The sequence below is a fragment of the Caloenas nicobarica genome, chromosome Z, assembly GCF_036013445.1.
Source record: "Caloenas nicobarica isolate bCalNic1 chromosome Z, bCalNic1.hap1, whole genome shotgun sequence".
Taxonomy (NCBI): domain Eukaryota; kingdom Metazoa; phylum Chordata; class Aves; order Columbiformes; family Columbidae; genus Caloenas; species Caloenas nicobarica.
This window is the reverse complement of record NC_088284.1, coordinates 53,788,485-54,076,842: the sequence shown is the minus strand read 5'-3', so window position 1 is coordinate 54,076,842 and position 288,358 is coordinate 53,788,485. Positions and strand designations below refer to the sequence as shown.

At 40.3% G+C, this 288,358-nt stretch overlaps 4 protein-coding genes across 18 annotated transcripts; 2 read left to right on the top strand and 2 right to left on the bottom strand.

The window, feature by feature from the left end:
- Positions 1–130,794: 130,794 nt before the first annotated feature.
- Positions 130,795–208,188, bottom strand: AGTPBP1 (ATP/GTP binding carboxypeptidase 1). Of its 10 annotated transcripts, XM_065656000.1 has the most exons (31): positions 208,107–208,188; positions 206,574–206,656; positions 197,496–197,549; positions 194,742–194,850; positions 190,176–190,307; positions 189,099–189,169; positions 185,002–185,132; positions 184,387–184,454; positions 183,924–183,987; positions 183,414–183,560; positions 183,007–183,138; positions 180,101–180,194; positions 178,897–178,934; positions 177,126–177,334; positions 176,497–176,674; positions 174,395–174,492; positions 173,257–173,373; positions 170,712–171,421; positions 167,001–167,084; positions 166,639–166,725; positions 166,402–166,550; positions 164,773–164,860; positions 163,929–164,073; positions 161,383–161,536; positions 160,460–160,640; positions 159,049–159,178; positions 158,560–158,691; positions 156,730–156,906; positions 152,652–152,672; positions 151,010–151,170; positions 130,795–134,299 (listed from the first exon to the last, which is right to left on the bottom strand). In XM_065656000.1, the coding sequence occupies exons 6-31, from the start codon at positions 189,128–189,130 to the stop codon at positions 134,122–134,124; spliced, it is 3,705 nt and encodes a 1,234-aa protein (XP_065512072.1). In that variant the 5' UTR covers positions 189,131–189,169; positions 190,176–190,307; positions 194,742–194,850; positions 197,496–197,549; positions 206,574–206,656; positions 208,107–208,188; the 3' UTR covers positions 130,795–134,121. The 10 variants fall into 10 exon arrangements, with proteins under 10 accessions (XP_065512072.1, XP_065512080.1, XP_065512073.1 ...); XM_065656008.1 differs by lacking the exon at positions 152,652–152,672; XM_065656001.1 differs by lacking the exon at positions 197,496–197,549.
- LOC136002092 (skin secretory protein xP2-like) lies at positions 192,949–200,639 on the top strand. The gene is made up of 2 exons (XM_065656925.1): positions 192,949–192,989; positions 199,703–200,639. The coding sequence occupies exons 1-2, from the start codon at positions 192,949–192,951 to the stop codon at positions 200,637–200,639; spliced, it is 978 nt and encodes a 325-aa protein (XP_065512997.1).
- A 131-nt stretch (positions 208,189–208,319) lies between the features above and the next one.
- On the top strand, positions 208,320–242,077 carry NAA35 (N-alpha-acetyltransferase 35, NatC auxiliary subunit). Of its 2 annotated transcripts, XM_065657731.1 has the most exons (24): positions 208,320–208,401; positions 208,878–208,942; positions 209,862–210,003; positions 211,022–211,055; positions 212,504–212,618; positions 213,676–213,750; positions 214,988–215,155; positions 215,956–216,022; positions 216,723–216,766; positions 217,370–217,420; positions 218,264–218,347; positions 220,174–220,288; positions 220,806–220,984; positions 222,052–222,111; positions 223,152–223,258; positions 223,491–223,557; positions 225,084–225,182; positions 226,445–226,623; positions 228,112–228,248; positions 229,624–229,691; positions 229,938–230,078; positions 232,421–232,543; positions 233,641–233,721; positions 234,374–242,077. In XM_065657731.1, the coding sequence occupies exons 3-24, from the start codon at positions 209,880–209,882 to the stop codon at positions 234,431–234,433; spliced, it is 2,178 nt and encodes a 725-aa protein (XP_065513803.1). In that variant the 5' UTR covers positions 208,320–208,401; positions 208,878–208,942; positions 209,862–209,879; the 3' UTR covers positions 234,434–242,077. The 2 variants fall into 2 exon arrangements, with proteins under 2 accessions (XP_065513803.1, XP_065513804.1); XM_065657732.1 differs by lacking the exon at positions 208,878–208,942.
- Positions 236,254–279,893, bottom strand: GOLM1 (golgi membrane protein 1). 5 transcript variants are annotated; one of them, XM_065657734.1, is made up of 12 exons: positions 279,520–279,893; positions 278,921–279,003; positions 272,508–272,554; positions 269,898–270,070; positions 267,564–267,743; positions 252,306–252,360; positions 251,193–251,295; positions 245,083–245,221; positions 242,098–242,227; positions 241,088–241,366; positions 239,236–239,349; positions 236,254–238,899 (listed from the first exon to the last, which is right to left on the bottom strand). In XM_065657734.1, exons 4-12 carry the CDS (start codon positions 270,024–270,026, stop codon positions 238,835–238,837), a joined length of 1,194 nt encoding a protein of 397 aa, XP_065513806.1. In that variant the 5' UTR covers positions 270,027–270,070; positions 272,508–272,554; positions 278,921–279,003; positions 279,520–279,893; the 3' UTR covers positions 236,254–238,834. The 5 variants fall into 5 exon arrangements, with proteins under 5 accessions (XP_065513806.1, XP_065513809.1, XP_065513805.1 ...); XM_065657737.1 differs by lacking the exons at positions 278,921–279,003; positions 279,520–279,893 and adding exons at positions 271,922–272,006; positions 279,115–279,301; XM_065657733.1 differs by lacking the exon at positions 278,921–279,003.
- Positions 279,894–288,358: the final 8,465 nt, after the last annotated feature.

The window sequence follows — 288,358 nt, the reverse complement described above, 5'->3', positions numbered from 1 at the left end:
ACAGACTCCAACTCTCCTCTGTACTCCAGGCATTGCGTATCAGTGTATAAGGTACAGGAGATCTCCTTCCTTCTGACGTGAGAACTGGAGGCCTGACAAGATTCTCACAAGCATCTCAGATGGCATTCAGCACCTATTCTTAGATGCTTGAATGGGCTTCCGGGTACCAAAATCTCTTAAAAGGCTGAGGTTCGCGCCTTTCTCCCAAACACAGGGCTTTTGAGCAGAGGAGAGAGTAGTAGAGTTTGTTGTCAGACATTGCATCTACTGCCTCTTTTTTTTGCACACGACACCTGGTGAGTTGTTGAGAGAGTCCTTGCTAAGCACTTCTCATTTTATGTGAAAAAGTAACGAACAGGATACATTCAGATCACTCAGGTTTGTTAAATACAGTGATTCCCACTTATGTTAATAAATTAGATATGTTATACGTATTTGATAGTCTGCTGGTTTCAAAGAATCTTTCAAATGGCATATTAATACTCAATTATTTTATCTTAAAGAGGAGGATTCCAGGAAATGGACAGATTTACATCTCTCTCTGTGTGTTATAAAGATAGAGGGTTTTGTGTGACATCGGATGTACTTTCTATTTCAAGTGCTTCCTAATGCTATTTATTTGCCTGAGGCAAATATTGTAACTTATCATCAAAGAAAGGGCCATTTCCAGATAATTTTGGTGAGTTATGTCCTGGCGTTTTCACACCTAGTTGTTGTGCTAATTCACAGTCTCTTTCTGGTTCATGACCTTTTTCTATATGTCTAATACCAAAGTTATGAGCATCAGAGGCACACTTTCTCTTAACATAGCCATGCATGTGTCTGTGAGCAACTGTTTCAGAAAATGTTAAAATATGTTTCAGAAACATTGTCTTCTTTGGGGGAATGGGGAGAGACAGAGGTCCTTAGAATATGAAATACCCATTGATAAGCTTCTCTAAGACCTCCTTCTTATTAGTGAATGAGCAAAAGCCTTGGGTCCTCAACCACTGTGGTCCAGACAGCCTCCTCCAGTCCCTTCCAGCTATTTTGTTCCATGGGTTTGAGTCTAAAGCCTCCTTTAGAGAGAGACTGTCTCGTGGAAATTTCATACAGGTCAACACTTCCCGCCAATTGTTTAGCTTGGAATACTCTTGGTGACTGAACTGGCTTCTTTTCATGAAAAGAGAAGCAGGTCATTAACAGACTGTGATGCTACCCATTTTCAGCCACAATTTTTTGTGTTTCTGTCCAGTATGGAAATTAAGCCTGGCTATCTTGTATATAAATTTATAATGTCCTAACTTAGATGAACCTCTGAAAATCCTGGTAGTTCTCTTTGGAACTAAAGAGTGGACCGGCTTGCATAGATGCCCAACAAATCCTAAGTGCCAACCATATTGAAGCAATTACAGTATAGCACCTCCTACACATCTGTCAGTAGATATTCTCATTATTTATTTTAGGTATATATGTCTATAGACACTCATATGTGTGTGTATGGATGTACATATATATACGAACATACTCATGTGTATTTTATGTACATATTTATAGACACACATACATACACACACACATACATGTAATCCACTAAAAAGAGCACCTGTATGTCATCCTAATGAGTTTCTGACAATTCTTAAACCAGCGCAAATCCATTCCTTTTTTTTTTTCCCCACATTGATTAGCAATTTAAAATCAGACATTCTACCAGAAACTTCCCATTCCAGGAAGACAAACGGGCTTCAAGTTATAACCTGAATATAATAGTGAATACTAATGTTCTAAGGGTACCCTAATATTGCTGTTACACAGTTGATCACAGTGTCAAAGAGCATAGCAATCTAGCATCTGTTGCACTCTATCACTGTAATACCAAAGCAATGTTATATGATCAGCATGGAAGGAAGACCGCCTCTCTAAAAATGTGAACAAGTACTCAGTAAATAATGTTCCTGAATAAAACAAGGACATTGTGGCAAAACACCTTCCTTCTCATGTCTTCACTTTAGTCAAAAAGCACTTAATGCAGGAAGAAGTGCATTTTGTCTTAAAAAAATATTTGCCTCCACTACACTCAAGCCCATACCTGGGATATATTAAGTAAATAGACCAAAACGGAAGGAGAGAATTCAACTTAATTTCATTCTTTATATTATCTGCTCTAGCCAACTGTATGTCTAAGATTAGAGGCATAAAGAATTTTGAAGCAGGAAAGACTCTGACTGTGTTTTCTTCTGGAATGAAGTTATTGACTGGAGCTTGGAAATAAATTTTGAAAACAATTACCTGAGTATTACAGGGCTTTCCTGAAACTGCCAGCTTTAGCTTTACTACCTTAACATGGAGCATAGATTTCAGAGGTGGCTAGCACACAACTCTCTTATAGTGGTACTTTGTGATATCCAGCTGCCTGATGCAACATGTACTTGCAGCAGCCCAAAGCATCACACTGAGTTATGTGTCCACCTGTGGTACATAAGCAGTCCCACTGATTTCAGTGGCACCACTCATGTTCAAAGTCTGACCAATAATTAACTACATTTGCTGCACCAGGACCCACTGCACCTTCAGACTGGACTCTTAAGCTACGGAGAATGGGATTTTCATGTTTTGTGGTAACAGGAGGAGAAATGTGCCAGGATCAGAGAAAATACCTATTATAAAGAACAGTCTGGGTGACTATTTTTTTGCTCGGTCTTGAGCTAAGAAGCAGCTAATATCTGAAAATTTATTCATGTACTAAAACCCAGCAAAATGCTCATGAGCCATTTCACTTTTACTTCACTACTTATATATGATATACACAGATTATCCAGGGCTCTCCTGTATACAGGAATTATTGTGATTCTGTGTACATAATGAGGAGGAAGAAAAGGTGTAACGTAAGACACAGGAATGGGGATTGAAGGAAGAGGAAACTACAGAGAGTGATAGGAAAATGCGTTATTCACAGTTGCGTGGATTAGTGTAGAGACAACTGTGTGGCTTACGTTTTAATTGAGGCCACAATTTCCTCATGAACATCGGTCCTGACAAGAGTTACTATGATGGCAAATACTGACATATCACTACAGTAAAAGCAACAAGTTGATGAAGCAGATCAGCTAGCCCACCCAGCATAAAAACTCATTGCTTATAAACAAAGCGGCTGGCTTCATATAGGTAAATTAATATTTTTGCTATCCCAAGTTGTAGGCTAGACATCTACCACCTCCACAGAAAATCTAACTGTAACTGTGTTTGGCATCCTAACAACTTGGTGTGGTTTTAGCTGACTGCTACAAAGGCATGTCAAAGTCCTAATTTTGAAGGGGACACAACAATGCACTTCAAAAGATGACCAGTATCGTTTCAATAGCTCATAGTTTCTTCTCAGAAAGCATCTTTTAAGCCAATGATCACAGCTATAATAGTAGAAAGAAGTAGATATGTTCCAACAGTACTCTTGAGTGTGATTTCAAGCATACAAAAAGCACAAGTGTTTATGTGTTTGTGTGTGAACTTATATATATGTGTATGTAACTGCATTGATTATTTGCACATAATTAAATATCTTCAATGGTTTGAACAAAAGACTTTGAAGAAAAGGTGCTTTTTTCCCAAAGAATTACCTGCAACATACTGTGCAAAACTATGTCCTCTTTGTGTGAATTTCAAAAGTCCCAGCTTCACAAGTGCTAACTCTATACTTTCTTTGTGCCCTGAAAGGAAAATAATGGCTATTCTCACATCAGCAATAATGAGTAGAAGATGTCAAATTTCTGTTCCAAAAGACAAAGGTGTAGGAGATTCTTGACTCTCTGTGAAGCATGAAGACTAAGTGATCTGTGCCTCCTGGCTGCAATGCATGTATCTGGCATAGCATCAGTGAGTATATTTTTCATTTCCTATTTGATAATATTCATTAAATTGATTGTATACTTACACTTAAATCATGTCAGCTATGACTAAGCAACAACCCAGTATGGAGGTATTTCCCAATTGACAGGAAAACTCAAATCAACTTGTAAATTGATCCAAGAATGAAACTCCCAAGAAATAGCTTTAATAGCTTCTGTTGGCATCAAGGGACCTGAAAACTAAAATCAGAGCAATATTTATTAAATCAATCCTTAATGTCAGAAGGAAGCAAAGCACATATGCAAGGGTCACTGTAAGCATCATCCTTCTTCAGATTTGTCTGCATGTTCCAGTGGGGTTGTACAGATTTCCACATCTGCCAGACTCACACAAGGCACAAGAGCAGGTGTAGCTTCTGAAGCAGGTTGCATCTGGTAGAGGTCATGCGAATTTGCCAGATCTGCATAGCCATGCATCTTAGATTTTTGTACAGTTCTCTTTATTTTGGTGTTGGGGCAGTTTACAAGTTTTTATCTATCCACCATCAAAAAACCCTTGTAAATTGAGACCTACTATGTCTGTCATTTCATCCAACGACATGGCTACCAGAAAAAGACACAGGCCAATACTGCCAGGGTCTGAACTGTAATAACTTCTCCTTGGCCAAAAGGAAAGTCCACAAAGGAACAGAGACTTGAATCTGGGTCTTTCTTAGTCTCAGTTAAGACATGATCTACAGAGCTGTGCTTTATTTCTGGGTGCCTTCATCTTCCAAAGAACTGCCTGATTTTACTTATATGCCCCTCAGTTTCAGTGGGCTTGATGTACTGCAAAATACATATAAGCCTTCACCTCTGCCAGTTTAGGGGAGGAATAATTTCTAAAGAAATACGTGACTTAGAGAAGGCAAGTTTGACAGTCTTCTGCAAGCCTAAAACATGTGACTAACAGGAAATCATGCCTGGAATTAACAAAACTTCAGTATTTCATGGATGACTTTAGCAAATAAATTATTGAAATAGTCTTTAAGAGTACATGTTCACAGGGTCCTTCTTGCAATTTCCAAAAAGTTCATTACTGGCAAATTGGAGTTATCTCCTGAAAGGATCCAAGCAGATGCATTAGACTTTGTGGGATTCATGCTGCGTCTTCTGGCCATCTTGCACATGCAGGAAAGTGATCAGTTAGTGCTTCTGGAGGCATCCTGAAGAAACTGCCAGTGCTGTGAACAAGTTTGAAAAGTTCCTGCTGCCCATACCAGCGGTGTAGCTGCCAGTCAGCTGCTGTATCCAAAGATACCATCAGAAATTCAGCTGTTTGGGACTCTTTCTTGGGTGGTTTTGTTCCTCTTCAGAGAAACACAGGTGTGCTTTGTGAGAGAAGACAAAAGATCGAGGCTGAGAACTTCCAGCAGTTTTTACTGAGCTGTATTTAGAATGAGAAAGCTCTTCCCTCATAGTGCTGACAATAGCTATTTAGTATAATTGTTGAAGACTTGAAGCAATTTCCAGCCCAAGTACATTAATTGACGTTCAAATTACATTACCTTACATACTTTCACTCGTCCAATGAGAAAAAAAAATAGAAAAAGGTAATTTAAATATGTCTGCTGACATCAGAAAGCTGGGCCCAAAATGTGAGGGGCGCTCAAGGAAGGTCACAGCATGTAAACTCAAATGTCACTGTACTTACACTGCTATCTCTGGCTATGTGAAATATCAGGATTGGAATTAGGTCTGCCAAAAAATGAAGGTTTGGAATGTCCAAAATAATTCTTGAATTTTTGTCTAGTTTGTCAAGTAGCTCAAGCTGAAAGAAAAGAGATCTTTTCTGGAACACAGCGTTTTGACATTTTCAAAGTGAGATGTTTCAATTTTTCACTCTAGAACAACATTTTGTTTCAAAACTTATCTAGCAATGATACTTGAAAAGCATTCGAACACCCAGAATTTAGCTAAACGTTTTGTTTTGGGTCAAGGAAATGTCCTTCTTCAATTCACAATCCTTTTTCCTTGAAATAGCAGTTATTTCCATGATGTTACTCCTGCAGGCAACGAGTAACTAGATGTTCCCCTGACTATCACAGAGGTATGCAGTTGGGGAAATTTTCATTGCCTTAAGAAAAAGCTGGAGGGAAATCTGGACAGTTTTTGTGACTGTAACGTGGAAGTGTGTGTGTGGCGGGGAGAGAACTGCAGGAAGTTTTATGCCAAATCCCTGACATTACCATTTTACATTGGGATGATCCAATGCCTCTCCATAAAAACAGTGCTGAGGCTTTTTAAAGTGCTGGGAAGATCTTTTGCAAATCTGGCCAAAGAAGCAGGAGTGTCTACAGACATGTTTTTTCAGTCTCATTTCTTCCATGAGCACTTCTGTTCCCACAAGGAAAGAATAACCTATCTTTTCCTTTTTAGCTGCTATTAATTGCTGGTGTTATGTCATGATAGATTGAACTATTTAATGTGGCATCATACGTGAATGAGCTACAGTGAAAAAAAAAATTAGCAAATAAAGCTTGAACTTTTCAGATTGCATATTTAGGGTGAAATTAAACTTTCAGATCAACTGTCTGTTCTTGCCTTGATCTTTATTTAAAACAGACAGGTTTCTGAAGCCTGTGTTCTTATATTTCACATGATGGTTACCAAAATACAAAAACATATTATGAGAAAATAGGAGTGCAAAATGCCTTCTATTTGATAAGGTCAAGGACTTTAGAAGAGCAAATTATGTCACATATCCTGTACTTTACCATCAAGGGAAACCTGGAACACATTTTTTTAGACTGAAAAGTTAATACTCTGTTGTTCAAAGGCACACTTACTGTGTGACTGTATTATGTCATTTGTGGCAAATTCGCCCTTGTGATTACTTATGTTCTTTGTAGAGAGAACATGTTTTAAAGAGTGGTTAGTTTCTATTAACAAATGTCACCGCTTTGCTATTTGGCCACATTTGAAGAAAATGTACATTGTTAATCTGAACAGCTGTTAAGTGCTATATGGCTTTTCCTTTTCTCTTATGAAACACTCTTCTTTCAAAATTTGGGTTCAGCTTTCCTGCTTATATGAGTTTGAGACTGACAAAGTAAGCTAGAATGAGAGCAGATGCTGGGAAATTTTTATCGCCTGATGTTTCTGAATCTTTCAGGTTTTGTCCACCTTCTTTCCCTTGCACTTTCATGATTAGAGACTACAGTTCACTCCAAGAGAAGTTTTTTGGATGTGACTGCTCCTTTGATGAGACTAAGCTTACCTCCCAGACTAGTTTCACTTATAAACCTCAACTGTGTTTATCACAGTTGCCCTCAAAGGATTTAATCTGCCTGCTCCTATGCATATTATCGTCTTCTAGCACTAACTATACTGGCACTTGAAGCACACTGTGTGCAGGAAATAGAAATACTGGAACTGTATGGCAAGCAAATTAAATTTCTCTGGTGCTGAAAGGTCAGCCATTCAGACGATCTTTCAAAGCAAGTAACAGCAGAAACCCAATGGCTTCTTTGAGTCCACTTTCTTGCAAACCCTGGTCTTATTTCTTCATGAAGTATAGTGAGACCCTGAACCCAGGAGGTGTGGGGCAAATCTGGAGAACGTTCTGCATTCTGGAAAGGGCCTCTGCCTTCACCAAAGATCAGATATGGGCATGAAAAAATGGTGCAGTAAAAGTAGACATGAATAATAGAGCTTCTTCTCATATTTTATTATATTCTAGTTAACCCAACGCTAAATTCTTATGAGAATTTTCCCCCACACCTTCCTTTGTATTTACAGCCAGCATGAAGGATGGGAGCTTGCTGTGCCATGCACTTTGCAAAGCTGTGGGAAATAAATGCTGCCACAAGAGAGAGGGAAGGTTGCAATCCACTGTGCACAAACTGTTTCTGTGTATAGGTATGTAGATAAAATTTTCAGTATTGCGAAGTGCCATCAATCTTCTTCCCTCATAGGTGGATCTCTCCACTGATCAGGGCAAGAGGTGAGGAAAGCCGTGAAGGATGTAAGCTCAGGGACCCCCTTGGTGACGAGGTTGTGCAAGATGGGGGGCACCAGAGCAGACAGGACTTGGGGACCTTCAGGTGACAAAGTAGGGATGTCATCTCTGGGATGGGAAAGGATTTGGGCAGGGGCAAGATCCCACAGGTGAAAAAGGCAGAGTCAGGGAGGGCTTTGGAGAGGAGAAAGAGGAACATTGTTGTAAAAGATGCCCAGCTTGGTTTAATTTCCAAATGTACCGTCAGTAAAAGGTGTATACAGCACTTTTAATCCTCTTTAAGCTAAACTGACAACCTGATGTTCTGATTTGAAGATTCGTATTTGCACGGCTTGTTGCTGCCACAAGTGACTCCAAAAGCATCTAAAGACTCAAAAGGAAGGTTTAATTTTTTGTTTCCCATAAGGCAGAGCTCTGAGATGGGATAATTCATACTTTATATATGATACAAGGAGATCTGGGAGATATTGAAGCAGTTCACCAGAAAAGTGGAAGTCAGAGCCATATAAGAATGGAATTAGTGGATTTGTACATTTTTTCTGATGATGTGCTAAATCTAGTATATTAAAAAAAAATATGTTGTAAGTAACACACTTCAGATAGACAGTAAAGGTATATGCACTCTTGTTTCAGAGGTATGAAAATCTTACTCTGCAGTGAAGCAGAAGTGTCCAGCTGCTTCAGATAACTTAAGTGCTTGCTACATAGAAAAAGACAGACAAACAAAGTCCTGTGCCATATCTGTAAGGAAAAAGCCACATTTCCACATGAAATTTTCATATAAGAAGAGTTTCTTCATATCCCTTAGCCCTAGTCTCAGGTTTGACAAAAATGCCTGGCTGTCCCTGAAGTGGTTGACTGGTACAAGTCTGAGGTTAAGCATTCCTGTTGAGGGTTTGAAAGCATTTCATTGATAATCCACAGCATCCCTTTCCCTGTGTAGCCGGCAAATAACAGCTGTTAATGGAGCATTATAGCACATAATGCACTTATCCATGATATTTCATTGGTTTAGGTGCTATTCCTTTGTCAGAGATATCTTATTAATCTCATCATTACCTGCTCGACATTATTTTAATAGCTTCAGCAAGCACATATATAAATAAATCAGAGACATACAGCAAGGTATGAACTGCTTTTCTTGTCACTTCCTGACTTAATTCAAGACTAACTTTCCCCAAAGTTATCAAAATGTTTACACAATATATAAGAACCAGCCTCTCTTCCCATTTATTTTCACTGTCTGTGTATGCAGATGGTGATCTCTCTTTCAAACTAAAGTCTGAATTACACAGCTAGTCCAAGACCCTGAATCAGCGGAAACTGGAGACCTTCTATTTTCATAAAGGGTGGTGTTATCAAAACAGGAAGAATTTGGCTGAAAGAACACTGTGTCTTTTATATTCCTTAGCCTCCATTGAACTGATTAAATGTTCCAGGAACTTCATCTCTCCGGGTGGGTGCAAAAATACACTGTGAAGATTTCTTTAAAGAATACTACCAGGTGGCTTGGGATCAACAGTTTAGTTTTGTTCTAGAAAGAGCTGAGTGTGAGAAAAACTGCTATGAATGGAAAGTCTTCCTCCATCTCTCTCTTCTTTCAAGAGGTGATAAAGTGTTTGCTCTCAAGAAAAAAATATCATTGTGTTCATTTATATGAGCTACGGTATTGTAAGAAAACGAGACTTTCTCTGAATCAGGGGGAAAAAAAACCTCCGTATATGGTCTCTTCTCATTAATTACCACAAATACTAATAACTTGGATGGGAATGGTGCAACTCAATTTCATTCAGGTGGAATGGCAGAGCAGACTTCCCAGCACACAGCATGCAAGAACCTTCCCTGATTTATCTAAAATGAGCAAGAATCATTTAGTTTTTTTCAGCAACATTATGTGGACTCCACTCCTGTAGAAGAGATTATTATTCACTAATAAAAAAACATGTCAATGCCACTCTTGGAAACAGTCTGTGATATCTACTTGTCATAAATGACAAACTGTAAGTACATTTCTATTCTCACATATTTGAACTTTTTAAACAATAAACTATTACCTGTTAGTCTAACCTCAGTTCCTGGTAAAATAATGAAGAGTATTATTTAAAGAATTATGCAATTATCAGGCACATTCAGTGTGGGTTCACAAAGGGAAAGTCCTGATTAATAAGTTTGATATCCTTCTATCATAAGGTCACCTTCTTATCGGATGAAGGGAAAGCAGTGGATGTAGTTTTTCTGAATTTCAACAAGGCTTTTGATACTGTGCCTCACAGCATCCTTCTAGATAAGTTGTCCAGCTGTGGGATGAGCAGGTTAATGGTGTGCTGGGTGAAGAACTGACTGAATGACAGAGCTGCAGGGATAGCAGTGGCTGGCAACTGGTCACCAGTTGTGTTCTTCAGGGGTTAATTCTGGGGACAGTTCTATTCAACATATGTATCAATTATCTGGATGCAGGAGTTGAACACATCATTAAGAAGTTTGCTGGTTATACCAAACTGGGAGATGCTGTTGACTTTCTTGAGGGACAAGATGCCTTTCAGAGGATCTAGACAGACTGGAGCATTGGGCGATGATTAATGGGATGAAAGTTAACATGAACAAATGCCAGATTCTGCATCTGGGGTAGAGTAACACTGGACACAAGTACAGACTGGGAGAGGAGCGGCTGGAGAGCAGCCCTATGGAAAGACACCTGGGGGTGCTGGTTGGCAGCAGCTCAGCACCAGTCAGCAGGGTGTGCCCTGGCAGCCTGGAGGGCAAACTGCGTCCTGGGGGGCATCAAACACAGTGTAACCAGCTGGTCAAAAGAGATGATTACCCTGATGTATTCAGCATTGGTGCAGCCTCACATTGAGTGCTGTGTGCAGTTCTGGGCACCACAACTTAAAAAGGATGTTAAGGTCCTTGAATGCATCCAGAGAAGGGGAACAGCTGGTGAAAGGGCTGGAAGGCATGAACTGTGAGGGACGGCTGAGGACTCTGGGACCTCATTGCTCTCTACAGCTGCCTGAGAAGGGGATGTGGAGAGGGAGGTGCTGAGCTCTTCTCCCTGGGATCCAGTGATGGAATGCATGGGAATGGTTCAAAGCGGCACCAGGGGAGATTTAAACCGGACATTAGGAAGTTTTTCTTACTGAGAGGGTGGTCAAACACTGGAATAGCTTCCCTAGAGAGGTGATCGATGCTCCATGCCTGTCAGTGTTTATGAGACATTTGGACAATACCCTTAATAACATACTTAAACTTTTGATCAGCCCTGAATTATGTCAGGCAGTTGGACGAGATGATTGTCATAGGTCCCCTCCAACTGAAATATTCCACTCCATTCCATTCCATTCCATTCCATTCCATTCCATTCCATTCCATTCCATTCCATTCTTTCTACAAAGGAGGAGCTGAGATTCTAAGAAACATTTGTCTAACAGAGTAATTCTCATCTTCATCAAAGATCCTGTGCTTTGACAGTCCTGAATTTCAGCCCAAGATCCTTAGGCTGATTTGGAAAATTACTCTATTTCAACTGTACCATACGGTTGATTGAAACCAATTTTCCGCAGTCTACTTGTCTTTCATTTAGAGCTGGTCAACATATTAAAGTGGCATTTTTGTTTCTGGCATGAAAAAGAAAAAAATCCAGTTAAAATTGGAGTCGAAAACAACTGTTTCTAAGTATTCTAAACAAAATAGTGCTCATTTCGTCTACGTTATGATTTTTAAAAGCTATGCTGATTTCTATTATAAAAGCAACAATGACTTCATGAAATTTTTCATCGACAAAACCCATGAACCAAATACATAATAATCACCAACACCTGTTTGAAAGTGAGAACCAGGTTATAAAAACCTGAAGCATATTTAGAAAAAGCTTTAAGTAGTCCAGTAACTCTTGATTATTCTGGTGCAGATCAAAGTAAGTTGTCCTAATGATCTAAAATACATCAAGGGCTTCAACTGTATTTTTCTAAAATGAATAATCCCTCCACAATGATTGAGGTAACGACTCAGGAGTCTCAGGTAGCTTGAGTTGTCTCAAGTTCTTTCATGCCTCCACACTGGAAGAAGCCTTGTTATTCTGCTAATCTGCTCTCAGACACTTACTTAATTGCACTGTGGTCACCAGGCAGTCTGCATGCTAATATTAATAAAATTATTTGATAGACAGAGTCCAGCTGACTCTTGTTTTAATGTACATTGTGCAAGTCATTGCTTACCTCCCTACTTTCCTACAAAGCACTGCATGGAGAGAACCATTGAATTGCAGCCTCATCCAAAATCCACAGTCCAGATCACAAAGGCCTTTTTCACACACATAAGAGAAATGTGTGATATCTGGTCATATATAAGCCTATATTCATTGCTGAAAAGGAAGTCTTCATCTCAGCAATGGGCAGCCTTCCCAAGGAGCTGAGTTGTCCCCATAGGTCACCCTGTTCTCATTCTCACCCTTTCTTTTCTAAACCACAAACGTTTTCCTCCCTCTTCCTAAGGTACGTTGTCTCTTTCCACATGCCCTTCTGAGGCTGGTTCTCTGCTTGGAAATCAAGCAACCAGTGAAGAAAAGAACCAGGGAAATATTGGAAGAGCTGGAAGAGCACCAGCATTGCACAAAATTTCATTAAATAACAGGTTTATTTAAGTGTTAATGGAACAAATTCCTCTGTGCAAAGCAAACTATGAGTATAGCCGAATTAAAACATCCTGCCATTAGGATTCTGATGTGACAAAAATCTTTAAGTTCCATGCCAAAATAACTGCAACATTTATCTTCTGCTAGAGCTCTAGGGCTTTTTTTTTTTCTCATTTGTAACTACTGTTGCATGTCTGCAAGGTGTAGAAGGCTACAGACCTGGTGTTGGAGAGGCTGTTATGGGACATCCTTGTAGTGTAGGATCTCAAGCTGTAAAAAACAGATCTGTTTCTCCTCCAATCAACATCAGCAGGAAGAGTGGAAAAGACCTTTTTCTGTGACCATGAAATATGCATGAAGTGACAGCCAGCTAAGTATGACAGTGTTTTGCCTTGTATTGTCTCAGAGTGCATCCAGATAAGCTGTGGTAAATGGAGCCAAGGCAATTTAAGATGCTGCGTTCTGCACACTGGCAGTTACCCTCACTGCGGCTAAGCAGGCAAGGACGGTAGTAACCACAGGTTCCTCAGCACTGAAGTTCACAGTCTGATGTATTAATTTCAGGTGCCCTGTCTTTTGTTTTCTGTATGTGATGCCAGATGGACGCACTGTGAGAGAGGCCAATGCATATGCTTTCGGGAAGGTTAACAAAACCCAGTGAAAAGCAGGTAGGAAACGGCATAGACCATCCCATCCTAGTCCTATTAGTTAGTGGTTTGCATCTCTGAAAAGCCTACTTAAGATTTTCTGACACCTTTTTTTCTCCTTTTTCATTACTATTATATAGCTTATTATACAAAAACCACATTCTCGTTTCTTATTGAACTTTAACTTTGAACTACATTCTTGGCCAGCAGTGCAGTCAGTGGTAATGGCTTCCACAGTCTAATTATGTTTTGTATCGGATAATATTTCCTTTTATCAGGTCTGAATTTGCCACCTTTTGATTTCTTTGAATGCTTCATTGTCACACGTGTTATGAGACAGGAAGGATAGAGGTTTCTGTTCTGCTTTCTCTGTAACAATCATTATTTTCTGTGCTCTTATCATGTCTCCTTTTATTCACAGCCTTTCACAAATAAACAATCCCAGTCTTTTTAATCTGTCTTCCTAAATACTTTTCTCATGTGCTTAATAATTTTCAGTGCCCTACTCTGACCCCTGTCTAATTCTGCAATATCCTTTGTGGGAGGGCGTGCTGAGTGTAGTAGTTGAGTATCAGATGAGCCCCTGCCATATATATGTATTCCCTACTGTAACACAAAGAGCAGAAGTTAGTTTAAGCTGTTATATTATGGAAATTTCATAAAAGGTCTAACTTTTCATAACAGCCTAGGAAGGAATAATATTTGGATTATGTTCTATTTATGAAAGAAATCTCCAATATGACTTTATTTTGTACAGTGTTGCGGATGTCAGCTGTATCTGGAAATGCTTTATGGAATAAATATCAGAACAAAAGGATTCTATAGTAAATAGTGGTAGTAAGAAATAGCAGCTAAGGGTAGATCTAGAAGAGCATTTAGACCCCAAACTCCCATGTAGTCCAAGACAAAACTTTGATTGCTATAAGTTTCTAAATGAGTCTATATTTCATAATATTTCAGCTGGCATGTGTGTTTTGAAGCAAGTTTCCTGTTTGCCCCTGTTTATCAGAGTTCAGTTTTCATGGCAGGGCACTCTCATCAAGCAAACAGAGCAAGAAAATGCATCTCAGCCACTAGTGGGTGTCCATCCCACAGCTCCAGACTACAGCTAATATGAAATAAAGCCCCTGTATTGTGTGTAGTGTGGACTTCAGGTCCTCTGCATCTCATGGATTGCTCTGCAAATGCAGTCTTGTTGTGCTGTAACTCCTTGCCACTGCCAGCTGGCCAGTGCATTCAAGCAGCTGAGTCAAAGGTCCAACACATCCCATAATTCACAATTATGATCAGCTTTACTCACATGAATAAGTCTGCCAACACTGTCTCTACTAACAGGTGAGGAAATGTGTTGGCATTTGGATAGTCCATATCAGGAGAACTTTCAGTGCTTAGCCCCATGCCCTGATGGAGAATAGATACTTGAGATGTGGAAGTAAGGGTTTAAACAAGCTAAGCTTGCTTAGGAACAAACTCTGGATTTCTGCTGACAAGGCTTCTGTACAGAGCAGTGCTGGGAATGGTTTTGGGGAGCACAAGGAGAGACAGGGACCGTTTTTGGATACAGGGAGCACTGGACCACCAAACACTGCCTGTAGTGTGCGCAGTCACATCTTGGACACAGGTGCGTCCCAAAGCTGTTGTGCTTGTATTCACCTCCAAGAAAATGGGGCAGGCCCTCCCACACTGCCCCAGCCACAGATCTGTCTGTGTGGAGATCAGGCAGGAGTTAATCCCGAATGGTACCTGTGGTATCCTCAAGGTCCTGCCCAGAGCTTTCCTGCAATACCATACACTGATAAGAGGCAGTGCCAAAAAGGTGGGGGAAAAAAACAGCAAAGTGGGGTCATACCTTTTGTGCACCTTTGCAAGTTCTTCTCATCAGACTGAGAAGTTAAAAATCAGGCGGGATGAAGAACAGAGGAGGGAAAATGGCATAAAGAAAAAGTGTCAAGGGAAAATACCTGGGAATAGAAGTAATTGGGGCAAGGTAGGAAGGGAATCAGCCTGGCTGCCTACAAACCCCATTGATTAGCAACACAGAAAAACTCCTTAGTGCTATATCTTTTTCTCCAGACACAGAGGGCAATGGAAATACAGTCTTCTGTTTGCAACGCAATAGCATCAGAGAATAGAGATAGGGCACATAGGGGAACATCTGCTCTTCCTGAAAGATAAGCATGCACTAGGATGGAAACTAGGATGGGATAACAGGTGTCAGTTTACCAATTGTGCATCAGGGAGGAACTAGAATTAAAGTCAGCAAAATGAAGGGAAAGATGCTGAAGTTAAAAATAGGTAAGAAATCGAAGGTGCAGCTTGTTCTAATAATACAGAAGAAAAGCCCCTGCGTCCTGGTTTTGGTTGGGATAGAGTTATTTTTCCTTCCTAGTAGCTGGTATAGTGCTGTGTTTTGGATTTAGTATGAGGATAATGTTGATAACACACTGATGTTTCAGTTTTTGCTAAGTAGCATGTGTACTAAGTCAAAGACTTTTCAGCTTCCCATGCTCTGCCAGTGAGGAGGTGCACAAAAAGCTGGGAGGAGACACAGCCAGGACAGCTGACCCAAAGTGGCCAAAGGCATATTCCATAGCATATGAAATCATGCTCAGCGCATAAACTCAAGGGAGTTTCCCCAGAGGTGGTAATCACTGCTCAGGGCTGGGCTGGGCTTCAGTCTGTAAGTGGTGAGCAATTCCATTGTGCATCACTTGTTTCGTATATTCTTTTATTGTTAGTGGTATTAGTATTGTTATTATTGTTATTTTCCCTTTCTGTTTTATTAAACTGTCTTTATCTTAACCCATGAGTGTCACTTTTTTTTTTATTCTCTCCCCCATCCCACAGAGCAAGTGGATGTGTGGCGTTTGGCTGCCTGCCGGGTTACACCACAACATTCTTCTTCCCTACTTGTATCAAATATTATAACAAAATAATTCTGCCAGTTCCACTAATCCTTACTACAACTGTTCAATACTGGGAGCAATACTAAGTGTTTACAAAGTAAGCAGATCTAACTGGATAAGAAAAAAGAAAAAAAACTTGTATGTAAATATAAAAACATTTAGGATAAACATAAAATAGAAATAAATATCAACGTATAGAATAAATGCCTATTGGACAAGCAGGAATATTTATACCATATAAAACGATTGTTACAGTCTATCATAGACATGAGTGATACAGCTACAGACATATTATTATTTCTAGCTCCAACCACTGGGACTCTTGTCTCTGTACTCAGAAAAGGAGGATGTCCTGATTAAGGAGGTGTGCCAGCCAGCCTGGTAAGGAATAAAATGCCCATTTAAAGGGTTAGAGTTTTTTCTGCAATCTTCTATAACAGCATCGCTTGGAGTGTGTACCCCACACCATGATCTGTGGAGAATAACGGTTGAATATATGAGAGGAAAAATTGAAGAATGAAGTGAGATTGTAACAAAAGGCAAATTATTAATATATCAAAGTATAAAACTAGTTAGCATGGGGGTGGTGGAGGACTAAACCACAGGAAAATCCCTAACATTTGTGACAGGAAAGAACACGTCTATATTCAAGCTTTCTGTCTTAGCAAATGGAGGTCTATTCCAAAATAAAACAGGCTGTTTAATACAATTATTAAGATTATTTAATTTTCTGTATGCATACAGCAAGTTGTTGAGACACTCTTTCTCTCTTTCGAGTCTTCTTGATACGTCATAACTATTTACACAAGGCCCCATGCAAAACAGGCACCGGTTTATTATGTTTCAAAAACTATTTTGATTCTCTTAATAAAATGGCATAGTCTTGTGCAAAGCAATGTGGCAGAGGCTTTTTGGTTGACATTTATGCTATTTTTTTTGTTTTACCACATTCACTTTCTAAATTCAATAGCACTGGACAGACAGCTTCCAGTTTAGGTCTGATGGACTCATGCAAAGGTAAGCACAAACACACACACTCTATACGTGTATATGCAGCAATTTGCAGGACAGGAGCCAAAAATAGCTGAATACTTTTAAATGTTAATGCAAAGAGCATCTGGAGGTTGCTGTTCGCTGTGCACAGCCACTATGTACAATGGTCTTACAAAACTGAAAAGTAATGCCAACTTTTATCAAGTGCCATCTATTGGTACTTTCCTCATTTGTATATATATAAATGTCATGTGCTCATAGTGGTTTGCTTGCCAGATGGAGAGGAAAAGGACATTGACAAAGGATTTTCAAAATGTTTTTGCTAATTCTTGTCGTATATTATTACTGTTTTGAGAGGATTGTATACCAAATGACAACTATGGCTTCAAAATGAACTAAGTTGGGCTATGTTAAAGTGACATACACATCCTTATTTAACAAGCTATAATATTTTTGCAATTTAAAATTTTCCTTTTGATCTGGAAAACAGTCTCAAAATTGCTCCCTTGGTGATAATGTAACAGTGAGAAATCAATACTGATGACATTACAGCACAGTTATCAGCTTCTTGTTCATACTGTAACAAAGAGTAATGGGATCTTTTGCAGTGATTTATCCTCAAATATTCTTTCACGGTCAGAAATGCCAGTCCTTGGACAGAATATAATGAGAGGACTTCTCATACGCAAATACCACTTAAGGGCTTCACACAACCAAGTGAGGAGAAATTAAACTTACATAAGTGCATCATCTAGGCTGGCGAGAACTCTCAATCATGGACTTCCTTAAGAGTAATCACTTCCCTAAGTCCTGCTTGCAGACAAGACGTGGTTTGACTTCTTGGATTGTCTTCTCACTTAAAATTAGTCAAAGACAGTTTGTGGGAACCAGGAATTTTATTTCCTAAAAATCATGTGTCTGAAAAAAAGAAGATTCTAAACCTGAAATATTTGCTCACTCACATGCACTCAGATAGAACATATTATCTGCTGCCCGGGGTTGATGGGCTAACTTGAGAAGTCAGTCCAAGAGATGAGAAGTATCAGCTTTTACGTTGCCGATTTCTGAGACTCATTTGTATAGTTTAATGTTGATTTAACTTTGATGGGACACAAAATGGTATAAACAGTTCGGCATTAAGCTATCATTGTCATGTCCTCCTGGCTTTCTTAACAATTCACGAACAGCATCTGAAATTTCTCAGAAACAGACTATTGTTATTCTTGCATAGTTGATAGCTTTTCCCCACTGTTATTATATTATACAGATATTTATGTCGTTAAACCAGAGTTAGTGCAGTTGAACTTTCAAATACATAAGGTATTTTGCTTTATGGATCACAAAAATCAAAACTTTCTAGTAAGGCATGTTAAAGGTAGATGAAGTTCTGCCCAGGAGACTTGAAACTTTAAAAAGCATTGGAGCACTTACCTTTACTCCTTCCAGCTACCAGGAAAGCAGCTAACACCATAACTTACACAGAAAACAGTTCATTTTCTCTCTTTGTCTCGTGTCTCTTGTCCCTTGCTCCACAAATTTCATTGCAACTGTAAGTTAAAGTAGTGCTACAAAAGCCTGAAAAATATTAAATTTAATTGTTATACCTGGGCAACTGCAGTTATGAGTAGCATGAGAATTTAACTGAGAATAGACTACTGAATAGGATGTCTGTAACCCATCAAAGGATTAACGATGGCTACACAAGACTTGTGATGCTGCAGGACAGTGCATAGACTAAGGTGTCAGCAAGAACCAGACACTTGATGCTCACATTTTAATGTGAGCTTAAGAGAGGGATAAAGTAACCAATCAGTTAAAAAGCTCATGAAAAAATGCCTAATGTGAGATTGTAGGTAATAAGACGATGTGCAATATTGCATCTCAGGAAGCAATTAACTACATTTTAAGGGAGAGTGCAGTTTGAGCTCTGTCTTCAGGCTTTTGGGGCATTGAATGACACTGCCACTGCTACATGCCTGAAACTATGTTGGCACCCTGGATAAAGAAACCTATGTGGTAAACTTGTGCTGCATCTTTTTGGAGGCCTGAGCCCAACTGAGAGTGTCCAGTCCTCAAGCTTAGAAGCAGACTCTGGAGCTGTCAGCTCTGACCAAGAAAGCAGCACTTGTTCCCTGGAGGACAGCAGTTTTAGCAGTCACAGTGATGTTTTTGGAGTAGGAGTGTTGGTGAGGACAGACTCAAGGAGGAGCAGCCAAGAGTAGCATTTTGGTTTTTAATAGAAAATAAGGAAATCCAGGTCAAGGAAAACTATGTTGCAATTATCCCTGTATGACTTCTACTCCTTACATGGAGATTGTATACAAAACGCACTAAATTTTCTTAGGATCTACCAGGAAAAACCCTCGGTAACCATGGAAGAACTCCCTAATGGCCACCTTTTGAGATATAGTGATCTGCCAAAGGAAATTCATATACAGGGATGATTCAAAGAACTGTATTCAGCCTATGAATAAATGTGTAACAATTGCTGACTGTGATATGCTTCCTAGAGAGAAACACTCTGAAACTATAGGCTTCAAATCTAAATCATATTCTTTCCTATGTTTCCTCAGTTTGGTGTCATCAGCAAACTTGCTGATAGTACACTCCATTCCCTCATCCAAGTCGTTGATGAATATACTGAATAATACTGGTCCCAGTACTGACCCTTGAGGCACTCCACTAGATACAGGCCTCCAGCTAGACTCTGCCCCATTGACATGACTCTCGGGCTTCTTTCCTTCAGCCAGTTCACAGTCCATCTCACTAGCTGATCGTCCAGACCACATTTCCTCAGTTCAGCAGCGAGGATGCTGTGGGCGACTGTGTCAAATGTACTTCAGACTGTGGTTTGCATTTGAGGCATGATTAGCTTTTCTTCATAAATGCCTTTATGAAATATTTGCATGTGAAGCACACAAAAAATGCATATGTTTGATGATGTTTTCAACATTAATGCTTTACTACAGTTAGGGAGAATGTTTTTGATGGACTGACTTGAGATGAAAGGGAATGGGGAAAAATCCCCAAAACCCTTAGAAAGAACATACTTCTGACAGGCAATGATAACAAAAGCTAAAATTATCCCTTTGGCTTACAATTATTTCTGTAGAACTGCATGCCTGTTTCACCCTGGTAGGATATACAGAAAATAGGAAACAAAACTCATGCTTTACAATCTGGATCCAACTCTGAATTTCAGATTTTCAAAGATGAGGACAAAAAAATATATATCTTTGGTCTCCTCTCATCCTGGGCTATCTGGACTGATAGTAGGCTTCAAGTCAAGCTTTGCAAGGTGTCCCCAGCTGTGCAGACACCCTACAGGGCTGCCTGGAAGTTAGGCTGTGACCGCCATGGTCAGTGGCATGGCATCTGAAGCAGGGATCATGGTCGGAAGGATGGGCAGTCATTGACATTATTGTTACAGATATCACTGGGAGACTGAACTCCCGTAGAGGCATTTTCTTGCCTTGTTGTAATCTTTCACATCTGACTAAGGCTCTGACTCTGCTAAAGTCAAATTGCTCTGATTTTCCCACCATTATTTCTGTCCATTTTGGCTCAGTAGGAAATGGTGTAATCCACTCCTAGCCACAACACCACAGAGAGCGGAGTCTGCACTGACCTCTGAGGCATTTCATTTAAGTTGCCTCATAATGCTTTAATGAACGTAATCTATGTGCTTACCTAAAAGTCAAAAACAGATTACTCTTCACTGGAATATCCTGCGGTCTAAGCCATGTAGTAATTTGGTTTCAAGACTGCCCAGTGGGTGAGCCGCAGCCCCCGTGGAGCTGCAGCCCCCATAGAACTGCAGCCCCCATAGAACTGCAGCCCCCATAGAGCTGTCCGAGGAACCAAACATCACAGGAGGAATTTGGGGGCTCTGACACTATGAGCGAGTGGCTCAGATGAGCCAACAGCAAAATGAGAGAGTAAAGTAGGATTTCTTGCATGCCTCTATACAGATCCATATCACGCTAGTCTAAAATCCAGTCATCTCTGATGTTCCAGAGGAGTAAAGAGGGCACACGTGTGCTGTACAACAGATTGACCCTCTTCTTGGTGTGTCAGAACATCTGGATTTGCAGAAAACTTGGAAAGAAAGCAATGAGGATTTGTCTAATATTCCACATGGGAAGAATTTCACTTCACTCACATAAATCCTAAATAATAGGCTTTCATGAAGTGTAGGCGTAAAAGTGTGAGGCTGTAGTGCTCTCCTTCTAGCGCAGATGTTTTCAGCCCGGTGCTTGACAGATGAGAGCAAGAGGTGGAGTCTGTGTTCACAAGTGCCCAGGTCTTTCCCCAGGACCACTGCTGGAGGCTTCTGCATAGCTTCAGGTGGAGTGGGCAGTAACGGTCCCATCTGGCCTGGAAGATACACTGAAGACCCTTTACCTTGCTTTGTTCTAAGAGCTGACAGACTGAACGCAAAAGTGTTGGCTTTTTCCTTTAGTGTAGAAGTAGCTGATATCAAACTTCAGCTGCTTGTGTCTTTGTTTAAGGACTGAGGACAGTCTGCAGACACCTGCATTGTACAGTGAGCTGTCGTGTGAGGGTCACTGGCAGGTATTCTGGCTTTTTCTACCCAGAAGAGCACATCTAACCTATGGCCTTTTTCTGACCTGGAAGAAGACTAAAGTAAAACCAGAACTTCTGAGCTTTTTGGAGTACAGCTGTCTGTACCACTGTTGCTTTTAGTCCCTCCCATGTTGCTGGGCTGAAGCTCCAATTCAAACTGAACAGAAATCTAAGTCCTGGCATACCTGCAAGTAGGACTGAGCACTGTGCATATTTCCTCATCCACCCACTTGGTTTCTGAAAGCAGCGGTGGTGATTTTTACATGGCTTTTGTTTACTAACGTAAGTCTCACACTTGCTCTTTCCCATTCCATCTTTCTATGTTGCTTTCATGCACACATATGCACACATAGGAAAGAAAGAATAAGCTTCCATTATGCATTCATTAAAATCCTGCAATTTAGCTACAATTGCATTTAGTGGGGGCACACAAAAAAATCAATGCTGGGAGACAGATCTAAGTAATGAAAGGTCTTTGGAGGTAAGACAGTCGGAGTTTGCCCAGAGTAATCCCAAGAGCACCCTTTGGATGGCAGCATTAATTTCTGTAGTTACTGAGCACTGACAATTAAGAAAGAGGATGGAAATCAAGGCCCCATCTTTGTGAATGTAGTGCTTGTCACAGATGTGGCCTTCTATTAGGAATTACCTTACCTGTATATACAGGCTATGGTGGATGGATGGCATAAGGGACCACAGGAAATAAAATCTCTTTCTGAAACTTGGCCTGGAATGAAATAAACATGTGAAAAGGATGTTCCCAGAGGGGACTGGAGGCTGGTTGGCAAATCAGGGAAAGGAAATCTGGAAAAAAAAGGATCTTTTCAAGAGTTCTAGGTGTTTTAGGAACATCCTTGGTGAGGGAGATGGTCGGTTCATTTCTCATGTAAGTAAAGGCAGAGCTGCCATGGATTTGAAAGGGAGCTCTGCTCCATAGCACTGTGGAGAGCAAGCTGATGACATCTCCCTTTGCAGCCTTGGCATATGTACACCCTGTGATTCAAAAGTACCTTTGCAGCACTGATAGGCAAGCACAAGTCTGAGCAATTGCTCACTTCACTGGCTTTGGTTTTCCACAACATGCGGTGTGCTGGGAAGATCTATCAGGGACCCTGGAGCTACTTTTTGGGTTTGCCTTCACTACCAAGACATGCCCTGTTGTGCCCTAATCTCATGGTTCAGTTTGGTTGATGGTCTCTTAGGAAAAGCAGAAAAATTCTGGAAAACAGGCAAACAAGGAGCCATGTGGAAGCTGTGGAGGAAGTTTAGCTGGAGATGGGGAGCCAGCAGGAGCCAGATAAGGAGGCTAGAGGCTGCATTTCCTGATGAAATTTACTAAGAGGTATGGTTTCAGATGACAGGGTTCTGCACCTGCATGAGAGTAGTTGCATTTAGCCTGAGGAGTTGTATGGCTCAGCACACTCTGTGGACCTTGATAGCTCCCCTCTGCTCATACACAGGAGAGTTCTTCCTGTGGTTTGGGCATCCTCTGTGGGATGTGAACTCCACCAAAGTCTGAAGGAGTCAGGCAGCAAGCAAACCTGAATCCATGGAGCACTGAGATGCCTTACTGACACCTTCATGGTTTTGACACAGTGGGTGCAGTTCAAAGCACATGATTTTGCAAGCATAAGAAACATTGATTCAGATATTATTGACAAGAATAATGAGCTATGAAACATAATGAACATTGACATCAACTCATGCTAGTGGAAGCATATATATACATCCTAAATGACTATAAACATTTCCAACCTAGTATTAGCAAGAACAGTATTAATAGCAACAGTGACATAATGGATGGGGACCCAATACTTATCCTTCATTAGGAAACTGTGATGATACATGGAGAGATGATCTTATATTTACAAGCCAGAGAACATGAACACCATTGATTTGACTGTGGTTTTCCCTGATAGACTAGACTGCTTAAAGCTCTTCTTAGACAAATGAAGGCAATGGTGTTCATAGAGACTCAATAAGGATATCACTCACGTCTTACCTTCAACCACGAATCACATCAAAAAAACATATTTTACATAGTACTGCCTTGGCTTCACTGAGCTCACTTGTGTAGGTCATCTGAAAAAACAATTCATATTAATTAAGTTACGCAGTTTTAACAAAAAAACAGCAAAGACCTCTTCAGAAAGCAGAGGCTTCAAAAGCCACAACTAAATGGTGAGATGTTATGCAAATGAAAGCTTACCTTGTCATACCTTAGTCCACTACAGCCAGTATCCTGGAAGTGTCCTTATGTGACATGAACCCTGGCCTTATCATAGCTCCTTCACTTTCAGTATGTTCATTTCAGAGGGAAAAGGACCCTGAAAATTTACTAGTCTTTTCAAAGTGAAAAGGTTGCGGAAGAATGCACAGTGCAGGGAAAATGCAGTTGTCATGTGCAGGGAAAATGCAGTTCTCATATGCAGATCTACAATTTGAGTGCTGTCTTTTACGTTTTGGTGGCCTTGCTACTTTAGAGGGGGTAGCAGAAACACAAAGGAGCAGGTTCATCCCCTGTACTATGGTTCTTCACAACACCCTGCTCTAAACAATCCTTTGACCTGAAGACAAGGAAGCAGTAGATGTGGCTGACTCTGGAAAGAAGCAGTGCTGGAGCATTTCTTCATCCTCTGTGACTTTGAAAAGGACATGAAAAGACTTTACTGAGAGGAAGAAGAATGGCCTGTGGGAGAGAGGAGTAACTGCAGTAGTATCGTACATGTCTACCTACTACCCCTCAATAAAAAAAGGAACTGCATCTCTGTGAATCATGGGACAGAAGGTTACACTAAATACACACACTTTTGCTTGTCTTCTTAGCCTGGCTTTGTAAATCTTTATCTGTGTGAATGCTTTTGTTTTTTGTCAATTGACACAGAATTAGAATAAAACACCATATTGCAATATACTCCTCCATTTATAAAAGTCCTAACAGTAAAGTTTTTCCTCTTGTCTGTTAGTCCTTTATTTTCTAGGATCAATGATTTTTAATCTAGCAATTCTAAAAAGAACACTTAGTAGAAGCTTAATCTGTATTCCTGCTATAATGCCCTGAATTCATACGCTGGTAAATGAAAAACAGCCTCTTTCACAAGAGAGTGAAGGTTTTCTATGACCTACATTGTATTTTTTCCCCTATTCCAATCTGAAAAACTCTAATGAAGTACAAATTTTTTTTCTTGCCTAACAGTAATTCAAATCACCAAAACAAAGAGGCTGCAATGTGAAAGGAATCCAAAAGAACTGTATGCTCAGCTCAACGTGCAAAAAAAAATAAGTATGTAGCTCCTTTGTGTTGCCATGAGATCACAGTTACACACACCAAACTCTCTGCAAATGTTAGAAAATAGATCTGAAGAAGCTCTCAAGAGGTCATCTTGTCCATGCACTTGACCCAAGGCATGATCAGCACTCTTTTCTCATTCTTGAGAGGTGTTTATCCGCTCTGTTCTTAAAAACCACCACTGGACAGAGACAACGCAACCTTTTCAAATGGTTGATTCCACTATGTCACTGTCCTCCAACAGACAAAAACAATTTGCTTCTGCTTTGAGGGAGTATTTAGTACCTTTCAGGACTTGTCATGGTCCTGTATTCACTCTCTTCTGAAGCTAAAAATCTCAATTTCTTCCAAGTTCTTGCATATCACTTTTTTTTTTTTTTTGAAAGCTCTGAACATTTTCGTTGTTCTCTTCTTGCCTCACCCTAATTACTCCACAGCCTTCTGGAGGTGTCATATGCAAATGAGGCATAGTACCCTAATTAAGGCTGTGTGGAGTGGAAGGATTATTTCACACGTTTTACCATAAGTCTACTAAAACTCCTTTTTATGGTGTCTGCCTCATTCACAATAGCACAACACTACTGACTCGTGCTTGGCTTTCCCGTCCATTGTAACTTCTATACGGTTTCTGCTGTGCTACCTAGCTGTTCCATTCTCCCTCATGTATTTGTAAAGCTGCCTTGAGCTCTTCTATACTGCATCCTCTCTGTTTTCTAAGATGTCATTTCATCAATTTCTCCAGTTTGTTTTTTATCCTTATCCTGTCCCCCCAGTTAGTGGCAGTGCCTTCCAGTTTGCTTGCATGTTGCCTGTTTTCAGACATGCTTTTTATTCCAGCGTGCTGGTCATTAATTGCAAATCCATCATCTAGGGCAATTCCTCTGTGGTACCTCACTCAATACAGCCTTACAGTCTGATGATAAATTGCTGGTAACAGTTGTCTGTATCTTAAAACAGAGCTTGTACTCATCCTAGGGAAATTCTATTGTTTGCTTATGTGAACTCAGCAAAGTCTGGGATTTAAAAAGGAAAGAAATGAGGAAATCAGTTGTGACCGCCATTTAGACATAAGCTAAGATTTAAATAAATCAAAATATGAGACCGATTTAAATTGTCAGTGCTTGCAATAACTTTGCTATGGATTTGAGTCCTCTTGGTATTCATCTCAAGTTTTCTTAAGCGATATGCAACATATCTACACCAAAATTTTTTTAGATAATGAGAGTGAAAATTCAAGCTCACTTAGAATTTCTACAGCTTTTGAAGGGGTTGCTTATTCTGTAAGGCAGATACAAATGTTAATGTTCAGCATCTGATATTGGTAAATACCACTTTAAAACAGTCATCTGGGAACAGAAAAACCTCTCAGATCTGCGTCAATTCTTTGCCTTCGCAACAAGTACAACATTCAGCATTTTACAAGCTTTTGGCTTGCAGGATTGTTCAGGGACTCTGCAAGTCAGAATGCCTGGCTTTCTCAGGCAGAAAACCAGCTCTGCGCCCACACAGGGAGAGCAGAAGGGGAACACAGAGTCCTGTCTTGTTCTATTCCCACAGCTCCAGGGCCCGTGGTGGCTAGGCGTCATTCCTAGATGGGCTCCTCAGTCATGTTTCCTTCAGCTTAGTTTTCATTGCTACTGATACTGGCATTATTTAGGTACACTTATTCAATGAAACTCTAAGTGGCAGTTTCGGCCTCGTAAAGGTTGGTCTCTAAAGATATAATTCAAAATGAGGATAGAAGCAACTGCATATTCTTGCTCTGATTCAGTCAGGATGAAGTGTGGTGAATCAGAGTTCATTATTTTGACTTTCACTGTATTTACGCCTTTTGCAAGAACTTCAGTACATAAGTGCATGAGGTAAACACATACAGCTGGCGTAATAGCACAGATGCAGGCTCATGCTACACTCATATTTTCTGTCAATTCTTCATAGGGGCTGAACATGCAAATTATAGTCTCAGCAATTTTCCATAGTGAAGGAGTCAGCGATGTTGCATTCAGAGACATAGATTTACAGAACAGACCTGTTTCAATGGATCCTTTCAGCAAGTTCACTCCCAGACCAAGGCTGCCAGTTAATAGGGCAACATCTCTGCATTTGCCAGGAACCCATTTCCTCCTTCAGAGCATCTCTTCCACATTCACTTTCAAACTGTGTACCTGGTGAATGTTCTCCAGGGAAGATGCAAGCACAGAGAGAAACAGAGGAGACAGTGGGCCATTTCATTTCTTTGCTCACATTTTTCTTCTGTGAAGAAAGGAAGAGTTGTGTTAAAAACCACACTGAACTGCCAGCATTTTTCCCAGGGTAAGGTTACTTGGAGTGTTGATTCCTCTATCTTGTCTTCACTCCATTTCAGATTGATTGCAAACACTTCAGGTTTTTGTTTTGTGGGTTGGTTTGGGTTTATTTTGTTTTGGTTTGGTTTGGTTTTTTTGGTTGGTTGGTTAGTTGGGGTTTTTTTGTTTGTTTCATTTTTTTGTTGTTGTTTTATTTTGGTTTGGTTTTTAGGGAGTCTTTCACTCCTGAGAAATATTCAGTGTACTTGAAGAGGTACCATCATCAGGCCATGGATGATTGAGAGTTATATTTAGAGAACAGCTACAACCTGAGGAGAGAGTCTACAGAGAGACTATTTTTCTTTGTTAACTTCTTCACATAAAACAGACCTGATGACCCAAGGTCACAGTCCAGAAAGACATGAAAAATTCATTTTGGAATTGTAGAAACTTTTAGAAGTACTGGAATGCCATTAGAGCTCCATTTTCTCTGCCAGTGCAGGGCATGAAGAATTTAAAAACAAAATTTTACCACCATCAGACAGTTTTCTCTTTTTAGAGTTGTGCATTTCTAATGGCTTCATTTATCACCCATGGCAGAGTTTCCCAAAACATGTGTTGTTGGTGGTGGTCAGTGAACACACAAGGCTTTTTCTTGTGGACTGCAGGATTAAGTATTTCAAGAAGAAACTAAGTAATGAGTAGAGTAAATATTTGCCTTGAAAAAGATTTGTGGACGGTGTTACATAAAATGTAAAAAGATGCTATGGTACCCTGGAGAAATCCACATACTTTCTGAGAGACAGCATCGTTCTCTGTGGGAGACAGCCACTAGATAAGCCATTTCTGATATCCTGACATCAAATTAAAATTGAGGAAAGGCTCTGCTATGGAATTATTTATTACTGCTCCCTCAAAACAAGAATACAGAGATCTCTTTTGATGGTCAGTTATGTAATGTTCTTCCAAAATCTTTGAAGTGGAAGAGGTCATTCTAATTTTTAAGTTTGGATACTCTCTAAAGAGCACACAGAAAACGTAGTACTGCAAAAAAATTGGTATATTTGCTAATAAAACTTTTCAGAAAGTGCACTTTGGAGGCTCACGCTGTGCCATGTTAGCCTGGGAGTAAATTGAAAAGAAGTCTGCAACCACTCCAAACTATGCCAACATTTCAAGATCAATTTCATCAGGTAGCCCCCTGTGACTGCTTGGGTTTAACCATTTTGACCCTTTTATAATTTTGGCTGGCACCAGAAAGGTCTAGCCTGCTGTGGTCAACAGGCTGGAAAGAGCTGGTTAATTGGTAATCTTAAGCCATAGTCATTTCCACTGCATTTGCTTCTGTCAAAATGTTTTTTTGAGGTCACTCGTCAGGTATTTTGCCTGCGATTTGTCTGTAGCTCAGACTCCAAAATATTCGTGCAGCCTGAGGGCACTGGAATTAAGGGGCAAAAAGTTGACCCTAGAGCTGCAACAGAGTTGCCATCAGTCACAGATCCATAGGAAGTTTATTCTGATGTGCAAGCACATGAGTGGGTCGATAAACACAGTCTTTAAGAGCTCACTTACTTGCCCTAGTGTCATTTTTTTACCTATGCGCTTGTAGCAGGGTGGCCTGCACAGCGTGCCATACCGCTGGATATTTCAGTGTGTAGTCATATTCTTTGATGTAGACAGAATTGCCATATGTAACGTGCACAGTATGTAATCCCATACTGCGTTACAACACTGTGGGAAATTGGAGGTGCTGCATGTTCTGTTTAAGCAGTTCTCCATTTTCTGCCCAACTTGAAAATTGAAAACGTAAATATGGAAGGATAGTGTCATGTTTCTGGGCAACATGTTTCTGTGTTAGAACAAAATCCATGGACCCAGTAATGAATTTGGCTTGAAGGCTTTTCACAGCTCCCTTCTGAGGCATTTTGAGGTACAGAAGATGACTGCAAGCTCTTCAGTCCTTCAAGTCTCCAGGGGCCACAGTAGTGTGGCTTCAAGGAGCCACATCAATAGGAAAAAATGATGCATACTGGCTGCTCTCAGTATCCTCCAGAAATGGCCCTTGTGTGGGAAGCTGAAATACAAAGCAACACAGATCTGTTATACTTGCTTTCTACTAGCAGGAAAGGTTACTGCACAGTGCACTTTAGTAGGGCAAGTCACCACTGCTGAATTACAGAAGGGCAGCCAAGGATGTGTACTTCCTTTTAAGAACAGAGCCAGGACTTAAAAAAAAAAAAGCCTCTTTCACATATTGTGTTTCAGTCCCATTCCACTGAATGGGATAGTTGCAAGACTATTTGTATCAAAGATTTGATCACTAGTGATAACACTGTCAACAGCATGGCATTGCCACCTATAGACAGTTAAGGCAAGCCAGTCCTAGGCTGAGTAGCTTAACAGAACTTTCTAAATTATTTTGAAGGGCATATCAGAAATTCCACAGAGGCAAAAGATGTAAAGAATCTGACATCTCCTCCCAGACTGGAAGTCCTTTTTTGTCCCTTAGTTATGTAGGACTGGATCTTACCAAGGAATATTTGTTGAAACATAATTTTTAAAAATCAGAACACTGTCCTTTCCACATTGCCCTTTATAGCACATCAGCCACTGGTGAACAGATTGCATGCCAGTTTGGAAATGTTTTAGCTGTTCCCATGTTCTAAAAATAACAGCAATTATTTGCAGCCAAACTACTATTTGAAAGCTGTGGATAGAGAAATGCAGAAAGAAAGATTGGACAGGCCTAATTCAATTTAATCAGAAATTCTCTAATTCCTATATCTTTCAGACAAATAGAGTAGAAAAAGTTGGAGATGTTTAGGATTCCAGATACTAGAGAAGGGCTACTTCCAGCCAGTCTTTCTGATCAGTCATTGTGCCAAACACCTCTCTCCCTGCCTAGCTAGCAGTCCACTTCAGGATTACTTGTGTAAAAAGATACCTAACCTGGACCTGGCATGGCCAATTAATTCTGAAACAGTGTCTCTGGCTGCACACACAGTTTGGAAAGGTAACGTTTCATCAAGAGCACCTCAAGAAAAAGCAAAATCAAGAGGCTGCAGCTGAGGTACATGGCTGTGGTTCTTTATGTGCTGCTCCTCGGAGTGCAGAAGTCACTGTGTTCTCTTTTACTCTGGTCAAAAAGAGCCATGTTTTCAGATGTGGCTTCTGATTTTTAAGAACTCTTATTTACGTTTAAGCATCTACATGAAAACAATATAATATTTAAGCTAGCAAGTAACCCAGGTTTGAAGCTGCAGGTGTTTAGTAAGGCTAATAAAATAGCTGATAATTAAGAACCTTCTTGGTTGACGTAGATATACACTGTTATTTGCATAACTTTTATCTCCCACATAGACATTTGGGTTTATCTTTTACATATAGTATAATTCTTGTATGTTAACCTAAGTCCCACTAAAGGATCTGTAAACCATAGAAGGTTCTTAGGGACATTTCCAAAATAGGGAAAGATGCTCTGTTTTTGACAGCATGATATAATTCACACTCTAATTCTATTTAGCTTTGAGAATCTCTAAAATAACCAACTGTGAGTAAAGTCTGTGAAAACAAGTTTGAAAGCAATAAAACTAATTTTGTTTTCTCATGTTTCTGCCAATAGAAATTAATAAAACAAATTCTTAGAAAAATTTTGCCATTCTGTAATGTGCACCAGCAAGACAAAAGTTATTTCTTTGGTGTGTTTTTAATATAGACTCCCCATAATCAGGGAACACTCTGTCACACAGAGAAAGAAGGCTTTGCCCTTCATGCATTTAATGTACAGCAGGCTTCTCAAGCCCTCTCATTTCAGTCTCTACTTGAAAATACATTATCATGAGGGTAAACCGCTTACTTAGGCAAATTGCCTAAGCAATTCAGTACTGCCAGACAGGAGACTGTCTGGGTCTACTATTTCACTCATTGAAGTCAGGGTCCTTCAATGAGGACAGGAAAGAGGGAGAGATCAGACAGAACAAGAAATTGTCTGAGAACCTGTTTGATCTTTGCAGTCTGGAAGACTTCATGAGATGCAGGTAATCTACATAGCTTCAGAAATACTGAGCTGAACATTTTAGCAGGTCTTGCAAAACCAAACCAAATTCTTGCTGACTGTGTAACTTGTATAACTTTTCATTTTGTAGCACTTGATGCAAATGTAGGGAAAAAACCCCACAAATTACATTTAATGGCATCCACAATAAAGAGATAATGAGAAAGCTGCTTGTATAATAGGCATATATAACAAAAGATACATTACTTGGGGCCATTATGACTGAGACACAAAATTTGAAATACTGCGCAGACTTGAGGAGGACTTGTCGCTTTACATACAGTGCATTGGCTTCTTTGGTAAACCTGTGTACACACTGGGAACCCAAAGTTATGAAGCGTGGGAAGGAAGAGTAGGGTGTGGCCAACCTAGTTGTGTTACCCAGACATTCACAGTGTGTTTGTTAAAAGGCAAATGAACGAAGAAAAAACCCACCTGATTTATTGGGATCTTTTGCATAGGATGATGCTTTCATGAGGAATTGAAGCTCTTGAACAGGATGGTCAGTCAGTGTCCAGATGGTGATGGGAGTCCCCATTGCAAAGGTCCTGGACTGGGCTGTGAATTCTTGTACTTCAACTGAACACTGGTTCTATCCGAGCATGTGATTCCTTGCTGTTTATTGTCTTAAACTGTACAAAAAGCACATCCTAATTCTCTTATTTATGAACAAAAGACTGTGCTACATGACTGTTCCTGCACCTGAAGGACCAGGTCCTACCGGCTACTTAAAATCTCTCGCGGTTTGGTGAGTCTTGAAGCGGGAAATGCCTGAAGCACCACTGCATGGCCAGGATCTCTGTCCAGGATGCCAACCAACACACATGTACACAAGTGCACATGTACACACCCACTGGTCTTCACACAGCAGGACTGCCTGAAATCCCTGCCTGGAGGCTCCTGCAGCTCTGTACGGGACTGCTTGTGATGAAGCTGTGAAGCCCATCACCTTGCCTGCACTCAGCCCATAGGTAGACATGGGCTGTGGATTTTCAGGAGGAGGAAAATTTCGCTATGAATCTGCATTTAATTAAATGCATTCAGTTAAGTTTGCAATTATTGCAGATTGCAATAATGGAAATTCCAATGGAAAATAAATCCGTTTTTGTCAGCCTTGAGTTCAGGATACAAATGTCAAGGTCAAGGACTTCTTAACTGACTCATTAACAGCCAACAGTACATTTCACCATAACCTGTGTGTTTCTCAGACATATGTCTCCCACAAGGGCTGTTCTTAGCAGCTAAGTGTACAGTGTGTATACTGAGCTGTTGTACTATCTGTCTCCGAAATTAAAATAAGATCACGGCTAGCAAGTGTGGATTTTCCATTATAGCTTCTTATACAAAGAACAAAAGACAGCATTGAGTGGGATGACTTAAATTACAGATTGAAGGGGAAAAAAAAAACAAGCTAGAAGGAAGAAACGGAGTGGAGGAGGCCGGTCAACCAAATGAACTTAAAAACAAGGAAGCTCCAGAGTCCTCTAAGTATCGTGATATTTGTTTAAAATCTGTGAGATTTTAAAAATAAACTTTGGCTCTTTCTGTACAACTTGTCTGGCTCTCAAAACGATTTGCAAAGCAGAGACCCTGGTATTGTCATCATTTCTCAGACCTCTGAGCACTAAGAAGCAAATTACTCAGTGATTCACAGTAAAACCAGATGAACTGATAGAACAAAAAAGTTGCCCGTGAGCAAAATTTATCCTAAAAAATACTCCATGCGAATAACTACATCCATCCTCAGCCATCATCCCAACCTTCACAGGGACAGAGGACCAGACTTGAAAATCTGCACATGTGGGATCCTGGTAGCTGGTATTTAGCCACTGTTAAAAATCACATTTCCTCCCCAGCGCTTTGAAAACCACAAGGGCTGCTACAGCTAACCAGATTAGTACCAGATATTTGGCTTTTAGCTATGAAAAAGGAAACAAATGTTATTTCCCCTTGCATTTCTGATCACATATCAGATTGTTTATGTCTTTCTACCACAAGGACAAAATATGCTCAAAATGTTGACTGGTTCATAAAGTAAACCAATAATAGAAACTAAGTAGTAATGTATTACAGACAAATACAATCTGATAATTAGCACTTTTAGAGGGTCTCACATTTGACAAGGATATATCAAAAGGACCTATATTTATAATCTTGCTCACTATGGCAGCAGATACATTTCTCATAAATCTATTATATCATTTTTTACTTTACAATAATTCCAGATCTTTATAGAGAAGGTTATATGAGCAGGGGGGGGGGACTGCCATGGGAAAATTATATCCCTCATTGATAAAGTTAGATTTCATTCAGTGTAGAGGAAAGCAGGGAAAGGAAGCAAGCTTTACTTGCCTCTGTTCAGGATTTAAAAAAAAAAAAACACTTGTGATGCTGTTTCTGTTTAACACAGTGATTTAAACCAACTAGGAGGATCCTCAGCAGAGGGTCAGCAGTTTTGGGGTGGACATGGCCCCCAAAGCCATGAGTGGCAAAGCTCTTGTGGGGAAGAGCAGAGCAGACACAGAGACGTATCCTTTCAGCCAACCTCATGGGCAGGTTTGGGTGACAATTGAGTGCCAGTGCCAAAAGAGCAAGGAAGAAAACAGTGAACGAGAAAGCAAACAGTGAACAAGAAAGAAGGAAAGACAATGAATACAGACAGAACAATTTACCTCTATGCAGATCCATTTCAAAACCTTTTTTGGCTGAAAAGCCTTGCCCTGAGCTCTTTATTTATTTATGGCACCTATTTAAACAACCTTAACAGAAGGTCAAGAGCACATCAGATTGCCATGGGTCTTTTGTTTCCAGTCTGGTGTCTGGTTTCTCCCAAAGATCACTCACCTAAAGCCTACACAGAAGGGAAGCTGAAAGGCTAGGAGGAGGTGGAAGGAGAAACAGGAAGGTTAGTAAAGAATTAGAATTTTTGTGATACCTCAAAAATTCACACACTGTTCTTCAGTGATCTCCACTGCTTTTTAAAGCCAGCAGAAGCAGCAGCTCTTTTACAAACCATACCATGTTGCATTTGCTCTGCAACCTACCCTTTTTTCACAACTCTGCTCTACTGTCTGGCTGACCATTAATGAAGTAGAGATGAACCCCGACATTAGTCCCAGACTCTACTGAGTCTCTTTCCTCTTACACTCCCACAATAGGACTTGCAATTTTCTGAGTGAGATGTCTATTGGCAAATTTATTTCAAAGTGTCACTACCTTGCAAGTCAAAATATTATGAAACAATATTTTGAACTGTTTCCTCTAAGTTTATGAAAATATAAGAAAACTGTTGATCTCTGGACATTCATGCCTGTGCTGACCTCTGCTTTGAATAAACAGAAGTTATTTTCTAATAGTACAAATTATTTAAGATGAATAACAAAATAAATTAAAATACAGTCAGGAGAACTTTATTTATAAATGGCTTCCAACTGTCCTGGGACTTGCTCCTTAAATGATTACATCTCACCAATGTAATTCTTCAGCCAAAGGCTTTCAGACTCCAGCAATGTACTTAAGAGTATCTACTTTTAAGCACATATATTCTAGTCACTCTGACCTCAGCAAGATTGCTGTGTTTAGGCTAAGGCATGTGAACCACTGCATTAAATCAGGCCCCTGAGTGGAGGCCACTTGAGTGTGCATTTGCTAAAAGAAAAGCCCTTTCACAATTTAAATCTCAGCCTGTTTTTAGGAAAAACTTTCTGGTATGGGCAAAATCTCCTTATAAAAATATTGCACCTATTTACAACAATGTCCCCCAAGCATTGTGTAACATTGCAAGTCTACTTTCAGATACCTTACTGTAGCACTGTGATACTTACTTTCAACTGGAATCTAATACTTAAAGGTGATTATAGCCACTATAGCCATTATAAGATTTCCAGCTTTACTGAGAAACAGGGGCTTCTCCAAAAGAAAACATAGGCACGCACAAGTCAAGTCTGAAAATAATGTTGCGGTTTAAGTCCTCAGAAACTGATTTTATTTGGCATTTGATTCAGACAGTTTTATTCTCAAATCTCAGTTGACTGAATTTCAATTGTCTAAGATGCCTCATTATGTGAACAAGAGTGTGATCCTCAAATGCCAATAAATTCTTTTGAAAATTGTCTTGTTTACCACAGCTTCTGAAATATCAGTTAAGTGGAACAATTTAAACATGCTATTAAAGCAATGAAGGTTGCATGTTGCTTAGTTTTTATTAGTGTTATAAATAAAACTTCAAGTGTATGATTAATCATATAATTATAATAATTAGAACTGTTTGCATTTTTCTTGTTGTTGCTGTAACATACAGTTGAGTGACACTGATCTCTTTCTATGTTGCCATAGACGTATTTGCATAAAAATCCTTCTTTTAGTTATACTACATCTTAGCATTTCTATTCTGAGGTACAAAGTAAGAATTCCAGGTTTTCAGGTTTTTGAAAGATCTTGTAATTCCATAGCTTTCTCCACCTTCCTCTTCTGATGCAGAGTTTCACCTGAGGCCTTTACAAAAAAGTACAATATTTTGCCCCATTGCAGCAATTCAGTCAGAAGTTCTACCACAAACATACCCAGAAAAAAAAACACTCTACAATAGACCATAAAAGTGTGATCACACTACAGACTGAAAATGCCCTGTGTTGATTCATTTTAGGTCAATCTGTTATTTGTTTGCGGTTTGTAATAGATACAAGCAATATTGAAAACAGATGTCTTTTTTTATTTCAGAGTAGGAACCTGGGCCTGGAAGACACCAAGTCTGCAAATACAATTCACCCTACAGGCATGGGATAGTTGGCTGTTTCCTGTAGCTGCAGTTAGGGTCATCCTTACAAAGTCCAAATGACGAGGCCATAAAACACTTCCCTGTAAAACAGCTGAAAGCTTAAAAGCTACAAAACCAGCGGGATGCCCTAGGAAGACTGCAAGATATACCAAAGCTTTTTCATTATCATGCACTGAAATAGTCACGGCTGTGAGTTCAGTCAGGATGTGTATCTGGAGGTCTGCATATATGTAAGGCTGAACCACTACAAATCTTTGTGTGTATGTGCATTTCAGCTCAAAAAGAGCTGATTTAATATCAACACAGATCTTTTCATGATGAAGCAAAGTTAAATGGAAATAAATCACCTTTCAGAAGGGAACAATACTATGTGTGTACATTCTTTACCATAGTGCAACAGCTAAATCTGCTGAAACTCATGTCTGAAATCCATGTTGAAGTGCACACAGACTGCCAAAGAAACTTGGGAAAAAAAGATTGAATAGTCATATTGTCATTAATTTAGTTTGAATAGCCTTTCCAGAAGTCATACAGTCCAATTCTCTGCCTTGAAACAGGTCCAGTTAGAGCGGGTTGCTCATGGCCATGTCCATCGGAGTTTGATTTTCTTGCCTCCAAGGATGGATACTAGACTCCACAGCCTTTCTGGACACTTGGTCCTATGTTTGGCCAGCTGTATGGTGAAAAAGATTTTCCTTATATCATACCCAACTATTCCATTTTCCACCTTGAGCCTTTTGCCTCTTGCCATCTCACCATGCATCTTTGAGAAGTCTGGCCCCATTTTTCTTTGTAACCTCCCATTCTCTTTAGAGACCAGTGTTTGGCAGACTAGAGAAGAGTTGCTTCTGAACGAAGAAAATTCATTGACTTTTTTGTTGGCATGGGTTAACTTCCTGTGGTCATAGCAGAAGAAATGGAGTAGGAACTCAGACGGGGTAGTGGGATGGAAGGGTGTGTAATTAACACCAATGTCAGAGGGCCAGGAAAACCAAGAAATTGTCCTAACTGGTGCATCACAGTCCTTTTAATTTAATAGTTGTGCCCTGATAATTTACATGTGTTTTGTTGATTGAAGAAATAGGATAACTCATGCAATAGGGGCAGAATAAAGGCCATTGCAGCAGCTCTCCTATACACTGGTTGGGGAAGCAATTAAAATGACAGGTTAACTAGTTCAGAAGGCCCTGCACTGGAAAATGCAACTTTACCTGAACTCTTCTCTGCACCAATATAGGGAGAAAAATATGACCGTTGAGGACACTGACCCTAGTCACCAGTGTGAGGATGATGAACTACACTGAAGGCACCACGACCCAGAGACAATGGTTCAGTGGTTAAACAATTAATCGATCCCAAATTGGCCCTTGTGAACTGCCTCCCACACAGTTTGCTCTTCAGTTCTGCTGCTGAGCAAAGGCTGTGATTTGGCAGGGGTGTCCCTCTGCCCACCCTTCCCCTGTGCAAGGTCAGAGTCAGCAGCTTCACGTGGGGAAAGAGTGTGGTCCCAGGAGGGTCTTCATCCCCTGGCCTTGCTCCAGCTGCTCCCTCCACTCTCTGTACTCAGACCCTCTGCTGTTTCTTCAACAGAGCATTTCTGCCTGGGGACTGAAAGTTTAACTTAGAAAAGCAATAGTCAGGGGTGAAAACCAAGCAGATGGCCCTGGACACCTGATTTGGGGTCTCATTTGCATTTTCTAGGACAGGAGTTTAGAAACTAGGGGAACACATCTGCCTCCTGCATAAGTGGAGTGCCAAGATCAGCACTGCCTGAGGATTCTGGCTGAAATGCAAGATCCCACACAGATTTTGTTAATTTGATCATATTTGTTTAAAGAAAAAAGAAAGTAGGAAAAAAGAAAGGGTTTATGCAAAACACAATTCAGTTTACATAAATGACATCTGCTCCAAAAGCCAGATTGTAGTCCTGCCCTGATCCGCTCTGGTAGGAAATAAGGACATGCAGACAACAGCTGTATTTTCTGTTGTGTGTCCTACCTTCGTGAAGACTGATGCTAACACAAATCACTTCAATGGCACTAAAACACAGCTAAACCTCCCAGAAGGTTTTTGACAGAGACTACCAGAAATACCACATTCTTACAAGTGTGAGAGCATCACATCTGCCTAAAGTCTTAGTGGGAGTCAGATATGTAGATTTACTTCAGATGGATAGGAGCTGCACAGGACTTTATTGACAAATATGAGGGCTGACATCTTGCCTGGAAAACAGTATATCCAAGACAGCAGCTTGGCCCAGCACGGTGGGTTGTTGAACTTGGAAGTTGGAAGGGGTAACCATAGCTTTTCTGAAATGATGGGTGACTTTTTCAAGCAGTGAGGCAAGGCTGACTCAGCGAGCTGATCTGTTGAGGCTGTTTGTTCTCTGATTAAATTTATGTATTTTCTAAATGGCAGCACGTGGAATGTATCTATTTCTGCTAAGGTTTCCCAGTGACCAGATAATCATCAACTTTATTTGACAGATGTCTTTTTTTTTTAGAGGAATGCCTTCTATTTCAAAACAACCAGGTACCTATAGCTTCCCCATAAACAAATGCCCAGGGTGTTCCTTGTTGGTTTCTTCATGAGGTTCCTCAAGAGGACGTTAGTCTTAATAATCAGTCTTCCCAGAGGGAGACAGGGAACTGGTACTTTCTTTTCATTCAGTATTACTTGGGGTGACATATGAGCAACTGAGCTGTGATCACAGAAGACCTCACAGTTTGGGCAGATAGGCAGGGAGAGGGGAGCAACTGGCCTTGCAGCAAAATTTAATTGGGTTACTGTGGAAACAATGCATGGGCTTTTCATATGAATTTCAAGCATACATACTTTTTCCTGAGTGTGGATGCTCCCTTTCTGCATCTACAGTTATACATACAAGGTATTCTACTTCTACTTCTCTTAACTTTATATATATGTGTCCATGTACATGTAGGCATAGGCACAGGTACAGACAAAACCTATATATAGAGGCTATTCTATGTTCTGTGCTGCCTCACTACTTCAGAGAAAATTCCTCTACTGACTCCAATCAGCAACAATTTCTTTTTGCCTGCCATCTTCCAGCTAGTCCTTTGTGCCTCCCAAATTATCCCTGAGCCTTTAAGCAACTGAGTATGGAAGAAAAAGAAAATGGAAGTTTTTCAGTGTTGAATCTGTTTTTTCCTGTGAACCTGTGCTCCTGCATACACATGCAAGACTTAAGCCTCCCTAAACAATTTGTTGAGATGGCTTGCAAGGAGCTGATTGAAACAATTAAATACCATATTCTCCAAATAAGCGTCCAAGCTGAAATATATCTCTCTTGAGAAACAAAGAGAAAGAAAAATAATTTGGTGCTGTTATTAAAAATTCACCTGCAATCTGTTGTGCTATCAAAGATGAGCAGAATAAACATGACTGAAGTATATCTAAAGATTAATAATACAAATCAAGATAATGAAAGCAGATAAATTTACTGTATTTTCTGAAAAGGAAGTGAAGTTATGGGAAAGTTGTTGGTGAAATGGCATACAATGTCATCTACAGTATGTTACCTATATAGGTTAAACATTACAGAAGAAAATGCATCTTTGTTATTTGACAGACATTACCTATGCTATTAAAATTTATTGAGAACACTGTAGGACTCTGGTAAATCTCAAAGTAATTTTGTCCTTGCTTTTAATAAAAAACTTAGGTGTAATGAAATGCATAAATGAAAAAACTCACTGACTGAGATACTGTTTTTGTTGGAGTCAGTAGCAAAACTTCCATCCAATTTCAGACATTTAGTAAATTATGCTACATAGCTACACAGAAGAAATGTAAATAACTTACATATTTTTACATAGTATTGTGCTTTACACAGAGGTATACGTAGAAATTTCCAGGCACAGTAACTATATCTTGAGGCAAGATTATCTTCAGGTACAAGAAGAGATGTCCATTTTCAGTATCCTGATAAGTAAGATTTCTACTAAACTAGATAAGAAACTAAAATATTGCCTTCTGAAAAATCCAGATTTTGTTTTCTTTATAAACTTAATAAATGTGGCCCACTGGCTGTTTTAGGGGGAATATGTTAGGGGGCCATTTCTGATTTTTAAAAATTTTAGTTCTGTTAGAAAAGTATGTGTGTGCATTTATACCCAAATGTGTAAAAAGATAGATTGTGCCCATACACAAATTTTCACACCCAAAAAGTTAACACTCCATAATGACTTTCAAGTCATCTTCATTTCGTCTGCCCTCTCTCCCTTCCAGTCTGCTCCTTACACACAAGCTGATGCACTAAATATAGCTTAGAAATTGAGTGGTGTTGTGAAAAATGTATCTCTTGCCAGGCTTTGCTTGAAGCATCTACATATGGAGGGCTCGCTGCAGTCAGGAGCTTACAGGGCTGCAAGGGTGGGCAGGGAGCAGAAACTGTGGCTCAGGTGAAGGAGGGGAAAGGAGTCAGTGGCATGGACTTGATATTTGTTTGTTTGTTTGTTTGTTTGTTTGGTAAAACTCACCGCAGGATTGTTTCAGTGGTGTGCCTAAACAGGTGGCCCGAAGTACCACAGCCCCTTGGACTTGCGGTGGTCGTGCCTTGCCTGTGGGCCAGCATCTGCCTTGTGGCAGTGGAAGGTGAACATGCACGCATGGAGACCTTGCAGGAGAAAACTGTCCCAGAGCTCAGGGGGCTCATGCCACAGACCCCCTCACCTCCAAGTGTTTGTTGCAGAGGTTTGAAACAAAACAGAGGCACCTCCCAGAGACTGAGTCTAATACAAAAGCAAGACGTTCCCATCTGCTCCAAACCTCATTCTCAGCTCTTCCGCCATGAGTACTGAAGAGTTTCAACTCTCATCTTTCTGGACACGTGGATTTCAGCCAGAAGTTAATAAAAAAGGCTTCAGTTGTATCACTGAGGTTTGAATCTCTTCGGAGTGATCTGGTCCAATTTTATTAATCTCTAGTTGCTATTAATATATTATACCTGAATTCATTTCCCCCTTCCCCTGTTCCCTCAGATATTATTATGCCTTATTGCAGCAACATAAATTCACTGCTCTAATCCCATCTTTTTGGTTATTAGGTAATGTGGTATGCTCAAGGTTACTGGGTGATTGAAATAGTATTATTTGCTTCATTTAGTATCTTGAAATAGAGCTTAACATTTGAGCTGTTTTGGAATAAAAGAAACAGAAAAGACCCAAACAAAGTCAGCATGGAGGGATATTTATTCTTACTGTGATCAGGCCAGTCTCCCACAGACAATAAGGAGAATGGCAGAGGTGAGGCCCCCTTGCTGTGGTACAAACCGGCAGCCATTAGAATAGCTGTAAATTACTTCCTTGAACCAGCCCCAAAACAAATACAAGCCCACAATTGACATAAAGACAAAAAAAAAAGACCCAAATATCACACCGCTATTATTTGCCTCACAAAAGCTCTGATTTTTATTTTGGTGCCCCTCCATTAGAGTTTTTTTTAACTAAGAAGGAATCCCTTTGATCTGCAATGCCACTAAAAAAGTAGCTCGTTTAAATCCATCAAGTTACTCAAAACCTCTGCTTGTCAGTCCCAGTGAAACAGGCCACCATCTGTTTGAAGAATGAGAGTGACTCCTCCAGAGTCAAGGAAATATCATGTCTGTTTGAGGTGCTGGAGAAGACACTGTTGGTAAAGAACCACAGTCTCACACCGACCTCAGAGACTGTAGCTGCTGGAGTCCAGCGTGAGCTGATGGGTGGAAGTAGCATGGCACAGGGGAACAGGGAGGAAATGCAAACTCATAGACAGAAATCATGGCACGGAGTAGGAGGCAATGCTAGTTGTATGTTCTCAGGGCCAGATTTGGCACCCAGGTCTGTTTTTTAGGTTGCTTTTATTTCTGTTTGGTTCGTCAGTTGAAATCACGTTTTACTGCTGTTTCTGGAAGACCTGAGATAGACCAAAGGACCTTTTTAGACGTCTTCTGCTCTGTTGGGTCTTATCAACCTGCACTGAACCACAGTGTTACTAGCTGGTCTCAGAGCAGGAAAAAAATGCACAGCAGCAGTGATCCTTATTGTGCTACTAAAATCTGAAAGTGGTTTTTATGAAGCCAATAAACCTATTGTGGACTGGTAGGTATAATTACAGTGGCTGGTATCAGATCTTTAAGATTCATGGCCTGTCATGAACTAAGAGGGTTTTCCTCAGTTTTATGTTTTCAGTAATTCAGTCTTAGTGTTAAATATAGCAGTATTTATCTACCATTTTTATTGGCTGTAGGTACAGAAAGTGAAAATAACTGACAAAATAGTTTGAGGCATGCCTGAAAATCTCCCTACAACATGTTAGAACACAGCAGATACTTGATCAGCCATCAGGAATCATTACTGGGTTAATTTGTGTGAAATGAAAGAAGTTGTGAATACAATCTCTTAAACAGCACTCAGCTAAATGGGTTATTTTTCCATCGGTAGCAATATTAGCATGTATCTTTAGTGTACTGCAGGAGGAAATGGCAAAAATGATCACAGTCATCTTCATTTTAGTGCTGGAGAAACATGATGAGTGGTGAATGATTCTTAATATCATAACTGTCTATATGAAAGGAGATGAAAGCGTAACTGGAGAGCATTGTTCATTTTAGTTCCTTCGGAGATCCATCATTCTAGCATGCTCTTTTCTCTTGTCTTCCTAATACCTTCACATTTGATCCTCAAAACATGGAAAAGCAAATCTTCAAATATTTCTGACATGCAAATAGCTATTCCTTCAAACATCTTGAAAATCAAAGAAAACATTGTGGGCAATTTCAATAAAACAACTTATTAAGTTAAAATGAATCTAAATATATTTTGTGTTTCCTCTCTTGTGTGGTATAAGCAGGTGTGCAATTAACTACATAAGTGCACCATACAAGTGCATAGAGAAAACTATGTTGTGGGTGGAATGCACAAGTTGCCATGCAATCATCTACTATTGAAAAATCGCCACATTTTCTGAACACGCAGGCTTCTTCCATCTGCAGTAGCATTCAGCTGAAAAAGCTGCAGCTGCAGCTACATCGTTCAATAAAATCTCAATTCTCAGCACTGGAACGGACACGCACACCATACCTTCAGAATGACTGCTGTTGCTTCTGATTTTGCCATTGAGCTGTGTGGATGTGGCAGGTGATAAAACAGACATTCGACAAAAATATCAAGGTGCTATCCTATAAGATAATTTTTATTTAATGATCTAGTAACATCGGTCTGGCGGTAACATGACTGGTAGGATGGGCATGTCAGGGAGAAGCCTTGCAAGCAGGGAACGCTATCAATGCCAGGCCGTGCTCAGTTCAACACACTACACGTGGCTGCCCACTGCATCCCCAGGAAGCTGCTCTGATCTCCCAAGCCTTGGCTTGTGTGGGCAGACGTGTAGTGGGGATGCACAGAGTTCCGCAGGAGTTGGCTGGGTACAGTATGAAATGGAAGGCTTTCACTTCCTGACTTCTTGGTGTGGACACTGAAGGTTTGTTCTTCAGCTCAGGAGAGCATACACATGGATTTATTTCTGTGGATACTGCTCCTTATTAAAAAAAAAAAAAAAAGTATAGCTAAGCCATTGATTTTCAAACATGAAACGTGAAATGTAACATATCCTTAGCAATCCTTTGGGAATAAAACAGGGACTGCTTGGAGTCCATTTTCCCTGGGCTGTGTCCTAGACCTTCAATGACAGCAGTCTGGCTCTTCCACTAAGGCAACTCAGGTTGCTCAGATGTGGTCTGTTCCCTTTTGTCCCTTACAGCTTGAATTATTTCTCCAAAGCAATGCTTCAAAGAAGAAAAATCTTTGTTTCAAACAAAGCAAATGGGCAGTGCATCAATCTTTTTCTCAATAATTCATGTTGTTGAAATCTACTATCGTATTCACTCCTTCAGTTACATTTTATCAACCTAAGGAAACACAGTTTTCTCAACTTTTCTACAGTGGTGAGGTTCTGTACACATCTTCATTTTCTTATTTGTCTCCTCTAGCTTCTATCCAATCCTTCCTGTAAATTTTCTAAAGAATAATGCCTTAAACAAAACATGTTTCTCTAGCTGAGGCCCACCAGATGCTGCATAGAAAAGAATAATTTCCTCCAGCATCTAACACATGACATTTTGCCAGTATATTACAAAATGAGACTTGCCTTTTTTTTTCCCCAGCAACATCAAACTGCTGACTCAGGTTGAGTTTGACATCAGCTGTAACTCATAATCCCTTTTCTGCATTATTGCAGCTTGCTAGTTAGTCTCTTTTCTGTGCTTCCTGCTGCTTCATCAAAATACTTTGCACTTGTGTCTGTTGATTTTCATCTTTAATTTCAGATCATACATGATGAACGGGGTGGGTGCCCTGGTGACAGAAGATACAGAGAAGGCAGAATTACTGAATGCCTTCTTTGTCTCTGTCTACTCTGCCGGAGGCTGTCCTGAGGAGCCCCGTACCCCTGAGGCCCCAGAGGAAGGCAGGGCAATGGAGGAGTCTGCCTCAGTTGATGAGGACTGGGTTAGGGAGCAATTAAGCAATCTGGACATCCATAAATCCATGGGTCCAGATGGGATGCACCCGCGGGTGCTGAGGGAGCTGGCTGAAGTCATTGCTGGACCGCTCTCCATCATCTTTGCCAAGTCTTGGGAAACGGGAGAGGTGCCTGAGGACTGGAGGAAAGCAAATGTCACTCCGGTCTTCAAAAAGGGCAAGAAGGAGGACCCGGGCAACTATAGACCGGTCAGCCTCACCTCCATCCCTGGGAAAGTGATGGAACACCTTATCCTTGGTGCCATCTTAAGACATATCAAGGATAAGAGGGTCATCAGGGACAGTCAACATGGCTTCACCAAGGGGAAGTCGTGTTTGACCAACCTCATAGCCTTTTATGAAGACGTAACAAGGTGGATTGACGATGGCAGAGCAGTGGATGTGGTCTACCTTGACTTCAGCAAAGCATTTGACACCGTCTCCCACAGCATCCTCATGGCAAAACTGAGGAAGTGTGGACTGGATGATCGGGTAGTGAGGTGGACTGTGAACTGGCTGAAGGAGAGAAGCCAGAGAGTTGTGATCAATGGGGCAGAGTCTGGTTGGAGGCCTGTATCTAGTGGAGTGCCTCAAGGGTCAGTTCTGGGACCAATACTGTTCAATATATTCATCAATGACTTGAATGAGGGAATTGAGTGTACTATCAGCAAGTTTGCTGATGACACCAAACTGGGAGGAGTGGCTGACACGCCAGAAGGCTGTGCTGCCATCCAGCGAGATCTGGACAGGCTAGAGAGTTGGGCGGGGAAAAATTTAATGAAATATAACAAGGGGAAATGTAGAGTCTTGCATCTGGGCAGGAACAACCCCAGGTTCCAGTACAGGTTGGGGAATGACCTATTAGAGAGCAGTGTAGGGGAAAGGGACCTGGGGGTCCTGGTGGACAGCAGGATGACCATGAGCCAGCACTGTGCCCTTGTGGCCAGGAAGGCCAATGGCATCCTGGGGTGTATTAGAAGGGGGGTGGTTAGTAGGTCCAGAGAGGTTCTCCTTCCCCTCTACTCTGCCCTGGTGAGACCTCATCTGGAATATTGTGTCCAGTTCTGGGCCCCTCAGTTCAAGAAGGACAGGGAACTGCTGGAGAGAGTCCAGCGCAGGGCCACAAAGATGATTAAGGGAGTGGAGAATCTCCCTTATGAGGAAAGGCTGAGGGAGCTGGGTCTCTTTAGCTTGGAGAAGAGGAGACTGAGGGGTGACCTCATTAATGTTTATAAATATATAAAGGGTGGGTGTCACGAGGATGGAGCTAGGCTCTTCTCGGTGACAACAAATGGTAAGACAAGGGGTTATGGGTTCAAGCTGGAACACAAGAGGTTCCACTTAAATGTGAGAAGAAACTTCTTCTCAGTGAGGGTGACAGAACACTGGAACAGGCTGCCCAGGGGGGTTGTGGATTCTCCTTCTCTGGAGACATTCAAAACCCGCCTGGACGCCTTCCTGTGTAACCTCACCTAAGTTTTCCTGCTCTGGCAGGGGGATTGGACTAGATGATCTTTTGAGGTCCCTTCCAATCCCTAACATTCTGTGATTCTGTGATTCTGTGATTCTGTGATCATTGCTTCAGTTTATTAAGAATTTTGATCCTTGATTCTTCAATATAATTCAGCCTTCCTGGCTCAGGGTTATCCATGAACTTCAAGTCCATTCTTTAGACCAAGTCATTAATAAAAATGTGGAATGAAAAAAGCTCTGCAGAGACACCTATGTGCTTCACCAGAATAAGCTACCAGTTAGCAATCTATTAATAGTCTTTGTGTTATAGACCAACAAACTGTGTATGTTAGGGTGATCTCTTCTATACTGTATTTTCCTTTACTAAAGAGCAAATCAGGCCCAACACCATGTAAAAGCCTTACTAAAAGTCAATATATGTCATGCCTGCTGCTTTTCTTTATTCACTTGGCCGGTTATTTCCTCAAAGATGTAACCAGATTGGTCTGATGTGATATATTCTTGACAAATCAATGTTGGAAGTATTTTATCACCTTTGTTCTCCTCTAGATGTTTATGAATTCATTATGCAATCAGCTTTTTTAGCATCTTCCAAATATTAAAGTTATCCTGATGAGTCTATACTTCTCCAGGTCACATTGCTGTCCTTTTATTAATAGTAGGTACTGTGTTTGGCCTTCTCCAGTCCTTAGAGATTTCCTCTGTCCTTCACAAGTTCTTGAAGATAATAAGGAATGATTCAGAAAATACTTTGGCTGCTCCTAAAGTTCTCTAGGTTGAATTTCAGAGGCCTCTTTACCTCGAGTGTTTTTAAATTACATAAATTTTTCTGGCCTTTCTTACTATGCCCTATATTTATCCCTGTGTTAAAAGTATTTGCACAAGGCAAACATCAGTGACCACATCAGTTTTCCAACAGGAAAATGAAAACAGAATTATCCAAGATCTAATTTAATACCATGCAGCTAACCTGGGTGTTTTTCATCCCTTCATATTTATTTTTAATCCAGTGACAGCATGCAGTTAACAGAACAATTTTTGGCACCTCCTGTTTTATCCAGCTGTTTAAATATGTTGTTGTGGTTTCAGCTTCTTTGAACTGCCTCCTGTGCTACAGATTTGTTTTAACTGGTTGTTTGTAAAATATTTTTAGTCAGAATTTTCTGTAATAGTTATTAATGGGTTGCAGTTCATAAACTACATCCATCATTATTTAGTTAATCATTTCTGATGGTATTCTGTTTGGCCTTCCAGTACAACAGCTGCATAACTCTAATGTTTTGGGGACAAGAAATCTTCAGAAAAAAAGGACGCTGGAACTAGCAATGGCTTTTGTGGTTATTTCCTTAATCTTTTAACATGTGCAGAAGGCATGTGGCCCAGTGAGAAGCTGTGCAGTATACTTTTTGAAAACAATGTTTTCTGTGGTTTTGGGAGGTTTCTTTGGTCATTATTTTTTTTTACATGGACACTGAGAGAGAAAGCAACATCCAGCTGAAAAGTTTCCCCAATGTAGGTGTGTGTCTCCTAGCTGCACCAGTACAGCAGAGCATTAGGAGTAGTTTCTGCTCCTGGAGGAGAGATGCCAGGAGGATTTAGCTGTGTATGTAGTTTATACTGGGGGAGAAATGCAACAGTGAGTATCCTGCAAAACATCGCTCCTGTGCTGGCACGAGGGGCAGCAAGCAAAAAGGTAGGAACAAGTTGAGCAGAAACTTGTAGTCTCCGTCCTTGGAAATATCAAAATCTGACTGGAGATGACTCTGAGAAACCTACTGTAGCTGACCCTGCTTCAGCCGGTGGTTGGACCAGATGATCTTCGAGGTCCTTCCCTATGTCTGTGTTTCGGTGACCCTGTGAGGTGGCACTTACCTCAGCCCTGCACTTCTATTTAAGTGTTGGAATAAGCAGCCCATCATCTCAGATGAAGAAGTCAGAACAATTTCCCTGATCATATGCTGTTTTCTGTCACATATACTTTCCCAAAACTTTTGCCAGTTCCAGATGAAGTCCACGATGCTGGGTTTCTGGTTCAAAGCTGATTCCTTAATTATAGTCATTACTATTCTATACTTCAGAATGAACAAAATGACAATATATCAAAATTGTTCTCATAACACGGCTAAAGGCATAGCCTTTATCCTGCTTACAATAAACACACTTCACAGTGTACACTGTTGAGTATTTCTTCTTTCTCTTGCCCTGTTGTGAGCTTGTCCTTTAGGTGGTTGTTTCAATAAACAAGCAATTACTGGAAAATCACTTTCATGCCCATACTGTTTCCTTTCAAGAGTAATAAATCTTTCCTTAATTTTTTGTTGTGTAATATTCCTTACAAAACCCAACTTATTTTTCTTTCTTTTATTCTTTTGGACCAGGTCTACATCAAGCCATGTGGAGGAAATAACAAATCAATTGATCAATTAGTTGGATCGATAGCTCTGTTTTGACATTTTGCATTAAGCAGTAACTAATTGCCCAATCCTAAATGCTTTTAAAAACTTATCTAGAAAATCAATAATACAGTAACTGCATTTTAAACAGAAGAATGAACACAGCTAGGCAGGAGGAAATAGGCAGCCATACGCGAGATATGCACCACAGCAGTAAGGTTTTCTGCTGTTTTCCTTTTTGATTTTACATGTCTTTGTTCACATTCTTTTCCTGGTAGTCACTTCCATTTCTATGAGGGTCATCAATAGCTCACACAGAGCTTGAGTGACTAGCGACCATAGGAGATATGGGCTTTTGTGGGAACAACCAGGGCATGAACATGTCCTCTTCGCTGCACCACCTCGTCTTCCTAATTCACAGTGAAATGAAGAGTCATAGAGCTGGGATTAATGCTTGCTGGCTCAGCTTACTATCTCTTCCTCCGTGTTCAAACGTCCTATTTTCATTCATTCTTCACATTTTTTCAACCTCTGAGTAGTAATTTCTCCTGCCCCACTGAAGTGTTGTTTCAATCTCTGCTATGGGGAGGCTCAACATGTTGCTCTAGCTACCTGCTCTTGTGAACATTTCCTTTCTAGTATGTTCGTATGTTTAATTTTTGAATTGTTATGCCCTTTTGTGATTTATTTGTGTGAGCCATCATTGAACAGCAACAGTAAAAAATTATATAATATTAATATATGATTTTCAAAAATCAATGGACAATTTTGACATTTGTAGCCCAGAGTATTTAGGGAACTATTCCAGTAGATGCTCCTCCAACCCCTAATCCACTGAAGTTTTATAATAGCTAAGTTTATATCAAAACTCTGTGAACATCTGAGGGCAGAAACAGACAAAACAGATATATCCAGAATTGATTTAGTAAGTACCAATGTTTTCTGTTAAATTAAAATTCCTTTTTTGAAATCCTGTCTTCATTTAGGTATATGAGAACTTTGCTATTGATTTGAATTACTCCAGGATTTATTCATTCTGTCAGCTCAGGCACAATATCTGGTGGGGTTTTTTTTGTAAGACATAATTTAACAAGCAGTCTGAGAGCCAATTTCTTGTCTGTGACTTCTAGCACACTTGAGTCTTCACAGAGGTCTGTGATATCACATTTTTGGTGAGCGAGAGATGCATGCCACGTGTTACCACACATGGGTATCATGCTAGATTTGCTCCTTTCCTTGGAGACCACTCATCCCAAGAGGTAGCTCCCATGGCATCGTGTACAGTGTGTACATTTTCTTGCTTGTGACAGATATTCTCAATTCAAAACAATTCCATATAATATGTGTCATCCTCATTTAATGAGCAGATCAAGATTATTTCATATAATGTACCATAACAGAAGGTAAAGGATCCTTTTCATTTTAGCTCTTTCAAAATCTCACACATTATACAAATGATGCCAAAGATGGAAAATGACTATGTAATAGATTTGGACTTGCCTGAAGTAATTTAGGAATATTATAAGTTGGATTGGTTATTGAGCTGTCTGCTCCATGCATATGTATTCATACAGTGAGTTAATTCAATAACTGGATTGTAAGGAAATGTGCCCAGGAAGAGTGAGAATTGAAACCAGATATGTACTCCCTAGCAGATACTTCAGACACAATACAAGAGCTGTTCAATTTGATTTTTTTATTGCAAATCCCTGTTGAGCTCAACAAGTCTAGTTATAGGTCCAAGCATGTAAAGGAGCAAAGAATTTCATTTATGCTTAAAGGAAGCCCCATAAGGACAAAAGGGAGACTAATGGTGCAATAAAATGACCCCAGACTTGAAAGAGTACTTGAGAATTTAGCCCCTATTCAAGCACTCAACAAACTGACTCCTTAAGTAAGATAGATACTCTGCATTTTAAAAAAAATCTTCTTTTAGATATTTTTTTTTTTGATGCTAAGAATAAATATTTATTTTAAGATAGCTGTTTGGCCTGGATATACCTCTTTGGTAACAGCTTCCTGCAGGGAGGAATTAGTTACCTTGCCACATCAGACATGAGGGTCAAATTGTGTCTTAAGACTCTGGTCATCTGGGGAGATCTAAGAGGAAGTAATTCTAATAATCTGCTCTAAAGAGGACAAAGGCAGAGGTCTGAGATAAGGAACAAAGTCCACAGATGCTATCGTAGGCATCAGTTTTCCAGGACAGTCAGCTAAACAAGAGAAATGATGGATCAGATGGTGAAATTATGAGTGTCGTACTGGTTAAATACGTTATTTTGCTGAATTTGACCTAAGCAATTTGAGAATTTGAGATAATGGGAAGATACTGGAAGCAGAAAAATGCAAACTAGATAAATATGCCAATGGCATTTTTCAAACTGACCACAGCAGCTGAACCTCCAGAAAGACTATTCATTCCCACAGGTATATCAAATCGCTAGATAATCAAAATATCTTTATTGTATCCACAAAAATTCTCAGATGTAGCTTTCAAGGACATTTTGCAAACCGTATTTTACTAGAGCTAGGGATATTTTGCACTTCAGTCACTTGCAGCCCTCAGATCTATATGTAGGTGAATAAGCTGGGATTTTTGCTGAACATTACAATACCTTTGAAGTGTCTTTTACAATGCGGTGAGTGTTGCAAAAGGTATCCTACTGTGAACTGTATGGGAATATGTCTGGGTCCTCACCTGAAGTGTGAGAGGAAATCTTCCCACTGACTGTAGTGGTCAAGCCCAGAGTGACCTCCACTGGTATTTGAGTGTTGTCCGGATCCTCTGGGAGGCTGAACATTGACACTGCACGGGGAGAATTTCCCACAATTTTTTCTTGTCCCAGGCAACATAGTGTACCTTATTATGCATGTTGCCCACGTTGTGTATCAATTCTTTTACAAAAAAGGGGGCAGTCTTGATATAGAAACATGGATGTGAATTTGCAACGGAAGATGCTTTATGAAATCTGTTCACTCTGGTCCAATTTCTTCCTACCGTGTCACCCTCTCATTAGCCACGGTCAGCCTCCTGTGCCCCATGCTTCCTATGCAGCTATCTTCACCGGTTTATGGAAGACCTGATCCATGTGGTTTTGGGGCTGCAACCCCAGCATTCAATTACTTGGAATTTGCTTTTGTAGAATGAGATGGACATGAAGAGGAACCCGGATCCCAGATAAAGAAGAATGTGCTGTCCATCACCCTGTGCTCCCAGACGGAACGCATGGAGATGTTGTGTCTTCCACTTCTCTGTGCTGGACATGAAACAGTGCCATAACAGATAACAGACACTTCCACATCTTTATCTGTTGGCTTGGAAGACAGGACATTAGTTTTGAGACAGACACCAGAAGACACAGTACAAGAGTGCTCTTCCACTCACAGTCTCACCAACCCTCTACAATTAGCTAATGAAAATACTCTATTTTTTCACTTCTAAGGCAAAAGGAGAGCCTGCACGGGAGTGAGATACCATATTTAGCTTCTTAGGTAATGGATTAAATAAGAAAAATTCACCTTTAATTTTAGAGATGTTAACATAATAATCATTCTCACTGTCCATCTTTCTTTATAATACAGAAATTCACTGATTGCCTTAACTGTTTCTGTCTGTATTATTCACCATTTGTATCACCCATTCCCCTCAGCTTAAACATGCTACTCTCAAGCAGAGCTTGTCTTCAGAAAACTACTTTTCCATGAGAAATACATTAAAATGATCATCAGTTGGAGTGGCACAAACATACTGTGATGTATTTCAGGTTGAAACTATCTGAGGTGGGAGATGTTTTACTGTAAAATGTTTTTTCTCTAGCTTTCTTCTATGCTTTTCAAGTCCACATCTTTCTGCAATGCAAGTATACAAAATATGTCCTACAGAAATGTAATTATTTCTGAACATTGCCAGTCAATCCAGAGTAGAGCTAGTATGCTGGACCTTGATCATCTCTGTCTAACACCACCGACTCCAGTAGGCAAATCCCTTGAATGAATTCAGCTTGATATTTCTTTTAAGTGCATTTGTTTCTCTGATTTCCTTTCACAAAGACATAAATGCGAAAAGACACTCAATATATTACTGTCTGTAGCTCTAGGCCCTTGAGATAGAATTATAATTCAACACATCTATGTAGAAAACAGGTGATTCCAATAAATGTGGAAGTATTTTTTTGAGAACATTACAAGTCTGATTAATAAAGGCAGACTAGTACTTTCTGTGAGGCTAGACATTCCTCATAATACTATCCTGTGCAAACATAATGCATCAGTGCAGCACCTTTTCAACAAACGAACAGCTGCTCATGAAAAACTTGAGGTCTCCCATTGCAAGACTTTGTTAGGCATTTTTATCATTTGGTTAAAGTCTGGAAGAGATCGATTCATAGATGTTTGGGAAGAATGAAGTCACTGCATATAAAGTACACATTGGCTCAGAGGTTGGAGAAATTATAAATAACAGGGAAGATATTAAACAAATATACAGTCAAACAAGTCCATCAAATAAAGTCATATGAAGACTTATATCAAGCAATTAAAAATGTAGGTTTGTACTTAATGACTGAGGCCTATATTCTGGCAAACAGCAACTCTGAAGAACTTAGAAGACATTGTAGATAATATGGCAGCAATATCTCTTTTATCAAGATCAGGTATCTGCTTAAAGATTTTATTCTACTTCTACCCATTAGTCACTGGGCTTCATGCAGGAATTACGGAGTCAAGTTTTAGGATAAATAGAGGAAGTCTGACCAGGACTGACGAGTCCCTTCAGACTCTAAAAACCTATTATTATATTAAATTAAATGCTCTGCTATCAAAATCTTGATTGCCTCGAAATAATGTATTTACTTAGGAGAATCTGTCACCTGAGATGCAACATGAATATAACTACTCTTCTAGGAATGTCCAGCTGTGACATAAACAAAATTACAGCAATAGATCAAAAGTGTTTCCTGAAAAACAAAATAAACCAAAACAAACCCCCAAACAAACCCAAAAACAACGACACACACACACACAAAAATGCTAAACCCAAAACATAAAAAAAGAGAGTTAATGAAGATAGTTTTACCAAAGAAGCTCAATAAATATACTTTTGAAAAGATCACTTTCACTGCAGGGATCATTTTATTCTGCAGAGGTGGAACAGCGGAAGATTAAGCCTTATTCTGCAAGCTTGAATCACTCAATTTGATTTTAAAAGTCATTTAATCTTTTAATAAGTATTAAACATGTTCAAGTTTAACATGGAGAAATCATAATATTTCAGCATTCTGCTCTCCCCTGGTTACACTCAATTGAAAGGCTGTAACCAAATATTAAAGAAAAAGCCATCACTTTCCTGAAGTAAAATCAAATTGTGTTTTGTGGCAGCAGCACATAATCAAATTGCCATTTATTTAATTGCAGAGCATATTCTGAATTGATTGGCCAATTAAGCTATCACTTAGGGTTTTTGGCAAAAATAACTGCCTTTGAATGATCTGGTTTGCTCCTAAATTCACAAGACTGTGCAGGACGCTGCATGTCCTAGCCTAGCCTGGATAGAAAAGCAAACAACTGCTTGCCTTAGCTGCAAAGCAGAAGCCTTTGAAATAGCTGAGTATAGGTGGAAAGATGACATCCATTGCTTGATAAGTCCTTTCAGACCCCTGATCACTCAGACACAACGCATTCAAGATGAGGGTCACCTGTATGCTTCAAGTGCACTTTCCCTAACCTTTCCACCTGTCTGTTGCAGCAGGTGAGCAGCAGCAGACTCCATCCCTCCCGACAGTGCAGGCAGCAACATCGCTTCATGCAGCACATCCGTAGTGTCCCACTGACAAGTCAGTATCCTCCTCCACACATCCTGGTGACTTGTTTCTGAGAGCTGGACCTTGCCCATGAAGCCCTTGAGCCTGGGGTGGTCTCTGAGCACTGGTGCTCTTCGCAGTGTGTGCTTTTGAACAATGGTGGTGGCATTTTGTAGTCACCGCTAAGCCACGAAGCTGGGATCTTCGTGGCTTTCTAGTTTTCTATACAGCCTGGACTTCCAAGTTGTCAAAGCCCAGAATAATGCAGGTCCCTTCTTGGTGTTTCCAATCAGCTGAGATGCTCTGAAGGCCTAAAAGCAGCCCACAGGTAAAGCCAGATGAAGGGATGTAGATGGCTTTCTGGTGCGAGGTTGCGCTGTCAGTACATCATGTCCACCCTGCCTTGGAAGGTACCTCAGTAGAGTCAAGGCTCGGATAAACCACACTGAGGCGGAGCTCTGCGGGGATATCTGAGACTGCTTTTTGGACAGCCATGTTTGATCTTATTTCTTTGACAAGCAGGTAGTATCACCTTTCTTTAGATGAATAGTTCAGCTGAATTTTATCTCTGTTCCTTTTAAAGATGTAGTTTAATTAACAGGAGGCAGCCATCACATTGAAATCCTGTAAGGTCATTTTCCAGGACAAAAAAATGATTGCTTTAATTATCTGTGTAAATGTTTCTTTTTTGTGTGTGTTATCATAAAAGCAGTGTATTTGGAAGGCTGCTGATTTCTCCCATTCTCCAGATTTTTGGCAGCTGGCCTTTAACAGCCGAAGAGCCACTCCCCAAAAAGTTGCTGAGATGATATTGCAGAAGACAAAGCATTCTAGGCATGTAATTGAGATAGCTGACTAGGAAAAAAGAACTTTCGTGCTCCAGAAAAAACAAAGGAAAAACGGGCCCTTACAATATGCTCGTGGCCATTCAGCCAAAGACACAGTTAAGCTGTGGGGGTACAGTACCTCACTGAAAGCAGAGATACCTTCTGACAGTGAGGACTCCCAGTTGTCTCCTCAGATTGGTGCCTAACCCTAGCTAGGATCTTCACCTTATATCCTGCATCATGCACATTCTGTATCTAGCTTTGTTAAGGAGCTGCTGTGTCTCCTGAGACCAGCTCATTTAACTCCCGTCTCAGTTTCTAAAGCCATAAAATGTTGTTTTATGTTTCTGCAAGCTCAGAAAAAATTAGAGAAAAGAGAGTTACAGGTAGATATGCCATCATAAATTAGGCTAAATTATGATTTAGTTTTAAAGTAATGATTGCATTTCTTATTTTGCAAAATCTGTTTCTGTTTAAATCACACTGTTGCTTCTTTTCTTACACCAAGCTCACTTAAAATAGAAATATTTTGTTGCCATAGCAATGTTTTTCCCTTTGTAATTCTGTTATTTCAGGCTCATTGCATACTACACTGCATAGCCAGAATTCAGAGACGGAAAAATGTTTCAGATCATCTCCTCCATCCTTTGGGCAGCATACAGTTGGTGTCTAAGGCATGTATCAGAGTTGAGAGTTTGATCAGGGTGTTATATAGTGTCATCAGAAGTGATCTGAATTGCAGTGAATTTAATAAAGAGTTAAATAATACAATTAAATATTTTTGTCACTATCCAAGCTGATTTTCAGCTTTCCAATTTTCCCCTTCAACACAGATATACAGTCCACCCTAAAGGACTCCTTCCTCACTTTAGTGTATTTGTAGATAATCAATATGCTAAAGTTGAAGTGCATAACTCTCCATCAGCTTACAGGATTTCTGTGCCTACTCTCAGAGAGTGTTTTCTGCTATCATATCTGGCTCTATTTACTTGACTCATGCCACTGGAAGACCTGAGTGAAGATCTGGGCAAAATTTTTCACATCTGCTAACTGGCTTAGATCGAATATATACTTTTTTGCTGCTCAGTGGCATGCAACTAGTGTATAAATAACAGTGTCCAAACAAGCTTATACCTTCATTACACAGAACATAAAGATGGAAAATCTAAAGAACTAATATACAGCCAACAATGAGTGAGGGTGGCACTGACTGTAGTTACACCACTCGCAATCACATACCATTTTGCAATGAATAGTAGGAGTTGTTTCTAATTAAACATCTTCTGCACTTGTGTATTCCAGCCCAAAGGCACTTCTTTAATATAATGTCATTTACAGTGCAGTGAGAAACCTGAAACATAGCATCACTGTCATTGCAGGATCTGAAATGCACTAAGAGCTTTCTCCTCAGGGGAAAAGGAGAGTGTCGTGCACTACAGACAGACTGACTTGTTTTTCAGTCCTCGGGAGCTCAACTACCCCTTTTTGTTTCCAGTCTCTCTTTAAAAAACACCTTATGAAACACACTGTGAAATGCACCAGCAAGGCCATTTCTACAAGAACAGGATGTCTGTATCTGATTCGTAAATCAGAAACACAGTCTGGAGGCCTTGCAACCTTTACCTCAGTCACTATTTTCATCCCTTGGCTTCAGAAAGAGAGAAATCTCTAATAATAACCTTATAAACAACTTGGGCTTTAAATATGTCAGGGAGCTAGTCTGGCATAACACTGACCAGAAATTAGCTTTGTCAACGGTGTGGTGCTGGCTTCATCTCAGGATTAGATTAGTAGGACTGTTTTTATTACTGGACACTCAAATATCCCTCTTCTTTTTGTCACATCATGCTTTGAACTACTCTGTTTAAAAGAATAGCTTACTTTAGCTGCTGAACACAATAATTCATGTTCATCGAAACAGTGTTCTCTCCACCACGTTTGTCTTGATATTTAACACAAAATCTTTAGAGAGGAAAGGAATTGCAGATGTCTGACATACCAGGCTCAGAGCTGTTGAGTTTGAGGAGAAGGACATGGTTCCCAGAAATTAAGTCTCCAAACTGAGCCAAAAACAACCTGTTGTTGAATTGGCAGGAGAATTCACCTGGTGCAGTCAAATCAAGGGGTTTCTTCTTGTTTAGCACTGGATTAAACCCCCCATGTTAAAATATTGTCTCTTCTCCTTAAAGAAAAATCATCTTTGAATAACTAAAGTCTGCAAGATAAGTGCAGTAGCTGTGCTCTGAGACAACATCCTGACACCTCAGTTAGAGCCTCCAGCTCTGTAACAACACAGAACTCAAAGGACTCCTTGCTGGCAAAAGCATCACATACTGTAACTTCAGCCGGGACTTTGCAGTCAACGATTTTAACAATTTGATATCCCCTGTGAATGTGGCATGGAAGAGGAGCCAAGTCCCATACTTTGCTTTGTGGGACCTTAGTACCTCCCACTCACAGCTGGGTGGCTGCCACACGTTTCACCTTGACTCGCTGTTCCCTCTGTCACCACCAGGTTTATCAGGGAAACACTCATTTCTTCTAAAGGATAAATATAAAACTTCTGCTTTATCTGAGGAAGCTATTAAAAGATGATGACTTCTGAGTGAGAGTAAACCAGCCAGTTTTGAGAGTCCCGCAAATATAAATCACGTTCTTGAACTGCACCCTCCCTTCTTGTGTTCATGGTGCCTGACTGCATGTTACACGTCCTGAGCCAAGCACTTCCCAAGGGAAACAAAGACTTTGCAAACCAAATTTTCCCTTGGATCACTTGTAAATATTTAAATCTTGCCTGAAGAGTGATTTTCAGAGAAAAAATAATTCGTGCAGATTACTACCATCCTCTCAGTGCAAACTTCAAATCACAAAAATCAATGGTGTATGTGTGATATACACCCACTCTCTGTTAATTGAGATAAATTTCTTTTAATACAAGTTAATTTTCCCTCATGCTGACACATGGTGAACTATGTCACTGGGCCACATTCTACTCTCAGAAATGTACATGCAATGACTATGGAAATCATAGACAAGCAAGTAAGAATATAATTTGACTTACAGATCAGAAACTTTGCTCTAAGATCTTCTGAACTGGGGCAGCTGGAAGGAGAAAATTGGTTTTAGTTTATCAGAATAGAGAATGAAGGACAATGACTTTGCAGGTAGTGAAACAACACCAAACCATCAGGTGTTCAAAAATGGTGTGTTTATGAACAGGAGTGGGAGCAGATATAAACTTAGACTTGATTATACCTAGGAAAACAAAAGTGGAAATGTTGATGAAAGATTCCCTAGTGAAACAGGCTCCCGTATAAACATTTTGGAAGGAGAAAAATAAATTTGGCTAATGCAAAAAACGTTCTGTAGATCTCACTTCTTGATCTCCCTGAAGTCCAGGAGAATGAGGGCAGACTGCTGCTCTTTTGCTCTTTGAGACAGCCCTTATTAAAAAAGCAGAAAAAACTTCAGTCCAAAGGAGTACTAATTTGGTGTGGAGAAAAGAAAAAGGAAAAAAAAAAAAGGTATTTTGGAACTTCACTTTCCAAGCAGGCTGACAGCACCCTTTAAAAAACTGACTTGCAAGCAGATACTGCATTTCCAAATGCCACTAGAACAGATGGGTGGCAAACTTCTGTTGACTGGTGTGGGTAACTTCGACAAAGCCTGCTGAGCCACATGTGCTTGCACAGCCAATTCGATGTGCTCTCAGCTCCTTGAGGCACACAGCAACACCCAGGAGCATCTGATCCCTCACTGTGCATGGGAAAGGGCTCTCTCCTGTGTTGCTCCCAGAACCGTCCAAACAAGAGCACCTCGATGTACCTTGGAGGGCTGAGAAGCTGCATTTATCTGGAATACCATGGGCATTCTCGGCTTTGTGGCTAATTGTCCCTCCCTGCCAGTGAGGTACATGCTCCAAATATTTTGGGGGCCTCAGCTGAAGCAAAAAGCCCTACCAATTCTTTCCTAAGTTTGTTGTTCCAACTCTCTGCCATAATGATGATTATCATTTGGCTGTCCTGCAGTACTGTCCATGGATACTGTTCAGCTGTTCTAGAAATTCTGCTACCATACAAAGAAATAATTTCCATCTCTCCACATACATTTATCCAAGGCCTGATTTAAGTCATAAGGCACTAGATAGCAGATGGATGTAACAAGGAGATGGGAGGAGCAGAAGGCCCTGATAAGCCAACACATACGAGTACAATAAGCAGTGGTTACCCCACACCATCTGTTTGCTTAGCCCTTGTCATGTGTCATGATGGAGGGGAGTTTTAAGGATGGACCTGCCAGAGGGTAGCATGGAGTGGGGTGGTCTCTGTAAGGAGTTTGCTCCATACATGAAGGGTCTGCAGGAAGGTGCAGAATGGTCCCTGCTGATGGCTATGCTAGTGTCCTGCTCCCTCATTGTTTAGTGCGAGTGGCAGTCAAATGTATTTTTAAACCATTTTTGAGCAACTAGAGAACTTTAGATGCAAATGTTTTTATCAAAGAGTCATTTTCTTTGATTTTTTTTTCCACCCTGCAGGAAACTTCTAGGTAAATAAATGCACACACATGTGCACACATGCATTCCTCCCAAACAACAGACAACATCTATGCACAACTGGAGCACAGAAGCCCCAGTGAAGTGCATGCAGGCTTGCTCCCTTGAAAACACATAGTTAATCAGGCATGGCTACAGGGATCTCCAAAAGGTCAGTTTATCTTCAAGTGTGTTGCACCTTTAATCAAATATCTAAATAACTAAGATTCTCCAGCATTACTAGAAACTTGCCCTTGGTGTTTTACTGCAGAAGGCATATTCATTTCCCTTCTGGTGGAAGATGACTGAGGTTTTAAGTGCTTGCTTACGGGTTGTGCAAAAAAAAAAAAAAAAAGGCGCCTGAGGTCTAACGATTTAACATTAAGCAGTAGTTTCAAGATGAATGCTGAAAACTGAAGAAATCCCTCTTAGGTATTTATGTGGTTTGAAGACTAAGTGAACTGCATATTTCCGTTTAGTAAATCTGTGGTCAACTTGATCACTTTAATATGGCAGCTGAGGTGGCAGGAGAAGGAAGTGAAGAGATTTATTGAAAAACCATCAACTTAAATATGTATCAGACCACAGAATGTTTCTTAAGTCCCCAAAGGCCACTTTTGCTTTTTTTTTCTGGCCATGTAGGTTTTTTGTTTTGTGGGTTTTTTTGTAACATGTCTAGCTTAAATAGCAAATAATAAGTGATAATAACAACCAGCTGGTTTCCATAGAATAGAAAGTGACTGACAGAGCAGCTGCCATTCTGCTTTCCCTCACTCCCCTTGTCAGAGCTTCAAAGTGTCTGTTTAATGTGGTATATTAGCAGCACTATTATGATTATAAATATTAAACCCTAAATCTTCATGAGGAACCCTGCTGAGCATCAATTTGATTTCTGGGGATGTGATTTTCCAATGAAGCTGCCATCAGAGATACAGAGAGTGTTTCCCTGTCAGAACTGCACGACATGACACGTGGGGCATGTTCTACTGCTTCTGGTCTGTTACTCCCAAAGCCTTAGCTGGTCACAGCTGAGGCTGTCAGTGTTTTCAGTCCTCTCTGCACAGCATCACTGCATGAGACATTGCCAGAAATCTCAGTGTACATCAAAAACTGGTCCAGGTTGTGCAAGAAAGTCTTCTGGAAGGTGGAAAAAACAGTAATGGTCCATAACACTTTTACTGGCATTGCATTTGGGGATTGCTTTCTCAATAAAATGCCATTGACTTCTTGGATGTGCAGGATTTGGGCATTTAGTTTCCACTGGCTTTCCTGTAAATTACACACTGAAAATCTGTGCATTACTGAAAATATAAGGGTTGCTGATAATTTTGTTACAGGCCTGTTCCTGCACAGCTGACATTAATGAGAGTTTTACCACCAGCTGAGGTCAGGTTTTAAAGTAGCGGTCTTAATTTCCAAGGTAGCAAACTAAAGCTATTTTGCCCATATTCTATTCTGAAAAGTGTTGGGGTTTTGGTTGTTGTTTCATTTGTTGTTATTGTTGTTGTTTTCCCCAGAGTTTTCTGACTGCTCCAAGGAAATCGACATTATACTTGAGATCACTGCAGACCTTCAAGATGCTGGATTCTCTGGAAGGAAAGAAACCCAGGAGAAGAGTCACAGAAGACCTGTGCAATCCCTGAAGCTGTCCATGCTGGCACCAGGATTAGGTGTGCGAGGTAAGCAGAAACAGAGTATTCAAAAATTCTTTGTGGAAGCTCAGGGAGCAGAACTGTGGCTTCCTTTCTGAATTCACTCTGTAAATTTAACTCACAGGAGGGACTGAAGACCAGAAAGGGCTGCAGCATGGAGGATTTGGATCTCCCCCAAGACTCCCACTAAGAGGAGAGCCAAGAGCCTTCCTTACTTAACAATAATAACTTACTTATACTTACCTCCCCAGAGTGTTGTGAGGCTTAATTAGTTAATGTTTGCAAAGTGCTTTGCAGATGCGGAGAGCAATATATGTACTAAGTATTATTAACTGGCAGAAGAATTCCACGTGAGAAGTCCCTACAGTCTATTAGAACTAAATTATTCAGTGAGTTCCCTAAAATTATGGGGCAACATACAGAGAGGTCTCTCTCAGAAACACTACAAGCCCATTTTCACAGCCTCCCTGTGTTTCATACCCCAAGGCCATGGATCAAAAATCGTCTCTGATCTCCTGGCACTACATCCCAAGACAAGCCAGGAGGAGAAGGTCTATGAGAGCCCAGCTGGACCAAAGGGACCTGAACAGAGGGTTTTCTGCTCTCCACCAAGCTAAGGGCAGGTTTTCAGTTTGTGACAAGGTTACAGTTTCAATTGTACCCCGACACCTTTCCTGAGATGCTTTTCCTGAGTGAGATACTTGGGAGAACTGCTTCCAAGCCCGCCCAGAGCTCAGTTTGCTACCCCACATCTGCTGGACAACTGCAATTGCCAAAATGGAGCAATAAATGGTTGCGTGACTTACAGAACGATTGCTATGTTTTTATACTAATACATAAGCTGAATACTATGCACACGATTGACAAGTTGGAAATCTTCAGCTGACAAAACCAAATAAAACAACAGACACAGTTCTTCAGACACTATGGTGATTAGAAGTCATATGATGTATTGCTGTTTAATTTTTCATTTAATTTCCAGCACAATGGGAATTGCTTGTACAATTCTTGATTACAAATGTATGATCTTTTATTCTTTTTATTCCTGCATTTTCCTCTTTTTCTTTACTTGCATACTAGCTGTTCAGATGAATTGTCCAGTTGGCTATGTACAATATTATCTCACATCCTTACACTAGAAGATTTTCTAGCGTCTGAAAAGTACAGTGATATAAAAATAGGGCATTCAAATAGTTGAGATTACTTTTCCTATCTTGGAGTCATCATGAATGAGGTGCGGGTAGCTCAATACTTGTGTCCCAGTGCAGCTCACTCCTGAGGTTATCGTCAGATGTACCCAAAGTTTCCTGGCTCCTGCTCGTGCTGCAGAAACTCTGGCTGTCCCAAGTGGACTTTGGACTCTCTCCTCCCTCTGCCCCCTCTGTGGCTATGGACAGTCATTTTTTTCCCACTCATCATGACTGTTCCCTTGAGGCTACAGCTAGGACAGAGGTGCCTCTCCCGTGCCTGGGGAAGAGGACATGCTAGCAAATAGAGCAAGCATCTTTTCTTTTGCCTCAACCAAGGGAGCAATAGATATACATACACCAGCAGCCTTTATCCTGCTCCTCTGTAGGCATGGAAAAGACCAGCACATAGCCAACCTGCTGTGGCAAGTCCCCCAACACTGCAGGTAGAAAAGCATGTGTGAGGTACCTCACTGTAGCACTGCACTATCAGTGAAACACACCACCAAGTACCGGGCACCTAACTCTACTGAGTGCCCATGAACTATACATAAAATTAAGGTGGGTCTTTGGAGGCTTTCCCAAAACTATGCTTACTAATTCCGTTTCTGATATCATATACATAGAGGATATACAATGGTTTTATACTGTACTTCTGGGGACTACATATTAAACATCTGCTTGGATTGTTTGAAGAACTGACTAATGATTGAAGAAACTAAGCAATAACCATATACTGGAACCAAATTTTGAAGGAATTTCAGCCATAAGTGTATTGCAAGGTAGATATGCAATGGGTCCAGTTTTATTTGCCATAGTTGAACAAAAAAGTAAGCTACAGGTTCCAACAGCACAATGTTTTTTTCCTGCCAACAAAGACTATGAGTGGGATGTTTTGTCCTTCCCACAGAATTTGCATCAGCAGTGCAGGCAGGGCTGCTTAATACAGACACAGAAAACAGTATGTGTGAGAAGTCTTACTAGGTGGATTTTCTTCTTCAAATAGCTGTACACGTTTCCTTTAGAAACCTATTTGTTTTAATAGGTCACCATAAGCTAAACAGCTGCCACGTCCCCTGTCAAACACAAAGATGGTTCTTTGTGGTTTTCTCCACTCCGTCTCACTATACATCAAATGATGAAGGCTCATCTTGTAACCAAAATAAATACAATCAACATGTACACATTTTCCATGATACTCTAACATCATCTGATATTAACAAGCCTTGTGGTAACAAACCCTTTTATGATGCATTTATTCAAGGTTCATCCTTCTCAAAGAGTGGGGAATACTTAATTTGTTTTCTGTGTTGTACTTTGTGTGGCTAAATAATTAATCACATTGATATTCTATCAATACATCTCTCTTTAATGGCTAAACATGTGTTAATAATTCAAATATCTATGGGTGACCTCTTTGCACTCCTGTGATTTTCAAAAACCCCAGTGCTCTTTGAAGGCACTCTATCATGATCATGTATGGCGCAAGTTAAAAGCCTTTTGTTCTTTCTTTTCTTTTTTCTCTCCTCTTCCATTGCTATGTGGCTTTTCAGGAGGGGTCCTGTGAGCCAGCAGCGAACAGGGGTTAGTTCTAAGTGGAACAGCAAAGTTCAAGAGTTTTGAAATGTTGATGTAGTTGCAACACTTAAACACAGAGCAACCACACTGAGTGGGCAGATGAGTGCTACACTGCATAAACCTCTTCATATTCGTCTGGCAAAGCTTTTCAATTGTGATTGAATTCATCAGCTGAGCCTGAAAACCTCAAAACTAGATGTATGCCCAATTCATGGGTTATGCAATTAGAGTCCAGCAGTCTAATGATGCTTCCAAGCCCCAAAAGTAGCTGACTGCTGTAATATACTGTGGGCTAAAAATGTGATTACACAGCCTCTTCCGTACTTTTACACACACTGCCTGCAATGACAGCAGTGACATTTCCAGGCAAACTGATGACCCCTGTAACAGAGCTCAGAAACTGCAAATATATAAGTCTTTTCTTATATCCTGCAAGGAATTAATGGGTAAACCTTTCCCTAGTTTCACTGGGGTATTTTACTCTCAAGTTTTGCACATTTTACACGTGAAGAATAGGGTTAACTTCCCAAAACTTACAGTAGAAGCTTATAGCAGAGACCATAAACTGCAATGGATAGTCTTGCATTCATGCCTACTGCTTTAACATGAAAACACACTTCCTTGTTAAAGCTAAGATGACATGAGAATTGTTTATCACCCAGTGAATCCTCACATGTATTGTTGCAGTGGTTTCTCCCAAAGGGTATGTCACAAATCTCATTTGCTTAATGCTGTTGAGTCACGCATTTTGGAAAGAGAAGCAGGTTTCTTAAGGAAACCAAGTGTGGAGACTAATTCTGGGAATTCTGGGAGCATGTTCTTGGTCAGCAAAGCTCGCGCACAGCATTCCCATCTTTTTCTCCCTTTTCAGCTTCTGTGTTGACAGAGACTGGCTTAGCTTGGACACAGACTGAAGACTGGCAGCTAGAACTCAGTTCTGCTGTGTGTATTGTATATTTACCGCTCTCTGGAGAAAGAATAATACAACTGTTTGCACAGAGCTTATACCAACTTAGACCATCTATTATTGTACTACTTAGCATCTGTATGATGGTATACACCACCATACCTCCTATTTCTGGAATGCACCAAGAAACTCAGGTAGTTCTTCTGAGTCCAGTTCGGGAAAGCTATACAGCCAGTATTTTACCCTTGTGCTTCAGTGACCTTGTCTTACAATCAAGTGCTTTCCTCCAGAATGGGTAGGCCTTAAGCCCCGTTGCTGGGTCAACCCACAGAGAAAAAGGATTCCCCAGATGAGGTCCCTCTGAAGGGCTCCTGGCAACTACCAGAATGTTTTACTTGTCATAACTTACTCTGTGCAGCTGAGAAGAGCCTTTGAAATAGCAGCCTAGTGTCAGGTTGAGAATATTTGCTTGACAGAGAGCCAGACTCACCAGAACAGAAATTCAGGATGAACAAATGCACACACACAAACCCCATGTGCTTTCCTCCCTTTTCCTCAAAGGGGGACACACCTTCTAGCTCAAGACGATGAACATGCACTCGGCTGTTGGTCAGCTCATCACTTTTCAGCAGAAATTATTCCAGGAATTACAGGTCTTTGGTTTTCTAAAACAACCGCAGCCTGTGTCAGAGAGACAGAGAGACCTTCTTCCAACAGCGTAGTGTGATCAAGGGTTTGTGTAACATACACCATGCTGTGTGGTCAGATGACTTGCGGAAACCCTCCTGGTTGTCAGCACCCAGGGAAAATCATATATCTCTGAATCTGCACATGCTGGAGGAATCCATTCCAAAACAAAGCATAATTCAAAGTCCATTGTTTTGAATATTTATTATTTTATCTGCGCCTGCTTTTAGTATTTGTATCTATCTCCATGGGGAGAAAAACAAAACAAAACACAACACATTGCCTTTTTTTAAGTTAAGTTCTAACACTGTGGGAAATGTTAACATAAGGAAACAAAGCCACATGCAACAGTATTAGAAGTCAATGTGAAAACAAAACCATGCCACTTCCATGCAAAACTCCAGCCCAACAGCACAAGCCCTTCCAAATAGTAGTTTACATTAAATATTCATGTCTAGAAGGAGAGCAGGGGCCTTTCTTTAGGGGCGAGGGAGAATGCTCACAAACCTTCATTTAACTTCTCATAGGACTGATCCAGAATGACATCTCTTCAAGAGGGTTTTAAATTTCTTTTTGGCTTTGTAAAGCCCCTCAGAAGAGTTGGCCATAGATTTGGAGTTATACCTCCATGGACAGAACAAAGTCTATCCGTTTGTGTTCCACGTTACAATCCACTCAGTCCTTAAGTAGCCTCCAAACACAGGCATCAAAACCAAGTAATTTACCATAATCTTAAGATATACATATACATCCCCATCTGGCCATCCTTGACAGCTGTCAGCTTGTGACTAACCCAAAACCTGACCTTGCAAAGTCACTAGGAACTGTATTTCTCAGCTGGTAGAGATCCCACCCCTATACAGAGCCACTACATCATAAAAATGAGCATATTTTTCTCCTTTGTACTGATTCTTTTTAGTTGTGGTGGCCTTCTGCCTCAGCTCAACACAAGACTTTTTGGGTCCTAACACTGTCCCTTTTCCTCCTCTTGTACCTGCAGTGACAGAGTGTGGCAGGTGCACCTTCCACAGCCTCCCTTCAAAAGCACCAGAAACTTCTAGACTGATGGAACACTATGGTCATGTACACGCTCCTGGTCAACAAACAGAGTCCTTCGCCAATGAAGTGCCTCAGCTGAGAGAAGTTTCTAGACCACTGACTATATATGACCAAAGCTCAGATTTGACTAGGGTATAAATGCAGGTCGCTGGAGACGGCATTTGGAGTTGGTCCTTCTTGGAGTAGCATTTCTACAGTTGGGGAGTCTCCCCTTTGGTTGGGATGCCACCTAAGGAATCTCCTCGAGGTTGAGAGCCACATCTTATATAGGTGACTGACTGCACGTTTTGAATCATTGTTCCAGAGTTTGGAGATCCTCTGAGTTGGCTGTGTAGTAATTGGGTTCCCCTTGGTATCTCTAACCTGAGGTTTACTGAATGTTTGTCAGAGCATAAAATAATTTTGATTAAGAGCACATTTTACTCTTGATTCATCACAGGTTAAACGACTTCGGTTGGAAGGGGAGAAATAAATTCCTCCTTTTGAGTTTGCTATCTGCCTGGGTTGACTTTTTGTGTGCCTCTGTAACACAGAAGCTAGACGAAGCATTTCTGGTGCTTGTTCCTAGACCTGACTGTGCCTGCACTCTCTGGCCAGTGATAGTGGCTTGCCTGCACAATGTGCCTCTTTCTACAATCTGCAGGATGCATGGCAAATAGCTTCTCACAGCTTGGCAGCCTTGTGTAGACGAATAGGGCTTTTGACAAAGAAGAAGACACCAGGCTGAGAAACTCTGTTCCTTGAAGTGCTGAGGAAACTCTCTCACTCATTATCAAACAGCCTACAATGTTGGGCTCTGCTATAGAAGCCACAATTAGCCCTTGCTTTATGCTCTGACAATGTGATAAATATTTGATAGTCATAAGATGCCTAATGCCAGGCAAGTTTCCAGGGAGAAGGCCTGATCGAATTGGCAGCGTGCACACCTCACATCCTTGCAGTTGCATGGAGGCAGGACCAGTCTTCGATTGAGTCACTTGGGCTGTTTGGGAAATGAATTTGGCAGCTTTGATCCAGCTGATGGCACATCAGCAGTGGCACTGAAAAAAAAAAAAATCAGTGCCGGAGTTGGCCCTGATCTGAAATTACTATGTAATATGTTCATCTCACATGTAAAAGGTCAGCCTTCTCCATTGATTTCCAGAACTTCATGAGAGTTTGGATGCATTTCCATTTTCAATTTTCTCTGCACACAACTGCAGCAGGAACAGTGGTGTGTCTACTCTGTGATGCAAAAAAATATGCAATGTAGAAAAATATCCTGTCCTGGCAAGTATTAAAGAGTTAAAGTCAATGGGAATAATTTTTTTAATGAACTCTGACAATGGTTAATATTTTCCACTGAAATATTTTCCCAATGAGAGTGGAGCCACACAGACATTTTGTATTTTGAGGGCCAGTGTTGATATTCTGTGATGTTAGTGATGTTCTGATTTCCTGACATTGGAAGAAATGTTTAAGAAAAAACTTGGGTTGAACCAACATAAGGAAGTGTAACCTTGTGTTTCAAATTGATATTTCAGCATTTCAGTGTGATAAAATATGAAAATGCTATTAATTCAAAGCAAGTCTTTTCAGTGCAATTTCCACATCAGTTTTTTCCAAAAAAACATATATTCCAAAACTTCGTGCTTCATACCGCTTCATAAAAAGGGAAAGAAAACTGTCTAAACAAATGCATTTGGGTATGTTTTAATTAAAATAACCATTAAAATAGTACAATCTCGTGGTGGGAAAATTCCTCCTCTAAAGAGCTACAACATATTACATTTCCATAACAATGTCTTTAATAACACTCATCAGGGATTTTTAGCTCTTACCCTGCCCATGTTCCAGGAAATTCTGTCTTTCCACTGCAAAGAAAAAGACATTTCTTCCATGAAGACTTGTCAACACTTGAATAATCAAAGTGACTTATCAAATAAAGATTTGCTTATTTTAGAGCTGTGTATGATACAACTTGGGCTGTGGGGTCTCTTTACAAGTCTGATTTGTGCTTTACTTCCTTGCTGTATTTGAAAAGTATTCAGCTGAAGAACAGTGTAAAATTAGTTAAGTAGCTCTTCCAAGCAAGTATATCTGCAAATGGTGTGTGGTCTTGCTATTAACAGTGTAAAGACAGAAGACCTGTTAACACTTATTTAAGAATTTGCAGACACTAGATCCTCCTAGCAGAGCCGACTTTTACCTGTAGTACAAAATCTACCACACTGTCTATTCCTCTTACACAAGAAAAGGGAATCCACTCCAGTTATTTCTAAGAAACTTTGGTTAGCTCACACCAAGTCCTTGCCCTTCAGAATCATATCCTTCCTTGGCAGGATTACTCCAGCACCACAAAATGGACTAGACCTTCACTCAACATCACCCATCACAGTTTTGGGATAGCAGGAGTTTATCACTATTGAGAATGTTGTTCAGTTTGAAAAACTAGGCGTCTGATAGGAGAGCTCCTTGAGGACCTCTCATGTACCCGACCAGCAGAGATGTCTTGGTTTTGTGAGTCCCACTCACCTTTTTTAAAATGCAAACGAAAGGGGCCATGCCAGCACTGCAACAATTCTCAAAGGAAGTCTAGCACAAACCCGCTCTCATTAGGTTTGGAAAGGTCTCTGTAAGCTCACCACTGGCTGTGCTTTTAACAAGTGTTTAGTTCTTGTGGCACTGAAATGCTGCTGCTTATCTTGAGGCTGCTGTTACCCGCTACTACACAACTGAGAAGAAAGCAGAAACCCTGGAGCAGACCAAACTGCTTTCATTTGGAAGTAACACCTGTTTTTCAGTGATAGGTGTGCTTTTTCTTTGTGTTACTTAGCTTTGTTGTTTCACTGTCAACATGGGATTTGCTGAGCAACGATTCTCTTGTTTTGGTTTAAGCTCAGGATTCCTGCAGAGCATGATGCAACAAAAAATATGGTCCTGCATGCTGGGAGAGAGGGTTCAGTTTTCCAGACATTCAAATACAACATAATTGTTTAACTTTTCAGACCAAGAGATACTAACAGTTACACCTGCACATGATACATGTTTCTCAAAGTAAGGTCTGATCCATGGTCATTGCACAGACACCCTTCTGAAGAACAGCTAAGGGTCCTGTAAATTCCTATCAGTAGTTTGGCATTTTTTCATTTATGCTGCCTTCTGATTAAAAGGACTTTGAATAGGAAACCCACAGTCAAAAGTTAGCATGAAAAGAATAAAGAATAGTTTCGCCTTTTTCTGCTTCCCAACAGAGTCCTGGAAAGGGAGGACTTCTTTATCACCCTCTCACCCAGTGCATCTCAGGCTCACTGAGGCTTTTCTGCTGCACTGCTTGCCATCTAGTGCTTGCTGAATGTCACGAAGTGGCTTTCATGGGCTGTTTTGGGGAAAGGAACAGGTGAGAATGACAAATCACTGTCAGAGTATCCTTGCATGGGAGTGTTGAGATTTTCCCATGTGCTTGCCGAATTCCATAGCCCAACTAATGCTTATATAAACAATCTGAACTCATGGTGATACACTGCATCCCTGTGATACATTTTGGCATGGCCGTAGCCTCGGTCCATTTTTTGTGCAAATGGAGGCACTTCAAAGGGAATCTCTGAAATATCAATAAAAGAGAAAGATTGGGTTACATAGAGACAAACTCCAATTTATATCACGCAAGAATCTGCCCCTAAGACATTAACAGGAAATTCTTGTATCATCTGTGAGAAGTTCTTGCAAACAAATGGTTTTGTCATTAGAGAGGAACCTACTTTTTTTTTCCCAACTCCCTTTCAGCAAATTCTCTGGGAAATGCAGGTTTTGGATGGCCAGACTTCTCTGAAATTCAGATAGGATTTGTGAAGGACTTTCAGCTAAAATAAAAATGACACAGTAATTGATGTGTGTTTAGGGTACCTCTGAGGAAAAAAGCCAAACCAAACCAAAACCCAGAAAAATGCATTCTCAAATGTGTTTTCAGGCCCATGTAACAAAACATGAAGGAGCTGTTCCACCTTCACCTGCAAGGACAGTAATCAGAGACCCAAAGCAGGTGAGACTCCCATGGGAGCCCAGGCTTGCACCCCTCACCTACCTGCAATGGCTTTACTCAGTCTTGACCACTGATGCTTTTCTGCCTCACATGGACATAATCTTTCATCCAGGGAGGAAGCAAACATACAGAGGATTTGTACAAGGACCCTCGTACACCCTGTCAGCTGGGCACATCACAGCCCTCTTCGGACCTAGATGTAGCGTTAACTCAAATAAGTACTGCTGGGGCAATCCCACAACCAGAGCACTGCCACGAGCCATCAAGCAATTGCGTCATTTCATTAGGTCACTGAGCAGTGGACTGAAAGAGAACTCAAGCAGCCTCCTCCTTCATCATCCCCATTAATGTCATGATCCTACAGAATTGCCTGTCCCAAAGCCCCATTGGATAGAAATTGCACTCTAACATTCTTGTAACATCTCAGTGATGGACACTTCATAACCAGAGCATGAACTTCTTTGCTATCCTTACCCTTATAAAGACTTTTCTCTGAATTTCTGCTTGTTATGGAGGGTTTTTCTCTCTTTACTGTAACATTTTTTCTGTCCGAAGACTATTATCTTCCACTTCTTTTTGGACCAACAATTTCCAACACAGTCTTTCTATGATTCATAACTATAACATATTGATGCATAAGAAACTGTCCTTGGAGATGTGGTTTTAACACTTAGGTCACACACAAACTGGAGTGTTCTAGCCATATGGTTTTGGGCAGTTGTTGAAGAGAAATCACAGGAGCCTTGTTACGATATGTAGAAGTCCTGTTATGAAATCTATGGTACCATTTCACCTTTGTGGAAAAATCCATTTAGAAAAATCCTCATTTTAAATTCAAGTACATAACACCTGTGCCCTATTCTATTTCAGCTCCTGCTGAGAAAGCTAGCCCATTGTTTCCTGGGATGGAAATGAAATATGCTAGTTTGGGTCAATCAGATTTTATGGTCAAGCTCAATCAAAAATATTTGCACTGTTGTTCTTGTAAAAAAAAAAATCGTGTAATCAGTCTGATTGACTGCAGGTTTGGGACATTATTGTTCAGTAGCTCAACCAAAAAATGGATAATTTTATAGCCCTACTCATCATATTCAGACACATCGGCACTTCTGTAGATTTTATCAAGTCCAGGAAGAAGTTAATTTCAGCTATGAAAGCCAAAATCACTTTAGTCCTTACTTTATAAATTTCTAAAATATTCTTCAGGGGAAAACTTACCTAAACTTAACTTAATTTTCCAGGAGAAGATCCAAGATGATGGGCTACATCCTTATTTTAATCTGATGCATGGCATGCAACCTTGAAATTTAGAAAAGAGCCACCTTGAATGAGTTCTGAAAGAGGGATTCAGGTATTTTAAACAGAGAGAATTTCTATACACGAGCAGCACTGAAACACTATCTTTCTCTCCATGAAGACTGGTCCCTTTTATGTTGAATGCTAAATACTGTCTCACTAGGCACTGTTACACTTTGAGCTCATTTCCTAAATAGTGTTTTTATTTTGTAGTAGTGTAGCTGTCATCAGAGCAAGATTTGCACTGTATTTTTCCAGTTTTTATTGTTTTCTCTTCCTACAGGACCGTTCTTTTTCCTGGTTACAGTTTTCCCATTGCAAGTTTTGGTCAGGGTCCAGGGTATTGTGGTCAGGTTCTGCAGGGATTTTTCTGCTGATTCTCTCTCTCCATGCCATACATATTTCATGTACCCATTACCTTAGGTGCCATAAACACAAATTAAAACCAGCATCATTTCTGTCAGAAAGGGCCATATTTCTCTACTCATTCATTATTTATGTTGCTTCCTTAAGTGGTATTGTTCTTGCTTGTTTGTCTCTAATAGAGGATACAAGTTGTTTCACAGCCTTTGTTCATTACCAATGTTGGGCTGATCAGGAGGTCTACTGAACTGTAAAAGCAGTGAGGCTCATCTCTGCTGATACATAAATCCATGAGCAGCATTTGCTGCTGAATGACCCGCCCCAGTCAGCCACAGAAACTACGTTAACCTCACCTTTCACTGTGTGTCATGGGAAGGAAGACGATTTTTGTGCTCTGGGCCCATCAAGCACTGAATGTTTAACCTCTGCACCTGGAATGGACTGTGAACTCACATGGTGCATAATCAGTCTCCAAGTATGAGTAGATTAAGAGCTGTCCTGTGTCACTGAGACTGGTCTTGTGAAGCTCACCTTCTTCTCAGGAACAGGTCAAACTGCTTTTAAAAAGCCATTCGATTTCCCTCTCCTGTTGCTTTTACAATGACACCTCCAGATGCACTTTACTCCAATTTTTACAAGACATCCTATTTCCATCCTGTACTTATGCATGGTCTGTTTTGACCTTTTTTTTTTTTCTCCAACATTGTTATCCTCCAGTTATACAGTTCTTTCCACCACAGTGCATTACCGACCAGTGTACCTTGAGGAAGCAGCTGCACAGTCTTGCACACTTTCTTTTTTTACCCTAAAATATGTCTATGTGGCTGCAGCAGACACAACTCCACTGATCTTGACCACTGGCCATCTGAGGCCTGCAGAAATCATGAGTCTAAAGTGGCTTGCATTTTCTTGGACAAATTGTGGGAATTTGTTTTCTGTCACCAAAGCCTCTGATTTTCAGATTTTCAAGCTGTTCCACATCACCAGGAAAGCCACACATTCCCTTCAAAAGAAGAAGAAAGAGAGATGAGCTTCTCCACACATCATGTGAATGCAGACTGAAGTTCTGAGAAAAGCATCTAATGCTATGAAACTCATAAGAAGATTGTGAGACTTGATCACACCACATTCACTCTGCCTTTCTCCAGGTAACAATACATCAGAGGGATTAGTAGGTCTGTGTTACGACATGCACCAAGGCCATCCGTGAGCACATCTGAAGATGTGCTAGAGGACTGTCCTCTGTTAAAAGCAGCATCAGTAAGGACACAATCTAGATGCAAGATTCCCATTACACAAGGATTTGAAGGACATTTTATTTTCCCTTCTCTCTGCATAGCTATGGATGTCTTGTTGAAGGAGAGGCAAAAATTCGGGTCTAGTGCACTCAGTCCTTGTAATTTTGGTGAGTCCCAATGGGACCAGAGCTTCATTTGAGAGCAGCCTGTGGCTTCCGGTGCTGTCACTGACCTTGCAGTGACAACCTTGCAATGAGTGTGACCTCCAGCACCAGTCGTCCTGTCCTCTTGGAGAGCTGATGAACAGCCAACAAATGCCTTGGAAACAACGGGTGTTTGCTGGCGAGGAAGGAAGGAAGGGAAGGAGGGGAGGAAGGAAGGAAGGGAGGGAAGGAGGGGAGAGAGGAAGGAAAGAAGGAAGGGAGGGAGGGAGGGAGGGAAGGAAGGAGGGAAGGAGGGAAGGAAGGAGGGAAGGAAGGAAGGAAGGAAGGAAGGAAGGAAGGAAGGAAGGAAGGAAGGAAGGAAGGAAGGAAGGAAGGAAGGAAGGAAGGAAGGAAGGAAGGGAGGGAGGGAGGGAGGAATGGAGTAGGGCCAGTCCATGAGAGAGGCAGTGTAGTGCCAGGCAGAAATTAAATATTAAGTATAGTCTTAAGACGTCTCATCCGCTTCCCTTGCACCATCTATCCTTGCTCTCAAGGGACCCTGAATAACAGAGGCTGCCCCTGTCCCGAACTACAAACATTTTCACCCATTTCCAACATCTCCTTTCCTCTCTTTCCTTTCAGGGAGTCCTTTAGACAGCAATCGAAGCCATAAAACAGCAGAGCTCTATCAGAGCAGAGGAAGAATATCTAAAGTGAATTAAGAAAACAACATTAGGCAGCCGGTGAGCCCCGGGCTGTGCAGAACCACCGCTCCCGTCCGTGTCCCCGCAGGCAGCGGCAGCCGGGCAGGCAGGGCTGCCGGCAGCGCGGGAGAGCACTGCCACCAAGTGCAAACCCAGCTCCTCCGCATCCCCCACGCAGGGGAAAAAACACTTAAAAGCCTGTATTCACACCCCATCTGCAGTCCCTTGCTTTCATGAAGCTGCCACAAGTCCCACAAGTGGTCACCTTGGGGTTTTTTTTGACTTTTCAGGCTATCATTACTCCATCGCTTTGTCATTTTTACTCTGTGAATTAATATTTCAGCCTGTTCTTTCACATTCCTTTTAATCACCAGCTTTTCAAGTAATTCTGTGTAGACAAAAGCTGCTGCTATCACAGACCTTTTAGCAGCTGGTTAAATTAACTCTGTGATCGCAGGGCATGCAGCAATTTGTGAAACGCAGGCACAAGAAATCTCCCAGTGATGCTGAGAAGGTAGAATATGGCTTCAAGACTCAGAAAACAAAATTATGTCCTGCCTACATGGGGATGCTGAGGAAAGGCAAGTTGAGCTAATTCAGGGTGTGAATTCAAATTGGATCAGGGTAACCACATTACATTCCAAAGTTATTTAGAAGAAACAGAATTAAGGCAGATTTTAAATCAAAATTAAAATCTCACCACGGTGAGGTAATGCAATCTAACCAATATGTTTAAAAGTGAATTTTATTAATTTTCTTTCAGGTCCCGTCCCTGCACAGACTAGCCATGGATCTCAATGCAGGTGCAACCAGAAGTGGTTGGAAAACAGTGATATTCTCTTCTGTGGTGCTCTCTGGCACTGGCTCACGGAAATTAATTTTGTTCTGCTCCACTCCTGTATCAGAGAAGGCAGCCTGGCCCCTGCTTCAGTTATCTGAACACTAGAAAAATAGACAGTTTCTATCTTGGGTTCACTCATCTGCAGAATGAGGACACTATGGTTCTTTACAGAGGGTAACTAATGAAGAAAATACTTATGAATTACTCTTGTCTGTTCAGCACTGAAAGATGTAAGATGATAAACAGAAAAAAACATTCTCTGTTATCTAAGTAAGGACAGGTAATTTAGTCTTTTACTTTCCTTTTCTCATTGTACTATTAATAATGGTATAAATGGTTGTGCTTAGCATTTACATATCTGTACTATCAATTAATCCAAGCAAAATTCCCTATAAAAATAAACCGATGGAGGATCTGAGCCCCATATACTTGTTTTCAGAATTAGGCAATATTTAGGAACTACAGCTTAACTTTGCTCCACCACAATCTCCAAAACAAGCTTGTGCCTCGTTCAGTCCTCTGGATGCCAGCAAAACTGTGCAGAATTGCCATGAACAATACACTTAGCAAGGATAACAAGCAGTTCCTTCCTGGTTCAGTTTCCCTTCATGGTTAAAAGTAAGGGAAATAAAATTAAGGAAATGTTAAAGGCTGTTAGTAGATATTGCAGCTTACTTTCAACTTCATAACAGCAGAGTGGACTCTACAGCGATACACCATTATCTATTTCTTGACAACTGGCTGTACAAAGTCATACTGCTACTTACCTTTAATAAATATACTCCTACCAGTGTTCTTCAAAATTTACATATTATAAGTCAATGAAAACAGAAGTTCTGAAAATGTTTTCTCTGCTTCTTCCTTATATTCTCCCTCCTCACCTAAGCAAAAATTAAATGTAGACTGGCAAAATCACTGAGAATACAGACAGCGAGCAAGCTGGTAAGTCCCTTGCTTGATCGAGAAAGAAGCAGCCTGGCCAAGTAGTTACGCGCTAAAATGGGCAAAGCAGAAAATTTCTCATAGGCTTGTTCTGACATGGCCACATGTCACTCTGCTGTGCGCGATGTCTGCAAAGCATCTGCGCCTCAGTCAGTGCCTGTAAACCACGGCACCACCTAGTTGTGAAGGCATTACCGACGTTAACCACAGCCAAGTTATGTCTTGTGTGCTTCACGTGAAGAGCCCAGGTCAGGCAGACCCAACACTACTGGGGATGAGTAGGCACTGTGGAGAAAGTGGATTTGGGTCTTTTAGGTGTGCTGTCCTGGGCAGTGACTGCAAAGGCCAAATCGCCTGAATGGTTTTCAGAGGAAATAGGGTGGGATGAACATTTGAGGCATGTGCTTTCACCTCAAGTCATCAAGAGGGTTTTCAAATTCAGGCAGGATCTCCAAGGTAGGAGCTGCAAAGAAAGGTGGGAAGAGATGGATGATGTCTAACCTTAAACCAATTTCTGAAAAAATCTTAGCCAACTTTTAACACTGTCAGTGCTGGGAAGCAAGGGAGCCCGGCCAGGCAGACGAACTGAGGACACAGGACTCCCAAGCAGGTGGCAAAGCACAGCAGCCCTGCCAGGAGGATCTGGAGGTAAAGGACCCACCCCAGTAGGGAGGCCAAAGACCGGGTAGTACTTCTCGCTCTGCTCCAAAGAGTCAGAGAAGAGGAAAACACTTCCAGATACCGGCTTTTGGGAAGCGAAGGAAAGGAAAACACAGTAATGGACACTCTGCAGCTGTAGGGAAATACCAAACACCCTTTTTAGTACAAAATAAACGATGTCAAGGGAAAGATCCTGATTAAATCTGATTTTTTTAACATATTCCTAGCCTGAAAAATAATTCAGTGGTAAAGCAAATATAAAGAGAAAGCCAGGTCACACAGGGCATTTACATTAGGCAGTATAAGCCCTTGTAAATGTGCAGTAGGGATTAATTGCACTCTGGCAGAGATGGACTAGATGACCTCCCGTAACTGTTCTGGAGGTAGCTAACAGCCAGAATAAGTCATCTTGAAAATGCAGTAGAGAAGCTTAGTGTTGCAAAGATTCACAGCAGAAATGGCTGCGTTCTCCTGCATGATAAGAAAAAGCACAAAGGGGTGAATTTTTGTCAGGTTATATTATAACGTAAACATTCCTAGGAGGTATGGCAATTTTGTTGAATGTGAAATTTGTATCTGTTTTATTTTTGCTTTCCTTTTTCTCCTAAGTATGAGGAGGAAATATCTTATAACAGATTATTAAATCCTAAATGGCTGATGCGGTTTGGCAATAGGCATTTTTACAGGGAAGAATGTAGAGAATTAAGTATGTTTAATGTGTACACTACATGGTTATACCACAATTATTTATTCAGGTAATCATCTCTTTTAAACAAAAAACAATTTTTATATAAGCATGATTTATTTACCCTTGAGACTACAAAAGCTCTCAGGGAAATGTATATTTAGACATATCCAAAAAGTGACTTATTTACCTGGTTCAGAACATTGAATCTGGAGATTAGATGATTCACCTGACCGACATCAAGGCCTCCCCTGGAACTGTTTAATTCTGATAAGCAAATGTGCATTTCATGCCTGCTTACCAGGGAAAAATTACTATATTTGCACAATATCTTGTAATGACTCTAAAGAGGAGTTTAAACATCACTAACATTTTCAGCCCCCTACACAAAAAGCAAACAAACACAAAGACAGTCAATATTGTCTTTATACAGTAGTGTATGCAGCTATGCTGGGGCTTTGATTCAGGGGCGGTGAACATTTACATCCCTGAGACATCTGCTGTCTTCAGACAGGCTGTCATTTTGTCTTCGGTTTGGAGCAGGCAGTGGAGATTACACAAAGAAGACATGCTTCTTAAAAATGTAATTGAGTTCTTTCTTGTTTAGTGTTTTCTAACTGAAAGTGCATGGCTGCTATCCACATAAAGGAAAGCAACCTTTCTACTTAAGAGATTGTTTCTATAGGAAGAATGCTATTCGAGGCTGCCTTTTCAAGGTGGCTTGAAAAAAAGATGTGAAGTGCAATAACTAGGAGGAAGGGAAAATCAATGTCTTTGTTTAGCATGGGAAGTTAGATTGCTCCTACAGCCAGAGCTTATATTTTTCCCAGATGGTTATATTTCCCCAGTGACAAACTCAGAATTGATTTTCTCCCCAGCCCTCTAGAATTTAGATGGGAAAGAAAGAAAGAAAAAGAAAAGGAGAAAAGAAGAAGGAGGGGAGGGGAGGGGAGGGGAGAGGAGGGAAGAGGAGAGGAGAGGAGAGGAGAGGAGAGGAGAGGAGAGGAGAGGAGAGGAGAGGAGAGGAGTGGAGAGGAGAGGAGAGGAGTGGAGAGGAGAGGAGAGGAGAGGAGAGGAGTGGAGTGGAGAGGAGAGGAGAGGAGAGGAGAGGAGAGGAGAGGAGAGGAGAGGAGAGGAGAGGAGAAAAGAAAAGAAAAGAAAAGAAAAGAAAAGAAAAGAAAAGAAAAGAAAAGAAAAGAAAAGAAAAGAAAAGAAAAGAAAAGAAAAGAAAAGAAAAGAAAAGAAAAGAAAAGAAAAGAAAAGAAAAGAAAAGAAAAGAAAAGAAAAGAAAAGAGAAAAGAAAAGAAAAGAAAAGAAAAGAAAAGGAAAAGAAAAGAAAAGGAAAGAAAGAAAATAAAAGAAAAGAAAAAGAAAAGAAAAGTAAAAAAGAAAAGAAAAGAAAAGAAAAGAAAAGAAAAGAAAAGAAAAGAAAAGAAAAGAAAAGAAAAGAAAAGAGAAAAAAAAGGAAAGGAAAGAAAAGAAAAGAAAGGAAAGAAAAGAAAAGAAAAGAAAAAGAAAAGAAAAGTAAATAAAGAAAATAAATAAAGAAAAGTAAATAAAGAAAAGTAAAGAAAAGAAAAGAAAGAAAAGAAAAGAAAGGAAAAAAGAAAAGAAAAGAAAAGAAAAGAAAAGAAAAGAAAAGAAAAGAAAAGAAAAGAAAAGAAAAGAAAAGAAAAGAAAAGAAAAGAAAAGAAAAGAAAAAGAAAAGAAAATAAAGAAAAGAAAAAGAAAAGAAAATAAAGAAAAGTAAATAAAGAAAAGTAAATAAAGAAAAGTAAAGAAAAGTAAAGTAAAGAAAAGAAAAGGAAAAGAAAAAGGAAAGGAAAAAGAAAAAGAAAAAGAAAAGAAAAAAAGAAAAAAGAAAAGAAAAGAAAAGAAAAGAGAAAAGAGAAAGAAAAGGAAAGGAAAGAGTGATGATAATTCAGTCAGACCATGCTTGTTCTCTTTTTTCTCTTCATTTGCACAAGGGAGGGTAGCATGCCATACAGCCTGTCCAGGTTTCACCCTGTAGACCTAATGTCACCCACCAAACACAGACTTGCTTTCAAGGCTGTCATGAAACGCTTTTGCCAGGAGAATGGCATAGCATGCCATCTTCTGAGGGGCTGAACCAGATGGACATACCATGGAGCAGGAGGAGTTTAATAAGAACAGTTCTGCGGTGGAGAACAGGTTGTAGCCCTTATATAATTAATATCTACTCTAGCCAGCAGCAAGGTTGAACACCAGCACTTTGGGCACCTCCAGTGGGAAGATCAGGAGTTTCAAGGTGTCTGAGTGGAGCATGATTTCAGAGAAATATGAGATACTTTGGTAAGCAGCAACAGGGTGGCAATTTGCATGAGAGACTGACAATGATATTGGTGCTGTCACTTTCTGGAAATCGCAAACCATTTTTAGAATTCTAAGGGGAAACTATTCAATTTTTATTGAGCACATGATGGAATATTCAGAGCAGAGGCTTGAAACAGAAAGCAGCAGGAGAATAAGAGGAGTACAAAGAGAGGACCAAAACCAAAAAAGCAAAGTAAGGATGCAAAGGATACATCGGAATCCAATTTTCCACTCAACAAAGCTTCTCATTTGATGCCCCAAAAGGGGAAATTTCAAAGAAACCATTTCAGATATTGGGAAAATAGCAGCAGTGGTATGGGAAAAGCCAGATTTTCAGACCGAGTTGAAACACAATGAAAACAGGATAAAATAAAATGCTATAGTTCCCTTGGGACTACATTAGATACAAGCTTTACTCCACAAAAGGAGCTCTGAATTACTCTGCTCACATAGTCCTTCTGTTCCAGCACATCTCCTCTCCAAGTAAGCTCTTCGTCTTCTTCCTTTACCTCTGCCTCTGTCCACACAACCAACTTACAACAGTGTGGATGTTCTCTTTCAAACTTCTCAGTGCTGGTGGCTGGAGACTTCAGATCCAGTTTTTCCACCATCGTTACCACAGATGTCCAAACACCAAATGTGGAAGAGGAAGTCCCTATTCTGAATTATATTTTCCAGTTGTGTAACCATAGTATTTTGCTCTTATATAACATAACATTTTTCATTCAAAGACCTCTGAGCTTCTACTTAATTACTTAATTAAGTCACAAAATGTTCCTGTGATCTAGGAAAGTATTGAAATGAGTGAGTAAACTGGTATAGATGAGTAAAGTCATTAGTCAAGATGACTAACAGAGATGAGAAATGTACTAATAGAGGGTAGTTGCAGTAGAAGAAAATGAGCTTCACATGGGTTAGCAGAGTGATTTTTAGAGAATATTTCTGAACACCTACACTCTTCCATAGCCAGCAGAAGCTGTGACTGCTCAGGAATGTCTAAAAACCAGACTAGGTCTGACTTACCTAGGGACACTGACGGGGAAAAACAAACGAGTTTTGAAACAAAAGTGTGTCTGGGGCACAGGAACACAGGGCTGAACAGACTGCTGAGTCCACTTGCTCATCTACATGGCAGCCACAGAAACTATATTCAGTGTAGGAGTCCCTACAGACCATATGCTACTCACCACCCATCTCCACTGTCAGTTGTCATCTTAGACGCTACTGGCCCAGAAGTCTCTCCTGGGTGGATCTCACTGTCATCTGGTTCCAATGGATGATACAGAGATTGCCTCCCTGTATGGACATCTTTACCGGGACTGTGTGAGCAGGTGCATTTTAACCAAGGCAACCATAGTTTCATTCAGTCACCCCATACTTGGTCTCCTTTCACTCTGTGGCCCACCAACACCTTCTCCAGAAGTAAGAGGAGAGAGGAGCAGTGAGAGATGGTATCATTTATTTCCCCCATCGAGTAATGTGGGTACCAAAGGGCTGATGGATGTGGAGTAATGCTTAGGTAAGATTGACAACTATTTCCTCCTGCTTCATACACATAACCAGCACCCACCTGTTTTCCTCCCACCCAGAGATATTTTTGAAAGCTTCTTCTGGCAAATTTCTGCACCAAAATTAAACCCATCTAGCACTCAGCCTTACTGCCGTGTTCCCACGTCAGCTGTGTGTCATGACAACAGATGATAGAAATGCTGCTATTCAGGCTTCAGGGTGCGTGTTTCTTTTCTTTTTTCTTTTTCTTTTTCTTTTTTTTTTTTTGTTTTAATAGCTTTAAAAAGAGCTCTGAACAAAAGTGCTTGCTCCATGATGCAGCACTGAGCTAAGGCGCGCAGGGCAGGTATACCTGCCCACACAGCAGAGGGCAAAAATAGGCAGAGTGGGTGAGGTTTCCTGTGGTATTGTGGGGGCTGAGGGAGAAACACTTCGAGGAGAAAAAGAGATAGCAAGAGAAGGGAAAATGGAGAGAAAGCAGAGGCAGAAGTGCTTTCCTTCCCTGCGTGCCAGGACCCTGCCCCGCTTCCCTGCAGGGCTTCAGTGGCGGGGCGGCCCCGTACCCACACATGGTTGCCCATGTCCTGCCCCACGTCCCAAAGCAGGTCGGACCTCCCCACCTTGGGGTGGTGCCTGGCAGACACCAGCCTGAGCTGCCGGAGGGGCCCTGCCATGGCCCGCCCGCCTCCTCCCGACCCCTGGTGCTGACCCAGGAGGGCACAGGCCGCTCAGAGACCACGGTGGAAATTGGGAGGTTGCAACCTTCAGCATCTGCCAGCTGATGAGGGGCGGACCACGAGCCACCAAGGGATGGTGGGTGTTAGTTCAGGACCAATAAGCCACAGCCAGGCTTACCGGCCTGCATGATTGTCTGTCCTCGTAAATCATACCTGTGGTCCAACATATCAGGAGATTTGAGGGTAGGTTGAGCTTCTGTTTTGCCACCATTGAGATTTTATGAGAAAGGACCATCACCTGAGGAAGTAAAAGTGTGAAAAACAGGACAGCTGACGTAGGTGAGTAAATTCTTGGTGCTAAATGTGTCGTTTGCCCCATGCTGGGTAAGCAGAAATATTGACTGGCTTTCTTCGGAATGAAACCTGTCCTGAAAGTTCAATGTCAGCAGTGTAAGGAAGCCTGAGTCACACTATTTTAAATGCAGTCTGCGTTAGGATTCCTCCCAGCTCTTCTGAATTAAATGGGAGGGTAGATACCTGTGTAACACCCCTTAGGTAAAAAATCTTGAAAATTTCATGCCATCAAAGTTACAACCTAAATAGCTAAGACAGAGAAAGCACACCGAGAGTTAAAAAGTAGCACTGGGAAGCAAACTGGCTTGTCCAAGGTCTCATAGAAAAGCAGTGGCAGAGGCTGAGATGGGCAGCAGATTTGCAAACCAATTTGACGGTGTGAAATGCTTTCCCACCTAACTGGTTAATGAGGAAGCGTTCCTCTTGTACTTACTTTCTACCAGTCACATTGCTGAGTATGGATTTAATCTAGAATTCATTTTAAAGTGAGTATTTTTAAACCTTCCCTCATACCATGCTTTTGTGAAATGCAAAAGGCAAACATAAAAAACCTCCAATAAAACCCACAAACCGCTTTATAACCCAATGGACAAAAATTAAACGATAAAATAATTTCATAAAAAAAAGATCAGAAGCACAATAGCAGATCTCAGAGAAATTCTCTTTCAAGGATCATCATAAGATGCAGAAGTAGCTCCTCTGACTCACCCAGCGTAAGTCCTTTTGCACACACTCTGGACAAGTGGTCTCAATGTCTTTTGCCATTGGGTCCAAGAAAGGGAATTTTGGGTTTCCAGACAGGGAAATCTTGCTCAACAGATTTCAGCTGAGTTACTCCGTGGGACTAGAGCACTACTGAGTGAAAGCCACCTCCCATGAAACAGTATTATTCCCACAAGACACAATTTCTACCAGGACAGACCTGCAGATACTTCTTTCTACTCAACAGCTGAACTAAAAAGTTTGTATGTGTGCCATTTCTTTTTTTCTTTTAGGTCCTCAAGGAAGAAAAATAAATAAATCTGGTAAAAACAGGGTCCAAGTTACTTTGGGATGAGGCTATGTAAGTCAGAAGCTCAGAGAGGAGGGCACCTTCAGCTGCAATTGCTGCAGTTCACAGCTCACACCTCAGTAATCGTCACGGTTGTTTCAGTTTCACAGCATCATGAAAGACTGCGAGCAACCCCTGAGCCAAGCAAGACTTTAAATATCATCTTTGAGGCCCTTCCCATTTAGAAAATTGCTTGTGTCTATGCTTGATACTAAGGGCTGTTTCTGAATATAAATGCTTCGCTGAATCAGGGCTACACAAGTATCAGAAGCTTAGATCAAGGAGCTGATCTGTCCAAATGAGACATTAGAGGCATGATGAAATGCTGCAGATCTTCCCTTTAATGAAACTTAGTTTATGAAACCCTTTAATAAAGCTGCAGTGAGTATATTTACATTCCCAAAAGAGAAAAGCTCTCCCTTGAAACAGGAAAAAATTATCACAATTAATAATATCCTGATATTCTTCATAATGCCAGTAGATTGCATGTTTTTGTTGAGCTGTTCATCATTTTGATTTTCCATGCATCTCTTTATTCCACATTCACATCTACACCCACTGGGGCACTTTAAGGACTAAAATTCAGAGCTGTATATTAAAAATAGCAAATGAATCTCATTATTTCTTTTGTATCTCCCCAGTGTATTCAGCATACAAAAGACAAAATCAGTGGCATCCTGCCTGAGGAATAGGGTTATTTTTATTTTTGTATTTTTTTATACTGCTGCAGATTTTTGGCTTTACTCTTGAAACTGTGGTGTGCTGCACCAATATATTCTCACTCTATAAGTTTTCAGATCATCTGCATTTTGCTGTGCTAATCCCGGATGTTTTATATCAAGCAAAATAGTATTTATATCCCATTCATCTCCTTCTCCACCATCTCCTGTGTATCTGCGTGTTCCTTTTCTATTGCCAAGAGTCTGAGTTGAAATATTCAGAAATTATTTTCTTCTCAGGGGGCACAGATCCAAGTAAGTACTTACACCTAAACTTACATATCATTGAAGGTAAACTTGGGCTTGAGAGGCTGAGGTGCTTCCTTAGGCTGAGAGGCACAGAGGGTAAAGGAAGGAGGGGGTGCCCCTACCAAGTCTGCCCTTTGGAGAGAGCTGGGACCCACAGATCTGGTGCAGCTGTTGCTAGAATTCATCCTCTTTCTGCTTTAGAAAAGCAGTGTAATATTTCCTTTCCTTCCACCTTTCAGCACTTCCACAGTTGTCCATGGTTTTCAAATAGTTGTAAGTGGCAGGAAATTATTGAGGAAACAGTATTTTTAACACCTAAGGATGTGTGTCACACAGGTGACCCATACGTGTCCAGATTTCCTATATCTTGTTTCACCTCTTTTGGGTTGGTTTGGTTGGTTGTTTCAGTAGGTTTTTCCCTTTTGCATTTACTGTTTTGGGGTTTTTTCCATCTACTTTGTCTCTTATTCAGATGAATGCAAAAGCAAGTTCAGTGTTTCAACCAAGCTAAGTGTCTGTTAATCTCCATCTCAATTTATTAACAGACGGACTTTCTACGAAGTACTGCTGTTTCCTCAGCATAATGATAAAACCCTTTCTATTTGTCCTTATATATCTCATGGAGGTAATTTGCTTTGCTTTAACTGTCCACTTTTCTCTGAAATCATCAGCTGCCCAATTACTGTATATACACAGTTTCCTTCATTTCCCAACTACCATTCAGGAGTTTGAGTTATTTAGTTTTATTATTCTTGATCCATAAGACCTTCCATTTTATGACAGAATTATTTCAAACGTAACTCTTTAGACATATTTTATTATTTGCTTTTGTTTTAAGGCAGAACAGAAAATACAAAGAATACACTTACTCCTTCTTTCACCTCTCTGGTACCATATCTTCTGGAACTTTTCCCTGAAATGTAAACAGGCTTCTCCAGTAAGCAAGCAGATGTTTTGCCACTGTTTTCACAGAAGTCCATGACAAGCTATGTATAGTCCATGTGTCCCATACTGCAAGCCTTATATGAGTACCTGTACTTACAAACAGTCTCAATTGAATTAATAGGAATAGGCACACCAGTAAACTAATATTCTTCTTGTTTGGGAGAAAATAAACTTCTCTTTGCATTTCCGTATGTATTTCTCCCCTTAGCAAACTGATTGCAAGGAAACTATATACCTACTTACAGTGTACCTTGTGATGGAATTTGCAAGGATTTGGGTTTTATTTGTTTGATTTCTACCTCATGAATTATGGCTCAGGTAGCTAAGAAATCTGTCTAAACTCTAACTAAATGCTTATGAATTTGGAAAAAAAAGTTGAAGCCAAATATGAACTTATCCTGAATTTATCTTGAGTGCACTTCAGACAGAGTACTTGATTGGATCCCTCCCAGTGTACCTGAAAAGCAGTCATCCTTGAAAGGCAACCTCTTGACTTTTTCTTCCTTTAGAAGGCACAGACATTTTCAGTTCATTTCTGCTCCCTTTTTCCTGCCACTGAAGCCATGTTTGTTCCCTCTGTATAACAGAGCCAAACAAAATGATTATATGAGTCATCAGAAAAGAGCAACAGCAGTAGACGGTTGCTGATGGTGATCAGCCTGAATTGCTTACTGCACCCCTGCCGATCCCTTCCAGACTTTGGCATCTGGAGGACAACTGGGACTTGTCTGGGGAGCAGCCTCGGTGTCCATGAGGCAATAGGCAAAACCTATCTGAAATCTAAGTTTGAGTTCTCAGAACACTGCAAGTCTAACGTTGTAGATTATCTCCTTAGCTGATTGCAACACATCTAATACTGGTAACAGAAAGCAGAGGTATTCCTTTCTAAGCATAATAGAGAATACCTGCCCACCTAGTCATGAATACACCTGTATCGCTAGATGTTAAAAGAGATGTCATGCTGCCACAAAAAAATGCATTCTGCTGTCCTTAAGTTGATAGTTCAATCAACCTGTCATCAAACAGCATAAGTATCCTTCCTGCTTCCATCTCACAATGAAAGAAAGAAAGTAAATACATGTGGCATTAATTTTCACATCCCATGACTTTTTTTTGGTATGAAGAAATAACATTATCAGAGCAGACATAGGTAAAGAGAACAGGAAAAGAAAATTCAGTCTGACATTTTTATGCAGGAAATTTCTTATTTGTCTGCAACACTTTCATACCACTGAGAATTTCATGTCATTGTGCAGTTGGGCATCTGGCTATAGCTGGAGTAAAAAGGTTTTGAGGCCCGTGTCATCAACATGCATATAAAAATAAGAAAGCCTAAACAACTCCGAACAATGCAAGGAAATTACTGAAATTAAAAATGATTGGGAAATGTGTACCCCTTTTTTAATCAAATGGCAATATGAAAGAAATTCAGCAGACCTCAAAAGTTTACACTGAATTTACTGTTCCTCAATGTGTTTTGTAGTTTCTTTTAGTCAGCAATTAGCTTTTGTTTGCTCTGTATTTTAAAACAGGGGAAAGGGGGAAGCACAACATTGCCAGGATCACAGTTTCTAAGCACTTATTTTAGGTTCCTAAACAGAAATTAAACACAGTGGTAGAGGCAAATTAGCAATATTTAACGCGCCTAAGAAGTCACAAAAGAGAACCTCACTCACCCTGCTAACAGACACGACACAGGCAGGGGGTGGCGACCGACACTCCCGCCGGAGGGTTTATGAAGCAGGAGCGGCGAGCGGGGGTCGGCAGGGGGGAGCCCGGGCGCGACCCCGCCAAAAGGCGGCCGAGGAGCACCCTCTAACGGGGAGACGGGCGAGGCGCCCGGCCGGCAGCTTCCCGGCAAGGAGCTCGGCCCCTGGGCAGCGCCGTGCAGCCCGGGTTTGCTGCTGCTGCCGCCGGTGCGGGACCCGGCTCTAGCGCTCGCCCCGCCGGGGGAGGACACGGGGGTCCGGCCGGGGGAGACCCCCGCGGCCCCCGCCCCCCTGCCTGCGCCCAGCCCTGCATATTTATCCTCCCGCTCAGGGAGGGTGGGAAAGTGCCTGTGAACGGGAGGATTTTGCAGTGTGCTCTGACCTCCCGGGGATTTTGGCTCGGTCTCTTCTTGAGAAGCTACAGCCACAGATGAGCGCTCTCAGCCAAGAACATTTTCTTTCCGCGTCTCTTTTCTTCGCCGCTGTGTGGTCCTGAGGGGCAATGCTGTCATGGGGCATCGCAAAGGGGCCGGCGGCTTCGCTGGTGGTCAGATCCCAATCCATGGGGAGTGTGGGGACAAAAGCCCCAGGCAGAGGGATGCTTGGTGGGGTGCAGGCAGCAGGGATGGGGCCGGCTCCAGATGACACAAAGAGTGGCCAAGCTCAGTGCAGACAGCCAGCCAGCAGCCTCAAGGCCTTATAAAGAGCAGCTTTGGGAAGCAAGAGACATTCCTGGCAATTCTACCGCTATTAGAGAGAAAAGCTCTGGTGAAAAAATATCAGACACGGGGTAAAGGGACTGGCAAGAGGTTTTAGCTGAAATTTGGACCTGTTGCAGTCGGAGCAATAAATTTTTGGTGAATAAAGAGGGGTCCAGCCAGAGCCACCCCCTAGTGCAGTCGCACACCCTTCAGCAATTAATGCACCTACAGAGGTTGTTGGCATCTCACGGGCTCAGGTTTGCCTCCATACCTGGGGCTCAGGAAGGCCTCAGCTGCTCCATGCAGGGCAGCACCACTTTGCAGCATCTCTTTTAGCCCGCACAAGTGAGGTATTATCCGTGCTGGAAGTCCCAGAGCCCAAGGTGGCACTTTGGCCATGCACCAAGCTGTACCCCCAGTCCCAAATATGCAGCTCCTAGAGACACTGTGGCACTAAAAGCATCCCCAGTGGGTTTTCCTGCATTGAAAGGAGAGTCGAGAGGGAGGTAAGGGGTGAGAGCGGGTCCCTATCTCACTGTACCAACGGGGCTCAGCACTGGTATCTGCAGGGCCGAGCAAGAGGGAGGGGAAAGGCCACGCTCGCCCTCCCCTGCTCATTCTCATCCTCCACCCACAGCTCACGCCAGGGGGCCGTTCAGGCTCCTGTGGGCACCAGTGGTCTGAGAAAAGCTGCTTTCACCCCATTTTGTGGATACAAACAGAGGGCCTGTAGAACAAAGGCTATTATTAATTCCCATCTGCTGAAAGGAGGCTGCAGCTGTTTTAAGAGGTTTTCCTGCAAGCTATGCAGATCTGCTCAGAATTTTAATGGTTGTTTACCAACCAAAGTGTGCCATTGAAAGAGCAAGGTGTTTCCAAGCAAACAAGGTGTGAATGTCATTTCAGCCTGGAAATAAACCTCTTCTTTCTCGGGAATGTTTTTCTGGGTGAGCAAAGACGTTTTAGTATTTGATTGTTTCATTTTTTGGCTGTTCTCTTTTAACTCATCCTCTCCCATCTAAGAAGCATAGATAAGAAGAGATTCCTTGAAATATGCAATGCATTTTTACACAGGCAAAAAGCCTTTTTAGGGGGGAAAAAGCCCCAAACAATCTCTTTGTGTGGTCTCTAAATGATTGAAAGAAAGTGGTAGACCCACAAAATGCTGGTCCACAGTTGTAGTACACAAATAAAACTGGTGTCTGACGAAACAGTCTAGCAAGCCCTGAAGAAAAACACAACATACAGAAGATTAAAGAAGAGAAAAATGAAGAGGCTTTGTTATATTCTGGGGAATGACAAGATAAAAGGCAGGCTTTTTATCTTACGTTTTCTGCAGCGGCCATAAACTTCAAGAGGATTGTTATTGTTAAGAAATTAACATGTTTTTAGCCAAACTCTCTAGTGCATGTTATTTATATGAGGAATTAAGTCTGTGCAACCATGCCTTTGCTTTATGGCTGTGTATAATTATAAGCCCTGCTTCTGTGATATTAGTACATGCCATTTCTGTGTGACATGTATATCACACATAGCTAAAAGGAGCACTAGAGGAATGCCTCAGATAGATAAAAATAAACAAAGATTTTTCACTTCATTGCATTTGCAGTCCAAGCTCTTTTTCTTTATCTCAATGGACTTTGAACTCTCTGACCTGCAAAGGGTATTTACAGCTGAAATGACAGTCCCTGAATGCAGCCTGGCATTCCTGGTATCACTGCTGCAACTGGGGGATGGGACGGATACGCTAGCATCTACCATTTAGCCAAAAAGTTATTAACATCCTGCATTTATAGAGGCCTATGCCTGAGAAACTGAAAAGACAAGAGAGTTAAGTGACGTAGTAAATGGTGGCCAGGAAATAACCAGGAAATTAATATAACATTGAGGCAGTGCTGAGAAAAGGCTTGGACAGCCTGCTGCTATTCCATTGGGTCACGTGACTGAAAATATTAGTGAGAAAATTAAACTGTTCATCTTTCACTAAGACAGAAAGGAAAAGTGATCTGGACAGTCTGACCTTGTAATCTGAGTTAAGTCAACACATAAACAATAAAAATGGACTAATATTTCAAGGAATTTCTTTTTAATGACTTCAGCGGTTCAAGTTACCATGAGATATTTTCCTGTAACATAATAGAATCCCACTAAATGGTCATTATTTGACTTCTGGTAATGGAGACACCAAGGCTCTCTGTGTGTTTCTACTACAGGAGTCCAGAAGGTAGGTTTGGCTACTGAGACAGCTTTCACCCATGTAGACATGTATTTATTCTCTCTTAATAAGCGATAACCTTCAGCTTTGTACAATGGCAGTGCATAGTGAATTTCTACTTTGTGCTAGCTGATTCATGGCAATTAACTTCTAAGACAGCTGTGGACTGTTAAATATTAGGGATGATTAAATACATTTTCTTAGAAGTATCACACTTGCCCATTCCTTACAGATACTTCTCTGCTCTGCAGTTCGGTCTACAGCATAGGACAAACAAGGACAGAAACAAGTGTTACAAACAAACAAAAAGAATGGGAAATCAGGGAAGTGCTAAACACAATAAAGTTAATGGCATGTTCTAAAATGGCCAGAGATATCAACCGAGTAAGCCAAGGGGAGAAATAACCTCTGATTTCCCATTTTTTTTCCTTAAGCGTTGATGCTTTCTCATATTTTTGAAGTGTCAAATAAGATTTTACTATATAATCCAGCCACCCCCAACCTTCTTTGTGCTCCAGATACCCAGCCCCCTGATCTGGAAGACAGGGATGGGGAGCAAAATGAAGCCCAAATAATCCAAGGAGAAATGGTTAGCGACCTGCTACACCACTTGGACACCCACAAATCTATGGGGCCAGATGGGGGCCATCCAAGGGTGCTGAGGGAGCTGGTGGAGGTGATCAGTGAGCCACTTTCCATTATCTATCAGCAATTCTGGATAACTGGGGAGGTCCCAGTTGACTAGAAGTTGATAAATATGATGTTCATCTACAAGAAGGGCCAGAAGGAGGATCTGGGGAATTATAGACCTTCTCAGTCTGACCTCGGTGCCGGGGAAGGTCATGGAACAGATCATCCTGAGTGACATCACATGGCACATACAAGAGAACCATATGATCAGGCCCAGTTAACAGGTTTATGAAAGGCAGGTCCTGTTTGACCAACCTGACCTCCTTCTATGACAAGGTGACCCACCTAGTAAATGAGGGAAAGGCTGTGGGTGTTGTGTACTTAGACTTCACTAAAGCCTTTTACATGGTATCCCACAGCATTCTCCTGGAGAAGCTGGCAACTCATGGCCTGGATGGCTGTACTCTTCACTGGGTAAAGGACTGTCTGGAGGGCTGGGCCCAAATAGTTGTGGTGAATGGAGCCAAATCCAGCTGGAGGCCGGTCATGAGTAGTGTTCCCTAGGGCTCAGTATTGGGGCCAGTTCTGTTTAATCTCTTTATCAATGATCTGGATGAGGGAATTGTGCGCACCCGTAGTAAGTTTGCAGATGACACCAAGTTGGGTGGGAGTGTTGATCTGCTGGAGGGTAGGAAGGGCATACAGAGGGATCTGGACAGACTGGATTGTTGGGCTGAGGCCAATTGTATGAGGTTCAACAAGGTCAAGTGCCAGGTCCTGCACTTGCATCACAACAACCCCAGGCAGCACTCCAGGCTCGGGGAAGAGTTGCTGGAAAGTGCCTGGTGGAAAAAGACCTGGGGGTGTTGATTGACAGCCGTATGAACATGAGCCAGCAGTGTGCCCAGGTGGCCAAAAAGGCCGACAGCATCCTGGCTTGTATCAGGAATAGTGTGGCCAGCAGGACTGGGGAAGTGATTGTGCCCCTGTACTCAGCACTGGTGAGGCCCCACCTTGAATCCTGTGTTCAGTTTTGGGCCCATCATCATAAGAAGAACATTGAGGTACTAGGAGAGAGTGCAGAGAAGGGTGACAAAGCTGGTGAGGGGTGTGGAGCACAAGTCTTATGAGGAGCAGTTGAGGGAACTGAGGCTGTTTAGCCTGGAAAAAAGGAGGCTGAGGGGAGAGCTTATTGCTGTCTACAACTACCTGAAAGGAGGCTGTAGCATGGAGGGTGTTGGTCTCTTCTCCCCAGTAGCAAGTGACAGGATGAGAGGAAATGGCCTCCAGTTGCACCAGGGGAGGTTTAGATTGGGTATTAGGAAAAAATTCTTCACAGAAAGGGTTGTCAGGCATTGGAACAGGCTGCCAAGGGAAGTGGTGGAGTCACCATCCCTGGAGGTGTTTAAAAGGCATTTAGATGAGGTTCTTAGGGACATGGTTTAGTGCTAGAGTTAGGTTATGGTTGGACTCAATGATCCTGAGGATATCTTCCAACCGCAATGATTCTATGATTCTATGATTTTTTATGAATGCTGGCATTCATGGGCATGATCTCAAAGAGTCTAGGCACTTTGATTTACTATGAGATGGTATCAAGAAAACACTTATACTACCCACAAATAATCTAATTTAATACACCACACAGTTTTATCAACACTCTGTCTGCATGTATGTATAGGTGGATAAAGAAATAATAGAATCATAGAATCACAGAATCATAGAATGTTTTCAGCTGAAAAGGATCTCCAAAGATCATCTAGTCCGACATCACCTGCAAAGAGCAGAGACACTTTCAACTAGATCAAGTTGCTCAGAGCTCCATCCAGCCTGGCCTGGAATGTTTCCAGGGATGGGGCGTCTACCAGCTCTCTGGGCAACCTGTGCCAGTATTTCACTACCGTCATAATGAAAAATATCTTCCTTATATCTAGGTTAAATCTACCCTCTTTTAGTTTAAAACCATTACTCCTCATCCTATTTAACAGGCCCTGCTAAACTATCTGTCCCCATCTTTCTCATAGGCCCCTTTTAAGTACTGAAAGGCCACAATAAGGTCTCCCAGGAACCTTCTCTTCTCCAGGCTGAACAACCCCAGCTCTCTCAGCCTGTCCTCACAGCAGAGGTGTTCCATCCCTCTGATGATTTTTGCGGCTTCCTTTGGACCCTCTCCAGCAGGTCCATGTCTTTCCTGTACTGAGGGCTCCAGAACTGGATGCAGAACTCGAGGTGGGGGTCTCACTATAGAGGAGTAGAGGGGCAGAATCACCTCCCTCGATCTGCTGGCCACGCTGCTATTGATGCAGCTCAGGATACAATTGGCCCTCTGGGCTGCAAGTGCACATTGCTGCCTTATGTCCAATCTTTCATCTACCGGTACCCCCCAAGTCCTTATCCACAGGGCTGCTCTCAATCCCTTCATCCCGAGCCTGTATGGATACCTGGGGTTACCCCAACCCAGGTGCAGGACCTTGCATGTGGCCTTGTTGAACCTCATGAGGTTCACTTCTCGAGCTTGTCCAGGTCCCTCAGGATGGCATCCTGTCCCTCAGAAACATCAACCACACCCCTTAGCTTGGTGTGATCCACAAACTTGCTGAGGGTGCACTTGATTCCTCTATGTCCATGATGAAGATTAAACAGTACTGGTCCCAATATGGATCCCTGAGGGACACCATTCATAACTGATCTCCATCTGGACATTGAGCCGTTGACACTCCCCTCTGGATATGACCATCCAACCAATTCCTCATCCACCCAATAGTCCACCCATCAAAACCCTGCTTCTCCAATTGAGGAAGAAGGGTGTTGTGGCAGACTGTGTCAAAGGCCTTACAGAAATCCAGATAGATGACATCCATAGCTCTTCCCTTGTCCATTGCCTCACAAGGAAGTCTCCACTTCAGCCACTCATAGCCAGTGCTCTGCAGCCTGGTGCAGCGATTTTAGTCTCCCAGGGCTGCAGGAATAGGCACGTAGCAATGAGCTGGTTGCCTATATCATCCCAGTGAACAAGCTTCTCACTTCCTTACACAAAACTTGCCTAGAAACCAGGGATGGACAAAAATGAGAACCAGAAGAGCACTAGGAAAACCTTCTTATCTCCCTTTTAAGATTAACATCATTTCCAGATGTCTGGCTGTTGCAATGCCCTGGGAAATACCCTTTCTCTCACTGCTTCTGGACATGTCTGCTCTACCTCAAAATGCTAAGCAGTTACTCAGTTCCTGCATCCTTATGGTAGCTCAAACCCAAACCATCTAATCTGTGCACGCCACCCAAAACATGGCTCATGCAACTTGTCACTGCTGCCACTTGGGACAAAACAATGCATCAGTATTAGTCACAGCTGTAGCGCTTAATGGATGCCCATAAGGGTCATGACATGGAGAACCAGAGACCTCCAGCAAGAGCTATGGCAGTTTCACATGAGGAGCAAAGATGTTGTGACCTGAGGTGTAGGAGACAAGCACTCATTGGGTCTGAAGTGAAATTCTCATGCACAGTGAAGGGATTTTGCACTCAAGAAGGTTAATGGGTCTGTACTTCTACAGTCAACACAAAAAGAAGCATGAGCCTCTCTACTAAATGTATAGGCAAGAATTGTCAGTGGGGCCTGCAGAGGTGGCTTTTGCGAGAGGTAAGGGGCTGTCTCATGCTGGTTCCAGCGAGCACTAAAATGGACCCACTCCTGGCCAGAGGTAAGCAGTCCACCAGTCAAGCTGGTGGTGCCTCTGGGAAAATGTATTTAAGAAAGGCTAAGGAAACACACCTCACCAGTTTTGAGAGAGGAGTGAGAGAAATGTGAGAGAAACAGCCCCACAGACATCAAGGTCAGTGAAGAAGAAGGGGATGAGATTCTCTAGGTGCTGAAGCAGTTCCCCCACAGCTCGTGGTGGAGATCATGAGGAGAATGTTGTCCCCTTGCAGCCTGTGGAGGACCATGCTGGAGCACATAATCACCTGCAGGCTATGGAGGGCCGCACACCAGGGCAGGTGGACATGCCCTGAAGGAAGCTGCAGCCTGTAGAGAGGAGTCCACACAGGAGCAGATTTTCTGGCAGGACCTGTGCAGCCATGGGGGACCCACGCTGGAGCAGTCTGCTCCTGGAGGTCTGCACCCTGTAGGAGAGCCCCGTGCGGGAGCAGTTCTGGAAGTACTTCAGTCCGTGGAAAAGACTCACATTGGAGCACTATGTCCCATGGGATGGACCCCACGCTGGAGTGGGGGAACAGCGTGAGGAGGAAGGAGCAGCAGAGAGGGGCCATTAGGGATTGACCACAGACCCCATTTCTCATCCTCCTGACGTTACTCAGGGGAGAAGGTAGAAGAATCAGAAGTGAAGGAGGGAGGTTGAGCCTGTAGGAGTGAAGGGGAAGTTGTTTCAGTTTTTGTCTTCATTTCTCACCATCCTGCTCTAATTTTAATTGGCAACAAATTAATTTTGCCCAAGTCAAGTCTGTTTTGCATATGGTTGTAGTCAGTAAGTGACCTCCCTGTCCTTATCAACCCACAAGCTTTTCCATATTATTCTTTGTTGTGGTGTCAGCACACCACAGCCAATAATTATTTCTTGCATGAAACACCAGAAAAAAATACCATTGTTGTTTAGATACAGAGGTGGGAATACATATTTTTTTCTGTTGTTCAGAGAAATCCATGGACACCTTCCAACTCTGTCATTCAGAAATCCCTTGCAAAAGTGGCAGCAAGCCAAGATTCCTAACTTGGCTAAACCTCCAAAGTCCTGTACTAGCCTGTAGATTACTATACGGAGAACTATCTAGAGTAATTTCCTACTTCTTTTTCCTACATAGAGTAGTTTCTCACCCAGAGAAATTTCCTACTTCTTTTGCCATAACAGAAATCTATGACCATGTTTCATTGAAAGAGTGTGGATTTTGTGTCATACAATGGTGAAAATCAAATGTTTCTGCATTAATATGGCTTATCTGAGCAACATTAAAGTTGACCACTTGAGGTAAAGCTAGTCAGAATAAATTTGATTTTACAGGCAGTACTAAGTTTTTTAAAAGACTAGAAAGTTTCCTTAGTGGAAGCAACTTATGTCCAACATTTCTCAAAGAAGGCAGCACTAGTATTACTGCAGCAATAATCTCAGTAAGGATACAACACTACCTGATCAGCATCAGGCAATGTTACAGAATCAGTTCATACACTACCCCTCTGTTTCCAGTGTATTCTGCAAGCCCATGTCACTGTAAACATGTAAAAGTCCTGCAGAAGTGGAAAAAAAATAGATTACCTCTTGTTTTTCTTATTTTGACACACACTCAGAGACTCATGCAGATGCTCACAGGAGTAGACCTGTTGTGTGACTGGCCACATGAGTTGTGGTTTACTAGAGGTTTCCACAGGCCTGTATGGGCCAGAGTACATCTCCCGTGTTGTCCCTGCAGTCAGACAGCAGTGGGCTGTTAGCTTGGGGAAGGGTGACACTGCATCACGAGAGCTGAACAGAGTGGGATTGCCAGACAGCAGCTTGCCACAGTAGGGAAATCCATCCTAATTTAATTAATAGGAAAGAAATAGTTGAGGTTGTTTGAACAAACCATAATTTTACAAAGCCACTTGGGCTGACTCTATGTGAAACATCAACATGCTGTGTCTCAGACAAACTGGAAGCTTCCTGATGCAATGTTCTTTTGTAGAAACTGCACTTCCTATTGTAAAACCATTTAGAAAATCCTGACTGTTTTCTTTGGTCAAGAAGAATCCATCAGTTTCTTGCTCACGACTGCATTTTGAATGCTATAAACATCACCTTTGTCTTGGAAGATGATATCAGTTTAAAATTCTAATTAAAGCCAAGAAGAGCTGAGGGTGCTCAGCATAGGCCTTTTGATTTTGGATTAGCCAAGTCATCAATTTGAAACAGGAACAGATCAAATAAATATGACAAAGTAGAAATGAAAATTGTCTTTTAGAAATACTCTGCCATTTATTCAAAACGGACTAAGGAGAACACCTGGCTCCTTAATATACAACAGTAGTTGGGGCAGCTCCATTAGGGGAAATAGATTTCAGCAGAGATGGTTTTGGGGAAAAAAAAAAGTAATTTCCAGAAAAAGTCATATGGAACCACTTGTCATTCCCTCCTCTTCCTTTTCAAATCTGCTTCAGGGAATAAATCTTTCAGGAACAAGAGTTTAAACATGGCTTCCTTGTGTCTGCTTCCAAAAGAATTTTTCTTGCTCTACTTCTGATCAAATGATCTGTTCTCATCAGGTTTACACAAACGCCGCATTTCATGGTTTCCAGATTCTTGCTCTCATTCCTTTGGCTACTATTGCTCTCCTTTTTATTCTTCACCTCTAGTGAAAGTAATTACTCCCTCACATGAATCACTTATTCAATATCCAAATTCATTTTAAAAATTGCATCAAGAGGAATGAAAAATTAAGATCTCAAAGTCATTGAAAACAGAATTATTAAGGCTAGTGCTCCATTGCTCCCTTTTATACATAGCTACTTCTGTAGCTATGAAAAGGTGTTATAGTTTGGTTTTTAAACCATTGAGTCTTGTTCTGTAAAGAGGCAGTGAGGAGCCTTTTGCCATTCATTAATATTCACAGCACTGTCGTGTTTCAATTTCAGTGGCAGGTAAAGGAGACCTCAGCATCTCGTGAGGTCAAATGTTGTCTTGGTCACATAAGCCAAGATGAATTTGTGTAGGAAACCAAAACTGAAAGTAGGGTGGTAAAACTTCTGCTTTGATAGAAAACAAAATCGCCAGCTCAGGAAAACAAAATCAAGCTCATTATTACGATGACATTTCAAGAAAACCACGTTCACATCTTAGAATTTCTTGGGATTTGTGTAGCAACCTTCAGTAAGTCATTACATTGCTTTGTAAATACAAGAGAAATTAAACTACAATTCATTCAACCCTTTTCTGCCTTGTCTTTTTGTCTGTCTTCCCTCTATATATCATATGCTCCTTAGGAAGGACAGAACTAATTTGTTTTGTCTGTCAGTTACACAGAGTCACAGACTGCTCGAGACTGGAAGGGACCTCTGGAGGTCATCTTGTCCAACACCCCTGCTCAAGCAGGGCCACCTACAGCAGGTTGCCCAGGACCATGTCCAGATGGCTTTTGAAGATCTCCAAAGATGGAGATTACACCACCTCTCCAGGCAACCTGTGCCAGTGGATAGTTAGAGTATATAGTCAGAATATATACAAATTTATAAATCTCTTCTAATCTCCTTATGTAAGCTTATACAAAATTTGTACATTGCCTAGCAGAAACACCCTTCTCCTTGTCTGGTAAGTGGAAGCTACCCAAAACAAAGAATGACAAGAGCACTAGGGTTTGTAAACATGGGAGTATTTGGGATCCAGGAGCAACTAACAGATCAGTACAAAATTAGGCACGTAATCATATTGTCACACATGAGGAGTTAAGAGTTTTATCTGCTTAATGCTGTTTGAAGCACTTCAGTCGCTCCTGAAAGAGCACGAAAAAAGTCAGCAATAGGACAGAGAGTTCAGCGCCTGCCTGATGAAGAAGCGCTTGAGAATCACTATTCTAACACTGTGCAAGGAGATGCATACATTGCTAATATGAGATGGTATATACCATGTTGTACTGCTGTATAACATACAGATTGCGCATTGCCTCAGAGAGACATCCACTTTAGCTCTAAGTCTGTCTGAAAATCAGGGTGTTTTTTGGGCAGACAGAGGCCAGCAGGAAGACAGCTGTTCTGTTGGAAGACCGAACCTTGCTCCTAGCAGCAGCAAAGTCACTTTTTCTTGCAAAGCCTGTTTCCCTCACACATTTGCCTATTTGGATTGCAGATAACCTGGGGCTGAGTTTGTCTCACAGTCCAGGTGGTAGATTTTAGCCATAATTTTGGCTGCAATCTCTCCTTTCTAATTCAAATAGTTTTTAAAAAATTATTCACAAAGCTTTAAAACAAAAACAAAACAAACCCCAAAAACACAACAACCCACCCACCCACAAAGAAAAACAAACCAAAAAAACCCACCAAAAAACCCACAAACAACAACCCTGAGACTTTTGTTTCGCCTCAACAAAAACAACCAACCAGGCAAACAACCATCGTTAACTGGCTGATTTTGGATAGAAGGAAGAAAAACTGGCATGAGCTTAAAAATTGCTTTCGTTTAGCTAGTTCAGGATTAACTTGTCATGGATCTCCTCCCCAGCTGTCAGTAATATATAAGTGTGTATCTGTGTCTATGTATGTTTGTGTGTGTATATACCACTAAAAGGCTACAAGGAAAAAAAGAGTGTCAAATACTGATAATTTTATCAGTTTACATTCTGCTACCATGCTGGTTATTTAGTTTCAATGCCCATAAATAATATTACTAGCAGCATTATTGCAGAAGAAGCAAACTTTTACTGAGCAGTGGCTTTTTGCTAAGGGTAGCAGAACTCCCGAAAACTGGCTTCAAAATAACATTCGTGTGTTGTTTATTTTTCATTTAAGTTTAACAACTTGATCATAATCTGCTGAATATGGAACACATGCAACAGATCACATAAAATCATGCCCTGTAAACAGCTGGGAGATGCAAGACTCTTAGCAGAGCTGCAGTGTCCTGGCTCAGTGACTCAGAAACCTACAGTGTCCCCACAGAGATTTCCTTGTGTCATCATCATTTGCCCACCCAGGCAGTGCAGATGTCTCACACTTTTGTGGTCTCTCTCCAATGCACATCCAAATTAATTCTGCATTACTGAGCAAGCTCATTCTCTCCACCCAGCCCTGTAACCTCCACTCACTTTTCTAATGGCTTCCTGATGACTAGTCCACCCTAAAAGGGACAACATGAGAACAGCAAACGCCCCTTTTTCATTTGCTGGACAGGGAAAAGTCACAAAATGTTAGTGGGTTTGAATGCTTCTACTTGGTCTAAACAGAAAAATATTCTGAACCTAGTCCCCCATTTCACACGTAAAATGTAGAGTCACTGAACTACGCTCTTACACAAAATCCGGTCAGCTTTGTGTCATTCATATAAGCCAAATGTTTATTGCTTTTCACAAATAACTTTCCTGCCGCCACATTTTGCAATAGAAGTATATCCACATTTTTGTCATGGACTATGAAATCTGAATGCTTTCCACTGTCAAATGGTGAAGATGGTTTCATGCACAAATAAAAATTATTTAAATGGTGGGAAATCAGCTGGAGAAACACTTTGTCCAAGGTGAAGTTCTCAGTTCCGGAATTCTTCTCATGAAAGAAGCATTCTGACCCACAATGTGGCCTCCTGACACCATTCACTAAAAAATCCTCTCATTCTGTCCAAACTACTTCCAAGACTGTGTCATTGCAGCACTTACTTCCACATATCAGAGTCAAGTAAACATGAAATATTTAGGAAACTACTGCCTTTTGTTAGCCCAATATAAATCCACAGGAGAATAAAATTGGTGAATCTACTGTTTTCTTACATCAGAGGTCCAGATTATCCAGAACTTGCTTCCCATAGTGAGTACATATATTCCATTAGTGGTTTTGACTGTATTAATGAATAGCTAAAAGAAATTTCAGAGAATTATCCTTTCTCCTGCCAGTATACATGTTATATATGTTGCCTTTCAATTATATTGCCAGCGCACATATGCAAAGAAAAATAAAGCAGACAGAACTATGATCAGTGAATGTTTTATATCCTTAGAGCTGTATTTTGCAGTCATGGGGAAGCTTCAGAAGGAAGAAAAAGTTTTAAGAAGGAAACAACATTATAGTATTTTCATTTTTATTTCAGAAAAAATGGTGGCAACGTGCTTAGCACAGTTCTCTATAAATACTTACCTGTCGTCCATCTTTTTTCAGCATAAGCACCACAAGTAAAAGCAGTTTTAAATATTATATTTTGTCTTATTTTCTCTTTATTTACAAAATATCCTGACATGAGATGGATGAACATCAGAAGAGCTGATGACAGGTATTGATCCAGTTATATGGATTCAAGCTAAGACAGAGTAACTCACATTGACACTTCACAGGACAAGTCAATAGACAGGGGAAAAACTCAAAGTCACAGTTTATAGAGTTTTCAGACAAGCTGTTTGTATCAGTGTTAATGTGATAACTTTCTCTAACCAGAGAAGTATTTCCTATGAAATATTTTATAAGCGGCATAAGAAATAGCTTCCTTCAAGTTTAGTTTACTAAGTCATAGTCCATGTACTGCTCAAAACACACAGCTTTCATATAAATTTAGGGTGATTTTTTTCAGCCTTTTTAATCAGTGCTGGGGAAGGAGATCATCTCTGACTTAATCTTTGATAATCCCTTGAGCAGCATTGAATTTTAACCCAAACCAGGCAAGACATATTCTATTTTTCAGATACAGACATTGGTCTCCAAATGAACTCAGAAGTGTGTGCTCATGTCCAAGGGCAGATTTGGGCTTTTAGACAGAATTTCTTCTTATTATTTTCAGTCCAAATCAGATAAAGCTGATTTTCTGTGACTTCAGTGGTTTGAAGGGAGAAAGAATTATGTTAACTTTGTGCTAAAATGAGACATTTTTATATAATAGGTAGAAAGTGCACTCTCTGTTATTAAGTAATCAATAATTATAAAGTAATTGAATAACAAATTAAAGTTTCAAGCTTTCTTCTTGTGAACTTATAAACATATCCTTACCTTTATATGAGTAATTATAATTAAAGTGACCTTGTGCTTATGCTTTGATAAAGTCAGGGCCGAAGTGAAAACAGCAGCAAGAAGCTTTTTGGAACCATTAATAACAGTTTTAATTTCATGTATTTTTAGTAAAGAGACTAATTATCCATCCAGATATGAACCTCTGATGGAAAGGTTGGCAAATCACAATTAAACACATTGCTGTGGTTGGAACTACTGAAAACATGTCTTTCAAAGGTTTCTTTTTGCTAAATCACAGCCATCTTTCACTGAGACAATCAGTACTGCTTATTATACTCATCAAGTTCTTTCTTAGAATCAGAAATTCAGACTTTGGCCTCGTGTGGTTTTGGCACTATTAGATATTCACATAAAATTCCCAGGACTCGTTTGCTGATTTTTGTTTGTTTAGGGCTCTTCCTCCTTCCTCTCATCTCTCATTTCAACATGGTGTAACTATACTTTCTTCTCCTCAAACTTTCAAAAACAATTCAGCCTCAGGCAAAGCCCACGCACACAGCTTCAGGCTGGTAGGAGGAAGTTAGGAGTGAGTCACACCAGAGACATGCGGATGACTGACTGGAGGGCTCCGGCTGCAGTTATGCATCAAGCTTCTCAAGTGCTTTTCCTCTGTAGATCTCACAGAAGTTCACAGATGTTAAAAACAATTAGTCATGCTGAAGGACTTGACACATGCTAAATGTCTTTCCCGAGGCCCCATAGCAAGCTGCAGCTTTACAAAGAGTTGAAGCCAGGACACGTGAATTCCAGTGCCAGGCATTTTTCTCCAGGATGTCACTGCCCTTCAACACACTGCTAGTGATTGGTTTTGAGCAGTGTAAATATTGTGTGGCACGCAAGGAGTGTGACATTGAAGACTGCTGAAGTCAGGCTCTGAAATCCATTTAATGCTATGGTTAAATAAATAGCTACACTTGTAAATAGTCTATAGTAGGCAATGCTGCCATGGATGCCAGTGGAGCAGACTTCCCACTCCCTTCTAAGTGAAACAAAATTCACCGAGAATAGCCCCTTTCTCTAACCAGAATTATTTTCCTTTCTCCACTCCCTTCTTTCTTTATTGCATCACTTTCGTGCTTTTTATGCTCTCCTTCGGTGTCTTTACTACCACTTAAGCCCTGACAACCTCAATGGTGGTATCTTGCCCTCCTGTTTCCAAAGGTATCAGTCAAAAATGCCTTCCCCCTAGCTGCAGCCGCCTCTCTGCTTTCTCTTTAGCTGTCCTGGGCTTCAAATACATGCTTCAAATTATGCTCGTCTTAGGCTAAACAAGAAGGGTGTGACCAATATGCTTCTAAAACCCCTTTTCTAAACTTATATCTGTCTTGGAGCAAGAAATAAAGCAGTTATCAACAGTTATCCCCAGACTAGACGGCTACTTTCCTCTTCAACCTTGAAGTTACTCATCTTTTCTTCTTTTCCTTTCTGCTGTCTTTCCTTTGGTCAAATTACAGGGAAGGATTCATGCTACCTATTGGCAGCAGCTACAAGGTCTCTGTTTCTACCTTACTATGAATAACTCTGCTAACTACTGGAAACAGTTAACTTCCCACAGAGCTGCGGACATGAGGAAAGGGGAGAGAAAAGCAGCTCTGAGTCACTTCTGCAGGTACTTACCAGCTGGATCGGGTATGCTCTGACTGGATCTATTACACTGCCTCTAAGGATTATGTTCAGCAAAGGTCTGTGACAGCACTCTGCCGAAAGTACTCTTTGGTGTATAATAACAGAGACACGGTGAGGATGAGATAGTACAGAGCCCCTTACAGATGTTCTTCCTATTGGCAGCTCCTTCCACACGAGCAGTTTACCTAGGCGTTGCATCCTGCAGATTATCATTTTCAAGACCCTGTTCCCCTGGAAAATAAAAATGTAAAAAAAAAAAAAAAAAAAAAAAAAAGGAAGCATCTTCTCATGTTATTTTCTTTCTTAGTACCAGATCCAGGCTCTCCTCTGTGCTGAAGGAAAGGTTATAGTAACAAGGGCTTACAGTGCTTTTAGTCTTCATTAAAGCATATAGGCGGATGTGTCAGCTGCAGGGCAGACGCAGAAGATGCAAACACAACAAGAAACTATTTTATGTTTATATACACTTACCCAGGCTTTCCTGAAGAGCGTGGAAGTCTCTCTCATATACAAACAAAGACAGTTAATTGGTGACAAATGTTAACCTCAAATAAATGAGTTTTCTATATGGCTTATCACACTTATCTAAAGCAGATATTGCTTTCCATAGCCACCTCTGGGGAAAAAAAAAAAAAAAAAAAAAGGAAAATATATCTTTTTCTTAAAATAGGATAAGATGAGCTCTCAGCCACAATCTCTAGCATCTGTCCTCCAAAGTGAGGGTATCACATTTATGTATATATAACTGATTAAAATCAGACTAGTGATTTTACTACTGCAGCAACCAGTGGAAAAGCTGAAATACAAAGAAACCTACTTCACACCTGTTTGCAGAAGCAAGAGGAACTACTCAAATAAATGGAAGTCTCTTGGTTTTCCATCCTCGTGAAACTTTGAAAAATCTATTTTGCCTCTTTCTCTGGTGTTTTGATCCACTATTTTGCGCTTATCTTGAGGAAAAATACAAAGAGAAGCAGGTAGGATAGATAGTAAGGCCTGAATTAACTAATCCTCAATGTAAAAAGATCTCAGTAGTAGGAGACACTTCAGACAGAGGAGAAACGAGGAAAAATGGGAATATTTAACTTGGAAATTAGAGATCTAGTGGATCTTTATCCAGTGTAGCAAAATTTAAAAAATACTGTAATATGGCAGTAACTATTCTGTGCTGTGCAAGTATTATTTTACCTTCAGAAGTGCACTGCAGAGGGCTTTTTTTCCCCTTGGTCAGCTGAAGACACTCATGTTATTAGGAAAGTGTGTCAGGAAACGAATATAAATGTTATTGTGAGAGGAAACCTGTTTCAACTCCCATGATTACAATTTAACACAGCTGCACCCCAAGAGAACAATAGCGAGATTTATTTCTTTTATAAGTCTCAATTTTATAAAGAATAAAAAAGTCCTGTTAAGGAAAGCTGTGAGCTCAAGAACTGTCTGGGAGGTTGTGAACACAAAACAGAGAGAAAGAGACAGCACAAAAGAGCAGGGATGCACATGTACTTATGGAAGGGAAAACAAACATGTTCCCATCTAATACTTAACTCATTTCTTTGGGGTACTTAAAGAGAATTAATCATAAAACCTCCAGTATTCTAAGCAGAAAAACTGACTAAAAAGAAAGGCCTATTTTACATGCTCACTATAGGCACCTACTACCTGTGTGCAATGCACAAAAACTGGGCGCACAGGCAGAGGGCACTGCACGAGTCCTTTGCAAGACCAGGTCCCAGGGGTTGATTTTCTTGTCTCCCAATGGCCTGCCACAGCTGCCTTATATCTTATTTTTAATTTACATTTTGCTCTTGCTATAGGACGAGCAACTTTGAATGTCTATCTGCCTGTGTCGTGCTAGCTGCATATGTGTGGGACAGGTACCCATGCTACGGCACTCCACTTCACCCCAGAGGCACAGGTGTACAGTCAGATCCACAGCCGAGGATGTGGAAGAAAGGCTCAAGGATGCTTGGATGTGTTTCCCATCTTGCCAGTCAGTGCCTGGGAAAGGCTCAGCCATTCTCTCTGTTTTTTTCCACCTTTTGTGTAAAGCCTTCGGTGCAAAGCCTTGCTGAATTGCCTGACTTTCTGTTAGTGGAGGTGTCTCCCCAAAATGGGCCTCCATCCTATTTGCAACTGCTGGTGCTACCAGGCTGGTTGTGAGGGGCTGCTGCTCCTTTCCAGTGACCCAGCGCTCAGAGCCCCACCACTCATCGGCACATAGTCTTTGCAGCCAACCCAGAGAGGTTCCCGTGCCTGGGGAGGAGATCAGCATCAGGAAATCATATCCAGTGCAGTGACCATGTCAAGTCTGGGAAAAAAAAAAACCTCCTGCCCCCAGTTCACCATTTGGCAGCTGAGACAAGCAAGGCTGCTTCTCAGCTGAGAAAACAGAACAGCCATTCATGAGCATTATGAAAAATAAAAGTCAAGGAAACAGAAACAATAAAAACCAAAGCCCAGCCACTTGAAACAACCACTAAGCAGACAGGACAGCCTACCAAGAGACATCCTCCTTGCTTTCATTTCCCTAATACATAACTAAAGGATGTATACTTAAGCTGCTCCGGTTGGTCTGCAAAAGTTATTGTTTCAGGTCGGATGGGGGGAAAGGAATGATGTTCTTTTATGAGAAATCCATAAAAGAAACGGCTGAGCTACCTTCTCAAGTACTGCTTTAGAAGTTAAAATTCATTCCAAAACTCCTTTCATTTGGTGAATGTTTTTTCCAGAGAGTGTGGCATTTCTTCATCACCTGCCCTAAAACTAGCAGTATCAGTTTTCTCTGACAGTGGTTTCTGCATGTCCGTTCAGAAACATCAGCATTCAAAAGTGGAAAAAGTCATACATTTTGGTTATAACAGAGCGCTCAGTCAGGAAATGCAAGTTTTGTTTCCAGATCTGCTGTGGATATAAATCCCTCTGGCAAATCCTTCAACCCTTCCATGTTTCAGTTTCCCTGTCTATAAACAGAGAATCAGCCATTTTTATATTGCTGTAAGAAGCCAATATGTACTTTTTGTGTACCAACCCAAAATATTGGTTTTTGAAATGTGATCAGCTATCACCCTCTGTTATTAGAGACTACATATTATGATCTGAAAGACATAAATGTCTCCATGCTACTGTTTAGATGTAAAGTCAGAAGTATCGTATCTCAATGTTAGTTTTTATATGAGGTATCTGAAAAGAAACGCATATTTCAAAAGGAAGGTAGAGTATTTGAAAACACATGGTATCCATACTGTACCTTCTAACAGTTCCCCCCATTTCTCCCTCTATTCCAACATGTACACTAAAGATAGAACAAAGGAGGAGGAGCAAAGAAAAGTGACAGGTGTTACGAAGGAAATTGGTACACAACTAAAATCAAGAAAGCTTCCCACTGTTTTCAATAGATTCAGCTTATGATTTTTTAGGTTTAATGAGAACTGTTTTGCTTTACAAGCTAAAAAAAAAATCACAGTGAAATATTGCAGAAACAGTTTTACTTTCTCAAGCAAAGGAATGAGTGATCATGGATTTATTACAAAGTTGTAATCTTATTTTTATAGCCATTTTGAGTAAAGAATTATCTGACTTATTCTTCACATCATCTTCATTGTCATCTCTTCCTTTTAGATAGGCAGGTTGTATTCCACTGTATGTCAGACATCAAGCAATGTGTTGAAGTCCATATTTCCAAATGGATGAAAACATATCTCATAATTTAACTTCTTCATCTCTATTTGTCTGCCACCAATTTGCAGAGAATGAAAAACAGAGATGATCACGGTGTTGGCTTTGTTTCTATTAAAGATCCATTCTTCAGATGCGTGGCCCTCTGACACTTTAATGTATGCATGCAGTGAGGCACTTCTCCCAGAAAGCTGGAAACTTTGTCAAATCTCTGGGAAAATGTTTAGTCTTTGAACTTGCCACTAACAATAGTATAATAAAAAGGCTACTGAATAAACTTGTCTCTGCCATAATAGAAAGGGATAGCAATTAAATTAAATTAGGAACGGGTTTGGCTCCAGAACTTAGACCAGTCTATTCCTAATGGATCCTGTAACAAACCCAGTAGCCAGATTTTCTTGTTTGGAGCATGTTTTCCATTCATTTGCATATATGGGCACTAATAAATATGATGCACTTTTTTTAGATCATCCATATTAACAATACTTACCTGAGCTAAGGATCCATTGCTAACCCTGTCTATTAAATGCTCCTATGTGTTTTACCCATTTACACAGCAAAAAAGGTGGGCTCTTTCACCTCCATGAGAATGTCCTTCTCCTTTTCCTCGACCAAGACTGTCCCTCAGACCTTAAGCTGAAGGCAGGAGAGAGACAGAGGTTTCTTCCACCCTGGCCGTGCCACATGGAGCCAAGCAGAGTCCCACTTCAACACAGCCCTCATGAAGCTCTTAGCAAGGAAACGTGCCATCAGTTTTGCCCAAGCAGCATGGCTGAGAGGATGTGAGGAGGGATACCTCTAGCTGCTTCTCAGTCAGTGGGATGGCATTTCTAAGTGCCAAAAAGCCTGAAGTATTTTCTGCAAGGGAGTGTTCTCCCTACTGGGAATGCCCCTTATTTAGCTACCAGACTCTTACAGTTTTACTGAGTGAGAAACTGTCCGCCATTTATTCTGTGGGATTTGCAAAATCAAAATGAATCTCAGAGTTTAAACAACAAAAAGGGTCAAAATCTTCCTAAGAAAACAACAAAAAAAAAAACCAACTCCCCGCAAAGTCTGAGCAGGAACTCAGAAATCGTTATAGATTTATCTTTTACCAGTGGAAAATGTCAGACCTTTTCTATTTCCAGAACACCCAGAAAAGCACATTTGTTCCCTCATCTCCAATCTTTCCCATTGACATCCTTCTGGCAGAAATCGCCTCCCAAAGGAGAGGAAGGAAGGAGCAGAGAAGGAAATTCCTCACACTCAACACATGCTGCAGTGAGAAACCAACTTTCCCTTCCCAGTAATTCCAAGTTTGCCTCACTCCATTTAGTTTTCAACTGCCAGCATAGTTTTAAAATATTTGTGCTGATTTACAAATTTAGAACCTGAAACCAATCTATTTTCTCCTCTTGTGAGTGCTGCTGCCAGGTCCAAGGGCAGGATTGCTGGTAGTAACAACCACTACTTGAGTGCCAGCATTTGGAGGGACTGGTAAGCACCAGATAGGAGGGGTTACTCCAGTTCCCTGCAATCAGAGGGAAAAACAGACCTGCTACCATATGAGCCACCATTCTCCTACCTGCTGGAGGAATTACTCCAAGAGGTGCCAGCGATAAACTTTTTTTCAGCAGAAAAGATACCTGGTACCATGCTATTTGGTGTCCTTCCTATATTAAGCATGCATGATCAGTTGCTTCATTAACCAGTTATTAACAAGTTCATTGTTAGGCACCCCTCACCCAGAATGCACAGCATCAAAGAAATTAGGACAAAGGCAGTTTGCTGTGGTGCTTTTTGGAAAATGAGGTGTGAGAACAGGTGGCCTGCTGGCAGGGAGAGGCCAAGTGCTGTACTGCGAGAAGGTGTAGGAAGAAAAGGAGCAAGAACTAGAAGATGAGCGATGATACCGCTTAGCAATGATACTGCTGGTGAGGAAGGAGGAAAATCATGACCCTTGCTATGTAAAATGTCCCACAGAGTGAAACCAAAGATGGTCTGTAATATTCCCCCAGGAGTACTCCTACCTATGTATTGGGTTGGATGACTGTGGGGATGGGCATGGTACAAGAAACACAGCTGCTAAAATGCAGGTTTTCTACTGGTTTCACACAAGGAACACAGTGGTCAGTGGAGTTAAATTCTGATTTCATTTAGGGGAAGCCACACATGAAGCATTGCCAGCTAGCTCAGAGCTGTGCTGCTCCACACATCACTAATGACTCAGAGTCATGGTAGGTTGAATAGGTAAACATAAAACAGTTGAGGAGAGAAATCCAAGGCACAGTGGAGTAATGAAAACCATGTTTCTTGTTGTTTTCAATATAAATCATCAGATGCTGAATCCATCAGCCTAAAAAAGGAACAAAAACTTTTGTTCTCCGTGGCTTGGATTAACTTTTGTGTGTTTTGCCAATTACACTTCTTTTAGTTTTTCTTTATTTTTTTATTCATTTGTTATAAGCAGTAAGCAAAGAAAACATCTTGATTTTGCAAGATATTTTCCTTTGAAGGCAAAGGAGCTAGTGGCACTTTGCAGTAGATGCTTATAGTGTCTTTTCTTTCTAGGACCTTTCTCTCTAACTCAGCACTGCTGTCTTTCATGATTGTTTTACTTCCCTCCTTGGGTGGCTTTGAGATTGCAACAGCTGAAGAAACCCTTCCTTCAAATAATTATTTTGACAAAAAACATGTGGTTATATTCTTTCTGCATACTAATCTAGAAAGTCTCCTTTTTAATTTGGGGTGCAAGAAAACAAAGCAAAGGTCAATTTAGAGAAATATTTGTCCTACAGCAGGTCCAGCCTGTTCAGGTGGCCTAGAACCATCAGGTCATTGCAAAGATGCTATCAACAGAGTAAAGAGCAAGAACAGCTTCCCCATATTCCTTCTTCCAACACGTATACAGGGATTTTCACTGCAATACCACTAGCAGGAAAACCAAAATCAAGCATGTGCTAAAGTTATTGCCATACAATTAGCATTCACACAAACCAGAAAGCTCCTGTGTTGGTAGCACTGTAGAAATACAGCTTGAAGTATTACACTGCAAATAACTTTTTCTAAAAGCCCAGTTGCATTAGGGAATTTTGGCCCAGTTATCCCCCATTAGTCAAGACAAACTACAGGGTAAATGGATAAGGATGCAGGATTTGCTTTCATGGGCAATTTTCAGAGGAAGAGGTTTTATTGTCAGCATTTCCATTTGTGGCATGAGCTATTTAAATAATGTTTTTTGTGACAGAAGAAAGGAGTCAAACATTGGGAAAGAAAGGTAATTTTATTCTGCATTTTGGGAAAAAGCAGCCACAGAACTCACTGAAAAGTCATCACTCAGCTCTACGTTAATAAAGCATATAAAAACTGTTGCAGAAATCAGTTCACTAGAGATACCACTGTTAAGCAAGTGTCACAGAGGCACCCCAAAAGTCAATTTTAGGCAGACAACAAGTTCCAAAACAGGCTTTATTCTAGCTGGAAAAGTGTAGCAAATAAACCAACTAGAAACAGGGTTTATGCATTTATTTAGCACTCTGACAATATAAAATACAGATTCAGATAGCAGTTGAGGAGACTACTGGAATATGAGTACATAAGAATAATGAGGATCCACAGCGTGCGTGCATTCACTCACAAGAAACAAAACCAGAGGCCTCTCACTTAAGGGTAGCCGGAAGAAATAATCACTTGCCTGGGTCAGGTGAGGACTCACACTTGCCTGGGTTATGCAAGGACTCATTCAAGGATATATCCAACAGAGAAAAATAACCACTCGCCACAGGAGGAGATGAGGAGTGCTTAATCCTGGGAAGTCTCCTTAGATGGTGTCCCAGTCTAAGGCAAGAGCTCCAGTTCACAGACCCGCTGCTCCAAGAAGACCACTCAAAGAGGGTCTTCAGCAGGGACCCCATTTTATAGCGTGGTCAGATCTGGCTGTGGGCATTACAACATGATCCAGAAACTTCTCAGCTTCTCTGGGCATCTTCTTGGTTGAGGAACCTGTCAATTGAGTGAGGGTCCCACCCCTGCTGCCTCCCAGCTGAGGGGTAGGTGAAGTCACCCTGCCCTGGTGTAGGAGAGGACATGACTCTCAGCACCATCCTAGGTTGTGCACATGGGCACAGGCACAGTGGGGCTCAAAAGCTGCTAAAGAGCCATCAACTGCCTTACTGAAGGCTCCAGATCTCAGGGGGATGTGCAACTGCCACAGGAGATCAAGAAGTTTATTGCCTATTTCGTGAAGGCTAGTTCATTGAGTGTTGTCATGTTGAAAACTGCATTAGAGCTCCAACTTCCAAACCAAATAGATTTGCCTGGCAACAAGATCTTCAAGATGCATTTTTCCTGAGTGGCCACTCTAGATCCAAATCCCAGGCTTTCCCCTTAAGGCATCTGAAACGCGGCTGCCACTTCTCTTGCATACGAGCCCATAAACAAAAGGGGTCATCCACAGGTTTCTGTGGCAGACACAAGGATCCATTCATCCTCCTGGGATGTAAAGATAACATCCACGGAGCATTCAGGGTGGATAATAATATCATCTGGAATCAGAAACGAGAGGATAACGAAAGTGCTCAAGAGTGGGCAACTTCCAGCAGAGGCGGAGATGAGGACTAATTACCTCATTTAATTCCCCATCACATTCCAGGGGATTCCTTTGTGGTCATTCTAAGTGAGATATGCAGGCATCTATAATTTTATATATATAATTTCTTCTCTAAGTTTCCCAGGAATGGGATGTAACACTATATGTGGACTGCATTATTGCTGAACCTGTAATGAACACAACAAACAAAATTAAATTTATTGAACTGCTTTTGTTATATACCTTTGTTTTCCATGATACTGAACTTTCTACAGTTTTAATGTTTCAGTCAGAAACTTTACGAGCTTGCCTTTTGGATTAGTACTACGTACTTAGAAAGTTTGTTGGAGACATTGAATAAAACAAAATCCTCCTACATACTTTGGAACAAAAGGAAAGTAGAAAACCATGCACTTGCCTCATTCACATGCAACAGTCATGGATTCATTTTACACAACTCCTGAGAAGGTTAAAAAAGAAAAAATCTAAAAGGACAAATGTCAACATTTAGCAGGAAGTTAAATAAACGGTACCATGCATTTGAACATTGGGCGAACATTAGTTTTATGGAAAAAACAAACACTCAGACTTCCTCTGGAGCACTGTATTTCAGGCATGAGATGTATCCCCGCTTCCTCTGCCCTGCCTCAGGGGAGCAAGATAGAGCAGATCCCAGCTCCTCCAGCCCCTCACACCTCCCCAGCTGGCCCCAGGGGCACTTCACCTGTGGCTCTCCCAGGGGTCAACCACCACGGCCCCTTCCCAGAGGACTTTTGGCCTTGCTCAGGTCCCACTTTTCTTTCCTTCCCTACAGACAGCCCTGTTTTGGTAGTGCTGCCATGCAGCAGGTGCCACTCCCAGGGCAGCCCCACCAGGAGCAGCTCCCCAGGAAGTGGGGAACCAACAAGCCAGTTTTTATGGGGGTCCCTTCATGAACAGGTGGGTGTCCTGGTCTACTTGCAGCTCTCCTGGCTGAAGGTGGTGGGGTACTGCAGCTCGTCTAGTGGATTTTGTTACTGTGGCCCCTCTCAACTGCCTTGAGACTACCAATTTGCTTCCCAGCAAGGGATTACAAACAAGCCAATGGGTTATATCAACTTGTCATAATTGCTGAAAACAGCCAGCTGTCCAAACCAGTGAACTACATAGGAAAGGTTTTTAGTCCATTAACAATTCCCTGAACTACCCAAACAGCTTCTTTTGGTATGCCTGAGCTAATGGAAAGGCGGCACAACTCACTTAACAGTGGGGTATTGTTGATTTGTAATAAAGGATGTTGTACTTCTGCCCTGCATAGATGCTTGAAGCTCATTCACATAAGAAAAACAGTAGCTGGTTTACTGCATTGGCAAACAAAACTTTTCTTGGCCTACAGAGCTATTCCGTATTACATTGGAACAGGCTAGCACTGAGACAATCAACATGAATTAACTAGCAATTAAGTAAAATAATTAGGAAAATAAAAGCTGCACCAAATCTTCTCCCCAAACCACACCTGAATCAAACTTCTTCCTTCAGCTGAGTCATACTTACATGGCATTCCACAAGTTACAACTTCTCATTTGCAGATCCTGCTGTTCAGGGATGAACAGAAATTTATCAGCCCTGTTTTTCTCCATCAGAAGTTACCAGTTTCTTAAAATGGCAACATTTTACAGAAATATTCGGTACTGCCACCAGTTCTTATAAATAAAAGGAAGGGAAAGAATTTGCACTAACATTTTATGGACAGGTCCAGAATGGAGTCATTTGGCTTTTTGTTTTGTGAAGAGTTTTTGTATTAGCCTCACTTCAAAAATTCATTTGCATAGTGTTGACATCTTGTTTTGATTACCACAAAGGACATTTTTTTCATGCAAGTTATTTTCAAAAGTTTCTGTTAAACTCGTAAAACTCTCCATCAAACAGAAAGCCTGGTTACTGTACAGTCACTGTCACTGAGTCTATTTTCTGTTGTACAAGGAATCTGTCTCATGAAGGACTGAGCTGAATTTCAATCTATGGCTGGGAAACACAAGGATTAAGTAACACAAATATTCTACAAACATTGTATTAATGTGATAACATGATTACTTTCACATTAGATGCAAACTCCTGTGATTTTGATTTTTCCTCTTTATTAATAAAGTGCTGCAAAGATGTTATTTGTGGCTATATCTCATTGCATCAAATTAGTATGTTAGTTTATGCCTGTGAGTCATCTGAGTGAGTTAAGATGATACTGCTTCTGTGAATGTTCTTGAAGAACAGAATAATAGGAGCCTGCAGGGAAACCTGATGTTCATAAAAACCTCTAAGTCAAAGAAATGTACTGGTGGGCACATCTTAAAATACTTCTCAGCAACACTTAAAAACAGTACTTGCACAGAAGGTTGGTTTTTATTCATTGATTTGGTAGAACAGACTAAAACATCTCAGAAGAAGATGGTGAAGAAAATCACACAGCCATAGTGCAAGGGGCATCAGCTTCTGTTTGCAGTTATGGTCTCATTATCTTTCTGGTTTCTCTTGCACATACAGTGTTCGAACTTAAAACTAGCCAGATTTGCTTTGATAAATAAATACATACTCCACTACTTCCTTCTGCTTACTTCAAATAGCCATTGATGAATGCATGATATTAACTAAAAAGAGAAAATAAAGAGGGACCTCTGTCAGAAAAAGGAGGTTATATGACAAGAACTATGTGTGGTTTCATGCTAGTGAATGTGTCACGTAGATTGCTGGCCAGCTGTATCTGGGATCTCAAACCTCCAGGTTTGTTTTAGTAGCCAGACCCCCTTTTTATCATCTCTCCTCACACCTGCACAGAAGTCCAAGCTCATCCATCCTAAAATGAGGTTGCAGGCATTTCTGAAGTCTTTGTTGGTTGCCCAGATCTGCAGTCCTGAGACAGAGCAAGGTTAGTATTGATATCTGAACCCAACAATAACCACCACTAATAACCATTTGGTTTGGGGAACATTCTCAGTACAGAATTATAATCAGAGCAGAAGATCAATGAATTGCAGTTTACATTTGCCAAGTAGTGCTGTCCATCTGCTAGTTATCAAAAAACCCAACAGAATGAGAAAGTAACCCATAACATAGTCTGACTGCAGGTGGACCAGTGTGTGCCACAGACAGATCAAGGTAGTGCTCTTAGGAAAACCTAAAGGCTAAAGCCTCTTGAATTTGGCCTCTTGAACACAGGGAGCAGCCGCAGCTCCTGTTGGTCTCTGCAGAGGTAGTTTATCTTCACATACATGCAAGCAATAGACAATTCTGGGATTTTTTCCAAATTATTTGAGGCAATGTTTTGCTTCCATTTACTATAAAACTAACAAAATAGTTATAGGGAGAATTTTGGGCTCACAGTAGGCTACATTTATTGCCACACAAATTTCAACCCTCCCTAACAAACTCAGCCTTGCTGTTTTTTCAGCTGGGTTTACATAGCTAAGAAGAGTGAATCACTGGGTTCAGTTCATGAGCTGACAGGGAGACATCAAAAAGGGATAACAATTTACCTAAATGTCAGATGGTAATCAAGACTGTAATTGCATTTTTACTTTTAGGCTGAATGGATCACATACTTCACTGGATTGAACATCGGTACTGAAATCCTGCAAATGGGCAGGTTGAACAGCCAGCTTCTGCTTCAAAACATGTTTGTGGAGACCCTCCTTCCTGGCACCAGATACGGTTTGCTCTGGAATCCCCTGAACCAAGGGCGATATTGAAGTAGCTGCTAAATGAGGGACAGAGCCTTTCCACCCACTCAAGTCATCCATCACAGATAATTACAACATTGTCCGTAAAATAAGGTTTTTCTATTTTTCATTGCTTTTCCAAATGCTTACAGCTGCAATGTCACAACCAGCATCTGTGACTTTCCTACATTTACTGTTGAATTAGAACAGCAATACTGCACTAGCCAGTCAGGAGAAGAAACATTATAAAAGAGAATATTAAACACATGCAGCAGGAATTATAAGAAATACAAGGAAGTTAATGAGGATATACATGTCCTAAATGTTTGAAAGTATTTATATGCATGGTTTACAGAGCCCTGTGAAATAGAGATCAGATTCCATAGACCCACAAAAGCCATAGTAACCTTGATAATTCTTTTCAAAAGACAAATACTTTCAGAAAGTCCTGAAAAATGTTTTCTTTGTGAGTTTAGAGCAAACTGAAGCAATTCTTGTTATGCAGTACATTACAAGTAACTGATGTTGTTTTGCATGGTGTGTGCAGTTATTTTATGAATTATGACTCAGATGGTACGATGTCTGCTAACTGATAGTAAAATAAGTTCTGCTCTCGTGAGAAATCTTAATGTAACATGGTAGGGTTACAGGATATTGCTCAGACCCAGAGCATATTCCATTATGGAACAGAATCTACAAAATTTCTTCACATGCATTAGTATCAAGCATTTGCAATTGGGTTTATTTCTCAGAAAGTGTATCTGGCAGTTTACTGGATTAACCTAAGTCTTTCTGCAGTGTCCTTTCTAGTCAAAAAGAGACACTGAAATTTTTATCACCTGCTGTTTTCTCAGGTCATGGTATCGCTCACACAATAGCTGTGCACAGGTTTCACTGTGCTGTTCTCCCCGTTACAATGCTAAGTCCAAAAATGAGTAAACAAGAAAGTGTTTCAAGAAGTGAAACAAGCGGTTACTAGGGTGTAAACTGAAAAATAATTAAAATAATTAGAGGCTAGTATAAGAAAATATGCACTCAATGGGTGTTGAGAAGGTATGGCTTTGAGCCAATAACATTAAAAAAAAATGAAGGTAGTGAGTTATATTTGAGGTGAGAGAACGTGGCACTTGGGCAGAAAACCTGAATCTGTATCATAAAGTAATGCTTTACACCACAGGATCAGACCAATACCATTCTGACTGCCTGCTTGTAGTCCCCTGCAAGGACAGCTGACTTTAAAATGCTTCCCATTTGTGAGAAAAACTTCGAGCTGGTTCATAGAGTACTGTAAATGGTGAGGATTGTTCAGCTGCACATCCCGAAATAGAGTAGAAGGATATTTAGTGCTCCTTCTGCTACCCCAGCATTCCTGATCTTTGGCTCTCAGCATTTCCTGAAACACCAGGACACCCCTTTTCTGCCACGCATGAACAACTCCATAACGCACAGAGCTCGCTGCAGACCTTGACTTGCCCTGGGGACACTGGCTACTGCTGGACTAGGAGCAATCACGGCCTGAGGCTGCCCTCTAGGCACCAACAGACCCCTGCACAACCAGACAGAGACCAGCCAGGCAGGTCTCCAGGAGAAACCTCCTCCGTTAAAGGAAAACCTTTCTAAGCAGTGATGAACAGCAACAGAACATTGCTCTCTGAATATGCCTTCCCTACAAGAATTGTCAGCGACACGCAACTCCCTGAGTTTAAGAGCAGGATTCTTGGATCCTAGTGCACTCCACACAAGCGAAAAACATCTTTGCACCTTGCTGCCATTTCTGCAGGCTTCACTCGCAGCCGAGATGAGCTGGGCTGGGGAAAGTCCCGCAGAGAACACGCAGGGTTGGGGCGGGGGAGGCAGTGCTGGGGAACTGACGGCGCCTATCTGCTCAAGAGGGGTCTTTTCCAAGTCGAGGCAGCGAGTTGCAGCGCCTACGCAGCAGGGGCAGTGGGTGGGCTGGGGAAAGCTGGGCGTGAGGAGCTGGACAACACGAGGTTGTCCACCGGAGCTGCCTCTCAGCACTCAGCTCCAAAGACTAGCTCCAGCTCCCAGATCAGCCAGGGCAGCACGGGCTTGAGGATTTCTGGGTGGTCCCGGAACAGGGACACCCAGATGCAGGGCTGGAGGCCGCCCGCCGCAGGCCTGAGCACCAGCCACACAGCCCATGGCTGGGAGGCTGGCGGAGGATGGGGGATGTGGGCGTCCATGAGGTCTCCCTGCTCCCTGGATGACGACTGATGGCTCTGCAGGGGGCATGGTGGTGACCTCTGACAACTCACCATCTGCTCGCACTGCGATCACGATGAAGCTGGTGCGTCTCTTGCAGAGGGCACAGTCGGTTTTGATCCCTGCCCAGACGAGGATGCTGCTGGAACCGGGCTGGGGAAGGCACGGCATTACGTGTTGTCCTGGGTGTCAAGGCAAACAGGGCAGCGGCTGTCAAACTCCGCATCCGTGCTCACGGTGCACTGGCCGGGCAGGGAGAGATGGGAATGAGGAGCTGCTCCCCTCACCAGTGCTGCAGCGGTGTGTGTCACCTTGCAAGGGGAGCATAGGCCGCGGTCATTTGCTGGCCCGGAGAGAGGTGGAAGGAAACTCTCCTGGCTCCTCTGCAGCTCGGCCATTTCGTGTTCCCCCAGGAAAGGGCCAGGTTCTGGCTGCGTCACAGGCAGCTCCCTGAGCCCCAGTGCCCACGTCCCACAGCCACCCCAGGGTAAGCTGTCCCCACGCAGCTCACCTCTGCTGCTGTGGGCACACCTCCTGCGTGCCCCGGCTGTCTGAACCCGACGGAGCCGGGGCAGATCGTACGACGGCTCTGCGATGGGCAGCGCCAGCCACTGTCAGCAGCTCCCGGAGCAGGACCCCAGCACCGAGCCAAAGCCTGGCTCTGCCCTCCAAGCAAGACACACTCAGCTGGAGTAAGAGCACAAGGTGTCTGGACATCCATATTGGCAGCCAGGGCTGCATGGTCACAGTCCATCGCTTGAGGATATCACAGACCGCTTCTCGAGGCCACCTCAGTGGGCCATCCTCCCCGCTGGCCCTCACCCTGGCAGCCGTCCCGCCCCAGCGCGCATGGCTCTGGCTTCTGCCGTGATAAAGATATTTTACTTGTTACGAGCAACGCAGAAAATAAAATCCAATAGTGATGCCCTTTTTAAGGACTATGTCACGACTTATGTGAAGAAAATATTTCTGCTGTGTTTATCAGTTAAGGAGAGTGAAATTCTCTTTCAATATACTATATTTTAAATTATTCAAGCATTCTCTGGAAATATTTTTGTAGCAAGGAACTCTAAAAATAAAAATTTTTTGTTCTGTAACTCAAGGGTGTTGAATACAGAGTAAAACCCACCTGTCTAGTACACCTGTACCCAAAATGCCTTCTGTTCAAAAATCCACGAGGAAGGTGTGAATATACTGGCATACGGACTTAGATGTATCGAAAATTAGGTGTTTTATGTCATCAAGCAGGTAGATATTTAAGCAAAACACAAGATGCTCTGCTGACATGACACGATCAGCAGTGCACCCTGGCAGCCGTGAAAGCTACCCGCATACTAGGCTGCATTAGTAAGACTGCCAACAAGGCAAGGGAAGCGATTGCTGCCCTCTGGTCTACACCAGGGAGAATGTGTCTGGATTTCTGGCTCTTCCACTGCAAGACAGCGTTTGTCAAACTGCAGAAAATGCAGTGGAGGCCACTAGCATCATAAGAGGGATAGAGCACATGGCATATGAGGAAAGAGATGCTGGGCTTGCTTAACATTGAGAAGAGAAGGCTGAGGAGGATCTTAGAGCTGCCTTCAGGTAATGGAGACAGAGCGGAGGCAACTGGCTGGAGGACAAGAGGCAACGGCCCCACATTGGAGCAAGAGAAGTTCTGATTTTACATAAGAAGCACAAATTTTCACCATGAGGTTAAGCGCTGCAACCGCGTACCCAGAACAGCAGTGGAGACTTTCTCTTTGGGGAGTTCCCAAAGCAGATGAGGTCCAAAGGAAACTGATGCAATTTTGAATTTGACCCTGCTTTGAGGAGGAAGTTGGATTAGAAATGTCCAGAAGTCCTTTCCAGTCTGAATTATTCTGTAATGCTGTGATGCATTGAATGGTCTTTCACTAAAACATTATCATCCATTAAGGTGCTTATATAGAAAAGTCATCAAACATTCTAGGTTATGCAAACAGGTAATGTGAAATGTCTGCAGAGGGAAAAGTTCTAGAGAACTAAATTGCTTTAAATCTGCTTATTACCTCAAGTATATCATCAAAGCCCTAGGTAGTATGCTGTAGGGAAAGGGGTTAGGTGGCATAAAAATTCTGTTTCCCCTATCAAAATATATATTAGGCAACAGCTGTATTAAAGTAATTTAAAATGCGTCTGTGATTTTTGTGCCTCTAGTATAATTTCTGTAGTTTCAATCTGACTATTTTCTTGTTCTGTTTTGCTTTCAAAGCCAATTTCTGCAGCCAGAAAATTACATACATGTTTGTTCAACCACTTGGATCTAACAGAGTAAAGGTGGTAAATGTCACGAGGCAGCTTCAGGTTGAATTCTGCCATCATTTGGCAGTTGGCTGGGTTGAACCTCATCTTTCCCACAAAACTGAGAGGGAAACTGGTTAAAAAAAAAAAAAAATTAAAGAAAGGAGGAAAATAAAAGGGTTCACACCGCCCCCACCCCAAAACGAGTCATCGGTTTGTGTCAGACTGCCAAAGTAGATTGCAGGAGAGCAGCTCTGAGTGCTTCCCTAGCCTGAGGAGTGCAGTAAGAGCCCTCAAGACCCCTGACGGCTGCTGCACTCACGCATCACCTGGTCTCCAGAGAGAGCCCGTCTCTACCAGAACAGCAGGGTTCTCCTCTCAGGGCAGAACTCTGTCGCTCTGTGCAGCCCTAGCACGGTGGGGCTGACCTGCTCTCACTGTTTCCTGCCTCTCTGCCCGCAGAGCCTCACGCCGCTCTGCTCCTCCCCACGTTCCTGCTGCGTGCCTGAGGCATGCAGGGTCACCTCTGCCATTGGGACCCCACCATCTCCAAAGCCCCAGCCCAGCTGCCCAGGACATGTTTCCCCAACACCTCTCTCCACATGCCCAGCTTGCTGTGCACTGGACCTGGCTGTGGGCAGGCTGCGTTTGCCCTCCGTGCCCTCCCTCACAGCCACCATGTCCTCTCCCAAAAGGGATGCCATGTGTCCTCCCTGGAGAGGGATGCCGGCACCCGGCGCAGCACAGCCCCCAGAGCACTGCGCAGCTTCTCTTGGGGCATCCTCGAGGTGAGAGGACAAAGAACATGGCTTTGCACTGTGGAAACCAGCTCAGAGCATGACTGACATCCCTTAAATGGGGAAATCTGCTTGCTTCCTTCTGTTTTATACTTTTACTTTTTTGTATAGAGTACTAAATCAAGTATCTTGAAGGAGGAAACTTGGTCAAGGGAACATATACCCTGTGAAAAACAGGCTGAGCACTTTACAAATTCCACTATTTCAATTGTCACCTTCTATACTGGCTAGTTTATATCTCATATGTCTCAGAAGACTTCACAAGTAAAGCAAGAGCTTTTTTTTTCCTTAAAAATAATTCTAAGATTCTGGCCAGGACCTAAGTTCAGGACAAAGAACTTATTCTGCTTCCACCCAGAACACTATTAACAGGATGTTGTATCCTCTGCAAAACTGGGAAAAGTTGAGGACAGCAACTGTTGAGTTGCTTTGTTATAAAGCCACAGATGGTCCCAGTCTTGGTTTTTAGACATGCTGAATCACCGAAAAGCTGTGTTCCATATTTGTATATCTCCTATATTTCTCTGTTATTTTTAGCAATTTCTCTAGGGAAAAAATAGATGAAATACAAGAATTTAATTTTCCATGTTCGCATTACAAACATCCCAAGCTTAATTATCTCTGTAGTCCATTTCTAGGCCAATGAGGTCCTAAACGACCATTTTTTTTTTTTTTTTTACTATTTGTGACATTCAAGAGAGCTACTGGATCTATTTGATCTTTCCTAACCTCAGTTAGGATGCCAAACAACAAAAAACCCTTCAAGTTTGCAATCGTCCTTCTGCTTTCTAAATCTTTGTGTCTTCCAAAGTCTGTGGAAGGACTGAGTACCCCTTTTCGCTTTGACATAAAAAGCAAACAAGAATATGAATATCAGCCTATATGAAAACCTCTAAAATAACAGCAATTTATGTTCAGACCAAGTAGGGGATTTAACATTGGAGGTGAGTTTGCTTTTGGCATGTTACTGGGGTTTTTTCTGTTTTAAACATAATTATTTTGCATATTTTCCTTTGAAAATAAGCACAAGAGAAAAACAGATGTTAGAATTCTTGCATGAAGATATTTTAGGGAACTTTGAGCTTTTTTATTATGCAAATAATCTAATAATATTTTACAGTTACCTGTCAAAATGTCTGTGTGCTCTACATATGTTGATACAAAGATGAAAAAGTTCTTGTCAGATTTTTTCGTTCTTTTTTCAACAAGTATAAGTTGATGGAATCATATGAAGACACTGAGATTGAAACAGTATTTGCTGGTTGCTGAAGTACAGTGAAGGACCTAACTCTGTGATCCATATAAAATTGCATTAATGTAGTAATAAAGCTGCATTCAAGAACTCCAAAGTTGCCTGCACACAGACTCGTTCAGCCCCCGTATGCTTATAAATTATAATGCAATCTTTCAGGATAAACTGCTTTTTCCTTGCATCTATGCCTCATTCACTACATAAAAGAGACTGTTCCCTTAATGAGCAACCATCTGATATGCTGTTTCATCCCTGTTGTTCAGTGCAGGACCTGCTGCCATATTAACTTCACACTGTTCAAAGTATTTTGAAACCAAAATCCTCAGGTTACTCACAGGACTCTTAGAAACTGATTTTTTAATACAGTGATGCTCGTCACTGTATTTCTGTTTGGGAAACTCAAAAAGTTAAGTGAGAGAATGGGGGTTTTCCTCCATTTTTTTAGCTAGGACCTGGAGTGTTGAGAATTCAAGGTGCGAAATAACTACAAATGCTCAGTGCCCTATGAGAAATGTGAAGCGTTACACCCCATGTCATTCACAGAATCACAGAATCACAGAATGTTAGGGATTGGAAGGGACCTCGAAAGATCATCTAGTCCAATCCCCCTGCCGGAGCAGGAACACCTAGGTGAGGTTACACAGGAAGGCGTCCAGGCGGGTTTTGAATGTCTCCAGAGAAGGAGAATCCACAACCTCCCTGGGCAGCCTGTTCCAGTGTTCTGTTACCCTCACTGACAAGAAGTTTCTTCTCAAATTTAAGTGGAACCTCTTGTGTTCCAGCTTGAACCCATTACCCCTTGTCTTACCATTTGCTGTCACTGAGAAGAGCCTGGCTCCATCCTCGTGACACCCACCCTTTATATATTTATAAACATTAATGAGGTCACCCCTCAGTCTCCTCTTCTCCAAGCTAAAGAGCCCCAGCTCCCTCAGCCTTTCCTCATAAGGGAGATGCTCCACTCCCTTCATCATCTTCGTTGCCCTGCGCTGGACTCTCCAGCAGTTCCCTGTCCTTCTTGAACTGACGGGCCCAGACCTGGACACAATATTCCAGATGAGGTCTCACCAGGGCAGAGTAGAGGGGGAGGAGAACCTCTCTTGACCTACTAACCATCCCGCTTCTAATACACCCCAGGATGCCATTGGCCTTCTTGGCCACAAGGGCACAGTGCTGGCTCATGGTCATCCTGCTGTCCACCAGGACCCCCAGCTCCCTTTCCCCTACACTGCTCATTCATTCAGAACCCGCTCCTACTGGTTTCAACACGTGTCCTGGTGGCCGCTGGTCAGGCGTCCAGAAACTGACACAAGCCGCTGAGACACCAGAAGCAGGGAGGGACCTGGCGAACTGCATGAGGCAGAGGCAGCAGCGGACACCACATCTGGATCTTCAGGCTGGCATTAACAACCGAGGCCTTTTTGGTGACTGATCTGTGCTCTATTTGCCACACAACTCCTGTGGTCAACACGGAAGAGCGCTTCCTACTTATATAAGTCTCACTTATGACCTCTAGCTCGTTTCCACACCACTACCCCATAGTTTTAGTAGGCATTAAATATTAAAATAAGTATGAGTCAATTTTTTAAGTTGCTTCTACAATCTGCCTAAATTTAGATTGTCATAAGTTTTGATCTAATTTTAAACAGGCATATTTTGAAATGCAAAATTATGCTCAGTGGATTTTAAATTCAAAAGCCGTATATAAGTCTCTACTTTTTGCAAGAGGAATAGAGAGCATATTCTCCAAAACGGGAGGGCTCACCTGCTGAACACAGAGTAGATTGCAAGACTAGCTGAGCTCACAAGTTTTCCTGCTCAGAAGTTCCAGGTCAGACACCAGGAAAATAAAAAAAATGTTTTGGAATTGCGACTGTAGTTTTGCAGAATAATAACACAGGCAAAAAGGTTAAAGTCAAGTGAGATAAACTATGTGAAGTCTCAGTGCAGAGGCCATGATATACTTGAATGTATGGCCAGGAGAAGGCTTAGCAGAAGCGGAAAAGCTGGTATAGTACTGCCTGCAGCATCAGGGAATCTGCGGGTACAGGGCAAGGCTACCATACGGTCTCTGGTGACCACTGCTGAACAGGAGCTGGTGACCCAGGGACCACTCAGAAAAAGCTATGAGAATGAATCCAAGTTTAGGAAGATGCTTTACAGGAAAACAGGCTGAAGGAGTGCAGTCCACTTGCTTCAGCAAAGGAAAGATTGAAAGATGACTTCCTTGTAGTGATTTCTGAGCTGTAAGCAGGCAAAGACAACATTAAATCAAGTACTGGATATCAACAGATAGATATACTCAAACTAGAAAATGGGATTTTTCCTTGTCAGTCATCAGAAGTAATTAGCAAGTTAAGAAGTTTTCTTGGGATTCAGTAGCTCTCAGAGTCTAATACAAGGCTGTACTACAAATACTGCTCTCAGCCACCACTAACAGCCTGGGACATGTACTGCTTGATGACTCATTATGCAGCATTAATGAAAGTAAGGTGTAATAGTGCCTCTTGTCCTGAAAATCTATGAAGTTTCCACTAATTTGCAAGCAAATAATATGAATTATATTTGAATATGAGTATGAATATAATATGAATTATATCAGCTCTTTTGAAACGTTACTGCATGGTCTTATGCCACTGTCCCGAAAGTTACAAAAAATGAAATAATGCATATCTTTCAGGTCTCTGAAAAACTGGAAACTTGCAGAACATCCAGGCATTTGAACAGAAAGGAGGGAAGGATGGATTTGTGCTGTTAGCTGTCATTTCTCTCCCTGAGAGCATTGCTTCCAGCTTGGAGGCCAGACTATTTGAGTGCTGTTGTCCTGCTCTTCCATTGTTTTACCTGCTTAGATTCCTACCTGTTAACTCTGAATTCATGGTAATAGTTTAATGGCATCATTATCACACCTATGAAGTCTTAACAGGCACCCTGGATTTTCACTGGCTTGTGACTGTAGCCATTTCCACCTAGAAATACAAGATGTGGACTGTGGCCATCTATGCTCTCAGACACAGCAAACAGAATATTCAATATGACAGAAAAACTGTATCACAAGACTTTCACACGGATAAAACTGATACAGTGCTTCATTTAAGTGAAGATATTAAACAATATTGAAAACAGCAGCATCTGCATGCGCTGTGTAGGCATGGTCTGTTAATAAAGGAGAAAAAAGCCCACTTATTTTGCTGCAGGGTTTTAAACAATCTCTGGATGCTAGGAGTAATTTTGTTCTGGCTGCATTAGCCAATAAATGGCTCGTCATATCTTTCCTAGAGCTGTCAGCACTGGCTGATGGCAGAGATGAGGTTACGAACACTTTCCGCTGTTCAGTTGCACAAGTCCTATGTCTTTTCCAGTCTGCGAGGAAGGAAAACTGCTGAACTAAAAATTGTGCCAGTATAGAAACATACTGGACATTTTTTTCTATAATATAGGTAACTCTAATATAACCTCATTCATAGGTTAATCACTGACTATTCAATAAATAAAAGACAATAGTATAAATGAAAACAAACCAGAGGAAGAAGATACAGGAAAACATGATTTTAACGATTCCTGGTAGCATTTCAGGGTCAATATCCATTGAAGGACATCTCCTTCACCACTTCACATGGCCAAGGCCTGCCTCATCATTAGAGGTACCCATTCAAAAAGAGCAGTCACCAGGGAAACACGGTATAAATATGACCTTCAGCTGCCACTCACAGGGCTGCCTACAAAGGCTTCTGCCTGCAAACAAGGAGCGTTTTCCTTCTTCCTCCAGCACTGCTACAGTGTGTAATCTTCTGCTGTTTATTTGGCTGTAAGAGATTAACCGGCAGCCAGATGTGTATAGTGAAAATAGTGGAATTTAGGATGCATAAACAGAAAATCTGCGTAAAAATGAGATACAGCTTCTCCTCAGAATGGTCTTGCAGCTTTGAAACACGCTGCACTGCTGGATGCCATATGGACTACTTTTTCACTTCTTTACAAGCCTTCTCAAGGGATTATTCTAATAACTGGCATCATGTGGGGATGTGAATCTCTTACATATGTAATACTATTGGGCAATGGATTCTAAGTGTACTACCAGTCATCACAAGCTTTTATTATAGCAATCAATATTTTATACCTTTACATGATGTAATATAACAGTCCTTCCCAATTTACTAACATTGGGCTGGAAAATGGTACATTTCTTCTACAGTATTGACCTACATTATGAATGATACTTTAAAGGCCATCACTAAAAAGAAGAAGTAAGAATGGGCTTGGGTTTGCGCTTTATGTGACTGTAGCCTTGAAGTGGCAGGTGGTCTTTTGTAGGAAATAGTACCGCTTCTTCCATCAGTATATCAAGAAAAAAAGTTGTTCCAGTCAAGACAATACTGAAATTTAATTAGATTAAAAATTAATTAATTTGAGAACCTGAATTTTAGAAATTCAGAGGTTTAGTGATTGCAGAAATAATAGTGAATTTGTTGTTCTTAAACTGTGTCATGTTCCCCTCTCCCTTTCTTTTGAGGCACTAAAAATAAATAAATTTAAGCTATTAGGATCCTCTTTGCCATATCCTTAATTTGTAATACCATAACCTCTTATCTACCTCTTTCGGCATAGCTTAAATCCTTAGCTCTTAGAGGCATATAGAGCCTTTCATTTGGCAATAAGAAAATACCTTTCCAAATTTCCTGAGCATTACTCAGCCTCCAGCAGACACGTTTGGTCTAAATGTCTCTTCCTGCACACCCCAGAGCTCAGTCAACACGTAAGGCTTCCTGTATTTATTCTTTCCACCCTCAAATTTAACAAATACTTCTGAAGTTTTTTTAAGTACTCCACTTATATTATTCCATTCCCATGAGCACCTGCTAAGGGTGAACGTAAATTCTTGTTATGTAGATCACTAAATTTAACAAGGATAACTTGGTAGATGGATCCTGATTTTAAGGTGATTCTAAGCTATAAGAGATTGAGATATTAATGATATAGCTGGCAATAATTAAAGATCTGTATGAATATACGAGGAAGAATGGTAGAAATAGAACATGAAAGCCATAACCTAGAAATAAGCAATTACTTGGCACCCCTGTCCCTCCTGCTCACAGAACCACATGCTCAAGGATCTTGCTTCTGCAGACTGGCAGCTCTGCTCCAGAAGGGCCAAAATTTTGTATGATTCACCCAAAGGGGTTGATCAGTGATTGTAAGACATGTTATGACCCTTTTTGGGGGGTTCATTTGTTCACACATCTTACTGTGGGTGCAAAGAGATGCTGCAAGCAGGATATACGCAACGTAAAAGCATAAAGCAATTTCTCAGTGGCTGGCATGCACAAGAGGCAGCTGGGATTCAGTGAGCTGCTGGGCAAGACGCTAGTGTGGTGACTGCCCCAACAAGGCTTTGGGGGCCAGGTGGGCATTGGTCCCACAGGCAAGGTGAACTCCTGTGGGATGCTCAGCCCCACAGAGAGGCACCTGCCACCCATGCACTGGTGGGTCAGCCTGGTGACTCCCACCTAGCCGCCCTCTATTTTTTTCTCTAAGATTTCTAGGCTGGTGTTTTCTTTTCTTAAATCCTTGACCCATCAATGATGCCACCTCAACAACCCTGCTTGTGCCTCCAGCATCACCTTCTGTACTGCTGTGTCAGCAGCGTGGCCACAGGTCAGGCAGCGGGGTTCCATCAGGGACCCCAGCACCCGGCCAGCCCTCCCCGTGGTGTGGAGGGAAGCTCGCTGCAGGGATTGCGGAGGAGGAGTTTCACTGGCCCCATTTGCCTCTGCTGTCCACAGACTAGAAACAAGGGAGGTATTTCCTGTGTTCCCCTTCTTCCATTTTCTTCCACTGCTGATAGGTGCTTTGCCCATAGCCACCTTGCCCTGGTGGGCAACTCACAGATGAGGGTGGTCGCTTTTAAGCACTTTCCTGGGTGACCCTTAAGATTGTCAAGTCGTAATTTATCCTTCTCTCCCTCTCCCCTATGCCACAGAGCACAGTTCAAAGGCAGAGGAAGATCTGCCACAAATCTCTAAAGTCTGTGAGGCAGACACAGCCAGGTGAACAGTATTAAGGTGAAGACTTCTTCTGCTGTGAATTAGCCTTTTCTCCTCAACACCAGAAGCTGTGTGAGACGGAACGCCAAGTGACTCGGCTTCTTATAGAATTAGCTAACCAGGAGCCATCTCTGCTTGAATACATCAGATTTGATCTTCTTCCCTATTGAAATATGGGTCCAGGTGCCTAACATAAAGGGGTTTTTATAGTTAATATCTTCCTGAATACACTAATTCCAGTAACATAGATCTGAAAAAATATTACTTTGAAATGCAGTCTACTACCATCCTAGACATGTAGTCTTTGGACAAAAGAAACAAGTATCTGGCATACTAAGTAATGAGCTACTGTATTTAAAACAGTTGACTAGGGGCTCCTTCTTTAATTCTGGAACACAATCAAGGTGTACACTTGATAACGGCAGAGTTTCAAGCAATCCTGAGTGATGTGATTCGTAACAAGAAAGCTTTTGTCAACGGTAAGGTCAAACCCGAAGGAAAACGGAAATGTCACTGGCTAATAACATAAGATAAAGGACTGGCTTGACCAGGCTGGATGCTTTAGAAGAACAGAGTGACACAGAGCAGGTGCGGATTAAATTGAACTCGTGTATGAGTGTACACAAGCACAAGAGCTGCGTAAATTGAACTTGTCCTTTTTGCAATTATACACAAGCTCTAACAGCAGGATAACTGTTGCAGAGAATCTGCAAATTTTCCAACAGTCTTCACAGGACAAAAAACCCCAGGCATATGTTGTTTTGGAATACTGTCTGACCCAGTTTAGGACTTTTCATTTGGCAGTGTATTGTACTAAATTAAATAAAGTGGGATGCTGGATCAAAGTCAAGTATTAAGGCAGACTGTAGTCTGAGGGTTTGTGCGAGACACCCATTCCCGTTTGCCTTCACAAAATTCACAACCGAGCCATTTTAATCTGTGGGATCAGCTGGACTGCTTATATCATTTATAAGATTTATGCAAATATGGTACAATCAGGCAAATATTATACAACATATTAAAGATCATCTGTCTTCCTTATGCTGTGCTTCATGACTTCTTTATGCTGAAATATTTTCATGTTAATTTTCTTTTGTGAACAAAGTGAGCATGACTGCAATGCTGCCATCTGAGAGTGGTTTATGTTGCCTTATAAATTAGCCAGAGAAGACAACAGTTCTGATTTAACCCTGAAAGGCTAAGTGAGGCTTGCTAAGGAGAGTGATCTGCAACCAATCAAGGGATGAAAGACCACCCCAGTGCAAAGCAATTCAACTCCAAGAGCCAGTAGCCTCCTAGAGCTGTTTCAGGTGCCAGGGTTAAACACAAGAAGACCTCAGGCTGTAAATGAAACATGGGCTGGGTGACACAGGTTTTGGCTTTAGCCTGCATGACCTTTCCCAGCTGTCTGCAAATAATCTGCTTCATTTTCAAATTTGAGGGGAAGCAAGACTGTTGTTCTGTAAAAACTACCCCCACGTCTCAGGGTTTCCTGGGCTGTGGACCTACACGTTCCGGGGCAAATGTCATTATGACCTTGACAGCTTTTCTAATGAGATTAGAATTCACCTTGAGACACCTCATACAGATTAAGCGTGAAGACTTCTACAATAATATTCCATCATTTTTAGACTCCAGTTGCATTTTCATGGGAGGAAAAAAAAAAGAGTAGTAGAGTCAGTTATTCTCTAAATATACAACAAGCAAACCTAGACCTTTTCTTTTGAAGTAAGTAGGACAACAGATAGGTAAGGGTAGTCTGGGGTTCCAAAAAAAGTTCTTAATAAATTGTGGAGATCCTTTTGCACATTTATTATCTTACCTTTCTAAGTTTGGAGGAACAGTGCAAAGAAGAGTCCTATTTCAGGTCATTATAAGTCAATCTTCGCAATCCATCTTAACAGCAGTGTTTCATGTATGGAAGTACTAGTGTGGAATTTTGTTAGTTGGGTTCTTTTTTTATTTAGCATTCAGTCCAGTGAAAATTTACGATAGTGCTATGTGGTGCTGCTAGTCTGAGTACGTATTCTTCCAATCTCCCATGAAAAATGATGTGTACCCCATTCCAAGGGAGAAGGGCACACACTAAGCACAAACATCTCATGGTAAGAACGCTGCACAGGGAGCAAAAAGCAGGAGCTAGTTGACATTTGGTAACCACGTAATTTGGATCAACAAATCCAATGGTGTGCTGTTTCATTTGTTGCTAAACCCATAATTTTCTTTTTGAACTGCTTCAAAAGCTGCACTATGATGCTTTTTAAAAAACAAACAAACAAACAAACAAAAACCAACGCACCTAACTTTTTCTAACAACAGAAGAATTAAAAGGTTGTCTTTCATAGTCATGAAGTATTTTACAGGGGCTAAAAAAATTCTCTATATGATACTACTAAAAACAGCTAAACCACCCATGATTTCAGATCATGTATTCGTTACTAGATGTCAAAGCTGTTTGGCATTTCATATTTTGAAGTTCTTCTTTCAAAGCAATCTACATTTATTTTATTTAAGCAAACAAGATGCGAGGTCATATCTCAAATACTGTACATTCCAATGACCTTAGAAACTTAAATCAAAGAAAGATACTCTCAGACTAACTTAAGAGTCACTATTACTCTTGTGCACCCTACAACATTTTGGACAACAGAGCTTGTGAAGGAAGTTGTTCAACTTAAAATAACATAACAAATATATTAAGTAAGCTTCATACGTATTTGCAAAAGTGACACTGGTGATTCCTAGTGACGACTTGCTCTTTACAGACACCTCCATACAAGTAGAAGACCTGGTTTTACCTTAAACTTTCCCTCAAAAAATTGCCTCAAATGTTAAAATTGCTACTGCAAAAACAAAGATAGTAAAAATAAGTTAGTCCTCAACTGCAGTCTGAGTTGAATCATAAAGGGATGACTTACTGAAGATGGAACTTGTGCCTTTCCCAGACCAGATGTAAAGTCTGTTAGCTATGTAGGAGGGCAATAATCTCACCAAGAGACTCTCCTCTTCGGTGTGCTCTGCAACACCCTTCATTGTGGTTCATCCAAAGTCTTCATAAGTTTTGCATAATCAGATGAATATTAAGCTTTTTAAGAGAGTTATAATTAAATCCATTAATATGCAAATGGTACTCTAAGCCTACAGCACACTGACTTTGACTTGATAGATAACAAAAGTATCCTCCTTTTTGAAATGCTAAGCACCCCCCAGTTCTTATAGGTAGGTACATCACTGCAAATGCTATGATGAGAAATCCTTTAAACATTTCTAACCAATAATAGGGAAGCAAAGTGAATGTAATTAATTCTTTATTACATATTTTTATTAATAAGTATTGTTATTTGGGGCATGCATAATACCACTGCAACACTTATATATATCACAGCATTACAATAGAGACTGAAACCTTGAATTTTTTGCATTTTGTGAACAGTGTTTACTGCTACTGCAGTCCTGTTTGAGACTCAGACCTGTTCTCCCTGATAAGTCAGGCTGATAAGTCAATCCACCTCCAAAAATGACCAAGCGAGATTTTGGCACAAACTGCAATCTTAGCTGTAAGTTACATTACACCAGGGGATGTCACTAGTCAAGACACAATACCAACATTTGTGCTGCAACTTGAATTATACCTGGAAACGGAATAAAGTAATTCATCATCCAGCAATTATTTAGAAGCAAGACAGTAAATAACACAGGTGTCATTATTGTTTATAATCTTATTTGTTGTTATTACTGGAAAAAGATATAAGAATACCTTCTTTCCTTATACAGAATCAGTCATACTTACAGTAAAGAGCATCATTTGAAACCAGAATCACAGAATCACAGAATGTTAGGGATTGGAAGGGACCTCGAAAGATCATCTAGTCCAATCCCCCTGCCAGAGCAGGAACACCTGGAATGCCAATGTATAAAATAAAGACAGTCAACTGTCTGGGATAGGCCATGCTGGATGACTGATCTGTGCCAGTTCAAGAAGATGCCACTCTTTGCAATCTGTTCTTCCCATTTATTTGGGGTGAATGCCCTAGTAACAGAATGGAGCAGATGCTCAAGCCTCGGATATTCCATTCTCAGATAAACACCAGACTTCCAACCAAAACAGATAAAAAGGAGATACCGGCGTGTGTTTGCCAACAATGGCAACACATAGCAGAGAAGGGATAAACGCTGTGAAGCCACTACCACTGCGCCCGTTCTACCTGCGAACTGTCATCCCCTTGACCACGAACGGAGGCTCTGCCTTTCAGAAGGCACATTAACAAGCACTGCAAAACTCGTAAGAGGTTACAAACAAAAGGCAAAAAGGCTTTTGCATTTTCCACAATGGGTAGGATAAGGACAAAGTTTCACTCTTGCATCGCAACTGCACTGGTGGAAGTTCAGGCTCACAACGGCTCGACTGACATTTCATCTAATCAAACGCATACATCTAACATAGTGCGTAAGTGCATTAGACTCTAATGTACAAGTGCAATGTTCTTGTTTTAAGAAAGTGCCTGTTATCCTGAGCCATTATGTAAGTCATTCATAACTTCTCCTTTGCATCAACTAAAAGCTGTAGAAGACATAAGAAGAACATAAATGCATATTTACTCAGGCTGAAAAGATGATTTTGTACTACTAAGCCACAAATCTTTCTAATTCTTTCTACATTTTTAGTCTTGCCTGTAGTATGAAAATAGTGTTCCTGGATCAATATAGATGCATATGAAAACTAAGGAGAAATGCATAATGGGGTAAACTAACATGTGACATCCTGCATCCCCTGAAATTTAAGTCAAAATTATTTATGTATGGTATTGAGGTACAAGTCCTTAAGGATGAAAACCTATTTCTATGTGGATAACTAACACAAGACTGACACAGCAACATGAGCATTCTGCACTGCTCTCAGTAGGCTGACTTAAAAGACAGTTCAAATTTTGTGGCAAGGTTAATCCTTCCCTTTGGCATTCCCAAATTCCCCCACAGTTCAACAAGGTATTAAATTAATAAACTTTCTTATTTACACTATGCTGTTCACAGAACACAAGGAATGATAATTTTTGCTGGAGAGAGAAATTTATAAAAGGCAAGAATGTAAATGTTTACATTATACACTTATATCCCCAAACTGCATGATTATTAATATAAAAGCCATTAAACAAAATACAGTAGCATACCATGAGGGATAAAAACCCCTTCCCCAGATTCAGAATCAGGATGGTATGGACAGGCATCACCAAACAATGCTGCATTTGAAACAGCAAATCCTGGTGAAAATGCATCTCCTGACTGAGAATCACTGACAGTGAATTCTCTCCAATTGCTTTTTGTCCTTCTACCAAAGGCACCCTCCCCCTCCAAAATAAAGTTTTATTTGCAACAGTAAACAAAACCAAAGTTCTTATAAGTTAAAAACCTGCTGTAACTTACAAGTGTTATTCTTTATGCTCTTAAAGCCCTTGCACATGCAGCAGAAAATGAATGCCACAATTGGGTCACATCAAGTAAAAATCATTTTGCAAAAATATTTTTCATTGCAAAACCTGTCAGTTCTGTAAACAATGGGGTACGACTTCATCTCTCGATTAGATCTTGTTCTAAGCAGAGCCAAGAAGCCATAAGGATCAGTAGATGACAGGAGAAGTGTAAATCCCATGCCTGACAGCTTGACTTTAAACATGAAGAATACAGAATCACACAATAATTATTCAGGCTGGGAGAGACCTCAGGAAGTTAGAGTGCTACTTTCTTCTCAGGGCAGGATTAAGACTGGATTGAGACCAGGCAAAAGATGTTGAAACCAAAATGCACCTTCTCTCTGAAAGCATTTGAATTGGGTATTGAGTTAATGTGCCCCCAGTAAAGTGAATTCTTTTTAACTACATGCATATTGGATAAGAAAAACTGAGCAAATGAATAGCTGAACATACATATGGTGTATATATCTAACCACTTCTTGTGGTCATGTACACTTAAAAAAACTCCTTTCATATTAAACCATGCCTATTTTTTGGGAAAGAGTTTTATACAAGTGTGTAGTTCTTGTAAGCACAGGCTACATTTGTCACTCTGCAAAATTCCTGAACTATGAAGAGACATTATGTATTTTCGCCTAGTACTGTGGCAAAATGATATAATCCTCAGAAACAAGAAACAAGTGCAACAATTCATACATCACTTTTTCATTTTTAATTTAGTTATTATTGAATGGTTCCAGAGCAGGCACTACATTACTTCAAAACACTGTCAAGTATCTTTGAAATAAAATTGAAAAATAACCTCTTCACCTCAGTATACATACGCGCATATACACACACATACACAAATTAACTTAGAAAATCTGTACATACATGTGTTTCAGGAAGCAAATCAAAGAACCGTACCACAAAGAATTAGTTTCTGTACTCTGACACACCACAAATTATAACCCATTTTTCTGAATATAGTGTTTAAGGACACAAAATGCCATGCGGTGCTATTCAGTAGAAAATGAACCGGTAAATAAATTTATCTATTCAGTGCTAAAACAAAACACAGACCTCCTTAAATAAAACAAATGCAAATTTATCAGAAATTAGAAATACTTATTGTCCTTGAGCTAAGCAGGCCCCAGGTACTTGTGTTTCCTTAAGCCTATATCCCCTTGGTAGACAAGAATGAGGAAGTATTTGACTGTGAAAATCCAGGATACTTTATTTCCTATTACTGGCTGCAAAGATGGTTCAAGAAAGGAATATCCTTGTTGAATCAGAGTCTGAAAGCCCATCTTCTTGATTAACTGCCTCATAATCACCTGCATTTTCAGTTAATTCAATGTCTTGATCATCATTACTCTCTGCGCTGTAATCAACTTCTTCAAGGAAACGAGGCTCATCTTCATCCAAAACGTATGTAGTGGGGCTATAATGAATAAGAAATTGCATTAATATAATGAGCAAGAAGTTACGTGATTCATGTTAAAAGTTTTACTTGGAACAATACAATCAGACAATGTCCTGTCCCTTATCCTGACATACCATAATCCAAAAACTACCTCAGGAAAGGGGCGGTTTACTTGAAATCATGTTGATTTTTTAATTGCACTTAAAAAAAGCTGGGACCCAAAACCACATTTGTAAGACTCTGAACTAATTAGTCAGTCATACACAATTCATTATCCAAATGTGCCATGACAAATGAGCTACACATTGTAGACCTACACTAATGGCCTGTAAGAATTTCATGTAAATATAGCAGTATCAGAAGTTGTTGCAGAAGGATACAACTACATTAAAAAATAGCAGTTGGTGTAAGGTATAAACAAACTCAAAACCAGATATGAGTCTACAAATTCAGTTGGTAGACCTCTGTATTTTATTAAAACACACATTTTACTGAAAAGCTTTGTAAGCAATTACATTGTACATTTCAGATGACATAACAAGAAGTCATGTTTCCACCTACAACTAAGTTCATTTATGAATCACTTGACTTATCTCAGTTCCTCACATACTTGTATGGTGCTAAAACTTTAAATGTTTATGTTAAGCCATGCAGCTCAGAGGCAGTGGATTTATGGAACCGAGCCACTGCCCACAGAATGGTTTATACCCTTGAATAATAGCCTCCAAGAACAGGAGGACTAACACCTTTAGTGCTAACTGGATAAAGGGTAAAATACAAATTTCTGATCTTCTCACTCACCTTGGACAAAGAAAGAGAAAAAAAAAGTGTTTTCCAGACCCAGTTTTACAAACATAGCTTTGGACATAAAAAGCTATCTGCTTAAAAGCACTAAATATTCCTAAGTACTTCATAAGTAATTTTGTATTCAGATGAAGTCCAAAGAAGGTTTTGTAATGTATTTTACCTAATAATTAAATCATATAGAACTCATACAAAACAGTGAGAATGTTCTTATTAAGAAAGAAAGAATTTTGATGGATTTTGTCTTAAGGTACTCAACAGCCTAGCTTGGCTATGACTTTATAATTAAAAGGATTAATCACTGCTTCTTTCTAAAGGTCTTTGGGGAGCTTAAGTGGACCATCAGAAATCTGCAGTGCAATCTCTATTCAATATCAATACTTTTGACAGTATTCTTCCTCTACCTGTAGCCTCAATGACATGCTACACTGCAATGTTTGTGCTGTTGACAGTTTAATTCAAATATTGGGAGAAGAAATGAGAGGAGTTGTTAGTCCCAGATTAGAAAAAAAAAAGGACAGAAGACCTAAAATAGTAAGAGAATAAATTACCAAATTTCAATTCAGTCATGATCTCTGGATTTACATTTAAAACAATCTGTATCATGGTTCAATGAACAAGCTCATACTAAGCCATGTAAAAAGGAATGCCCTAGAAAACTAAATACTTTTAAAGATTATTTAGGCTATAACTAGGGCAACAACCCACTACGTTGGTTAATGAACTGGGTGTTTAAAACAAAATTGCTTCCATTTAGGAGTGAGGAAATTAACTCATATCTTTGGTAAGATGCATCTTTCATTTTACAGGTGGGGAACCCAACATACCATAAGGATACACGTTTTGCATGAAGAACGTGTGGAAGAACATGCAAAGTGATACAATTTTTCTGTGCTTTCATCCTGTGATGCTTTCTGCCCTATGAAGTCACTACCTACCAACACTTCTTCTAAGAAAAAAAAATGGGGAAAATAAGTTTAAATGTTTCATTTATTTAAAGAACAAGATGAAAGGAAGTTCACCAAATAGATCACATTCCAACAAGTGCACAGCTTTTTTGCAACTTCTTATTAGAATAACTTAACATAGTGTGCTCATCCAACTGAAAGCAATGTAAGTAGAATGTAAGAATGTAAGAGAATGTAAGAACTTGGTGATATCTTAGTTGTGGTCCGGAAGCCAAGGTCTTTCTGGGCTCTGTCTGCAGGTGTGAGGCAGCGGGGAAGGGGGGCATGGATGGGGCAGAGCTTGACTGACACCCAGGCTGATCAGTGAGAATATTCCATGACATTAGCATCACGCTTCATATTTAAGAAAAATCGGATTTTTTGGCTGCAGAGACCCAATCCAGTTCTGCTCTGTTTTGGTTGAATTCCATTTGGGAGTTTCTTTAGTTTGGCCTTTTGCCATCCTGCTGTTTTGCAGAGGCCTCTGGGCCTTTCTGCCTTTTTCCTTTGTGCTCCTCCCCACCCCCCCAGTTCAGCTGTTGGGGACCAGGATGCTCTGCCTGGGACTGCTTCTTGGCATGGACAGCGTTCATGATGAATTGCATTGAGTATCTTTTATTTTATATTCTATTTTCCATTTTGAAGATTGTTAGTAGTAGTGTATTAGTATTATTTTGTTATTTTATTAAACAGTTTTTATCTCAACCCATGAGTTTCTCCCTTCTTTTTCCAGTTCTCTCCCCTCTTTGGCAGCGGAGGATTGAGTAAATGACTATTGTGGTTGCAATTGCTAGCTGGGTTTAAACTGCAACATACAGATATTGATTTGTTAACATTCATATGTGAGGAATCCACACTGCAATTGCAGGATAGACTGCGTAATTCAATTCATGGGAAATGGAGCTATTAAATCTGAATGTTGGCCCAATATTAACTAATAATTCTGAATACTGAAAGAGAAAACTACAATGAGCTATGTCAATGACAAATATTTTATTAACCACTAACAACAGGATATTAATGCATTACAGAAGGCACTTATATAAATTAATGTTAGTGACGTATAATATAGAACAGTAAAGCTCTTAAAAAATTCTATCCACTCTTTTTAATAAGTGTCATTGTTGGAAATTAAACTCACATAGCTGATCCAGTTAAAAAGAAAGCAACCAAAAAAACCCCTACTTTAAGTAAAAAACACAGAACTGGACGCACAAGCAAACCACAGAGTTCACCTCTCCAAAGTAGCTTTTCAGTTCATAGGATATGTCCTACTTCATAATGCCTTGAAAAATAGACAGGAATATGTATTCAATATATACTTTTGTTTTATTTGTACGAATTTATTTTACTTATTCACATAGGGGTTAGCATGCAGGCATGCCCCTAACTTCTAGAAATTCAGTCACTGTGCATAGTCTTGAAGACAGTGTGTCTGATGTAACACGTTTTAGACATTTGCTCTGGCATGTGTACATTCAAAATTCTCAACCAAAACTGAGGGATGATAATTTATTATTGAAAATAAATATTGTGATTACATTTATTAACCTTATTTTTTCACATTCTCTTTCCTAAGTCTTCATTCCTTACAAAATGGTATCCGAATACTTTCTATATTCAAAGGAAAAACCTGTGTCGCATACAAGTCATGTACATTTGCTTTCCCATGTTTTCTTCCGATCTAGCAAATGTTATCTTTGGATATTTAGCTCTCCAGCAATCTTTATTCTAAAGGTTAGCATGAATCTGCAAAGTGTGATTATTACTCCCGTGTTTTGCCAAGGCTGGGTCACAAGAAATGTAAACATCAAAACAACTGAAAAAAATTCTTGCTGTTTAATCAAGTTCTTTATTTGCCTCCCTGCCGCTCCCCACCCTCAGCATATGTTGTGACAATATATTTTTAGCTGCCGTCATGCTGATTCTATGGATTTTAATTTCCTAACTTTTCCCTTGGGCTGTTTCTAATTAACTTGCTCAATAATTCCTCTTCCTCTACTCCTACACCTCCTGCTTTTCCTTTTAAAAGGAAACCATTATTTTTCTCAGGTTAGCAGAAGTTGTTTGTCACACAACTACAGTTCTGTAATGTAAGGGATGCCATAATCTGTGTATTTTCTTTGAAGTCACAGCAATTAAAAGAGAGTACTGTATGAAAACCTGAAGTTTTGAAGACTTGTTTACCTAAACAACATGTTATAGGTAAAAAGATGAACTCCTGATTAATACACTTGATACAATACTGTGGTCATCATCCCTTTCATTTAAGAAAGAGTATTTTCTACATCACCTGCCATTGAATACACTGAATTTAGGAAGGAATACAACTTTTTACAATGACGATATCTTGCTATGTTTTTTCTTATTTACATTAATGCTCCAAACATATTAAAAATAAACCTATTCACTAACACAGCATATTTGTTCAAACTAAAATCTTATTTGTCCCTCAAATGATATACTTGGATTTTTCATTATCCATATGACTCAATTACAGACAAATTAATGCACAACCCAGATGCAACCATGACCAATTTCAATCCCATCAAGATCAGCAGTTTTCTGAGACTACAGGGGAAGTGTATATATTTTAAAACTTTGAAAGAAAAAAAAAAAGAAATATTCCCTGCCAAACTATGGAGAGTTGCAGCTACTTAAGGAGCTGGGAAAGGAAGGAGAGAAAAAAACCTGAAGAACTAATGATTCCTTTTAAAACTGCATTGCCAGGGGTGAGAAAGTTGTAGAGAAGAAAGACAGTCAGGAAGTATCACAAGGGAACCATTTCTCCATACTTTTCCTTTTATTTTCCCTTTACGGTCTATATTCTCTTCTAGGGATCAGCAATGCTGCTGCAGTAGGCACCTCACACATGCGGGTACATGTGCCATCCCCTTTAGGAGCTCTTCACCTATGTGTTTTTCCCAAGTAGTAAGGATATTTCCTCAAGGGAATTTCCAGGGCTAAAGAGAAGAACAACATGCCCAACTCTTTTCTAAGCCATAAAAAGCTGGGTATCCATATCCTCACTTTTGGAGTTACAAAATTTCACTCTACAGCTTAATAAAAAGTTATATAAACACTTTCTTTGTGGTGTTGCCCTGAAATACTTCTTGTGAAGCTTGAAAGCTTGAAAGACGGTATGAAGAATATAGAACAACTTGTTCATCATACTCTTCTTCTCTCCTCTATTACTAGTTTCCTTATTTTTCCCTAAAGAAGACAAACAGCACTCCAATGCTATAGCCTACACAGAGCCAAAACGAATCACTTCCACTTGGGTCAGAGGAAGGTCTTGGTGCATGGGCACTGCTACCAGGCCCACCAGTAAAATTCTGCGTCTTATTTTTGACAGCTTTCTCTTCCGGCCTTGTGAAAGGGACACACAGGACAAAAGTCGCAGCATAAAATGACTTATTTTTAACTAAGTTGTACTCCTAAGGTACTGGAAGAAAGGCAAATAAAAGCTCAAATGCTTTGAGAGTAGCATGCAAAAAACTTTTACTCCCAGGTGAAGGGGATTAGAAGTATGCAAATGTCTGGGCAAAGTTATTAAAGAGTTACTAAGGGGGACAGAAATAAAGTAGGACAAATCCAGTTTCCTTCTGGCAGCCTAGAGAGAGACCCTTTGCAAGATCTTGGACACTCTCACCGAATGTACCCCCCACCACTTGCCCCACCAGTCTGATGTCTTTTCTCAAGTGTAAGACTAAGTGCAGGAAATGGATTTTGCATCGGGTTTTTTCTTTCCCACAGCTCCTTTTGGCAGTCTTCTTTTTCTACCATTTTCTAGACATGCTGGGTCCCAAAAGCTCAGTCTGCTTCTCTGCTGTAATTAAATGAAATTAACAAACAAAAACACACCATGTTCTAGAACACAGCAATAAGCCTCAAAACAATCAATGAAATGACTAGAATTTCCAAAAAGAGGTCAAGTTATTGCGCAAAGGATAATTTCAGTAAGTCCTAACAGTAATGGCTGCAGTCATGTGTTTTTGTTTCATTGCATACAGACCCTATCAAACCTGTCAGCATAACAACTATAATTCTTACTACAAGATCAGTATTACATTCAGTCTAATCTTTTCCCATTTGGAACTTGGGAGGAAACATTGGCAAATGGGTTTGAAATAATTAAAGAAAAATAAAGTGTCTAATTCATCACTTAAAATGTTAAAGTGCACTGCCAGAGGGAAATAAATCTACTTACTGCTTTATTTTTCTTTAGTCAAATATGTTTCAGACATGGTTCAAAATGAACTCATGGAAACTCAGCCTATGTGTAATGAAATACTGGTGGTATATTTTAAAATATTAACATTTACTTGGTCATTTTAAGTACAATCAATACAACCAAAATGAATTTGAGAAACCCTCAAAGTGCTTCTGTGTGTTTAGTCTTGAATGTTTAAACTTGCCTGCTTATGCTCTGAAGCATTAAAATTGTGGTTTTGTACGAAGTAACATCAGTAAAATCCAAAATACAAAGGAAATAACTACAATCATTCATTGCTCTACTCTAACATTACAGAGACATTACAGCTGTATAAAACTACTCTTTCATACTTCTTATTCATGAATTTTCTACCTGCATTTTCTGTGAGTAGCTTCTCATTCACCTCTAATGGTAAGTAGTGAGCTGTGAATCATGTAAGTACAAGGAAAGTATAAGCAGTACTTTTATTATAATAGAATAATGGGAGTGCAAGTCTTGCATATAAAGCAAGGAATTATGTGACTATCTTCTGATCCATGACTGTCTCTGAAGAGAAATACAAATTAGCTTTATAAATTTTACTAAACAGAGACTCTTTATATATTCCCAGCACTCAGGTGAATAGATAGCTAATAAATACATACCTCAGCTGATAGATATTTTTAATATCTTGCCTAGAGCCATGCAGCAACACTGAAACTTCAGCACTTTGGATATAAGGAATGGATACAAGGATGAGAAATGGACAACATATTGCACAGATTTGGCATACAGGTTTCAAGAATTGTAAATAATAATCCATTTTTTAAAGCAATAAGAGATAGGCAAAATTAAATTAAAATATATTTTCTGTTAATTACAAAGAGAGGGACTTCTGCTGCACAGAAAAAGCAGGGAGTTCCTTACAGGGGTGGGAGGGCAGAAAGAAAACCCTACCAAGCAAACTCTTCCTCCAAACAGCAGTGAGGTCTCACACAGCCAGGTAGCCCAACTCCTCCATGCTTCAGCTGTAAGAGTACCTAGAAATACCAACCATGCGCTTCACTACATTTCATTATCATTGAACTGCGAAGTGGGAAAAGGAGAGCTCAAGAGTTTGCTGAGCCTTATTAGGTGTCACTAGGAGCTGGTACTCATTGTATATCTACAGAAATGAGTTGTAACCTTCTAGCAAATTTCTGGAGGGCCTCTCACACCCCCAAGATGACAAGAAAAATTATTATTATGGAATCTGAGTGAACTGCAACATCTAGAAGTGTTGAGTCTTCTTTTTCACTGTACAAGGGAAATAAGAGCATTGTCTTGAAAACTTGGTCAGTGATCATACAAAAATACGCTTCAATAGAACATAACCTCCTCCCCCTCCCAAAACCCCGAAGTAGGAAAGACCAGGGGGAAATCCATGCTGAACCACACTTTGGCTGTTAAAAACTGAGTATTCCTCATGCTTTCATTTTGAGAAGATCTCATCAATACCTGTCTACTATTTCTTCGTCCAATACTTCCTGAGACAGTACAAAGTGCATTTCAATAGAACTCATTACAAAACACTATAATATTAAAATTTATTTTAAGTATTATCCAGAACAGAGGAATATGGTATCTCCACTATCCCACAAAAGAGCTGACCTTTAACTAAAACCTGGTTTACAGTATATGTTTCAGCTCTGAATATAAGCCAGTCCCTAAAAATAAGTAACATGAGACCTCCTCCTTAAGTATCATCATTGATAAACAGGTTTTTGAACCTTGTCTTGAGACATGCAGTGAGTGCTACCAAAGACAGGAAACTTAGACCACAAGGATATCTGGCCTAATTATCACACAGGCATATTTGCTGAGGAGCAGAATAATATTGCTCTGTGCTACAGATTTTTCCAAGCAACCAGGCATAAAGTCTGATGGCCTAAGGTATACGGAGAACTCAGATTCTGAGCCCATGGAAACAAAAAAGGGACGATCTCTTAATTCCACCTATGGCAGTATCAATCTCTGTTGTGGTTTAACCTGAGATAGCAATCACAATCATGATAGCTGCTTGCTCACTCCCTCCCTCAGCCCCAAATAGGGGAGAGAATCAAAAGGGAAGGGAGAAACCAGTTGATCGAGACAAAAACAGTTTAACAAAATAACAGAATAGTACTAATATACTACTACTGCTAGTATATATAAAATGGAAATAGAATATAAAAGATAGTCAATGCAATTCCTCATGAACTCTGTCCATGCCGAGCAGCCAGTCTCAGGAAGAGAGAGAACCCGGGTCCCAAATGGCTGATCCCGGGAGAGAGAAGGAAAGAAGAGAAAAAAACAGGCAGAAGGGCCCAGAGGCCAATGGCAGAAGAGCAAAAGGTCAAACTAAAGAACTCCTGAACAGAACTCAACCGAAATGGAGCAGAACTAGAACGGCTCTTCCCAGCCAGAATACCTAAGTCTCCTTACATACAAAGCACGACACCAATGGCATGGAATACTCTCGCTGATCAGCCTGGGTGTCAGTCAAGCTCTGCCCCATCCATGCCCCCCTTCCCCGCTGCCTCATACCTGCAGACAGAGCCCAGAAAGACCTTGGCCCCCGGACCACAACTAAGATATCACTAAGTTCTTACATTCTCTTTGTTCCAACTCAAAAGCACTAGAAAGTTACTTGGAGAAAAAACATTAACTCTGTCCCAGCTGTTATCTTCTTGTTCTCAAACTAAATCCAGCTACGAAAAAGGAACGTTTCTAACTGCATGAAGAAAATTAAATCACTTTCAGTCAAACCAGCACAATCCCTTTACAAAGAATAAAAAAAGATAATGTGCAAACATAAATGATTATAAGGCATTTTTATTGCTAGTGGTGGAGGTACTGTGAACAAAATTTTAGTTTCTTGCTTAAGCAAAAATGATGTATACACATGGCTTCTAAGGCACATTGCACAGATACCAAAATTTTTAAAAGTCAACCCAGTTAGTCACATAGCAAATGTCTATTATCATGCATAGAGATGGGTCATTTCTGTCTCAGAAGGATACGAGAATTAGAATGAAAAAAATTATCTAGTCACATTGTTCTAGATTTACTAAAGAAATATTTTGCCAGGCTAAGTATTAGGTGCTAAAATATTTTTAATATTTTTAATTAGAGATGATTGCTTAGTTAATTTTGGTTAAACAAATCTATCTGATGATGCCCTAGCAGGTACAGACAAATCAGTGGCTGTACATAAGGCTTCTATAGTTATGCATAAAGTTTAAGAAAATTCACCCTTGAAAAAAAAGGGAGAGTGTGATATTAGGTCAATATTCTGGTAATGAAACTGACAGGAGCACAGTTTGTACTCTTCTCTGAAGAACTTTCCCTTTTAAGTGCCTGATTCCACTCCTACTTTTTAAATAAAAAGCATTTCCATTGAATTCAATGAACTAAGTCTCTGTATAAATAATTATGATTATCAAATCACTTTTAAGATGGGGTCAGAACATATAGAGTCAGGTATAAATACCTAGCATATTTCAGTCTTAGTGGCATATTTTAAAGATAAGTTGTTGGAATTTACACATTTATTTTTTCCATCACAGAATCTGACATACTTTATATCTATAAAGTATTGCTATTGCTTAAGGTGCACTGAGAGCAAGGCACCTATTTTCTCACTTCATGCTACATATTTATCTATTTTAGTGTTATCAAAGTAGATTTATGTTAATAGATTTATATTTACTGTATTTAAGATATAAAGCTATCAGACATTAGCAAAATCTAAACAGTGTTAACAGATTTCTTCAATCAAGTCCAATACTTCTTATGTCAATGTTCCTTATCTGATAAAAGATGTAACTCTAACCATGCAGAGAATCTGATTTTTTTACATGATCTTAATTTCATTAGTGCAAAAGCATTTGGTTAATACCCTTCACCATCTGTAGCAGTGTAACATGCAAAGCTCAAGATTAGGGGAAAAAAATTTTTTAAAAAAATTTTTTTCTATATACAAATTAAGTTTCAAAACATTGAATGAAGTTATTCAATTATCTCTCTCCAACTTAAAATTTGTCTTGCTGTACAATTACTTTTGCAATTTTCATGACCTGGTCTTTTGGGATGGAGACTGAACCTTCCTGTTTTTTTAAGTTCCTGAGTACCAGTTACCTTCCTCACAGAACAGAATTATAAACATTCCCATGTACACTCTCAATAATATTTACTTTATTATGAATGAACCTCACATTATTTTTCATCTATGCTCACATGTGCTAAGCCAACTACATTATGTTTTTGCAGTAGTCTATCATTATTGCTTTCAGAAAATCCAGTATAAAACAGTCCCCATGCCCCTCTCTCCCACCAACAAAGCATAAATTAAGTCAGAAGCAGTTTTCCCCATCTCCAGCATGGTCGTACTTTACATGCAATTTACATGCAGTTCATTTTCTTACATGAGAGTTTTTCAAAGACGTTGATCAGCTTGTGTACAGACTAAGTATTGAAATCCTGTTCCAGAATCAAGACCATAACCATTACCTTTACTGTAAAGTTTAGTTTCACTGAAAGTGGAAAAATCTCTACTGATAAATGACTGTGCTGATCTACTGAAAGATTCAGAAATATTAGAAAATATCAACTCTCTTCTTAGTTTAAAGTAAAAACTAGCACCAACATTTAAGCCAGGCACCAGTTTTCTGCTTCTTTAACACAATTGCACCTAATTGTCTACTGTTGGCAGGTCAGTTAAAACCTTAACCAGAGTGCTAACACATAACCAATTGCTTCTGCGCCCCACTACCCTGGAAAGAAGGTCAAGAACTATAGTTACGTTTTTCACTCACTTTCTTCAAATGTCCTTAGAAATGGATTTTTTGTGCATGTGTTCATGTAAAGCGGTATATTAGAAGGCTGGTTGGTACAGGACTCCTCATCCTTTTTTATCCCATTCTGACACAAAAGTGTTTCTGATGTCTTCAGCTCTCCAGCAGATACTATGGGGACTGACTCATGGATGACATTCCTCAATTCAACAGGTGCTGTTTTAAGGCCACTCCATCATGAGTAACATTAACAAGCTGAGAAATCCAGCACACAATGATTTTCCAAAGGAAAGCCACTAACTACCTGTGAACTGGGATGCTAACTTTCTCCAGAGAGACAACATAAAATACAGATTCTGTATTTGAGGCAGCTATTAGTATAACGATATGTGGAAATCTGGATCTCAATGTCACCCTGATAATTAATTACTCACAACCACATCTTGATTCAAAATGCTGTAATTGAGGTTTAGTATTTCAAAAATATACATTTATGCTGAATCTTTGTTCTAATAAAACTGACAATGATTTAACACTTTTGAATGGGAAAAATACAGTCTCGTTAACATACAATAGTAGCTGCAAATGAAAGAAAAAAGTCAAACTTTTAAAAACTGGACAGTATTACAAAGAGGCATAACATGTCAGCATTAAATTTTGAAGTTCAGCATGTTGCACCAATGTACATAAGGAAGTCAAGAAAGCAACACATGCCTATTGTTTGGAGGCTATCCACAGTAGCTGACAAGTGAAACTGTCTTACAGCCAGCCTGTATTTATGGAAGAATTCATATTTACAAAATTATTAAAGAACATATGGCAGAAATGCCAAGGCACCAGTAGCTTAGCTATGAAAGTTCTGAGGGAGAGAAATGCAACTAGATGGTGATGTTAAAACCTTGTATTCTCATTACCTAAACTAGCACTCCAATTTGAAGCTGACCACAACACCAGCACTCCATGTCTTTTGAAGACAGACTTAAAGACCTCCCCCTTCTCACAGAACCACAGAACAGCTGAGGTGGGAAGGGACCTCTGGAGGTCATCTTGTCCCACAGCCCTGCTCACGCAGTGGAACCTACAGCAGCCTGCCGAGGATCACGTCCAGACAGCTTTTGAATATCTCCAGGTATAAAGACCCCACATCCTCCATGGGAAACTTGTTCCAGTGTTTCAGCACCCTCACAACAAATATATAACACCATTATATTTGTATACCACACTTAAATGGAGTTTCCTCTATAGTTTGTGCTCATTGCCTCTTATTGGTGTCACCAGACACCACTGGAAAGAGCCTGGCTCTGTCTTCTTTACAACCTCCCTTCAGGTATTTGTACACCTTGACAAGATGCCTCCTGAGCTTTTTCTTCTCCAGACTGAGAGTCTCTGCTCTCCCAGCCCCTCCTCCTATAGGAGATGCTTCAGTGCCTTCATCATCTTAAGGGCCTCCCACTAGACCCTCTCCAGTATGTTCATGTCTCTGGTACTGTGGAACCAAGAGTTTGAAACAATAATCCAGGTGTGGCCTCATCAGTGCCAAGGAGAGGGGAATAAACACATCCCGCAGCCTCCTGGCTACACTTCTCCTAATGAAGCCCAGGATACCATTAACTTTTTTTGCAGCCAGGGCACATTGCTGGCTTATGTTCAACATAGCATCCACTATGACCCCCACGGCCTTTTTCTGCAAAGCTGCTTTTCCGCCCCCAGGATGTACTAGTGCATGAAATTGTTCCTCCCCTGAGGCAGGACTTCATACTTCTTGCTGAACTTCATGAGATTCCTAGCAGCCTATCTCTACAGCCTGTCAAGGTCCCTCTGGATGAGCAACTCCTAGTTCAGTGTGATCAGCAAACTTGCTGAAGGTATCCTCTCCACCTCATCGTCCAGATCATTAATGCAGATGTTAAACAGGAGTGGACCCAGTATTGACCCCTGAGGTACACCACTAGTTACTGGCTTCTAACTAGACTTCATGCTTCTGATCACCACCCTCTGGGCCCAGTTGTTCAGCCAGTTTTCAATTCATCCTTACTGAAGTCAAGGCAGACAATATCTATTTCCGTTCCCTTATCTACCAGGCCAGTCATTTCATTGTAGAAAGTTATCAGGTTGGTCAACCATGACTTCACTTAGTGAATCCATGTTGACTATTCACCATTTCCTCCTCCTTCATGTGGCTGGCAATGCTTTCCAGCCTCGGTTGTTTCATGACTTTCCCAGGGATGAAGGTGAGGCTGACCAGCCTGTGGTTCCCTAGGTCCTTCTTGCTCTTCTTGAAAATAGGAATAATGTTTGCTTTCCTCCAGTCTTCAGGCACCTCTCCCAGTCCCCACGATCATTCAAAGATTATGGAGATTGGCCTCCCAGTAAGATTAGCCACCTTCCTTAGCAGTTTTGTGTGCATCTCATCAGGACCTATGACCTTATGTAAGTTCAGTTTGCTTAAGTATTGACCAACCTGCTCCTCTTCCACCAGGGCTAAGTCTTCCTTGCTTCAGACTTTCCCCACTCTCTGGATCCTTAGATTACTGAAACCTGGTCTTGCTAGTAAAGACTAAGGTGAAGGTGGCATCCAGTACCTCAGCCTTTTCCATGTTCTGTGTCAACATGACTCCTGCCCCATTCAGCAGTGGGCCCACATTTTCCCTAATTTTCCTCTTACTACTTAAATACTTATAGAAGCCCTTCTTGTCATCTTCAACATGCTATGCCAAATTCAGCTCCAGGCAGACTTTTATCTTTCCTAATCATGTCTTTATATATTCAGACAGTGCCTCGATATTCCTCCCAGGTTACCTGTCTCTGCTTCCACCTTCTTTGTATGCCTTTAGATGTCTGAGATTTGCCAGGAGCTCCTCATTCATCCATGCAGACTTCCTGGCATTTTTGCTTAAGTTCCTGCTGATAGGGATGGATTGCTCTTGAGTTTGGAGAATGTGATCCTTGAATATCCACCAGCTTTCTTGGGTCTCAGCCAATGAGATGCCCAGGCCCAGAGAAGCTGAGAAGCTTCTGGACCATGCCTGTAATGCCCAAAGCCAGATCTGACCAGGCTATAAAACAGGGCCCCTGCCAAAGACCTCCTTTGAGTGGTCTTCTCAGAGCAGCAGGACTGTCAACTGCAACGCCCCCCTTAGACTGGAATGCCATCTAAGGAGACTCCCCAGCAATGACTGCACTATCATCTCCTTGGTGAGTGATTTTCTTCTGGATATATCCTTGAGTGAGCCCTTGCCCACCCTGGACAAGTGATTGTTTCTTCTAGGTGCCTCTTCTTCAGGGTGAGGGGTCAAGGACAACAGAAATTGCTTCTTCAAATACATGGCAGATAAAACTAACACTAGAAGAAATGTAGGCCAACTGATGAATGAGGTGGGTGCCCTGGTGACAGAAGATACAGAGAAGGCAGAGTTACTGAATGCCTTCTTTGTCTCTGTCTACACTGCTGGAGGCTGTCCTGAGGAGCCCCGTACCCCTGAGGCCCTAGAGGAGTTTACCTTGGTTGATGAGGACTGCGTTAGGGAGCAATTGAGCAATCCGGATATCCATAAATCCATGGGTTCAGATGGGATGCACCAGCGGGGCTGAGAGAGCTGGCTGAAGTCATTGCTGGATCACCCTCCATGATCTTTGCTAAGTCTTGGGAAATGGGAGAGGTGCCTGAGGACTGGAGGAAAGCAAATGTCACTCCGGTCTTCAAAAAGGGCAAGAAGGAGGACCTGGGTAATTGTAGACCGGTCAGCCTCACCTCCATCCCTGGAAAGGTGATGGAACAAATTAACCTTGGCACTATCTTAAGGCATATCAAGGATAAGAGGGTCATTAGGGGCAGTCGACATGGCTTCACCAAGGGGAAGTCATGCTTAACCAACCTCATAGCCTTTTATGAGGACAAAATGAGGTAGATAGATGATGACAGAGTGGTGGATGTGGTCTATCTTGATTTCAGTAAAGCATCTGACACAGTCTCCCACAGCATCCTCACAGCTAAACTGAGAAGTGTGGGCTGGACGATCAGATAGTGAGGTGGACTGTGAACTGGCTGAAGGAAAGAAGCCAGAGAGTCGTGGTCAATGGGGCAGAGTCTTGTTGGAGGCTTGTATCTAGTTGAGTGCCTCAAGGGTCAGTTCTGGGACCAGTATTATTCAATATATTCATCAATGACTTGGATGAGGGAATGGAGCGTACTATCAGCAAGTTTGCTGATGACACCAAACTGGGAGAAGCAGCTGACACGCCAGAAGGCTGTGCTGCCATCCAGCGAGACCTGGACAGGCTGGAGAGTTGGGTGGGGAAAAATTTAATGAAATATAACAAGGGCAAGTGTAGAGTCTTGCATCTGGGCAGGAACAACCCCAGGTTCCAGTATAAGCTGGGGAATGACCTATTAGAGAGCAGTGTAAGGGAAAGGGACCTGGGGGTCCTGGTGGACAGCAGGATGACCATGAGCCAGCACTGTGCCCTTATGGTCAAGAAGGCCAATGGCATCCTGGGGTGTATTAGAAGGGGAGTGGTTAGTAGGTCAAGAAAGGTTCTCCTTCCCCTCTACTCTGCCCTGGTGAGACCTCATCTGGAATATTGTGTCCAGGTCTGGGCCCCTCAGTTCAAGAAGGACGGGGAACTGCTGGAGAGAGTCCAGCGCAGAGCAACGAAGATGATGAAGGGAGTGGAGCATCTCCCTTATGAGGAAAGGCTGAGGGAGCTGGGTCTCTTTAGCTTGGAGAAGAGGAGACTGAGGGGTGACCTCATTCATGTTTATAAATACGTAAAGGGTGAGTGTCACGAGGATGGAGCCAGGCTCTTCTCAGTGACAACCAATGATAGGACAAGGGGCAATGGGTACAAACTGGAACACAGGAGGTTCCACTTAAATATGAGAGGAAACTTCTTCTCAGTGAGGGTGACAGAGCACTGGAACAGGCTGCCCAGGGAGGCTGTGGAGTCTCCTTCACTGGAGTCATTCAAAATGTGCCTGGACGCCTTCCTGTGTAACCTCATCTAGGTGTTCCTGCTCTGGTGGGGAGACTGGACTAGATGATCTTTTGAGGTCCCTTCCAATCCCTAACATTCTGTGATTCTGTGAGTGCGTGCACACTGTGGAGCATTGTTCTTGTGTGGTCATATAGTAATAAAAACCCCAACCGGTATATCAAACCTCTAGTTTATTAAATATTGCCGGAGTGCTGACTGATTTGGTATTCTCTCCCTAATCCGCTACTCGAGCTTGCATTGGTTTCTGACATTTGGTTGCGGTTTTGGTTCTGAATTAAAGTTGGTTTAAGCTTATTATTTGCTTGGAGTTGTTTTGGGGTTCCTCTGTCACACATGTGGATATTTCAGTGAATTATACGAACGGAAATTAGCAATAGTATGCATACTTTTGCAAGCCTACCTAGAGCTTTAGAATTGGCAACTTAATAAGCTAGCTACTGAGCAGATACATTTCTTTTGCGACCCAAACCTTATTTCACATCGTAAACTCTTTAAATGTTGTTATAGATCTCTACCGAAGGGGAAAAAGTTAAAAAAAAAAAAGTTTGGAAGAAAAATTTAAAGTACATGAGTTAAAAGCATGGTAAGAACTGTTAAGTTTGTCTAAATACATTTTTAATACTGTAGATAGTAATAATAAAAATGTTCTCAAAGAGACAATTGAGACTTAAGACCTACCGAGTTATACTGCATATAATAACTCCCTGGTGACATTAAAATTGCCAGTGTTTATCCCAGCAACAAATGTGACACAGAGTCTAACTTCATATTTATTGTTTTCTTTAAAAGTCTGAAGCAATTGAATTAACACAATAGATTTCAAATATATATTCAGATTACTGTTACGCTAACAGGTCACAACACATGAACATGATTTTTGATGAGTGCAAGAACATTTTTGAGAGAATCTTTACCTCACTTGAGAAACGGATTTTTTTCCTGAAAAAAAGTAAATATAATAAATGTGTACTACCTTGTCACTTTACAGCTTGACTCAATCAGCTCATTTTCAAGATCCAACAGACTAGAAGGCAGATCGTATTCCAAAGGTGAGGACATTCTTTTTAAACGCAGCAAGCCAACACAGAACTTTGCTCCCATCTCCTCCAGTTCTCTTGTCCCTATCTGCAATCCCTAATTTAAAAATAAGATTTAAAAATACAAAATAGGTACATGCAGATGGACCCACATATACTGTAGAAATACTATTTAAAACACATTGTTATTTTATTTAATATACACTGTTGCTCTAAAGACAGAACAAATAATAACTGTAGAGTAAACAGCAAGGGTATCAGCGAAAACTCAGAGAATAACTACAAGATTCCTCTAATGCCAAATGGACATTTCTGGACACATCCATATGTCTTTGGAGCTTCCTGGTCTATTAATGTAGCACATCAATATTAACAGGGCTTAACCCAGTGGTACTGGTAGACTGACAGAGATCATGTCCAGGTTTGTGAGCATAAATTATTTTTAAAACCTAAGACAAAATTTATAAAAAGGGATTTCAAATACTAAGATTTCAAATATAAGATTCTTCAACAGAAGTTCCATCAGAATGAAAAAATGAGTGAATTTATATTGTAGCTGTAATCAAGTTCATTGCTATATTCTGACACCTAAATAAGACTATTTAAGGCAAAAAAGTTACTCCTTGACACAAACTTCTCTTCCCTTCCCATAAGTTAGAAGCTACATGTGTTAATTCTGAAAGCATTTATTCACATATTTAGTAATTAAAAACAACAAAGTATCAAGAGCCACAGCTGTTTTCTAACTAGAATGATATACCAAGGCATTCTCCTCTGCAAAGAGTATTTAGGAGGTAGAAATTATATAATATTCTCCAAGTTTACTTCTGTGATAAAGCCTCCCATCAGACAATTCTACACTTTTAATTTAGCAGTGCGATACGTAGGGACAGAACCTCTGACCTCAACTACTTTATGGAAAGAGAATGATATTCCAGAGTGACCCTGAACAATTATGGAATTGGCTAGTATTGACTGTACATAGATTAACAAATTCAATGTCACAACCCAATTCAATCTCACTCTTTGCAAATCCTGTATCTCAGGAGAATTTAAAAGGATTTTAGTTTGGAACGTCCTAAGCCTCTTAAGGTAAAGGGTAGTTAAAAGGAGTTTTGACAAAACAAGCAGGGAACCAGAAGAACCAGGAATTGAAGCTAAATCACCAAATAGGAAAATACATGAATCAAAAAGAATGGAGTAGGATTTTTTTTACTAAAATCTAACAACCACGCACATTGTATATGTTGCCAAACTGACACTGTATTTTAAAATGCAAGTTTTAAAATAAAGTGTTATGTTGCTCTAGAAATGGTACAGTCTGCACATTCTTCATGTATTTCTGTTTTGAAGATACACACACTTAATAAATGGAAAGCTGGATTTTATTTTTCATGTGAGATTTTTTTTTCCTCAGTACGCTTCATAAACAAGGTGCCTTTTAGTTACAAGAAAGCTAAAGTTATATCCACTATTCTAAACAGTGCCATCCTCCAGACAAATGGTACAGAAGAAACCTGTTAGCAGTGAACAAGAGTTGGATATTTGAGTATTATTGTTAATTGTAATACTACTTACCTCTTTTATAACGCTTTTGTGCTGTAGGTTTCAAAGCACTTTATTAATAAAGGAAGAATTATCCTCACTTTACAGATGGAGAAATGTAGGCAGAGAGGGTTGAAGCGATTTGCACAGTGTCTCACAGCATGTCACTGACCCCGCTGGGAACAGAAATCAGTTCTCCTCACTCCCAGTGCAGTACCTTATCCACAGAGGCCAATTTTTTGTTTTTGTTTTGTATTTGTCTGCACGTCATTAACATTCGAAGACCCCAATCATAGCTGGGGCTCCACTACGCTAATCACAGGAAGACACAGTCCCTGCCCCAAAAAGATTAAAATAACATTAAGGACAAGAGGCAACAAGTATGCAGAAGAGGAAGGAGAAGGGTAACAGTAGTCTCACTGTTACACAGATTACTAACGTGCACAACTTGATGGTTCAGAAACTTTTCCAATCATTGTCTACATCTGTTGCTGAAGAAGTTATCGTTAGTTGGCAGATTCCTCATAGACAGTGTAATAGGAGTGGCTTTGAGTCGAAAAAGGGCAAGAGTACAGTATGAAAGTGCAAAGACAGTTGTTAGAAAGATATATAGCGTGTGCATGTTCCGTGGCTGCTATTTTCAGCACAGCAGAAAGAGGATGTAACTACGGAGAGACCTAAGCAGATCATATTGGAGTTGGATAAACGTGAAATCCCTGGATGATAAAGTTTGAATTTACTGCACTAAAGGGTCTACATACTTGTAGGTAAAAGCCCATGCCAAAGTCTACATTGCCTTCTGTAATTTCTTAAAATCATAATAGAGAATGCAATACCACACAGCTGCCAAATACCAAATTTCTTAATCCATTGTTATCCTTCCATCAGCCAAATCTCTTAATTTCCAAGAAACAAGAGACCCAAATTCTATTTCAGGAAATAATAATGAAGAGTTGCCCTACATGAGAAACCTGAGGTGAAGTTAATTTTCACTGAAGCCTTAATTACACTCCTCTTCTTGGTTTTCTAATCACCTTCATCTGTTGTTCTAGAACCTCTAACTGTAGCCTATTGAAGTTCCTTAAGTGTTACAATCACTGATTTTAAGTATGAGTCACCTAGAAGTAGCTGCTTTTTTAAAAAAAACCATGCACCAAATTTAATTCCTTTTTCTTTACATTTTATACAACTATCTTTCTTCTAGATAGTAACATTTCGGATGGCTAGTTGAAGTCTTCCTTACTAAGCATTTCATGAAAACATCTTCATGTGAATGGAGTGTCTTGGTGATGAACTTCCACAGAATCATAGAATTATAGAATCATTTCGGTTGGAAGAGACCCTCAGGATCATGGAGTCCAACCATAACCTAACCTAACTCTAGCACTAAACCATGTCCCTGAGAACCTCATCTAAACGCTTTAAAACACCTCCAGGGATGGAGTTGTTGCTACCTGAAAGCAAAGATGAAAAACAAAGGCACAACAGACTGTGACCTCAAGTTGAGAGGAATATTCCTGTAATATGTACTTCATAAATGAAAACAGCCATAGTAAGATTTGGAGAAGTCAGCTAGACAGTAAAACATCATCTTGTTCTTCTGCTTTCTTATTCAGCAGAGCCTACAAAGATGTGATCATTTTTGAGAACTCAAAATCTAGAGATTGAAGAATCATGGTGATGAAGTTGCTTGATTGAATTCTTCTCTCCTGAAGTCTTCTGTTTATGTGCATCATAAAATTGCCAGATAACAAAACCTTGATTAACTTAAAAATTCAATAATACTCTCAAACTTATTAATCTCCAATTAGGAAAGGGACTGATTTCAGTTTTCAGGTCGTTTGAGTTATTGAAGAAATTGTTCTTTTGTCTGGCATCTTAGTTATCCTCCATAGTAGATACTGGAGCATCTTTTCATCTGAATGTTTGCTGTTCAATATCTTGAATCACACATGATTGAGTAATATTTGCCACACAAATTCTCAATGCACTACAAAGGCCCAATGCAAGCAGTTAAAACAAGATTGCTTCCAGCAATAATTCTGTCACCAGGTAAGAATTCAGGTAAGAATTGCTAACTTCAGTTCAACAGCTTCCTGGCTGGACACAGTCTAGCATCATCGTCTGAGTAAAATGAAAAAGAATAAAAAGAAAAATTGATGTTCTGATATTATCCAGCTTTTGCAGAGACTCAGCATTTCTTCTACAAAGAACAGAACTATTCAGTAATACTCTTCGTGCTTTGAACAAAATTCAGTGATTATGTCAAACCAGAAGAAGACTGGAAAAGTGCTTCAGACCTTTTGATGATACATAGCCCAGACCCTCAGATCTGAATTGTCACGTCCTTTTGGGTGGGAAGTGAAAAGGGAGGAAACTCCTACAGTTTGACTTCTCTCTGTGTTTCGAAATAACATACTGTGGTACTAATTAGATGACATATTTCGTAAGTTTATTCACAGAGTTCCTTGCCACACTCTCTCAATCAGAAAAAAAAGACTCTGCCTTTTCATGTCTTTGACCTTCTCATTGGAGAAAGGTTGCTCTTTTCCTGTCCTGTCTAGTCACCTTGGCCTCTTGGATACATTTTTTAATAAATCTGAGCATTATTATAGTGAAGAAAAAAGGAAGAATCTTCCTGTATGTTCAGAGGATGACTAAGACCTCACAAATTGTTTTATTCCAAATAAAATGAATGTCAGAATGGCAATTTGATCTCATCATCTAGCTTATATTACACAGAAGAATGTTCTTCCAAGTAAATGATTTTTCCACAGAATTCAGCCTTTTTTTTACTTCTTTACTGAAGAAGGGCTTTGCAGGTTAAGCATCTTGAAAGTTGTCCACAAAACATCTTCAATTCACCTTTCTTAAGAACTTTCTGTAGCAACATTGCTACAGTGATGAAGGTTCATGTTTAAGAATATTCTGGAAGTTTCAAAATAAGCAAGTTGGATGAGTTATCATTTTTTTAAAGCTCCATAATGATATTATCTGAGGAATAATGGAATATTCTGACAATATCAGGAATGCTTCTGTTGTTAATTCACAAAACTTATTTATTCGTTTAGTAGTTACAGACCTACTGAAATTCCTGCCAAAATATCTGTATTCCTGCTGTCTAGTAAGATAAGCATAGGTGTTGCAGCATACATTAATACATTAAATATATCTTGTTTCAACTTCTTTTGTTCCTGCCCTGCCTGCCCGCTCCCCCACCCCCACCTTGATCCCAGCCTTCTGATCTTCTTTTTGTGAAGAACCTTATCTGAGGCTTGTGGTCATTTTCTTGGTTAGCATTCCTAAACTCTATTTTCAAGCAGAGGGAACTGTGACTTCTTCCATGAATGTCCATTTTAAAAGCTTGCTTCAATTCGTAGCTAAATTTAACCCAGCGACTAAAGTTGAAGATCAGATGTTAGGGTGGTGTTTCTCCTTTTTTCCCTAAGAATATTTTATTTGAAGTAAGTTTTTTACTAGTGAGATACTACAAACTGAGTCACCACGTGTCTTCAAATATCCAGCCCTGTTAACACTTTGGAAGGAGACAACTTGAAAACAATTTTGAAGTCAAGAAGATAAACAACTATGATGACTTCAGAGATTTGTAATTTGTAGCTCTGGTAACCTGAAAGCGTTTTGATTTATAAGCCTGTTCCTGCAGCTACACAGGAAAATTCTGTAAGGGACACTACTAAATATCTGCTGAAGAACCATGGACTGCCGTGATGAAGTCTGAAATTGCCACATGTAAAGAGATTTTTATTCTAGTATTGGCATTTATTACTAGTGATTTTAACAATCTACTGGAAAGAACAGTTCTGATTTTTTTAACTACATGCATACATATGTGTTACAAAGAATAATTAATATTTGTCTTGTTAAAACAGCCAATAAACAGAACATACTTGTGGGGTGGGTTAAGTGACAGATGAAGACTATTATGCAACCTATGATATTGTAAAATACGTACTTTAACATTAGCGTACACAGATCTTAGAAGAGTTTTAGAAGTTCAAAGCAAGCAAGCACGTGGGGTTATAGAACAAGATACCAATGCAAATGGAAGAAATTATAAAGCAAGCACAGTTTGATGGTTATATTTTCTTACCTTATATTTGCCCTGGTCACATCCACATAATGTGCTTTCCATTGTGTAGCTCCTTTGTACTCCTATCTCTCTCCACACAACAACTCGTGCTGTTGATTCCTTGGACTTTTCCACTACAAAGCTGCAGCTGCCCATGCAGAATGCTGGGGCAGTTTGACTCAGGATCTTGGGGAGTGCCTGCAGGACAAGAATTTCGAAAATACTGTGACTATTTTATTTCACTTATGGAAGCAGGGGGACACTTGGGGAATGTGCAATCACACACTGTTATCAGAAAATTCTGCTGCAACTTCAGTTAAAAGAACGAGAATGAAAACATTTTTCCATCTTTTCAAAATCCAGTGTGTTCAAGTGACAACAAGTTTGCCATTTCCTACTTACTAAAATCCTCTATTTCAGATTCAATCACTAAAATTGAGTGTTAGTCATGTGGGTAAGGAGCAGGATACAAAAGAATTCTTCAGGTGATAACCACCTCCTCCTAATTCACTGAGCTAACTTTGCTAAACTAAGTGTACTACATGCTCTATTTAATCCAGTTTTAGACCATTTCAACAATCCAACTTTCAGACTTAACACAGGCAGTATTTTATTAATACATAAAATTCATCCACATTCAGCAAAGCACTAGGTGCATATTTAACTTCAAGAACATGAATCGAAGTTCAATATAACTGTTTACATGATGGCTTTGGAAAAAGAAACCGTTTTGCAAATGTATGTATTTGACTAATGCTAAATGACTACATTCTTTCCAGCTTTTACTTGCATCAGTTAAGCCAAAACAAATGACCACTTTGAATTCACGGTTTCAGTAGCACATATACCATTATTAGTGTAAGCTTGCCCAAACATTTCAGTTCACCTTTTGAAACCAAAAGGCATTTTCCCACAACTCTCATTGAGTATAGTCTTCTGTGCACTGCGATAGTGCAGCTGAGGTGACAAAACCCCACATAAATGTGGTGAGCAGCAGCCATGAATGGCACCAGATTCAGAACTCAGGAAATGACACAAGAAAATCAAGGAGAGAGGGAATTTTTTTAAAAGTGAGCGAGAGTTGAGAAAAATCTGAAAGCATCTGTACTCATTTACACTCACAGATACATAGCAAGTGCTTTAATGTGCATTCACATGCTTTTCAAGTTTAAGTCCGTATCTCCTCAAAAACACAAGGCCTTTGAAGGCCACCAGGTTGCACAGATTTGCGGTTGCCACAAGGCGGCAGTGGAGCTACACAGAATAAAGAGGTAACAAGTCTTCAAATCTTTTGGCATTTTTGAAAGCTTATACAATGCACCGGATGTTGTTTGTGTAAGTTTGTTATCTATATATATTACAGGCACGTGTCTTAACTACACAACTTTATAAGAGGAACTTTGCCTATTTCCATACACAGAAATGGGCATTTCCCAGCGCAATTAAGTTTTTTATTTTCTTGTTGCTAGAAAACTGTTTGCCATGCTTAAATGACATTTTTTTCATTCAGTAATTGTAAATGCACAGAAGCATATTTTCCATGTATTTACTGTAACGGTAATGTTGAACAAAAAAAAAAAAATGCACATATTGATACAAAGACCCTGCCCCCCAAAAAACACTCTACTAGCATAAAATCCTTAGCTGTATTAGTGTACAATGCCTAAAGCTTTTCGAAATACTTTGAAGTACACTCATGAACTAAAAATATTTCATTCTAAATAAGTCTGCTTATGTCATAAGGTCACTATGTGCACAGAATAATATTGGGAAGTTATTTCAAAAGCATATTACAAAGTGAAAAAAAAATATATATTTTACAAGTGAAAAGAGTACAAATGTCAAACTTACCCTGTAACCAGGGTCTTCCATCACATCACAAGAGGCAGCATTAACATTTGTGTGCCACATGGTCTCTTTGACGCTGCAGCCATACATAAATACATTCTTTTTACGAGAGTGACCATGATAATCACAGTAGACCTACAATAAATCATTTGGCAAAATGAAGCCAAGGCATACAGAATTAACATCTTATAAAAGTAATAGAAGGACAAAAAAAAAATTTTATTTGTACTACTGAAAGTTCCAAAGAATGAGGAACCTATATAATTAACTTGTGTGTTAAGACAGAAAACATAGGATTCATCTCAGGAAGGTTTAACCTTCTACCCTAGCAAACGAAACAGATTTAGATCTAAAGGTTTGCAGAAGACTGGTTCTCCAAGTCAAATTTAACTGTGGCACAGTTTAGAAGACCATATTAAAACGTTTACTTTACAGACTAGCTACACAGACAAGGGTAAAAAGATTCAGAATTGCTTACACACGCATACTCACCAAAGGTAAACGTTTTATAGCAGCCAGATATTGCAGTAACCCTTTAGCATGGTAAATAGTGGGATGCAGATCTGGATTTGGATTTTGCCACTGCCTGTTTAAATCTTCTCCACTTAAAGAGCAACGGTGGCTATTGTGGGGGGGTGGAAAAACGCATCATGTAGTCTGTATTATCATACTTTTAAATAAGCCTCCCCCCCACCTCAAGTGTTCCTTGTCACCACTGCGTTTTTGGAAGGAGTCTGGTAAGCAATAAACTTCAGTTTTCTAACATCCGAAACAACGGAAGGGTTTAAGGTTTTTTAAGTTATGTTACACAAAACCTAAAAATAAATTAGAAGTAGCTTCTTATATTAAGTCAATTGTAATCTTGCTTAATTGCTGTTGAAATGGAAGTGTTGTACTTCTATTCAAATTCTAGTTGAAAATCAGTAATTTAGAATATATGCTATCTTGACAATTTTGGTGTCTTGACTTCTGTAATACAAAAACTAATGTCAACCAGAAATCTATTACTTGAAATATGAAGTTGCGAGGAGACAAGTGGCTGTGAGAAAAACAAGAAAAAAAACAAAACCAAAAAACCAGCAAACAAATAAACATAATAATATCTGTATTCAGTCAACTATCAGCAGTAACTTTAAACTTGCAGAAATTTGTGTTAACACAGTCATATTTGGTACCTTTGTCTTTAGATTGTGCCTGTTTAGACAGATTTCTTAATTGTCCCTGTAATAAACTTTCACCTCTATTCAGAATGATTTAATTCCAGGTGTTATGTTTTACACATGTTTTTACATATCTAAAGACAGGGTTTTACTAAAATCCATACTTGGTTTGATTTTTATTATTTTTTTCACAAAAGTGAAAGAATTACCATCAATAACTTTAATTAAATTAGGATACTCTCTTACCCTTTCTCTTGCACACCTATTAACTTTCCCCCTTTTAATAACATTTCACAACAGCCATTTCCATAACATCCTGCTAAAAACTATAATATAAAAAAGAGAAAAATTACATTAAAAGCTTTCTCAGATACAAGGACTGTTCTTTTTCATGAGAACCACAAGCTTGTTTAGCTTTTCCTAAAAGCAGCTGTGCTGTTATGTAACACTATACCTACCTAAGACTGTGGTTCAGAAACAATTAAAACACCATGCCAAATCACATAGGAATGATCATCATCCATGAATAAATAAAAATGTCTTTTATAAAACTGAAATTCAAGGAATAATGCATCTGCCTTTAAGAAGCCAAAAAATGGAAAAATCCTAGCAATTCTGTAAGTATTTTTTTCATATTAAGTATACTGCATTTGTATGTTTCTGGAATTAGTTTATTTTTTTTAATAACATATGCAAAGACTTAGTAGTACAAGTTATATATTTGTGAGTAAACTTACGCTTACTTTCCATTGATGACACCATCTGGATTGAGCATGGGAATAATTTTGAAAATATAAGATTCTCGTAAACATTGGGCACTTGGATTATTGCTCATAAGGTATTCCAGCGTTCCCTTCATAACCCAGCTCGCATTAGTCTCTCCAGGATGTACACGAGCAGAGAGGAAAACATAAGGACGATTCCCTAAAAGAAGTACAGAAGTTGCAAAATATGGTTCAAGCTCAGTAAAGAGTTTGTTAATTGAAAACAGGCAATAGCCAGCCTCATTTATTACAAGGCAAAATACAGTACTTGGGACTTGAGTGTTATTGAGTACCAGTATTACTAATAGAGTTTGCCAGAATATTGTTATAAGGATGGTTAATTACATAACTCTCACAATGGAGCTTTAAATTCAATCAATTATACATTCACAACTAGTTCAAGCCAACAATTACGATGACTTTGATGGCTTTTTTTCCAATAGCAAGAAAAATACTGGGGTGGAGGAACAAACCAGGAATGCTGTCATAACTAAAGATCATTTCAAATCACAGTAGCTTAGATATCGGCTTTATGTGAGATTTTTTGGCAAGCAAATAACCCGAGCATTTGGAGAAAAACGTTACTCAGAAGCCAGGTATTCTTTTCCAAGAAGTGTTGTTTGCAAAATGTGACATACAAAAATATCTAGCAACTGATTTAAAATATATGAATATATATACTCTTATGTATTCAGTATAAATATCCTTATTTATATTGGCTACCGCAAATAAATATTCAATACAAAGTAAATCCTGAGTATTGATGCCTCTTAATTTCATGAAATTCATTAACCTTGTTTTACATTGCTATTTTTACAATGCACAACTGTTAATACTATTTTTTTCATAGAGAGATAGTTTTACATTATTTTCAGTTGATGACAAAGAAAAGTCATACTTACTGAACTGACAGATATGTTCATAGTAATTGGACTCTGGCATGGCTGTAATAGTGACTAAGGGACAACTGTTGCCAGCCAAAGTCTCACAAAGAACATCTTGCCGAAAATATATCTGTTGAGGGTTGTGCATAGATTCCAGCTTGTGAAGATGCATCTTCATCCCAAAAATAATGAAAAAATACTTCAAATCTTTTGCAGTCACATATCACAGCCTATTCCACACATACTATTTAATCAATCTTTTTGTTTTTCTAAACAATGTTCAAGTTTCCATCATAATTTTGACCATGAAATATCACTCTTTACACCTCTGACTGCACACTTCTCTTTATAAAGTCTGTTTTTCAAACTGCTTCAAGGAAGATGAAGGCACAGAAGGTACATTATTTTCTAAACGACGATACTGTATGGGTATATGGAAAGTAAGAACCTCTGCTTCATTAAGGTTATCTGATCAGGGACTTTCAAGTGCAGAAGGCGATAACAAGTAAATAGAGAAGCAACAAACAGCAGAGGGAAACAATCCTGGTAGACCACACATAACCAAAACCATAGCAAAGACTAAAGTCTCCAGTTTCTAACTGACAGGCCATTAAGAATCTACAGGCAAAGCTTTGGAGAGGGGTACCTGAGGGACAGGGAGAAAACAACAGGAACAAAAGGATTTGGGATACTCAAGGGGGGCCTGTGGGACGACACAAAACATATGCACCTGATCCTTACAGTCTGCTCTGAGCTACCTCTTTGTGCAGCCCCACTCTTCATCCCGCGTGTTCAAATGCTGTCTGGAGTAGGTGCAACTAACAAGACAGGTGTGAGTGGATTTGGGATTGGTAACGGGAATAAGCAAAGGTCTCAGCATCAGTAGCTGAAGAGGCCCGACCTCTTGGGAGCATTTCTGTCATCACCACAGACTTTGTGTCCAAATTGCCAGCTACTATTAGCATTGAAGTGAGTGGACTTGGTGCCAGTAGCTGGAGCTGTAGGCAGTGTTGGCATCCTTTGTTCTGTGGTGTCAGCAGCAGAATCAAGAGGGGGTCTCAGTGCCAGCTGTTGGAGTGGGTGAGGGTCTTGGTGTCCAGCCACCGCGGCGAGAACAGTATGTGTCCCAAAAACTAGCTAGTGGCATGATAAGGGTGAGTGAAGCAAGGGAGGGTGTCTCCGTGCCAGCATCTAGAGTAGGAACAAGGGTTATCATCCTATGTGCCTGGTACCAGCTGTCAGGGGTAGGGGGTAGCATAGGCATCTTCCCTGAAGCTAGTGTGCATGGGGAGGTGCATGTGCAATTTGCCAGCAAAATTCAAGGTCGATTACCCAGCGAGTGTGAAGCCCCAGGTTGAGGCAGGAGTGTCAGGTGGGCAGAGAGTCCATGCTGGCATCTGGGAGGAACCACAAGTGCAGAGTGCCTGTGAAACGAGTGTGTGAGTGCACGCATCTGTTTGATAGTGACCATCAGGCTGCACTAGCCTGCAAGCTGGATGCCTGCACAGCAGGTAAGAGAGACAGGGACCCAGGCAGGGGTGTGGCATGGATGGGCCATGCCAGTCGTCCACAAATGTGTGTGTGCTTGTGATTCTAAAGAGTGGGTGGGTGTGTACTTTTGACTAGTGAACAGCAATCCTTACCAGCTGGAGAGGCGGAAAACTACTTGGGTGTCTGCAATTACCTTCTAAGCAAGTCTTGATAGTGTTATACATGGGTGCTGTTGAAGGCAGCAGCTTGTCTGTGCCAGTCTGTGCATGCAGCCATGAGGGGTGGGGTGGGATGTGCAAGTGCATGTGTATGTGTCTCTCTCTCTCTTTGGGATACACACTCATACTTGCTAGTGGCTGAACCTACAGGCAAGGAGGAAAGCAGCAGCCATGTCCAAGTCCAGCGGCCTGGAACAGACACCCCCAGGTCCTTTGGCTGGGCTCCAGCAGCCAAGCAGGAGGAACTGCCAGGCCCCAGTGCTGTTGGAGGCAGCAGCTGCTTGTAACATCCCTGAACAGGTACCTCTTCCAAGTGCAAGCATGGATTAGTAAAAAGCATCATTCAGCGCTTTTGCACAGGGGCCACTGAATCCCCCAGTTCGCTATTACTGCTAGGACAGAAACAATCAAGAGACACTGTAGCCAAGGGTTTTGCTTAGTCCTAAAAGCTTCACAACACTTCTTCGGCCAATTCATTATCCTAAAAAGGTTTCTAATTGTCTTAAATATAGTAACTTGGATAGGTCAGTTATGAAGAGGTATATGTAGAACAGCATGATATGAGTCATTTGACTCAAACACAAATCCTTCATCCAATTAGCACTGTTTCCAGTCAATTATGATTCCCAGAAAACCCATTTAGCCTACAAGTAAATATCAATTTTATTTTTCCAGGGACTGTTCTTTAGAACAACCTACACATTTCACCAGTCTAAACACTAATATTTTATGAATATTCTCCATTTTTATGAGCATTTTGATCTTTATAAAAATAAACTACAAGAATTTACTTGTGAATGCTTATGTTTCACATTGCCCGAAAGTATATGTAATAGATCATCATAATCTTCTCACCTTTAAAGTTGAGTATGTATATGGATAATGGTAAGCAAAGTAGCAGACATCATCTTTATGCTGGAAAGTCACTGTGAACGTAATTGTGTAATAAGATTTTCCTTTCTGACCTCCAGCAGCAATTGAACTTCTTGAAAAGTGATTCCTAAGAGTAAAACAAAGATAATAAACACATTAGAATGTTCTTTGTTAATATCATTGGTTGTTCCTGAACATACATTATAAGACCCAAGAAAATTTTTAGTGATTGTATTTCTCTTCTGCTCACATCCAGCTTAAATACACTGGTTCCCACCATCTGTAAAGATACTTCTTTATAGCAGTGATACACAATCATTCATATTGGGAAAAGGCAAGTAAACAAACCAAACAACAACAACAACAACGAGGAAGCAAAAAACTGCTGTCCAAGAAAGCTAGTGTGTGGATATGCTTTACCACCTCATTCTGTGTTCCAGGACTGCTCTATAGCGATTGCACTATAGAATACAGGAGTCTAACTGCAAGCACCACATGATCAGTATTACTGGACGTCACTATTAGGATTTCAAGCAAGCATGCATATATATGTTCCCTTAAAAGCTTCTCTGGAACAGTATGCAATTTCTGACAGAAGTACAGAAGATGAACAGCATAAATGTTAGCAATGTGCTAAAAAAATAAGACACTATATATCTTAACCACTTCTGCTACTCTCGGTGGTAACCCAGGAAGAAAACTCTGTTTAAAACAGAACTACTAAAATAGGATTATCAAACTCAGAAGCAAATGTTTCTTCTCAAAAATTGTACCTCATACTAACCTTCAGTGTAAGATTTGCTGTATGTTTGACTGGCGTACTTACTTATAGTAACAGATATCCGTCCCAACGCGAGTCCAAGATGGTCGAGAATTTAATGCTTCTTGAACAGAATACATGAGGGGCTGCATACCTGAAAGAAAAAATGCATTTCACTTTAACACTTAACATTAACCATCAAGATTTTAGCAGTAATGGACAACATCAACACTTACATGGAAGTCTCTGAACTATCTATACTCATTAACTTGCTGTCATGGAGTGTATTTTCAAGAATGCCTGGGTATTGTACACTTTCTCAAACAGGGGACAGAAGATTCTTCCCCATCTCCCTTTATCATGTCCAAATTTTCAGAAAATAACAAATTAAAGAAAAAAAAGAATCAAACCTACAGAAGACCAAAACAAAATGTTTAAATGAAAGATGTGGTTAGCATGAATGGTAATCTACAAGAAGTCTTGGGTCCCACTACACCCAACTCAACATTACGAAAAGGATTCAAAGAGAATATTAAAAAATTGACATTACCACCCATTCAACTGGATAGCTGGAAAAAAACCTGATTGCTAAGGACAATTTTTTTTTTTTAAAACAGTAATTCTTTAAAATTTATATTTTTGGAGACTACGCTTACGTTGAATACTTAATATTTAGTTGGAGTAGAAAATAATACATATTAATTGAACATTGTTTACTAGTTAAATTAGCAAAATATGTTCAAATTAGCCAAATATATTCACTGATTCAGTCAGTGTACTTAAAAAAAAAAAGTAACCATCAGGTAAGTATATGCAAAAATGAATGAAGATCTAAACTGATGAAGATTAGTAAATATTTAAAAGCATCTTATTACCAGTGAAACTACCTGATATTCTTGGATTTTATCAATGTGAATTGTACAATTATGACAACAAAGAGTATGCTGTTACTCTGTCCCGAGAGTTTGAGGTTGAGGGGGGAGAGGCGAGCTTCTCCTCCTCCTTCCTAAAGAACAAATTTCAGAAAATCCAGCAAGAAAAAAAAAAACCCAAACCTCACAAAATAAATGGTTTTAAGCTGAATGACACACACACCCCGCCTGCCTCCCAACAAGTAGAATATAGGCACATTCAGTAAACCAGTACTTTTGGATGAGGTACAGGCAGCAAACACTACTCGCAGGAGACTGCAAGGGTCACCTACAAAGGCCAGTATTTCAAAGGAGACTTACTTTTCCTTCTCACATCATGTGCCTCTCTTTCCACCAATAAGACAAAACTATTTGAGAATGTCTCCACTTACTTTCACATCTGAAAATACACCTCTACTCAGAAAGCAATTAATGACAGCTGTCATTCTTCTTGCACCTATATGGATCAACAGGCTTTGATGCTGTCCGCCTGACAATGGCCTTAGGACAAACTTTAGCTGCTGCCACCAGTACATTTCTTCTGCTTTGGCCTGACTTACAACAAAAAATCATTTAAAAACTGGAAGCCAGTGTTTTAAGACGTTTTTCTTCTTTTTAACTGAAACTCGTCAAAACATTTTCTAGTAATAGTACTAAAAAAGAATCTGATCTGACAACATGAATATAATACTGATCCTGGGGCAGAGGGAAGGAAACAGCTGAGCTGTTTAGCACAGGTATTTTTCTACACATTTCTTCTCAAAGTATGGGAAATGTATCTTACCATAGTTAAACTGACTGTTTGACTTTTCACAGTTGATGATGTTAAACCGGTAACTGACGCCAGTTTTCATTCCACTGACTTCAAAGTAAAACCATTGATGATAATGATTGCTATTTATATCCGAGTTCAGAATTAGATCATACTCATTTCTAAAGATAAACAAAAACAAATCAATGGGTTTTTTTAAAAGCAGAAATAAAGGCCTTATGTGTGAAAAGAAGAGCTGAATTATCTTACTTTCTGATCTGAATAACTTTGCGCAGGTTTCCAGATTCAAATTTGGAATTAAACTTCAAAACATCTGCTTCCTCTGGTACTGAACAACTATGAGTAGAAAAAGAGACCGAAATGAAAAAAACAAACTTAACTAGAACAAACTCATTAAGTTTATTTTAGCTCTTACTTTGTAATTCAGAAATTATTTTGAAGCTTCCTCTAAATACAGGCTGGACAGCAGAAGTTAACATCAGATGAAACTTTCATTGAAGTCTGTCATAATAGTACTGCTTTAAGTATTATAACATAAATCACATCACAGAGGAAGCAGAACAGGCTTAGAGAATTCGCTGAATATTGTTTTCAGAAGGGTAAAAACTTACCTCAAATTATCAAGGTCATATACAACTCTGTCTATAATGTCATTTTGATGAATCAGTCTTTCAATATCTTGAGAGATTTTTGTCCTAAAATAAAAAGCAGAGTTCCCATTTAAAATGTTGCATACTGTTTTCAATCACAAAAGACGAATTACCTCATACAAGAAGGTTGAAATGAAGACAGTGGGACAGATTTTCAGAGAGATCGCAGCCTCAGAATACTTGCACAAGCTGTAAGTGTACTTAAGTTTGAACACCTGCATTCACAGCTGACTGAGTCCAATATTTTTATGTGGGGGAACTGAGCTTTCATGCACACAATCCACTGGGTTTTATCTTATGGAAAAAAATGCAACATTTCATACTTTATACTAGAAGCAGGAATTACTCAAACATTACTTATGTTAATACTTAAATACAGGGCAGCACTTGGTAACATTAGTAACTTACATGAGTCCTACCATGACTAAAATTAAAGAGTTTTAGAAAGTAGGCCGTGCAGTGAGTGTGTTAGTGCACTAGCTTTTCACCTCTGGAGATCTAGGTTCATTTATCGACTAGGTAACAAATAAGAATGAATTTGGTGATGCCAGCCAAATGCCAGGTGTATGTTTATCCAGATCATAAAACCATTGCACAACTGGCAGTATCTAGGTCCTGGCTTGGAAAAGTAAGAATTTGCTGCAGTTCAAGAATGAAATATAGTAGCAGAGCTGTGTTGAAAAGCTTGCACAGCACCTGCAATAAGAAGAAAAGGAAGCAGATTAACAATGAAAATAGAGGAACAGAGTGGCAAAGTATGTTCAGGCTGGAAATTCTCCATTTAATTAAAATACATATTGTTAACAAATGAGAAAAAGAAGGTAAGTGCATAACTCCAGTGCCTTGTATTAAATCAAAACTAACTGGAAGAGAAAACAAGTCACGAGTCCAATGTACTGACAAAATTGAAAAGATGCTGACTCACCATAATCTATCTGATCAGGTTCAGCTCAGGGCAGAACTACAGATTTTTGATCTTGCACTTGATCTTACACAACTCCTTAGATCTCAGTATGCCTCAGGTCTAAAGGGTCATAAAACTTCCTGTCATCACAGGAGTTTTGCCAAGACAAAATCCATTAACGAATATCAGGCATTCAAATACTATAGCAATAACCGATGTAGACAAAAGGAAAGAAGAAATAGTTTCAAGATGCACGCAAAAAGGAAAAGTAGCACTGGACATTTTCAGGTCCCAAAAAAAAAAGGGGGGGGCGGGGCGCGGGGAGAGAAAAGAGAATCTATTTTAAGACAATTAAAGGAAAAAAATACAAAAACAACACTGTTGACATGGCGCTCTGTGCTTACACATTAGTCCTTTATAGATCCTGATTTACCTCATGATCACTTCTAAGTGTCAGATGATCACAAAACACTAAAGAGACTAGAAAATACGAAAGCGTGCAGCAAAACACAACCTACATTTTTAAGGAAAGGAAAAAACTAGGAATTTAAACACAAATATAGAGAGTATTGAATTATATAAGAATTCCTTCCCTAAAAGGTAGAATAATATAAGCCACTTCTCATTTTTCTAAACGATAGTAATTCAGTGAGACATTTGGAGAAAATTACGTTACTAAATGTAAACAAAAAAACATAAGCACTCCATAGCACGAACTCAAAAGCACTGCATCTCTGAGCATATTGCTATACTAAAACTCGTCCCAAAACTCCACACATTTGTCTAATAAAAGTAAAAAGAAAAAAAAACCCTAACTCCCCACCTCGGCTCCTCCCCAACTTTTTCTTAAATTGTAATTTGGATGGATGGATTAAGGCAATCATTTGTTTTTTAAGAAAGACTTAGCTGATGAGCAGTAACTACTTACATTAAGGAGAACATAAATCCCACTGAATGCCAAAAAAGTGTGGATAGAGCCTTGTAGAAGACTTAAAACCTTCTCCATGTCCCCCTACCAAGCTCATTTTCACCATCTTCCTGTAAACTATAAATTCCTAAAAAGATTAAGCCCTCTTTAAAGAGGTTCTCTTTTCAGAAATTTGTTACATTGCAGTAACAAGACTGAGTCATTTCTAGAAAACTGAATTCTTAGAACAATGTGCCCTTAAAAGGTGATGCAGCATTTTTGATTGAAGTTTAGCATTATTACCTGATATTTCATTATTGTTTCACACACGACCTAAAAAAGTTACTTTCAACACAGAAAATACAACAAAAATAAAACATTTTAAAGTTAAACTTAAATATACTCTAGAATTACCTTCGCAGTTTAGAAATCAGCATTATGTAGAGCCACACAAGTACAGTTTGTTGGTTAAAAGTCAGAGTTAATGAAGTGCTTTATATACACAAGAATAATGAGCATTGGAATTACAAATTTTATCTGACTTCACTGAATTTTACTCAGAATTAATTCAGAATTATTAAGTACTACAAAAACATACATGAAGATTTGCAAGATTTTCTTAAAATGCAGTTCTTAGGTGGTTTCTGACTCAAGACTGTCTTCCTTCTAATTCAGCTGAATGTATTTAAGAAATAAGCTTATAGGCAAGATTCTTCTTCAACACTGAATGGTGCTTTCTAGTAACAGTATGTTCAATACATCACTAGTGTTTCAACACTTGGTCATTTCACTAGAAAGAACACTTTTTTACAAAACGTGTGAAACAGCCAAAGGATTTTTAATTATACCACATAAAGACACTTGCATCTCTATCATTTTAATAACTAAATGTAAACATGAAGAATCTCATGAAACTGGTTGAAGTATGAAGCTGAAAGCATTTAATCTAATAATTAAGTGGTATTATACCTACTATTATGCATTCTGTTAACATGTTCATTTGTCTTTATAAGTAACTTACTATCCATATGAGCCAGCTTGTCATATCACCTCTGCAAATTATTCTTAAGAGTCACACCACCCTTCCTCATCTTCCAATATGTCTCAGTGAAGAAATAAATGGGTGTGTTGATGTATTGGTTTTTGTTGGTTTTTCATTCTGTGTTTATTGTGCGTCATTCTGCAGGACCTAACACAAACTGCATCCTCAGCAATTGTTACCTCTAAATTCCGTTATACTGCAAACACTAAAGCAAACACTAAACCAAACACTTAAGTGTATTAATTTTTTTTTCATTTTTCACACTACATTTTCCTGAAAGATAGCTTTGTTAGGACAGCAATGAGAAGAGCTGAAGTACCTTTAAACCATTAACTGTCCTATCTTTGCCAAAACCTGAAGAGAGCATTCAGGTTGGTGGGTTGTGTGTGTTGTTTTGTTGTTGTTGTTTTGGGGTTGGTTTTGTTGTTCTGGTTTTTTTTTTCTTTTCTTTTTGTTTTTTATTGTTGTTGTTGTGGTTGGGTTGTGGGTTTTGCTGTTGTTTTTTGTTTGGTTTGGTTTGTTTTTCCAAACTACAGAATTGAGATGGGAGATGGTGGGAAGGCAGAAAGGGAGACTATAAATTAAACAGTATTTAGAAGCTGAATTACAGAATCAGCAATTACAGAATCAGATTGTGTTCTTGTTTATGGCCCTGCAATGATCAATGCCGACTCACCTACCTCCAAACTGCTTCAAACTATTCACTGAAATAGTTTTAGACACCAAAGTAAATATTGTATATGTGCCTGTTAATTTTATCCTAAAGATTGTTTCTCAACAGAACAAAAACAACAACAAAAAAGGGGTATGGTAACTCACCTCTGCACCCCATATGGCCTTTCCAGAATAGGCTCCTTAAATGGGGGTGGAATATGGCCAAAATAATCTGGATAGGCCACTTCTGAATATTCAGGAATAGACTTTGTGTTTTTTACCATTTCAATATAAAGATCACAGTCATGAACTGGTGATACATCAGAAACCTCAAGCATGACTTGTTCCCCAGATGAACTAGATCTGGAATCCTCCTCCTCCGAATCCACTCCAGCGCAGCAGAGTTTTCCCAGCTGGACAGATGATCCTTCAAAGAGGCTACTTCCACAAGGTGAAACATGTTCACAAGGTTTACTACAAGCAAGTGTGGTAAGGTTAGCTTTGCTTTCCTTCTTTATCACAAAACCTGTACCATAATATTGATCATTTTTTGCATTGTTCTGCAGACTGATTCTGTCCAAGCCTTTCACAATTTCTTGGCTTAGACACTGGCATGACGGAAGCAGGTTTCTTTCATCATTTTGCTGATGTAAACTACTGTCTTTGATACTATCTTTCTTTGGTAGTTCCAGAAAGGCTGGCCTTCTGTTGTATTCATCTGTCAATAAAGGATTGCTCTCCTTCAAAGCAACTCCTTTCATTGACTGCTTTGCTTCAGCAGGGTGCTCCTCTCCTGCTGTAGGAACAACAATAGGCCCACTCAGGTTTGCACCAGGTACAAAAGGCTTTGGTTCCTTGGAAACTAAGTCACATTCCTTAAAAAAACAAAAGAGAAAAAAAATAAAAAGCTTTATTTAAAAAAGTAGTAAACAGTTCCTCAAGTTTAATTCATATTAGAAATCTTTCTCTTTCATTTTTCCTGTGTTATGTCTTGCAATAATCCCAAAAAAGTGTAATTTAAAAAACACCAGTTATTATATTTTAAACTTCTATAAATCTAGCAATAAAGTTTCAGCTTTTGAAAGAAAAAGGTGTCAAAGCAATAAACAAGTAGATCATCAATAACAAATTATCATGTCATTCCCCAGCTATTTTAACCAACTACTTTAAAGAAGTGCACAGCATTTAAGGAAATATCTAATGCAATGAATCTTTGTCAGAAGTCTTGTGTCCTTTCTTTCCATTTTGCTTTCTGCAGTGTTCAGTAGTCACAGAATCACAGAATTGTTTAGGTTGGAAAAGATCTTCAAGATCATTGAGTCCAGCCATTATTCTAACACTACAAAGTCCACCTCTAGACCATGTCACATCTTTTAAACACCTCCAGGGATGGTGACTCCACCACTTCCCTGGGCAGCCTGTTTCAGTGCCTGGCAATGACTTTGGTGAAGAGATTTTTCCTAATACCCAATCTAAACCTCCCCTGGTGCAACTTGAGGCCATTTCCTCTCATCCTGTCACTTGCTACTTGGGAGAAGAGACCAACACCCTCCATGCTACGACCTCCTCTCAGGTAGTTGTAGACAGTGATAAGGTCTCCCCTCAGCCTCCTTTTTTCCAGGCTAAACAACCCCAGATCCCTCAGATGCTTCTCATCAGACTTGTGCTCCAGACCCCTCACCAGCTCCATTTCCCTTCTCTGAACTCTCTCCAGCACCTCAATGTCTTTCTTGTAGTGAGGAGCCCAAAACTGAACATGGGATTTGAGGTGCGGCCTCATCAGCAGCGAGTACAGGGGGACGATCACTTCCCTAGTCCTGCTGGCCACACTAGTTCCAATACAAGCCAGGATGCTGTTGATTTTCTTGGCCACCTGGGCACACTGCTGGCTCATTTTCAGCTGCATATTGACCAACATCCCCATGTCCTTCTCTGCCAGGCAGCTTTCCAGCCACTTTTCCCTGAGCCTGTAGCGCTGCCTGGGGTTGTTGTGAACCAAGTGCAGGACCCGGCACTTGGCCTTGTTGAACCTCATACAGTTGGCCTCAGCCCATCGATCCGGTCTGTCCAGAACCCTCTGTATGGCCAGCCTACCCTCCAGCAGATAAACACTCCCACCTAACTTGGTGTCGCCTGCAAATTTACTGAGGGTGCACTCAATCCCCTCATCCAGATCACTGACAAAGAGATTAAACAGAACTGGCCCCAATACTGAGCCCTAGGGAACACTACTCATGACCAGCCTCCAGCTGGATTTGGCCCCATTCACCACAACTATTTGGGCCCGGCCATCCAGCCAGTTTTTTACCCAGCGAAAAGTACAGCCATCCAGGCCATGAGTTGCCAGTTTCTCCAGGAGAATGCTGTGGGATACAGTGTCAAAGGCTTTACTGAAGTCTAGGTAGGCAACATCCACAGCCTTTCCCTCATCCACTAAGTGGGTCACCTTGTCATAGAAGGAGATCAGGTTAGCCAAGCAGACATCAGAAAACAGTTTTTCTTTATATCTTCCCACAGTCTCCTTCTCCAATGAAAGTAACCCATAAAATTTAACTAAACAGCTCACTATATAGCACTCTCGTATGTAGCTCTAGAACTGCAGACTCTCATTTTTTGGCTAGAGGAACTATCCGCCTAAAAAAGAATGTCAAAGTGTATTCCAGAGTTAGCCCATCATGATGAGGAATGCCCTGGGAATGATATACTTTACCTGAAAGTTTTCTGAAAGCTCTGGGAAAAATTGCTCATACATTTTCAGTTCTTCTATGGGTCTTCCCAATTCCTGTCTAGGTTTCAGTTTATCAATATCAGTCTCAATATCATCATTCTGAAAGAGCACCAGAACAAATTAATTTTGCATCCAGAATAAATGAACTTCTGAAATAATTACATTCACCTTTTACTTCTGACACGATGATGCTTTAAAAGCTGAATATCACCATTTTAAAATTAGCTGAACTGCATCTTTCACTATGAAGGTTTAAGCAGCTCGGTTTCATTAGCATGTCAATGCCTCCATTTCAATAGAAATATTAAAAACATCTCCATTTTCTTGCTTTCATCTAAGTGTATTATGCACAGACATCAGACTGCACTTTACATGAGGTCTGTGCATAATCCAACTATTACAACCTGGAACGTGGAGATTTCATCTGACTGCAACGACGAAGAAATAACTGTTTCTATGGAAGATACTCCCCTCATCAGGGCTCATGAGAGCCTTAAATAATATTTATCATTCCAGTCCAGGAACAGGCAATTCAGTTGATTCCTGAATATGTAACATAAAAATAAAGAATACGGCAGTCCTGACCAAATCTCCTTTCATGTCCTGACTGGCAGCTGGAGAGCAGAACAAGACCTTCTCAAAGTGATACAACCATGAAAGGTCTTATCTCTACCTCTACAGTTTGCTGAACTTCAAAGCTACCTTGCTAAAACACTGACCTAGTCAATCCCAGTCCAGAGTGATGGAAGTCGGAGCAGCTCCTACATACTGAGCAGCTTAGGTGGGAATAGCAAGCTGAGTGAAACACATGTCGAGAACAGAATACTGCTAAAAGAGTATGCAGTTCTGTTCCACCATACTCCAGACACACCACATGCGAAGCAAACAGATTTTGATAGAATTCTTAAAGAAACCTGATCAACAAAGGTTGATATTTTCAAGAAGCTTCCACCTTCTTTAAGTTTCATGAGTTTATTTAGTTTTAGAAATTGCCCTGAAAACCTCCTCAAGGTCCTTCTAACACTTAAAACATATGGCTGTATACATGACCCAAGCAATTTAAATAAAATAAAAAACGGTTATGCCTGAGTTTTGTGTATTACTTTTGTCTCATACCAACCTTAAAATGTTGGTCCTTGTCATCATCATTTTCAGTTTCAATTTCTGATTCTGTTTCAGCATCATCGTTATCATCACTTTCATCTACTACATCATCCACTATGGCACAAAAAAGTTTTGCAAGGCAGATTATACATTTACTGCAATACATACCCTCAAAAAATTTTCTGTGTTCTGAGTTTATTTTCTTTTTTAGTTACCACTTGAGAAAATTGTGAAAACCAACTAGTAAACATAAATTACTATTACCAGATTTACAAAACAAAGTGCTTGTTTGACAATACTGCAGACTCAATTTATTACATTTCCACTCAGTTTTAAGTCAAAACAAAGATTCCTGCTTTAAACAAAAGAAAAACCAAAAACATCCAACACCTCCCCCCCCCCCTCAAAAGACCCAAACAAACAAACAAATCAGCAAGACAGATGGTCATTAAAAATACTTCAAAATGTGGATGTGCCAAGAACATCTCAGCATGGCTTGAGGTCCACACAAAATGAGATGACTCTGACACACTTTCCCAAAGTAATAATGACTGTGTCAAAAAAAACCCCCAAACCCTCAAATCTCAGCAGCATTTAGTCATATGAGCTAGTATTGGCCCAGTATCAGAGAAGAGTGGGACAGAGCACCCTCTCCACCTTTTTTGGCTTGCTTAAATGGGGCCTAACAATTTAAAAAAAAAAAAAAAAAAAAAATCAATCAGAAACATGTCACTAGAGATTCAACCTGTTACGAAAATACTCAAGAGCGGTCACTGTAACTGCCTAGCATAGACAGGTTGGGAACTTCAGATTATCCCCAAAGCGTACAGCAAGATGTTATTTTTCAGACATGTGGAACTATTTGGATACTAATGACTAATTTCTACTAGAGTTAGAGACACAGTACACTGAAGGATCTACGACTTCCTCCTTTTTCAACAAATTAAAACAAGAGGAAGCAAACTAATTGTTACACATGACTAATGAGAATTGGGCTCTCTCTCTAATATGTGGAAGTGAGCATTAACCAGTTATTCTGACACAGGTTCTGCTTACTAGTGGAAAATTTTATCTTTTTCTGGGTATTCCATGCAGTCTGAGTGCCGGGGTTTTTTGTTATGAGTTCTGAAAGAGTGTTTTCCATGCAGGAAATTTGCTGATTGTCATTTACAGAGTACCCAAAACACTGTATTAAGTAGAGGTTTAATTTCTGTGGATTTTGGAACACACTTCTGAATCTATTTTCTATTTTGAAGACAAAATGAACTCTAAACACCTGCAGTTTGAATCTGACCCATATGAACCCCAATCAGATAGCTGGCTTCTTCAGACTATGATCACATTTTGTTTCAGGAGATATTGCAAATAAGAAGGTACTATAGAGTCTGACTTTGCCTCTTCATTTTAGAGTAACTTTCTGACAGCAACTTCATCAGTTGCTTAGCCAGGTACCAAGCTGTTTCACCATATCTGAAAATGCATTAACCATTAATTATCCAAAAATAAAGAAAAGTGTTCACAATGGGATTAATTTATTTTCTACAAAGCACCACAAAAATGCTTCGCAGACAAGTGCTGCCTAAGAGTCCAAGAAGGCAGCTCTACTTTTCTCACCATGCGAATGAAGGAATAACCACAATGATTTTTTAAAAAAATGCTTAAAATGGCACATGTTAATCTGACTTCGCTACATCCAGTTTACCAGAGTGACACAGAAATCAAGCAATATAAGCTCCTGTAAAACAGGATGTACCTCTATTACATTTCACATAGGAGAATGTAAATGGTGAGTTAAAAAGAGAGACCATTAAAGTTTGTAGGCTAACATGTACAGTCTGTGCTCTACACTTCAGAGTTTGAGAAACATCACATTTTAGTTCCCTTTTTATACTTTATACCTTGGAAACATAACTACATATGTGTAGACAAAATTTTTGTCAGTTAAAACTTAACATTAGTAATTAGTACTCCACACTAACAGTCACAGACCCTTTGCTAGCTAAGAAAAGTCTCAGAATCCAAGTTTTAGTGGAGAACACAAAAAATTGCTATTGATTTCACCTCACATAAAGCAATGTTAGACATACTCCAAGACAAAACGTTACAAAATTACCATACCGTCAGGAGGCAAATTGTATAGCTGAGCCACAGGACCACTGGTAGGAATAACTGGGAGTTGGAAATGGAAAGCACTTTTAATAGTCGGTAAAGGAAGACGATTTTTAGGAAAACATTTTCTCATTATTAGGCTGGATGTGTTGACAAGAGCATCAAGAGTTCTTACTGCAAGGCACTCCTATTAACAGGAAAATAATTAAGACAACAGAAAAGTATCTCTCAAACTAATAATCAAATGACATTTCTCTTACAGATTTCTAGAATTCACTAATAGCAAAGTATTTTGTTTACAATAAATTTTGCTAGTATCTCCTTTGAAGGACTGAAGAATTTACACCAACTCAAATTCACTTTTTTAAAAAACCCAAACTTCTAAATAAAAACACACCCCCTCAGTTCTTCTAAATTATGTTCAACAGTCCCTCCCAGAGATAGTCACAGCCAAATAATAGCAAATATGAATTTAATTCTGTATTCTTTCATTCTGCTTTGGTCAAGTACAGAAAATAATCCTTACCCCCATAATCAGGAATGACCATGAATATCATAAAAGAACAAATTTGAGGTCAGGATGTGTTTTTAAAGCCAAAGAGGCAAAACCAAAACCAACCCAACTGAGATAAACTTACTTGTGAAGTGTTGTAAAGAATTTTCATCCCATTGGCATCAATGAATGCTTTTCTTCCCAGTTTGATACTTGTAACACTTTTAATGCACTGTAAAACTCCTTTACGTATCAGCATGTATCTGTGTCGACTATCATGACGGTGCCAATCAATATAAATCGTTAAAAGCACCTGCACATATCCTTTGTCTACTGCTCTCCTGGCATTTGTTTCTTTTTAAAAAAAGTTAGGAAGGAAAAATTAAAAATTGCCCACAGACTTCACTACTGTTTTCAAATCAATGTTAAAATCATTATTTTTAATCAAGTAACTGAATTGTTTCATTTTAAGTTGCATTTTAGTCATGCTTAGCAGAATTTTACATCAACCTAAACAGAAATGACTGAATAACTGAGGCCAGCAGTCCACACTTCATTCTTCAGACCAACATTGCATGTAATTTTCATGGTTTGCCAGAACACTGCGCATTACACTTGAAGTTAATTGTAAGATACTATCAGCTAGCAAATTAAAAAAAAAAAAAGAAAAAAAGAGGAAAAAAAAGGATATCTATCTCTATGCACACACACTGTGTGTAGATACAAGATTTGAAACAAACTTCTTCCCTACCACTTATAATCCATACAGTTTTGCAGCAACTATCACTCAAATTTGATAAACTCAAAATACCTCTACCCCAAATACTGGGCAATCAGCATGACAACTGGACTCTACACACCAGAGGTCAGTGTTTTTATGAAAAGATTTACTTATATAAAGTGTAGGAAGTTACAATGTCAAAACTCCTCACAACTGGATAAGACATCTCAAAATAAACATGCAAGAACTTCTGTTTTAAAGACACACTTTTTCAACATTTAATTTCTTTCCCCAACATTGAAGTTTCCAATGTACAGAATACTGACAATAATTTGGAAATACTTCTTTCCTCAAATTTCCCGAGGAGAAATTCCAAAAACAGTAAATACACAAATCGGTAAGACCAAGGTATCACACTGATGAAACATAAGAAAACTCAGCATCCTGTAACAATCGGTACAAAGTTTCCTGTCATTTCTCTGAAATGGTTTTCTGCAGAGCTAATCATGCCTCAGTTCTCCTCCAACTCCACTAAAACTACTAGGAACACTGTAGCTTTTATTTAACTGTTTGGAGAGAATGGGTTTTTAATTGCCTCGTCAGTAACAATACTGGTGCAAAATCTGCAGAAACGACATTTGTCAGAACTCACTGCTGCCGGCCAAGATAGCCAATGTCTGGGAACAAAGCATCATTTTGTTACTCTTGGTTCCACTTCATGAGCATAACTGACAGACTTGTCATTACATCTCAAGACCAAACTACTCAGAAATGCACAGAAACCCTGTATTTTCCCCTGCAGATATTTTCAGATGCATATATAAAGAAGATGCACCGGAGTTAAGCTATCGCTATCCATTATTGAAGGGCTGAGGTGAGTTACTGTGAAAGGTTATTTCTCCACCTTGGATCCGGATCAGTCCTGCAGAAGCAGCACAGCCTTTCTGCTGCATAACTGAAGAGATAGTAACTAATTATTAAACATATGATAGTAACTAATTATTAAACATATATGTATATACCACACAAATTTTAAAGCACCAGAGACTGCAGATAAAACTGTAGTCTTATTTCTAAATTTCCTAGCCTTGATTTTGTTTTGGCCACAGACTTAATATTAGTATTATTCTGTGTATATGTATACACGCACATATATCTCAACTAAACAAATAGTTTCTTGTAGTCAAACACTTACTTGATTTTAGCAATGCAGCAAGTGTGTCTAAAGCAACCCTGTCAACATAACAAGAAAAGTCAAAACAACAACCAACCAGTAAGCTTAATCTACAACACTATGAAGCTATACAAAATATTTACTGCTAACAGATTTATTTGGCATCTATTCTCACGTTTTCCTAGGTGCACTGTATCAGACTTTGCTTTTAAAATTTGATTTTACTAAAATAGCATGCATCTCCACTATATCTGAAGTCGGACGGTGAATTTAAAAACATCAATGCAAGGGCTTGACAAACTTTCAGCCTTTTCAAAAAAACCACTGTAATTGACAATGTATGTTTATGAACCATACTCAATGGATGAGATACTTCTGAAACTCATGTTTTTATATTAGCAGCAGAACAAGTACTTCCACAAAGTAAAGGACACTATTTTAGAAAACTGTAAGTCAAACCTGGCAGCGTATGACTATATTGAGGAGTAATGTTAATCAATCTGTACTACAATACAAGATTGACAGTGTAGGATTTTTCTTGTACACAAAGATCTTGCCTCAGTTAACTCAAGATGTACAACTAGAAAATGTATATACTTATTTTTACCCTCTTTGTAAAGATAGACTTCACGTATCTGATCTTAGACCATAAACAAGGATATCATGATTACTCACATCATAGAATAGATAGTTCATATGTCTAATTTTAGCTGGGGTTTAAAGAGGCAGGGCATTTTTTTTTTAAAGATACTCCAGTGACAACAAATACTAGATTTAGATAACATAACACTATTTTTTGTACCGAAGTTAGAATGTGAAAAACATGAGATTATTATTTTGCTAACCAGATGAAAAATTCAGTTTTCCACAGGTATGTACTTCCAGAAGATGGTACTGTAAAAAGGGCTACCTCCAGTTAGATCCACTTATCTATTTTTATCGTAAATTCACTTTAAAAAAAAGGGAGGGGGAATATTGCAGACAAAAAAATAACATTTATATTCTTTTACCAGTACTATAATTAGACATTCTAATATTTTGTGTTACTCTACTGAGTAAATTTAAACCATCAAACTTGTGGTTCTCTTTTCCACTTCCCTTCACTTTAACTTTCCAATTATGGGTTGCATTTGATTTATCTGATATTAATTTTTTTCATTTACATTTCAATTTTGAAATGCATCTAAGGTTTTTACATATACTATATTAAAGAGACCTTACTTACTTCATAAGGCTTGTGTTCTTTTTACTAAAAGGGCCAATGATCTTAAACATCAGTTCTACTACTCCATTCTTTCCCAAGGACACTGCATTTACCGCTGTAAGAGTTAAAAGCAATCCATTTTAAGATCATGTAATAAGAAAGGTAAAAGAAAAAAAAAGGATCAATATACTCAAACTAAAATCCATGAGAGTTAATTTTGAAGTACAAACCATGTTAGACATGTTTGTGCTTTAACACATACAATGACAAGCGGATGCTGCTCTGCACATAATTTGTGTGATAATCCAATTCTGATAAAACTTGAAAAAGACAAAAAAGGAAACATCAAACCTTTACAAATAAAATAATGTACTACTTCCAATGCTTGCTTCTGCTCTTTTTGTTGGTAAGACACACTAGAAAAATAATTTCTTACTAAAAAAATCTCACTGTTTATCAAGACAGCAGGGTTTCTAAAACTTCAAGTCTAACAAGTTCTATGACTTGCTATTATCCTTCATTATCAGGATAGACAGGCACATCCACCAAGATTTGAAAGCCAAGTGTTCACTGTAAAATTCAGAAATGCCATTAGCATAAGCTTTTCTGAGCTACATTACGCATGTATGTTCTCAGGAAAAAAAAAAAAATTACCTGAAAGGGAGCAAATTAAAAGAAATGACATTAAGACCTACATTCAAGAAATGCATACTAGGTGTAAATATGGCTGAAGCCCAATGCCCATTGAAAATACAAACTGCTGAAACAGGCATAGAAATTCAATTCCTGACTGAGTTTAGCCGTATGTACTCCTAACAAAGTAAGAAGAGAGCAACTGATAATTTACTTTAACACAATGTTTCTATAGACGTATCAACAACAAAAGGGGGGCTAAGGAGAACCTCCATCCTTTAGTGGATGCATGGGGAAACATAGTGACAGAGGACAACAAAAAGGCTGAGGTACTAAATGCCTTCTTTGCCTCACCCTTTAACAGTCAGAACAGTTGTGCTACACAGCCCTGAGCCAGAAGATAGGAACAGGGAGTAGAATGAAGCCCAAATAACCCAAGCAAAAACAGTTAGCAACCTGCTACACCACTTGGACAGGGACAAGTCTACAGGATCCATCCAAAGGTACTGAGGGAGCTGGCAGAGGTGCTCAGCAAGCCACTTTACACCATTTACCAGCAGTCATGGCTAACGGGAGAGGTCCCAGTTGACTGGAGGCTGGCAAATGTGATGCCTATCTACAGGAAGGGCTGATAGGAGGATCTGGGGAACTACAGACCTGTCAGTCTGACCTCGGTGCCAGGGAAGGTCATGGAACAGATCATCCTGAGTGACATCACATGGCATATACAAGACAAACAAGCAATCAGGTCCAGTCAGTATGGGTTTATGAAAGGCAAGTCCTGCTTGACCAATCTGATCTCCTTCTATGACAAGGTGACCCACTTAGTGGATGAGGGAAGGGCTGTAGATGTTGCCTACCTAGACTTCAGTAAAGCCTTTGACACTGTTTCCCACAGCATTCTCCTGGAGAAGCTGGCAGCTCATGGCCTGGATGGGTGTACTCTTCGCTGGGTAAAAAACTGGCTGGATGGCCGGGCCCAAAAAGTTGCGGCTGAACGGAGTAAAATCCAGTTGGCAGCTGGTCACGAGTAGTGTTCCCTAGGGCTCAGTATTGGGGCCAGTTCTGTTTAATCTCTTTGTCAGTGATCTGGATGAGCGGATTGAGTGCACCCTCAGTAAGTTTGCAGGTGAAACCAAGTTGGGTGGGAGTGTTGATCTGCTGGAGGGTAGGCTGGCCATACAGAGGGATCTGGACAGACTGGATAGATGGGCTGAGGACAATTGTATGAGGTTCAACAAGGTCAGGTTGAAACAAATCCTGCACTTGGTTCACAACAACCCCAGGCAGCGCTACAGGCTCAGGGAAGAGTGGCTGGAAAGCTGCCTGGTGGAAAAGGGCATGGGGATGCTGGTTGACAGGTGGCTGAACATGAGCCAGCAGTGTGCCCAGGTGGCCAAAAAGGCCAACAGCATCCTAGCTTGTATTGGAACTAGTGTGGCCAGCAGGACTAGGGAAGTGATCGTCCCCCTGTACTCAGCACTGGCAAGGCCGCACCTCAAAGTTTCCACATTTTAAAAGTATTGGGACTTTATGAATTACATGTGCTCATGTGAATGTCCTAAAAACATAATCTTATAGATCTTCAAATCAATTCTCTTGGAGGAATGTAGTTATGTTTTCAATTTCTTCCACTTATTTAAGAGGCTTAATGGCCATTTTGAGCTCAAAGGATAAACTTAAGAGCACCTGGCAGACAGCAGAGATACTACGAGAACCACACTATTTTCATCAACTTCCTACCACCTGCCCAGACAAGGAATTAGGCTCTTGTGGTAGACTATTAGTCCAAAAGTAGGGCACTTCAACACAAAAAACAAGGGAAAGGTTAAATAAAGAAATAAAATATTTCCTCTGTGAACCAAGTTTTAAATTAGCAACCAAGAATGAGACAAGAAAAAGCAAAAAAGCCATGAATAATAAAGAGAACAATTATTTAATTTGAAGTGCTTTTACAAACACAACACTAGCATTTTTTAACTTCAAAGCATCAGCATTTACGCAAATTAGATTACTCAAAATGTCACACATCCAATAGCACTGGTTAAAACAATCTCAAATATATACAAATATACACACACTGAACAAAAACCAAAAGATACACAAGTAGTACAAACATGCCTCACAGCTTTCATTAGAGTTCAAATAATTTTATATAAAAAGCAAATTCTCAGATAAAAATAACTACTTTAAACATCTAACATTAAACAAGCATTTAGATCCACTTTTTTATCATATCTAGGTAAAAATTTTCATACTGCATGGGAAAGAAAATAATTATCTGCAATACTTACAGTTAGTTGAGTAAACTCTTAATACTTGAAGACATGGTAATACCAGCCTGTGGTTCTGCAAATTCTGCTTCACTAAATTCAGTGATATGTTTAGGACACCATTAATTCTTGCTTTCATGCCAATCTTTTTGTCTGACATGAAAGAAATACAAAAGCAATCACATTAATTTTGAAATCATTATCAAAACATGAAAATTAAATGAACTGTGAATTCTTTCTACTGATAATATCAACTCTGCGTGTCTACTTTTCATCATTCTTTCTTCCCCTCTATCTTACTTCTCCTTTTATTCTCCTCTACCAATTTGAATACACGGATGTTTATAAAATAGAAAGAATTTTTTCTTAAGTTTCAAGTATAAAACTGTAAAGTATTAAGCAATACTACTTAAGTATATTATTATCACCTTTTGGACCAATTTTTGCAAGAAGGGTATGAAGAAGCACCATTAATTCTTCATTTAGTGGAGAGTCTTTGCTAGCAGTCAACAGCAGCTGCAATAAGATCTGTGTCCCTCCTTTAGTGACCAAGACGCTTGCTCTTCGACCACCACCTAGAAATTAAAACTCAACCAATTTCTCCAGAGCTAAAGAACAATTAAGTACCTAAGCTATAGTTATCATAAAGGAAGTCTTTAGAAAAGCAACATTTTCTTCATGTGTGACTGTACTATACAAGAAAATGCTGGACTTAGACTTATAGCAACATAAATTATTTGCATATAATTACTTGAAAGGTGACCTCAGTCTTCACGATAATTTTATTCTGCATATAAATCAGCTTTAGCAAACGCCAGAAAAAAGCAAACAAACAAAAAACCCCACTGCCAAACACATGCACACACACAAAAAAATCCCCAAAGACTGCAGAAGAATACAGGAATACAATCACAAATTGCTTCTTAATGAAAACTTACCAACTGAGACTACCTCAATGAGAATATTCAATATATTTAGAATTGTTTGAGGATCTTTTGTATTCTGCAAGAGAAACCACAGAGATTTCTTTGCTAAATGCAGAAGTTGAATATCGTGATTTAGATACTTAAAGTTCAGACAAATTACCACCACTAAATCAAACAGAACTTAAGATGTAGCTACCCAGCTAACCATCCCAGTATGAAGCCTGAATGAAGCACAAAACCAATTAAAATCAAGTTTGTAGTATAGCATATTAATTAGAACTGATAGTTGCCCAATAATTTCTTAAATTTTTTAAAAATAAAGGGAGATAAATTCTTAAAGACCATATCAAATCATTACGGTCCTACGAAAGTTTTGGAGACTAGCTAGGATAACAACATATTTAATAATATGGAGCCCAAAGATAAAATGAAAGCTTGCTATTTACCCATAACCACACAAATTAAAAGATTTTACCTCTAGGGTTGACAGGATAACGTCTATTCCAGTGGAGCCCTTAGAAGTTATTTCCTTCCTGGTTTTTTCTGCCAGTAGGAAAAACATCATTTTTCTTTTAATATACTAGCTTGAAGGAAAAAAAATGTTTTCATATACAGACTGATCAGAAAATCTACACTGCAAATGATAAAACCTATTAAAAACTGCATATATGTACATAAAACTAAAATAAGTAAAATACTTAAGTGATTTTAAACTTCATTTTTGCTTTCACTTGTTCAACAATCTCGTCATGCCCTAGAAAAAAAAAACACTGTAAAGAAAAAAATCTGTAAGAAAGCGCTCTTCCAGTTAGTTCCACTTCTCATATATATGTGAACACACACATATATATACACTGTGAACTATTACTTAAATTGTAGCTGATGATACAAAATTTACTCAGTGTAACCAATACCATCCCAGATAGCATTAAACATGGCCTTAAACAGGTGCTTTCAACAATCAGTGACAAAAACAGATGGATAATCAAGTTCACCAAACAGAACCAAAAATTAAAAGTCTAGCAGGGAAGAAATACAAGAAGGAAAGCTCACAAGGAAAACTACTGAAACCACAAATGTAGACATTTACCTTGACTCTGAACCAGATGAAGGATCTTTGAGGTAACATATCTGGCATTGTCTGCTTCTCCTGGTACAGAGTCCAAATTGATCTTCTCCAGCTGTGACAGCAAAGACGTAGTCCGAGAACTGGCAGAAATACTACAAGAAAGATTTTTTACATTCGTTTTTCCATCTAGATCAGAGGAAAAAACAACTAACAACAGAAATCCCATGTCAGAGTAAGAGGAGTGGCTAATACACCTTCATATTTTATCTCGATTGGAAAACAGTCTGAGTTTGCCTTAATTCTGGCAAATTTACAGATTTTACAAAGCCTGCATTGCAGCAGACTAATTATATATAACATCCTCAAGAGCAACTGGGAACAGAGAAATCAGCTGCAGCAAATAAAATCCAGATATAGGTACAAATGTTGTTTACCTATGTCAATTACAATAAGTTACATTTAGTATAGTTTATGTTAAACATCAGGATACTGTATCAAAGCTGTCATTCTGGCCACAAGACTGCTTGTCTTACAGGCTGGTGTTTTGAGGTGAAAGAAAAGATTATCATTCATTAAGTGAGCAAACCAGCAACCACCAGCTGAAGAAAAAGAACACCATTTTGAATAAAAAAATTTGTAAGATGTCCAAAACTATCATCAGAGTCTGGATTCATTTTGCACCCAAGGTTATTTTGATCTGACATAATAAAATTGCCTTGAAAATGTATTTTAATACAAGAAACAATTTCAAACCTCGTGTTCATATAGATAGGTAGATTGCAGAGAAAGAATAAATGTAAATATTTATAGTATTCAAAATAGAGTCAGTCTAGAAACTGTTTTGTTTGCTCTCCAGTTCTAGATCATAACAATTTTTCAGAATAGTCTTGAGATTCACATTCCCACATGAAAGTAAATTTTAGACAAATGTTTAATATTTGAATTATAGTCATATAATTAGCTAGAGGAAATCATGATTTCCAAGGATTAACTATCGTTACTTTTCACTTTTGTAACATTAGAGTCCTGAAATAATCAACAATAATTCATTTTACACACATACTGTTCTGACTATCTGCAATAAAACTAAAGTATATAATATCAGTTTTATAAATACTGTCAGTTTTGTTTATAACAATGAGGAATTATTACTCCTTGATATATACGCCTGTGAAAAGGTTTCACACTTAGAGTTAACTCTACTAAAATAATTAGTTTAGATGTGGACAAAAATGTTAAAATCAAGGAAAAAAGCAGCTGATGGCAAAGGATGTACTGCTGTGAAAGTAAACTGATATAACAGCTGCTGAGGAAACTGCTTCCACCACTCTTATTTTTCCACACTGACATCTAAATGAGAAGCAGAAGCAAAAAATAGTTTCAGATTACAGATACTTACAAGATGTTAACATCACTAATAAGAAATGGTTATACTTATTACAGAACTTAAATCAAAATCATTTTATATTGTGAAGTATATCACCTTCTCAGTTATTCGAAATATTTTTATTTTAAAGCATCTTTTGATGTAAAATCTGTTGTGGTTGCTGAAATACTACTTCCTTTGTAAAAGTAAAGCATAATCCCTACAATCCCTTCTCATCGTCCATATGTTAGCAAAGTTTTGAACACATGTTGTATTTTAATGCCACTGTCTGGCTCATGGGACCTGTTACTCTCTCACACATGAAAAATCAGATGCATTTTCAAGAACAATTCAAACTACTTTTGACTGTTGGCAGCCTCACCCATTTGGTTTGCTCTTCCATGATCCTCTGTGCAAAGAAGAGAAAATCGTTGACCTATAGCTACTCAGTTTCTGCTCCTTGACTCCCATGGACATTGTGTTTACACAACGTAAACAAAACCACTAGGTTTGCCATCTCTGTCTTTCACTACTTAACCCAAATCTCATGAGTTCTGAAGACAACCAATAATTATTATTCTGGAATGGATTTAGACTTTCTTTGAGCATCCTAAAGTGAAGTTTACATGGCTTATTTGATGCCATATACTGCATGCCTCTGTAGGCATGAAACTCGTTCTCCATCCTACGCCCAAATGCCGTAGCTCAAAACACCCCTCACACCACCATCTCACTTGCAGAAAGGAAGCATGAACAGGCTTGCCCTTCCTCTCAACTGTTGCCAAAGCACATAGCACGACTCTAGCTAACCAGAGAGCTTTGTGGATTTCCTCCTTCTCTGATTAGGAAAGCTATGAGTAGATACAGAGGAAGCAACTGCCGAGACAGTGAGGAACATGGGACTTCGCGGATTGACACTTGAAACAGAACTCCCTAAACAAGAAAACATCTTCTCAAAGAAAATTCTCTCACTGCAGGGACATTTCTTCCAGTCCCATCAGCTCCCAAAAGGTTTAGGCATTCTTACTCTGGTTATGAAAAAGTGCTAGATTCACAGCTCTCCATTACTCACTGTACACTACCTCCACTACGCAAACGCTATAACACATCATGACACCTTTCTAAGTGTCTGCTCACAATGGTAACTCTAATGGCTGTCATGGCAGCTCATAAAAATTCAGTTACCTTAGAATAGTTTTTGGCTATTTGTCTTGCAAGAATCCTTCCAAAAGATAACAGTCAAATGAAGCAATCAGAACCGCCAGTTTCCCAACTGTATCTCCTTCCTCTGAAACTGCTGTTTGCAGTCTGTCAGCACACTGACGTACCAGGGAGCATCTTCTTCCCCCACAGCAAACAGGCTTCCTGTATTTCAGCATGTCACAGATAGCCTTTAAAAAACTACTTTAAAGGAGGTGGGCCTCTCGGGAATTTGTTTTCATTTTATTCCAATACAAACCATTTATATTCTTTTTTTCCTTGACCAGTTTCACAGTTACCAAATAATCTTTAGAGAGCTGATACTTTGATTAGTCCAGAGCTATCTCTGTACAATAAATTCACCATAATTTATTCATGACTTAGGGAACAACTGTTTTGAATTGCAGGGATGGAAACTTTCATTTTAATTCAATAACCGAAGAAGAATAAACAGCATCTAAGTAACCACTCTACAGATATCTAATATTCTTTGTGATAGTGTACTTTACATATTATGATTAGTAGTATTTCCAAGAATACTCACTGCTGATGGAGAGTTTGACTTTGCTTATCGTAATGCCCAAGGAACTAACACGCCCTAAGTAGAAAATGTAACACAGTATTTACTACTTCTTTCGATCCATCTCTCAAACAAACAGGAACAACCAGTCTCTGATACCAAGCTGTTCCACTGTTAATGTTGGCAAAAGCAAAGATGATTCTACGTGCAAGTATTTAAATTCAAATTTTAAATCCATACAAAGACATAAAATGAATCTGCAGTAGAGCATGTCCTTCATGCAAATTCATCTGCTCATTTAGAAAATAATTGGTATTTCAGAGAACTAAGACTGCAGCCAAAATTCCCTATTTTGCCGCCTTTGGATTGTTTTTTTTTTAAAATCTGATCAGATGGTTTGATATAAGGAGGTGGTGTAACTTGTGCTAGCTTAAGAAAATAGTAAGACTGAAAGACTTTCAATAGACTTTCAATAGTTCCCCGATGCTTAACAGACATGTTGCCTTCCATAGATAATCTCATAACTTTTTCAAATGTTTGCTAAAACAAGGTATCATCAAAATAACAAAGCAATTTTTCAACTCTTGAGACCTTCCATAATCTCGCTCTTTTTTGTCCTAGCTATGTGTTGGATTGCAGGATTGTTGGACAATTATATAAATCTTATGACAAATTCATGGGTTCTTATACAGTATTATATACTTGTCCTTTAATTCCTTCAGTAGAAATCATTTTATGTTTTGCAAATATTTGCATAAAGTGATTGATAATTGTTTCTAACAAATTTAATGTATGTTTTATCTTTGAACATGTCTAACTAAATTCTTTCAATTTAAAAAGTTATTTATTAAATTGGAAGCTACTTTATGCTAATCAATATTGACTCCTTCAGTGTTTCAGGACATCAACTAACACATTCTTACTGGGGACCCATACATCATATTTTATTTATCTTATTATTAAGATGAAGACTGCTTCTTCGCAAATCTCAAATAGCTTGATGTTGAGAAGTCACTATAGGTTTAAATTTACCTTTTTTCAGATGATATTTTTAGTTTGTTCATATCGGAAATCTGATTCTTCAAATCACCATCTCTGATGACCTGGAAGATATTAAATAACTACAAATTATCAACATCTCTTGCTCTTTAATGATGAAACACTACTACTGTATTTCATGTGTATACACTAGAAATACTAAATATGTTAATTCACATTGATTACTTCTCTTGACGCTGTCACAAGCTCTTCTCTCTCCAGTCTATTTGACCCAGCTTTTAAAATAAATTGTTGCAATATAAGGATGAAGTATTATTCTGCTTTATAATTCAGTCCTAGCAGACTCAGAGTCTGATTCTAATAAAACAGAAATTTATATCAGTTGCTTAACAGACAATATTTTCATGTCTGTGACAAAATCTAAACGAACAAAGCTTTTGCTGAAGCTAGCAAATATACTTCTTTAAACTTACTTGACAATGTTGTGAGATGCCACAACATACTTATTGCTGACTGTCATTTCATAACTAGGATAACTAGGACTAGAGGCACAGTGAGAAAGATGGAGTGTTTGGTGTTCTTATTTAAGCAAGACCTGAATACATTTCTTGGACACAAACCATATCGTGCTAAGGACTCAATTTTCCTATCCTTTTAAGGAGTAGTGTCCTCAGGGTACACTGCTTCCTCTAACAGTGCCTCCAAGCAATTAAGGTTGCAGTCTACAGGACCATTAACTGAACCTCAGCACTTCCATTTGAGATCTAGTATGAATGACAAATACTCCCACTGTAAAAAAACCAAAACCAAAAGCAGTGTTCTCAAAGGGCACTGTGGTTAGTTTCAAGGTAGAACATAGAGGAAAGGGAAAAAGTAATATTCAAAGATATGGGTGAGAATGAAGACAAAGCACCTGTTCTTTTGGGATATGCAGGCAAGAAATTCAGTCAAGTACACACACAGACCAGCCCTTCCCCAAAGAGAAATCTGTAGTACTTCTCAAAAATCCTTATTGTCATTACATAAAATAATCAGGGTTTTATTACTGGTAAGTTCCACTCTGCTATTGCTAAAAGCAGAAGTATGAAGCAAGCTTACTTCCAGACTTACCTGAAAGCAGAACCTTTTCCCAGCAGCCAGGAAGTAAATGCTCAGCTTTTCCCAAGAATTCCAGCTTGACTCAAGTTAACAGGTGTCCTAGGTATGTCCAAGTACCCTTCAAGTATAAACTATCTTGACTTCCTTTAAAGAAAATGAATAGTTACAAGAGAATAGCTGTGTCCACCACAATGCAGGCAATTTCATAAATTATAAAGCTGGATTATTCAAATCAGGTTGCAGGTCTTACTGGGGGCAAAATATTAGATTCAAGCAGCCAAGTGCCGTTTTGCTTGCAGCGTTGACCCGCTGTCAGAGAGATGATGAACAGTCTGCTAGTGCCAATAGTGTCTACAGATTATAGTGTACTGAACTGCCACACAAGCCAAGCCAGCTACAGATCTGAACTATCTTGAACTGCAAGGTCTTCATTACTTTTTCTCTAAATTCACCACAAAGCATTTCAGTAAGCACCAAATACTCCAGGTCAAGGAGAAAAGACAAGCAAATAAGAAAAAGCACAAGAACATCTGCAAAAAAACCCAGAAGGACCAGGGAGAAAAAGAGATAGAAATGCATATATCAGCAACCCAGAGAGCTGTGGTGGAACATTTATGCATACTAAAGTAATAAAATCTCTCTTTAACATTTTATTAGGTGACGCAAAAGCCACTTCCAAACTATTTAAAAAGCTTTTAATATTATGCTTATTTTGAAAAAAGGATTAATAGAAAGGTAAAGGCAGAAGGTACGTGAATCTCAATTCAAACATACTTTTAAAACACATTTAATGCCACTTGCCTGCCAGTGGTAGTAGAGCTGAGGGTAAATTAGCATCAGTTCTTCTGCATTTAAAAGACGAAAAATGACAACTAAAAAAAAAAGAGCCTCAGGTTGGAGGGGAATAGAGGAGAGCAGGGAGTGTCGAGTAGTTAAACTTCAAGCTGATGTATGCAGGATTCTGTGCAATCTCTCCCTGCCTTTTCACATTGTGGAATGTTATACCCTTCATCCTCCCACCTGCACAGGGGAAACAGGCAGCTCCTTCACAAGAAATTTCTCCAGACAGGTAAAGTTCCAAATCACAAAGCCGCACTCACTGCAATAATGTTACCAAAACTAAGATAAATTAAATCAATTTAAGGAAGTTATACATAATTTTCACCTTTTCCTTTCACTTCAGAGAAACAAAGACATGCCTTATGTGACATGTATTTTCCTCCCTCCTTGGTGAATTCTTTGTCACTAAGCCACTGACTCACCTCCTCTGCTGATCCATCTTTTCAGCCCTATGAAACTTTGCCACTCACTGGCAAAGCTCTTGGGAAAGGGCAGGGAATACCCCCCAATATTGACCTTTCATGTAAGTTTTGGCATGTGCTGAAATGTAATGGAATAACATGGAACCCAGACTCCTACTTCCTCAATAAATACTCTAACCACAAACTACTGCACAAAATGGCAAGCATTATCACAAAGCCATCTTTTGCTCAAAACAGTGGCTGAGGAAACAAACCAGTACCATTTCGTTAAGACCTCACATTCAAGCATGTCTATTCGGCATTACTGGGAGTGTCTGTTAGGCTACAGAGGACTCATAAGGACATTCTCTTCCTAAATATGAAGTCGATTTACATGCATTAGAAGAACAACAAGATACTCAGCCTCCTCAAGCCAGCAATAGTTCTGGTCAGATATTGTAACAGGTTTCAGAGGAAATTTTACTGACACAAGCTGGATATCCATCTGCATGTTGGGGGGCAGGAAAGGGGAATTAGTAATTCTGTTACTGTGCTCTTAATGATCAACACTAATACCATTCTGCTCTGCTACCATTTTAGGCATGCATTTACTTTTGTGATCCTAGATCCACTGCTTTGGGGAAAGAGAAACTTGAAATGCAATCTGTTTCAAAAAAATAAGAAAATGAATAAAAATCCACTTCTCTAAAAACAGGCCAGTGCCTGTCGCACTTCCCTTGTTTTGTCTTCTCTCCTAGAGAAATCTTTTTTTATTTTCACACAAATATTGGGAGCTTTGTACCATAGTAGAAAGCCACCTAATAATCAAATTTACTCCCCATCATCTACCTAATAATGGAAAGAAGGAATTAAAAAAAACCAAGTGCTACTAACCAAATACTTCACATGCACTGCCACATAGCTCTCTTTGCATCTTCTTTAAGATTCTGGTACTTAAATTGATGCATGTATTTCAGAGGAAAGTGAGTATATCCCTTACTGCAAACCATCCAGGTAGAATTTCTACATGCTTCAAACAACCATCTTTAAAAAAATCTGAAGAAACCAAATTAAACTCTGCACAGTAGTGCATGGCTCTACTGCACCAAAGCCTGCAGTTAAGTGTACTCACTGTAAATTGTTTTCCCGTTTATCTCCCATTAATCTCTAATGGACAGCAAAGACAGCAGGCATAAAACCAAACTCCAATCCCTACTCTACAAAAAAAGGCAGAGTCACCATTACAGCTCGTCAGTCCTGAACACTTTCCTCGCCATTTTTATAACACCACATCTGAAAGAAATTCTCGTATGTCAAACACACAGTAACCTCACATCTGAGTCTCAAAACTTTTAACCAACAACAGCTCTGCTTTCATGGCTGCACTTTTTTTTCTTTTTGTTTTTCATTGAAACTGGAAGTTTTTAACATATAGATTTAAAATATATACCTATATGTGGGAATTATACCAGATTGTCTTGCCATCAAGCCCATTTTCATGCAATGGAAAATCTCCTCAAAAAGTATGTTTACAAACAACCGCCATGGAAGACAAATCTACCAGTGTCCGGCGAGCTAGTGGCAGGCAAAGGGGGCAGCACCAGTCAGACAGGGCAAAATGACTCTGCCACAAAACCAGCCATGCTCAGAAACAACATGTGCAGAGAATGCCAGATAAAGCCTGAGGCTGAAAAAAATCCAGTGTTCATGTTAAAATCCCGCAATTAGAACCCTCTCAGGGAAAACAAAGATAATCTGTCTGCTACTGAAGCTGGGAGACATTCTCAGTTTAAATAAACAGAATTCACAGGCTTCAACTGACCAAAACACTTCAACATGGAACATGTCTGTCTTGGAAGGATAAGTGTAACTAAAAAATTTAAAGTATTTTTGTATTTTATTTTCTTAAACCTTCCCCAACCCTCAACCCCGCTCCGAAAAAAAAAGCAAAAGCAAGCCAGAGACCTCTGAAACCTCTGAAATTTTCCCTGGTTAATACCAGGATGTTCCTACTTTCCTGCAAAGTACTTTGTAACTACATTCCAATGAAGAGAGATCTTTTTATCAAATGAAACTAGAAAAATCAAATACAAGTATGGATATGCACAGCTTACTGATACTATTGAACCTGTTCTACTTGCAGTATATTCTATTTTCTTTCTGTTTTCCAGAAACTCATTTTCTTAACTAATACACTTTATATAGCAAGAAAGGCCTATTTTTGAGTCTGTTCACTATATATTAAACTAAGATACTTTATTATCATAAATAAATTAGTTGCAAAAATCACATCAAACTATATTCCTGAAGAGACAAAACAAAGTTTCAGTTTTATTGTGTATATCTACCATAATAAGTCTGCAAAACCTGTAAGATTGTTCATCTATATATATTTCCACGTTTTGCTTTGTATCCAAAGCCAGATGCTTCCCAACGCGTTTTCAAAGCCAGAGCAGACACTTCACTTATACTTATCATGGTACTATTGATTTGAAAGGTTAAAAAAAGTAACCAGGAACAACTGCAGAGCAAGTAATTTCTTTTCTGTGTACTTATTTATCAGAGTGGAAGTAAGCAGCTGAGCAAATTATTTGTAAATGTTACAGTGTGTATATATATATATATCTATATATATGATAGTAAGCAAAAAAGCAAGGAATCCAAAGTTCAGATGACAGAATTGTGTCAAAAAGCAATTAATTAAAAAAATAGAGAAACCCTAAGTATGAACTGAAAAAAAAAAGTAATTATTTAAAATTTCATAAATGCTAGGCAGAAAAAAATAAGCTAAATCGAAACCTTCCACTGGATGAGGAGACTGCATTCTCGAGTATGCTACCTCTCACAGAAGTACATGTGGGTCCCCCCAGTTCCAGTGCAGATTAAACCAGAAGCCAACTGGCCTTTAACATGATATCATTTCACACACCCCGAAGTCTCAGAAGCTGTCCATAGGTCAAAATACTCTTTTTCAAGACACTGAAAAAGTCTGTTTAAACACAACCATATAAAAGGCTACAACATTCTTTGGTCTCTAGGCAATTGTAATCCCAAAATACTACTTGTGGTTTATTTTTTTAAACATATAAGTAAATTGTTTACAGGAACGGACTATTTACCTAAGTAAATTTACACTTGCAGGAACAGGCCCTGTGTTCAAAATCTAGGATGTGCAGCAACATGTGATAGCAAGAGTCACCATCCCAGAACCAAACAGCAAACTACCCAGAATTCTTGCAGAGAGCATGCCAACACCATGACAACCAGCATCCTAAATATCCCTGCACAATATGGAAAACTGCAGTATTTTACTTGAGATTACACAAGAAACACTCACCAGGATGGCACAGTGCTCTTCCTTTGGCAGTAGGAAGAACCGGTCACTGCTACTAACACAGTGGTGCTGCCTCCATCTCATCTTCTTGTACCATAAGTAGGACAATTACCTTAACCAAAACATGACACCTAATGTTAGATTAAAATTCTCACAGACTATTTCAAGATGCCACAGTTATTTGTACAAAATGCTTCGTACCCTGAAAGCTCAATCCACAGTACAATACATAAAGATTTTGGGTATCTATAATCCCAGCTTAAAACTCTAGTGATTGAAAACCTGGGAAAATCCTTCAAGCTTCACAACTAAATTTCAAGTTGGCAAATCCTACATTGTACCCAACCACAATCTAGTAAACAGAACACATATACATAAAGAGTTATAACTAATGGGGGAGTGAAAATCTGTTTTCTGAAGTTGCCTCTTCCTAGCCCAGTTCCTGAACCTTCTTCTGAAAGCACTAGAAGGTGAAACCATAGATTCCCACCCCATTTCAAACCTGACTTAGTGGGCATCTCATAGGAACTAAAGTCCCAGCCAACAGCTCAGAGAGATATAATTTTCAGTACCATCTGTTTCTTAAATTAAATTGTAAATTAGGGCAGAATGTCTTCAAGTACACACTAAACAGTTACCTCTCCCTAATACTTCAATATGCAGCAGTACAAAAAGCTTTTAGTGCCATTAAAAAATAATAATGTACCTACAAGTACCTTAGAAGAGCTGCTTCTATGAGAAAAGGTTTCTTCAAGATACTAGAAAAACTAGAGATACTTGTCTTCCAGATGTAATTGCAAGACTTCATGTGCAAATGGCAGAAAATAACCATTTATCTAATGACTAAAGCTAAGCAACTCCTCTAGGTAGCAAAAAAAAAAAAAAAAATCTCAGTTTTTGGTAGAAAAGAGCCTAATTTTCAAACTCAAAGTAAACTGAAAAGGCTAATAACCATTGCTAGCCAAAGAAAAAATACTTCTGAAAACCAGGTACTGCCTTTTCCTTATACCCTTTGCTATAAATATTTATAGTAGGAAACAAAAAAGTCAGTTGATTAGTTTACCCACTGCTGCATTATAGCACAGTACTGACTTTTTGATGTGACTAGATAAACTGCAGTATATAGCCAGACATTCAAAATGACATACATAAAGCTTTGCAGAAGGCTGAAGCACTAAAGCCCTGTACAGCAGCTTGCCAACTATGTAATATAGCCGATTACCACCAGTCCACTGTTAGGGAATAGACTGCCTTAGATTATTGAATTATTTGGTATACTGCTTCATATAGAAGTTGGTTAGAAAATGCTTATATAGAATTCGCTTAGTGTAAGTAAGTTTGCTTAGAATAACTTTTGCAGGCTGTGAACCTTTAAACTTTCTGCTTTGTTAAGTAAAAAAGTCTTCAAGCTAGAAGACAAGGTGAGCTGCAACCCTGGAGATAAGTAAAAGAATAGAATGGTGTCTAACAGATGAATATTTTGGCTATTGCCAACAACTTATTTTCTCCACCTGCAGGTGCAAAATAGCACCTGAAGGTCAGACCTGTAACTGACAGCCCAGCTGACAAAAATTATGAGAACTAATGAAGAATGGGAAGACCCCAAACTCTAATTTTGCAGTTGGCTTGGAGGTGGGGTGGGGGCTTGGATTGTGGGAGTATCATTGTCCAAGTTTTTTCCTGCTGAGGGTCCCTCTTCAGGAGTTACCCAGCTTAAGCTGCTCTATGCTGTACCTTGCAAATAAACTAAACTAGGGAAAAGAAACTTCCCTAATGCCACTTAACCACAAAACCAAATTCTGATACATGTAGTCAAAAAACCAAAAAAATCTGTAAATATCTGATAGTGATTCCCATTTTTTTAAAAAAATAGAGAGAAAAAAGAAAACATTTATTGGGAAAAGAGCAAAATAAGAAAATGACACTTTATTTCTTGCCTGAAAAGAAGCTCCTAGAAAGTTACCAGCATAGCAAGAGTAAGGTAACTCCTCAAGACATGACAAACTTGCCATCATCAGGCTCACAGAGTATCACATTCAAAACTTGCATGATTTAAGCTGACAGAAATAATGCAAAAGTCAGCTACTTCTTGCTCAGCTAGCATAACCCCTTTCATCAGGCAGAAGGTGAATGGCAGAGGGAGGAAGAAGGAGGGCAATAAAAATTGCCAGGAGGGAAAGGACAATCATAGCAGAAACACAGCATTTCTCTACACCAAATACTGAACAAGCAGTGGAAACCCAGTAACTTTCCCCAGCTCTTGGAAATGGTTCAGCGATGCAGTGCGAAATGTCAGAGGTGCTTTCCAGCACCTAATCCAGTGCTTCTCCTTTGGCTTACATTGCCTTACACTGTCTTGATGGCTAAGGTCAGTCTGTAAAGAAATGAACCCAAACATCTAAACTTGCTTATAGTTCACCAGGTGAGTTAGAGCAAACTCTCAAGCCTGGTTTTAATCCACAAGAAAAACAGAGGAATAGAGGAAAAACTGTCGCTCCATGTCACAGATTTATCTCCTCAAATATGCTTCGAGCCCTTCAACCTCTTTAGTATGCAAAAACACAGCCAACTTACAATCCATAAAACTTTCGGCAACAAATTCCCCTTCGAAAACCTTTATTTGTACCATTTAGCTTATGAATTATACTTGAAACAATTAAAACAGTATTACCTTCCTCCAGTATGCAAAACCCTGGACATTCTGCTTCTCATAAATTGTAAAGTTTTTTTAAAGACATGCTGAAAATCAGTATATACCTTTTAATGCATGAAGCTTTTAGGATGACAGTTTCAGAACTGTTACTTCTGCAGCTGTTGCAAAAGAACGGAAAGATGTTTGAGTGCTCTCTTCCTCCTCCCCTACTTCGTCTTTCTACATTTAACTGTTACAAAACTCTATTTCCAAATGTAAACTGTGCTGAATCGTCTGTGTATCCAGGGCACACGCTGAACAGTTCATAATCTTCTTGATGCTTAGCACAGGATATTTTGACAGTTAAACTGTGGATAGCGGCAGGGCTTGAAAACATACCTAGAGACACACTGCCATTACAGATCTCTCCTAAGCCGTCATCCAAGCAGCTGCCTTGTTCAGCACTCTCACACTCCAAGAATCCTCACTTGCCCTCTAAGTCCTTTAAGTTAGAGTTTAAACACTTCAATTACTGCAGTTATACTCCAAAGCCAGGGTGACCTGGCAGCATTCAGTTATTTCGGACATTAGCAATTCAAGTCACAGTAGCAATCTCCTAAGAGCAAGCAGCTTGCAGATACTGGAATTCAAGGAGGAGTTTCAACTAACACATCAAGAGCCAAAAAACAGGTGGTTCCCAGCTATGTCCTGCAGAGTATCACCATTAATTTTAAAGACTGCGAAGTCTCTAATCATAAGATACATTGCTGACAAGTTGCTGAGTGACAAGCGGAATGTCTTCCCTAGACTAAAACCTAAACATGAGGTGAAATAGCAAGCTCCTTCTGTAAGCCAAAAGGACTTCAGAGTCCCAAGTCTTTCCTCTCTAATGCAGCTCCTCACATATAATTTCAGGCAAGTTGCTCCCAGCAGCAGTAAGCTAACTAATATAAACCAGCTGTTTGCATATTACAATCTACTACCAAGAGAAATGAATATTTTTCAAGTTCAAAAGCTTCCCTTTGGAAGACAACTTGTGAATTTCTTGAATATGAAAACTTAAGTATGAGCACTGCCATCTCCAAAACCTGAACCGAAAGCTACACCTGGAATCAAGTAGCACTTGACACAAAACACAGATCAGGTATCACTTCACACACTAAGATTACTCCTTGGTTTGGGATACTTGCCTCCCTTAAAAAACAAAACAAAACAAAACAAAAACAAAAAAACCCCCACAACCTATTTTTATGAAGCTTTCAAAAGCAATCATGTACTTCCCTTAATTTAGGCTGGTATAAAAAAAAAATCACAATAGTGAACTGAGATGTCAGAAACTAACAATAAAAAATTGTTCTGCTGAAATAGGGGCATGTGATAAAACTATCTTGACATTGAATAGGAAAGTCTCCAGAAAAGGCTATTATCTTGCCACTCCCGAGTCCCCAAAATAAAAAGATACTCCAACACAGACTTCCACTCACAACGCACATCATGAGGTAGTCTCCAGAAAAACTCTTAGGCCACAAGTATGATTTCATTCAAGGATTACCCAGAAGGTGAGGCTATCCCATCAGCAGCATCCTGTCACCCATCATTATATGCAGCAGTGAAATACACACTGAGAGCTACCTGAAAAACAAGGAAGCCTTTTCATGATATATACCCTATAAATGCAGTTCACACATGTATTTCTCTAGAAGAACATCACCAGTGGAAATACACTCGTTGGAAAGCTAATTTCCTCATGACAGAAAAATAAACACCCAAAAATCCACATTCATAGCACAAGGCTACACTGAAGTTAATACTGTTTTCACAACATACAGCTACATTGAAGAATCTCATCTCTGCCCATAATATACCACGGAAATCTTACAGCTGTAACTGTACATAATAAAAGCTCATCCAGGTCAGGATCCCTAAATATCTGACAAAGCCCAAAGTCTGAAAACAGTTTATGTTGAAGAAAAACACTATCCCACCCTATTCCTCAGATTCTCTGTCAAGCATTTGAACTGACACCTACAGAAATACTTGCTATGTTAGATTTCCACAACTGTAAGAGAGGGCAGGAAAAAACCCAAAATGTTAATGCACTCCTACCAAAGGAGCGTTAAGTTAAACAGGTTCAGCAGGCTATGTCGCATGGCACATAAAGCGTCATTCTAGCCGCCGTGTTTTCCGTGCAGTACCCACACGAGGTTACGCCGCCCGGGAGAGCAGGGGGCCACACAGCCACGGCGTTACGAGGCCAGCGGGACAGGGGGTCACCGACAGCCCTTCCGCTTCGCCAAGCATAAAAGTTTCTCTGTAATGCCACTTCGCACAGCCGGGAAGCGCGTCCGAACGGACCACGCACCGCATCGTACAGCGCGCACGAACAAACGCACCCTCCGGCCACCGACGGGCTCAGTGCCACTAAAATACCGGCTCACTCGACTCCCGGCCAGGCCCCGAAACCAGGCACCGCTCCTACCGTAGGGCCTGCTACCACCTCCGCAGGTGCGAACGCGCAGGGCGCGGCTCTCGGACGAACCCGCCGTGCGCGTGTGTCCCCACGCACACGCGCCGCTCCTCGCCAGGGCCGGGCCCGCCGCCCAGCGCGGGGGAAAGGCGGCACGGGGCTGGCCGCCGGACTGCGGGCCCCCGCCCCGCCCAGCCCCTGCCCTCCCCACCCCACTCTGCCTCGCCTCAGCCCCGGCGCCTCCCCGCGGGCGCCTCGCCTTGCCTGGCCCCGTCCCCGCTGCGGCCCGGCCCGCTGCGATGCCCCTCGCGGGGCTTCACCTTTGCGGCAGCCGCCGTCCCGAGGGCGGGGGCTGCCCCGCCGGCCCCCTGCAGGACGGGCGAGGCGGCAGGACGGGTGCGCCTCGCCCCGCGGAGCTCAGGCGGGAGCGCCGTGCCGCGGCGGGGCGGCGGCTCCGCGCTGCGCCTTCGCCCTCGTCATGCGAGCGGCGGCGGCAGGAACCTGCCCGCACCGCACCGCAGCGCGTCACGGCCCCCGCCCCGCCGCCGCCTCGCGCAGGCGCCCGGCGCCGCCCGGCCTGTGCGGCAGCGCTGCGCCGCCGGACAGCGCCGCTCGGGGAGCGGAGCCGGCGGCTGGCGGCGGCGGGGCCGGAGGAGGCTGCGAGGGGAAGGCGGGCAGGCCTTCGCCCGGCCACGGGCTGCCTTCTCGCGGCCCGCCTCGGATGCGGTGCTACGGCAGGCCTTCCGTGCGGCCACCGAGGCGCCTCGCAAAACTTGAAAAACTTAAAAGAAACAGCCCTTGAGTGAAGTCTGGTAAATTGAAATCAAGTTCACACATAATTTCTACCCACGATAAAGGCACAATCCCTAACAGAAATACACAACCTTCCTTTCCCGGTAACATTGTGTAACGATGGACTTACCCATTCTAATTCTTATTCAGTAAAAAGCAGATTTAAGATCCTTTAAATTGAACATGTTTTATTCATCTTTCCTTTCAAAATACACCTGGCTACAGCACCTGCAACTACTGTCTTACACACAATTTCTGGTATCATAAAGATACTAGAAAGTTTTCTACAGCCTAGAAAGTAACTGCGTTTTGGGCAAGTTGGCAACTCTTCCTTAGGGCTGATTCACCTGAAGAACGGTTTATAGTTACTGCTTGTTACTCCGTTAACTCAGATAATGCTACAATGTTATAAAGGTAAGTGCTGCTTATCATCCATACAACAGTCCACAGATGATCTGCACAGAGAACGCACACATCTGTACCTTCCCAACACAGAACAAAGCTGCTTTACTGGCAGAAACCACACAAGTTAGGAGCAAGGAACCACACTTTGGCATAGCTGTGACAGGCAGGAGATACCAGTCCTCCCATCTGGGTCTGGTGTAGGCAAATTGCATCAGTCATTTCTACCCATTAAATCAGGAAAGTCAACTAGAGTTATGGTGGAGTTAATTCAAGTTTGAAGTGGTATAACAGAGTTCTTAGTCCATTATCACATAATTGATGTACAAATGCTTGATTATGTTTTCTGAAGTCCCCTTCCCACCATATTAACATCAATGGATAGGAATAATTAAGCCATATAACCAGTCATCCTGATTTTATTACTCACTTGGTCTTTCTCCAGTGAATAATTCAACATTAATTATGCTTCCTAGAACTTGTAAACCTATGTGTTACAATCAGAAAATACAAGTATATTTGGAAGGAGATTCCTACCTCTCCTACCTTACAGGTTAATCCAGTTTTCTAGCATGAATGAGAAGAATGCAGGTAAATAGAACACAGGAATTTATCAGCACATCGGCAACAGGTAGGAACAGTGTCACTTCACAGAATCACAGAATCACAGAATGTTAGGGATTGGAAGGGACCTCAAATGATCATCTAGTCCAATCCCCTGGCCAGAGCAGGAACACCCAGATGAGGTTACACAGGAATGTGTCCAGGCGGGTTTTGAATATCTCCAGAGAAGGAAAATCCACAGCCTCCCTGGGCAGCCTGTTCCAGTGCTCCGTCACTCTCACTGTGAAGAAGTTTCTTCTCAAATTTAAGTGGAACCTCTTGTGTTCCAGCTTGAACCCATTACCCCTTGTCTTACTGTTGGTTGTCAGCAAGAAGAGCCTGGCTCCATCCTCGTGACACTCACCCTTTACATATTTATAAACATGAATGAAGTCACCCCTCAGTCTCCTCTTCTCCAAGCTAAAGAGACCCAGCTCCCTCAGCCTTTCCTCATAAGGGAGATGCTCCACTCCCTTCAGCATCTTCGTGGCCCTGCGCTGGACTCTCTCCAGCAGTTCCCCGTCCTTCTTGAACTGAGGGGCCCAGAACTGGACACAATATTCCAGATGAGGTCTCACCAGGGCAGAGTAGAGGGGAAGGAGAACCCCTCTCGACCTACTAACCACCCCCCGTCTAATACACCCCAGGATGCCATTGGCCTTCTTGGCCACAAGGGCACTTGTTCCATAACAGCGGTTACATTGGACAAGAATTAAGAGAGAATACTTTAAAACAGCAAACAGTACAGCTACAAGTTTTCGGTGTAGTTCTATTAATGGAATTATTTTAAATGCATAACTTTAAACAAGTATGACTCAGACAAACACAAAAATAGTGTCAGGCAGGCTCTGGCAAGTAAAGAGCAAATAAGTGGGGGGTGTAGATAAAAATCTCTCAGTTTTTTTAAATCTGAAGTCCAAGTCAGTTTACTTAAGTTAGTTAAGAAAATAATGTTTTAAAACAGCTCTGTATGTGTCCTGGCACATGAAAAAAAATAGGTACAAATGTGAGAATTCTCTGCTGAACAAAGAAGATACAGCAATAGATCAAATTATTTTAAGACTGGCAAAAAGTGTAATTTAATTTAAGAAAGAACAAGTGATAGTAAGGTGCCTAATACAAATACTTGTATTGGTTACTGAAACCCATTAACTTTTCTTGCTGTTAATTGTAAGAATGCAGAAGACAAAAGTTTTCTTTTGGGGGGCAGATGGTGGCTGCAATAATCTTAATTACTTCACCCAAAGGATGCAGAACTCCTATTTTTACTAGCAAAACATCTGCTTATGGGAAGTTAAAGGTCATTGATTGATTGAACCTAGATTTTTTTTTTGGTAGTTAAAGTGATTCCAACTTTAGGATTTATTTCTACAGAGAACAAGTTTACCTTTAGAAAACTTGACTCTGGTGTACAAATGCAGTAGCAGGCCACCACTGTTCTTATTTATGTAATAATTCTCACCAACTCAGATGTGGTTTACTTACTGCAGGAATCTGCCCTACCTTTGTTTTTGAACACATTACTGTGTGCAAAAGTGAATAGTTTATCCATTGAATCTTTTCTAAAGATATACTTAAAAGTAACATTGAACAGAATGCAACTCTAAACACTTATGTGATTCTACAAAGTTAATATAATGGTTCATTTTTCTTTTGATTTCGCGAAATTTTACAACATTTCAAGTATAATCTTCAACAGGCACACAAGACTACAGTAAACAATTAACATTTTATTTAGCCTGAGAAAATAACAAATCTGTGGTGTTCTGCAAATAAGATGAAGGCAAATTATATTGCCATTAAGTGCAAACTTGACAGGGAGCCAGGCACCCATCCCTGCAAATAGCAGCAACACTAATACTGCCTTGTGGAGCAGAACAGGTTCCACACAAAATTAAGTCTCTGATTTTGGTATTTGTAAAGAATTCAGTCATAGGAATATACTTCTCAACAGGACAATCCAAGCACTTAAAGAAAAGTAACAAATATATGTCAATCTACACACAATGTGGAGAGGCGAGGACCTCAGAGGTGTCTAGCATAAGCTAAAAATACAGCTTTTATGCTTACAAAAATCGTATTGCATTAAATATGTTGATGTTTATGCGGACAAACAAGTTTTCAAAGACAGGTTCCCCACTCCCAACTGCATGTTTATAGTCTGTTAAACTAACATTTACTACTATGCAAGCTGTACAGTGTGACTTTCAGGATGAGGTCATACAGCTAAAAAAAATCACAAATAATTTAAAAAGTTAATGGTTATCCTCTCTGGGAGCAGGAAAAGCAAGGAGAAAAGAAAAAGCTCTTCAATATATTTTAATGGGTAGCAATGTATAAGTATTATTAGATTCTATCCTCTTCCTTTGCAATTATCACCTGGCTACTCATTATTCCCTATTAAATCTTAATCTGTACTAGTCAAATCTGCCTTGCCTCCTTATGTACTGAACACATCCAGTCAGTTCCAGACAATGAACACTGCTATCAGCTCTCCTTAATTTTGAAAAACAATTACTCCCTCATTTGAAAGCCAACACTTGTCTCTACATACACACTGGAGAATTTATTTTTGGCTCCTTATCTCTAGATAAAGTCATTCCTCCCTGACCATTAGAACACTCAGTACTTTTCCAACATAGCCTCTGCTCTTTTTCACCTTTGAGAAGATCTTTTGTGCTCTATTACGTCTGTATTTCAATGCATACAAAAATATTTCAGTTTAACTTCACATCTGTGGTTCATTCAGCTACTTTTGCTTTTGTACTACAAATGAAATAACCCATCAATATTCTTTGCACAGAGTAATTCAGACGTATAGATTTGTACCCTGATGGATATTTTAATCTAAGTGTTCTGGAGACTGAGAGTGGGAATGAGTGGGTGTTGTTTTTCAGTGCAGGAAGGGGACAAATTTCTAAAGCGATGCACCATGTTTCAAAGGCTCACACCAAGTCTGCCACCTTTTTCCATATGCCTACTGACAATCACATTTAATTTATATATGCAGAATATTAACAGAAAAATAAACCAAACACCATAACCAAGAGTGAATCTCATGTGTTTCAGTAAACAAGAACCTCCATACTCACAGTTAAAAAAAAAAACAAAAAAACCCCCCCAAAAAACGCATATAATTTAATTTGCACACTAAGGGAAATATGTTGCTACTTCTTCATGTCCTGACTGTGATAATAGGTATTTTTAGTTATATCAGTGCACCAGATTTTGACAGCTTATATTATGACAAAGCTGTCAGCTAAGTACTATAAAGCTGCAAACTGGGGCAGTTTTTCAGGTTGTTTTGTTTTTAAATAGGCCTTTAATCTGGAATAGCTTGTGGTAAATTCCTTTGTATTCAGAGATCCTATCCTCTTCCTTTGTTATTATCACCTGGCTACTCACTGTTCCCAATTAAATCTTAACCCACACTAGTTAAATCTCCCTTACCTGTTTCTGTACTCCTATGTACAGGCACATTAAAGAACAGCAAGAATTAAAATAGATTTTGGCCCAGCTGAAGGTCACTTTCATTCTATTTATGAAAGTATTTTCATACCTTCACATCTCCTTTTTCTCCCTGTACCTATTATTTCCCTTAATAAGGGCATGCCACACAATGGTAAGCTCCCAAAAAATCAGATGTACTTTAAGCAAGGCAAAAGGTAAAGAATGATCTTCAAAATGACTATGAGATACCTGCTTCTTGGGGGGAAAGCTAACAAAGTAATTGACAGCAGGTGACCTCTCTTCCCACAATGGACTTAAGACACTTCTTGAGGGAGAGGAGGGTTCTCTGTGTTATTCAGAAAATGACAAATTATATAATTTTGTACAAACAGGTCAATGTGTAACTTTACATGCTTAAGATTCTTGGTCGTTAGAGGAAAGAAAGGATACTTACCTCTTAAATCTACTTCTATTTATTTAGCATGTTTTAAGAATAGCATCCAGAGAATACATTATAAACATAAGTTATTGGTAAATTTTATTTTTGCATTTGATTTAATTAACCTTTGTGCACATAGTACTTCAAAGACTGTAGATGCCTTTTTGCTTATATGGGTTAAGATGCGTTTTACAGGATTTTTTTTTCTTAAGCAAACAGTAGAGGACAAGTGCACCCATTTCTCCTCTCCGGTATACTTAACAAATTCATAATGCTTTAGTATGGGTTCCTGCAGTGTAAAAATATACTCTGTATTACAAACTCATACAAAATACATCAGTACCTTCAGAATTAATGTAACATCACTTTGGAAAGACAAAAATAGTAGGCAGTTAACTGACTACATCCTAAACTGGTACATGGTTAGCTGACATTTTCTTAAACAAAGCAGCCTATTTAAGTCAAGTATACGATGAAGTGTTCTTACTGTATTACAGGAACTCCATAATTAACACTGAAGCAAGTTTCTCATAATGCTTACATTTAATCTACTCCCATTTCACCAAGAAGGAAGCACACATGTTCTGGACACAACTACCAAGAATTACCTGGAGGTTGCTTTTCTTTTCTGTTTTACTTAGCATTAAGGACTACCTTGTGGATCCCACACGTGTGTGCATGACTAAGAAAAAAAGGGATACTTTTCTATTAAACATCAACACATTTTAAACACTGGTAATTTTTATAATCTGTCCCCCCCAAAAATAACTGTGTGTCCGGAACCTAAAAATAAGTAAAAAGCCCTTTTATTTCTCTGGATGTTCCCATGCAAGTATCACATGGACCAAAAGTTAGATCAGCTCTTCACAGCACTCTGTCAATGCACTTCATTGTATTGTGTCAGGTTAAAGTGCTGCAGCTTAAGGGTTACTGCAGTGAACATGTGCTAACTTTTTAAATTGCTGTGCTCATTTCACGCACACACATAATCAACCTGCTGTTCATTTTTGATGTCTGGTATTTTTGCCAAGAGAAGTGATAATTGCTTACAGTTAGTTATGATGCATCCTTTGGTCTACTGAGATCGCCACGATTACTTCACAAAAAACAGCTCATAAGTGCTACCATCCAGCCTGCACAGAAACACAAATAGGTATTTGCTAACGGAAGCATTTGTAACAAACTTCAACCATACCACCTCTTCAGAAACTGATTTTCATTAAACATCGGGGGGTTTTGTTAATTTCATAGTGAAATGTTTATTAGAGATTATTATATGGGCTACAGCCCTTCTCTCTTGAAATTGATAATTTAATTCCCCAGAAAATCGGCAGTCTTTCTACAGAGCAGAGTGCTGGTCCAGGTATCACTGTTTTCTGTATTAAAGAAGATACACTCAACTTTCATTTACAGATGTTTTAACCGCTATCAGATTCGATAATAATGATCTGCTCTTTGCTACCATAACCTTAAAATCATTATAAAATACCTGTTATGTAGAGCTGCATATCCCCCCAGGAATTACAGTGTAGCTGTGAACCACCAGACATTTTAACAGCCATTGAACTAAAGACTATTCTTTCAGATGAAGTAGGTGCTGTCATTTGTTTAACAGAAGCTCCAGTTTTCTCCTCTTGCTTTCCTCGATGTACAAATGCTCTGTACTTTGAGCACGTTGAATGGAAAGGGTGATGGGTGAAGTTAGCATTTTAAGATCTAGCTACTTCCTCCTAACCTTGGAGGCAAAATCTACTTAAGCTAGCCTCTGCTTTGTTAGTAAAGCACAGAAACTGCTGTCCTTTATGCTGGTGATCTTTGGCAGAAACACTTGAAGCGTTCTGCTTGTGCATTTCGAAAAAAAAAACAATAACGATCAAACCCACTGTAAATGGCTCTAAAAATGTAGCTCCTTTATCCATCTTTTGCCAGCCGGTTCCCCCCCACCCTCAAACGGAATAACCAGCACGTCTGAGTAAACTCTGCAGAGAAACACTGTTACGTAATCTCTAACGGACATGTTTCATTAAAACGGAGAGGGCGAGAGGAACGGAAGGAAACGGCTGACATTAAAAAACAAACAAACAAAATGATAATTAATAATAATCAACCCCCACACTTAAAATCTGCTTTCAATTCGGCAATTCGAATTCGGCAAACTGCCAGAACGACCGGCCCGGCCGCACCGCGGTCAGCCCACGACCGCCAAAACCCAGCAGCCAGCCCTGCAGCTCCACCGAGCCGACCGGCACCGCGGTGCGACCAGCCGGCGGGCACCGCCAGGGACCGGACTGAGGGCGGGCACCAGCCGCCCGCAGAGGCGGACCCCGGCCACCGCTAGCAGCGGACGGCGACGCCGTGCGGGACGGACCTAAGGACGGGGACTCTCTGCCGTCGCTAAGCGGCTGAGTCCCGCCCGCCCGCGGCGCCACAAGCCGCCAGGCCTCGGGCCGTCCTCAGCCTCCTTCCTCCCAGCCCAAGCCGGGCGTAGTCGTGCTCCTGCTCTGCGGAGACACGCCCGCCGCCTTCCCTGGGACTCCCCCCCGCGCCTCTCCCACACAACGGGGCGGCTCAGGGCACCCTCACCGGCACCGAGCTCAGCCCGCTCCTCCCGCCTGCTGTAGCGGCCGCCGAACGCGGCCGCCGCCACGCGCCTTCCTGCCGCCGGTTGCCTCGGCCCCCCCCGCGCGCCGGTAGCGGCGACAGGCGCGTGCGCGTACCGGCGGAGGGGGCGGGGCGCGGAGGGGCCCTGCGGCGCGTGTGCGCCTGCGCGGCGACTCGACCCCCCCCCCCGGGTTCTCGGGCTGGCGGCGGCGGCGCAGGCAGGCTCGGAGCGGCGGCGGCGGCAGCGGCAGCGGGCTGGCGGCGCGGGACGCGGCGGGTGAGGCCCCGGGCCCCCCACGGGGAGGGTGCGGTGAGCGGGGCGACGAGCCGCCCCCGGAGAGGGCGCGGCCGCTTCCCACCTCCCGCCTGGTCTCGCCGAGGCGCCAGGCAGAGTCAGCCCCGCAGGGGGAGAGAGGGAGGGACGGCGGGGCGAAGGGAGACCTCGGGGGCGGGCGCGGCGCCGGTGTCCCGCGGTGGGGCGGGCGGGCGGGCGCCGCGCTGGCCCTTCCCCTGCGCCGGGGCGGAGGAGCCGCCCGGCTTGTCAGCGGGCAGCCGCTCGCCGTGCCCGGTGCCCGGCGGGGGCCAGGCTGCAGCCGGCCCCGTGCCTTGGCAGGGCCCTCTGGGCAGCGGGGCGGCCGGGGCCGGGGTGGCGCCGGGTTTGGGGACCTGTGGGAAGAGGAGGGCTCGGGAGGGCCGCGCAGTGCTGGTGCTAATGTCTGAAATTCAAGCGTGATTTCCGTTTATTTTGATTAGTTCCCGGCGTATTTCCTCAGCCCGGCCCGCTGAGCTTCGCAGCCCCCGCGGCCGCTTGCGAACCGGTGAGATGTTGGCAGGGGGCGAAGAGCCTCCCGGGGCAGTGTCCAAAACCCTTCCATCCCCCACACCCCTTTGTTTTCCTTAATTGCCGGTGCCGGGAAGGTCTCGTGTCACGGGGGCCTTTGTCTGAAGCTTCCGTGGCGGCTTCGATGAAGCTGTTGAGAGCTCGCCGGGCTCGTAGGTGTCTCTTGCAACATCCCCGACGAGATGAAAGGAGGTTGAGCATTGCTGTTGTCTCACAGGCAGACTGGCTGGCAAAACATAAAATTCTTCAGGGCAGCCCCGTGTATCGCGAGGCTGTGAAAGCAGAAAACCAGTTCGAAATAACTAGTCGGTGAAGTTTAAAAATTATACTCTGGTCTGAAGTTGCTTGATGGTGCTGCGTTAATCTCTGTCATTTTTTGCTGAAAAAGTCAGAGGAAACATGCCCATTTTCACAAATTTGTTTGGATACACATTGTATGAATAAAAAATTCGTTTATGGTCCATTTTTCAGTTCCCTCTTTTTAGTTCCTTTCGCAGGGTAGTGGGGGAACATGCTTTTATAATACTGTAAAATAACAACAAACAAAATTGTGATATGTATGTCTGTTGTAAGAGAGGATTTCGTAGCACTGTTTACCATTTTACTCCAAGTTTGACGGCACGCACTTTATTATGGCTCCGTACTGCTAAAGTTTTGATGTCCTTAGTTTTCAGGCTTCATAGCCCACAACCTAGTTGTAGAGAAACTGTGAATAAGAAAACATTTTTTAAAAATAATTTTTATTAATAAGTTTTGGGGGCTGTTTTTATGTAGTGGTAGCTGTTTAAATGAAATCAGATTAGTTAGTCTCTCTCACCTGATTCTTGAAAAGAAAAAAAACTTACTCCCATGAAGGACTTTCTCTAATTTGTGCATAATATGCCATGTCTCTGCAGATTTAAAGGTGTGGTATCATGGTTATGAAAGCTTCAGCCGAAGATGATGATGCAGGATGGGAACTCGGTATGCCTGACAAGATGGAAAAGAGTCATACAAGCTGGGTAGATATAACCCAGGATTTTGAAGAAGCTTGCAGAGGTGAGTTGTACTGCTTGTGTTTTGAGAAAACTTAGAATCATTCGGAGGACTAAGCATAGCTCTTTGGGATGTTCCAAGCAATAGTTTGGCCCAGGTTCAATCTCTAGATGAATGGACTACATCGATACTATATTTCCCTGTGTTTAACTTGGAAACATCAGAAGAACCTCACCTTACTTTCTCTTTCAGGTTACATTAATATCTTTTTTTTGTCATGCATTTTTGAACCTGCTTTATGTCTTTGCAAAGATATTTTCCTATCTCTTCTGTCAAATGGAAACTTGATTCATCCATGCAGAATCAACACTGTTTTTTTCCTGTACGTTTTTGGATCTATAGGGTCCAATGATGTCCTCATTTAATTGGTCAGTGCATCCTTTTTCATCTTTGAAATAAGGCTGAACTGCTGAGGACATGCAATGCATCCCAGTCATAGGGAAGCAGTTGCTTCCATTTAAACAGTGGCTTCGTTGTTATTAGATATTAGTGCTGGTTTACTGTGACAGCAACCTTACTTTTTCAACTGATTTTATGATGACATTAGAGAAAAATAAATATACAACTGCAAATTACCACACACAATATTACACCACGAGAAACACAGCCACCAAATAATTCATGTATATTAGTGATATACTATTTGTACCCATCAAATACGTCTAAAGGCTTCAGCAAATGTTTCAGTAAACATCCCTGGGAAAAGTTAGACAGCTGCATAAAGCAGCACAGAAAACTGCTGGCCTGTGTTCCAGGCTATTCAGATACTGTTATTTGGTAATGTTAAAATAACAGAGAGGAATGAGGAAAGACTGTGAACAACTGGATTTTTTTTTTTCAGACTTGCAGTCATGAAAGTGCTTTGTAAGTGAAAGCAAATGAAGGTAGAGTAGAAATATCTGGCCCGTTTCCCACACCTTGTTCTCTCTTAGCGTAAGACAGTTTGAGTGACAGGACTATCCTGGAAAAGTTGTACTAGAAAGATGATTGTAATTATTTGTTCTGATCTATTCCTTTGTAGAACTGAAGTTAGGAGAATTGCTTCATGACAAGCTGTAAGTATGCTTGTGGGATAGTTCTGGTTTTTAGGTGGGATTAGTGCAAATATGTTAATGTTTACTATTGAGTTGTGCAGTATCATCTATGCTTTTTTTAACTTTTACTTTAAATAAAATAATTGAAGTATTAATATCATTTGTACTCAGCAGTATATGTATCATGCATCTATATGAATTCCGCACATTTCTCATGGTGCCTGTGTAACATCGCATTTTTGGTTAATCAATGTAGAAGTTTATAGCACATCTTATGATCAGTCGTGTTGACCCTACTGAGCTATTTTATGCGGACATGCTTTTATAAAAACATTCCAGAAAGACAGTAAACTTTTGGATTTGGTTGCCTTAAGTGTCATTAACAAGTTTAGGATAAACAATTCATGTGTGTTCAATGTAACTCTTAAGTGACATGCTAAAACAGAAACTGAGAACTTTATAGGTTAAGAAAAAATATATTTCAGAAAAAACCATGTGCTAAAATCTTGCTGAATTCATTAAAGAATGGCATGAGATTAAAATATTTTACAGATAGAAGTAAATTGTTTAGCCACATGAGTCTGTTCACTTGCATTAAGAAATAAGTGATTATTTAAGGCTAATAGCTCAGAAAACAGAAGCACACTGTTAAATGCAAACCTGTTTAAAACATGTGGAAGGATGTCACCAAGCAGTTAGTAGAATCAAAGCACATTTTTGAGGTATAATTTTATACATGAGAGCATTTCAGAGCAAATACGCTTTTCAAAATCAGAATGTGCCACACACAATAATTTTTTTACATCATAAAGGCTTGTGCAGCAATTCTGATTAGTATCATATGTACCAAAGATAAGGCACTATATCCCTTCTTCTATAGGTCAGTCTTCATTTGATGTGGTTCTCCTGAAAGCTTTCGTGCCCCGACTACAAGTGATCCATTTTCACGTGCTGTGGTTTTTTTTGTATCAGTTTTCTTAACATGCTAATTTTGAACAAAGTTGCTATATTCAATGTGTATTATTGTCAGTCTATGTCATATATATGGTCATTCATTTGTGGAGGACATATCTTACTTGGGGTTTTGAATGTAGCATAGAAAAAAACAGCTTGTTCAGTTAATATCAATTTGTGATCTTTAAAAAGATTTTGTGTCATTATGTATAGAAACAAGTGTCCGTAGATTTAGTAATGGGATATTTAGCTCAGGAGTATTCTACAGCTTTAAAAAAAAGGCTAATAGTTTTACTTCTACGCATATATTTTCTTAACTTGTTGAGAGATGCTCAAACTCCTGAAAACCATGATCTCTGAAGATCAGTAGTGATGTTAACATACTGTACCTTATTGTCTGTGGTCAGAATACAGTGTACTCAGTTTATCATCTTGTGTTCTTTTACGTTGGCTTGTTAAGACTGTTTTGTATAAAACAATTACATTCAGAACTTTTTTTTAATTGGTGTTCTTAGTTTTGGTCTTTTTGAAGCCATGTCTGCCATTGAAATGATGGATCCCAAGATGGATGCTGGTATGATTGGAAACCAAGTTAATAGAAAAGTTCTGAACTTTGAGCAAGCTATAAAGGTTCGTATGACTTTCCTGGTTTTGCCTCCGCTGTCTGTAAAAGTATGATATAGTTTTATCAAATTGCAGTTAAGCACAACTCAACATAACTAATGTTTTCAGTCTTTACTTAAAATTGATTCTTTTTATTTTTTTATATTTGATAGTTAAGTAAGAAATAGCTTGTGATGTTCACCTTTTTGTTACTTACATTATCACAGTGACACTAATTATTCCAGTGAAAAGTATGGTGAAATTTTTGGGTATTGATTCCTTAAATAAATACATTTTTAGAAATGCTTTTTCAAGTCACCATGTGCTTCCTCAAAGTGTCTTTTATATGAAGATGTTTTGGTTAGTCCCTCTTTAAGCTGAATGGAAACAAGCTTCCTTACAAAAACTGAAAACTAACACTTCATGAGATTATCTGTTCATTAGCATTGAACAGAAGCTGGCTAATTTAACAACATTGACAGTACAGATTAACTTTTGGTGCATGGTCAAGTTAAATTGGTGGAGATGGGTTCAAAGACTTTCTATTATTTTGGAAAAAATAATGCACTCACAGAGGAAAGAATATTTTTTACCATGGACCACGTTTTGAATGCACTAAGAGAGTTCTGTGTAAAATATTGGCTAAGTCATGTAGAATGTATACAGAATTGCATACATTGGACAAATAAAGTGAAAGAAGTAGGGATGCTGCCTTTTTGGTCCTGACCTTGGAGGCAGTAAAACTCTACAAGTATCTGCAATGTAAAAAGCAGTCTTCAAAGAATGGGTCCTGCATACTATTCCTTGTTCAGTTTTTGTTATGATTATACATACTGGTTTGTGATTTAAACATTGACAGTTAACTCTTATTGGCTACTCGTAAATCAGAAATTTTATTTTAGCTTTCTCTTTGAGCAGCTTTTCAGAATTGGAGGCACGTAATGAAGCTGATCAGTAAAGCTAGCGGTATACATGTATTCTGAAGTCTTAACCAAATTGTAATTTCCTTTTTGGCTTTACAAATGATATGTATTTTGCCTATAGGCTTCCACAGCTTTTGAGTTTCTTTTCTTTGTTTTTTAAGGATGGCACCATTAAAATAAAGGATCTCACTTCACCTGAGCTGGTAGGAATAATGGATACATGCTTTTGTTGTTTGGTAAGCATTTCTTTGCTCTTAATATTAGATTTTTGTTGCTTTCAAAATATCATCTTCCTATCCAGTAAAAAACCAAACCAAACAAACAAAAAAACCCCACACACAAAAAAATCAAAAACAAAACCAGAAAAAACAACCAGTAGAACTCAAGAAAAAGGATTCACCAAGCACAAAATACATACTTATATTTTAATGTCCATGTAGATATTTGCATTGGCTATTATAAGAGGCATAGTTTTGATTCTGGGATGTTTTATTGTAAGAAATCATTATGGAGGAGAACCGGTAACATTTTGCATAATGTAAAAAGGTTTTATAATTTGTGGTTTTTAAATGTATGGTATCTGGTTGCCTGCTGTGTTTGTGTTGGCAAGTGAGTATGCAGTAACCTGCAGTACTCGTTGCTCATTTCTGTACAGCCAATATTGACTGAGCTTACAGGGGGATTTTGAAGAAATAAAAAAAATACCTAAATCCATGTAGAAAGGAAATAAGTGAATTATCAGTTATCTGTTAATTGTAATTTTTTTCTATTTATGTCTTAATTTCGTCAGTAAACTACACAAATTATTTTCGGTTGCTCTTTAAAATGACATCGCTAAAAGTAGTTTGCTTTTTAAAACAACAGGTAAAATTAATTTGGTCAAAAAAAACATGTAAGGTATATGTATATACATAATTCATCTTCTTGCCCTCTAGCCCAAATACTGACTTTTTTTTGAAGAATGAGAGTGGCCATGTTAAAAATCTGATCCTACTGTGTTTTGTGCTATTTCAAGACAGAAATAATTGTTTAAATTTCTGAAACTTTTCTTGTAGCTTAAAGCATCATACAAGTAGTAGATAGGATTGTGAAAAGAAGCTCTAAGTTGTAGAAAAGAACATGCACGATATTGCTGAGTTGTTTCATTGCCAATTGCATTTTTCATTCAATATTTATATAGAGGAACCTTTTGAATCTGATGGTCTCTTAACTTAATGTCTTGTCTAAGTGACAGAGATTAGACATGAACACCAGAATTTGAAAGTGTTCTAGGGTTTAGTACCTTACTGCCTGTGACAGCCAGCAGCTGGATAAAGGTTAAAGGCTGAGAGAAATTCTCTTGCCCTTCTTTGCTAGATGGAAGGTTGCTGTGATAGGGACTTCCTTAATGACTCACTGAAGCACAGTAAGATGGAAAAAGAATGCAGGTGACTTGGATGTCATGAGTAAAACATTTAATGTTCTTTTCTCTAGATAACATGGTTAGAGGGACATTCGTTGGCACAGACAGTATTTACTTGCCTTTATATTCATAATCCAGACTTCATAGAAGATCCTGCTATGAAGGCTTTTGCTCTAGGGATCCTGAAAATCTGTGATATTGCCAGAGAAAAAGTTAACAAAGCAGCTGTTTTTGAGGAGGTATGTGCTTCAGTATCTTCTGTATAACATTATATGTAGGCTTCATAATGCAAATAAAACAGTGTATTAGAGAGATTTATTACTGTTTGCTTTGAGGATACTGCAGGAGCAGCAGTTAATCCTCCTAAAAGTATTAGACTTGATCTCCTTAAAATGTTTTCTTCAATGAAGGTGTTGTGTGCTCCTTTCTGTTTTTTGCTTGAGTATTGGAGTTACATAAATATTTTACTCAAGAAGCAATGCAAGTCTTGTGGTGAACCATTTGAAATCAGTTTTACTTGAGGTTTTCTTCCTGTTTATTTTTTTAATTTTTCTACTTGAGATAACCATGATAATCTTTTATCCAAAATGTCTGTCCAGCAGTGGAATCAGAGTCTGGTTTTCTGTGCCAAAGCAATTTTTATTTCTTCAGAGCTTGGACTGGTCATTTTGTACTGACTGTATCTAAAATTGATTGAATAGTACTTTGCATTCATAGTTCTTGTAACATTTTGATAGGGTGGCACTTGATGAAAATATGAAGAACATGCTGGTATTAAGGATTTATGCAGAAAATAATTACCCCAAGCTGTATTTGGGCTGGAAAGTCATCCAAACCAAGGTGTGTTCAGTTATGCAGAATGGAACCAAACTTTTATACTTGACGTAGTTAAACAAAAACACCCCAAAACAAAACAGAGAAAACCACAAAAAAAAGTCCACCCTAAAACAGACAAAAAGAAAACCCTAAAGACCAAGTTGAAAATGTAACTACTGCTCTTTATATTTCACAACATACTGCTTTGATTTTTATTTTTTAGGAAGACTTTCAGTCAATGACTTACGGATTTAAAATGGCCAACAGTGTGACAGATCTCAGAGTTACAGGTACAGTTTGTTCTTTCTGCGTATCTATCCAGTCAGTCTCTTTCTCCTAACCAAACCTAATGAATTGGTAGGAATCTCAGATGTTAAGGTTTTTTGTTAGTCCTGTGAAAATTGATGGCTTGGTAAAAAGAGAGATCGAATTATTTTTCCTTGAAGAAAAGGTTCAGCTGTTTATTTATGAAATGCCTGAGTAAGGGAAGCGCATTTAGCTGTGCCAACCAAGTGGCTGCGTATGAGCTCATTCAGGACGGAGACAGATAAAAACCATTGGAAAGAGCATTGCTTGAATTCTGCTTCTCTGCCTTGGAGTTTGTTGTGATCTAAACAGATTGCTTTTGAGGAAAATGCAATCTAGTAGTTCTAAAGCTATGGATACGTATGTTGTTAGGTACATACATAAGTATATAAGTATATATTTTGATACACTTTTTGATACACACTTGAGCTTTCCCTTGATTTATTTTTAGAAAATTTTTGAACACTTAAGGTTTGGGTCAGTCAGTCTATACCCTGATTTATCTATTTTTGCAAGATATCTCCACCATCCATCACAAAAATTTTTTTTTTGTCTAGTCTTTGGCTGATGGGTATGTAAAATGCTTCAAAACTTGATTTTTTCCTTCAAAACTTTTTTCCTCTGAGTGGTGTAGGTGTACCTAGGAATGCTTCTCAGCTTTTAATTGTGCTGTGACTTTTCCAGGTATGCTAAAAGATGTAGAAGATGATCTCCAAAGACGAGTGAAGGTATTTTTCTCATGTTTGCCCTGTGAATTATACTTCAAATGTACTTAACATAGGCTTGGGGGAAGGAGTTGAATTATGAAGAGTGCAGCGACTTTGTCTTTTAATGGTGGTGGGTTTTTTTAAGAACTGCCGTAATGGTTTGTGTAACATGCTGGTAGTTTGCCTTCTAGCTAAAGATGCTGAAATTCTTCAGACCTTTCCCAATTCTTTAATAGTTGCTTCACTAGAAATAGGTGGAAGCATGGTGTAGAAGGTAACACTAGACTGGGGCACAAAAAGTATGTATTTAATTTCTGGCTTTTGTGCAGATATACTATAGGATGTTAAAGGAGTCACTTAATCTGCCTTTACTATGGTTTACAATATAAAATGTATGTACAATTTCCTTATCTATTTGCAGAGTGGGCTGAGATAGGTGTCATTGCTATAGGAGAGTCTTGGATCATTCAGGTACCTAGATGATATATTAAGAGGGTTTGAAATGGAGAACTGATTTTGTAGGGTTATTTAATGGATAGATATTCTGCAGAGGGTAGAGGGATTTTATCAGTAGCTTCCATTTGCAGTTTTTAATAAATTATTTGAAATGCCTTTACTTTCCAGAGTACTCGAAGTCGACAAGGAGAAGAGAGAGATCCAGAAGTTGAACTTGAAGTAATTAATTGTTTACTTTTTTCTGGATTTTGTGGATTAGTACATCAATACTTTAATCAGTAGTTATCAGCTTGTGAGATGTGTGTCATCAGTGTTGCTACTACTGTCATATCTGAGCTGCTCTAAACATGGCCCTGAGCAAATCCCAGGCTAGCAGATAGGCTTTTATGCTGCCATTCTGGATCGTTGTGATCATTCTGGATTGATCCCAACAGCAGAATAGTGGTGCTGCTGCAGTTCTGCCATTCATGCACCTACCTCTCAAGAAAAAGCCATTAGCAAAGTAGGTGGTCTTATCTGTCCTCTACTTTCTTCTCTCAGTTCCTTCCTAGCAGCTTTTAGTGCTACTGGCAGCCTCACTGTCGAGGGAGAAAGTAGGAAGAGAAGGTGAAAGCAGTGTAGCTCCTTCCAGAAAAAGTGGTAATTGATGTAGTAGATGTGGTTGGCTCAGAAGAGTGTGGGTTTCCTTTACTGGGAAAGGTTATTTTCTTCAGAAATAATTTTTAACATAGATCTTAAAAAAAAAAAAAAAAAAAACCAAAAAAAAGTTGGTTTCATAATTCCCAGTTGTTCATTTAAGCTGAGGTTTCAATGGTATTTGCATAGGAGATAGCTGTACAGTCGGTGACTGTGCTTTACCCAAAGTATTGTCTTATTTTTTGTGTTAGTGCTTCTCTGACAGCAGTACAGATTACTTCTACAAATGCGATAACTTTTCTACAAAATCATACTAGACACTGTATTTTTAAGACTAGGGACCATGCTTCAATAAATTTATTTTCTTAATAAGTTTCAGGATTTAACACGTATTTGTTAATAATATGCAGTATATTTTTATGACAGCATCAACAGTGTTTAGCTGTGTTCAGCAGAGTCAAGTTTACCCGGGTACTGCTGACTGTTCTGATAGCATTTACCAAAAAAGAGGTATGTTCATTTGGTGTTTCTGTGTTCACATTGTGATCCTGTGAAATGCTCGTTTTTCATACTCTAAGGCGAAGCAGTTATTCTGTAGCTTCTGTAGATTTGAATTGATGTTGCTGCAGATAAAGCATTGGATAAGGCCTTACAGTGGCCACCGTTCAGTTTTTGTTGATTTTTAAAGAAAACACAGGGAAGGCAACTAGCTGACATTATGACCTTGCAGAGAGACAGAATATTCATTCTAGAACACTTAAAGAAAAATATTTATGGGGTTTGGATTACTCTGTTCACACACGTGACCAAAACTTTTCTTCCTTGAGGTCAGTCCCCTTCTGTGGAGTTACCTGACATTGGGCAGTGTTTTTTTCCATCTCTAGAGAATGGTTAGCTCTTCCTTCTGTGTGATATTGAATTTTTATCTACACGATATTCCTCTTCTCAGACAAAAATAATGGCTTTCCATGCAATTTGCCTGCTTTTTTTGAATAAAAGATTTCCTAATTGTTGAGGGGGGAAGGAACTGCCTGTTCTAGGGCAAGGAGATAGAATCAAATGTCACATGAGACAAAGCTGCTTTTCTTCAAGAGCTTTGTCTTTATACAAAGATAAGTATCTGTCTCTTGCTTATTGTTATTTCCATTTACATAAATAAATAAACAAGTTTCTTGCTTAAGTGACGTGGAGTCTTTCCCACATATTTTGCTGTCAGAGCAGCTGTATACAGTTTAAAAGACCTTGATTAAATTGAAAGTGAGGTGCATGTATCATTGATAGACATCAGTGTTGAGGAAAAAGTGACTGGATGGTTGAGAGCAATTGCATTCTGAGTATAGCCATTAGTTATGTCAAAACGCAAACTGTGACATGGAAGTGATCTACACTGACGTACAACCAAATTCTGTCTGTGTGAACTGCAATTAATTAATAATCTGTGCAAAATCAGACTATCTTAGTGTCGCTGAAGTCAGATTACTTAAGATATAAATTATTTACATCTTGGACTACTTTGATTTGAATTAGATCTGCTTAGCAGCTTATTCTTTTAGTAGATCTGTGGATGCTATAATACATTAATGTATATTACTCAGAGCTACAGGTCTTGTTCAGCTTCTATTAGATCTTCAGAGGTTTTAAACATGTTTTTTTCTAAAAGGAGTAAAGTTTAATTTGACTTGAGATTTCAAATATTTGAAGTTTCATCAGGGACTGTTGGTCCACTATTTTTAAAATAAGATTTTAGATTTTATGGAGAGCTATTTTAAATGGTACCCAGTTTGCTAACAGATCTGGAGTCACAGGACATCAGAAAATTCAGCATGTCAGCAGATCATGAATGAAGGTTTCTAATGGACATTTGGTGTCTTCTAATGTTATATAGTGATTTCATTTCAGTCAATAGGTTGTGTCTTGTCTATATTGTCAAGAATTCTACATTTTTTTAATAATAGGATTTTTTTGTTCTTTGCAGTTATAAGTTCTGCCTCATTTGGCGGAAGAGTTTTGTGGCCTTTTTTGCCCACCCTGTCCCCTGTCCTCCAAAAGCAAAAGTAGAGGACTTTTGTGTAGTTTATACTCAACTTTCAGTCATAATGATTGTTAAGGCTTATCTTATAGAACAAACAATGTACTACTACTAAATGTATGTATAGGTATGTAAAATATAAAGAACACTTCATTGTTCAAAAATCTGTTTGGTTGGGGTTTTTTTCAGAACTGGTTATGTACAAACATTAGAATCCTAATGTCATTCCATTTTCTGATACTAGCATTAATTCTATAGTCAAAATACGTTGGGTCATAATGTGAATAACTTCTTACCTGCCTTTCAGACAAGTGCAGTTGCAGAAGCTCAGAAACTAATGACTCAGGCAGCTGACTTGCTTTCTGCCATTCACAATTCATTGCATCATGGTATCCAGGCACAGAATGATACCACTAAAGGAGGTATCATATTTTAAAATTTTACCATTTTTTTTCTTTTCTTAAATACGCCGTGTTGATAAACTTTAGTATCTGCATGTATTTTTAAAATAATTATTATTTACTTTGAACTAATAATACTTATTATACAAGCTGTTAGAGGTTTGCATTGTTTGATCGTAATTTTATTTCACTAAATGATGTTTCTCCTGAAAACAACTGTGTCACTTCAAAGCCAGAGATAATGTGAACTTTCAATGAAGTGCATTGCATTTCAAATCAGTGTATATGCCATTTTAAAATAAGGAACACCACCTCACTGTCTGTACAGGTATATGCTGAGGTGTTGAGGGTTGGGTTTTTTTAAATAGTAATCATTGTCTCAGTTGGGTAGTTGGTGTCTCTAGAAGTTAAATGTTAGTTTAAAAGTTCATTTTGGCTAATTGAATAATTTGTATTATACTTTCAAGCTTGAAGTGAGTTCTGAAAACTCAGCTTATACGCAGCTTTTCTCTCTCTCTCTCCCCTCTTACATTATTAGATCATCCTATTATGATGGGCTTTGAGCCTCTTGTTAACCAGAGATTGCTGCCACCAACTTTTCCTCGATATGCAAAAATAATTAAAAGGGAAGAAATGGTCAATTATTTTTCCAAACTAATAGACAGAATAAAAACTGTATGTGAAGTAGTCAACTTGACTAATTTGCACTGTATACTGGTAAGCCTAAGTATTTCTTATTTATAGCCAAAAATAAGATCTTAAAACGTAACTTGCAAAAAAATCATTCCATATATACCTACTGAGCTGCACGTATAAATCTTTCGGTGTTTCTCATTGTTATGTACAATTCACAATTTGCTGTTTTTCCTGATACTTAATAGTTTTCTCTTTTTGACGAAGACCTTTTCTCCTCTCAGATCTCTCATTTTTCCCCATAATCTGTTAAATAATTATACATGTTCGTGGCAGAGTCCAATCAAGTTGATTTCCTTGTAACTCTTTATTTGGTTGAAGAGCTGCATCTGCAGTAGCAGAACGTCATTCCTTGCTATATTAATGATTTTTTTCAGCTTCAGTAAGCAGTATTCTGCATATGTACCTATAACACAAGAGAGCACTTAATGCATTTTTGTTTAAGCATGTAATTCCCTGAATAGCTATAAAGTTAAGCACCTGCTTATGTTATTTCCTGAATAAGTGATGTTTTTCTCAGTTACTGCCTACATTTGTTAGAAGACACTTAAATGCTTGAAAAATTTGTTACCATATATGTGTTCACTGACTGAGTAGAGAGCCACAGATATGTCAGTTTGAAGATCAAGCAAAATCTTTTGTCTTCCTATTTCCCGTTAAATTGATTAAACTAGTGTTTGCATGAAGCACCTGGCAGCAGGTAAACATTGCTGTTTTGTTACATACCTGGTTCAGTTATGCTGTGATCTTAACAGTTTAATAGTATCTTTTTTCTATGCTATCATCCTTCTAATTATTGCATCTGAAGAAGAAAATTCAGAAACTTTTTGTTCTGTTAAATTACAAGTAATTTCAGAAAAAATATAATTTAGCTTCATAATGTGTTATATTTTGTTCAAATTATTCATGCTTTCTTACAAGTTGTATAAGCTATGCTATGTATATGTATGTGTGTTTATGTATAGGAATTACAGGCATATTTACACAATTGCATATATAAAAATTCAAATGTGTGTGTGTGTGTGTAAATATATATTAAAAAATTGGCATATTAACCTGAATTGTCTTTTTTTTTCCTAAATATAAATAAGGATTTTTTCTGTGAGTTTAGTGAGCAATCACCATGTGTTCTTTCAAGATCGCTCTTACAGGCAAGTCCTAATCTATGTCTTTGAATAAAATACTTCTGCATTCATTCTAAATATGGATTCATAATCTTGTTTCAAATATTTAAATTATTTGTGTATCACTTATTAAGTAGTAACAAATTTTCTGGAGATACTTAACTGTTAGGTGTATGGAGGCTTATGTTCTAATCTAATTTTTTAGAACATTTTAAAATACTGTGCTTAGATCATGTTAGTACATACCAATTAAAACAGGAAGTGTTAAAATATTTTTTCTGCCATAGAACTGGGACTGTACATGCATTTTTGTTCTGTTCTCTCTATGCTGTTTCAGTCTGAGGCTATCGTTTGTATTCAGTGTCCCTGTTTGGACTGAATTTCATGTATAGACTGCCTCTATTGCTACAACAGTAAAACTGATAGTTAGGGCAGAACAGGCTACTACTTTTCTTCTCACTGCTTCACTTAATCTTGAAAGTATAGAATGTAACTATTGGCAAGTAAAATGTTTTCATGGGGGGTGCGTTCTGACTTTCCACTACATGTGTTTGTGCAATCCCTGTGGATGCCTGGCAGCAGAGTTTTTTCCTGTGCCTGCTGAAGGACCACGTAGGAAAGGGACACAGCACTCGTGGACCAGAGTGGAATGAATATCAGACAGGATCAATGAAAGCTGTGGAATCTATAGGGGTAGAAAAAAGCCTTCATTAGTCTGAAGAATTACCTGTATCTGCCTCCAGGGAAACCACATAACCCATTTTATATTGATTTCAGAAACATCTGTCTGATTAATCGCCTTTAAAAGTCCAAGAAATAAAATTATTTTGCATGCATTGTCTTATGCAAGTAATAGGGCGATAATGGCGATACCAGAGAAGTGACAAATCCTGATATGCCTCTATTTCTGAGTCTGTAGCGTTGTACCTAGCTGAAACATTTTAATTCTTAAAGCAATCTTACAAGTTTCTGACATAATAGAAAGCTCTTAGTACATATTTTAATAATTTCTAAAGCATTGCTTTAAACTTAAAACGTGTTTCTAAAAAACACATTTTCACTTTCAGACAACTTTTCTGGTAGATAACAAGAAGGTGTTTGGCACTCACCTCATGCAAGACATGGTAAAAGATGCTTTAAGGTCTTTTGTCAGTCCTCCAGTACTTTCCCCAAAGTAAGTGGATCTTGAGTTTATTTGGATGTGTTTACATGTCTAATGCAAAAATATTTCTGCTTAAAACAGCAAGGACAAACGTATAAAGAATATATACATTTTGTACTTATAAGTGCTTAGGTATGAAGGAGTCAGTCACTGTTGCTGCACTCATGTTTCTTTTTTAATTTTGTGGTACATAGACTGGTGACGTTTATAAGCATATGTATGTATGTGGATATTTTCCTTTTAGGTGTTGTCTTTACAATAATCACCAGGCGAAGGACTACATTGATTCCTTTGTGACACATTGTGTTCGGGTACGTGTTCATTCCAGTTACAGCATCTCTGTGTGTATATGAGCACTTTCAAGATTTGCTTACTTTTGAAAATGAGACCAATTTTTTTAGATACATGACATGAAGGCAAAATTGCAGAAGTTGACCCTTTTTAAATGGTAACACTTTTAAAAGCCAGTATAATCATTGCTGTTTTCTGTGTTATGCTTCCAGATTTCTCACTAACATTTCACTTTATTAGAAATCTGCACCTACTACCTCTTTAAAGGGTAGCTTCATGTCACAGGAAAATGCCTGCACTAGTAAAAACAAAATTATTCTTACATTCTCTTTAGTTTAAAAAGTTTTAAAATTGTTTTAAAATATTCAGTTTCTGAATGCAGCACATCATAAAATAATCATAAAATAATAGAATTATTTAGGTTGGAAAATACACATAAGATATTAAACTAACACTGCCAAGTCCACCACTAAACTGTGTCCCTAAGCACCACATCTATGCATCTTTTAAACATCTCCAGGGATGGTGATTTCACCACTTCCCTGGGCAGCCTGTTCCAATGCCTGACAACCCTTTCTGTGAAGAATTTTTTCCTAATATCCAATCTAAACCTCCCCTGGTACAACTTGAGGCCATTTCCTCTCATCCTGTCACTTGCAACTTGGGAGAAGAGACCAACACCCTCCATGCTACAACCTCCTTTCAGGTAGTTGTAGAGAGTGACAAGATCTCCCCTCAGCCTCCTTTTCTCCAGGCTAAACAGCTCCAGATCCCTCAGCTGCTTCTCATCAGACTTGTGCTCCAGACCCTTCACCAGCTCCATTTCCCTTCTCTGAACTCTCTCCAGCACCTCAATGTCTTTCTTGTAGTGAGGGGCCCAAAACTGAACACAGGATTCAAGGTGCGGCCTCACCAGTGACAGGTACAGGAGGACAATCCCTTTCCTAGTCCTGCTGGCCACACTAGTTCTGATACAAGCCGGGATGCTGTTGATCTTCTTGGCCACCTGGGCACATGGATTTAGGCATAAGAAATATCTCTCTTGCCCCAAACATTCTGTTCTGATCAGATTCCTAAAGATGCTCACTCAATTTCAGGTTGACTTGTGTGGAGAGAAATGGACTCTTGCATCTTGAGAGGCAATGGGCACAGGCTGAAGCATAGAAGGTTCCATCTGAATATGAGGAGAAACTTCTTTACTTTGAGGGTGCCAGATCACTGGAACAGGCTGCCCAGAGAGGCTGTGGAGTCTCCTTCTCTGGAGACATTCAAAACCTGCCTGTGCAATCTGCTCTAGGTGAACTTGCTTTAGCGGGTGGGTTGGACTAGATGATCTCCAGAGGTCCCATCCATCCCCAACCATTCTGTGATTCTGGGAGCACTCGAGAGCTTGCTTGCCTGCTAGCTTGCACTCCTTAAGGAGCCATTAGGAACCCACTTCCTCATATAGATGTATTAAACAAGTGCCTAAATCAACATCATAGTACTTCTCCAGTAGTTTCAAATTTGTGTTGAAAATTTCAAACTACACTCTTGTTTCTTTCAGCCATTCTGTAGTCTGATTCAAATCCATGGACACAACAGAGCTCGTCAGAGGGATAAACTGGGTCACATTCTTGAGGAATTTGCCACCCTCCAGGATGAGGTAATGTCCCTAGCAGCAGGCCAGCAAGCTTTTCTTTCCAGGTATATTCCTACTGGAGTGGAGCATGTGGTATTAGATTCTAGATGAAAGAAGCAACTCCTTTGTCCTAAAATCTTTAGGAAAAGGATTCCTAAAATGCAGCCCAGCAAGTCTGTAAGACTTCCTGTTAGATCTGTTGAACTAAAAGGTATTACAGTTTTTAAGATTAATTTTGTCCAGTAAGTAGACTTCAAATAACCCTGCTGTGATGTCTGTAATTTAATGGCAATTCCACTGCTTTTAGTCTCTGTCCTGCTTGTAACTGTCAGTCTGCACGATGTAACCAGGGAGAGGTGGATGAGCCATGTTTACCAGACACCTTTGAAAATTCAGTGTTACAGCTATGTAAAATGTAAACTGCAAAATTTAATAATGATTTTTAAAATATATGTAAATTAAATCAACTGATTTTGAACATTTCTGAAGAATGGGAAGTGAAAGATTACAGGGAGCGGTATATTTTCACTTGCTGGAAATGTATTTCTGCAGCAGTGAGAGGTGTGAAATAACACAATATTTTCCAAGATGTGCATGCTAAGGAGAATAGGCGAGGAATTTGGAGCTGGGGGACAGATTTTGTGTGGTCCAGGTTCTCTCAAGATGATTTGGTTGAGAGTTTGTTTAAGTACTGCAGCTGAGACACACTGTTGTCACTTTTTAACAGGTTATATGGGTTGGTTTGTTCAGGACTACTGATAATATTCCAACTGTGGGAGACTTCATGTCTTCTTTACAACTACTTTTTAAGACGGAACTGGCCTTAGGAATATTTTGGTTTCCCTGGTTGGCCACAGTGTGTTTCTTGTCTGTTAAGCTCCTCTTAAATTTAAAAAATAAATACTGGCAGTATAACAAAATTAATAACAGGTTGTAATGGGTTCTGAGTTTCAGTGCTCATGTGACTGCTAACAATCTATATAGAAATACTTTTAAAATTTTAAATTTTAAAAACCCTGATGTTATTGCTGTATTACTGCATAGAATATTTGGGATTTTTCTGTGCAGCAGAGTTTACTTATGTGAATAACTTTCCACTTTTCTGACAGTTCTAGACTATAGAGGTGGCAATATCTATAAAGACATATTTCTGTCTTTTAATCTGGAGCATGGCTTCACTGACCCAATTTGTATTCAGTTTTTAAGATTTTATTTCTGGCAGAGTTTGGATGCTGTTTCCATCAAATGTTCTTCCTCCCCTGTTACTTTCCTCTCTTTTTCAATAGGCAGAGAAAGTAGATGCAGCACTGCATAGTATGTTACTGAAGCAGGAACCACAAAGGCAACATTTGGCTTGCTTGGGCACCTGGGTCCTCTATCATAACCTTCGTATTATGATACAGTATCTTCTGAGTGGCTTTGAATTGGAACTTTACAGTATGCATGAATATTACTACATATATTGGTAAGAGGAGGCTATATTGACAGCTGTTGGAGGAGGGGTGCTCTCACAGAGCTGTAATTTCAAATATTTACATGAGCGATTCAACTATGCCTGTAGTAAAGATGATGGCACTGTTATGGAGTCAAAATACTTTTTTTCCTCTTCTATTCACATTAATTATTTTTGTTGGCGGGTTGGTCCAAAAGATAAATTATTTTAGATGGTTCGTTTTTGATTCAGCATTGAAAATTTGATGTTGAACCTTCCTGTGTTAAAGTGCTTCTATACTTAGGTATTTGGGGGGATATACTTAGGTTTTTGGGGGTTTGTTTGTTTTTGTTTGTTTAGGGGTTTTTTAGTTGTTGGAGGGGGTTGTTGTTCGTTGGTTGTGATGGTTTTTGTTTTGGTTTTTGTCGTTGTTGCTTTTTTGTTTTGTTCTATTTTTTTTCCTTGTAAAGCTAGCAATAAACTGTTATTAGGTAAGCTGTAAGCTTTCTTTCTGAGAGATTAGACTGAACTTCAGTGCACCTCATTGTGTTTCTAGGCTGTTTCATTGGTAAATTAATTGAGAAAATATTCCATGTAGTTACCAAAGATGGCAATATTCTTTAAGTAATACCTCAATAAGTAATAAGAAGTTTTCTGTCAGATGGTATTTTTAGCTGCCCGTTTTTCCCCCACCATTTTAATAAAATCACTTTTAATCGAAACTGTCATGTCAACTGCTTTATCTCCTTACAATAATTAAAGAACAAAAAAGAGGAAATTTCTGAGAGAAAATATGCAAATTAATAATTATTTCTCAGTAACTTTTCTTCTGAATTATGACCTCTTGTGAAGTCTTATTTCTTCCTCCATGTGCTCCATATCTGTAATTTCTACTCTTTTTTTTTTTTTTTTTTATTTCCCCTATTCCTTTTGAATTGAAGTCAGTCGAGAGATTTATTTGACCTGCTTACTAAGAAATCATTCTTAAATATTTGTCTTAAATCTTTTAGAATTGCATGTGGATCTCATGTTCCTGTGGGCTTGGTCCTTTTATTATTTCATGGCTTTTTAATGCTTGAAATAAATCAGTAATCTTGTTTCCCAAAACAGTAATTCCTAATAAAAGTAGAAAAGATATTAACATAGTATCATTTTCAAAACTGCATCATTTACAGGGGAAAGAATTCTTGAAAAATTTGATCTTATATGGGTTTTGAAAGAATAAGAAGCTTAGACTTCACTTAGTCAATGTATAAGAAACTTGCATACCTTGAACTGTCTATGATTGAATCTGTACGGAGTCTTGATTTGGGGGGAAAACCAAAAAAAACCCTCAAAAACCCCAGAACACATGTTAATCTGTTGATTTTAGCCATGCAAACCAGAGTTTTAACTACCCTAAAAGTTGTCCTGTATCATTGGTTCTTTGAGTAAACAACTTGGCATTCAATGAGGATATGTGCATTATGAATACGTTTCGTACTGTCATATGCAACAGCTACATACTGTTTTTTACTGTAGGTATCTGTCAGAGTTCCTCTATGCGTGGTTGATGTCAACACTGAGCCGCGCTGACAGCTCTCAAATGGCGGAGGAGAGAATAATGGAGGAACAACAGAAGGGTCGTAGTAGTAAGAAAACGAAGAAAAAGAAAAAAGGTACCTAGATGTAGAGTATAACTCAGACTTCTTGTTTTCCCTTCATACAGCCACGTAGAATTGAAAATCAAAATTTATAGAGTCAACACTGATGTGGGTAGGAAAAATGTCCTCAAGTTTATGAAGGCTGAATGTAAAACTTTTTAACTAAAAAGGTCGATCACTGTGTAAGAATTTCACATTTTTTTATTTTTAAATAGGTCTTTCAGAAAAAAAGAAGCTTATTTATATTCATAGCTTCACCAGTCTTGTTATGTGTTGTGTCCTGTGAGACATAATTAACAGGTCCAGAGCAATTACTTTTGAAAAGTACTACTTTTCTACAGCCCACAATTCCTCCAGAAGTATGGGAGTTTGTGACTGTAGCTAAACTTTCAGTGTATTTCTGTAATTTCTGTTTGGCTTCAGAAGGTGTCCAAGCACATTTCTTAATTTTACAATGGTGAGTTGTCCCGTTTCACTTCAGTGGTAGTACTATTGTGTATAAGCCCCTTTAGAAGCTCATGCTTTCTCTGGTGTATATGCATGAGGGAAAACAAGAATTTCCCTTCGTATATCATAGCTTTCTGTCTCTGTGTTCGGAACTGTGAGCCTGCTATCAAAAAGGCATCCAAAACCAGTGTCTAAATGGCGTTTGATACAGATTTGCCATGCCTAAGTGGCTACTAAGATTGTGGTATATTGGACCGATCTTAGCTTTGCAAATAAACACTGTGCAGAGGCTCGCTTTCGCTCTTTGCTATTCCTTCTTTTTTGTGTGCTTATCCTTGTCTTCTTTTCAAGGGATACCATTAGAAGTGACCAGCTTGGGGTCATAGCAACTAAATTCCCTTGTCTCTAGAAGTTCAGAAAAGTAGTACTGCATTTTATACTTTTTTAAAAGGTGCCAAGTGTGGTGCAATCTGGCACTAGTTAAACACTGAAAGTGAAAGGGGAGCTTAAAGGAATGTTACCAGAATAAAAATCTTTCTTATTAGGATAAAAATGCTTTAACCTTTTAGTCTTAGAAGTTTAAAAAAAAATCCATGAACTAAGCAAACAAGTCTCTCAACTACAAGTTTTATATTCTAGACCATTGTTTAGTGTTGTATAGTGCCATGCTAATGCCATTGACTGTCTGGACCAGTTTATCTTACTGATGGCAGTATGGTATTCATGTGACTGCTAAGTATGTCTTTGAGAAATTTTGTGTAATCAAGAGGCAGGTGAACAGAAATGCATGTCCGCGCTTTTTATGTTTCAGTTTTCTTTCATTATTTTAAAACATAATGGAGAATTATATCACTTTCTGAAAATGTGAAAGAACTGTTTTCATCTGAAATTAATATGTGTACTTAACATTGAATTAAAAAAATATTTTTTGTGAAATTTGCAGTTCGCCCGCTCAGCAGAGAGATCACCATGAGTCAAGCATACCAAAATATGTGTGCTGGGATGTACAAGGTAATTTATTTGTGCTTGCTGAACAATGGCTTCAATTTTTTTGTAGTAGGAATCAAGCCTCCATTGCATGCCACCTTTGTTTTTAGTGGGACTGGAAATTAAGTTCAGGTTTGTAATGTGATATGGTAAATTCTCTACTATTTTTCTATCTTTCCAGTTATAGCTAAATCATAACTTTCATCTTGCTCACAGCAAACTATGATATAAAGCTAACACTTTCCACTATATTTATCCTTTCCCATTTAGACGATGATCGCGTTTGACATGGATGGCAAAGTAAGAAAACCCAAGTTTGAACTGGACAGTGAACAAGTTCGATATGAGCACAGGTTTGCTCCATTCAACAGTGTTATCACACCACCTCCAGTGCACTACTTGCAGTTTAAAGTGAGTAATCTTGAAACATGGTGCCACTCATGCTTTTATGAAGGTCATTTCCTCATCTGCTATAGACATTGTTGTCATTGTAAAAAAAAGCTTTTAATATCTCAAAATTCATACTGAAGTTTAAGTCTAACTGGCAAGGAGTTCTAGCTTTAGTTGTCTGCAGGGAAAATATATTACTTTGAATTCTTACTAAAATTAGACCTTTATATATTTAAAAATCGATCCGATGGTGTGGTTTATGAGATGCTTGTGTTGGTTTGCATGAAAATTAAAGTCTCTTCAAATTCTATTGGCAGACTTTTGGGCTGTGGCTATATAGCAGAATGTTTTTAGTACTGCAGTAAGCAAACAGGAAAATGAAACAAAAGTAATTTTGAGTGTAAAATCACAGAAGTGTTGGTTGGAATGGACCGGTGGAGGCTTGTCTTGTCCAGTCTCCTGCTTGAAGTAGTTTTACAGATCACATCAATGGTGTCTTTGTCTAGCCAAGTCTGAAAAAATCAAAGGATGGAGATTTTTCCAAACTCTTTGGTTAACCTGATCCAGTTACTTTTTCTGGTCCCTTTAGTCTTTGGATAACTTGAATGAAGTTTACACTATTCACCTTTTTTCCTAATGTCCAGTCTGAATTAGCTAAGCCACAATTTGTGACCTCTCCCCCCATGTTATATTGTCTGCCATTAACAAGGAGCATGGGTTTGTCTTCTGACAACTTTGTAACTGCCTTTCAAGTAGCTGTAGGCTGCTGTTAAGCTTACCCACTAGTGTTCATGTCTGAAAATGTCCAGGTCCCTTGACCTCCCCTTATGGGTCACATGCTCTGGGCCCTCAGCCATCTCCAGATCTCAGCATCTTTCATGAACTGGGCGAGTCACAGAATCACAGAATGTTAGAGATTGAAAGGGACCTCGAAAGATCATCTAGTCCAATCCCCCCACCGGAGCAGGAACACCTAGATGAGGCTACACAGGAAGGTGTCCAGGCGGGTTTTGAATATCTCCAGAGAAGGAAAATCCACAGCCTCCCTGGGCAGCCTGTTCCAGTGCTCCGTCACTCTCACTGTGAAGAAGTTTCTTCTCAAATTTAAGTGGAACCTCCTGTGTTCCAGTTTGTATCCATTGCCCCTTGTCCTATCATTGGTTGTCACTGAGAAGAGCCTGGCTCCATCCTCGTGACACTCACCCTTTACATATTTATAAACATGAATGAGGTCACCTCTCAGTCTCCTCTTCTCCAAGCTAAGGAGACCCAGCTCCCTCAGCCTTTCCTCATAAGGGAGATGCTCCACTCCCTTCATCATCTTTGTGGCCCTGTGCTGGACTCTCTCCAGCAGTTCCCCGTCCTTCTTGAACTGAGGGGCCCAGACCTGGACACAATATTCCAGATGAGGTCTCACCAGGGCAGAGTAGAGGGGAAGGAGAACCTCTCTCGACCTACTAACCACCCCCCCTCTAATACACCCCAGGATGCCATTGGCCTTCTTGGCCACAAGGGCACAGTGCTGGCTCATAGTGCTGGCTCAGAGTCCAGCACTGGATGCAGTATTTCAGACGTTCCAGCACAAATATTGAGTATAGGATGATAACCTTCCTTGGTCTGCTGGCCACACTCCTACTGATATAGTCCTATATGAGGTAATAAGGGCACCTTGTTGGCTTGTATTCAGCTGGGTGTTCACAGTAGCGCTGCTACTCATCCAGCTGGTTATTCACGTCTACTGATTTTAGGGTTATTCTGCCTCAGGTGCAGAAACTTGGACATTTCTTGTTAAACTTAGATTTCTGGTGGCTAAACTTCAGGTTTCTAAAAGTCTGTCTGAACTGAAACGGTACTATTTTGTATGCCAGTCGCTCTCCCTAATTTAGTGTTCTGCACAGTTGCAGTGGAAGTGACTTCTTCGTGTCTTTGAAGTTTTTTATCCCCAATCAAAAAAAAGAAAAGTTTTGAACAGATTCAATATTTCACCTGCTGTAATGTTGATTTGAATAAACAGCATATACGGGGGGTTTTTCCTCCTATTTTTTTTCTTATAATTTCACACTCTGCTGTGTGGCACTATTAAAGCAAATGAATGACAAGTTGTTCAGGGGAGGGATTGTTTTATCAAGAGTATGAGAGGCTCATCGTATCTTGTGGCACTATAAAATAATCACTGAGCATTGTAACTGTAGTGCTGCTTGGTATTTGCCATGTTAAATGTTTTCAACTTCAGTATTTACTCTTAAAATATTATTTAGTTGACATAACTTTTTTCTTAAGTTTTTTTTTATTTAAGGTGATAAAAATATAACTTGCTGGCAACTGATTTTAATATGTATTTATGTATGTCTGTAACACACTAGGAAATGTCTGATTTGAATAAGTACAGCCCACCGCCTCAGTCATCAGATCTCTACATGGCAGCTAGCAAACACTTCCAGCAAGCTAAAATGATTCTTGAGAATATTCCTAATCCAGACTATGAGGTAAGACTGGAATACTGGGAAAAAGGAGTATTTGCTCATAATAGAATAACTTTTTCAGCTGGATCTGTTTAAGACCCAAAGTGTACTTTGTCAAAATGCTGTGCAAAGCTGAGTGCTTCGATTCAGGAGTGAACAGAGGGTGGTGGCATCTTACACAGTGGCTTGTTTTAGTGCATTAGGTAACATCAGGGTTGTGCTCACTGTTCCAAAACTTCTCCCTGCTGTGTGCCTTAGATGCTCAATGGCAAATTAGTTCCTTCTTGCATGTTGCCTTCTGGCCCCGTTCTAAAAGCCTATCAGTTTTAGCAAGAAGGTGACACATGCCTGTCTCACTGAGCTGGAATCTGGTAATTCACAAGTACTCCTGAAAAGTGGGAAAATAGATTTGAATGTTGTCAGGCTGAAAAGAGGATTGAGTCTGGTGCTTGTTTCCTGGAGTAGTTTTCTCAGCACTGGGCTGTAAGCACAGGTAGGAATTTCTCCCTCTTTGTCCATAGCTTAAAAGCCAAGTGTCTGTGACTGTATTTTGGAGCAAACAGGATGCTTATTCTGTCGCATCTGAGCACGTTAAGAACAGCTATGGGATTAGGTTCTCTTGAGCATTGAGGAATCCCTGCCTGTTCTCTGGTGATACATGTGAGCTAACTCATTTGGGCCAACGAGGATAGTTAAAGGTAGTTTGATTGTACCCAAAGTACTTCCATGCAAAAAGCCACCAGTTTGATATATGAATTTCCACGTCTTGTTATGCCACAGTGTTGGGAGTAGATGCCTGGAGTCTGTCTAAACCTTTGTTTAGATGAGTGCCTCAGAACTTGTCGTACTTTGACAATTTTTGAACTTAAGCGTGGAGAGTAGTGGTTTCTGTGGTCTGTTGAATAAAAAAGCGACTCTTAAAATCAATCCCCCTTCATTAAATTTCATTAGTCCAGCTGTTATACTTGAAAGCAAATCCAAAATGCCCTGATCTCTATTATTAAACTGATACTGTAAGAGACTGCTGTATTGTTAGAGTATGTGAACATTTGAGTATTACCTTTAAAATTATTTTGAGGTCATATGCTTTCACTTAAACTTGTTGATGCTTTTGTATTTAGGTGAATCGAATTCTAAAGGTTGCTAAACCCAATATTGTGGTCATGAAGCTGTTGGCCGGAGGCCACAAAAAAGACTCTAAGGTAAGAAAATGCCACTTGAATCGAATGTGAAATTTACTATTACACGCAATGCTACCACAGATCTCTTACAGCTGAATGAGCAGGTTCAGGCCACAGTTACTCTAACTCTTGAAAGAACTGGGAAAGTAACTTAATCCATTTTTCCCTTTGAAATAGTTTGTTGCAGTTATTTAAATATTAAAAACTCTTATTTCTAAATGTTTTGCAAAAAAAATGGGAATTGTGTGAGGGATGACATGTACAAATACGGGTGTTCCTCAAGAGCAGGAAGAAGTAATTGGCAGCAGCTATCAGCAGCTCGTGCGAACACCCATGGGAGAGGGCTGGCTGCTAGGACAGCGGGTGCCACCTGGGTCACAAGCAGGAGGTGGCCTTCAGACGTGCCGCTGAAGGCTTGGCACAGGAGGGTGAAGGAGCACACTGGAGAGGCACACCAGCACTCTACAGCTTTGTGCCCATCACTACTGGAGGATGATTGGCATATCCAGAACTGGGTCAAAATATTTTTCAGATACTAATTTAAGGAGCTAGGATTATTTTTCTTCAGTCTTTTGCTGCTTAAAAGTTTTTCTTTCTATCTGCAGGGTATCCCTTATTTTGAGATTAAATTCAGTAGTACTGCTGTGTAATGTTTAAAATATTTTCTTTCTAGGTTCCTCCAGAATTTGACTTCTCCCCTCATAAATATTTTCCAGTTGTGAAGCTTGTTTGAAAGGCAAGAGATTATTGTTAGGATACCTGAAACATACAGATACCAGCTATAGGATGGAATATCTAGTGCTGCACCCAGACTGAGAGGGATCCCCAGGATAAAAGTACTGTTACATGGAATATTTTTAGTCTGCTTTTTTTACGTGATCTGAATGATAACTGCTGTTTTAAAGTGGTTTGCATAGTTTTATGGGTGAAGTGGATTTTAATCAACTATATTATTGAAAAATGTTGTACCTGAATTATTTACATGTTTTAATCATAAATCATTTTAATGAATGAGCTCTGACAGAATGTGGTGGTTTGGGGATTTAATAACATTTGAGACTCAAGAAAAATAAAACAGTAAAGCCTCATGTCTGATACACACAGCTGAGCTACTGAAATTTTGCTTTGAACAAAACCACTTGGAAAGATTGAGTTTCCGTATTTTTCACTTTGTCAGAAAGACTGAATTCTTTTCTTGCCAAGTCCTGTAAGCTAAAACAATACAGAAATTGAGAGCTGGTGGAAACTAGTCATTTATCTCCTCCTGCACTGAATTTAGTGACTTTTATTTTACTGAAGTAAATTGTCTAGGAGGTATTTTGTCTCAAATGTAGAAGTCCTTGAAGACATCAAGCAGTGGAGTAAGTTAGTTCTTGTTGCAGTTTGTTCCTTTGTCTTTATTCTCAACCTACTTGAGAATCTGCATTGCTAACACTGTAACAGCCACTAGCAACACAGGAACACAAGACACTAGGAGTCTATTTTAACTATTCTGCAACTCTATTTCAATCCTGTGTTTGCTTTGCCATTGCAAAGCAGGGATTGCTAATTTGTTCCATTGCTCAGTCAACTCTTGCATGACCTTCATTGTCTTGCTTTAACTGTGATGCTGATGCTGGATCCTACTGCCTTCTGTAATGCTTGATATAGGTAGAAATGCCAAACAGGAGAAGCCCCAAACCTACTCTTTCTTTCCTGGAGCAGTTCTTCCTCCTGTACATGTGAAATAAGAGGTAAGCTGTTGTGTTGATCAACCTTCCATTGCAAGAGGGGGAAAAAAAGAAGTTTAAAAATCATAGAATCATAGAATATCAGGTTGGAAGGGACCACAAGGATTATCTGGTCCAATCCTTCTTGGCAAAAGCACAATCTGTACAAGATGGCTCAGCACCCTGTCCAGTTGAATCTTAAGTGTCCAATGTTGGGGAATCCACCACTTCCTGGTGAAAAATTTCCCTCAATCAGAATCTCCCCAGGAGTAACTTGTATCCATTAACCCTCATCTTTTCCACATGACTTCTTGTAAAAAGGGAGTCTCCATCTTCTTTGTAGCCACCCTTTAAATACTGGAACATGATGATGAGGTCTCCCCTAAGCCTTCTTTTCTCAAGGCTGAACAAGCCCAGTTCTCTCAGCTTTTCCTCATATGGTGTCTTCCCAGTCCTTTGATCATTTTACATGTTTGCTTATCATGATTAAAACACTTGAATACTTCTGTATAGTTGTTAAAGGAATGAATATCCTAGAAAATGTAGTTGTAAAGATGGCAAACTGGTTCTAGTGCAAGGCACTGAGAATTTTTCTGGCTTTTGCTGCCTTCTTGTAAACAATCACAAAAACTTTTCATATCTTAAAAAATATTGAACAACATGACAGCAGGCCAAGGACAGCCTTTGGTTTCTCCAACAGAAGCAGCAAGTATAAGAGAAATCCATGTTCCGCATGATTTATAGAACTAAAAGCAAAACCAAAAAAACCCACCAACACCCACACAACAGGAACAATCATCTTTCCCATTTACATTAACATTAGAAGTGGATGAACTATACAAAATAAGTTAAATACACAGTAGGGAAGATTATCTTTATTTTAAAATGTTTATCTAAAATGTATCAGGCTTAGTTTTTAAAAACCAAGAACAAGTGTTATTTTATCCCCAAGATCATTACAGCAAAGGAACCTTTCTTGCCTCATGCAACTAAAAATTATAGTGATAGACAACACTACATAAACTGTATGAATCTATTACATGAATCTATTGTTTTGTTCAACTAAAAAGTCCTTTAATTTTAAAATTCTATACACCAGATATACAGACAAGCCCCTTGTATACTAGAAATCTACCACCCTAGTTACATTCCTGTAGCAGTTGAAGCCATTGAGAATAAGGTTGTATTCCTTTATGCTTTTGAACAGCAGGTTTTCAGACCCCTCCTATCAGAGGTGTAACAAGTGTGCTTAGTACAAAGGTGGTCTTGTTCTTGGAGAGGACAAGATCTAGCTGGCTAGTGAGAAGCCCAGTCAGGTTGTGTACTGTACAGAAATACAGGCAAAACAATCCATTTTAAAAGAATTCTCTAGCAATATATTAATTACCCTAAGGATTTTGTTCAGGATTTTACCAGGATCAAGTTAAAGCCATTCATTCAACTTGAATACAGTGTTTCACTGTACATTTTACACAACATATGCTTTTTAACAATCACTATTAAATTCCTGATTAACATAATCTCACCTATAAAACTGTTTGCAGATGAAGTCCTAAGAAAATGCCCCTTTCACTCAAGAATACAGGTAAACATTTTGATGTTAAAACATACCATCATTTGCAAAAAAAAAAAAAAAAAACACCTTAATAGCCCAAGTTTCCCAATACATGTCAGTTAGAAGGGATGCTTATACCTCCTTTTGTCTCCTGCTTACAAGCATTTGTTTTCCCTGCTATATTGACTAGCAGCCCAGCCCAGTTAAGTCCAATTTAAATGAAAGACACAGGGTAAACAAGAGTTCAGTAATGGAAGTCTCATGGAAGCCACATACATTCTCAGAAGAATTCAAGTTACGCCTGGCAAGTCTGTCAGTGATCAGTGTTTAGGTTTAATAGGCACCATTTGACTTGAGCTCTGCCGCTCTCTCTCTTCATACACGAAACAACCAACCTTCCATTTGCATATTTAGGCATCTTAAGGTACAGGAGTTGTAAACTAGTACACTGAGGAATGAGACACCAGAAAAGTTGTTACAAAATGAAGTGCATTAAGACAAACCCAAGACAAATTAGTATTTTCTTAAGTGAAATTGCTAGTTGGGAAGTTAGCTGTGTCTGCCTGCTCCTGTGCTGTCTCAACAGAGGTGGGTTCACACTCACAAAGATTGCTCCAAACACAGGTGTCAGTCTTGAGAACAGATATGAATACAACCTTAAAAACAGCTGGGTACATGTACACAACATGCAGACTGGACTGCAGTTAAGGGTGCCTTAGTGGTAGTAGAGAGTATTTCTAGGTTATCACAAGTAAACTAGTTTCTAGTTTACATTCAACAAGTTACAGAAAAGACAAAGACTACTGAACATTAACAACATGATGCAACTTCCTTAACATTATGCATAACACAGGACTTCACAACAACTACAGTTCCCACTGTGGGAGACATTGAGATGTCTGATAAATGTATGGTCTGGTTTACCTTCTTCAAAAGCTTAGCAGAGAAGATCAGTCACTTCGAGCAGCTGAGATGATTGCTGTTCTACAAGGAGAGAATGTGCCTTTCGACTTTTTAGCAGAAGATAGTGGCTGGGTGGAGTAAAGGGTAGTTGTAGCACACCGCTTCAGATGGCTTTTGTCGTGAAAAGTTCAGGAGTTTGAATTTTTATACTCTGAATGTGTACAAGTTAGCCGTAACTGAACCATACCATAGTACTGATCTTGTGAACAGCAGTCCAACAAAGCTTTCAGAAAAATCTTCCAGCTAATCTCTTAATAACACACCTAAAAGCTAAGAACACAACCAGGACAGTGTTTCAGCCTGGTTACAGATAGTGTAAGCTAGCAACTTCATTTAGGAGGCCCAGGAAAATGTATCATACTGCATAATATCTGAGGACTACAATCATGCTTTCTGAGTCTTACTTACATAGCAGTAAAAAGGTGCCAGAAGAGGCACAACAGTAAACTGCAGCATGGGCCATTTTTCATCCTTCCCATGGTTTGTCAAGGTAATTCAGCTCCTCTTAAAAACAGGCTGGGGATTTCACTACTGCATTGCTCAGGAAAGAGATCCATCCTTGGTAGTGGACTCTTTCTCATCTACCACCAGTCCACACATATTATAGTATGACTCTACAAGTTGGCAGACTTCAAAGTTACTAAACGTATTGCTAGCTGGTGTCAATTTTATAATTGGTAGGAAGGAGAGAGTCATTGCAGAAGTCAAGGTGCTTTAAAACAAGCCTCCAGAGATTTATTTTTTTCACCACTGTAACAGTATTGAAACTTCACAAGAAAATACCACCTCATTTGGGCGCTTATTGAAGCCTTGAGAAGATAATCAAAACATTGTCAGATCACTTTGCTCTTATCATTGCTGCAATTATATGAAGAAGTTACTAAGTTGCATCATTAATCTCATTTGTTCACAATCTCTGTCGTTCTTCACCATGCTCCAGTACGTGGTTTTTTGTATCTTCAGAGTTTTGAACTAATTAGGAAAAAAAGGAAAAGGTACAGAAATCTCTTAAGAGGCAGAAGTGACAGTTCTTCATCTAGAAAACAAAATCTAGAACACAGCAGGAGACATTCTGAAAGGACTGTTAAGTACTGTATAGTAAAGCTACAGATACTGTCCCTCCCCACCACATGTTAAACAGTAGCTTCAGTGATGCTTTAAAGAAAATAGGTCACACTGTCCACATGAGGGAAAGCTCAAAGAAAAAACAGAAATTAGCTAGCTATGTCTGCCACAGGATACCATGGGAAACATAAGCTTAAAATTTTCAGCCTGTGGTACTGATGATAGGTTAAATTTTTTTTTTACCATTTTCAATTCCTGCAAGCGCTGCTTGCTTGTCTGTTTCTGATTCAGCTTCATTCTCATCTACATTGTAATCAACATCCTTGTCCTGGTTCAATGCTTCATGTTCCTGTTTGTCTAGAAAAACATTAAAAATAATTAGTTTTATTACATACCGTTAGGTCATCTGCACATGAAACAGTTACTGTAACAATGTTCAGCAGGATTTACTTTGCTGCTGAATTAATTGCTGTTTAGAGTAGGTTTTCCTATTATTTTTCCATTTGAACTGTTAAATTTCAGAGCAGCTTTTGCTGTAAATCTTTTCTAAAGAACTAGATAAAAGACAGAAACTTTTGGGATCTTGAAAGTGTAATAAAATTCAGCCAGCATTCAGATGGACAAACAGGAAAAGCATTAAACAATTTCAGAATACATTCTTGTAAATGGAAACATTATTTCTGATTGCCAAACTACTATTATTTTTCAGTTAACTAGCTAGAAAAAAATAACGGCATAGAGGTATAAGCAGACACAGTTAAGAGAGATCAGAGTCTCTGGTTCAGACCATTCTCAAACCAAGCCCTCTAATTAGTAACTGGCTTAGAAACAGGGTTGAAAATTTTTGTCCTTATGTTGTCCATGTTCAGACCACCACATCAAACAGATTTTTACAGTTACAGACTCAAAGGTCTAAAACTTTTAAAATAAGCTTTTATTGAAAGAGAAGATGCTCAAAAATGTGGAAGAACTCTTTTTCTACTTTAGGCTCCTTTGGCTACAAGGAAACCCATCAGTAAGGTATGGTATTTTTGTTGAATGATCAAGTCTGAAGAACATCTTACTAGTCCTTCCACCTCACAGAAACTCTGACCTTTCTCAGGCTACATGACAGAGCTTTTTCTTGCACAATTTCAGTGGGTTTTTTACCTAATCTTTCTGCTATTTATTTCCATTAAAACAGAAGCAGTTTAGGTAACTCGTATTCACATCTCTTTGGGGGACACTCTGCTCTGGCCAGCATCTTTTTGGAACAGTTGGGAAAATACTGCTCTAGCAATGCAGATGAGATTATTTATCCCTGCCAAGTTATCAACAGTGTTAACATCATCACTCATGATTCTATGAATGCGTTTACTAGAAAAGCATAAACAGCACTTTCGCAGGCATTATTTCCACTCTGACTGTCGTAAGGCTGCTTCTTGTTTACTCTGAGCTAGTAGGTCCACCTGAGACCAAGTTCCTCGAGACAGGCAGAGGGATGTCTAGGTTCTGGTCATGTTTAGGCATAACATCAATATTATGCTGCTCAGTGCTGTGGAGACACGTGGTTCTGGGTCACATGTGGTAAATACCACAAACTGGCACCTTTGCAACTTCTGATCTGCAGCTTTGCAGACTCACAATAATGAACTTCAGATACCTGAAGTCTTAAGGTTGAGCTTGACTCATGCTAACTTATTCTGAAATAGAGACAGCTAGCATTTACACACACTATAAAAAGTCTGCGAAACGTCAGTATGTAGTACCTCTCATCAATGCTTCGGGTGGTTAACGTCTCATCCTTTGCAAATGCATCAGATTCTTATAAAGCTCCAACACCAAAAAGTTGTGAGGCTTATCTCCCCATATGCCTTGTACAGCCAATGGAGAGAGAGACTGGAATGCTGCCACGGTGATGCAGAAGAACCCAACTTGGCAGCTCCATGTTGCACAAACAAAAGCCTCCAGCTTTACCCGTGTCTGTAGCAGACTGCTGGGGACTGTAGTACTACCCTTTTAGTCTGGCCACCTGCCACCATTGTTGCAGAAACTGTGCTCTACTCCACAGTTCCATTTCTTTACTGTTCTTAACAGTATATGACATGCTACTAACCAGCCTTTCCAGGGGGTGAGTCATCCTGCTTAGCATCGTAGTTTAGGAGCTGCTCCCTCTCAATTTCCTCGCTGGCAGCTTGCTCTGCTGCTGGCTGTAGTGCATCTTGCCCCGCCACATGTTTCTCATCTTCAGATGGATTCAGCTCCATCTCTGACATCTCCTTATGACCCACAGCAACCTTGAGTGAATCCTGTGGGTTTTTCACTTCACTTGAAAGCTTCTCCTCTTCTGCCTTAGGCTCTTGTTTTCTGATGTCAGTTGGGCCATTTATTCTTTCTGTAAACAATAAAAATGATTCTGAGTAAAAATCCTAATGCCTTTCAGTGGTGGCACACGCTAAAAGCCTTGAATAAATACTGCTTTATCCTTGTCATTCAATTCTTGTTTTACCTGTGAAAGAGCATCTTTCAACCACATCAGTTCCAAAGAGAAAGAAGATAACCCACGTTTTTGCTATTAGGAACAGCTAAAGAATGAGATTTTGTAGAGTCTACTGTGACATTGTTTACTGTCAACAGATTCACACTTCTACCTACTTAAAATTTTGGTATGTGCAGTTAATAAATTGGGCAGGTGAAACAAGCAGTTTAAATAAAAATTGCAGTGTGCTATGTAAGCATCAGGTTTCTGTGTTTTACTTCTTGTAACTAACTCCGTAGGGAGGACTAGCAGGCTAGATGTGCCAAACTTAGTAAGAAAGTAAATTTTAAATGTGCTTGCAGATCATTGCTTCCAAAAGCAGGGTATTAAATGACAAATATGACTACAGAATTGTAAATATTTGTATTTTCCTTTACATGTAGCATGTCAATTACAACAAAACTGAACCAGTATGAATGCTAGTAATAAAAATGTTTTAATAGATATTTTACCTCTCCACAGCCCAAAAAATGATTAAAGTTCAGTCTACCGGTGTCACTTCTTCCACCGTAATCTTGTGTACAAAAATGGATTTTAAATGTTTAATTAAACGTTCTTAACTAGTAAGACAGTTATTTTCATCTCACCTTTAGCCTCCATCGGGTCTACCTTTTTTACTGTAGGTGCTGCTTTAGGTATATCTTCATTGGGTTTCTGCTGTTCCAAGTCAGCCTGCTTGATCTCGGTTTCCTTCAAGGCTGGCAGTTGAATATTGACCTATATAAAGTGAATGTACATAGATAGGCATTGGTCTATATAACCAGTAGATTTGGGAAGGGAAGTAGAAATCAGGTAAGAATTCAGTAGGGGAAAAACAGCCCTAACACACTGAAATATTTGAAGTGAAATAAGGTGATGGAAGTACCACACAATCTTGAGTATGCAGTGATGTTTCTATATAACACAAAACATTGGGAGAATTTAACATACCACCTTCAAATCTAATTGCAGCTGTCAATGAGGCTACTGTTCTTTGTTAGCACTTCACAAGAAATACTACCTGTTATTCTCCAAGGGTCACAGAACTGTAACACCACACATTGCTCCACTGTTGCCTTGCTATCGTGTCAGAGTCAGCAGAGCAAAAAACAGATGGCATTAACTACTGTTAGTAACCTACAGGGACAGGTAAACTGGGTTTTGGCATAATAACACTTCAGTTAAGGAAGCCTGTACAAAACTGGTCTAAAACTATGTTGAATGCAGGATTAAGAGAAGAAAAACTTAAATCAACAAACTAGACAAGAGTATCTGTTTAATGTGATGGAGCTTACTTAAGAATGTATTAAATACTGGTACTAGACTGCTCTCAGCATCTGGCCTGATGGAGGATTAATGACTAAGATGTACACCGCCTTGAAGATCTTCCAATTTAGCAATTAAAATTCTATGTACAACTTTTACTCATATTAGCATTTAATTGGCTGAGAGCTATGTCAATTCAGTGCAGACAAACACTGAATATTAAATGTTCCTGGAACCCACATTGTGCTATACCAGCTTTGGTGCAAAAAAACCCGACTGTTATGAAACTCTTTGTTCTACGGGGATTTTTTGGTTGGTTTTTTGTTTTGTTTAAAAAAAAAAATAATCAAAAGACACAGAGAAATTACAAGCATACAGACATGTGGAGATGTAAACCCTTTTATAGCTGGTACTATACAAATGAATAGGAAAGCTTATGGTATAGAAAGTCATATGGTCAACAGAAAGTCTTCTGTTACGATTTCTGGTAAGACCATAGCTACCCATTGTTCTAAGTAGGTTAATAAAATACTACATTGTGTCAATTCTTCACACGATTATTTGGAAAATGTCTGCAGAAAGAAGCCGTTAAATAACCAAGAAGACAAAGTTGTAGAGGATTTGTAGGACATAATTACTTGGCTGTTTTGAAAATGTTTAAGCTCAGTCAAAGCTAGGCAGAGCTAAGGACTTTGGGTCAACACCATGAAGTCCAACATCAACAACAAATAATCTAGCACTAACTCTTATACAAGCTTTAGAAGCCATTATTACCAGAGTATTTGGTTATTGTAGTAAGGATATTCAGAAGAACTCCATCTTCCGTCATTAAAATAAAAATGGTGTATTTAAAAATGCTTCTGTTTTATAAATAATTCAACCTCTTGAGGCCACTCTCTACAGGAGAAATCCTCAGAAACTAAATGTAAGACCATTTTTCACTTTAGACTAGGCATGAATTCTTCTGTAAAAATACAGAGCCTGCACTTAATAGCAAGAAATTATCTCTTAATTAAACATGCAAAAGCCCTTAAGTTATATTACCTTAAATTTCTAGCTCTGTCATTTTTAGGGACGGTGTCAAATAAATTAAAATGGTGCATACTGAAAATTTCAGTTGAAGTGGTTGTATAAAAAGATAATAATTGGAACGTGTTGTGTATTCCTCAACTAAAAATTATACATCATTCCTTAAAATACAGAGCTCTAAGAAAAGCTGCATATTTGCCACCCAACACTCCATTTTCTTCCTCAGCTTTATTTTAATTCTGACCTTTCCATTACATAAGCATGTACATCTTGCAAACAGCAATCATTCCAGCTAAAAACGCTGGGTAAAAACAGACAGAGATTTCCTCAGGGTCACCTTGCACTAACGATAAATAACTCAGCATTTGCACAAGCAAAAAGTGGGAATCCTTGGGCAAACAAACAACTGAGAAAGTTGCAGCCTGGTGTACACAACGTCGTCACAGATACTGGGGAACACAAGCAGACAGAATTTATTTAGGCCGTAGCTATATTAGTGGTTATTTCATCTGCAGATTAAAAGGAGAACAGGGAACCTACCCTGCCTAACCTATGGCCTGCTTTGAGTAAAGATTGCCTCCAGCTATGGGACTTGTTGCAGGAGAGTGAAATTGTCCTGTAAGGGAGCTTCAGCCAAACTCCTCAGGTGCTTTCTGGGATTATTTCCCTTCCAAATTGGAAATGGTAAAAAAACCCCTTCAAACCGTAAAACAAAACAAAACTACCTGGTGCAAGCAACTGCAATGAAAATGTGCTTCAAAGCCACACTAGAAATTAAGTTGATCCTCTAGTATGGTCTTCCCCACATCAACTTTCCAAATAGTATTTTATATCTTGACATTAAACAAGATACATGTGTATGACAAACAAATGTATCATCTCCAAATAATGGGCTTTTTATTTACTTATTACTATATATTTACTATTACTGTTATTTTTCCTCAACACACATCTTCACCACACAAAGCAACTAAGTCCTTTAACAAGGTCAAAGGAGCTGTGAGCCAAAGCTCAGCAGTGTTAAATATACTTCAATGGGCTCCACACCACCCCCAGCACCACCTCCCAAATTCTGCCCATTTCAGAAACACAGTGATTAGGAGTCTCCTGCAGGACTTCACCTTGCTCTGTCCTTGGAATCACTTCATTTCCCATAGATCAGAAACATTTGACAAATGTGAGAAAAGCAGTGCAAAACTTCAGGAGATTGGCTAATGCTAGTTGGAGACAGCAGAAAGGTAGAAAACCTTTTAAGAATTGCAAAGAAAAATATTTTTAAGAAATTATCCAAACCATACCTGGCCATCTTTTTTTGAATCTTCTGAGAAGTCTTTGTTTTCTTGGATTTGTGCTACATCACTACCCTTTTTTGCAAGCTCATCTATCCTTTCTTCACATTGTTCTTTTATTTCTTTCATCTGATTGATGCACTGTGACCTGAAGAAAACATGAACGAGTGAGCAGTCGTTAACTTTCATCCACCCTCTTCTAAAATGTTATTTTGTAAAATGATTTTTTTTCATTTTATTATTTTCTTAGTTCTATTATCTGTGCTTACATTTGACAAGTCAATAAGAAAAAAATGGGGTGTTAACCTAAGTCTTCAGGACAAACTCATGGTGCAGGTGGTCCAAGCTCTACTGGAAGAAATTAATTTAGACTGCTTTTATTAGACCTGTTCAACAAGCTACATGAATTTTCTTGTCTTTCTCTAACCAGTTTCAGTTAAGTCAAAAATAAATGTTGATCCTTGAAGCCTTTCTTAGTATGGCAACAGAAATAGAGATGTACGCCTTGATCCCACCGTGAACAGGGACAAGCAGCGCTGGGTCTGAGTGGATCCTGATGAGAAGTGCATCACACTAGAGGAAAATGTGGTGAAAAATCATCATCGCGGTTGGCACCCCCTGCACTGTAGAACGTGCCCAAGGAACAGCCTTGGTGGGAGACCACCCTGCTTCTCTTCCCTGCTGGACCCAGCGACAAAGGAGTCTGTTGAGGTTTTTTTAACCCTTTTTGTCTTTCTCCCCTTTGTTTTTTTTCCCACTCCAACGTAGCGTTTGAGTTCAATGTATGCCACCAGATACAGACCCTGCAAACACATCTTTCTGCATGCAAGACCTCCCTCACCTCCCGTGAACAACCAAATGGTCAACATACTGCAAGTTTTACCTCCTCCTAACTAAGACAGAAGGGGGATTAATTTCTGAGCCTGGCTCTCGCAGAGTGTTAACACCCTGAGTGTTACAGCAGCTGGTTCAGATAGGCATGTTCCAGTTTCTCAAGCTGCAAATGAGGTACTACCCAATCCAAGGAATTCTCAGGGCACGTGCCCTCTACGACAGCAAGTCACTAGTTTTTGTTGCACTTGCACCCTTCTCCACCCCATCTCTCTTTTTAAAAGCAAAAAAATCTGTTCTGTAGTTCACATCCAGAAAGGAAGATAAATGGTAGACAGATATGCTATGAACTGGCAAATTATTTACCTTTATGAACTGACAAATTAATTACCTTTATTACCATTTGTTCTTGAGAAGGCATTATTCTAAACTCTGTTTTTGCTAATGCTACTACATGGAAGAGTCATCAAAATAAACAGTGCTTCATAAGTTGGTCAATATCAGAGACAATAAAACAACATTAGGTTTGAGTTATGCACACATTCACTAATTTCTAGGAAATAAAAGAACATCAGAATTACCTGCACTTCAGTTTGCAAGCTTGAGAAAGATGCAGTAAACAGAAAACCTGAGGTTGGAGACAGCAACCTTTCTTTCATAAATGCTCTTTCGTCCCACATTGTGCTTGAAAATAAAGTTAATATCTGTGTCAAATCCTCATAATTTTCAATTTCTTATCTGTGAAGGAATTCCCTTCTTTTAAAAGTGATTTCTGGAGATTTGAGTACTTATGCATACAGCTTCTGAAGCACAAGAACAGCACTAGTTTCTCCACCTCATCTCATCAGTATGACATACTTCAAATGTGCAAAAACAGTGCTCTTAAATTCAGTCTCCATGTGTGTTTTCTCTCTTACAAGGTTACACAGAGTTAGTTTCTGCAATAAAGAGCTCACCTGTGCACACACAATGGAGCCCAAGTTATACCCTCCCCAACTGCTCCCAGGCCCATCACAGGAGCCATCAGCCCATCCAAGGCCCACATCCATGAGTCCAAAGGAGCACAGAGGCACAAGGGCAACAAGGAGCCTAAATTGCAGACTTGGAATAAGGAACACCCTGTCCAGACCACCCCACAGTCCCAGGGCTGTCCCAGGTCAGCCTCAGCCCCCGTGTCCAGGAGTGAAACCCATCAAGATGAGTCAACAGGACCAAGATGTTGCCTGACCAGGGCAGGGGACACATGATCGGATGCAGGGGTAGAACATGTAAGGATTGCACAGGAGTTATTAAGGGACCAAAGGCTGGGAAAGGGACGGATCTCTAGCAGGAACAAGCACAAGAAGAGAGACAGATACGGGGATTAAGAGTTGGTGGCATGTAAACATGCTGCAGATCAGTGTACTTGTTTGGCCTTGTGCTGCACCTTGGTCAGCACAGTCTGTCCCTTCTCTCGTTAAATGCCTTCTTAACTCCTGGGTGAGGAACTCTCTGTTCAGTGTGTATATGTGCATGTACAGGGGTGTGAGTGCAGCGACAGGAGTCGAGAGAGGTTCTCCTTCCCCTCTACTCTGCCCTGGTGAGACCTCATCTGGAATATTGTGTCCAGTTCTGGGCCCCTCAGTTCAAGAAGGACGGGGAACTGCTGGAGAGAGTCCAGCGCAGAGCAACGAAGATGCTGAAGGGAGTGGAGCATCTCCCTTATGAGGAAAGGCTGAGGGAGCTGGGTGTCTTTAGCTGGGAGAAGAGGAGACTGAGGGGTGACCTCATCAATGTTTATAAATATGTAAAGGGTGGGTGTCAGGAGGATGGAGCCAGGCTCTTCTCAGTGACAACCAACAGTAAGACAAGGGGTAATGGGTTCAAGCTGGACCACAGGAGGTTCCACTTAAATATGAGAAGAAACTTCTTCTCAGTGAGGGTGACAAAGCCTGGAACAGGCTGCCCAGGGAGGTTGTGGATTCTCCTTCTCTGGAGACATTCAAAACCTGCCTGAACGCCTTCCTGTGTAGCTTCATCTAGGTGTTCCTGCGCCGGCGGGGGGATTGGACTAGATGATCTTTCGAGGTCCCTTCCAATCCCTAACATTCTGTGATTCTGTGGTGGGCAGGCTGGCACGGGTGGTGCAGGGGCTGGTGTGAGCCCATACGTATGTAGGTGTGCATGTACACAAGCACATTTTGCAACAGCAGACCTCCGCCCTCAGGGTAGCGGGACGAGGCTGCTAGCGGTGTCTGTGCTCATACGAGAGCTCCCCGTGCTACCCTACGTACCTGGCCACATACAGACATGCTCTGCATGCACAGGAACACATGTGAAGCTTTTCCCCCCCGGGTTGCTGGATTTGCAGCCTCCATCCCCACCGTGAGAAACAGAGCTCCTCTGCCCTCCAGGAGCATGTATCGCCCACTCTGCCATCCCTGCATTACTCATGCACTCACGGATGCAAATACCAAACTAATTATCAGACTTTCCACGTGTGACCAAATTTCCAAAGAAGCTGCTATGTAACAAACAAAGCTCCTAGGAGTCAAAATGCATCCGAATATTGAAATGTCTACAAAGATCAGTCCAGAGGCTTCTGTTTCCTTCTGGTTGCTGCAGGAGAGTAGGGCCAGGGCTGCCAGTCAGCTCTTGCTGAACAAGCTCTACCGCAGGCAGGCAGCACCGGGCACAGTGTGCATCAAGGGTATCTCTCTAAGCCGACTGCTGAGGAACATGCACTCCTTTTGCAGACTATAACAGTAAACTCACGTAAATCCTAACCAAGCTTGCTCCAAAAAAATGCTAAGATGAAACTTCAAGACTTAGGCATGAGAAAAACAATTCTTTTTGTGTCTTCGAAGTTAACAAATTTTGTTCTTATGCGTTCCACACACACAACTGATTTTATCACTGTCTTCCCCAGTGCAACATCTGATTGTTTAAAAAGAATGATTTACCATGTGCGCAGTTAAAAAAAAGGCATTTGACTTCCATCACCTTTTAATAACATTTTCAATTATATGATAATACTCTCTCTTCATCTCTCCACTGGGCAAAGTGTACTTGATACATAAGGTGCAAAACTTTCACCCATGCAACTCCAAGTCAAAGGAGGAAACACTGGCACAGCACAAAAGCAGGTCTAGTGCCCCCTCCTGCCAAGGTTTACTAAAGATGAACATAGGGCAACATGGTTTTTCACTCCTAATATTTGAGGGGAGGAAGGAAGACAGATTAAAAGTAACACTTCAAGTGTTTGTAATAATACTTGTTTTTCTAGGCCCATAATCACGTTGGGAAAAGGTTATTTGTAAGCCTTTAAAATGACACTATTAAGTAAGCCTTTAGTAACAGCAAAGAGGAACGTATGTAACCAAGTACAATCAGTCTGTTTCTACTGACTACCAGAACACAACGCAAAGTTAGTAATGTAACTTACTACAACACTGCAATATTAATGTTCCAACATCTCCCCTAAAGGTACACAACAAGTAACAACTAAACAAACACATTTATATATGTTCCTGCTAGAATTGTGTGAATGCTACAGGATGCTCATGCTATAAATAATTCCGCAAAAAACTGAGTGCAAATTTTGTTTTCCTCAGTTGCACAGCTACAAAAAAAATCCAGAAACAGAAAATGAACACTTCAGTGTTATTCAGCAAAGTGAGAGAAAAAAGTATAAGTCATGCCTGTCTCTACACCTACCCTGACACAAGCAAACCCATCTTCATCAACGTAACTTGTTAGCTCTTCACCTTGAGCCAGCCTTGACCCTGGAGCTGCACCCTCCAAATCCAACCCTCTGTTAAACAAAGAAGGATTCTTTACAGTACACTCCCACAAGCAGGGATGCTCTGTCAGCAATTTCCTCAACAGAGCTGTACTTGAAAATATTTCACCAGACATGGGCAATAAACCTGAGTTTTCAGAAACCAGACTTGCTGCGTTTTCCTTCTGTTACTTCCTTGCACATACGTATCAATACAGTGCTCCTAGGATGCAACTCTCATGTAGAGCATGACTGTATGCATACAACTACAGATCCACTTGTTCTTGCTGATCTCAGCCTTACAAAGAAGATGCTGGCAAACACATATTCTAACTAGCAAAGAATTATCAACAGGAATCTAGGAGTCCCAGCTCTGTCGTTAACTAAACAGCAAAGAGATGGTGCTTAACGACTGTGGTACACAACAAACACAGAGGGAAAAAGTACCTTAACGGACACGTAAGTGCAACACAGCTTAATAAAAGGTTGGTACAAACTTAAGTCTCCAACTTCCTTCTGCTTTCCTCTTAGAAGTCCTAAATTATTAGAACTCCACCAACACAATCCAACTGGGTCATCATTACTAAATGAGTAATAATGCCCTAAAAAAAAAGAGTACACAACCAACTGGTAACCTGTAAGTATCCCAAAAGCTCTAATACTTATCCTTAATTCTTAAGCAGGGAAAAGAACAAGAAAGAATTATCTCAAGTTTGGCCTGCAGAATTCATGTTCTTTGACTGCCACATTGAGATTTTAGTTATCGTTCCTACAAAGTCTGGCTAAACAGTGGCTCCTGGACAAATACTTATCACTAGAGCAATTATATTCTTGATGGAAAATTATTATGAGAATATGCAAACAGCAAATTCTGTTGGTTTTCTACATTCACACTCCAGAGGGAAGACACAAGATGACGTGAAGACAGGTAGAGGGAACGAGAACATTACTGAACTGAAAGAACCCAGGAGAAATTCCTAGAAATAACAGAAGCATGTATTTAGTGTAAGGATACTGATAAGCATTTCTGTTCAGTTATCCATGCCTTATAATTCAGTGGGAAATATCAACAAGAAACATAACTAGGTATGAACCGTAATGCAGAACACATGGCTCTGACCATAACTGTATAAGAAATTTTCTGGGACCTCCAGCAGCTCAATGAGGTACAGCTTCTCACTGGTAATTCCCGTGTCTTAGTTTTTAAACTTCTCCAGAGTTTAGCCTCGGTGTGTTTCAATTTTCCCCCCAACTCTTAAACGAGAATACTGCTACCTTTTCCCTCCTGCAGTGATAGGAATATTAAGAGGTATGGGAGAAATCTGTGGATACTGAGATGCCATGTGTTGCAAGATCTATGCTCTTCTCCAAGATCAACTGTGAGCAATTTCAGAATGTGTGTCAGGTGTTATTTTCTCCTTAAAAATGTGTATTTTCTAACAGCACTACAGCTATCGTAAGAACACTCCAGGTTATAAGCAAGTCACCTACAACTCTGGAAGCCATCTTTCAGAAAGAACATACTTACAGGTCATAAGAGAACTTCTTCTGAAGGTTAGTCTGGTTCTCCTGAAACCAGTAAACATCTGTCTGCAGCTTCCCACATTCTTTCTGTAACTTTTTCAATTGTTCTGACCAAAACAGGATTAAAATATCCATTAAAATAGACACACACATCAATACCTACACATATTACAACAGAAGTATCAAAAACCAAATCAATAGTAAGCACGCTAACGCTAACTCCATCTGTCACACTCACTACATTTGGTATACAAATGCATAGATAATCGTTGTATTTATTCATGAAAGATGCACAGGATTGGGTAAAAATGGGCTTTCAGCCTAACATATTAACAAAAACAGCATAACATAGATTTTTGACCTCCTTTTCTTCATAAGGAATATTCTAACTTGTTTGCAAGCCCTCGCTCTGCTAAGTTTCAGCTCAGGAAATCTTTAGGTCTGTGAAATATTAATCAGAACATAATATGAGATAGTATTCATGTTTATTAGCCATCTAAAGACAAGCTTAAAATGCTTCCCTCAAAAACAGAGGTATCTATGATTTAATTTTCTTCCTGATCAAAAGCTCTGTGTGGGGGCACCAGAAGAACGCACCACAACATATTTACCTGTTTATAGAACGTAGGATCTGGTCCCCGTACTTCCTAAGAAGTAAATTGCTGACAACAATTTTGAAGCACCAACATGACTAGAAACAAATTAGACTAAGTTTTCCTATTTAATATAGGATTTGGTGAATTCCCCCAGTGCTAAATGTACAACTCAAACACATCAGGGACGAATGCAAGAATATGCTGCAAAGGTAGAATGAAGAATAAATATATTAACAATACACATAGAAGCTAGTTTTATCCTGTATTATTTGACATCATAAGGGTCAGGAGTCCTACATCAAGCACTACATGGACAAATCCTTCTAGTGCTGAGGCGGATTAGTCTGGCACTTCACTGAACTGGAACTATGCAGATGCAGGATCTAAGTTGCCACAGCTCCTGTGCCACCCCCATGACTTGAACACCGCATTTTCAGAGACAACAGAAAAATGCAAGTGTTAAAAATAGGTGGTTTAAAAAAGAAAAAAAACGAGAGCTGCAGAGGGGTATCATGAAATACCTCGTAGATCCTGGATCAATCGTTCGTTTCCTGTGATGTTACTCATCAGAACTGCCTGGAAGAATCAAAACAGAAAATAATGTTTCAATTGTAAAGGATTTGTGCCACCATTAACACTACAAACAACACCAACCAAAGCACTTGTAAGAAGATCTTTTCTTTATGAAGTACTGGGTTACAGCCAAACACAAAAACTTTTAGCTGCTCCAGAGATTTACTATTACAAACGACTAACACTTGTTTTAACCCAGATTTCCCATTAAACTGGGGGGAAAGAGGACAGGAAAATAGTGCTGCGCACTGCTTTATTCTGCTTTAATCTCACAATTCCAGTCACAGTTAGATTTACTGTATTTATCCCTTGAAGGAAGAAAACACCATAGCACAGCTCTCTATCAACTACCCTCTCACCAGGGAACCAATACACCTGCATGCAGGCATGCAAGGATGAGCTATGAAAGCATTAATCACAGATCATAAAGGAACTCTACAAAAGCACCGTGAAGCCCTTGCATTCCACCACTTTCCTCACTATCCTCTCCCACACTGTGATAAGAAAGTGCTGGAGTGACCTTCTTCCATTCCCTCACTTCTCGCTCTCTCATTCTGAAGAGGCAGTCAACTTACATTTCGTCTGTTCTTTCATCAGTCCTGCTCTACTGACACATATATACACGTGACCCAAAAAACCTGAATACTGACAGGACTATGCCTCAATTAAACTAATTCCTGAGAGACACATATCAGGATAACACATATCCATATTTAACATCTACAAAGTCTGGTGCAGAAGAGTCTTCTTTAGACTACAAAAAGATGAGATCCACTGACCCTTCAGACACAATCCAGTCCAGCCTTAAGAGCACATTTCTTACATGTCACTGCCAATCTCCTCGTCATCCTTCTCACAGAATTACACAGAATCACAGAATGTTAGGGATTGGAAGGGACCTCGAAAGATCATCTAGTCCAATCCCACTGCCAGAGCAGGAACACTTAGGTGAGGTTACACAGGAAGGCAACCAGGCAGGTTTTGAATGTCTCCAGAGAAGGAGAATCCACAACCTCCTTGGGCAGCCTGTTCCAGTGTTCTGTCACCCTCACTGAGAAGAAGTTTCTTCTCAAATTTAAGTGGAACCTCTTGTGTTCCAGCTTGAACCCATTACCCCTTGTCTTACTGTTGGTTGTCACCGAGAAGAGCCTGGCTCCATCCTCGTGACACCCACCCTTTATATATTTATAAACATGAATGAGGTCACCCCTCAGTCTCCTCTTCTCCAAGCTAAAGAGACCCAGCTCCCTCAGCCTTTCCTCATAAGGGAGATGCTCCACTCCCTTCAGCATCTTCGTGGCCCTGCACTGGACTCTCTCCAGCAGTTCCCCGTCCTTCTTGAACTGAGAGGCCCAGACCTGGACACAATATTCCAGATGAGGTCTCACCAGGGCAGAGTAGAGGGGAAGGAGAACCTCTCTCAACCTACTAACCACCCCCCTTCTAATATACCCCAGGATGCCATTTGCCTTCTTGGCCACAAGGGCACAGTGCTGGCTCATGGTCATCCTGCTGTCCACCAGGACCCCAGCTCCCTTTCCCCTACACTGCTCTCTAACAGGTCATTCCCCAACCTGTACTGGAACCTGGGGTTGTTCCTGCCCAGATGTAAGACTCTACATTTTCCCTTGTTATATTTCATTAAATTTTTCCCCGCCCAACTCTCCAGCCTGTCCAGATCTCGCTGGATGGCAGCACAGCCTTCTGGCGTGTCAGCCACTCCTCCCAGCTTGGTGTCATCAGCAAACTTGCTGACAGTGCACTCAATTCCCTCATCCAAATTGTTGATGAATACATTGAATAATACTGGTCCCAGAACTGACCCCTGAGGCACTCCACTAGATACAGGCCTCCAAACAGACTCTGCCCCATTGACCACGACTCTCTGGCTTCTCTCCTTCAGCCAGTTTGCAGTCCACCTCACTACCCAATCATCCAGTCCACACTTCCTCAGTTTAGCCGTGAGGATGCTGTGGGAGACGGTGTCAAATGCTCTACTGAAGTCAAGGTAGACCTCATCCACCGCTCTGCCATCGTCAATCCACCTTGTTACGTCTTCATAAAAGGCTATGAGGTTGGTCAAACACGACTTCCCCTTGGTGAAGCCATGTTGACTGCCTCTGATGACCCTCTTACCCTTGATATGCCTTAAGATGGCACCAAGGATAAGGTGTTCCATCACTTTCCCAGGGATGGAGGTGAGGCTGACCCATCTACAGTTGCCCGGGTCCTCCTTCTTGCCCTTTTTGAAGACCGGAGTGACATTTGCTTTCCTCCAGTCCTCAGGCACCTCTCCCGTTTCCCAAGACTTGGCAAAGATGATGGAGAGCGGTCCAGCAATGACTTCAGCCAGCTCCCTCAGCACCCGCGGGTGCATCCCATCTGGACCCATGGATTTACGGATGTCCAGATTGCTTAACTGCTCCCTAACCCAGTCCTCATCAACTGAGGCAAACTCCTCCATTGCCCTGCCTTCCTCTGGGGCCTCAGGGGTACAGGGCTCCTCAGGACAGCCTCCAGCAGAGTAGACAGAGACAAAGAAGGCATTCAGTAATTCTGCCTTCTCTGTATTTCTGTCACCAGGGCACCCACCCCGTTCATCAGTGGGCCTACATTGCCTCTGCTGTTAGTTTTATCTGCCATGTATTTGAAGAAGCTCTTCCTGTTGTCCTTGACCCCTCTCGCCAGGTTTAACTCTAAGGAGGCCTTAGCTTTCCTAGTTGCCTCCCTACATCCTCTGACAACACTTATATTCTTCCCAAGTGGCCAGCCCCTCCTTCCATGATCTGTAAACTCTCCTCTTCCACTTGAGTTTGCCCAGCAGTTCCCTGTTTAACCACGCAGGTCTCCTGGCTCCCCTCCTTGACTACCTGCGCGTTGGGATGCACTGATCTTGAGCTTGGTAGAAGCAGTCCGTGAATGTTAACCAACTATCTTGGGCCCCTTTACCTTCAAGCAGCCTTGCCCACGGGATTTCCCCCAGCAATTGTTTGAAAAGGCCAAAGTCGGCCCTGCTGAAGTCCAGGGTTGCAATTCTGCTCGGTATTCTGCTCCCGCCACACGAGATCCTGAACTCCACCATCTCATGGTCGCTGCAACCAAGGCAGCCCCCCACCTTTACTGCTTCAACCAGACCCTCCTTGTTAGTGAGGATGAGACCCAGCAGTGCACCTCTTCTCGTCGGCTCCTCCACCATTTGCATCAGAAAGTTATCATCAATGCACTGGAGGAACCTCCTAGGCTGAGGCTGGCTGGCTGAGTAGTCCTTCCAGCAAACATCAGGGAAGTTAAAATCCCCCATAACAACCAGAGCCTGTGACTGTGAGGCCGCTCTCAGCTGCCCGTAGAAGGCCTCATCAACATCCTCACTCTGATCTGCTGGCCTGTAATAGACTCCCTCCACAGTGTCACCCCTGCCAGCCTGCCCCTTAATTCTCACCCACAGACTCTCAACTCGCTCCTCAACCGCACCTGGACAGTACTCTATACATTGCAGTTGCTCTCTCACGTAAAGAGCAACTCCACCACCTCGCCTGGCTGGCCTGTCTTTCCTGAAAAGGACATAGCCATCCATGACCACATTCCAGTCATGTGAGCTGTCCCACCATGTCTCTGTTAATGCCACCAGATCATAATCTCCTGACCGAACGCAGGTTTCTAACTCCTCCTGCTCATTCCCCATGCTGCGCGCATTGGTGTACAGGCACTTCAGGGAGCGAGCCGAGTACACCGATTTCACCCTAGGGGTGTGGGGGGCCTCCCGGTCTTTATGGATTCCAGCATGCTGCCCCACTGATGCAAGCCCAGCTACAACCCCATCCCCCTTTGAATCTAGTTTAAAGCCCTCCAAATGAGCCCTGCTAATTCCTGTCCCAGCACCTTTTTACCCCTGTGGGATAAACCTTTCCCACATATCACTGACCGGACTGGTGTCTTATAAAACCAGCCGTTATCAAAGAACCCAAAGCCCTGCCTGTAGCACCAGTCCCGAAGCCAATCATTTACGGACTCAATTTTTCAATTCCATCCCACATCATCATCCAAAAATGGAAGGAGGGAAGAGAAGATAACTTGAGCCCCAGACTCTTTCACCATTCATCCCAAGGCCTTGAAGTCTTTCTTCATTCCCCTCAGACTACGGGATGCAGCTTCCTCCCCATCTGTCTGGAAGATCAGTAGGGGGTAATAGTCCGTTGGGCGCACCAGTTTGGGGAGCGCCCTGGCGATGTCCCTGATCCAAGCTCCAGGTAGGCTACAAACTTCCCGATGCTGAGGGTCAGCTCTGCATATCGGGCCCTCCGTCCCTCTCAGTCCCTTCTCCCAGGAAAGCACAGCGTTTTGCAAGGGTCCTCCATCAGGGTACATCAAGTCGCCAGTTTCCACACATTTCTGCTCAAGCACTGATGTGTACCTACATCCACATCACTTTAATGCAAAGCACTGCATCCATTCTGGCTGCCCAAGTGACCCTGAAACACTGATAACGCTGTCAGTGCCTTTTTGCACAAAGACTACAATAATAAGTGCTGGTTGATTAGGAAAAGCAAAGTGTTCAGTCAATCTGAGTGAGACAGCACATAGCAGAGGGGTAGATTTGTCTTTTTTTGACCCTTTAAAGAGTCCCTGCCCAAAGAGGTGGTTGTTCCTACATCAATGAAGAGGCAGCTGTTTTCAATCCAATAAAATAAATATTCCTACACCATTCTTTACATACAGCTGGGTCATGAACACCACTGTGAAATCTCAATAGCAAAGGCCTTGTTCCTTTCTTAAAAAGGAAAAAACAATAATAACAACATGAGTAACAACATATACTTAGGATTGTTTAATACTTCTCTGTCTCCCTTCTCATAGGACAGGTGAAAAAAAAAGGCTCCAGATTTGTTTTCACTGGTTTATCAGAGAAAGGAAGTTAATGTTTTGATGGAAATGCCAAGTTTTGCTAATGCATGAGCAATGTAACCAGGTTGTTCTGTGATTATCAGCTCCAGAGTTTCCAGCATTAGCCATTACCAGAAACTCTCAATGGACTAGAAAAATCAGTATGACACAGCAATTTTATGTTCCTACAGTTTGTTGTGGTGTGATTATATTTTCCTTAAAATGAAACACACAAATACCAGGACCACTTATTTGACAGTAAAGCAGACAAGTGTTAAATGTTTTGTACATTAGGACAATAGTAACTGTGATTAGCTGAAGTGAATAAAGTTATTTGTCATGTGAGAAAGGCTCCTTAAATCACAACAGGGAAAAAAAAAAAAAAAAAAGCATGCCTGGGTCTTTCTGGATTGCATATAAAACTTCCTTTTGCAAATGTCACACCTACCTCCTGAATCTGTGCGTAAGAGTCCAGGAAAAGAACTCATGAAAACCTACTTAGCTGTTTACATTGTGCAGGAAATACTGTTTAATAATTTACAGGACAGAGCTCCAACTGCCAGCTTCCAATCTGACCACATCAATCATGTCAGGTTTTCTGTTCCTCCTTCTGTCATCCAAGCATTAACTAATCTTCACCTCATGGCTGTGAATTACGTGGACATTATTTTCTTTTGTGGTTTTATGCAGGTCAAGAAAGAAACTGCTGGGGAGCCCTGAGCAAATACATGCTAAAACTCAGTTCTAGGAAGAAACTCACATTTTAAATCTCATTCAGTCTACAAAACAATACCTATGATCCCAAGGAGTGAGAATCCAGCTTTTGGAAACTCACTATATCATTATATCAAAATCTGATCTTCTGTGACAGAGTAACTCTGTAACATAGAACCAGCTCATTATATTTGCAAACATGATATGTCTTCCACAGAAGTCCTTTTAACTACCACTGAGAAAAAGTCAGTCTCCTGATTGGAGTCAATGCTGTGGACAGCAGGTCTTCAGAAACCAAAAAATCAAAAGCAACGCTGCCACCAGCAGTGATGGAAAAATCTTGCTACAGCTTGACAGCAAATTTTTCAGTGACAGTTGAGAGAGATTTTTTTTTTTATTCACCACAGATACACAAGTCATACTCCACTTAAGAAACACAAAAGTTAAAGTTGTTGCTACAAAGAACAACCAAACAAAGCATAATACAGAAATACCTGTGAGGAAACTTTGAGATAAATTATTTCAAGGCAAATGTTTTGAGCACATTGATTCAATTAATGCCTTACACAGTAGTCTCCATAAACATATTCATTGGAGGCATTACTATAATAAAACCTTCAGCATTTTCTAGCATCATAAATCAAGCTAACCCAAGCACACTGAACTGACATATGTGCTTTCTAACATTGACTTTGAATAGTGTATACAAAAGCATAATGAGATATTGCAACAGGGAAAACGAATAAAACAGCAAAGAACTTGATGAGAGTAAACACGGGTTTCAGGACTAAAATCTAAGAAAAAAAGGAGCTTTGCATTCACAAATAATAGCTCTCACAAGGAGAAACAGATGAGCCACAGTTTCTATACATCAGTAAATCAGGTGCTCAGAACCAAACCAACCGGGAACAAAGCAAGCTGGGAATGTAACATTTATACATGAAGAAACTAGCAGAAACAAGCATTTATAATCAACCAGGGGGAAGAAGGGCATCTGTTTCAGGATTAACTCAAACTGATCTAAGTCCTTACCACAAAAAGAAGGAGTCGTTCTGCCTTGCATGCCCCTATTACTCCCCACCACAAGCCATATTTTCACAGAATCACAGAATGTTAGGGATTGGAAGGGACCTCGAAAGATCATCTAGTCCAATCCTCCTGCCAGAGCAGGAACACCTAGGTGAGGTTACACAGGAAGGCGTCCAGGTGGGTTTTGAATGTCTCCAGAGAAGGAGAATCCACAACCTCCCTGGGCAGCCTGTTCCAGTGTTCTGTCACCCTCACTGAGAAGAAGTTTCTTCTCAAATTTAAGTGGAACCTCCTGTGTTCCAGTTTGTACCCATTGCCCCTTGTCCTATCATTGGTTGTCACCGAGAAGAGCCTGGCTCCATCCTCATGACACTCACCCTTTAAATATTTACAAACATTGATGAGGTCACCCCTCAGTCTCCTCTTCTCCAAGCTAAAGAGACCCAGCTCCCTCAGCCTTTCCTCATAAGGGAGATGCTCCACTCCCTTCAGCATGTTCGTAGCCCTGCACTGGACTCTCTCCAGCGGTTCCCCGTCCTTCTTGAACTGAGGGGCCCAGACCTGGACACAATATTCCAGATGAGGTCTCACCAGGGCAGAGTAGAGGGGAAGGAGAACCTCTCTCAACCTACTAACCACCCCACTTCTGATACACCCCAGGATGCCATTGGCCTTCTTGGCCACAAGGGCACAGTGCTGGCTCATGGTCATCCTGCTGTCCACCAGGACCCCCAGCTCCCTTTCCCCTACACTGCTCTCTAATAGGTCATTACCCAACCTGTACTGGAACCTGGGGTTGTTCCTGCCCAGATGTAAGACTCTACATTTTCCCTTGTTATATTTCATTACATTTTTCCCTGCCCAACTCTCCAGCCTGTCCAGGTCTCGCTGGATGGCAGCACAGCCTTCTGGCGTGCCAGCCACTCCTCCCAGCTTGGTGTCATCAGCAAACTTGCTGACAGTACACTCAATTCCCTCATCCAAATTGTTGATAAATACATTGAATAATACTGGTCCCAGAACTGACCCCTGAGGCACTCCACTAGATACAGGCCTCCAAACAGACTCTGCCCCATTGACCACGACTCTCTGGCTTCTTCCCTTCAGCCAGTTTGCGGTCCAGCTCACTACCTGATCATCCAGTCCACACTTCCTCAGTTTAGCCGTGAGGATGCTGTGGGAGACGGTGTCAAATGCTCTACTGAAGTCAAGGTAGACCACATCCACTGCTCTGCCATCGTCAATCCACTTTGTTACGTCTTCATAAAAGGCTATGAGGTTGGTCAAGCACGACTTCCCCTTGGTGAAGTCATGTTGACTGCCTCTGATGACCTTCTTACCCTTGATATGCCTTAAGATGGCACCAAGGATAAGGTGTTCCATCACTTTCCCAGGGATGGAGGTGAGGCTGACCCATCTACAGTTGCCCGGGTCCTCCTTCTTGCCCTTTTTGAAGACCGGAGTGACATTTGCTTTCCTCCAGTCCTCAGGCACCTCTCCCATTTCCCAAGACTTGGCAAAGATGATGGAGAGTGGTCCAGCAATGACTTCAGCCAGCTCCCTCAGCACCCGCGGGTGCATCCCATCTGGACCCATGGATTTATGGATGTCCAGATTGCTTAACTGCTCCCTAACCCAGTCCTCATCAACTGAGGCAAACTCCTCCATTGCCCTGCCTTCCTCTGGGGCTTCAGGGGTACGGGGCACCTCAGGACAGCCTCCGGCAGAGTAGACAAAGAAGGCATTCAGTAACTTTGCCTCCTCTGTATCTTCTGTCACCAGGGCACCCACCTCATTCATCAGTGGGCCTACATTGCCTCTGGTGTTAGTTTTATCTGCCATGTATTTGAAGAAGCTCTTCCTGTTGTCCTTGACCCCTCTCGCCAGGTTTAACTCTAAGGAGGCCTTAGCTTTCCTAGTTGCCTCCCTACATCCTCTAACAACAGACTTACATTCTTCCCAAGTGGCCAGCCCCTCCTTCCATGATCTGTAAACCCTCCTCTTCAACTTGAGTTTGCCCAGCAGTTCCCTGTTTAACCACACAGGTCTCCTGGCTCCCTTCCTTGACTTCCTACATGTCGGGATGCTCTGATCTTGAGCTTGGTAGAAGCAGTCCCTGAATGTTAACCAGCTATCCTGGGCCCCTTTACCTTCAAGCAGCCTTGCCCACGGGATTTCCCCCAGCAATTGTTTGAAAAGGCCAAAGTTGGCCCTGCTGAAGTCCAGGGTTGCAATTCTGCTCGGTATTCTGCTCCCGCCACACGAGATCCTGAACGCCACCATCTCATGGTCACTGCAACCAAGGCAGCCCTCCACCTTTACTGCTTCAACCAGACTCTCCTTGTTAGTGAGGATGAGATCCAGCAGCGCACCTCTCCCAGTCGGCTCCTCCACCATTTGCATCAGAAAGTTGTGTTCAATACACTGGAGGAACCTCCTAGACTGAGGCTGGCTGACTGAGTAGTCCTTCCAGCAAACATCAGGGAAGTTAAAATCCCCCATAACAACCAGAGCCTGTGACTGTGAGGCCCTCTCAGCTGCCCATAGAAGGCCTCATCAACTTCCTTGATTATTTGTTGTTCATTTCTTAATTATAGCTGGAAATTCCCATCCCTTTCTCTATTTTTGCAAACGTACATCCCTGCACACACCTTTCTAGTAACACACAGCATCAATTATTTTCCCTCTTTTTACTCTTCTTCTTCACCACTTTGAAACGATCTTCAGGAGTAAAGAAATTATTTATACTAGTCACAAAAAGCTTCTTTATTCTATGACATGAGATTAATGGCTAATTAGGTACTAGTAAGCGGGGAAAAAAGTTCATAAATAAGATCCCTGTGAAAATATTTCTCTTTTAGGTTGCTTCACAGTCATACATACTCCAGTGGAGGAGCGCCAATTGAATCAAGTCTAAAACAAATTTCAAGCCCAAAATGGAGGAGACATTGTTCATTTAAATCTGTTTTCAACTGAACTGAATTCCAGTCAGAATTAAAGTTTTCCCCATCCTCAAGAAAAAACCCCCAAACAAATAAATTAAAAATAATAACTTAAAAAATCACAAACAAAAAACCACCACAAACAAAAACACACCACAGCTCTATTACCAAAGAGTGATCCTAGTGAAGATCAAGGACTCAATCTTGTTTCACATCCTCTGCTAAAAGCAATCAACACACTCCTTTTTTGTGATAAAGGACACATGCACCACGACATGGCACAGTTCAGCCCTCAAAACCGGAGAAACCATCAGAATTGTTAGGAATTTCTTTACACTCTCAGTAGAAGAGAGAGGCAGTTGAAACATGCAAGTAAGAAATTACTTTTACTGGTGCAGGGACTGGAGAAAACAAGCCATGTGCAGCTACAGGACTTGCAGGACGTTGTTATATTTCATTAAAGCCCAAAAAGTAGGCAGTGTAAACAAAACAGAACCCTATGATGTGAGAATCTCAATACAGAACCTGTACAGATATATGTACTATACCTTCTGCTTTCCTTTTTGTCCATTCATTTTGCTATGAAGAAGTAGAAACATTCCAGCAGTTACCCCTCAAGCTCCACATACTCTAAATTTCTACTGCTAGGGTGTCTACAGTTCAGCTAGTCCCAGCCCATCCATTTTCTTTCTCCACCATGTAAAAATATATTTTAAACAGAGGTAGTCTTCTAGACCTCTGCCATCCCAGTTATGAGTATGCAGGGTGATTTCTCTTGCTTATTTAAGTCATGGTATGGCAAGTAGATCGGGGCACAAGGCAGTGCTTGCTCTTCCTTAAAGCCTTTTCAAAACTAGTTTAGTTTAAAAAAACGAAAACAAACCACACATAGGCACCTTTTCCTTTTCACAGCAGGTTTTCCTCTCTCTCCCTGCACTCCCCCACTGTCGTTCCTTTTGAGCGGAGCCGACTCTCTGCATACCGATAGGTATTTTGTCTCAGAAGGCTGTGCTGGGAATTGAAATTTTCCCAGCAGGAGGGGAACCGAGAGCAGCTGTGGCCAGTGTTAAAAGACACTGAGCAACAGCACAATGACGTGCTTCACATATAACGTACAAAGCTTGGCCCCTCTTCTCAGTAAAACAACATGTGGGGTGGGGAAGAATCACATAAATCCAAACAAAATGACAAACTGCAAAAGCATGTTCTAGCAGTTAAAAATAAGAGAGATTACACTTATTGTTCTCCTGTTACACTCTTCAGAGAGACTGTTGTGGCTGTATACATCCCAGAAGCTACGAGTCCTGAATAACAACCATATAGAATATTGTTCTTTAGAAAATTGCTCACGGATTACAAACAGCCCTTTTGCACTCCTGCTTCCTTATCTGTTGTTGCTAAGAGTTCACGTAAGCTCTCTTGATCTCTGCAGTCTATTTCTGTATAGATTTCCAGAAGCCATTTGCTAAATCTACATTAATCCTTAAAAATTCAAGCAGGCTTTTTAAAAGCAGCCTGGTGACAGAAGTGTTTTATGCATACTCAGACCTAAGAGAATAATTATAACAGCAATTTCCCAGGATTACATTGCCTCAGTGGATGGTGAGCCCGTAGCATACTTCAGGCTCTGACTACCTCTTACCTCTATGCCCTCGTCCACCAAGTAGCATAGAGGCAGGACTGCTAGAAAAGAAGGCAAATTTAACTCAAAGTGTTTACCACACTGCCACCAATATTGACCTCAATGTGGCAAGTATCCTTGTTGGTTTATTAGTTTGGTACGAAGCCTAATCAGTGGCATAATTATGCTGTATTTTACCAGCAGAGGAATAAAACACAGCGAGTAGAGAGGAACTGCAATTAAGATGGGTCTCAAACGTTACTTGAGAGTTGCTTTAGGTCAGAAGTCCAGATTGTGAAAGTTTGTTCCCATACGAATGTCTTCAATAAACAGAAAAATCGTAATTTCTCCATGAAAAAGTGGAGGTTTTGAGACAGATCATTCACTCCTACGCATCAGCTGAAAGGATTTTCATTTCTGTTTAAGAACAAGAAAATCCTGCTTATCACTCAAAGATCTGTCTATTTACTTAAACAGTTTGCATTACTTTAAAAGCAAGTTGAGAGACCTGCGATTTGGATCTGCATTCATCCTTCCTGGACTAGGTAAATACTTGCTGCTAATCCCCATGGGGTAAATAAAGTTCAGTTCAAGGACCAAGTTTCCCATAGCCAGAAAGGGTGAATACATTGCTTGCCTCTCCAGAATCCCGAATTCCACTGCAATCCATAGAGCCGAAAAAACAAGGACATATGTGTGCCTGCATGTGTATACAAATATGTATGCACTTGTGAATATACAACATACTTATACATGGATACAGATATAGACACACAAAAAAAAGCACTCAAACAGTCTTTTCTTATATTCCATACCCCTCTGTAGAATAACCTCTGATCCGGGGCAGCTTCTTCAAGTTTCTTAGTGAGGAGAACTAAGTTTTCCTTCTCTTCCCTGCTGTCATACAAGGGACATTCCTAAATCAGAGTGGATGGATCCATGCCAGCTTGGTGGATGGCATCTTTTGACAAATACACAGCTTCGCAGTAAAACAACACTCTAATCTTAAATCACTGACCTGGAAAACAAATATCTATGCAGGGTACTAGCTAACGTGTCGCAACAAGAGCAAACTTTGAATTTGCCACAAAGAGGTGCACAAGCACATACACACCCATCCTGCCACTTCAGGCTCCTGAAACATTGCTCTTTTCCAGTCACAGAAAGCAGAAGACAGAAGATGAGCCCATTGGACCACTTTAATGATTCCTACAACTTCAGCTCCTCGGTTTCAACAGCAAGCTTCATAGAGTATTCTGTCACTGAACAACAGTGTTTTAGGGTGATGGAGGGAAAAGCACTTACGAGGAAGGAACAGCTGTACTAGATGGGCCCCAAAATCCACCCTGCCCAGCATGCTGTCTCTAACACTGGATGCCAAACAAACACCAAGGCAACCACAAACTACAGTACTTTCCAAGCAGCAGCTACATCTGGCTGAGGAATGCTTGGAGCCAGATCAAACACCTTTTTATTGAGTGCTGGGGCAGATGTTCATCCAAGGTTATCCAGTTGCTTTTTAACCCACACAGACCCATTGCAACTGGGCACTATGGATGTCACGCACACATGCAGCTTCACCATCTACTGCATGGAGAGCACTTCTTCTTCCCAGCCTGAACTACAACTTGCTGACCGCATTTGAAGCCCATCAGTGGATGGAGAACAAGCGTGCCTTGTCTTTCCCAGTCATAACCACTTTCCAGCAACATTTGAGATCCTGGAGCTGCCTACGATGGCTTTCCTCAGCTGGCTCACCTTGTAAACTAGCGCACAGCTTTGGGTATCCTCCTTGTTCTCCTTTGCATCCCTTTCCCAGCACCCCAAAACTCCATCAGTGACCTCCCCACACTACAACAACTAATCCAGTTCATTTCTAAGCTACCTTGTAACTTCTGCCTTATCATTCTCTCCTGTGATAATACTGTCTTACCATATAGCTGCATAATTTCTCTGCAATCCATGCGTGCACAGACTTTCGCAGTTCCAAGTGTGAATGCATTCTTTAGTCTCCCTCATGCTTGTCACTGACTCTTTCAGAAGGAAACTACAAGAGACTTCAGAAGCAGGATTTTCTTTTCCAGAAGCCGCTTTGACTCCTCCCCAGACTACAACATTCAGCCTCATGTCCAACAGCATTTCTGGTTTTGTAGAGTACTTCTTACCACTATTCCTGGCATAGATGCTAGATTTAATGGATGACAGCTCCTACATGTCCTCTAGACTCAAAAATACCACCACTACAAAAAAGGTGGATTGTGTGGTACCAGCTACCTTTCCCTGATACCACAGTAATTTGAAGAAGCAAGGTTGCACAACATGCTTGGCAGAAGCAACATTTCATCCACCGAGCTTCCTCAAAACTCCTGAGTGAGCTCCTGTCACCAGCTCTCAATGTCCACCCATCTGGCGAGCCTGCACTGTAAACTCCATGGCCAGAACTTCTACTTCCAGTGACTTTTAATACCTCTGGCTACCAGCAAGTCTACTTATGAAAAGAAAGCATAAAATGAATTTCTCTTGTAAAAAAGACTGTAGAGTAAATTAAGCAAATACTTGGTTCTGCTTCCCTTTTTCTTACCTTTTTAAAATTTTATTATTTTTTTAATTCATGCATGTGCTTTCACTCCTTGCAGGACGGAATTGGAATGCAAAAAGATTCCAAAACAGAACGAAGGGTTTCACCAACATGAAAACTGGAGTACCTTCCCAGAGAACAATAAACTCAACTCCCACAGCACTACTCAGTAGCAACAGCCACTATTAGGAGGCAGAAGTGACAAATGCTGTCTGACTATCCTGGGGTATCTTTTAAATAAATACATACATTTAAAATAAATAAATTAACTAACTAACTATACCTCACCTTTTTTAAAGTATACACAAAGATTAAAAAACAAAGAGAAGACAGAAATCATCAAAGAAACGTATTTGTCTCCAAAGAGGTAAAAAGAATTGGTTTATTATTTCTTTGAAGACCTTGGATAAAAATGATTTCAAAATAAATCAAAAATATATGGCGCTAATGTGCATATTAATGAAACAATTCCACCTTCCATTTTTATTGGGTTTTTTTCTTCCTCTCAGTCCTTCGAAGATTACTCTGGTGATATTTTCTTCATGCACTGCAAGTTTTGAGCACAGAGCCATCACCTAATGGTTAACCTTCTACCTGAAGAGCACCTGTTACCATCACCAGTTGCGTCTGTTCAGTCTGCTGAAAAGAATAATCCTGGAAAGCTGGTCTATAAACTTCAGTCAAGAGACTCTACCAATAAACCCAGAATAAATACTCTCAGCTAAACACTTCAGGCAACAGTGAGGAAAGTGATATTAATGACTAACAGCCACACCTGAGGCAGCATCAGCAACATGAGGAAAACACACAACAAAACAGTTTGCAAGATACTACACAGCAGTGATTGTACACCCCGTCATTTAAGTAGGTACGTTCATACTCTTCACAAAGGACTTTGACCCCTCTGGCAATGCTGCACTGCCAAGAGCACCACCACAAAAGGCTACTCGAACCTTCTGATGTCTGCCAGTGCTACTGCATTTTGGAGGCCAAAGGCCAAGGTGGCACAAAATTTGTAATGCATTTAGAAATAAACATCAACCATTTATGCCTGCAAGTAAATACAAATATATTTGTGAATACAAATACATCTGTTGGTGCAGCTGCTTCTTTTCGTTAAGTTTTAAAACATCAGTATACAGGAAAGAAAGGCAGAGGCCCAAGGTTGATCACAATGATTTACAGAGGGGGTAAAGGTTTTATTCAGAAGCACTGTTACTTGCAGCTTTTAATATTTCACATATTATAAAATGAATTCTATAATGTGCATTCAACGTCCATTTTCTAACTACTATACTATGATACATAAATTAAATGTTTTGCAACACCAACACTGACTGTATGCCCATCAGTTGGAACATTAGAGCAACCTTAATCTGTTGCAGATACTGAATTGGTAAACCAGAGTCTTACAGAAAACCACAGCTAGATAAGGACCTACCTTCTCTTCCTGATGTGCTCTCTTGACGTTTTCAATCTGAAAGCTGTGCAAGGACTGGATTTTGTCAATCTGCTGTCGCTGCTTCTCTAGCTCCCCTTGGAATTCATTCTTTTTCAGCTCCACAGCACCCCTCTCCGCTGCTGCCCTCTGGACTTTGACTTCCAGATCCATGATCCGACCCTGTGGAAGAGCAAATTAGCCAAAGCAACAGAATGGCTCCCCCCTAGTCGGGCTCTTCTCCAATACATTCAAGGAATAACGAATTTCACAGAACTAGCAATGCTAACATCATCAAAGTATTGTGTCAGTTGGGGACACCTGCCACACACACAGACACACACACAGTTCTACATAAATTAACAGTACAGCATATTCTCTAGAGACTATCAAAATTTCAGTTAAAAACGAGAAATGCAAAGCTGCCTCAATACATCAGCTTAAAAAAAAAGACACCCACCCAAAAAAAAAAAAAAAATTGCAGTCTGCAATCTTTCTGAAGGACAACGTCAAATAAATTTTTTAATTTAATCCAGACAACTCTGAAGTCACTTCACTTCCCACTGTTGATCCCAAACTAACTCAGGGAAAACTCATCTCTCAAATCAACAAGTTTCCCTGGAAGACCTGGGAAAGCTTAGAGGGAGGACAACACTGTCCACCTTTTACATAAACAACTGATATATGGCTGTTACACAAAGACACATATAAGCTGAAATGCATCATTCTTCTTGATTGCTTAAAGACCAGTGGCAATCAGAACAAAATTCAACACCATCACATACTCCACATATAAACACAGAGACATAAGGTAAGGAATGAAGCCCAATGCTGTATCACCTTGGTTTTTTTTTCTTTTTAAGTACTGATTTAGTTTTGCAGGACATTGTTTCTAAACACTTTAGGTTAAAAACCTTTCTTCAGCAGCAAGGAAGAGTACAAAGACACATGGGATGTGAGGGGTGAGAGGGAGTGTCAACAGAATTTACCCAGGTAGAAAGACCCAGGGATTCCCAGTGGATCACAATGTAGATATAACAAAAACTGTCCATCTTCCAAGACTCCAAGAAAAGGGACCAAATCTTCTTACACCGCAGTACTCTGCATATTACTGCCCACCTACTCTGCTTCTCTGCCACAGAAAGCGAAAGAATGGAGAGGAGAGGGGAAGTAAAATGATTTGCAGTTTATCTGGAAGAGCAAAGGAAAGTACTTACTCCACTCCAGTCATAATAGCTGCAAAGTATTGCCAACAAACGAATGGCCTGACAGCAAAGCTCCAGCAGTACTGACATAGCTACTACCTGCTGGTAGCCTCCATCCTGAGGCCACTGACTAAAGGGAAAGCACAGGATGATGAGAGCCCCAGAAGATGGGGCATCACACCCTCCACCAAGGAAAAGCTGAGACATACCCCTAAGTGCACAGCCAGAGGCACGTGTCCTGTTTGAATAGTGCCCACTGAGGTGAAAGCAGAGGTCACTTCCTACAGCTGTCAATTCGGTGCCAAGATTCAGTTCAGTTACAAAGAGGACACAAATTCAGCTCAAAAACTGGGGAGGAGCTCTCATCAGCCATGTTGAATAACCAGGTTGTTAGACTTTAGGTTTGTGTGTTAAAAACAAGAAGGAAAAAAAGAAAAAAAAAAAAAAAAGAACCATTCTGCATACATGGTCACAAACCAGAAACTTTATTCACGTACTCAACTTCAGAAAGCACACTCCAGAAAGGATTAAAGCCCAAGTTCAACAGTCACAGAAAAACACAGTAACTGTCACAAAACTGGCAGACAAGGTAATTATTCCATGTAAGTTGTGTGCCCACTTTAGGAGAGGTTTCTAAGAAACACAAATTCAGATTTTTAGACATGGTTTCTGAACAAGCTAAATTTCTTTGTAGTTGGTGGGAAAGTATGCACACATTCTTATGGGTCATTGTAAGAAAAAAATTAGGGAGATGAGCAAATTGCAGATGCCCATTCAGATTACAAATGGAGTGCCAGTCTTAGTGTACAGTCGGGAAGAAAAACAGAGGATAGCATTTGTCACACCTGTAAACTGAAACAGCACAAGATAGCTGAATGCTTTGGGTAAGCAGAAATGACAAGTGTCAGAAATGCAGGTCTTCAAGTTTTGGATCCCTCTCACCCACAAACAGGCATTCCTCTCATTCCCCCCATCTCCCACTACTGATAAGCAACAACGGTAATACTTGTCAGAATTCCTACAAGAAGCTGAAGCTCCTGGCCCACCATGTGCAGGGGAAGCGTCCTCCTTGTGGACTATGTTTATTAACCACACGAGTACAAGACGACATGCAGAGCAAAAGGAAAATTACCTGCAGATCCATGCTGCGAGAACTTGCGACCCAGTAATTAAAACCCAAAACAATGATGCACGCAATGAGTGCGGCCACGAGGAGAGGTGGAGACTTCATCCCTCTGCAGCTGTTTCCGAGCCCTACCATTTCAAGAAAAAAACAAGCCCAGAGAACCACAACAGTGTGGAAACCTGCAAATTAAAATTGACGCGTTATATTGCATCCTCTGCTATGGCTATTTTATATATACAACAAAACTTTTATTGCAATAATGCAACACCTCTCAGATGAAAGGACTACAAGGAAGGCACACTGTCTAGATATTTCCATCTGAAGGACAAAGAAAAGCCATCTCACACTACTAGCTTGTACATAACGGTTCACATGGACTTGACAGGGAAGTCTTAAATATTCCTAACGATATAATGAAAATCTGCAATAAACAGAATAAATCAGCCATTTTTTTATCATATATTACACCCAAAAAGCTAATTAGACAACACTGGTCTACAGATAGAGGATAGATTCCTTGTTATCCCGTTTTGCCACAAAATAAACGTAGCCTCGCTGTTTCAAGAGTAACTTGCACTTTGCTTCCCAAACTTGGGGAGTTTCAACTTGTTCCCCTGATAATACTGTTTTAACTTTTTGGTTCCAAATTTGTAAATAAATAAATAAATGAATTAGATTGAACCATAATACTTTAAGGATAATATAAAAATTAAAAAAAAATTAGCAGACACTCCATTGACTGCCATAAGTTATATTAAGTGGTTTGTTTTGATCCTCAGCTGCTTTCTCTGCTCCTAACAGAATATAAATAACCTTGCTTTAACAAATGAGCAGTACCGAGGGTACTACTGGTTGCTATTGAGACTTGGCTTGTTTATGCGAAACAACCCATCTTATCAGAAAAGCAAGGATAAGGGCATTGCAATTCTCTTCTAAATAGGTCATATGCATCCCATGGAGTTATAAAATCTGGTCTTAATGAGTGCAATAGCAACCAGCTTAATGAATCCTCAAGCTCCACTAGGAATCTTGGGCAGAGTTTGTAACAGATTGTTCTCTTGTAAACTTAGATCAACGTTTTTTTCTTTTTGCACTCCTGCAGACGGAAGCCAGAAAAAATGAGCACAGAACATCAAACAGACAGCAAACACGGATGCATCACAAGACACTACCTAAATCTGAAAAGGGTACATTTTCTATGTATATATTGTACGGTCTCTCAACATGCACGCTCTTAAATAAACCAACTTCTCTATGGATGTAATTCACAGGTTGTAGCGTATTTAAAAATTAATAAATGGCAGCAACGCTCAAAGGGTTTGCATGTAGAGCTATGCGGTAATCACAGGGGACAAAGGTGATGCCAGCAGTAAGCAGGTACCAGAAATGCTGATTCTGCTATATGTTGACTACATTAAGTCCTTCAACAGCTCACCTACACCTAAGTGTGCACAAGTGCCCTCTGTAAAGTCATGTCTTTGCATTCAATTTAAGATAAAAACCTCTTTTCTCAGTAGGGAGTGCACGATACTGCCAGACTGGTGAAGGTTTTGAATCTATTTGTTCATTTGAAAATTTCGTAAATTTGTGTGTATTTGAGGATACGGTATATATAGAGCCTAAGGGTAAAACGTGGCTTCCTGAAAATGTTGCCTCTTCATGTACATACGCACACACGCAAAAAAAAGACCCCCCAAAAAAATGAAAACCCAAACGACCACAACAACAACAACAAAACCCACAAACAAACAAAGAAAAAATTATGTATAGCTGCACAGGTCCAACACCTCAATCTCGAGCTTCTTGCCTAAGGAACCTCAGCTGTGGAGCAAACCAACACATGCAGCACAGCTCCAGTGGACAACCATGGGGCCACGTACAGCTGAAGCAGGTCAACAGAAAAAGCAAAGGCATAAAGATGAACCATGCATTTTTGTTGTAAAGCAAAGAAAACAAGATACAGTAGGCTAAAACACACACAGACATGCACAAACTTCCAATAGAAAGCTAAGAATTGCAGAAACACATACATCTTGCACAGACTATTCTCCTGCTGTGCCATCCTAAGAGAAGCGTCTGAGAAGTACAGAGCCACCTTCGCTTTACACAGATTCCCTGAAAATCAAGAACCACAGATCTCCACAGTGGTAACAATGAGGGGTGGAAAATGGAGATGATCAGCACTGCCTCATCAGCTAAGACAAGATAATTGAAAGAATTTACTTTTGCCTACTGGAACAAAATACTACTTTTCAAAAAACCTACATTGGTCACCTGCCATGAAGTCATTCATAACCTGTTCTTCACTGTAAGAGTATTAGTTGGTACACTTGAAAACATGGACTGTAATATACAGTGCACCACTCAAAGTGTTACTTGAATAAAATAGTTGGTATTTTCCTCCTGGCAGTTAGAAATAGAGAAAGTAGTCTGTGTTGTCAGCAGTAACAACTTGCACTGCAATTTAACTACTGGATAAATATATGGGACTAGCTGTTTAGATTAAAAATTTTCAGAGGTAAAGCAACAACATTGTTCAGAGGAAGAATGATTAGTTCACCGTAGAGCTTAAAACACATGCACAAAACCATATTAAAGGAATGCTGATACACTTACCGAGTACACGAATCCAGCAGCCTCAGCAATTCTTCTGCCGTTTTCAGCTGTTAAAAATAAGCGGGCAAGAAAATGTTGATTTCACTAAAGCATATTTGACTCCAATACATTGTTCTCTCTAGGAAATCCAGTGTTGTTTGCCCTTAAATAATTTACGTTGATGGAGAATATATTTTTATGCTCAACAGGAAAAAGGAAGAGGAAAGAGATGAAACACACAAAGCATCTTCTATCTGAACACCACAGACCCAAAACAGTTGCAATGCTGATATTCCCTCTATCACCAGTTTAAAAATAAAAACTATGTAACTATCATGGATACACACACGCACACATTTTGGAGGAGAGATATGCAATCTCAGTCACTACATTTACATGAAAATGTATTTATACATGCTGTTTTCCACGAAACATCTGGTTTGGCACAGTTCTTTTAGTTTAAAATAAAATACATTTCTGATTTTATAAGTAAGAAAGGGATTTTACTGAACATGACGGAATCCATCTTTCAGTAGTGTTTACTACAGATGTGAAAATGAGATGCTGTATCACATGCACAGTGTTCTACATCTGGTAGAGCATAAAATTCCTGACTTCTGAACAGCAGATTTCATTCTTCTGCTCTGCCAACCTAGTAGTGCTTCACCAAGAGGGAGATGTTTTACACTCTGAGAGATTCAAGCAAATTAATATACAGCATACTTTTATTTCCTGTATTAATATACTCTCAGTCTGAGCAATTCCTTCTTTTATTGTACTCAGCTGAAGGAGGATAGCTGGTATCCAGAAATCTGTCAGTACAGATAATTAACAATCATGACTTCAGCATGACTTGACTTCAGCAAAGCATTTGACACCGTCTCCCACAGCATCCTCACGGCAAAACTGAGGAAGTGTGGACTGGATGACCGGGTAGTGAGGTGGACTGCAAACTGGCTGAAGGAGAGAAGCCAGAGAGTTGTGATCAATGGGGTGGAGTCTGGTTGGAGGCCTGTATCTAGTGGAGTGCCTCAAGGGTCAGTTCTGGGACCAATACTGTTCAATATATTCATCAATGACTCGGATGAGGGAATTGAGTGTACTATCAGTAAGTTTGCTGATGACACCAAGCTGGGAGGAGTGGCTGACACGCCAGAAGGCTGTGCTGCCATCCAGCGAGATCTGGACAGGCTAGAGAGTTGGGCGGGGAAAAATTTAATGAAATATAACAAGGGGAAATGTAGAGTCTTGCATCTGGGCAGGAACAACCCCAGGTTCCAGTACAGGTTGGGGAATGACCTATTAGAGAGCAGTGTAGGGGAAAGGGACCTGGGGGTCCTGGTGGACAGCAGGATGACCATGAGCCAGCACTGTGCCCTTGTGGCCAAGGCCAATGGCATCCTGGGGTGTATTAGAAGGAGGGTGGTTAGTAGGTCCAGAGAGGTTCTCCTTCCCCTCTACTCCGCCCTGGTGAGACCTCATCTGGAATATTGTGTCCAGTTCTGGGCCCCTCAGTTCAAGAAGGACAGGGAACTGCTGGAGAGAGTCCAGCGCAGGGCCACAAAGATGATGAAGGGAGTGGAGCATCTCCCTTATGAGGAAAGGCTGAGGGAGCTGGGTCTCTTTAGCTTGGAGAAGAGGAGACTGAGGGGTGACCTCATCAATGTTTATAAATATATAAAGGGTGGGTGTCACGAGGATGGAGCCAGGCTCTTCTCGGTGACAACCAACAGTAAGACAAGGGGTAATGGGTTCAAGCTGGAACACAAGAGGTTCCACTTAAATGTGAGAAGAAACTTCTTCTCAGTGAGGGTGACAGAACACTGGAACAGGCTGCCTAGGGGGGTTGTGGATTCTCCTTCTCTGGAGACATTCAAAACCCGCCTGGACGCCTTCCTGTGTAACCTCACCTAGGGGTTCCTGCTCTGGCAGGGGGATTGGACTAGATGATCTTTCGAGGTCCCTTCCAATCCCTAACATTCTGTGATTCTGTGATTCTGTGATGACTAAGTATCAAGACTAAGACATCAGAGGCAAAGAGAGCAAAACAATTTGTGCACTTCAGAGTCCCAGAAAGAAAGCCAAGTGTCTCTGCTCACAATGTCCAGCTCTGTGTATTTGCATGAGACCTGCCAAGCATGAACAAGCAGAACAGATGAAGAATTCAATAAAAGCAGCGCACAGCCCAGGGGGTGGGTGGTGGAGAAGATTCATAGAATCATTTTGGTTGGAAGAGATCCTTAAGGTCATCAAGTCCAATCATAACCTAACTCTAGCACTAAACCATGTCCCTAAGAACCTCATCTATACATCGTAAGACTTCTTCTCCAGACCCCTCACCAGTTTTGTAACCCTTCTCTGCACTCTCTCCAGCACCTCAATGTCTTTCCTGTAGTGAAGCGCTCAAAACTGAACACAGGATTCAAGGTGGGGCCTCATCAGCATTGAGTCCAGGGGGACGATCACTGCCCTAGTCCTGCTGGCCATGCTAGTTCTGATACAAGCCAGGATGCCGTTGGCCTTCTTGGCCACCTGGGCACACTGCTGTCACTCAACACCCCCAGGTCCTTTTCTACCAGGCAGCTTTCCAGCCACTCTTCCCCGAGCCTGTAGCGCTGCCTGGGGTTGTTGTGACCCAGGTGCAGGACCTGGCACTTGACCTTGTTGAACCTCATACAGCTGGCCTCAGCCCATCAATCTGGTCTGTCCAGGACCCTCTGTATGGCCTTCCTACCCTCCAGCAGATAAACATTCCCACCCAATTTGGTATTTTCTGCAAACTCACTAAGGGCACACTCAATTCTCTCATCCAGATCATTGATAAAGAGATTAAACAGAACTGGCCCAAATACTGAGCCCTGAGGAACACCACTCATGACTGGCCATCAACTGGATTTGACTCCACCACAACTCTTTGGGCCCGGCCCTCCAGACAGTTCTTTACCCAGCAAAAAGTATGTCTGTCCAAGCCATGAGCTGCCACCTTCTCCAGGAGAATGCTGTGGGATACAGTGTCAAAGGCTTTACTGAAGTCTAGGTAGGCAACATCCACAGCCTTTCCCTCATCCACTAAGTGAGTCACCTTGTCACAGAAGGAGATCAGGTTGGTCAAGCAGGTCCTGCCTTTCATGAACCCATGCTGACTGGGCCTGATCACTTGGTTGTCTCGTATGTGTTGCGTGATATCACTCAGGATGATTTGCTCCACGGCTTTCCCTGGCACCAAGGTAAGACTGACAGGCCAATAATTCCCAAGATCCTCCTTCTAGCCCTTCTTGTAGATGGGTGTCACGTTTGCCAACCTCCAGCCAACTGGGACCTCCCCCATTAGCCAGGACTGCTGATAAATGATGGAAAGTGGCTCGGTGTGCACCTCCAACAGCTCCCTCAGCATCCTTGAATGGATCCCATCTGGCCCCATTGACTTGTGTCTAAGTGGTGTAGCAGGTCACTAACTATTTCCCCTTAGATTATTGGGTCTTCATTTTGCTCCCCACCCCTGTCTTCCAGCGCAGAGGGCTGGGTACCTGGATCACAACTGGTCTTATTACTAAAGGCTGAGGCAAAGAAGGCATTTCCTACCTCAGCCTTTCCCTCATCCTCTGTCACTCTGTTTCCCCCCAAATCCACCAGAGAGCAGAGGTTCTCCTTAGCCCTCCTTTTGTTGCTGATGTATTTATAGAAGCATTTTTTGTTCCCTTTTACAGCAGTAGCCAAAAAAGGGGTCTCTTATCCCCTGCCTGCTCACCTGTCTACCAACCATCTCCTCCACCACCCAGCCAGTGCTTGGTGCAAAGCCAGCACGTGGAGACCACATGCAGCTGGAGGAGCCACTGAAAAGTGAAGGTGCATCTTTACCTGGAGGTCTGTGCCTCCAAGTGAGTACAGAGCCTTAGGAAAACCCCTTTGGAAAGACAGGGCCATAACCAGCAACAAAAAGGAGGGGGAAAAAAAAAAAGACAAGGACCTGAGGGCTACTGGACAGCACTGAGAAGACGCACAACCCCATCCCAACCACACCAGCTGACAGACCGCTGCCTGTCCTCCAGGCGGGGGAAACCTCCTCCCATCAAGGGATCCCCACAAACAGACGGTGGTGCCATCCCCACGTTTGGCAGACTCCTCAATTTATCAGTGAGATTCTGGAATAAATTACCTGTTTTTTCAGATATTGCTATGAAACTCCTACGTCTGATTGCTTGAATAAAATATACCGGCTTAACCAAGCAAGCTAATCAAAACCTCTTCCATTGACAACAGTTAGTTAGTTATGCTGACACATGACTAAATCAGACTAAAAGGTACTAGAAACTATTTTATCAAAAAAAACCCAAACAAAACCAACAACAAAACACCACACATTTCAGAAAGTAATTCTTAAAAGAGTGAATCAGAGAGCAAACATCTGTCCACCCAGTCTTCCAAAAAAAAGGTGACAGTTTGGGGGCGGGTGGAAATGGAGAATTGACAAAAATGAGGCCAAACCTTTCATTTTTAGTTTTATATGTGGTTAATACAGAGCAGCAATCATCCTTTAAATATAAATGCAATTGTTGGTTCTCACTCACGGCTGGATGTTACCCACAGGTACTGTCATTCACAGTTGCATGGTGAGAATCAGTTACAGCCAGCAGCAACCTTTGTGCTTTCAAGGGTGCAATGACTGGCTACAGGGGTCAGGAACTGGGTCTAATACACTGTCATAAAACACCACACACAGATTTCTTATCATCCTCTGCAACAACGCTGTTTGAGGCTGGGTTTTTTTGGAAGTCAAAAGAGGCCAAAGAATTTCTACAATGAACTCAAGCCGGCTGACCACAAGCTTTCTAAATACTTTCCATAGGAGTTTAAATAACTAAAACAAAAAACCAAATACAAACAAAAAAATCCCCCACAACCCGAACAAATACATACACAAAAACCCCCCAAAATAAAAAAAAACAAACAAAACCACAAACAAAACAAAAAAAACCCAACACACACACACACAAAACCACCTCCTGAAACATTCAGCAGCAGCCAGTTTTCAAACTTCTGTACTGGTGCACTTCAAAGTGGCAACCACCAAAAAAAAAAAAAAATTCAAACACTGATGCCACAGGATGTCACTGAGTCACTATTGCCCAAACTATCAAGTTAAACTTTTCACAGGAACAGGAAGGAGAGAAGCATTTACACCACAACACATTCAGCAACTGCATTCTCATCTTTCTCAGGAATAACTATCATTTGATAACTAAATTCAGATCATAGTTTTTCCTTCTCTAATGCATTTTAAACTAGAAGTAACAGAGTATGAAAAAGAGGGTGACTGTTGTTACCACTCATCCACTAATTATTTTTCAACTCAGGAAGTATCTCTTCTTTCAAATTACTACTTTACATGAAGCTATTAACCAGCCACTCACAATATCCTGACCTTTGTCCGATTAAAGAGACTTACAGGTGTGTAGCTAAACAGATACTAGAGGTTTAATGTAGGTATACTGATGAAGGAAGTTAGGTAACCAAGAGTAACTTGACAACGTTTTCCAAAATACCCACACAAAGCTTCCAGACATTCTGTCTAGGTGTACTTGCAGATGATACTACTACCGCCTGAAAATACCACATATGAAAATAAAATTAAACAAGCAAACTTATACACCAGAACGATCTCAACAGTTAATCAGACACTTCATTTCTGTTTACGACAAGATTTTGTAGTTTGTATCTTTCCCATGCAACATAGACTATCTTGTTAGGATCACGATTAATAGAACATACTCTCAATCTTAAAAAATAAAACATTTGGCAACAGTGTACAGTAAGTTTAGATATGTGGTGATAAAGTGACAAAATTTCTACCATCTGCCCAGCCCTGCAACACTACACACATGGTTTCACTGTAAAACACACGCATACACTTCCTAGAAAAAAAAAAAATCAACATTTTAAGAGCACTTTGCTCATAAAGAACTATTTAAGATGTAAGATGAAGGGCCATTTTAAAAGACTCAAGCTAAGAGCAAGGTTAATCAAAAACCTGATCAACTACTCCCATCTTTTAAGTTAACAATGGAATCCAAGAAAGCAAAGCAAGGTAGGTCCTCCGGGTGCAGGAAATAAACCCAATATTGATGGTGTACCCAACAGCTGAGCCAACATTTCTGAGGAGGTGGGGGATACACTTTTCCAAGCAGAAGTGGGAATGCTTCTGGAGGCACAAACTTGCAAAAGGCCATCAGCCACCCCGGCGGGGGTAAGGAGAGAGAGACCCCCACAGCCGTGTCTGCCCAAGGGGAGGGAAAGCAGCGAGCCGGCTGAAGCAGGGCTGTCTCCGAAGGAGGAGGGTGAACAGTTTCAGGTCACAGCCCGGGTTGGAGGGGACCTGGACAGGCCATCTGGCCCGACCCTTCCCGGGAAGGGGCACCTGGGCCAGACTATCTCACCCTGTTACGGCCCCTTCTGATTTCCAACACCGTCCTTGTTTCTACCTCCGCTGGGAATTGTTTTGGGCTCAACACCCTCCTCTCTGCAAAAGACCCAAAGAGGGAAGGCTGACTGGATAGAAAAAGTAATAAAATAAAGCGCTATTACTGTCAGGCACGCACGCAAGCTGAGCCCACACGAGCCGCCCCCGTACCTTGGCTGGCACCCACCCGCGGAGACCGGGAAGTTCCCTCGGGACGGAGCCCGCCCGGGGCCGCTTCTTGCCGCCCGCTCCGCCAGCCCCACCGCCCGCCTCCCGCCGACACCAGCGGCTGCCGCGCCGCGCCGGAGACGCCGCTCTTCTCCCCGCGCCGGCCACCGGCTGCTGGAGCCGGCCGAGCCGAGCCCGGCGGGGCAGAGCCAGCCAGGCGGCGGCAGGCCAAGGCCCGCGGTCCGTCCCTCCCTCCCTCCCTCCCGCCGCGCCGCGCACCCCCGCCCGGCCCGGCCCGGCCCGGCCCGGCCCGGCCCGCCTCAGGCGCCGCAGCGCCCGGGCACGCGGCTCCCGGCAGGCCCGGCCGCACCAGCCCCCAGCCCACCCCGCGGCGCCTCGGCCGCTCACCTCAGCTTGCCGTGCCGAGCGGGGAACGCGGCGGCCGGCGCCGCGCCTCCCGCAGCCCCCGGCGCCCGCTGCGAGGGAGAGGGGCGGCGGCAGGAGGCACGGCGGGCAGGGGAGGGGACGGGGGAGGCGCAGGGCGAGGAAGGAGCCTGGCGGCCGCAGGGGCAGCGAACGCTGCCGGGCAGCCCGCACCCGGCCCCCGCGCCACCCCACGGCGCTCCCCGCCCGAGACACCCCGGGGCCGCCCCGCGGCTCGGGAGGGGAGCGGGACCTCCCCTGTCCCAGCGGCGCCTCCGCCTCGGGAGCGGCCGAGCCGTGCGGCGGGGTCTGGGCTGCGGCACGGCCGCGCGTCCCCGGCTGCCTGCGGTCACCGCCGGGAGCAGCACCCCGGCCCTGCCCGCCAGCCCGCCCTGTCCCCCCGCTGGCCCGTCCCCGCCCAGCAGCTCAGGCAAAGCCCCAACCCCATTAGCCGGGGCGCGAATTTCCAGTCCCGACCACAGGGCCTCGAGCTTCTGGAAAGCGACGTGTGGGAAAATCTGAGTGTCGGAGACGAGAGGCGAGCGAAATAAAACTCAGTAAGGCTATTTTAATATTTATTTTTGACAGCCAAATGGATGAAGTGGGTGTTTTCTTCGTTCAAAAGCTTAAAAGTAAAAACCAACAACGAAAAAGTTAAGCAACGTGTTTCTGCCACGGTCATTAGCTCAGCTGGACATTGTCCACCATCTAGATCTGCGTGTTGTTTCTGGGTATCAGCTTTTGCTGGCGTAAGATAATCAGAGTAAAAGCAGAGTATAAAAATTGCTGCAATGGCAGTTGTGAAAAATGCAAAGGAATTTATTAATCTTTGATAGAAGCTTTTATTTTGAGATCCATTTCCTTGATGATATGGTAGATATAACAACAACAAAAAATTTCTAACTGAATAAAGCAGAAATTTAACCAAAGCAGTCTTCCACATGTCTGAAGATAATGCTGAATATGAACCTTTTTCCCGTTCTTGAAGGCAGTTTAAAAATTTTCCAGTGTAAGACCTGCATTTTAGCTTTTTCATAGGACGGATTTTTTTTTTTAACACAATAGCTTTGTCTAGCTCAGAAACAGATTTTTCTTCTGACAAGTTCAAAGCCATGTTGGATCACATCCCTCTAATTAGGGATATATGTGATTTCCCAAGTGGAAGCTTTTTTTCTGTTCTTTTTCAGTATTTATTTAAGGAAAAGTGGATCCTTCTTTAGCAGCCCAGCACAGCTTAAGTCTAGAATTATAATTTGACTAGAAACAGGGTTTCCAATATTTGTAGAGATTTATAAAACCACAATGAGACTAAGAAAAGAGTTCATTTGTCTTTGTCAGTACGACAAGAAGACATTAAAAATAAATACTAATGCAAATATTCATTAGGAATAACTCTGCAAGCAGAAAAAAAAATTAAGACTGTCTGCAGCTGGGACCACTGATGACTGATTTTGCCCTGCTTGCTTACAAGCAGCTAAAAATGCTGGAGAAATAATCCCATTATTTTCCCTGGCTCATGAGGTTGTCTTGAGGAGAGGCAGTTCTGTCCAGAATACAGGGGGGGCAAGGAGAAAAAAAATCATTTAGATACAGAAATGACTGACAAGACTCAAAACCTTATTGGCTATCAAGCCTATCTTTAATAGAGTGAAGATTTTATTAATTCCAGCACTGTCCGCAGTATGGATCCAATGAGACGAAGTTAACTTAAAAAAAAATACAGCACTATGCAGTTTGCACATTTAAACACAGTGACAGAACTAGTTCAAAATGTTTATGAACAGTCATCACTTACCAGTGTTTCAGAAAACACCAGTAACTGGTGCTGGCAGAGAGGAAGTTGTGAAAAGCTCAGATGCTACAGAGCAATGGTCCTTACATGAGCAAAACAGCTGCTCTATTTAATCTTCATAGCCATAATTTCTTTTCCTATTAATTAATACTTTAAACTACAACTATAACCAATCTTACACAAAAATTAGTAGAGCATGCAACATAAATAAAAATGTATCTCTATTTAAATAGCCATGTATTTTAACAGAGAACTAACCAAAATACATGTTTTTATCTTTGGACATAAACACAGTAAAGCAAAGAATTATTGAAAGAAAACCACTCATTTTGGTTTAGAAGGACAAAATGGATGGCATCCAGCAGCCAGACCACTCAGCACAGTTTCTTGTTTGCTACATATTCACAATCCTGTGATGGTCTTTCAGAACTATATTCTAACCCTGCTTTGAAGCCAATAGGAGCACACACCTACATACGTTAATCTGCAGAAAGGCTGAGGATCTCAGCAAGACCTCTTGGAACCCGTACTAGGAGCAATACACTTGATAAGGGGTTGTCTATATGGGCATCACAGAGGCGATGTGACCCTCATCCCAGGAGAGAGTTGGCCTTGAGAAAGAAGCCAGATTTGTACTTAAAAAACACTCTATACTAGGGCTGAGTGTTGGTGACTTACTGCTGCCTAAATGCTGCATCTGAAGAGCATCATCTAGAAGTAAAGCAATTTGCAGAGGGCTGCTGGAGGTGGTTCGCTTCTACAATTTGTATCTGTTCCAGAGGTGTTTGTGAAAATCAAAATTACTGTTTAAACTGAAGAAAATCAGTTGTTCTTTGAGAAAAAGGGATTAAAAGCACCCAAATCTATATAATAGTTGTTGTTTGTCATTAGATTAACTGAAAACACAGCAGTAGATTTGTGATCATTGATTATACCTATATATAACAGGCACAGCACTGAAACCAGGATGCATTCACATGCAAAAATTGAGAGTCAGCAAACTAGTCAATGGTAGAGGAACAAATCTTGTTTCATCTGTGTCCAAAAAATTAAAACTCATGGTGGTGCACATTTTTTTAGCATCGAGAGTTATCTCATGAAAGATAACAGTATTCAGCAGATGCCTTTATTATAGAAGCTTTGTCATGTTTCTAGGACTCTGTACAGAAACTTTATTGTAAGCAGTAGGTTTTGCTAGGTGTTAAAATGTCCCTAAAAAGAAAACACCTGAGGTACAAAGTACTTCACAGTTGATGCTATGCGAAAAGTACATCTGTTTTTTCTTAAACTCCTGGACAAATAAATCAGAAGAGTTAATCCATGTGAAAGATTGTTCTGAAATGTGGGCATACTATGTTTACTGTGGGATGCTGACATATAGTTACTTGACTTGTACAGTCTACAGCTTTTAGATATTACAAGCCCAGTGATATGTGTCTACGCTTTCTGTGATGTTTCTGATATCTCCGTGAATGTAAAACTCTAATGCTAACCTCACCCTTTTCTATTTTAGAAAATATCTTCTAATTTTGCATTGTGTTTTTTTCATTAACTGAAGTACAAGGATGCTAATTATTTACCTTTATAACATATGGGGAAAGAGCTATAGCATTTTTAAGTGCCATGTTATGACCATTAACAAGGCATGGATCAAACCCTGCTTGATTAGTTTGGGCCCTTCTGAAGGTTCATTAGTTAACTAAGGTGTATTACCTCAGTGGCTTGGATGCAGAGTACATCTCAAACACAAGAAGTGTTTTCCATGATTCCATGCAATCTTGTATGTTACCTGAATTCCCAAGTGCCTGTAAAATGTACCTGTAATCACAAGATCTGTTGATCACGCAAGCAGCCGATCTCTTCTTTGATCTGCCCTGTTTAAACATGCGTATGAGAGATGTGGAGGTAGCCTTTCCTTCCAATTCCATAGTTTTCTGCCTACTTGTGAAGAAGCGCATTTTTAAGTCACACTGCCTTGCAGTCAGAAGAGAAAAACAAATGTCTTACTATTCCTCTCCCATACAACAGAAGTGCTCTCACTTCATCTTTAAAAGATACTAAATGTTTTGTTCTATCCATGGTAGCCAAGCAAGAAAGCATTGGTCTAGCAGAGAGACAACAGATTTTAAGAACTTTGATTTGAATCCCATCCCTGCCATTGGTTTCCATGCAGCCCCAAGCAAGTAATTTAAAATCTTAGGTTTGATAATGAGTGTCTGTCTCATAACCAGGGAAATTATATAGAGCTGGTGTAGAGTGAATTTTGGCAATCACTTTTCACTTTTATATATATATTACTAGTACCCTGGATATTTTTTAATGAAATGAAAAATCAAATGCTTACATACCATGTTAACCATTTCCCTTATTACCATGTCATTCATGTGTATCCTACCTCTTAAAACTCCTTGAACTGGTGGTATTTCAGGTAATATTTCATGTCCATCCTGGAACAAAAGGATTGACAAGGATTTGTGTTTTATGGAAGCTTTCACAGCACTAGTATTTGAAACTTTGTATTCTTCCTTCTTGTTATGAAAACACAATACATACTTATGAAAAGATCAGCCATGAGAGCTAATGAGAAAAGATAGCGTCTTACAGTGATTTCTAAATGCTGAAGAACTGTAAGAATAACTCAAACTTCTGGCCTAGATGAAGCAAGATTTAGGGCATTGTTTTTAATTCCTACCATAACGACAGACTTGTTCTGACTTTCCAGATGGAATGCGTCTTATGCACAGCCCTCCTCCTGCTCCTGTCCTCACACCTCTACCCCCCATTAAAAAAAAAAAAAAAAAAAAAAAGGATTACATTACTGAGGTACAGAGGAAGCAAATGTAAGAGCCATTGTCTTGAAGTAGATCCTCATCTTCAGACCCTACACTCACACTGAAATTTAAACGAAACGATGATGTTAGCTGGGCATACTTTTTCTTCATTAAAATCCTGTTCCTCCCAAAGCCAAAAAAGTACAGTTGCTCACTTGTTAAAGGCCAAGATTTTATCTTGTGTCTTTTCTAGTCAGAACACCTTTTCAACAGCAACCAACAGGGAAAACATCCTAAAAGACCAAGCATGAAAACCAGTGCTTCACTGCGTTAAAGGTGCTGATTAAACTTTTTTTGACACTAGCAGACTTCCTGTTGTACTCTTCACTTCTACCTCTCTGAAGCAAAGTGAGAAAGAGAGATTTTACATCAATGAAAGAAACTACACACATCTATATCTTACCTAAAAGTTTACTACCATGTAATAGTAACTGAAAGAGATCTAAGTTCTTCGGACTTCCTTATCAGTCCTACATCCCAGCCTCTTTTTGGTTTGATCCTATAGGATCTTTTGGCTTTTTTCTGTTTTTTAGCTTTCCTATCACATCACAGAGAAAGAGCAACTCTCAAAACTTTTTAGAGAAATAGATTACCTTGAACCATTTTTTATTTCCTAACATTCCTGTTCTACTAAATGATAATCTAAAACAATCCAACTCTTATTACCCTTTCATGAAAAAGAATGATCAAACCAGAAAAATCTAAAACATCATTCTGCATCCTCAAAGCCACTGAAAACTTTCTGGTAGAACAAGAGTGTCAAAACCAGTTATGAGATAACCCTCTGGACACCCATAGGTAAAGTAATGTCAGAAGATCATTATCAGCCAGCAGAGACACAAAAATTGAAACTGCTTGAGAAAGGCATTAGCCTTATATTGGTGAGAGTTAGGTCAAAGCTTTACTATACTATACTCCGCACAGCACCTAATAAAGTTAAAGATTTAACATATTGCTTTTTTTCCATATACTTAAATTGCCAGACATCTCTCTCTGCTCTTGACAAGTCTTATCTATGCAGTGTCATGCATTGTAGAGTTTGAGGATCCTACCTTCGAAGGTGTGATTCTCTTGAACGTCTGATCTAACCTGAAGAAATGAAGTTTTGTAGTCTAGGGATCCAAAAGGTTTATAACATTACCAAAAAGAATTAACATGAAAGCACAACAGGGTCTCTTTTTTTTTCTTTTTTCTTTTAATTTCGTTAATCAGGGCCATGCACCAAAGCTGGATTTACGTACAGTGCTTTGTATTGAGCTGGAATTCAGTTGCTAATTGGAAATGGGAGTAATTATGTGTTTATATAGGGATTAGTATTAGATGATATTTTCTACTTCCATTTTAAAAGAAATCCTTCTGAGAGCTTCATCTAGATTCCAACTCATCTGTGCATTCGCAGAGATAGAAACCTTCTATTTAGGTATTCACTTTGACATGTTAAATCAAAACAAGACATTCACAAACAAAGCAACCAACAAATAGGAAGCAGGGAACACTTCATTAGCCTCTGCAATGTTCTCAGAAGAACTGTCAGCTGAAATCTGACTGCACTTTTGCATGACTGAAGCACAGACATGTTATCACAGATTAATGATAACAGGGGGTTTTTTTGCCTTTCCCAGCTCTTTTATGCTCTCACCGAGAAACCCTGAGTGCTGGCCCTGGCCATAGCTTCTGTAAATGGCAGCATCACTCTGTCTTCTTCAGCTCTGCAGAGTTTGCCTCAAAGTATCAGTTCTCTTCCTTAACTGCACAACCTTGTTTAGAGAAAACACCCAGTGTGCTCTGATATGAGAACATACAGCTTCAGGGCAAGGCCAGGCTAACTGTAAGAATTACAGTTAGGCAGGCTGGTCTTGTTAGAACAAAATCAACATTTACTTACCATCTGAAAAGGTGGTAAAATGCCACCTTAGCAGAGAGCGTGTTGGCTTGGAGAGCTGGGTATCTCTGCCCAGGATCCTTATCAGATTATTTGTCTGCTTCACTGCGTGACTTCGTTTTGTTCACCTCACTTGTAGATCTTTGGTACGTTGACAGCTCCCTTGTCCTCTCTGGGAAATAGGTTTTTCATTCATACAATATCTCTGAAGGTTGCTTCAGAAGGCTCATTGATTAGTGTTATATTACTCTTCAATATGAGTTGCTGTCATTTTCCCAGGAAAAGTACTGCCTACGGGCGATGGCTGTATTCACTCTTGATGGTTCACCTTGGATACCTACGTAGCCAGAATTAAGTAATTCTCTTTCTCTTCCAAAACAATGTATAAAAGAATGAGTCCCTTATTTTCAACCTTTTTAGCTTCTACGTGTGTAAGCCAGTAAGAGGAATGTAAAGCATTCTTTTCTATGTATGTTACACTGATGGACAGATTTTTGTAATACCAATTGCTTGTGCAATAAAGGACGCCAGATTTTCAAGCATTGCTGCGACCTTGTGCATATATATACAGTCACATAAGCAGGTCACAGGCTGAACCTGTTTTTCCTAGAACATGGGCTGCCATTTGCAAAACGTAGGCCTAATTGACTGAAATTCAGGAAGTACAGGTTCTAGCCTGAACTCTGCTGTGCACAGTTAAAGTACCAGTCAATCTTCTCTATTCCTCAATAAGTCAGAACAATAATGCTTTTTCCACCTAATGAGGGCACTGAGAGGCTTAGTGTATCTGGGACAGCACATGGCTCGTCCGATATAAATGCATAAAACAGGGTAAGGTTTACAAAATCTCCCTCCAAATCCTGAATATCCACCTAGGAAACAATGGTCTCAGTCCATATTTTCTCGAAAAGCTGTCAGTGACACAAAGTCATGATTCTGCAGGGACGGACAGTGGTAACTAACATGGTAACTAAGCATAGTTTTAGCTAACTTTCCTCACTTCAGCTTACAGGAAGCTAGAACATATGAGGATCATTTTATCACTTTTTCATGCCAGGGTTTATGCTAGGTAGCAGGATGTGGTCATGTAGGGTAGACTGTCTGTATAATTACCTGTCAGCCACAGTATATAGCTCTGATGGTGCATCTTGGTACAGTGATCTGCTCTCTATAAAGCACAGGCCGATTTACACTTATTTACATTAATTCTGTACTACCTTGTACAGGATATATGTATTGCATATACAGGCACAGGGCAAAAAGGGAAACAATAGAGGTCGCGTGAGAACTGCTAGAAGTACTTTGGAAATGTGGGTGAGAAACTGAGGATTATCCAGCAAGGCAGGGGAAGTAGCAAGACAAAATAAAAAGTATTCTCTGTTGAATTTACAGAGGTTCAAAACACAAGTTTCATACAGAAGTATTTGTATATGTGAAGGCAATGCTGTGTTTTCTGGGACTGGTGCCTGAGAGGGACAAGTGCCTGTGTGTGAACCTGATTTCCATCTGATGGGTCACAACATGGAGATAATATAGAATGACAGCCTTGCCAGTGATTTAGCACTGAGACAAAGCAAAGAATTTCCACTAGGGCTGCTAGCTAATCGTCCACACTTAGGCTGAGATTTCTCCCAATATTAACTCACTGTCTGTGTGAATCAAATATTCTTTTGCCATCAGCAGCTCAAAGATGGTATGTACAGGATGCCACTGAAATTAAGCAAATAGTGTTTCCAAGCTCCCAACACCGCAGCAGGATTAGAATGCATCACCTTTGGAATGTGCCGCGTCAACAGCATCTCCAGCTTTTGTACTGTAAAAAATATGCATACCGCAGCAAAGTCTGAAGGCTCATATTAGACACAGCCTCTGTGACAACCTGTTTTTTCTGCAAACCTGCAAGAATTGAAACTGCACAACAGGCACACACATTAAAAAAAAAAAAAAGCATCACTGATAATAGGAGGGACAGAAATAACTAGCAAATAAAAATGCAGTGTATGGAAATAGCCACCAGATGGTAACAACCACATAGTATGAGTACCTGTTGAATTTTCTCAATTATAATGGATTTCTTAAAACCATGAACACTCATGCACATGTTATACATGTTAGCTCAACAGGCTGATCTGTAAAAATGCTACATAAGTTGTGAACAACTGTTCAGACTCTCCTACATCAAAAAACCCCAATAAGAAACATCCTTCACAGTCACTTTGCTCCTGTTAGCACAACACATCTTTCATGTTCCTTCTGACAAACAGGTGAAACAAAATTAGGATGTTCACAAAAATCATCTATATGGTTGACAGCTGTCTT

What these genes read in the sequence shown, in the direction of transcription:
- GOLM1 (XM_065657734.1), bottom strand. Translation starts at nt 270,026, where the DNA reads ATGGTAGGGCTCGGAAACAGCTGCAGAGGGATGAAGTCTCCACCTCTC. An exon ending in GAGCACATCAGGAAGAGAAG is followed by an intron (nt 252,361 to 267,563) that starts GTAGGTCCTTAT and finishes TGATTCTTCCAG; the next exon opens with GCAGTTCTGATGAGTAACAT. An exon ending in AGACCCGATGGAGGCTAAAG is followed by an intron (nt 241,367 to 242,097) that starts GTGAGATGAAAA and finishes TATTGTTTACAG; the next exon opens with AAAGAATAAATGGCCCAACT.
- NAA35 (XM_065657732.1), top strand. Translation starts at nt 209,880, where the DNA reads ATGGTTATGAAAGCTTCAGCCGAAGATGATGATGCAGGATGGGAACTC. An exon ending in GAATTGCTTCATGACAAGCT is followed by an intron (nt 211,056 to 212,503) that starts GTAAGTATGCTT and finishes TGGTGTTCTTAG; the next exon opens with TTTTGGTCTTTTTGAAGCCA. An exon ending in GCCACAAAAAAGACTCTAAG is followed by an intron (nt 233,722 to 234,373) that starts GTAAGAAAATGC and finishes TTTTCTTTCTAG; the next exon opens with GTTCCTCCAGAATTTGACTT.
- AGTPBP1 (XM_065656000.1), bottom strand. Translation starts at nt 189,130, where the DNA reads ATGAACAAACTAAAAATATCATCTGAAAAAAG. An exon ending in ATACAATTTGCCTCCTGACG is followed by an intron (nt 174,493 to 176,496) that starts GTATGGTAATTT and finishes TTTGTGCCATAG; the next exon opens with TGGATGATGTAGTAGATGAA. An exon ending in ACGGATATCTGTTACTATAA is followed by an intron (nt 164,074 to 164,772) that starts GTAAGTACGCCA and finishes TTTTACTCTTAG; the next exon opens with GAATCACTTTTCAAGAAGTT.
- LOC136002092 (XM_065656925.1), top strand. Translation starts at nt 192,949, where the DNA reads ATGGAAGACAAATCTACCAGTGTCCGGCGAGCTAGTGGCAG. An exon ending in GTCCGGCGAGCTAGTGGCAG is followed by an intron (nt 192,990 to 199,702) that starts GCAAAGGGGGCA and finishes CACTTCGCACAG; the next exon opens with CCGGGAAGCGCGTCCGAACG.